Source organism: Heterodontus francisci, unplaced genomic scaffold, assembly GCF_036365525.1.
Source record: "Heterodontus francisci isolate sHetFra1 unplaced genomic scaffold, sHetFra1.hap1 HAP1_SCAFFOLD_174, whole genome shotgun sequence".
In the NCBI taxonomy this organism is placed as follows: Eukaryota; Metazoa; Chordata; class Chondrichthyes; order Heterodontiformes; family Heterodontidae; genus Heterodontus; species Heterodontus francisci.
Window position 1 is genome coordinate 2284071 of NW_027141730.1, and position 288358 is coordinate 2572428.

Genomic DNA, 288358 nt, shown 5'->3' on the forward strand with positions numbered 1-288358 from the left:
GCTGCATATGAAAAGGGGATAATGTTAGTGAGCATCATAGAATCATAGAATCATAGAAGGTTTAAGGCAGAGAACGAGACCACTTGGCCCATCATCGTATGCGGCAGCCGAAAAACAGTGAATGTAAAGGAATGGGAGGGGGGCTTCAACCTCGAGAATCCACCTCCTGTGCTATGTGGGAGCTCCTGGATGCTTCCCGTGTCCTGGAGAACCATTTGGCGGTCATCACCTCGTAGCAGATGTAATGTGCAACAAAACTCCGCTCTCGTTGATTGACGTCTATGCCCCGGTTCAATGCAGCGAGCAGCTGACCGTCTTCCAGCATCTCCCACTGCTGCTGGCGACATCCAGGCCGGTCATCCTAGGCGGTGACTTCAAAGGCATCATCGATGCACCTGGATGATCCGGCAGAGACGACAGCAAACTGGATGCTATGTCCAGATCCTTAATAGAAACAGTAAAAGATGCCAAACTGCACGACGTCTTCAGCAAACCTGCAGACAGAGCGCAGCATAGATACACATGGTCAAGAATGGACGGGTCTGCCCATTCCAGGATTGACTTCCTATTTGTGTCCCGTGTTTTCACGGTCAGATCCACCGACGTCAAGCCGGTGTTCTTCTCCAAGCATTGCCTTTTACTGGCTGACTTTCACTTACAGGATGACCAGCGGGTTGGCAGGGGGACATGGAAGCTCAATGCTACACTGCTAACCCCAGAGAATGTTGAGGAACTCAAAAGGGATTACAAAGGTTGGAGGACCGTGAAACCCCACCTTTGAGTCTCCAGTTCAGTGGTGGGAAGCGATCAAGGAGAACATCAAGAGGTTCTTTATCTTCAAAGGGGTTCAGAGGGCGAGAGAGATAGACAGATGGAAATGTCACGACTCCAGAAAAGTATGCAAAATCTGCTCTGGCTTCAGTCGATGGGGGTCAAGGTCAAGGAGGACCTTCATGAGGTGAAGAGCCAGCAGGCCTCGCTCTTTGCCACGGAGGCCTACAAGATCATCTTCCAGTCCAGAGTCCGCTCCATTGAGCAGGATGAGATGTGCTTGTGTTACTTCTTCTAAAAGGTACACAGAGAGAGCTCTGTTATCAGCAGCCTGCAGGAAGAGGATGGCTCGGTAATGTATTCGCAGTCCGACATACTAAGGATCAGCAAATCCTTTTATGCTGGGCTGTATGACGCGAAGCCCACAGACAGCAGAGCCTCCCAGTCCTTACTGTCATCTATCACAGAGGTCTTAGATGACAGCAGGAGGGAGAGACTGGACAAACCGCTAATTCTGGATGAGCTGACTAAGGCCATCAAATGCTTCGAGATAAGTAAAACTCCTGGAAGCGACGGCTTACCGGTTGAGTTGCATTTGGTCCTGTGGGACTGGGTCGGACCGGACCTGCTGGAAGTATACGACAGTATGCTCCTAGCCGGCAGCATGTCAGAATCCATGAGGAAAGGCATCATCACCCTCATCTACAAGGGGAAGGGGGAGAGGGCAGAAATCAGAAATTGGCGGCCCATCTCACTGCTTAATGTAGACTACAAGATACTGTCAAAAGTCATAGCCAGTCGAGTCAAGTCTGCTCTGGAGTTGGTGATCCACCCTGATCAGACCTGTACTTTACCCACTCAGGGACAAGATCACCCACATTCGGGACAGGAGGGTGGACACCTGCCTCATCAGCCTGGACCAGGAGAAGGCTTTTGACAGGATATCGCACACCTACATGATGGACGTACTTTCGAAAATGGGGTTTGGGGAGGGAATCTGCAATTGGATCAAACTGCTCTACACAAACATCAGTAGCACAGTCTCAATCAATGGGTGGGAATCAGAAAGTTTCCCGATCCAATCTGGAGTCAGACAGGGTTGTCCTCTCTCCCCTGTCTTGTTTATTTGCTGTATTGAACCCTTTGCTGAGTCTTTTAGGAAGGATGCGAGCATAAGAGGGGTGACAATCCCAGACAGTGGAGGCACTCAGGTTAAAACCTCCCTGGACATGGATGGCGTCGCAGCCTTCTGCTCGAACCCACTGTCTGTGCGCAGATTGATGAGCATCTGCGACTAGTTCGCACTGGCCTTGGGAGCCAACGTTAACCACGGCAAGAGAGAGGCCATGTTCTTTGGGAACTGGGCTGACCGATCCTTTGTCCCCTTCACCGTCAGGTCAGACTACCTGAAGGTGCTGGGGATATGGTTCTGAAGGGCCGCGGCATGCACCAAAACCTGGAAGGAGCGAGTAGCCAGGCTACAACACAAGCTGAGCATGTGGGAGCAGCAACTCTCTCCATTATGGGTAAGAACCTGGTCCTCAGGTGCGAGGCGCTCACGTTGTTGCTGTAAGTGGCACAGGTCTGGCCCATACCCCATTCCTGCGCTGTGGCGATCACCCGAGTCATTTTCCGCTTCATCTCTGGATCCAAAATGGACCGGGTCCAAAGGAACATGATGTTCAAACCTCTGGATAAGGGTGGGCATAATGTACCCAATATCACCCTCATCCTGATGACTACCTTCGTGTGCGGCTGCATCAAGCTGTGTGCAGATCCCCAATACGCCAACACCAAGTGTCACTACGTGCTGAGATTCTCTCTGTCCCCAGTGTTGTGAAGGAAGGACCTGGTCGCATTGCCGTGGAACGCTCCATCTAGTTGGACTGTGCCGTACCACCAATCATTCGTGGAACAGTTTCTGCGGAAAACACCTTTGACCACCAATCCATCAGGCAGTGGTCTGCACGGAATGTCCTCAAGGCCCTACGGGAAAAGGAGATGGTAGATGCTGTCGGATGGTTACCCGAGCAGACTGCCAAATCATTTGGCGGAATGCCTCATCAGCAGAACTTTCCAACAAGCACCAAGGTGTAGCTTGGCTGGTGGTGAGAAGAGCCCTCCCCGTCAGATCCTTCCTGCACGCCCGAAGTCTCACCCCCTCCGCACAATGCCCTCGAAGTGTCTGCGGTGGGGATGAGATGGTTGCTCAGCTTCTTCTGGAATGTGTCTTTGCAAAGCAGGTGTGGAAAGAGATGCATTGGTTTTTGTCGAGGTTCATCCCAAGCAGCTCTGCAACACAGGAGTCTGTGCTCTACGGGCTGTCCCAAGGGACACACACCGAGATAACCACAACTGCTGCTGGAGGACTATCAATTCGGTGAAAGACACTCTTTGGTCTGCCCAAAACTTGGTGGTCTTCCAGCGCAAAGAGTTGTCCACCACCGAATGTTGCAGACTGACACACTCGAAGGTCCAGGACTACGTGTTGTGGGACGCACTAAAGCTTGGGGCAGCCACAGCAAAGGCTCAATGGGGAAAGACTACCATGTAAGCTCCCCCCACCAAGCTGAACTGAGGGGCTGGATCCATGGAAAACCCCCACAAACTGTAGCGGGAAAATTTTCGTTTGCCATAAAATGTATATGGCATGAAAAATGAAATGGAAGGGTTGTGAGGCAACTCACTCCTGCATTGAAGGAAACTGACCTCCTTTGCACTGTTTGTATTTTGTGACTTGGTGCTGTTTGGAACTGTTTTGCAATGTATTTTTTACAGATCTTTATGAATAAAGTATATTTTGGAAATAAAAAAAACATTTGTGCAAGTAAGTGTTGTCAATTGCGGCTGCTTGAGCTCTGGGTTTGGAACTTGAGCAGCAGCTGGAGACACTGCTGTGCATTCATGAGGAGAGTGACATGGAAAGCATGTTCATGATTAGAGAGAGATTAGAGATACAGCACTGAAACAGGCCCTTCGGCCCACCGAGTCTGTGCCGAACATCAACCACCCATTTATACTAATCCTACTAATTTGCGTTGCGCAAACGACTACTGGCAACACTTATGCAGTCATATTCAGCTCCCTCAGACACCGGAAACATCAGAGGAATGTATGATGGCATGAAGAGAGCTCTTGGGCCAACCATCAAGAAGATCACCCCCCTCAAATCTAAATCGGGGGACATAATCACTGACCAACGCAAACAGATGGACCGCTGGGTTGAGCACTACCTAGAACTGTACTCCAGGGAGAATGCTGTCACTGAGACTGCCCTCAATGCAGCCCAGCCTCTACCAGTCATGGATGAGCTGGACATACAGCCAACCAAATCGGAACTCAGTGATGCCATTGATTCCCTAGCCAGCGGAAAAGCCCCTGGGAAGGACAGCATTACCCCTGAAATAATCAAGAGTGCCAAGCCTGCTATACTCTCAGCACTACATGAACTGCTATGCCTGAGCTGGGACGAGGGAGCAGTACCCCAGGACATGCGCGATGCCAACATCATCACCCTCTATAAAAACAAAGGTGACCGCGGTGACTGCAACAACTACCGTGGAATCTCCCTGCTCAGCATAGTGGGGAAAGTCTTTGCTCGAGTCGCTCTGAACAGGCTCCAGAAGCTGGCCGAGCGCGTCTACCCTGAGGCACAGTGTGGCTTTCGTGCAGAGAGATCGACTATTGACATGCTGTTCTCCCTTCGTCAGATACAGGAGAAATGCCGTGAACAACAGATGCCCCTCTACATTGCTTTCATTGATCTCACCAAAGCCTTTGACCTCGTCAGCAGACGTGGTCTCTTCAGACTACTAGAAAAGATCGGATGTCCACCAAAGCTACTAAGTATCATCACCTCATTCCATGACAATATGAAAGGCACAATTCAACATGGTGGCTCCTCATCAGAGCCCTTTCCTATCCTGAGTGGTGTGAAACAGGGCTGTGTTCTCGCACCCACACTTTTTGGGATTTTCTTCTCCCTGCTGCTTTCACATGCGTTAAAATCCTCTGAAGAAGGAATTTTCCTCCACACAAGAGCAGGGGGCAGGTTGTTCAACATTGCCCGTCTAAGAGCGAAGTCCAAAGTACGGAAAGTCCTCATCAGAGAACTCCTCTTTGATGACGATGCTGCTTTAACATCTCACACTGAAGAATGCCTGCAGAGTCTCATCGACAGGTTTGCGTCTGCCTGCAATGAATTTGGCCTAACCATCAGCCTCAAGAAAACGAACATCATGGGGCAGGATGTCAGAAATGCTCCATCCATCAATATTGGCGACCACGCTCTGGAAGTGGTTCAAGAGTTCACCTACCTAGGCTCAACTATCACCAGTAACCTGTCTCTAGATGCAGAAATCAACAAGCGCATGGGTAAGGCTTCCACTGCTATGTCCAGACTGGCCAAGAGAGTGTGGGAAAATGGCGCACTGACACGGAACACAAAAGTCCGAGTGTATCAGGCCTGTGTCCTCAGTACCTTGCTCTACGGCAGCGAGGCCTGGACAACGTATGCCAGCCAAGAGCGACGTCTCAATTCATTCCATCTTCGCTGCCTTCGGAGAATACTTGGCATCAGGTGGCAGGACTATATCTCCAACACAGAAGTCCTTGAAGCAGCCAACACCCCCAGCTTATACACACTACTGAGTCAGCGGCGCTTGAGATGGCTTGGCCATGTGAGCCGCATGGAAGATGGCAGGATCCCCAAAGACACATTGTACAGCGAGCTCGCCACTGGTATCAGACCCACCGGCCGTCCATGTCTCCGTTATCAAGACGTCTGCAAACGCGACATGAAATCGTGTGACATTGATCACAAGTCGTGGGAGTCAGTTGCCAGCATTCGCCAGAGCTGGCGGGCAGCCATAAAGACAGGGCTAAATTGTGGCGAGTCGAAGAGACTTAGTAGTTGGCAGGAAAAAAGACAGAGGCGCAAGGGGAGAGCCAACTGTGCAACAGCCCCAACAAACAAATTTCTCTGCAGCACCTGTGGAAGAGCCTGTCACTCCAGAATTGGCCTTTATAGCCACTCCAGGCGCTGCTTCACAAACCACTGACTACCTCCAGGCGCGTATCCATTGTCTCTCGAGATAAGGAGGCCCAAAAGAACACTAATCCCATATTCCTACCAAACATCCCCACCTGTCCCTACATTCCCGACCACCTACCTAAACTAGTGACAATTTATAATGGCCAATTTACCTATCAACCTGCAAGTCTTTTGGCTTGTGGGAGGAAACCGGAGCACCCGGAGAAAACCCACGCAGACACAGGGAGAACTTGCAAACTCCACACAGGCAGTACCCGGAATCGAACCAGGGTCCCTGGAGCTGTTAGGCTGCGGTGCTAACCACTGCGCCACTGTGCCGCCCACAGTGGTCACCCCACAGCTTAAGAGTACGCGGGGAGAGAGGGAATGGGTGACCACAAGGCAGTCAAAAAGAATCAGGCAGGAAGTGCAGGACACCCCGAGTGCATCTCACTCTCCAACAGGTATTCAGTTCTGAATACGGAGGACAGTGATGCTTCACCAGGGGAGTGCAGCCAGATCCAAGTCCATGGCACCATGGGTGACTCAGCTGCAAAGGTGGGTACAGGGAAGATTGGAAAAGCCATAGTGATAGATGATTCAATAGTGAAGGGAACAATCAGCTATTTCTGTGGCCACAGACGTGAATCCAGGAATGGTGTGTTGCCTCCCTGGTGCCAGGGTCAAGGATGTCATTGAGCAGTTACAGAGCATCCTGAAGGGGGAGGGTGAACAGCCAGCATTTGTGGTCCACATCGGAACCAACAACATCGGGAGAAATAAGGATGTTGTCCTGCAGTCAGAATTTATGAAGCTAGGTAAGAAATTAGCAAGCAGGGCATCAAAAGTAGTAATCTCCGGATTATTCCCAGTGCCACGCGCAAGTGAGTACAGGAATAAAAGGATAAGACAGATGAACGTGTGTCTGGAAAGATGGTGCAGGAGGGAGGGCTTTAGATTCTTGGGACAGGTCACACGGATTGCAGTTGAACAGAGCCTGGACAGAGTTCCTTGCGGGACATTTTGCGAGTGCTGTTGGCGAGGGTTTAAACTCATTTAGCAGGGGGATGGGAACCGGAAGGCATGGAAGGCAGAAAATTAATGGATGAGTCTGGTAGAAAGAGGAAACAAAGGTTAGAAAATTTAAAAAGAGTTTGGCAGTGCTCAAGCATATCTTTTTCAATGCAAGGAGTGTAGAAAATAAAGCAGATGAGCTGAGGGCACAAATAGACATGTGGCAGTATGATATCACAGCTATTACAGAAACATGGCTTAAAGAGGGACAGGAATAGCAGCTCAACATTCCTGGTTACAGGGTTTTCAAATGTGATAGGGAGGGGGATAAGAAAGGAGGGGGGGTGGCAGTTTTGCTCAAAGTAACTATTACAGCTGTGAAGACGGATGATATGTTGGAAGGTTTATCAAATGAGGCCGTATAGATTGAGCTGAGGAACAAAAAAGGGGCAATCACACTGCTGAGAGTGTGCTATATACCCCCAAACAGGAGATAGAAGAGCAGATATGTAGGCAAATCTCTGAGAAGTGCAAGAACAATAGAGCAGTAATAGTAGGGGATTTTAACCACCCCAACATGAACTGGGATACTTTTAGTGTGAAAGAAATTGAGGGAGCAGAAGTCTTGAGGTGCATTCAGGAGAACTTATTTAGCCAATATGTAGCAAGTCCAACAAGAGAGGGTGCAGTTTTAGATGTAGTTTTAGGAAATGAAGATAGGCAGGTGGAAGGAGTGGCAGTGGGAGAGCATTTTGGTGGTAGTGATCATAATTCAGTCAGTTTTAACATAATTATGTAAAGGACAAGGATAGAACAGGTGTTAAAGTTCTCAGTTGGGGCAAGGCCAACTTTACTAAGCTGAGGAGTGAGTTAGCAAAAGTGGACTGGAAACAGCTACTAGAAGGTAAATCAATGTCAGAGCAGTGGGAAGCACTCAAAGGGGAGATTCAGGGGTTCAGAGTCAATATGTTCCCACAAAGAAAAAGGGTGGGAAGGCCAAATCGAGAGCCCCATGGATCTTATAAGGTAGTATTATAAGGCAGTAACGGAAAGCTTATGCCCGACTCAGAGAACTCAATACTACTGAAAGCCGAGAGGTGTATCGAATGTGGAGGGGGGAAATCAACATTGAAATTAGGAAAGCTAAGAGAGGGCATGAAATAATATTGGCAATCAAAATCAAGGTTCGCACAAAGATGTTTTATCAATACATTAACAGAAAAAGGATAACTATGGAAAGAGTAGGGCCCATAAAAGATCATGAAGGTAACCTATGTGTAGGGGCAGAAGATGTTGGCACTGTTCTTAATAAATACTTTGCATCTGTCTTCACAAAAGAGGGTGATGATGCAGATATTGGAGTTAAGGAAGATGGGTATGAAGTATTGGATGTGATCAATAGAGGGAGAGAGGACATATTAGTGACAGGACATACAAATAGCATATTTGTAAGTTGATAAATCACTAGGGATGGATGCAATGTCCCCCACGCTGTTAAAAGAAGCAAGAGAGGAAACAGCGGAAGGTTTGACCATCGTTTTCCAGACCTCACTGGATACAGGTGTGATGCTGGAGGATTGGAAGACTGCGAACATTGTACCTCTGTTTAAAAAGGGAGTGAGGGATAGACCGAATAATTACAGGACAGTCAGTCTAACCTCAGTAGTGGGCAAATTATTGGAATCTATTCTGAGTGACAGGATAAAATGTCACTTTGAAAGGCACAGATTAATCAAGGATAGTCAGCATGGATTTGTTAAGGGAAGATCTTGTCTGCCCAACTTGATTGAAATTTTGAAGAATTAACAAGGAAAATAGATGAGGGTAGTGCAGTTGATGTCGTCTACATGGATGTAAATGTAGGGGGCATGATCAAGAAGTTTGCAGATGACACAAAGATTGGCTGTGTGATAAATAGCAAGGAGGATAGCTGTAGGCTGCAGGAAGATCTTCATGGTCTGGTCAGATGCACAGAAAAATGACAAATGGAATTCAATCCAGAGAAGTGTGAGGTGATGCATTTGGGGAGGTCAAACAAGGCAAAGGAATACACGATTAAGAGGAAAATGTTGAGAGGTGTAGAGAAAGTGAGGTACCTTGGAGTAAATGTCCACAGATCCCTGAAGGGAGCAGGACAGGTCGATAAGGTGGTAAGAAGGCATATGGAATTCTTTCCTTCATTAGCCAAGGTATAGAATATATGAGCAGGGAGGTTATGCTGGAACTGTATAAATCATTAGTCAGGCCACAACTTGAGTACTGTGTGCAGTTCTGATCACCTCATTACAGAAAGGATGTAATTGCACTAGAGAGGGTACAGAGGAGATTTACGAGGATGTTGCCGGGACTGGAAAAATGCATCTTTGAGGAAAGATTGGATAGGCTGAGGCTATTCTCCTTGGCACAGAGAAGACTGAGGGGAGATCTGACTGGCATGTACAAAATTTGTGGAGTCTGGATAGAATTGAAGTGAAGGGCCTGTTTACCTTAGCAAAGAGATCAGTGACTCGGGGAATAGATTCAAAGTGATTGGCAGAAAGATCACAGGGGAGATGAGGAAAATACTTTTTAGCCAGAGGGTGGTGGGGGTCTGGTGGAATTGATACTGTATTTTAGTTTCGTATTGCATCACTTTTTAGAATGGTATGTAATGTTTATATCAATCTACACTGATGGAATTGATTCTGTCTCTTTCAATTTCACAGTGTGGGCGAGGTCTGAACTGGTATCTAATTTGTGTCACAGCTTACAATATCTTTCAGCACCTTTGAAACATTCACTGCAATGAATGTTGTACTTGTATGCAACTTGTATTTCAGGGTACACGATGGGGATGTTTAAACATCCTTTATAATGAATGGGTGTGAGCTTTGGGTATGATATTTAATTTAAATCTCAGGGTACATCACTAGGTTAGATTCTGTGCCATTCAATCAGTAGCGTGTGCCAATTCTATCTGATATTTAATTGCTAGCTCAGTCTGCATTAAATTTGACAGGCAGAGAGATCTGGGCGTACAGGTCCACATGTCACTGAAAGTGGCAACGCAGGTGGATAAGGTAGTCAAGAACATATGGCATGCTTTCCTTCATCGGTCGGGGCATAGAGTATAAAAATAGGCAAGTCATGCTGCAGCTGCACAGAACTTTAGTTAGGCCACACTTAGAATATTGCATGCAATTCTGGTCGCGACACAACCAGAAGGACGTGGAGGCTTTGGAGAGGGTACAGAAGAGGTTTACCAGGATGTTGCCTGGTCTGGAGGGCATTAGCTATGAGGAGAGGTTGGATAAACTCGGATTGTTTTCACTGGAACGACGGAGGTGGAGGGGCGACATGATAGAGGTTGACAAAGATGTGAGCATCATGGACAGAGTGGATAGTCAGAATCTTTCTCCCTGGGTGGAAGAGTCAGTTACTAGGGGACATAGGTTTAAGGTGCGAGGGGCAAAGTTGAGAGGGATGTGCGAGGCAAGTTCTTTACACAGAGGGTGGTGAGTGCCTGGAACTTGCAGCCGGGGGAAGTGGTGGAAGCAGGTACGATAGCGACGTTTAAGAGGCATCTTGACAAATACATGAATAGGATGGGAATAGAGGGATACGGACCCCGGAAGTGCAGAAGGTTTTAGTTTAGGCAGGCTTCAAGATCGGCGCAGGCTTGGAGGGCCGAATGGCCTGTCCCTGTGCTGTACTGTTCTTTGTTAGATTGACACATTGCATTTCAATCTGCTAGTGGGTGTGATTTTGACGTGGGATTGAAGTATCTGACTGTCAGTGGGACTCAATCGGGGTGAAATGGAAAAAACTTATTTCTCTCCTGCTTTGTTTGGTTGTTGGATTGAAAATGTGTTTCTGGAACTCGGGATCAATGTGAGCCTGACTATTTCTGCAATCTGAGACCAGGGAACTGATGAACTATCTGTACCTCTGCACTCTGAGTGATAATGTACCTACTGTGTGTGAGTGGAGCTGGCTGCACTGTTCCTTGTGCCTCGAGTGCAGCAACCATCACATTCATCACAATATCTTCAAGTATTTGCCTGTATGAAGAAAAAGATATATCTGATAACTCAAGAACAGGGGAGGTGCATAATATCAAAGAGGTCAATTTAATTTCTCAATCAATAATCATTAAGAACGTCCACAAATGAAAACCGGTGTCATTATCTGCCTCCACTGAAGTACTGAAGCTCCCAGCTCCTGCATCGCAAGTGTTCTGGGCAGATCCATCCAGACAAAACACTGCACTGGGATCGTCCCAACTGCTCTATGCTCTACATATATTTCCAGCCATCCTGCTTCACATGCAAAATTTTTTTTAAATGAAGCCCGATATGTATATCCCTCGATTCCTTTCTCCACATACATTTGTTCATTTGTTCCACCTCCCCTTCAGTGCATCGATACTATTCACCGCAACCTCTCCCTGTGATAACAAATTCCAGATTCGAACCATTCACTGCGTAAATACATTTTTCATGAATTCATCATTGGTTTTATGAATGACAATTTTATATTTTGGCTCTTGTTTCAGATGCCATCACAAGTGGAAGCATGTCTCCATGTACTCTATAAAAGCCCTTCACTATTTCCTCACTTTTTTCATTTGTTAGTGTGATGTAGGCATCACTGGCTATGCCAGCATTTATTGCCCAATCCAAATTGCCCTTGACAAAGTGTTGGTGAGCTGCTTTCTTGAGCCGCTGCAGTTCTTGAGATGTAGGAACACCAACAGTGCTGTTTGGAAGGGAGTTCCAGGATTTTTACCCAGCGACAATGAAGGAATGGCGATATCGTTCCAAGTCAGGATGATCTGTGAATTGGAGGGGAATTTGCAAGTGGTAGTGTTCCCTTGCAACTGCTGCCCTTGTCCTCCTCAGTAGTCGAAGTTCCAGGTTTGGAAGGTACTGTCAAAGGAGCTTTCGTGTGTTGCTGCAGTGCACCTTGTAGATGGTACGCACTGCTGCCACTGTGCATCAGTGGTGAATGGGGTGATTGTTGAAGGTGGTGCTTGGGGGCAATCAAGCAGGCTACTTGAGTGTTGTTGGAGCTGCACTCATCCAGGCAAGTGGAGAGTATTCCATCATACTCCTGCATTGTGTCTTGTGAATGGTGGATAGGTTTGGGGAGACAGGAGGTAAGTTACTCACCACAGAGTTCCTAGCTTCTGACCTACTCTTGTAGCCACGGCATTTATGTGGCTGGTCCAGTTCAGTTTATGGTCAATGGTAACCCCCTCCCCCCCACACCCCCCGCCCCCAAATGTTGATGGTGGGGGATTCAGTGATGGTAATGCCACTGAACATCAAGAGGAGATGATTAGATTCTCTCTTGTTTGAGATGGTCATTGACTGGCACTTATCTGACGCGAATGTTACTTGCCACTTATCAGCCTAAGCCTGGATGTTGTCCAGGTCTTGCTGCATCTGGGCACGGGCTGCTTCAGTAGCTGAGGAGTCATGAATGGTGCTGAACATTGCGCAATCATCAGTGAACATCCCCACTTTCGGCCTTGTGATGGAGGGAAGGTCATTGATGGAGCAGCTGAAGATGGTTGGGCCTAGAACACGAGCCTAAGGAATTCCAGCTGTAATGTCCTGAGACTGAGATGATTGACCTGAACAACCACAGCCATCTTCCTCAGTGCTAGGTATGACTCCAAACAGCAGAGGGTTTTGCCATGATTCCCATTTACACTAGTTTTGCTGGGGCTCCTTGGTGCCATTAATGGTCAAAGGTTGCCTTGATGTCAAGGGCAGTCACTCTCACCTCACAATGCAATGTTTCTTTAACTCTAAAATAAAAGCAAAATTCTGCAGATTCTGGAAATATGAAATTTAAAAAAACAAAAATGCTCAAAATACTCAACAGTTCAGGCAACATATGTGGAGAGAGAAACAGAATTAACATTTCAGGTCTGTGTCCTTTCATCTTACAATATGTTTTATGTCCTGGTATGTAATGGTCAGGTTCATTCAGTTTGCAGTAATGGAATTAATACTGTGTCTTCCACTCTGACTATTAGTGAGATTTGTGGAGTGGTGTGTAACATGCAGCTCAGTCTGCAGTCTGGGTACATTATTGAGATTAATTCTGTACTTTATAATCAGGTACTGTTTGTCTGCTCCATCTGACATTGAATTTGTAGTTCAGGCTGCTCTCTTGTGAGAGTGACACAGTGCCTTGCAATCTGATAGTGGGTGTGATTTTGGACTGGGATTGATGTACCTACGTGTCAGTGGGACTGAGTTGTGGTGAAATGGAAACAAGTTCAATCTTTCCTGCTCTGTCTGACTGTTGCATTGACTGTTGGTCTCTGGAACTTGGGATCAGTGCCGGTCTGACTACTTCTGCTGGCGGTGACTGTGGAACTGATGTCTCTGCTCTCTGTGAGTGATACTGTACTTACTGTGTGTGAGGAGCTGGCTGCACTTCCTCGTGTCGAGGAATCACGACATTTATTCTGCTTCCATCAAGTATTTGCCTGTAGAAAGGAAATGTATTTATTATAATTCAGGAAGAGATGTGGTAGAAGATACAAAAGTGACCAAAACAATTTTTCAATTAATAATCATTATGAACAATCACAAAGGAAACCCAGCAATACAAACAGAGTCAGTGTCTGATTCCACTGCAGTCCTGCAGCCCCCAGCTACTGCATACCAGGGGCTTTGGCCATTTTACAACAATTAAATGACATCCAGAAACAATCCACTGGGCCATGAATGGGACTGACCGACGGAACAGGGACTTTTACACAGGTCAGATTTCCAGTTCCCGCTCCCATGGTCTAACCGTTCAAGTGAAACCAAACAGCCACTGTTTAAAATGTGTCCTTCATACTTCTCACCTGGTGCCTATAATAGATTCTCTTTGTGTAACTCCCCACATCCTGACTGTCCGCTTCTGTTCCCACACTTCACTGTCCAATAAAAAGAAACTGTGGGAACAGGCTGGATCGCTCTCTTTGCGCTGGCACGGACATGATTGGCCGAATGGCCTCATTCTGTGCCGGAATTTTTCCATGTTTCTGTTTGCCGAATTGTTGCAGAAATCTGCGCCTGCGCTCCCCTCCCCCAGCACTGCCTGTGAGCGGAAGAAGATGGTTTAAAGCAGCCGCCAATGGAGAGATCCCGGTCCCGGTGGAAGGGAGCAAACAGCAGCCTCCTTCCAGCAGCACATCGCTTTGGGAGCGTGTCCGCAGATAGACTCAGAGATCAGCATCGAGTCCGGCGCAAGTTCAGGGGCAGGCGGGGGCTGTTTGTTTGAGGCAGAGTGGAGCAGGAACTGGTCCCGGAACATGGAGTGAGTGGGGGAAGGGAGAGGCCATTCTCGGGTTGTGTGTGGACAAGGGGATGGAGACAGAATGGGAAGAACCTGTTACTGCAGTGCAGTCAAACAATGATAATATTTGTATGGCTGGGCTTCCTTTGTGGGCGTTTATAATTATTATGAGAGATTAAATTCATTAAAATCCTGTATCTTCTGTCTCACCAGTATTTGAATTATAAACATTCTTTTGTTTAAACAGACAAATAATTGAATGAACCAAAATAAATGTGATGTTTCCTCCACCAAGTTACATGGAAGAGTGTCACCAGCTCCTTCTCACACACAGTCCGTACATTATCACTCACAGAGTGCAGAGACACAGACAGGTCATCAGTTCCACAGTCTCAGACAGCAGAAACAGATCCAGAGACACATTTTCAATCCATCAATCAAATGGAGCAGGAGAGACGCACGTTGTTTTCATGTCACCCCAACTCAGTATCACTGACAGGTAGATTCACAAATCCCAGTCCAAATTCTCAGCCACTATCAAATTATCAGTGTGTCAATCCCACAATAGAGCAACCTCAGCTACAAATTAAATACACATAGAACTGACACATAGTTGCTGTTTCAAAGTTACAGAAATAACCTCAATGAAGTGCTCCGAGATTCAAGTTAAATACCAGCCTAATATTTACACGGGTTTTGACTTTATTATCAGTATTAATTCCCATAATGTGTCCAGACATATACATTAGATACAAACCTCAAGTGCATAATCAGATTGCAGAGGTACAAACTCAGATTCCACTTTAAAACTCATCCGGATTGTGAAACTAAAAGATACAATATAAATTTGATTAGTATAGTTTGAGCTATAAATTACATACCAGTCCTAAAACCTCATATAGTGTCAGATGGAAGATACTGTACAATTCCAGTCTGAGCTCATTTTACATGCAAGTCCAAGATTCTCACTCAGAGTTAGACTGAATGGCACTGATCAAATTGATGAGCACAGCCTGAGTTACACTTGCACATCAATCCTGTATCAGATTGTAGGATACATTATATTTCACTATTGTGTTCACAGTGACAGATACCATTTAATACTGGGCAAAACCTCAAACAGGATTTATGTATCTACCTGTCTGCTTAAAACCTACCACATCAGTGGCCGGTTGCTGTGCTGAATTTTTATGTAGAATAAATCCAGACTTGCACCAGTCCCAGTGACGGAAGGTTATATAATGAATCCCACAATCACACAGAGTACCAGACACTGACAGTTAGAGAGTGATTTTGAAACACATGCTCAGTGCCAGATGCTGAAAGGTATAGGTTGATTACTGCACTCACTGACAGTACCTCAGCCTGAGTCATCTAAAGCAACCTAACACACAAATAGTAGCACTGAGAGATTGAGAAAGAGTCCAAAACTCAGAGTAACAGACACTGATAGACACAATCTGAAAACTGCACGCACATGGATATAGTATTGGCTAACTCACAAGAAACAGAGTGGGGATAATTGGGGAATTTTCAAATTGGCAAACTGTAACTAATGGAGTGCCACAGAGATCAGTGCTGGTGCCTCAATCTTTATGGTCTTTATTAATAACTTGCATGAAGGGACCGAGTGTAAATCCAAATTTATGGGTGGTACAACGATAGGGAGGAAAGCAAGTTGTGAGAAGGACACAAAGTGTCTGCAAAGAGATATAGATAGGTTAAATCAGTGGGCAAAAGTTTGGCAGATGGAGTATAAGATGGGAAAATGTAAGATTGTCTACTTTGGCAGGAAGAATAGAAAAACAGAATATTACCAAGGAATCTGTGTGTCCAGGTACATGAATTACAAAAAAGTTAGCATGCAGCGATAGCAAGTAATTAGGAAGGCAACTGGAATGTTGGCATTTTTAGAGAGGGGAATGGAGTTTAAAAGTAGGGAAGATTTGCTGTAACTGTACAGGGCATTAGTGACATCCCAACTGAAGTACTCCACACAGTTGTGGTCTCCTTACTTAAGGAGGGCTATACTTGCATTGGAATCAGTTCAGAGAAGGTTCACTCGGCTGATACTTGGGAAGTTGGATTGTCTTAGGAGAAACAGTTGAGCAGGTTGGGCCTATACTCACTGGAGTTTAGAAGATTGAGAGGAGATCTTATTGAAACCTATAAGATTCTCAGTGGGCTGGACAGGTAGATGCTGAGAGGATGTTTCTCCTTGTGGGGGAATGTAGAATTAGGGGCCACAGTTTCAAGATAAGTGGCCTCCCATTCAAGAAGGAGATGAGGAGGAATTTCTTCGCTCAGAGGATTGTTCATCTTTGGAATTCTGTTCTCCAGAGGACTGTGGAGGCTGGGTCATTGAATATATTCAAGGCTGTGATAGACAGATTTTTGATCTACAAGGGAGTCAATGGTCATGGGCGCAGGCAGGAAAGTGGAGTCAAGGCCACAATCAGAACAACCCCGATCTTACTGAATGGCGGAGCAGGCTCGATGGGCCAAATGGCCATCTCCTGCTCCTATTTTGTATCTTTTTATCTTCTTACACACACACACACACACACACACACACACTCAACCAGTCTGTGCCAGTGGATCCAGAATTAATCCCACTTTCGTACAAAATACCAGAGACTGAAAGTTACAGAATAAATCCCACAGATACATACAGTATGACTGACAGGTACAGAATGAATCCCATGCTCACACACAGCACCAGGGATTGAAAGATACATGTGATTCCCACCCTCACAGAACAATATCAGACTGAGTTACAGAATGATTTCCACATTCACATCGAGCACCACTGACTGCTAATTAATTCATCCCACAATCACACACACTACCAGAGGCCGACAGATACAGAATGTATTGCACACTTTCACAAAGTACCAGTGATTGACAGGTACAGAATGAATCCCACATTCACAAACTGTACTGGAGAATGGCAGATCCAGTACCAATGACCAATTCAGAATGAACTCCAAATTTACACATGAAACTGGAGATGGAGAGAATTAATTCCACATTCACACTCTGCGAGAGACTGATAGTTACAAAATGGATCCAGAACATGCAGACAGTGCCAGAGACTGACAGTTACAGAATGAAGTAAACACTCACATACAGTACCAGAAATGACAGAAATGGAATTGATACCACACATAAATGTGATACCAGAGATGGAGCATAAAGAATGAATCACACACACACACAACAAGAACAGAAATAGAGTTATACAGAATGAATCACACACACACACACAACAAGAACAGAGATAGAGTTTTCCAGAATGAATCTCACGCTCATGTACAGGACAACAGATTAAGAGGTAAACAATCACCCTCAAACACACATACATTACCAAGGGTCAGTTCAGAATGACTGCAAAACTCAAATAATGTGTTCGAGGTTGAAAGATGCAGATGAATACAAAACTCACACACAAGATACTCATAGATACAGCCTGAAAACTGCACTCAAACACAGTGCAAGGGACCGACAGATACTGAATGAATCCCACACTCATATTCAATGCCAGAGACTGACAGATGCAGAATGGATGTCACACTAAACTTCTTCTTCGGAACTCCCTCAGGAATGAGGATGACTTTCTTCCACTCCAGGGTTGTGGTTCATTAGGCAATGAATAGTCCAATTCTTGATCCACACACTCGGCCACAGGTGGGGCAGATGGTGCTTGGTGAGGTGGGTGAATGGGATTCTCCAATTTCCAAATACTCCTTTCACTCTTTGCATTTGGTTGCTTCCTGGGCATGTCAACGAATTTCAAACTGGCTGGCACCTTCGCGGATGCTTCTTCTCCATTTTGGGTGGTCTCAGGCAAGAGATGCCCATGAATCAGTGCAGATGTCAGGGCTTTTCAGGATGTCTTGAAGGAAATTCTTGTAATGTTTCCTCTGCCCTCCTGGTAGCTTCTTGCCCTGATGGAGTTCAGAGTAGAAAGCTTGTTTTGGGACTCTGGCGTCAGGCATGGGGATGATGTGGCCCGTCCAACATAACTGACTAGCCATGACCAGTGTCTCGATACTGGGGATGTTGGCCTGAGAGAGGACACTGATATTGCAGCGCCTGTCCTGCAACTGAATTTGCAGGATCTTGCGGAATCACCACCGGTGATATCTCTCCAGGGCTTTGAGATGTCTGCTGTACAGTATCCATGTTTCTGACACATACAGGAGGGCAGGTAACACTGCAGCCATGTCAACCATGAGCTTGGTGTCTGATTTAAGTCCTTTGTCATCAAACATTCTTTTCCTCAGAGGACTGAAGGCTATGCTGACACACTAGACGTGATGCTGAGTGTCATTGTCGATATCTGCCCTTGGTGACAGGAGGTTCCCAAGGTATGAGCAGTGATCCACATTGCCCACTGGTTCACCGTGGATCTTGATAGTCGAGGGGCAGTGTCGGGGAGCAGGCTGGTAGAGGACCTTTGTCTTCTGGATGTTTTGCTTAAGGCCAATTATTTCATACACCTCCGTGAATGCATTGATCAGGGTTTGACGCTTCGCCTCTGAGTGTGCGCATACGCAGGCGTCGTCAGCATACTGCAGCTTGATGACAGAGGTTGGAGTGGCCTTACATCTGGACTGGAGGCAACATAGGTTAAATAGTTTCCCACTCGTCCTGTAGAGTACATCTACACATGCGACCTAAAGAACAGCTGATGGGCTGAAAGAACACTGGAACTACAAAAACGTGCTGACAGCCACGACATGTGTGGATTCTTCAGCACAGTCAAGACCATTTATGGCGCAAATTACCAAGGACCTACCCAACTGAGAGTAAAGAATGGAGTGACACTGATCAAGGTCAGAGAGGCAATCAGCACTCGTTGGAAGTCGCACTTTGAAGATCTCCTCAATCGCAACTCAGTCCTTGATGCAAGTGCCCTTGACCGCATTCCACAGCATGCTACCCACCGTGCTGTCAGCACAATCCCAGGCTGACAGAGATTGAAAAGGACATCTGACAGCGAAAAAACAATAAGGCCGCTGGCATAGATGGAATTCCCATCAAAATTCTAAAATCTGGCAGAGAAGCACTCTTGACACAAATACGCGGTCTCATTTCCCTCATTTGGAAGGAGGAGAGTATGACAGGGGATCTCCGAGACACTGTAATAGTGATCATCTTTAAAGAAGGTGACAAGACTGACTGTGGTAACTGCAGCGGGGTATCCCTGCTGTCCACCACAGGGAAGGTCATCACAAGAGTCCTTCTCAACTGCCTCCTCCCCGTGGCTGAAGAGCTCCTACTGGAATCACAATGTGGATTCTGTCCATCAAGTAGCATAATGGACATGATCTTCACAGCAAGACAACTCCAAGAAAATGTAGGGAGCAGCAGCAACCTTTATACCTGGTTTTCTCTGACCTGACAAAGGCCTTCAACTCTACCAACCAGGAGGGATTATGGAACGTCCTCAAATTTGGCTGCCCAGAGAAATTCATCATCATCCTCTGATGACTGCATGATGACATGCAAGGTGTAATCCTTCCCAACGGACCTACCACTGACCCAATCCCAATGCAAACTGGGGTCGAGCAAGGCTGGGTCATCGCACCAATGCTCTTTTCCATCATCCTTGCCACAACACTCCACCTCATCTCCTCATACTCACAGTACCAGAGACTGACAGATACAAAATGGATGTCACACTCACAGTACCAGAGTCTGACAGATACAGAATGGATGTCACACTCACAGTCCTAGAGTCTGATACATACAGAATGAATCCACACAGCACCGGAGACTTCTTTTCTTCTTCTTTGGCCTCCTTGTCTCGAGAGACAATGGGTAAGCGCCTGGAGCTTGTCAGTGATTTGTGAAGCAGCACCTGGAGTGGCTATAAAGGCAAATTCTAGAGTGACAGACTCTTCCACAGGTGCTGCAGGTAAAATTGGTTGTCGGGGCTGTTACACAGTTGTCTCGCCCCTTGAGCCTCTGTCTTTTTTCCTGCCAACTGCTAAGTTTCTTCGACTCACCACACTTTAGCTCGGCATTTATAGCTGTCCGCCAGCTCTGGCGATCACTGGCAACTGACTCCCATGACTTGTGATCAATGTCACAGGACTTCATGTCGTGTTTGCAAACGACTTTAAAGCGGAGACATGGATGGTCGGTGGTTCTGAAACCAGTGACGAGGTTGCTGTACAATGTGTCCTTGGGGATCCTGCCATCTTTCATGCGGCTCACATGGCCAAGCCATCTCAAGCGCCGCTGGCTCCGTAGGGTGTATATGCTGGGGATGTTGACCGCCTCAAGGACTTCTGTGTTGGAGATACGGTCCTGCCACCTAATGACAAGGATTCTCCAGAGGCAGCAAAGATAGAATGTATTGAGACGTCGCTCTTGGCTGACATACGTTGTCCAGGCCTCGCTGCCGTAGAGCAAAGTACTGAGGACACAGGCTTGATATACTTGGACTTTTGTGTTCCGTGTCAGTGTGCCATTTCCCCACACTTACTTGGCCAGTCTGGACATAGCAGTGTTCTCGCACCTACACTGTTTGGGATCTTCTTCTCCCTGCTGCTCTCACATGCGTTCAAGTCTTCAGAAGAAGGAATTTTCCTCCAAGATCAGATGGCAGTTTGTTCAACCTTGCCCGTCTAAGAGCGAAGGCCAAAGTACAGAAAGTCCACATCAGGGAACTCCTCTTTGCTGACGATGCTGCATTAACATCCCACACTGAAGAGTGTCTGCAGCGACTCATTGACAGCATTGCGGCTGCCTACAACGAATTTGGCCTAACCATCAGCCTCAAGAAAACGAACATCATGGGACAGGACATTATAAATACTCCATCCATCAATATGGGCGAACACGCTCTGGAAGTGGTTCAAGAGTTCACCTGTCCAGGCTCAACTATCACCAGTAACCTGTCTCCCGATGCAGAAGTCAACAAGCACATGGGAAAGGCTTCCACTGGTATGTCCAGACTGGCCTAGAGAGTGTGGGAAAATGGCGCACTGACACGGAACCAGAGACTGAGAGCTACCAAATTACATAAAACACTCAAACACAGTAGCAGAGAGTAAAATAAACGGAATTAATTGCACACTCACATGCAATAGCAGAGACACAACGACACAGAATCAGTCAAAAAGTGTCCTCCCAACAACAGCCAGGACATTTCCAGGGAGCTTTACACAGGGAGCGACTGTTTTACTATCAACTGGGACTGGCGAGAGTCTTTGTGAAATATACTTACGGATTGCAGTCAGGGTGTTTGTGATTGGTTGCAAATATTTATTCTGATTGGATGGCGGAAGACACCAATTAGGCAATTTCAATATAAAACCGTTTAGACATCACTCCCAATCACCATCTTTACTTTCCCCCATCCCTCATTAGCATAGAGCTGTGGGATTGTCTATTTAATCCGCACTCGGAAGGGGTTTGGTTTATTTCTGTGTCTGCAATTGGATCTGAAGATGGTTGAGGAGAAGAAGAAAGCAGCTGCAAAGAAGGGCGCCAAGAAAACTGTGAGTAAACCATCAGCAAAGGGCGGCAAGAAGCGGAGAAAGTCGAGGAAGGAGAGTTACTCCATCTACATCTACAAAGTGATGAAGCAGGTTCACCCCGACACCGGCATCTCCTCCAAGGCCATGAGCATCATGAACTCGTTTGTGAACGATATTTTCGAGCGCATCGCGGGTGAGGCTTCCCGCCTGGCCAATTACAACAAGCGCAGCACCATCAGCTCCCGTGAGATCCAGACCGCCGTGCGCCTGCTGCTGCCCGGGGAGCTGGCCAAGCACGCCGTGTCGGAAGGGACAAAGGCGGTGACCAAGTACACCAGCTCCAAGTAAAACTGCACAATGGACTGAATAACATCCCAAACACAACGGCTCTTTTAAGAGCCACCCACAATCTCTCTGAAAAAGCTACATCATCTCTATGGTATCAATTTGTTTTTTTCATGAAGAGTCTGGAACTTTCCAATTGCCTTTGTGATCTCTGTTTTAACCCCATGGATTCTGGGTGATTCACTTTCACTGTTGGGATCTTTGTGTCTCTACTTAATGCCGTGTAAATTAATTACTGATCACTGACCCCATGTTCGCTTTGATCTCGGACGCGCGTTCATTTTCGCTATTGTACTATTTCGTCAATAAGCTGACAGATCAGTTCTCAGTCACTTGTTTCTCTTGTTCAAGCTCGGCATCAGTAATTAATAAGTACATTTTCTAGAAACCCCGCTGTTGTAGGAAAACTCAGTCTCACATTTCAACTCCTGACAATAAAACACTTTCTCTCCGCTTTTGTCTCCCACAAATAGGTTCAATCTAGAATCAGTGATGCGGTATCTTGACAAAGATTGACCCGAAATGTGTCCGCTTCCAGAATGCTGTGAATGAGACTTTCTACCGCCGCTTACAGACTGTTTCAAAAAGGACGGAGAATAGTCCGAGATCAAAGCGTACATGGGGTCAGTGATCAGTAATTAATTTACGCGGCATTATTAAGTAGAGACACAAAGATCTCACAGAGAGTGAAACTGAATCACCCAGAATCCATGGGGTTAAAAGAGATCAGAAAGGCAATTATAAAGTTCCAGACTCTTCGTATAAAAAAACAAAACAAATCAAAACCAGAGAGATGATGTTGTAGCTTTTTCAGAGAGATTGTGGGTGGCTCTTAAAAGAGCCGTTGTGTTTGGGATGTTATTCAGTCCATTGTGCAGTTTTACTTGGAGCTGGTGTACTTGGTCACCGCCTTTGTCCCTTCCGACACGGCGTGCTTGGCCAGCTCCCCGGGCAGCAGCAGGCGCACGGCGGTCTGGATCTCCCGGGAGCTGATGGTGCTGCGTTTGTTGTAATGGGCCAGGCGGGAAGCCTCACCCGCGATGCGCCCGAAAATATCGTTCACAAACGAGTTCATGATGCTCATGGCCTTGGAGGAGATGCCGGTGTCGGGGTGAACCTGCTTCATCACTTTGTAGATGTAGATGGAGTAACTCTCCTTCCTCGACTTTCTCCGCCTCTTACCGCCCTTTGCTGATGGTTCACTCACAGTTTTCTTGGCGCCCTTCTTAGCAGCTGCTTTCTTCTTCTCCTCAACCATCTTCAGATTCAATTTCAGACACAGAAATAAACCAAACCCCTTCCGAGTGCGGATTAAATAGACAATCCCACAGCTCTATGCTAATGAGGGATGGGGGAAAGTAAAGATTGTGATTGGGTGATTGGGAGAGATGTCACAATGGGTTTATATTGTAATTCTCTAATTGGTGTCCTTCACCATCCAATCACATTCAAACTTTGCAGCCAATCACAAACATTCGTACTGCAATCAGGAAGTATGTTTCACAAAGACTCTCTCCAGCTCCAGTTTACATTGAAAGAGCCGCTCCCTGTGCCACGCTCTCTGGAAATGTTCTGCATGTTGTTGAAAGGACGCTTAATGATGATTCTTTGTCGTTGCTATTGCATGTGAGTGTGCAATTAATTCAATTTCTTTTATTCTCTGCTCCTGTGTTTGAGTGTGTTCTGTCATTCAGCAGTTCTCAGTCTCTGGTGCTGTTTGGATTTATTCCGTATTTATTTATTTCGAGATATAGCACTGAAACAAGCCCTTCGGCCCACCGAGTCTGTGCCGACCATCAATCACCCATTTATACTAACCCTGCAGTAATCCCAACCTATACTAGGGGCAATTTACAATGACCAATTTACCTATCAACCTGCATGTCTTTGGCGCTGGGAGGAAACCGGAGCACCCGGCGAAAACCCACGCGGTCACAGGGAGAACTTGCAAACTCCGCACAGGCAGTACCCAGATTCGAACCCGGGTCCCTGGAGCTGTGAGGTTGCAGTGCTAACCACTGCACCACTGTATCTTTCAGACTCTGGTACTGTGTTTGAGTATGACATCCATTCTGTATCTGTCAGTCTCTGTTGCTGTGTTTGAGTGTGAGGAGTTGAGGCGGAGTGTTGCGGCGAGGAAGATGGAAAAGAGCGTTGGTGCGATGACACAGACTTAGTTGACCCCAGTTTGCATTGGGATTGGGTCAGTGGTTGGTCCGTTGGGAAGGATTTCAGCTTGCATGTCATCATGCAGTCGTTGGAGGTTGGTGACGAATTTTTCCGGCAGCCAAATTTGAGGAAGACGTTCCATAATCCCTCCTGGTTGGTAGAGTCGAAGGCCTTTGTCAGGTCAGAGAAGACCAGGTAGAAAGGTTGCTGCTGCTCCCTACATTTTCTTGGCATTGTCTTGCTGTGAAGATCATGTCCACTGTGTCTCTTGATGGACAGAATCCACATTGTGATTCCAGTGGGAGATCTTCAGCCACGGGGAGGAGACAGTTGAGAAGGACTCTTGTGATGACCTTCCCTGTAGTGAACAGCTGGGATACCCCTCTGTCATTACCACAGTCGGTCTTGTCACCATTTTTGGTGATGATCACAATGACAGCATCTCAGAGATCCCTGGCATGCTGTTGTCCTTCCAGCAGAGGGAAATGAGACCATGTATTTGTGTTAAGTGTTCTTCTCTGTCGTATTTTAGATTTTCAGAGGGAATTCCATCTATGCCGGTAGCCTTCATTTTTTATTTACCTGTTAGATTGCCTTTTCAATTTCTGTTGGGCTGGGATTGTGCTGACATCATGGTGGGTAACATGCTGTGGAATGTGGCACTTGCATCAAAGACTGAGTTGCGATTGAGAAGATCTTCAAAGTGCTACTTCCAATGAGTGCTGACTGCCTCTCTGACCTTGATCAGTGTCACTCCATTCTTTACTCTCAGTAGGGTAGGTCCTTGGTAATTTGGGCCATAAATGGTCTTGATGGTGCTGAAGAATCCACACATGTCGTGGCTGTCAGCAAGTTGCTGTATTTCCTGCACTCTTTCAGCCCATCAGCTGTTCTTTAGTTCGTGCAAGCAGATCTACTCTACAGGACGAGTGGGAAACTATTGAAACTACATTGCCTGCAGTCCTGAAGCAAGGCCACTGCAACATCTGTCATCGAGCTGCAGTATGCTGACAATGCTTGCATATGCGCACACTCAGAGGCCAAGCTTCAAACCCTCATCGATGCATTCATGGAGGCGTATGAAAGAATTGGCTTGAAGCAAAACATCCGGAAAGCTAAGGTCCTCTGCCAGCCTGCTCCCCGACACTGCCCCCGACTATTAAGATCCACGGCGAATCACTGGACAATGTGGATCACTGCTCATACCTTGGGAACCTCCTGTCACCAAGGGCAGATATCGACAATGACACTCAGGATCGCTTCCAGAAGGCCATGTGGCCCATAAATCCTGCTCTGCCATTCAATAAGATCATGCCTGTTCTGATTGAGGCTTTAATTCCACTTTCCTGCCTGTGCCCATTGACCAATGACTCCCTTGTACATCAAAAAATCTGTCTATCACAGCCTTGAATATATTCAATGACCCAGCCTCCACAGTCCTCTGGAGAACAGAATTCCAAAGATGAACAACCCTCTGACAGAAGAAATTCCACCTCATCTCTTTCTTGAATGGGAGACCACTTATCTTGAAACTGTGGCCCATAATTCTACATTCCCCCACAAGGAGAAACATCTTCCCAGCATCTACCTGTCCAGCCCACTGAGAATCTTATAGGTTTCAATAAGATCACCTCTCAATCTTCTAAACTCCAGTGAGTAGAGGCCCAATCTGCTCAACCTTTTCTCACAAGTCAACCCTTCATCCCAGGAATCAGCCTAGTGAACATTCTTTGAACTGATTCCAATACAAATATATCCCTCCTTAAGTAAGGCGACCAAAACTGTATGGAGTACTTTAGTTGGGATGCCACTAATGCCCTGTACAGTTACAGCAAAACTTCCCTACTTTTATACTCCATTCCCCTTGCTAAAAATTCCAACATTCCATTTGCATTCCTAATTACTTGCTATACCTTCATGCTAACTTTTCTGTAATTCATGTACCTGGCACCCAGATCCCTCAGTACAGCAGCATTCTGCAGTCTTTCTCTATGTAAGTAATATTCTGTTTTTCTATTATTCCTGCCAAAGTAGACAATCTCACATTTTCCCATATTATACTCCATCTGCCAAACTTTTGCCCACTGACTTAACCTATCTATATCTCTTTGCAGACACTTTATGTTCTCCTCACGACTTTCTTTCCTACCTATCTTTGTACCACCCATAAATTTGGCAACAGTACACTCAGTGCCTTCATGCAATTATTAATATAGACCATAAATAGTTGAGGCACCAGCACTGATCCCTGTGACATTCCATTAGTTACAGTTTTCCAATCTGAAAATGCCCCATTTGTCCCCACTCTCTGTTTCCTGTGAGTTAGCCAATCCTATATCCATGTGTGTGTAGTTTTCAGTTTGTATCTATCAGTGTCTGGTACTCTATGTGAGTTTTGGACTCTTTCTTACTCTCTCACTGCTACTTTTTGTGTGTTAGGTTGCTTTAGGTGACTCAGGCTGAACTACTGTGAGTGAGTGCAGTAATCAACCTTTTTCTTTCAGCATCTGGCACTGAGCATGTGTTTCAGCATCACTCTCTATCTGTCAGTATCTGGTACTCTGTGTGAGTGTGGGATTCATTATATAATCTTCCGTCCCTGGGACTGATGGCAAGTCTGGATTTATTCTCCATAAAATGTCAACACAGCAACAGGCCACTGATGTGGTAGGTTTTAAGCAGACAATATATTTGAGGTTTTGCTTAGTATTAAATATCTGTCACTGTGAACACAATAGTGAAAGATAATGTATCCTACAATCTGATACAGGATTGGTGTGCAAGTGTAACTCAGGCTGTACTCATCAATTTGATCAGTGCCATTCAGTCTGACTCTGAGTGAGTATCTTGGACTTGCATGTAAAATGAGCTCAGTCTGGAATTGTACAGTATCTTCCATCTGACACTATATGAGGTTTTAGGACTGCTATGTAATTTATAGCTCAGACTATACTGATCAAATTTATAATGTATCTTTTAGTTTCACAATCCGGATGAGTTTTAAACTGGAATCTGAGTTTGGATCTCAGGTTATATGATATTTCAGAATCTCTCAATCTGATTATGGACTTGAGTCTAATGTGTATGTCTGGAAACATGATGGGAATTAATACTGATAATAAACTCATAACCTGTGTAAATATTGGGCTGGTATTTAACTTGAATCTCAGAGTACATTATTGAGGTTAATTCTGTAACTTTGAAAAAGCAACCATGTGTCAGTTCTCTGTGTGTTTAATTTGTAGCTGAGGTTGCTCTATTGTGGGATTGACACACTGATAATTTGATTGTGGGTGAGAAGTTGGACTGGGATTTATGTATCTACCTGTCAGTGGTAATGAGTTGGGGTGACATAGAAACAACGTCTGTCTTTCCTGCTCTATTTGATTGATGGATTGAAAATGTGTCTCTGGAACTATTTCTGCTGTCTGAGACTGTGGAACTGATGACCTGTCTGTGTCTCTGCACTCTGTGAGTGATAATGTACGTATTGTGTGTGAGAATGAGCTGGTGACACTCTTCCTTGTAACTTGGGTGGAGGAAATAGCCCATTTATTCTGGTTCATTCAATCATTTCCCTGTTTGAACAAAAGTATGTTTGTTACTAAAATACAGGTGAGATCAAAGATATAGAGTTTTAATGAATTTAATCTCTCAAATAATAATCATTATGGATTCCCGCAAAAGAACCACCGCACTCAAATATTGTCACTGTTTCACTCCACTACAATAAGTTTCTTCCCATTCTGTCTCCATCCCCTTGTCCACACACAACCGGAGAATGGCCTCTCCACTCACTCCATGTTCCAAGACCAGTTTCAGATCCACTCCGCCTCCTACAAACAGCCCCCGCCTGCCCCTGAACTTGCCCCGGACTCGATGCTGATCTCTGAGTCTATCTGCGGACATGCTCCCAAAGCGATGTCCTGCTGGAAGGAGGCTGCTGTTTGCTCCCTTCCCCCGGGACCGGGATCTCTCCATTCGCGGCTGTTTTGAACCATCTTCTGCCGCTCACATGCAGTGCTGGGGGAGGGGAGCGCAGGCCCAGATTTCTGCAGCACTTCAGCCAGAAACGTGGAAAACTTCAGGCACAGAATGAGTCCATTCGGCCCATCATGTCCGCGCTAGCGGAATGAGAGGGATATAGCCTGTTCCCACAGTTTGATGTTATTGGACAGTGAAGTGTGGAATCAGAAGCGGACAGTCAGGATGTGGGGAGTTACACAAAGAGTTACACTATTATAGGCACCAGGTGAGAAGTGTGAAGGACACATTTTAAACAGCGGCTGTTTGGTTTCATTTGAACGGTTAGACCATGGGAGCGGGAACAGGAAATATGACCTGTGTAAAAGTTCCTGTTCCGTCGGTCAGTCCCATTCATGGCCCAGTGGATTGTTTCTGGATGTTATTTAATTGTTGTAAAATGGCCAAAGCCCCTGGTATGCAGTAGCTGGGGGCTGCAGGACTGCAGTGGAATCAGACACTGATTCTGTTTGTATTGCTGGGTTTCCTTTGTGATTGTTCACAATGATTATTCATTGAAAAATTGTTTTGGTCTCTCTTGTAACTTCCACCACATCTCTTCCTGAATTATAATTAATACTTTTTCTTTCTACAGGCAATACTTGAGGAAGCTGAATAAATGTAGTGATTCCTCGACACAAGGGGAAGTGCAGCCAGCTCCTCACACACAGTAAGTACAGTATCACTCACAGAGAGCAGAGACATCAGTTCCACAATCACCGACAGCAGAAGTAGTCAGAACACAAAAACACACAAAATAGGAGCAGGAGTAGATCATGTGGCCCGTGGAGCCTGCTCCGCCATTCAGTACCATCGTGGATGATCTTAGGCTTCAATTCCACTTTCCCGCCTGCTCGCCTTATCCCCTGATTCTCTGAGAGATCAAAAATCTGTCTATCGGAGCTTTACATGTATTCAATGATGGAGCATCCACAATCCTCTGGAGTAGAAAATTCCAAAGATTCACAACCCTTTGAGTGAAGTAATTTCTCCTCATCTCAGTCCTAAATGATCAGCCCCTTATCGTGGGACTGTGTCCCCATGTTTTAGATTGTCTGACCAGCAGAAACAATCTCTCAGTGTCTCCCCTATCCAGCCCCTTTGGAATTTTGTATGTTTCAATGAGATCACCTCTCATTCTTCTAAACTCCAGAGTATAGGCCCAATTTACTCAGCCTCCCATCATAGGACAATCCCCTCATCCCAGGGACTAATTTAGTGAACATTTGCTGCACCGCCTCCAATGCACATATATCCTTTCTTAAGTGTGCAGACCAAAACTTCACACTGTATTCCAGATGTGGTCTCACCGAAATCCTGTACAATTGTAGCAAACTTCTTTATTCCTGTATTCTAAACCCCTCGCAATAAAGGCCAACACGCCATTTGCCTTCCTAATTGCTTGTTGTCCCTGCATGCTAACTTTCTGTATTCCTTCTGCAAGAACACTCAAGTCTCTTTGAACACCAACAGTTACAAGTTTCACACCTTTTATCAAATATTCTACTTTTCTATTCTTATGACCAAAGTGAAGAACTTCACACTTCCCTACATTATACTCCAACTACCATCTTCTTGCCCACTCACTGAACTTGTCTATATCTCTTTGCAGCCTCTCTATGTCCTCCCACAGCTTCCCTTTCCACCTACCTTTGTATCATCAGCAAACTTAGATACATTACTCTCTGTCTCTTCATCTAAGTCATTAATTTAGATTGTAAATAGCTGAGACCCCAGCACTTATCCTTGCGACACGCCATTATTCACTGCCTGCCAATCTGTTTATACCCACTCTTTGCTTCCTGTCCATTAACCAATCCTCTTTCCATGCTAATATATTACCCACAATTCCATGAGTCCCTTATCTTCTCTATTAACCTTTTATGTAGCACCTTATTGAATGCCTTTTGGAAATCCAGGAATATGACTAGTTTCCCTTTACCCTGCTAATTACATCCTCAAAAACTCTCATAAATTTGTCAAACAAGATTTCCCTTCAGGAAAATCATGTTGACTTGTTTGGATGCTTTTCTCAATGCATTGTTCAGACTTCCTGCATTTTCCCAAGGACTGATATTAGGCTAACTGACCTGTAGTTCACAGTTTTCTCTCTCCCTCCTTTCCTGAAAGGCAGTGTAACATTTGCCAACCTCCAATCTGATGGAAATTTTCTGACCCCCTCCCACACCCACTGCAATATTACAGGGAACGGGGGTGGGGAGAAACAGCCTGTCTGCCCCAGGCCAATCAAGGCCCTTAATTGGCCAATTAACAGCCACTTATGGGCCTCCTCTCTCTGCTGCAGGTAGTTTATCCTCGGTTGGGTTGGGGGCGGGGAGGCAGTGTGGCAAAGGCACCAAGAACCCTGCCTGATAAAACCAGGCATCTTTCTTGCGGGCTGCGGGGGGGTCCTCCTGACTAGGCACCCTGTTCCCCATGGAGGGCCATCCTCAAAGCTCCAACCGCCCCCATTGGGCACCCCCGGACCCTATACCTGACCCCCCATTGCCTCAGACTTAAAGGTAACATTATATATTCTATCAGAACAGACTGAATGACAAATAACATAGCACTCCACACAACTATATTGTTAGAGTGACAGATATTGTCTCAGTTATTTATTGCAGCCTGAGCTACACATTATATGCCAATCTAAAATCACATACAGTTTCAGACTGAGATACAGTATTTATTCCATAAATGCAAAATGAGCTATATGTTCCACAGGAGTTCATACTATTGAACAAGCCTGGGCTCTTTTCTCTAAGTGGTCACCTAATAGAAGCATTGAATAATATGAAGGGTTTCGTTAGGGTAGAGGTAGAGATGTTTCCCACTTGTGGTGGAGTCCAAAGCTGTCGATATGAAATAGTCAGTAATAAATTAAATAAATAACTCAGGGGAATCTTCTTTACCCTGCTTTGACAGCACTTGAGCTGCTGAACATTGTTACATTTAACATCAAGCTAAATGATTAAATGAGGCAGAAACAATTTGAGAGATTTGCTGATAGGATTAGATGAAGTAGGGTTGGAGTAACCTCATTGGAACTACCAGCACTTGGGCAGAAAAACCTGTCTCTGTGCTGTAAATACTATGTAATTTTGTGTAGAGTGAATCCAGAATGACAAACTAACCCAGAGATTAATGGCTACTGAATGCATCCCACACACAGGCAGTACCAGAGACTGACAGATACTGAACATAACCTCCATTCACAGGCAGTACCAGAGACTGACAGATACTGAACAAAACCCACACTCACAGGCAGTACCAGAGACTGACAGATACTGAACAAAACCCACACTCACAGGAAGTACCAGAGACTGACAGATACTGAACAAAACCCACACTCACAGGCAGTACCAGAGACTGACAGATACTGAACATAACCTACACTCACAGGCAGTGCCAGAGACTGACAGACATTGAACATAACCTACACTCACAGGCAGTACCAGAGACTGACAGATACTGAACAAAACCCACACTCACACGAAGTACCAGAGACTGACAGATGCTGAACAAAACCCACACTCACAGGCAGTACCAGAGACTGACAGATACTGAACATAACCTACACTCACAGGCAGTGCCAGAGACTGACAGACATTGAACATAACCTACACTCACAGGCAGTACCAGAAACTGGAAATATTGAACAAAAAGTACACACGCGGACAGTACCTGAGACTGACAGATACTGAACAAAACACACACTCACAGGCAGTACCAGAGACTGACAGATGTTATGTCCATTCCAAATTCACAACAGAAAAAATAACTGAGAGATCCAACAGAAATCCAACACTTACATATAATACCAGTGACTTAAAGGTACAGAATTAATCGCACTCTCAAATATAGTGCATGTGACTGGGATACAGAATGAGTCTATACTGACACATAATACCAGGGAATGACAGATACAGAATGAATCACACAGTCACATACAGCAACAGGGACATTTTGGCACAGTATGAATCTGACAGTCGTGTACAGAAACAGAGGCTGACAGATATCAAATGAAACCCACACACAAATACAGTGACACTGAGAGCGAAAACATATATGCCACATTCATATATAGTACCAGAGATTGACAGATACAGAATGAATTCCACACACACAAACAGTTCCAGAGCCTTATACATTCAGAGTGAATATGACACTTTGTACCAGAGACTGACCAATGCAGCATGAATCCCACACTCCCACTCAGTAATAGAGACTGACAGATAGCCACAAATAAAGAATGATTCTCATTCTCATGTACAGGACAACAGACTGATTTGCCACAATGGTGTCTCTAATCTTTGGGCAAACTCAGTGTAATAACAACTCATCTCCATTCCCAGTATTTCTAAATCCCACCTGTCCTCCATAATCTGAACAATTATTGCATGTCGTGTTGAATGTCTGATCTGTAAACTGCACTGTATCACAGATTGCTGACATTTGCTAGCTGAAAGTGTGAACTGCAAAATAGAAGCAGAAATTGGCACAGCCTGTCAGGGTTAATAAACAGGTAATGTGAGGTAATAAACTTTGTAATAAACTCATATTGCTTCACATTTTTATACTGAAAATAAAAGTAATCAATTCTTAATAAAAATGTTTACCATATTGATCTGATATTTGTAAATGTGCCCTGTTATATATTACACTACATTGAGCAGTATTTCTGTCTGATTTTTCAGGATACTATTGCATTACTTCAAATAAAGAAAACATAACTACACAAAGAACTGAGCACAATGCTGAAAGTTTCACAGCAAACAGTCAAAAGGGAAAGAGATAACATTTGGAAAGAAAAAAAGCTAAAATACTGAAAACACTCAGCCAGTCCGGAAACAACTGTGGAGAAGAGAAGCTCGGGTTAATGGTCCAGTTCTGTGACCCTTCTATAGACCTGAAACATTGCTCCTCCCTTCCTCTCTCCACAGATACTGCTGGAACTGCTGAGTGTTTCCAGAATCTTCTGTTATTCAGATTTCTAGCGGCTGCAGTATTTCTCTTTTTGAAGAATAAAACAATCCCTGGGAGGGAATGAAAGTTTACATAAGAAATAAGAGCAGGAGTGGCCACTCTGCCCATCGAAATAGTTCCACCATACAATAAGATAACAGCTGTTCTCCTCCCTCAACTCCATCTTACCACACTGGCACAGCCCCCTTGATTCCCTTAGTATCCAAAAACCTATCGATTTCTCTTGAATATACACAATGATTGAGCATCCAGAGCTCTCTGGGATAGAGAATTCAAAAGATTCATAACCCTTTGACTGAAAAGAAAATCTCCTCTTCTCAATCAAATATGACCAAGCCGTTTATACTGAGACTGTAACCCTTCATTCTAGATTGCCCAGCTAGAGGAAACATCCTCCCAGCATTTACCATGTCAAGCCACTGAACATTTTATCTGCCAGTGAGATTACCTCTCACTCTACTGAGTTCTGGGGAATAGAGGCCTAGTCTATTCAATCTCTTCTCATAGGACAATCCCCTCATCCGAGGAAGCAGCCTAGTGGCACGTCTCTGTACTCCCTCTAAGGAAAGTATATCCTTCCTTAGATAAGGGGACCAAAACTGCACAGCACTCCAAGTGTGATCTCACGCTGTATAATTGCAATAAATACTCATACTCTAATCTCTTTGCAATAAAGACAAACATATCATTGGTTGAGTACCTGCACGTTAACTTTCTGTGATTCCTGGACAAGGACACTCGGGTCCCTCTGAATGTAAACATTTCCCATTCTCTCACTAATTTCAAAAATGTTCTGTATTGCTGTTTTAGGTTAGAGATACAGCACTGAAACAGGCCCTTCGGCCCACCGAGTCTGTGCCGAACATCAACCACCCATTTATACTAATCCTACACTAATCCCATATTCCTACCAAACATCCCCACCTGTCCCTATATTTCCCTCCCACCTGCCTATACTAGTGACAATTTATAATGGCCAATTTACCAATCAACCTGCAAGTCTTTTGGCTTGTGGGAGGAAACCGGAACACCCGGAGAAAACCCACGCAGACACAGGGAGAACTTGCAAACTCCACACAGGCAGTACCCGGAATCGAACCCGGGTCCTTGGAGCTGTGAGGCTGCGGTGCTAACCACTGCGCCGCCCTGCCAAAGTGTGTAACTGTACACTTCTCCCTATTATATTCCATCTCTCACATTCTTGCCCACATACTTAGTCTGTATAAATCCCTTTTTTCCCCCTTTGCATCCTCCTCACAGTTTACTTTGCCACCTCACTTTATATCATCGGCAAACATGGATAACATGACATTCGGTCACCTCATCTAAGTCATTGATACAGAATGTAAATAACTGAGTCCCGAGCACCAATCCTTGCAGTATCCAACTACTTGCAGCTTTCCTGCCGAAAATGACTCGGTTATTCCTACTCTCTCTTTTTTGTCTGTTAACTACTACTCAATCTATACTAATATATTATCCCCAAATTGCATGGGACCTACATTGGTGTAATAACCACTTGTTTGATAACTTATTGAATGCTTTTTGAAAATCCAAACAGACTACATCCACTGGTTCCCCTTATCTACCCTGGCAGTTACAACATCATCATATTCTAATAATTTATCATTGACAATTTCCTTTTAATAAATCCATGTTGACTCTGACCAACCATATTCTGATATTCCACATCACCATTTACCATGTCTGTAATAATAGATGATAGCATATTCCCCATTGCTGATGTCAGGCAAACTGGCCTCTAGTTCTTTGCTTTCTCTCTCGTTCCTTTCTTGAATAGTGTGGATATATTTGTTACCCTCCAATTCACAGCTTCCAGAATCCAGGAATTGTTTCTTATAAGGAACGGGAATAGCTGTGGGAAAATGAATCTGAGTAATTCTATTCTGAGTCCACTGCATGATTCAGGTCAAATAATAATTATCAATAAAAAGGAGTAAAATCAGAGTTCAATTGAACTTTAATTTGAAGGAAATCAGCGTTGGAAATATGTTAATTCAAATTATACACTTCTTGCTTTGGGAAACAAAATTCCTTCGAGACAGCACCCAACTCAGTTCCGATCTTTCAGTTTCTCATCTGAGGAATTTAAGGAATGCCAAACTGTAATGGCTGGGAATCAAACCCGGGCACAGCTGCTTGGAAGGTCATTGACCTGAAACATTAACTCTGTTCTCTCTCCACAGATGCTGCTTGACCTGCTGAGTATTTCCAGCATTTTCTGTTTTTATTCCAGCTGTTTGGAAGGCAGCTATGCTCATTGCTCTAACAGCATCGCTCACATGGAGCAATACATTGAGTCTTTCTGTGGATTTTGGGACTGGGCCGCTGTCTTTTGGTCTCTGATGCTATAATCACAGCCAATAAAATACTCAGCTCAGTTCCAGGTGTTTAAAACTGGTGAACTGAAAGGCGACATGATGTGTCAGGATGTTTCTGAACAGCAATAATCACAATTTTACAACACAGAAAGAGTTCATTTGAACAATTGTGCTGCTCTTTGAACGATCTATCCAATCAGTCCCACCTCCCTGTCATTTTCACATTGCCCTGTAATTTCCCCATCAAATAATGATCCAATTCCCTCAGGAAAGTTATTATTGAATCTGTTTTCACCTCCCTTTTCAAGCAGTACATTTCTGATCATCAGAACGCGTGTTAAAATATCACCTCATCTTCCCCTGATTCTTTTAACAATTCTGTGTCCATTGGTTACAGACCCTTCTGCCAGTGGGAACAGTTCCTCTTCAACCCATTAGAATGTAGAACACAACTATTAAATATTACATTAACATCTCTGCACCAAGAAGAACGACCCTAGATTTGCTACAAAAACAAGAAAAGCTGGAATCACTCAGCAGGTCTGGCAGCATCTGTGGAAAGAGAAGCAGAGTTAACGTTTCGGGTCAGTGACCCTTCTTCGGAACTGACAAATATTAGAAAAGTCACAGATTATAAACAAGTGAGGTGGGGGTTGGGCAAGAGATAACAAAGGAGAAGGTGCAGATTGGACCAGGCCACATAGCTGACCAAAAGGTCACGGAGCAAAGGCAAACAATATGTTAATGGTGTGTTGAAAGACAAAGCATTAGTACAGATTAGGTGTGAATACACTGAATATTGAACAGCAGCAAGTGAAAACCTGAAAAAAACCTGAAAAAAACGGTGGGTAAGCAAACTGAACAAACTAAGATGAAATGAAATAAATGCAAAAAAAGATAGTAAAAAATGTAAAAAAGAATGTATAAAAAAGGAAGAAAAAATAACTAAAAATGAAAGTAAAATGGGGGGCTGTCATGCTCTGAAATTATTGAACTCAATGTTCAGTCCGGCAGGCTGTAGTGTGCCTAATCGGTAGATGAGATGCTGTTCCTCGAGCTTGCGTTGATGTTCACTGGAACACTGCAGCAATCCCAGGACAGAGATGTGCGCATGAGGGCAGGGGGGAGTGTTGAAATGGCAAGCAACCGGAAGCTCAGAGTCCTGCTTGCGGACTGAGCGGAGATGTTCCGCAAAGCGGTCACCCAGTCTGCGCTTGGTCTCCCCAATGTAGAGGAGACCACACTGTGAGCAGCGAATACAGTGTACTACATTGAAAGAAGTACAAGTAAATCGCTGCTTCACCTGAAAGGAGTGTTTGGGGCCTGGGATAGTGAGGAGAGGGGAGGTAAATGGGCAGGTATTACACCTCCTGCGATTGCAGGGGAAGGTGCACTGGGACGGGGACGAGGTGGTGGGGGTAATGGAGGAGTGGACCAGGGTGTCGCGGAGGGAACGATCCCTTCGGAATGCTGACAGGGGAAGGGAGGGGAAGATGCGACTGGTAGTGGCATCACGCTGGAGGTGGCGAAAATGGCAGAGGGTGATCCTTTGGATATGGAGGCTGGTGGGATGAAAAGTGAGGACAAGGGGAACCCTGTCACGGTTCTGGGAGGGAGGGGAAGGGGTGAGGGTAGAGGTGCGGGGAATGGGTCGGACACGGTTGAGGGCCCTGTCAACCACAGTGGGGGGAAATCCTCGGTTGAGGAAAAAGGAGGTCATATCAGAAGCACCGTCATGGAAGGTAGCATCATCAGAGCAGATGCGTCAGAGACGGAGAAACTGGGAGAATGGAATGGAGTCCTTACAGGAGGTAGGGTGTGAAGAAGTGTAGTCGAGGTAGCTTTGCCATCCTTTCACGCATCTCTAGTGCCATTCTAGTCAATCTCTTCTGCACTCTCTCTCAGGCCTTGATATCCCTGCTAAAATGTGGAACCTAGAATTAGACACAATGCTCCAGCTGAGGCCGATAACCAGTGAGATTTATAAAGGTTCAGCATAAACTCCTTGTTTGTGACCCGTATTCCTATTTCTGGTTTCTAGCCCAGTGTCGGCTCTGAGCTGTTGAAACTGCCTGAATAAATATTTCCGCCCAACTTTGAGGCCGGAATGTGAGAAGCTGCTGAGAATAAGAGACCCTCGCAGCCAGGCGTCATTTCCCGGTGTATTTTTCAATAGAAACTGGGGCTGGAGAGAGTCTTTGGGAAATGTAATTCCTGAATGCAGTGAGAGAGTTTGTGATTGTTTGCAGATATAAAACTATTGTGACATCACTGCCAATCACCCAATCACAATCTTTACTTTCTCCCATCCTTCATTGGCATAGAGCTGTGGGATTGTCTATTTAATCCGCACTCGGAAGGGGTTTGGTTTATTTCTGTATCTGAAACTGAAAATGGTAAGCTCCCCCCACCAAGCTGAACTGAGGGGCTGGACCCCTGGGAAACCCCTCGAACTGTATCGGGAAAATTTTCATTTGCTGTAAATGTAAAAATGTAATTGGCATGACAAATGTGAAATGGAAGGGTTGTGAAGCAACTCATGATTGCATTGAAGGAAACTGATCTCCCTTGCAATGTTTGTATTTTTTGGTGCTGTTTGAAACTGTTTGGCAATGTATTTTTAACAGATTTTTATCAATAAAGTATATTTTGGAAATAAAAAAAAGAGAAGAAAGTAGCTCCTAAGAAAGGCGCCAAGAAAACCTTAAATAAACCGTCAACAAAGGGCGGCAAGAAGCGGAGGAAGGAGAGTTACTCCATCTGCATCTACAAAGTGATGAAGCAGGTTCATCCCGACACCGGCATCTCCTCCAAGGCCATGAGCATCATGAACTCGTTTGTGAACGATATTTTCGAGCGCATCGCGGGTGAGGCTTCCCGCCTGGCCCATTACAACAAGCGCAGCACCATCAGCTCCGGGTGATCCAGACCGCCGTGCGCCTGCTGCTGCCCGGGGAGCTGGCCAAGCACGCCGTGTCTGAAGGGACAAAGGCGGTGACCAAGTACACCAGCTCCAAGTAAAAATGCACAATGGACTGAAAAACATCCCAAACACAACGGCTCTTTTAAGAGCCACCAACAATCTCTGAAAAAGCTGCATCCGACATCTCTATGAAATCACTTTAAGACAATGTATAATATAATAACGATCCCACTGCTGTGTTTGTATCTCCTGTTATTAACCGAACACGAACCCATAATCTGATCACCCGCCTTCACTTTTTTTGCTCAAAGCTGCTCTTATTCTGGTTTTTCACAGCCCCTGAATGACCGCATTAACAGCTGATTTCAGCGGTAAGGATTAGACCTTAATCCCTTCACTGATTAATCATTTTATTAACAGCAACTCTCCGCAGTGTAACAGCCAGGGATGGGATTATTACAGAGCAAGTTCAGGGCCGTTTGAGGACTTGATCCGGCTTCCTCTTTTCAGAGAAGGACACTGGGCTCTGATTGAAAACTAAACTGAGTATTTCACTTCAGGCCAATGCAGTCCCCACCCGGGACAGTTTGAAAGCGATTGTAGAATGAGTCACAATTTAAATAACATTTTACAAGTTGAATAATACAAAATCAAGAGACGGGACTTTAAATCTGTGACAAAGGATGACATTTATTTTAATCCGCTCCTTTCCGGCAATGAAATTGGCGGGCTTTTTGAAATTGACAAATTCTCTACTTCTGATGTCGTGGCGGGTAAATCCCGCCCTCTTCTGTTGGTCAGTGACCTGATTGGTGAAGAATATAGGCAAATGGAATTAAGTACCGACCATTGAAGAGAGTTCTCAGTCTTTAAGTAAAGTAAATGCTGCGGAAATTATCCATTTGTGAAAGTATTTGTGAGATTGTGGAAATGTCTGGAGGAAAGACCGGCGGGAAAGCTCGGGCCAAGGCCAAGTCTCGCACCTCCCGGGCTGGGCTGCAGTTCGCGGTGGGCCGTGTTCACAGGCTCCTGAGAAAGGACAACTATGCTGAGCATGTGGGTGCTGGAGCCCCGGTCGATCTGGCTGCTGTGCTCCAGTATCTGACCGCTGAAATCCTCGAGCTGGCCGGCAACGCGGCCCGGGACAACAAGAAGACCCGCATCATCCCCAGACACCTGCAAATGGCCGTCCGCAACGACGAGGAGTTCAACAAGCTGCTGGGACGGGTGACCATCGCTCAGGGCGGGGTGCTACCCAAGAAAACCAGCGCTCAGAGCTCCCAGAAAAAGCAAAGCAGACAAAATGTCATCTAATAAACCAAAGACTCTTTTCAGAGCCACCCACAGTCTCTGTGAAAGGGCTGATTACTGTCTGATTCAAGCATGTCAGTAACAGAACAGAATTGGAACTATTTAAAATGTTTGTGAGCAACTATTTCAGTGGCTTCTCACTGTCCCCCTGATCCCTGTGTGAAAGGGAATTACCAATAGTCTAATTTATTCCTTTCCACACCGAGTTTGAGTTATTGGTCCCTGAAGGATTGCTGAATGGAGTCTTTTACCGCCGGTTACAGATAAGAAGTGGGGAAAAAAATGACAGGTTAAAGCTGTGCGCAAAATAGCGCCAGGAATTTGTGGCAATAATAGCGGAATAAAGAAAGGTTTTTAAAGGTTGCTGGAAAATATTTTACGAACAACTTTAAATAGATTTTCCAGTAATTCGCTTTTTGCCGACACTGAAATTGGCGCCTTTTTCGAATTCAAACGTTCTGCCAATTTCGACAATTTAAGCCAATGATTTGCTGCATTTTCCCTATTTCGAGGCTCTGCGATTGGTTAAGAAATGCGACTGGGAAGAGGGTGACCAATCAGAAGTGAGCGCGGGCTCAAACTGCGGGAATTCCAGGTCCCTGAATGATTGAGCTGAAACTGATCAGTTTCACAAACCCTGTCAGTTTCAGTGCAGGAAACACCGTCTCGGGGGAAATAACATCACAAGTGGGTCTGGTTCCAGTGACCGATTCAAGGGCTGCTGCAAAACTCCCGGATTCCCTCATTGCAGCGAAATCATTTTGAAATTCTATGAAAACAATGAGTGATTCTGGAGGAGTGATGTGGCTTTTCACTGAGGGCATGTGTCGACTGGGGAAATAACTAACTGGAGAGTCTCGGGCACTGTTTACACAGCCCGTTCAGAAAATCAAATCCACTGCTTATCCTTGCTGCAAATGAAATGTCAAATTTGGGGATTCTAGTTTTGTATCTCGAACACAGCACAGATTTATTCCAGACAGTTCTGAACAGCCTATCCCATCTCCCGTTTCCAGCTCACTGCTCTCTCTGTGAGACGGTGGGTGGCTCTTCGAAGAGCCTTTGTTGTGTGTTTGCTGGAAAGGGTCGAGTTGTGCGGCCCTGCCGTTTCAGAGCGTACACCACATCCTTGGCAGTGACCGTCTTGCGCTTGGCGTGTTCAGTGTAGGTGACCGCATCCCTGATCATATTCTCCAGGAAAACCTTCAACACCCCGCGAGTCTCCACATAGATCAAACCCGAGATCCGCTTGACCCCGCCACGGCGAGCCAGGCGTCGGATTGCTGGTTTGGTGATGCCCTGGATATTATCACGAAGCACTTTGCAGTGCCGCTTTGCTCCGCCTTTGCCCAGTCCTTTCCCTCCTTTACCTCTGCCAGACTTTCTTTTATTAATTTGCAAAATATACCTTATTCATAGAAATCTGCAAAAAAATACATTACAAAACAGTTCCAAAAAGCACCAAGTCCAACAATACAGAGAGTAGAAAGGAGATCAGTTTCCTTCAATACAGGAGTGAGTTGCCTCACAACCCTTCCATTTCATTTCTCATGCCATGTACATTATACAGCAAACAAAAATTTCTGGCTACAGTTCGAGGGGTTTCCCATGGATCCAGCCCCTTAGTTCACTATGAGTGTCTTTCACCGAATTGATAGTCTTCCAGCAGCAGTTGATGTTTATCTCGGTGTGCGTCCCTGGGAACAGCCCGTAGAGCACAGACTCCTGTGTTACAGAGCTGCTTGGGATGAACCTCTACAAAAACCATTGCATCTCTTTCCACACCTGCTTTGCAAAGACACATTCCAGGAGGAGGTGGGCAACCATCTCTTCCCCACCACAGCCACCTCGAGGGCATTGTGTGGAGGGGGTGAGACTTCGGGCATGCAGGAAGGATCTGATGGGGAGGGCTCTTCTCACCACCAGCCAAGCTACATCTTGGTGCTTGTTTGAAAGTTCTGGTGATGGGGCATTCCGCCAAATGACTTTGGAAGTCTGCTCAGGGAACCATCCAACAGGATCCACCATCTTCTTTTCCCATAGGGCCTTGAGAACATTCCGTGCAGACCACTGCCTGATGGATTGGTGGTCAAAGGTGTTTTTCCACAGAAACTTTTCCATGAAGGATCGGTGTTACGTACGGCACAGTCCAACTGGATGGAGCGTTCCACGGCAATATGACCAGGCCCATCCTTCGCAACACCGGGGACAGATAGAACCTCAGCACGGAGTGACACTTGGAGTTTGTGTACTGGAGGTCTACACACAGCTTGATACAGCCACACACAATGGTAGCCATCAGGATGAGGGCGATGTTGGGGACATTTTTCCTGCCTTTCCCCAGAGGTTTGAACATCGTGTCCCTCGGGACCTGGTCCATTTTGGATCCCCAGATGAAGCGGAAAATGGCTCAGGTGATCACCACAGTGCAGGAGTGCAGTATGGGCCAGACCTGCACCACGTACAGTAACCAGACACAATGGAGAGAGATCGCTGCTCCCACATGTTCAGCTTTTGTTGTACCCTGGCTACTCGCTCTTTCCAGGTTTTGGTGCATGCCCCGGCCCTTCCGAACCATACCCCAGCACCTTCAGGTCGTCTGACCGAATGGTGAAGGGGACAAAGGATCGGTCAGCTGAGTTCCCAAAGAACATGGCCTCGCTATTGCCGTGTTTAACATTGGCTCCCGAGGCCAATTTGAGCTGGTCACTGAATCTCATCAGTCTGCGCACAGGCAGCGGGTTCAAGCAGAAAACGGCGACGTCATTCATGTACAGGGAGGTTTTAACCTGAGTGCCTCCACTGCCTGGGATTGTTACCCTTCTGATACTCGCATTCTTCCGAATAAACTCAGAAAAGGGTTCAATACAGCAAACAAACAAGACAGGGGAGAGAGGACAGCCCTGTCTGACTCCAGATTGGATTGAGAAATTTTCTGATTCCCACCCATTGATTGAGACTGCGCTACTGATGTTTGTGCAGGGCAGTTTGATCCAATTGCAGATTCCCTCCCCAAACCCCATTTTGGAAAGTACGTCCATCATGTAGGTGTGCGATATCCTGTCAAAAGCCTTCTCCTGGTCCAGGCTGATGAGGCAGGTGTCCACCCTCCTGTCCCATACATAGGTGATCGTATCCCTGAGTAGCGCGAGACTATCAGAGATCTTCCTGCCTGGTATAGTACAGGTCTGATCAGGGTGAATCACCAACTCCAGAGCAGACTTGACTCGACTGGCGATGACTTTTGACAGAATCTTGTAGTCGATGTTAAGCAGTGAGATGGGCCGCCAATTTCTGATTTCTGCCCCCTCCCCCTTCCGCTTGTAGATGAGGGTGATGATGCCTTTCCTCATGGATTCTAATATGCTGCCAGCCAGGACCATACTCTGGTATACTGCCAGACTTTTTTTTTAAATTTCCAAAATATACTTTATTCATAAAAATCTGTAAAAATTACATTCCCAAACAGTTTAAAACAGCATCAAGTCAAAAAATACAAACAGTGCAAAGGTGATCAGTTTCCTTCTATACAATCACGAGTTGCCTCACAACTCGTCCATTTCATTGTCATGCCATATACATTTCTACATTTACAGCACACAAAATTTTCCCGATACGGTTCGAGGGGTTTCCCATGGATCCAGCCCCTCCGCTCAGCTTGGTGGGGGGACCTTACACTGTGGTCTTTCCCCATTGAGCCTTTGCTGCGGCTGCCCCAAGCTTTAGTGCGTCCCTCAGCACGTAATCCTGGACCTTGGAATGTGCCAGTCTGCAACATTCGCTGGTGGACAACTCTTTGCGCTGGAAGACCAGCAAGTTTCGGGCAGACCAAAGGGCATCTTTCACCAAATTGATAGTCCTCCAGCAGCAGTTGATGTTTGTCTCGGTGTGCGTCCCTGGGAACAGCCCGCAGAGCACAGACTCCTATGTTCCAGAGCTGCTTGGGATGAACCTCGACAAAAACCACTGCATCCCTTTCCACACCTGCTTTGCAAAGACACATTCCAGGAGGAGGTGGGCGACCGTCTTTTCCCCACAACAGCCATCATGATAATTCTTGCCTCAAATCAGTGCACAACAAAAGAGACTGATTCCGTCAGCTTCTTTTTTTTTGCAGGCCGCCCGGACCTGGCTGAGAAAGGCAGAGTGAGAGCAGGGAGGGGAGGAGACAAGAGTGAAGATTAAACAGAGAGCGAGAGGGAAGGAGACACCCAGAGTGACAGACAGAGAGAGAACGGCCCCTCATCTTTCAGCTCCACCTCCAGTTTCCTCCGGGTTGCCAATTTCAAACCCTTTATTAACAGTTGAACCGAAACCCAGCTCTCCACGCAAACCCTTCCAGACTCGACCTTCATAGTCAAGGCTTTCCAGAAAGCCAGAGTTTTTAAATATGGTCCCACTACAATTAACACTCAGTAATATTCCCACCTAAACATAGTCCATTCTATACTAAGAAACCTCGTCAGCAACATCACCATTTCCACACACATCCGCTTCCAGCAGTTTACAGCACCTTACTGCAGCTGTTTGGGGAATCTCCTGTGTTAAGATTGGAGTTGGAAAGCGGCCTTCACCCGGCAGTGTTATTGTCTCACACTGAATCTGCCAGACATCCTGTTCTCTTATTTGTGAGAGAGAAAGCACGGATTTAGGATTAGATTAGATTAGAGATACAGCACTGAAACAGGCCCTTCGGCCCACCGAATCTGTGCCGAACATCAACCACCCATTTATACTAATCCTACACGAATCCCAAATTCCTACCAAACATCCCCACCTGTCCCTATATTTCCCTACCACCTGCCTATACTAGTGACAATTTATAATGGCCAATTTACCAATCAACCTGCAAGTCTTTTGGCTTGTGGGAGGAAACCGGAGCACCCGGAGAAAACCCACGCAGACACAGGGAGAACTTGCAAACTCCACACAGGCAGTACCCGGAATCGAACCCGGGTCCCTGGAGCTGTGAGGCTGCGGTGCTAACCACTGCGCCACTGTGAAATGATCTCTGTTAAGAACGAGCCCGGCCGTGGGACAGGTATTCCAGTGCAAATAGCTGTCCATGACCAAGTGTTGCAGACTGGCACATTCCATCATTCAAGACTATGTGCTGTGGGATGGCATTGAAGCTTGGGGAAGCCACCATGGAGTCTCAATAGAAGGGTGACAGTCTAAGGACCTAGTCCAGCGAGGGGCTGGAACCTGTGTAAAACCCCTCGGGCTGTGTGCACCAGAGAATGTTTGATGTGCAATGTAAATACTGTAAATATAACCTGTGCAGGCAGGGATAGTGAGATACCTCATGTACATTATTGAAGGAAACTGATCTGTATTGTACCTTATGTAATATTAAAATTGAACTGCTTTGCAATGTAATTGCACAAATTATATGAATAAATTACATTTTGTGCAAAAGAAAGCAGCTTTCCTGTCAACACACACCTTGTCTCAGGGCACAACTTTCCTGTGATCTTGTCACACCCAACTTCGCTCTATATCTTCTGACACACACACTTTACAGTCTGTCATTTCCAAAAACAAGCATTCTAAAATCAAAAGACCTTTTGTTTATTTCTCCTTTCTTTTCATTTCTCCTCTATTCTTCTCAATCACTCCCTTCAACAGTCCTATTCAGATCAAGGTGGAATGTGAATAGTGTCACAACTCACCTCTGACACTATTATTACCCTTCTCTTTTCTTGTCTTATTCAATGGGAAAGTTTTATTCACCAGTCTGTTGCTGTTTTACACTCTTGCCATACCATCTGGTATTGCATCCATCTGAATTCTGTGCTTTCATGGCCTTATATATCTTTTCCTCTTCTGGATGATTTGATTGCTTCAGTTCCATTCAACCAGGCTGGACCACAGGGAAGCTTAGAACAAAGAACAAAGAGCAGTACAGCACAGGAACAGGCCATTCGGCCCTCCAAGCCTGCGCCGATCTTGATGCCTGCCTAAACTAACACCTTCTGCACTTCCGTGGCCCATATCCCTCTATTCCCTTCCAATTCAAGTATTTGTCAAGATGTCTCTTAAACGTCGCTATCGTATCTGCTTCCACCACCTCCCCTGGCAGCAAGTTCCAGGCACTCACCATCCTCTGTGTAAAAAACATGCCTCGCACATCCCCTCTAAACTTTGCCCCTCGCACCTTAAACCGATGTCCTCTAATAACTGACTCTTCCACCCTGGGAAAAAGCTTCTGACTATCCACTCTGTCCATGCCGCTTATAACTTTGTAAACCTCTATCATGTCGCCCCTTCACCTCCGTCGTTCCAGTGAAAACAATCCGAGTTTTTCCAACCTCTCCTCATAGCTAATGCCCTCCAGACCAGGCAACATCCTGGTAAACCTCCTCTGTACCCTCTCCAAAGCCTCCACATCCTTCTGGTAGTGTGGCGACCAGAATTGCACGCAATATTCTAAGTGTGGCCTAACTAAGGTTCTGTACAGCTGCAACATGACTTGCCAATTTTTATACTCTATGCCCCGACCGATGAAGGCAAGCATGCCGTATGCCTTCTTGACTACCTTATCCACCTGCGTTGCCACTTTCAGTGACCTTTGCCTTGGGTGGGTCCACGTTGATCCATTACATTCAGAATCACCTCCTTGAAATAACTCCATAGTACAACTACAGTAACCACACAGAATCTGCTTCAAACACTCCTGCACATTTTATCTGTTCTGACTGTCAACACCTCCAGCTCTTTTGTTTAAGTGGAACCCATCAGGTTTGTATAGGCTCCTTCTATTCTGAAAGCTGTAGCACTGGTTCAGGGAATTCAGCCCTGTTTCTCTACTCTCAAGGCTCAGCCATGCTTGATCTGCATCGTAATTGCTTTTATTGCAATGTTACAAGACCTCCAATCCTCTGGAAAACGATGGTCAGACCTTCCACTATTTCTTCCCTGGCTTCATTCAACAGCCTGAGGTACATTTCATCTGGTCCTGGTGATTTATCCACATTCAAGGATGTTCATCCAATTAAGACTGCCTCTCTCCTGAAGTTATCACGTCCAAGACTTCACACTCCTCCTCCTTCATAACAATATCTGCATCACCCTCTCATTTGAGAAGACAGTAAACTATTCATTAAGGATATTGGCAACATCTTCCACCACGATACAAAGGTTACACTTTTGATCTTTTCTGTGCCCTGCTGTTTGCTTAGTTGCCTCTTACTCTAATGTTTTGATGCAACATCTTTGGGTCCATTGTTATTTTGCTTGTCCATGTTCTTTCCTGCTTTCTCTTTGCTCTTCACCGCTGCTCCCAAACGCCTCCAGTGCAGTCAAAACACAAGGTGTCAGAAGTGGGATTTGAACCCACGCCTCCCATAGAGACTGCGACCGAAACGCAGCGCCTTCGACCGCTCGGCCATCCTGACCGCCTATTGGCTATGATTAATGCTAAGGAAATTAACCATTCTTTGTGAAAGTATTTGTGAGATTGAGGAAATGTCTGGAAGAGGAAAGACCAGCGGGAAAGCTCGGGCCAAGGCCAAGTCTCGCTCCTCCCGGGCTGGACTGCAGTTCCCGGTGGGCCGTGTTCACAGGCTCCTGAGAAAGGGTAACTATGCTGAGCGTGTGGGTGCCGGAGCCCCGGTCTATCTGGCTGCTGTGCTCGAGTATCTGACCGCTGAAATCCTCGAGCTGGCCGGCAACGCGGCCCGGGACAACAAGAAGACCCGCATCATTCCCAGACACCTGCAACTGCCCGTCCGCAACGACGAGGAGCTCAACAAGCTGCTGGGAGGAGTGACCATCGCTCAGGGCGGGGTGCTGCCTAATATCCAGGCCTTGCTGCTGCCCAAGAAAACCAGCGCTCAGAGCTCCCAGAAAAAGTAAAGCGGCCAAAATGTCAACAAATAAACCAAAGGCTCTTTTCAGAGCCACCCACAGTCTCTGTGAAAGGACTGATTACTGTCAGGAGGGAATCAGAGATGGAGTTATTGTAACAGTGGATTGACCTGTTTCACATCTGTCCAGGTGTCTTTTCAGTTCCCTCTCTGGATTTCGCTCTGTTTCTCTGCTCACACATCTCCCCCTCCAGTTAAGTGAAGAAGTGAACTACAGGGTGTAGAATCAACAATTTAATAAATCCCGCTGCCTTCGATTTTATAAATCCCAAGAGCATCCCGGTACATTAACGGGAACTGGTTCGGAGCTGATGAATTAATTTAATAATGGAAGTGTCCGGGTTAATTCTCTGTTTTTCATTTGGACAGTTTGAATTGAGTTTTTTTTTTCTCTCTGGTGATCTGAGCGCCGCTTCTCAATGAGAATCTGCAACCAGAACAGAGTAAATGCAGGAAGAAAGAGGCCATTCTCGGGCTGTGTGTTTCTCTCCTGACCTGATCTGTTTAGACCGCACTGTTCCCAGAGGACGGAATCAGTGACAGTTGTGCACACACAGGAGCTGAGTCCACTGCAGCACTTTAAGATGTACCTTCTCCCCAGCCCTCCCTCTTCTCCGGACACAAAGTTGTTTGTTCCCCCGGCGACAGGATAGAGTCGGGGATCCTCTCACCGCAGTGTCAGTGGCTGCAGCCCCGGGGAACTGGCGGTTTCAGTCAGAGTGACCGAGCTACCTTACAGGACTCTCCCCCTGAATTTGTGAACTGAGACTGCACCGAACACATCTCCAGTTAGAGTGAGGGCCGGACATCCTTCTGTTTTATTACAGAGAGTGGGGAAAGGGCTGGGTGGAGGGGAGTCATCAGGGATCCTGAATTTGCTCCAAATCATTTCCATGTGGAATCTGCAGGCGGGGCCGGGACAGGGATCATTTGATCAGGGGATCAGCTCTTTCCTGAGAGATGTGGGTGGCTCTGAGAAAAGCCTTTGTGTTCAGATGTTTACAAGTTTTCCGTGCTCTTTCACTTCTTTCCAGACCCTGCTTTCTGAGCCTTCGCTGCTTTCGGCTTGACCTTGCTCTTCCATGTCTGCACTTTCTTCAGCGCCTTTCCGCCCGCCGCACTCTTGCCTTTTTTGACCTTCTTCGCAGGAGACTTTTTCTGAAACGTTGCTTTCTTCACCGCCTTATTTGGCGTTGCCGCCGCCTTGCTGCTCGTTTTCTTGGCTGTTACTTTCTTTGTTGTCACTTTCTTGGCTGCTGGTTTCTTCACCAATGATTTCTTGTCTGCTGGTTTCTAACGAACGATTTCTTGGTTGCTGGTTTCTTCACTAAAGACTTCTTGTCTGCTGGTTTCTTCACTGAAGATTTCTTGTCGGCTGGTTTCTTCGCTAAAGATTTCTTGTCTGCTGGTTTCTTCACTAAAGATTTCTTGTCTGCTGGTTTCTTCACCTTCTTTCCCACTTTTCCCTGGGTTTTCCTTCTTGCTGATTTTGAAGGAGCCGGAGGCTCCCTGTCCCTTGCTCTGCACCAGGGAGCCTTTGTTCACATTCCTCTTGATACTTTGCTTGATCTGGGTCCTGAGCTTCTCCACATCGACACCGCTGCTACCCAGAGCCTTCTTTATGGCGGACAGGGACATCCCCTTGCGATCGCTGAAAGCCGGCACAATCTTGAGGATCTGTTCGCCCAACGGCAGACCGGCTGGCTTGTTCCGGGGAGCCGCCTTCTTCTTCTTGGGGGTCTTGGCTTGGGCGGCGGCGGCGGCTGGAGGAGCCGTTTGGGCGGCTGCACGATCGGTTATGTCCGGGACTCTGCACAAATTCTCTCTGTCAATGTGAACTGGGTCAGAAATGAAGCCGGTGATGGTGGCACAGAGCAACTTCAAGGCAGAGAGAGGACGGGGCGGAGACAAGCTGCTGTCAGCTCCCGGCTCCTGCTGTCTCTCTGTGTTTCTATCTCCTCACAAACTCTCCAATTCCATTGAAATTCAGAGACTCCAGACTTCCAGACTAGATCTTTCCTGTCTCTCACTCCAGTATGTTTGCTGTTGAAAAGCTTTCACTAGGATTGAGGACTCCATTTTCCATTTCACCTGGTTTTATTGCTGCACTGACCGCCCTCTCTCACCCCTCGCTGACATGTTCTCTACTTTTCAACTGAAATCTTGAAATAAAAAAAAATGATCCCGAATTCCCACTTTGGGGCTGAGCAGGGAGCAGGGCGGTTCTTTGACTGGAAAATCATTTGATTTTACACAAGAATGACTCTGAAATCCGGCGATGAGAGCGGACCCACAAACACTGTGGCTTCAGACTAACCCGCCCTCCCCTTTAATACAATCTCTCTTCCACAATCTTCACATCTGCATATTCACAGGACAAACTGTTCCCTGAATGTAGAGTTCCCAGGACAGGTTTTCCCCTCCGCTCAGTCTGTGCTGCGGATTCTCGGGGGTGAGTTGTATTTTCTCAGCTCAGTCAGTGTTAAACAGTCTGGGACCGTCGCTCCGAATATTGTCTATTAACCAGAGTCCGCAACAAGAGCCAATCACAGTTGTGACTTTTTTTATTCGTTCATGGGATTTGGGTGTGAGTCCAGAACCAGGGGTCTTAATCGAAGGATACGGGGTAAACCTTTCAGGTTGTCCTTTCTCTCTCTGCCCCTCTCTCTCTGCCGACACCCACCCCCGGTCCCCTCTCTCCCTCTTACTCTCCTCTCTCTCTCTCCCTCTCTCTGACAGTTGCAGAGAGCGAGAACTCTCAGCTTTATGGTTAGTCTTTTTTTTAAAATCGCAGCCGTCAGTTTCACAGCTGACAGGTGCTTTGAGCAGAGACAGCACTTCCGAAACTCGGACAATTTCGGGTTTTTCTGGAGGGCTTTTAAATGAAATCAGAACTGCCGGAAAGCTCCGAACTTGTCCGAGGTTCTGAAACGTTGTCTCTGCTCTCAGGACCTGTCAGCTGTGAAACTGACGGCTGCGATTTGATTGAAAGTCAGACTGGTCTGGAAGAAGAAGCCAATGGGAAATTTCTCATCCCTGAAATTATCAGTCACGGACCGAACTGTTTTAACGTGGACACTGGTGTCCATGAACAGACATGTTGCCAACCCCTGTTCTTCACACAGACTTACCAATCACACACTGATCAACGCCAACAAATAATTTGACTTTTTTATTGAAGACTGACAATACAATATACAATTTACAGGAGAGTATTACAGGCCCATCTTACCGGGGATCATCCCATCTCCTACTCTGTGTCACATACTGTATGACATCAATTCCTGAAGTGATGATGCACACACGAGTTACCAATTCCTTGAAACAAAGAGTAGGCATAAATGGGCCATTTTCTCATTGGCAGGATGTGACTGGTGGAGTGCCACAAGGATCAGTGCTTGGGGTTCAATAATTTACTATCTATATTAATGACATGGAGGAGGGGGCAGAGTGTAATATATCCAAATTTGCTGATGATACAAAAATAGGTAGGGCATGTTGTCATGAAGACATAAGGAATCTCCAAGGGGATATAGATAGGTTGAGTGAGTGGGCAAAAACTTGGCAGATGGAGTTTAATGTAGGAAAGTGTGAGGTCATACACTTTGGTCGGAAGAATCAAAATGCAGACTCTTATATAAATAGACAGAGACTCCAAAAAAGAGGGATCTGGGTGTTCTTGTGATTGAAACACAAAAAGTTAGCATGCAGGTGCAGCAAGTAATTAAGAGGGCAAATGGAATTTTGGCCTTTATTGCTAGGGGGCTGGAGTTTAAAAATAGGGAAGTCTTGTTAAAGCTGTACAGGGTGTTGGTGAGGCCACACCTGGAGTGCTGTGTACAGTTTTGGTCCCCGTATTTAAGAAAGGATATATTGGCATTGGATACAGTCAACAGAGATTCACTCGGCTGATTCCTGGGAGAAAGGGGTTGACTTATCAAGAATGGCTAACAAGTTAGGCCTTTATACATTAAAGTTTAGAAGAATAAGGGTGATCTTATTGAAATGTATAAGATTCTGAGGGGGCTTGACAGGGTAGATGTTTCCACTAGTGGGGGAATCTCAAACTAGGTGACATAGTTACAGAATAAGGGGACAGTCATTTAAAACTGAGATGCAAAGGAATTTCTTCTCTCAGAGGGTAGTGAATGTCTGGAATTCTCTACCCAGAGAGTTGTGGAGGCTAAATCACTGAAAGCATTTAAAGAGGAGGTAGATAGATTTTTGAAATATTGGGGAGTTGAGGGCTATGAGGAGCTGGCACGAAAGAGGAGTTGAGGTCTGGGGCAAATCATCCCTGATCTTATTAAATGGTGGGGAAGGCTTTGGGGACTGAATGGCCTACTCCTGCTCCTATTTCTTATGTTCTTATAAGGGGGCTACAAAGAGATGTAGATCGGTTAAGTGAGTGGGCAACAACCTGGCAAATGGAGTAAAATGTGGGAAAGTGTGAAATTGTCCACTTTGGCGGGAAGTATAAAAAAGAAGCATATTATCTAAATGGTGAGAGATTGCAGAGCCCTGAGATGCAGAGGGATCTGGGTGTCCTCGTGTATGAATCGCACAAGGTTAGTATGCAGGTACAGCACGTAATTAGGAAAGCTAATAGAATGCTCGTGTTTATCGCGAGGGGAATTGAATACAAAAGTAGGGAAGTTATGCTTCAGCTATACAGGGCATTGGTAAGACCACATCTGGAGTACTGTCTACAGAACTGGTCTCCTTATTTAAGGAAGGATGTGAATGCATTGGAGGCAGTTCAGACAAGGTTTACTGGACAAATACCTGGAATGGTGGGCTGTCTTACAAGGAAAAATTGGACAGGCTTGGCTTGTATCCACCAGATTTTAGAAGAGTAAGAGGCAACTTGATTGAAACACATAAGATCCTGAGGGTCTTGACAGGGTGGATGTACAAAGGATGTTTCCTCTTGTGGGAGAATCTAAAATTAGGGGTCACTGTTTAAAAATATGGGGTTGCCCATTTAAGACAGAGATGAGGAGAATTTTTTTCTCTTAGAGGGTTGTGAGTCTTTGCAGTTCTCTTCCTCAAAACGCAGTGGAAGCAGAGTCTTTGAATATTTTTAAGGTAGATGTAGATAGATTCTTGATAAGCAAGGGGGTGGTCAGGGGTAGCTGGAAATGTGGGTCATCAGTTCAGCTATGAAATTATTGAATTGCGGAGCAGGCTGGAAGGGCCGAGTGGCCTACTCCTGCTCCTAATTCATATGTTCGTATGCTTGTATGTTTGTATAAAGCCCAAGATGCCATATATTTTACTACTACTCTCTCAATATGCCCTGCTACCTGCAAAGATCGATGCACATGCATCCCCAGGTCCCTCTGTCCCTGAACACTCTTTAGAACTGTGCCATTAAGGATATATTGCCTCTCCCTATTCCTTCTGTCAAAATGCATCACCTCACACTTAACAGTATTAAATTCCATCCGTCACCTCTCTGCTCATTCTGCTAGCCTATCTATGTCCTATTGCAGGCGGTTCATATCATCCTCACTGTTTGCCTCACCTCCAAGTTTGGTATTGTCAGCAAATTTTGAGATTCTGTTCCGTATTCCAAGATCCACATATTTTATACATAGCAAGAAAAGCAGTGATCCCAGCACTGACCCTCGGGGAACACCACTGTCGACCATCCCCAAGTCTGAAAAGAAACCATTTACTACAACTTGCTTGTTTCTGCCCTTAATCCAATTTTTAAACCAATTGGACACTGACCCTCCTATTCCATGAGCCTCAATTTTGTTAACCAGCCTTTTATGTGATACCTTATCAAATGCTTTCGTAAAATCCATAGAAACAACATCCACTGCATTTCCTTCATCAAACTTCTCTGCTCCTTCATCAAAAAATTCAATTAGATTAGTGAAGCATGATCTGCCTTTTACAAATCCATGCTGGATATCCTTAATTAACTCAAACCTCTCTAAATGTCCATTGATATTTTCCCTGATTATCATTTCTGAAACCTTACCCAGCATTGATGTTAACTTAACTGGCATGGAGTTGCTTGGACTGTCCTTACACCCTTTCTTGAATAAGGGTGTCACTTGCCACTCTCCAATCCCCTTATCCAGGGAAGATTGGAAGATTATGGCAAGCCCTTCCTGGAGGAGTCTAGACATGCAAGGACTCAACTACCAGCAAGCGTAGAAAGCAAGACCCAGGCTCAGGGCCTTCAGTTTCCCCTGGAGGGGAGTCGGAGAGGCAGCGGATCCTGTGAGGAACCACAGTTCAGGAAAGATGAGAAGGTCATTATGAGGGGACAGAGGAGATTAAGTTCAAGGTTTCCCAGCTTATAAGCAAGTGCAGAGACAAGGAACGGTGCTGGGGCAAATAATAGGAAGCTGTGATCGGTTGGAAGGCAGGAGTGATTAAATGACAGAAGAGATGATGGTGCAAGGCAAAAGTCAGGGAAACAACAAGTAATATTTGGCCGGCACAGATACCAGGAGTGGGGTTCAAACACACACAGACATATATTCATTGGATTTTAAGTCCAACACCTTAACCACTCAGCCCTCCTGGTTCATTAACTTGTTGCTGAAAATGAAATTTAATGTGATCCGGGTGACATCTGGCCTTTTACAATATACAATTATGACTCCTCTCCCATGCTAAATTGGACCCTTCATTACTTTGAACCTCAATTGGATCACCCCTCAGTCTAGGTTTCTCTAAGGTGTAGGGTTCCAACTCTTTTAGTCTAACTTGAAAGCGAAGATGTCTTACACTGGGAATTAGTTTAATGTCTCTCCTCTGTACCCTGTCAAAAGCCTCAATAGCACCCATCATGTGAGGAGACCAAGACTGGATACAATATTCCAAGTGAGGCCTGACCAAGGTTTCATAAAAGGACAAATTCGGGACATCTCAGATACTGAAGGAGTCCGTGTCCAGAAGCAGCAAGACCTGGACAACATTCAGACTTGGGCTGCTAAGTGGCAAGTAACATTCACACCACATAAGTACCAGGCAATGAACATCTCCAACAAGAGAGAATGTAACCATCTCCCTTTGACGATCAACAGCATTACCATCGCTGAATCCCCCCCACCATCAACATCCTGGGGGTAACCATAGACACAAGCTTAACTGGACCATTCATATAAATACTGTGGCACCAAAGGTAAAACAGACAGTGAGAATTCTGCAATGAATAATTCAGCTCAAGGCACGAGGTGAAATGCTCATTAGGAGAGCTGGAAAAATGGACTGGTCAGGTGTGCAGAAAAGTGGCAAATGGAATTCAACTTGGAGAAGTGTGAGGTGATGCCTTTGGTGAGGTCAAACACGGCAAAGGAATACACAATTAATGGGTGAATACTGAGAGGTCTAGAGGAAGTGAGGGACCTTGAAGTGAATGTCCACAAATCCCTGAAAGTAGCAGGACAGGTTGATAAGTTGGTTGAGAAGGCTTATGGAATCCTTTCCTTTATTAGCAGAGGTAGAGAATATCAGAGCAGGGAGGTTATGCTGGAACTGTATCAATCATTAGTTAGGCCACAACTTCAGTTCTGTGTGCAGTTCTGGTCACCTCATTACAGAAAGGATGTAATTGCACGAGAGAGGTTACAGAGGAGATTTACGAGGATGTTGCCAGCTCTGGAAAAATGCAACGATGAGGAAAGATTGGATCGGCTGGGGTTGAATAGAGGAGGCTGAGGGGAGATTTGATTGAAATGTATAAAATTGTGAGGGGTCTGGATAGAGTGGATGGGAAGGGTCTATTTACCTTAGCAGGGAGGTCAATGACTAAGGGGCATAGATTTAAAATGATTCGTTGAACGATTAGAGGGGAGATGAGGAACCGTTTTTTCACCCAGAGGGTGCGAGGGGTCTGAAACTCACTGCCTATAAGGGTAGTTGAGGCAGAAACCCTCAACTCATTTAAGAGGAGTCTGGATGTGCACCTCAAGTACCTGAACCTGCAGGGCTACGGTCCAAATGCTGGACAATGGGATTCCGCTGGGTTGCCCGATTCTTGGCCTTCCTGTGCTGTAAACTTTCTATGTTCAATGATTCTATGCAGAGACAATGGGCCGAATAGCCTCCTTCTGCACTGTAATAATTTTGTGATATTTGACTCTCCAAACTTGTCCACCATCTATAAGGCACAAGCCAGGATGAGTGCAGCTCCAACAATACTCCAGAAACTCGACACTGTTCAGGACAAAGCAGCTGCCTTGATTGTCACCCCATTCACCACCTTAAACATTCACTCCCTTCACCACTGACGCACAGTGGCAGTCGTGTGTACCATCTACCAGATGCACTGCTGCAACTCACCAAGGCTCCTTCAAAAACACCTTCCAAACCGAAGACCTCCACCACCTTGAAGGACAAGGGCTGCGGATGCATGGAAACACCACCTTCTGCAAGTTCCCCTTCAAGTCACACACCATCTGATCAGCAACAATATCGCTGTTCATTCACTGATGTTGGGTCAAAATCCTGGATCTCCCTTCCTAACAGCACTGTGGGTGTACCTACACCATTTGGAGTGCAGCAATTCAAGAAGGGAGCTCACCGCCATCTTGTCAAGGACAATTAGGGATGGGTAACAAATTCTGGCCTTGCCAGTGTCGCTCACATCCCATGAAAGAATATGCCCCATCTTATATGCAATTATCCTCTGAATGCAGCCCAACCCCCTATTTGCTCCAGCTATCACTTCACAGCATTGATGCTGTACCTTTCGAGATCTGTGCACTAGAACATCCAGATCTCTGCTCAAAATTATTTTCTTTCTCTACCTGCTTTCATGTTTTTCCCTGAAGGGTGTATGAATGTTGAGCATTCGTCCTGTCCACATGAATAACACTGCACTTACCCAAATTAAACATCATTTACCAGTCATGAACCCAATCTCCCAACACATTAAGATCAGCCTGAAACAGGCGAGCATCGTCTACAGTCTGAACACTCGCAGAGATCTTCAAATCATCTGTAAATTTACAGATGGTGCCCCCTACACCTACATCCAGATCATTAATAAAAATAATAAAGAGCAACAGACCCAACACCGATCCCTGTGGGACACCACTGGTAACTGGTCTCCAAACAGATATAGATCCATCTGTAACTACTTTCTGCCTACGTCGTGCCAGTCAGTTCCCAATCCAGATCAATATATTACCACTGATACCAGGGACTTTAATCTTATAGAGAAGCCTCTTGTGTGGAACCTTATCAAAATCTTTTGGCTGAGATCCGCTAATTGAGCACAGGCCGGGGATGAGGCCTAAGCCTGTCCTGCTCTGTGTGTGGGTCTCAGGAAGGCACAAGGTGAGATCAGCTCACTGAGCACAGGCCCTTCCTGCTCTATATAGTGCTCAGTACCTCACCAAATGAGAATAACTAACACACCACAGGCCAGGGAGCCTCGGCCCATCCTCCCCTGATTGTGGTTCAGTGCCAACCAGGTCAGATCAGCTAATTCAGCACAGGCTGGAGATGGAAGCTGGATCTTTCCTGCTCTGGGGGCTCCGTACCATACCAGGTGTGATGAAGTAAAATACCACAGGCCGGGGATGGAGCCTGGGATTTTCCTGTTCTGTGTGGGGCTCTGTACAACACCGTGTGATAAGAACTATCATCCCTCAGGCTGAGGAAGGAGCCTGGGCCCATTCTGTTCTGTGTGGCTCCTACAACATTGGGTGGGTTCAGTTAACTCAACACAGGCCATGAATACAACCAGGCCCTTTCCTGCTCCATGTGGCTCAGTATCACACCAGGTGACATCAGCGAACACAGCCCAGGTGGGGCTGGGGCTGGAGCCTGGGCCTGTCCTGCTCTGTGGGCTCAGTAACACAGCCCGTAAGATGAACTTTTTTCAAAAGACTTCAGTGTATTTAACTCTGTGTCCAACACTGTGTTTATAAAGAGTGTAATTTATTGACTGGTCTCTTGGATCTTGGAGCAAACAGGGTGACAGACAGAGGTCTGTGTGCAGAGGGTTTGGGGGTGAGCTCTGATTCCTAACCCTTTCTGGATTGTGAGGAATAAAGAATGAATGAGAGAGAGAGAATGTGGGAGAAGGGATGATAGAAGAATTTGTCCGTGAACCTGATTAAAAGTGGCTCAAACGCAAAATAATATGAAGATATCAAGAGCAGAACATTAACATAATCTGAGTTCCGCGATCTGGTCGGGTCCCATTCCCCTGAAGTGAGGAATGAACGGGTGGGGAAATTCCACCTGGAGTTATATTTGTCTCCAATGAAGATGAGCTCACAGTGAGGATGGAATAGCTCAGTTGGGAGAACACTAGATTGAAGAACCAGGATACAATCCCTGGTTTCATCAGTTTTAATTTGGTGTCTCCTTCATTTTAAGTAGAGAGAATCAGAGGGGAGATTTTCCACTCTTGACCCCATGGGCTGAATTTTAAACTAACGGTGCGGCTCTCGGCAGAGGCACCGGAAGCGGGTGTCGTCACCACACGAGTGAAATGTGGCCGACCGACTCCGATCACGGAGCAGCCGACAAATTAATGAAGGGGAGGCGTGGGGCCTATGTAAACAAGGACCAGAGGCAGGGAACGAGGTGCCGATGGCACTGACATCTGACACAACGGCAGGTGCTGGCACCATATTTAAAGGGCTGCCAGCCCTGCATTCACTGCTGCCTGGTTTAAAGGAGTGTCTTCCTGAGAGCCCTCTGCTGTCCCAGGACCAGTTCTGCTGCCTCTGATGCCCCAGGACCCGTTCTGCTGCCTCTGTTGCCTGATGGGTAAGGAGCTGAATGCGAGCCTGCAGTGACCATGGTGCCACGGTTTAGCGATGCCTCCCTGCAGGTTCTCCTCCAAGTGGCAAGAGAAAGGTGCAAGATCCTCTTCCCCAGGGTTGGGAGGTGGAGACCTGTCCACCTGACCAAGCAAAGCTGGCTGGAGATAGTAGGTGAGGTCAGCAGCCATGGGTTCACCCCCAGGACATGGATCCAGTGCAGGAAGTGGGTCAATGACCTGATCCAGGTTGCTCAGGCGACAACTCAAAACACTTTGGACCCTTTGGACATTACATGTGGCAGAGTGAGAGGGAATGTTTAGTGGAAAGGGAGTGACCACCCAGTCATGTGTATTGGGGAAGGGCAGCAGGAGAGGCACACGTCAGTCATTATATAACCTCACACAGTCCCTCGAGAGGGGCCGCATGCAGGAGGCATATGTGTGTCCACATCATGGACTGCTGGACTATCACCATCAGAGATGTTGGGCATGTCCCAGCTGGGAGACTAACTTTGTTCATCATTGTGTCTGCAGGCGAAGACATCCCACAATTGGAAAGAGCGTGTCAAGACTGGCGGTGGAGTGCCTTTTCTCCATGTCCTCATCCCGATGGAGGAGGAGGCCATGGAACAGGCAGGGCAGCAAAGCAGCTGCTCCATAGCTGATGGAGAGACAGGGGCATCTACCCAAGAGAGTGAGTGAACATCTCCTGGGGCACAAGGGAGCATCCGCTGCAAAGGAGCCACACTGCTCATCTGTTCACCACTGCATCAATGGAGCTGCACAGTAGGGGTGGTTGGAATGTCACGATGGGCAGACCGTAACCCTTCAATGTCCCTGTTTTCTCATGAAGGCCCGGATGAACGACAAAAGCAAAGCGCTGGAGAGACTGGGAGACAGCCGGACACGTCTGAGGAGGAGGAGGGAGCCTCAGATGGTGCACCATCACATCATTCCCCTGCACCCTCCACCAGAACAGAAACGCTCACGCAAACTGATGAGCACATCACAGGCAGGCCCGGGCAGCTGACGGAGGCTGTGACAGCCGAGGCCACTGACAGTTGGTGGTCTGTGGGAGGCCAGGCCCACACTGAGCCTCAGGCTGATGACATGCCTCTGGTGTCACCAGCAACACGGGAAATACCGCAGCTGCAGCGAGAGGTCAGGTAACATCTGGCAGAGTTGCCAGAGGCTATGTGTACCCAAACAAGGATGGTGGAGGAGTCCATCCATGCCTTGGGTGCTGCACTGTCTCTGATGGGGGTGTGTCTGGCTTCCTCCATTGAGAGATTGGTGACTCTCATGGAGAGCCAGATCCAGCCGATCAATCAGTGGCTGCCAGAGATGTTCGCAGACCTGCACTCCATCACTTTGTCCATGAGCTCCATCCAGCGGTGACAAGGTGAGAGGGGGGACGAGGCACCTGAATTCTCCACCAGGTCCACGTCCCTCTCAGGTCAGCAGGGAGGTACAAGTGTGTCTTATAAGGGGGAGGAGCAGCTGGCTGCTACATCTGGGGTCTCCTCTCAGGGTGCTCCTGGGGTGGACAGTAGCTCCAAAGCCCCTCTGCCAGTGACACCAGTGGTGCCAGTGCCTCCATCATCCTCGATGACAGAGGGGGGTCCCTGTACCTGTGCAGGAGGCCCTGAGTGTGCCGGGGCCCTCCAGGCCTCAGGCAGCCAGAGGACGGCCACCAATGTCATCCCAAGCCATGGGGCAGCAAGGTCAGCAGCCTGTCTCCACCTCAGCTGACAGAGCAGGGGGAGCACCACGTAGGAGCACCTGGAAAAGATTTAAGAAGAGCACCTAGATTCACTGAGGGGTTCACGGGTGAATGTACATTCCAGATGGATATGGTTGTGTTTGGTGTCACACAGAATAAAGAAATGATGTTCTCTCACTCTGTCTCCTTCTAATTGTTGATGCCCTTTGGGACTTCATTTAAACCCTTCCTCCCAAGGGGCTGGAAGTGAGGGACCAAGCCCTGAGTTCACAAAGCTTCGGCCTTGCCACTGTGCGATATGTACCTGGGCGCTGTAGTGCAGAAGGAAGGAGGTGACAACAGGGCTGATCAAAGCTAAGACTTTATTGACTTGGTTCCAGAAGGTGGTAAGGCTCAAAGGAAACGTGAATGTATAAGGGTGTCTCGTGTCTCCCTTGTGTGTATCTCATGGTGGCTTTCCTGCTGTGCCTGAGGTCCTTCATCTGGCACTGCCTGAGCAGCATCCTCCTCCACATCCTCATCATCAGAGGAGACATCACACTCCATGATCTCCTCACGAGTCAACACCTCACCCCTCTGTAATGCCAGATTGTGCTGTGCACAGCAAACCACCGCGATATACGAGACCCTCGCCGGGACATACTGAAGGACTCCACTGGAACAATCCAGGCGCTTCAATCTCATCTTCAGGAGACCAATGGCCTCCTTGATGGTCACTCGGGTTGACCCGCAGCAGGTTTTGTACCTCTCCTCTGCATCCTTGTGTGGATTCCTCACAGGCGTCAGTACTCATGTCCTCACTGGGTTGCCCTTGTCTCCAAGGATCCATCTCAGAAAGCGCATGGGGCCACGGAAAAGTTCTGGCACCTGCGACTGCCTTGGTATGCAGGCGTTGTTGCTGCTTCCCGGGATTTGTGCACACACCTGTAGGATCAATTTGTGATGGTCACAGACCAGTTACACACTGAGCAAATGGAAGCCCTTCCTGTTGAAGGCTGCTGGCTGGTCTGCAGGAGCCTTGATGGTCACATGGGTGCAGTCAATGACACCCTACACCTGGGGAAATCCAGCGATGGCCCTGAATCCTATAGCCCTCTTAGCGTGACTGATTGGATCGATGTGCACATAGTCACCGGCCCTCCTGAAGAGGACATTGCTGACCTCCTTGATGCACTGATTCACCACAGACTGTGAGATTCCACAGATATCTCCAGTGGATCCCCGCAATGATCTGGTCATCCAGAAGTTCAGTGGCACAGTGACCTTCAGTGACACCGGCATCCGGTGCCCACCAAGTCCCATGGGGCACAGCTGCATCATGGCAGAGAGATCAGTGACAACCTCCGTGGAGAGGTGCAGTCTGTGGAGACACTGTCACTCGGACATCTGTAGGTAGTTGAACCTTGGCTGACATGTTCCTCTGCCTCCTTCTCCAGCCTCCTGTTCGAGGCTGGCCTTCCTGTGGGCACCCAAGCTGCTGTGGTGGCCCTGCTGGTGCCTGCCCTTCCCTCCCTCCCTCTCTACTCCTCCTCAATGGGAGCCTCGAATCCAGGGTGAATGAGGCCCATGACAGGTTGCCCCTCCCTGATTGCAAGGCCTTCACAGTAAACAACACCCAGCCACATTTACCTCACTCTTTACCCACTCACATTTACCCTCATTGAGGTGGCACTGCCTCAATGGCACCCTGGTGTAGCTCCCCCTGCAGAGCTGGCACATTGGCCCAAACTCCTGACAGTGTTTACGGATGCCCTTTCCCCCTCCACCCTTGCTGCCAAGTTACGCTACCTCACCCGACAGCTTCCCAGTGAAGCCAACACTCAGCTCCCACCTCCCAGTCACCTCCTTTAACCAGGCGAGGCTCTGAAGCCCCGTGGTTCCCGTGTGCTATTAGTGCAATTGGATCCAGTGAATAAAATTGCTGACAATTGGACTCAGAAATACTTGAAATGCCTTCTTGCCGTGTGGATGTGCGAAGTCTGCCCTCCATGTCAGCCGCCGACAGAAAAATCCATTCCAATGTATTCCATTCCAATTGGCCGTTCTCAATAAAGTGTCAGGAATGAAGGTCAGAGGAACAGACCAGGCTGGAAACACAGAAAGAGCGAGGAGAAGCTGGTGTGAAAAACAGACATTAAACAACAGGCTTGTTCAGTTGGTTTGCGTCTGGTGTTTAGAATACCCGGAATCTGGGTTCACTTCCCTTCCAACTCAGCGAATTGTATCAACATTATGTTCATAAAACCATAGACTGATACCCAAAGAAGGAGACTATTTGGTCCATTGTGTCAGTGCTGTCTCTTTGGTTGTGCTATCCAATTAGTCCTGCTGCTCAGCTTTTTCCTGTAATCCGTACATTTTCCTTCCAGTATTTATCCCAATTGCTTTTCAAAGTTACTACTGAATCTGCTTTCAAGTCCTGATCAGACAGTGCATTCCAGATCACAACACATCACTGTATAAAAAATCATTCCTCATTTCGCCTCTGGTTCTTTTCTCAATCACCTGATAAATACATCCTCTGGTTACTGACCCTTTTGCCACTGGAAACAATTTCTCCTTATTTAACTTATTGAAAACCTTCTTGATGATGTCACATACTAGACTGCCAGTAAAACTGAAGCCCATGTAATAAAAGGGACAATGACAGCATGCGTGTGAAGTTAGCAGACTGATAGGAACATAGAAGCAGGAGTAGGCCATTCAGCCCATTGAGACCACCCCGCCATTCAATATGATGATGATTGATCATCCACTTCAATGCCTTTTTCCCACACTATCTCCATATCCCCTATGTCATTTGTATTTAGAAATCTGTCAATCTCTGCTTTAAACATACTCAATGACTGAGCTTCCACAGCCCTCTGGGGCAGAGAATTCCAAAGATTCACAACCCTCTGAGTAAAGAAATTTCTCCTGGTCTCTGTCCTAAGTGGCTTTCCCCTTCTGTTGAAATTGTGTCCCCTGGTTCTAGATTCCTCAACCGGAGGAAAAACTTCATCTACCCTGTCTATCCCTTTAAATATTTTGTAAGTTTCAATGAGATCACCTCTCATTCTTTGAAACTCTAGAGAATACAGGCCCAGTTTCCCCAGTCTCTCTTCATAGGACAGTCCTGCCATCCCAGGAACAAGTCTGGTGAACCTTCATTGCACTCCCTCTATAGCAATGATATCCTTCCTAAGGTAAGGGGAACATAACTTCACACAGTATTCCAAACTACAGACCAACCAAGGTTATATTCAATTGAAGCAAGACTTCACTACTCCTGTACTCAAATCCTCTTGCAATAGAGGTGAACATATCATTCGCCTTCCTAATTGCTTGCTGCACCTGCATGTTAGCTTTCAGTCACCTATTGACAAGGACACCCAGGCCCCATTGTACATCTACACTTTCTAATCTCTTACCATTTAAGAAATAATCTGCACATCTGTTCCTCCTACCAAAGTGGATAACCTCACATTTTTACACATTATATTCCATGTGCCACTTTCTTGTCCACTCACTAAGTCTGTCCAAATCCCCTTGAAGCCGCTTTGCATCTTCCTCACAACACACATTCCCACCTAGTTTTGTGTCATCTGCGAACTTGGAAATACTACATTTGGTCCCCACATCCGAATCATTGATGTATTTTGTGAACAGCTGGGTCACAGTGTATTGGTGAACAGTTGTATTTCTGTCTGGAGGAAGGTTTACAGTGGGTTCCCCATGGTTCCTCATAACTTCAGACTGGAAAAGCTGGGGTTGTTCTCCTTGGAGCAGAGCAAGTTCAGAACAACTTTGACAGAGTTAGAATCAAGGAATCAAATGGTTACAGTACAGAAGGAGACCATTCAGTCCATCATGTCCATGACAGCTCTTTGCAAGAGCAAATCAGCTAATTCCACTCCTCTGCCCTTTCATTGTAACCCTGCAAATTTTCTCTATTCAGCTGTTTATCCAATTCCCTTTTGAAAACCACGATTGAATCTGCCTCCAGCACTCTCAGGCAGTGTAATCCAGATCCGAACCACTCACTCTGTCCCACACCCCTGGTACCATTGCAGAAAATCTCTTCTGTTCATTTCATCCCTCATAAATAATTGAAATGAAATGTTTATTAGGAAATGCACAATATAAAAAAGAGAGAGAAATAAATGCTGAGAAAAATAGAAGTCAATGTTTGGAAGGTAAAAAGAGCAAAAGATGTAACTTTTATTCTGGTTGAGTGAGAGGAATATATCACACTTTGGGGCTTTTTAAGCGGATTTACTGATAAACCTCGGATTTGAGAGGAAGCTGGTTCATGGTTTACAGAACAACTTCAGTCCCTGGGGTGGAGGCAACAGCTGCACCGTCCAATAACAGACAGGACGGGGACACTGTCTCAGGCCTGGTGAGCTCAGTCGATGTAAGCATGAAACTCTGAATCTCAAGTTTTTGAGTTTGAGCCCCACGATGGGTGTTTTTTATTTCCTTTTTAGGCTGATTTTACAGGCATTCTCCAGCTCTGAATTCCTCGGCAGAGAGTTCAAGGAGTGTTTGAAATGAAATTCAACAGCAGTATGAGAAAGTCTCTCCTTGATTCAGGACTCTTACCTCTCTGCAGCAACTCACTGCTGAAGATTGAACTTTATCTCATTTCATTTTCAGCTCATGGTCAGTGTGAATCAGTGAGACTTCTGGCTGTCTCCCACTTCACAATCCATCAGTGCTGAGAAATCAATGGGGAATATTACTCACATGTTACAATGCTTTATAAATACTTGAATGTATTTCACACTGTGTCTAACAGTGTGAATCTCCCCTGGTATATCAGCTCACCAATACTTCAGCAGAACATTCACATAATGTGAGCTCTGAGATCTGTTCAGATCCCATTCCCAAGACCTGGAAAGTGGGATTGGGCTGGATCGCTCTTTTTCAGCTGGCACAGACACGATTGCTAAATGGTCTCATTCTGTGCCATAAATTTTCTCCATTTTCTATGTTCTATGAAGTGAGGTGTGATTGGGAGGGACAATTCCACCAGGGTTATATTTTCTACCAAAACAATGACACAAGGGCTACTTCAAGTTTTCATTCATTGATTCATGCGATGTGGGCTTCGCTGGCTAGGCCAGCATTTATTGCCCATGAGAAAGTGGTGGTGAGCTGCCTTCTTGAACCATTACAGTCCATGTGGGATAGGTACACACACAGTGCTGTGAGAAAGGGAGTTCCAGGATTTTGACCCATCGACAGTGAAGGAACGGCGATATCGTTCCAAGTCAGGATGGTGTGTGGTTTGGAGGGGAACTTGCATGTGGTGGTATCCCCTGCATTTGCTGCCCCTGCCCTTCTAGGTGGTAAAGGTCACTGGTTTGGAAGGTGCTGTCTAAGGAGTCGTGGTGCATTGCTGCAGTGCATCTTGTAGACGGTACACACTCTGCAACTGTGCGTCGATGGTGGAGGGAGTGAATGTTTGCAGATGGGGTGCCAATCATGCGGGCTGCTTTGGCCTGGCGATGTTGAGATTCTTGAGTTGGAATTGCACCCATCCAGGCAAGTGGAGAGTATTCCATCACACTCTTGACTTGTGCCTTGTGGATGGTGGACAGGCTTTGGGGAGTCAAGAGTCATGGATGAGTGAGAGGAATATATCACACTTTGGGGCTTTTGTAAGAGGATTTATTGATAAACCTGGGATTTGAGAGGAAGCTGCTTCATGGTTTACAGAACAAATTCAGCCCCTGGGGTGGAACCAACAGCTGCACTGTAATTACTCGCCTCAGGATTCCAAGCCTCTGACCTGCTCTTGTAGCTACGTTATTTGTATGGCTCCCCTTTGGTAACCTCCATAATGTTGATAGTGCTGGATTCAGTGATTGTAATGCTATTGAATGTCAAGGGGAGATGGTTAGATTCTCTCTTGTTGGAGATATTCATTGCCTGGCACTTGTGTGGTGCGAATGTTACTTGCCACTTATCATCCCAAGTCTGTGTGACTGAAATAGCTCAGTTGGGAGTGTGTTGGACTGAAGATCCCTGGTTCAATCTGGGGTTTTGGCAGTTCTCCTTTATTCTGCATCGCCATTTGGTTTTGACTCTTGAGCTGCACAATTTACACTGAAATTATTTACCCAACTCTGAAGGTTGGATTGGAATAGAGAGATATCAAGGATGGGAAATATTTACATTGTCTGCTGTAGCTTATTCTCTATCTCCCTGTGTCCTTTTACCCAGTTTTTGACTCTCTCGGGGCAGGGTGAACATTTGATTTGCTGCATTTGTCCCAAACTGAAGCCTTTTCCACATCTCTGGGTGGTCAGACTTTATCAGCAAACGGAAGATAATTGGAAAGAATTCTGTGTTACTCCAGACCAGTGACAAAGATACAATGGATGTTATTCAAAATAAGTTTCCTCTGACATTTTATGTAAACTTGTTTGTATCTAAAAGTTGGATTTTAAGTGTAACAAAAATGTGTCAAATTATTGACTGACCATGTGACAGCGCACATGGGGATCAAATCCACAGCCTTGTTGTTATCAACACTGCGTCCTAACCAACTGAACTAAGTGGCCTATAGACAGAGCCAGGTATGGGTTTGAGCCGCACGCTGGGCGGTTTGTGTTTTATTTCTCACACTGGGTGACAGAGCAATTGTACAAACAATGGACACATCACATCCCTGAAACATTGTTCTGATATAAAACAGTGTGAAATAAGAACTGAGCATGGAAATGGAGCGGAACCAGAAATCAGGACTTTAATCTATTAAAGTTGATCTTGAAATTCAACCGTTCACTGAACATTCCAAAAGATTGAATTCTCTCCTGATATAAAATCCAGGAACTTGAGCTGCTGTAAAACGCAACTGAGCCTGATGTGATTTGAACACACAACCTTCTGATTTGGAGTCAGACGCGCTACCGTTGTGCCACAAGCTCACAGATAAAGCAAAGTTTTCCATTCCTGGCAGATTTACTTCCTGTTTAGATTCAGTGATTGAAATTAATTCAATCCTCATCTGACCTCCACTCTGTAAAGGCCGACTCCCCGACCTGAATCCGACGGGACCCGACGACCTGTGTCGGGTTCGGGTCATGTCGGGTCGCTCTTCCGGGTCTGGCTTTTGGACTCGGGTAGGGTCAGGCCAGGTTCAGGTCAGGCTGGGTCCAGGTTGGACTGAGTCCGGGTGTGACACACACAGTAAGTATTACATTTAACTCTGCTGGGAAGTTGAGTTTAATAAGTGTCAAAAGTTGAAAAGCCAACCAAAGCCGGGACTCCGGGTCATTAAGGAGGGAAACACTGAGTCTGCTCAGTGAGCAAGTGAGCATCTCGATGATGTCATTGCGCTCATGCTGCAGCTTCCTGTAGATTCGAAATCGGGAGGTAGGTAAAGTGAACATTCCGGTGGTCAGGTAAGGCTCGGGTCGGGTTGGGCATGGGAATAAATGGAGATACTCGGGCCGGGTCGGGCTTGGGTCCAATGTGGTTCTGTCGGGTTCGGGTCGGGTATTTTTTCCTGACCTGAGCAGGCCTTTACCGCTCTGTCAGTTCAGTGCCTTATTTAAACTATTACTTGGAGTTCTGTTTTATAGGGTCTCGGCTGTTGAAGTGTTTCCCAGACCCACTACTCTGATTAATCAGACATTTTGCTGCTAACTGCTGCTGCTACAATTGAAATGTAAAAAAATAATTTCCAGTGACCTGCAACCAATGGACAAATACATTTCAGAAAGTTAAAGCTCATTCACCAATCCAAAAATGTGTCTTTCTGCTTATATTTATAAACAACTCCTTCTCTCCACTATGGGAACTATACAATCACTACAGTTATTTGAAAGTTAGTATAAGATGTTCCAGTTCATCAATTTTAAAACTGCAGCAGGTATTTTCCAGAAAACTTCTCTGTTGGAACCTCAGTCCCATTTAGATTGAAAGTGGACAATTAATGTATTCACTTGTTCATTGTGGACAGGTGACTGACTTAGAATAAATCTCATTAACTTTCAATGAGGTGGCAGTATTTCTGTGCACCCATTTTACACAGTCTGTCCTGTTCATGCACCATGTTTTTATTCTCCTCTCCCATTCTCCACAGGATACAGATTGCAAGCATCATCAATCTAGCTGTTGAAAAGCATTGGAAGAATCTGGTCACACAGGTATTGAAACATTCATTATCTTCCATTTTACAAGTTGGTTGCTTTAAACACAGTACGATGTGCAATCATCTTGAAAAGAGATTCTCTTCAATATCCAATACAAATTGAATTACAAACCTGACAGACAAACACAGGAGAACAAGTGACGAGTGAACACAAACCTCATGGTGCTCATTTTCAGATTTATTGCAGTCACTTACAAAACAAGTGAAAGGATATTACAGTGAAATGATTTGGAAAGTAGGTGTGACTTTTGTTGGTGCCTTTCTTTGCTCTGTTGGTGAAACTTTCTTGCACCTGACTCCTGTTCATGTCTCTGTTTCCTCTATTGAATGAGGAAGGAGGTATTTGATCAGAAATCAACTGGATTGTGTACCTTTGAGAGGGGATTTCTGCACCGTCAGGGCTGGAAACAGGAGTGAGTGAAAGACAATGTGTGGAGTTTGATTTTGTACAGAGGGAGAGCAAATCTAACAGGACTGTGAGATATTGGCCTGGATTTTGCAGCTGAATAGTGGTGAACTCTGAGACTTTCACTGCTATTGAGGGTCTGAACAGCACTGCAACTGCCAGTACATGCACACACTAACACCAGCATCTGGAAGTTGTGGTGGTGAGAAATGTGCTTAGAAGGAGCCTCTGATCATAATTGCACCAGCCCACTCTTTAAAGTGACAGGGACCTGTAGTTCAGCAATTTGGGCTCATTGCCCACAACGTACCCTGATTTTTACCTGGGTTGGATTAGAGCCGATACCAACTGGCTCAGGGGTGCTCGGGAAGGACTTTTCTGTTGACACAACAGCTCCACTATTCCAGGAAGACACCGGCAGCAGCAGGGGTCAACTTTCGGAGGGAGTTCAGACATTTTAAATGTTGTATTTTGTTTCTTAATTGTCTGTAACTTTTTAGCATCGCCTTATCAGAGTTCTTAAATTTACATCTGACTTTTTATTAACAAGATTGAAGTGCTTTTAAAAGATCTCTAAATATATATGACATTTTATCGAGATTTATCTGGCTTCTTTGTAAAGACTCGAGTAAGATTGAAATGACTTTTAAAAACTACATCTTATCCTTTAAAATCCTGCTTACATGTCGATGACATTGGAAGATGGCTTCAGAATTACTTAGACTATCTTTCTAACAGGTACTGTAACAGCTTCAGTCCTACTTTCTGCAAAAGCTGGTGAATTACAAAGAAACAATGTATTGAGCATTTTATAAACTGTTGATGCAGATGGGATTCAAACTCATACATGTAAAACAGAAGGAATTAACAATCCATCATCTTAACCTCTCAAACACTTCATCACCCAGCTTTGTGCCAGTAACCCATCACATGTCTTTTTTGCCTCTATGGAAATTTGGGCAGGATGGTCACCTTCAGCTCAGATCCTGACTGTGCATCCAGATGTGCAATGATGGAAATGTAGCTTCTTTTAGTAAATGACATTTCCATCACATCAGGTCATGGCCTGTTAGGAATGGAGTGGTGTGAAACATTTCCAGACCATGTCCAACACGTTTCTACTCAGTGTGAAAACCCACCACGGAAAGACTGGAACATACAATCATTTGATCACATCATGATTAACATCACTCAGACACCTGAACCATTAGGTCACTGACGAAGTCATGATGACTTCGAATTTCTCATGAAATGACAACTGAACTAACTGACTGGAAGAATTGCTTTAACTCCACGTGATCAGAGAGGCACAGCCTCAGACCGACTTGGCAGATGAATATTGATTGAATAATTTCTGTGTGAGGAATGTTCCAGCATCATAAACCAGGGGAACGTGCTGACTGAGCTGTGTCGTCATCTCTTCTGGGCAGTCGGACAGTTCACCCTTCATTCTGCTCTGATTCACTTTCCCAAAGCGGATCTACAGATTCTCAAATCTGGAGACGGGGTTTTCTTATTTTGTTCCTTTTGATTTTTCTTGCTCCTGAATGATAATATATTCTAAACCTCGGATCAACCCTCCCCTTTGCGTCGTGTTATAGTCTTGGTTAAAAGAGACACAAAACGGCACAAACACTCTGAAACATACAACATGGTCACACTTTCCTTCAGTGAGATTAATGTTGAGCTGTTTTCCAGGTTAAATGCAACTGCAAACACATTGCTCTCAAAGAAATTGTAGGGGATTGAGTTGCCGTTGTAATATTAGCACTGGACATCTGCACGAGCAGGAACAGCCGTTTCAAACTCACATCCTTCACAAAGGCAACCACTGAGCTGTTTTCTTTTGTGAATGAAATTCATAAGAAAAGTTAAAGTTCACAAGAAAATGGATGTAAATGATTGATCGCTAAACTTTTGAAGCAAGGATATGAATCCAAGATTTTCTGATTATAAGACACACACTCGAACCAATTAAGCTACTGAGCCAGATCACAAGTGCTGTGACAACTAAGGGCAGAGGAGGGCACTCTTTATTCTCATCCCACTTCTCCACAGGTCACAACATCTATGTGAACTTTTCCCACATACTGATACAGTCAATCATGTACTCTATTTTTCCCAGAATAGAAGACACTGACCAGGTTTCTTTAATGAACAACAAAATTATCCATTTATTGTCGAACAAGTTTTAACTAGTCATGAAGTAAAGCATAAACACACAGGTGGAAATTTTAAAAGTTCCTTTTCCACGTTTACCAACTTTTAAAGTCCTTTTTTTTATCTTCGAGCCACATGCACACACACACTGGCTGAAAAAAATAAAAGGGATTTTAAAAAAAAGTCAGCACTCTGTTGCAGACAAAAAAAACCACTTGGGCTGTTTATTTGCTCATTTTTGAAGAAATCATCAGATGAGATATGTTGCTCCAAAACTGGAATACAGTCTAACTTCCGAGTATACGTAGACAGGTCACTAGGGTATTTTAGAACAGTTCTTTTCAGAAGGCATTGAGAATTAATTTTAGCAGGCCTTCTTCAAAGACATGCGACAAGATGAATTAACTCAGTGGCCTTCCCAGGGTCTTTTAAAGATTTTCTGGAAAACAAACTGGGTTGTGGTCTTCTCTCCTTCCTTGACGATTCTTCAGGTAACTTTATCAGCTGCTCACTCCAGCAGGTAAAACACACTGACTGCTACAACCAAAGGTTGTGAGTTTTCTGCCGTCTTAGGTTTGCACTGCTGCTGCCAAGCTTGTCCAATCAAGGGGCATGACTGACTTCTCTGTCCACATTTCTCCCTGTTACCATGGTTTCTGTTCTATACTTAACTTGAATCATGTGTCAACCAGTAAACATAGTTGCCAAATTGGTTCTTTTGGTGCTGTCTTGAAAAAGAACTGGTCCGACACTTATTCAGTTTGATTATGACTTCTTCAAAAAATATTTTAACAAAAGAAACAGAATCCCTTCCATAACATCATGTACTTTCCCTGAGCTACAGGTTATTGCAAGTCTCTCTGCCAGTGTTTATTTTAGGTGATTTTGTAATCAGGTTCTTTTGGAATCCATGTGTTTGCAGCTCTTTGTGAGTGAGAGATGTGGTAATATGTTTAAAAGATTTCCCTGTAAATTATTCATATCTCCATCTTTCCCCGAACTTTGTACAAACACATTAATATGGGAATCACACACATCAGGCCGTCAAACCTGTCCGCTAAACATTGAAAGGTGACAGTGTTTATTGTGACGGGGTTCCATTTATGAAGACACATCTTGATGATTCACACATGTAAAAATTTGTATTTTAAGTTCATGACATAATGACATAAATAAACATTTCCTTGCACTTGCCACGCTTGTTGAACATTTTCTCTGCTGATGCCCCCTGAATATATTAGAGAACATGGTGACAAGGTTGAGATTAAAGTCTGTAAATATAGGCAGCAAACAGCAGCAGGGACTGCAATGAACAAGATTTACGTGACATATTTGTGCTTCTATTGGTGGGTGAAATAAGATACTAAACACACAAAATCCTACATTTGAGCTCGCGTAAAAGATTGCTCTGTCTATGGAGATAGCATCAAAGAATGCTCAGGAATTTTGTCCTATGCCAGTGATCGTAACACACTTCAGGGGAACTTTAAAAAAAAATGGTAAAATGGGCTTTCACATAACAGAAGAAATTTTACACAGAGAAGTGTGAAGTGACACAATTTGGAAGAAGAATGCCATATAAATGAAAGGTTACAATTCTAAACTGGGTGCAGGAGCAGAGAGACAATGTACACCAATGTTAGAAGGATTGAAAAGGTTGCTTAGAGCAAACAGGACACTTGGCTTTATTAATAGAGGCATAGAGTAAAAACATATAAGTTATGCTAAACCTTTATAAAATACTGGGAATGAATGGCCTCCACCTGTACCTCCACAGAAAGCTTCCATTCCAGGTTTACACACACTCGTCAGGATCACTCTCCACAGATCCTGCCACTCCAGGCTCGGACACCCACTTCAGGATCACTCTCCACAGATCCCGCCACTCCAGGCTCGGACACCCACTTCAGGATCACTCTCCACAGATCCCGCCATTCCAGGTTCGGGCACCCACTTCAGGATCACTCTCCAAAGATCCCAGCACTACGGGATTGGAGACCCTCTTCAGAGATCCTAAATCTCCAGACACGGACATCCTTTGAGGACCACTCTCCACAGATTCTGCCCTCCAGGCTCAGACACCCTCTTCAGAATCACTCTCCATACATCCCGCCGCTCCACGCACGGATATCTCCCTCAGGATCAGATCAAAGAATGTTGCTTGTCACTTATCAGCTCAAGCCTGAATGTTGTTCAGGTCTTGCTGCTTGCAGGCACAGACTGCTTCAGTATCTGAGGAGTTGTGAATCATCAGCGAACATTCCCACTTCTCACTTATGTTGAAGAGAAAGCCATCAATGAAACAGCTGAGGATGTTTGGGCCCAGGACACTGCCCTGAGAAACTAGGTATCCAGTCATGAATGGTGGTCGACAATTAAATAACGAACCAGATGAGGAGGCTCCAAAAACATCCCTATCCTCAATGTTGGTGGAGCCGAGCACGTCAGTGCAAAAGATAAAGCTGAAGCATTTGAACCATCTTCAGTCAGAAATTGCTCAGTGGATGATTCAACTTGGCCTCCTGAGTTCCCCAGCATCACAGCTTCCAGTTTTCAGCCAATTTGCTTCACTCCACATAATGGCAAGAAACAGCTGCAGGCACTCGATACAGCAAAGACTATGGGCCCGAACATCATTCCGGCTCTAGTACTGAAGACTTGTGCTCCAGAACTCGCTGCGCCCTCAGCCAAGCTGTTCCAGTAGAGCGACAACACAGGCATCTACTTGCTGCCCCATCAGTCTACTATCAATCATCAGCAAAGCAATGGAAGATGTCACCAACAGTGCTATCAAGCACCACACACTTAGCAATAATCTGATCATCGATGCTCAATTTAGGTTCTGCCAGGGTCTCTCAGCTCCAGGAAATAATTTGGCAGATAGAGGAGAATGTGGGAAAATGTGAGGTTATCCACTTTGGTAGGAAGAATAGAAAAGGAAAATATTATTTAAATTGTGAGAGATTACAGAATGCTGCGGTGTAGAAGGATCTGGGTGTCCTCGTGCATGAATCACAAAAAGTTGCCATGCAGGTACAGCAAATAATTAGGAAGGCAAATGGAATGTTACCCTTTATTGCAAGGGGGATGGAGTATAAAAGTAGAGAAGTCTTGCTACAAATGTACATGGTGCTGGTGAAACCACACCTAGAGTACTGTGTACAGTTTTGGTCTCCTTATTTAAGGAGGGATATACTTGCATTGGAGGCAGTTCAGAGAAGGTGCATTGGATTGATTCCTGTGATGAAGGTGTTGTCTTATGAGGAAAGTTGAGCAGGTTGGACCGATACTCATTGGAGTTGAGAAAAATGAAAGGTGAACGTATTGAGACATATAAGATTCTGAGGGGGCTTGACAGGGTAGATGCTGAGAGGATGTTTCCTCTCGTGGTGGAATCTAGAACGAGGGGACATAGTTTCAGATTTAGGGGTTTTTCATTTAAGAAGGAATTTCTTCTCTCAGAGGGTCATTAATCTTTGGAATTATTTACCGCAGAGAGCAGTGGAGGCTGGGTCATTGAATGTCTTCAAGATTTTTATCTACAAGAGAGCCAAGGGTTATGTGGGCAGGCAAGAAAGTGGGGTTGAGGTCATGATCAGGTCAGCCATGATCCTATTGAATGGCGGAGCAAGCTCGAGGGGCCAAATGGCCTACTCCTGCTACTAGTTCTTCTGATCTTATGTTCGTATGATCTCATTGCAGCTTGGTCCAAACAGAGACGTAAGAGTGGAATTCCAGAGGAGAGGTGAGTGTGATTGCCCTTGAGTGAGTGTGGCATCAAGGATCCCCAGCAAAATTGAAGTCAATGGGAATCAGGGGGAAAACTCTCCACTTGCTGGAGTCATACCTCGCACAAAGCAAGATGGTTGTGGTTAGTGGAGGCCAATCATCTCAGCCCAGGACATTGCCTCAGCAGTTTCTCAGGGTAGTGTCCTGGACACAAACATCCCAGCTGTTTCATTGACGACTTTCTCTTCAACATAAGTCAGAAGTGGGAATGTTACATGATGATTCACAACTCTTCAGATACTGAAGCAGTCTGTGCCTGCAAGCAGCAAGACCTGAACAACATTCAGGCTTGAGCTGATAAGTGACAAGCAACCTTCTGGCCACACAAGTGCCAAGCAGTGAACATCTCCAATGAGAGAGAAAAAAAATCTACCTTTTGATATTCAGAAGCATTATCATCATTAAATCCCCCACCATCAACATCTTGACCAGAAACTTAACAAGACCAGTCACATCTATGCTGTGGCTATAAGCGCAGGTCAGAGATTACGAATTCTGCAGCAAGTATCTCACCTCCTGACACCCCAAATCCTGTCCACCATCTACAAGGCACAAGTTAGGAGTGTGATGGAATACATCCCACTCAACAACACTCAAGAAGCTCAACACCATCCAGGACAAAGCAGCGCACTTGATCGGCACCTAACCCGCCACCTTAAACATTCAATCCCTCCACAACCAGTACACAGTGGCTGCAGTGTGTACCATCTCCATATGCACTGCAGCAACTCGCCAAGTATCCTTCAACAGCACCTTCCAAACTCGTGACCACTACCACCTCGAAGGACAAGCGCAGCAGATGCATGGGAACTCACTACCTGCAGGTTCCCCTCCAAGTCACTCACCATCCTGACTTGGAACGATATCGCCATTTCTTCACTGTTGTTGGGTCACAATCCTGGAACTCCCTCCCCAACGGCACTGTCGGTGTTCCTGCACCATATGGACTGCATCAGTTCAAGAAGGCAGCTCTCCACCACCTTCTCAACGGCAATAGGAATGGGTAATAAATGCTAGCCTTATCAGCGATACTCACACCCAAGAATGAATAAAAACCAAATCACTCTCCACAGATTCCCCACAATCTGGGCTTGGACATTTACTTCAGGAGCACAGAGCTTTATATCACTGCAACATGAGTTCCAATCTTCAGATTCTGTTCACTTTTCACATTATTTTCTACCAGTTCACGAGCTTTTATTAATTCAGTATTTGGGTCTCTGATCCTCAACAGTTTCTAACATCTCACCTCTTACAAAAAAACACTCTGATCTATCGTAGGTACTAAATGACCCCTCATTTTAAACTCCATCTGCCAAAGCATTGCTCACTCACTTAATCTATCAAGAAGATTTGAAAATAAATTTCTTGCCAAAGGATAATTTTCTGCATCTGCTCCCTCGCCATTTGCTTTTCCCATTTGTCTTTCACTTGGTGCAAATCGAGAGAAAGTAAAGATAGAAGGAAGGAGGGGAGGAAAAATCCTGCTCCGTTTCGTGATCCCTATTTGATCTTCATTCCAGTGCAGTTTGGGTGAAGAATTCCAATTGTCTGTCTCAATTTTAATAAAGTATAACCAATTCTGGAATCACTGTCTGGACATGGACAAGAACAGGTTTCGAGGCTGACTTTCCACATCAACTCCCCCAACAGAAACAATACACTAAAAAGTTCATAAACTAGCAACAAGGATGGGATTTGAACCCACGTGTGAACAGCACAATGGATTAGCAGCCCATCACCTTAACCTCTCAGCCACCTTGTCAGTTGCGTAGACGTAGCTGTCACCTTCAGCACAGTTTCTGGCTGTGCAGCTAGCTGTGTAATGATGGAAAAAGACCTTCTGGAAGTAAATGAAGTTGGGAATGGAGTGGTGTGAAACATTTCCAGACCATGTCCAACACGTTTCTAGTCAATGTGAAAACCCACCACGGAAAGACTAGAACATACAATCATTTCATCACATCATGATTAACATCACTCAGACACCTGAACTATTAGGTCACTGACGAAGTCATGATGACCGAATTTCTCATGAAATTACAACTGAACTAACTGACTGGAAGAATTGCTTTAACTCCACGTGATCAGCGAGGCACAGCCTCAGGCCGACTTGTCGGGTGGTTTAAACAGATATCACTGCTTCTGATCTTCACCAGAACAGAGAGTGAGATGTAACATTGATCATCAAACAGACTGTGAGAGAATACAACAGAATAAAACACATGGAGAGACACTGTGGAATAACAAATAGATTTGATTGGAATGTTGAAATTTTGATTGGAATGGATAAAACACCAGAAACAACAGATTAAATTGGGATTCTCATCATTATATTGATCTGGGACAGAAAAGAGAAACTGATGGAAAGAAGAGAAGAAGGAAGAAAAGAAAGGATGGAACTGTTCAATTTTTTCAGTTTTTTCACTCGCCCATCAAAGCTGATAAAAAAAGTTGCAAATAACAGAGAATTTCACCAAAAAGGGAGATTAAATGTTGCTGAAACCTTGGATCGAAGGATGCCCCAACAGATCACCTGTTTAACTGTCTCCTCACTGGGGGATTTCAATCGGTGAGCAATATTATTCTCTACTTTTTTTGTTAATTGGTCCCAGAACTGTCACTTGGAATTAATATCTGTGTTCCGACTCCTGAATAATAAAATTGTGAGTTTGTCGATATTTTCTGGACACAGTTCCTGCTGAAAGAACTAAGAACTCTTTTCTAATTTCCTCAATACTCTGTACACACTCATCAAGCCTGCTAAGCTAGCATCCTTGGTGCTGCTCTCTCTTCTCCCAAACTTCATCTCATGTGACTGTTACATCATCACTCTGACAGTGGGAGGGGTTGATCCCACTATCTTCAGCATTAACCCTTTACATCCTTATACCACACTGTCTGTCCAAAAAAAATGGGTGGAGGGAACTTCCTTCATTTATCAAAACACCAACAGCAGCACAGTGGCGCAATGGTTAGCACCGCAGCCTCACAGCTCCAGCGACCAGGATTCAGTTCTGGGTACCGCCTGTGTGGAGTTTGCAAGTTCTCCCTGTGTCTGTGTGGGTTTCCGCCGGGTGCTCTGGTTTCCTCCCACCTCCAAAAGACTTGCAGGTTGGTAGGTAAATTGGCCATTGAACATTGTCCCGAGTGCAGGTACGTAGTAGGAGAATGGTGGGGATGTGGTAGAGAATATGGGATTAATGCAGGATTAGTATAAGTGGGTGGTTGCTGGTTGGCACAGACTCGGTGGGCCGAAGGGCCTGTTTCAGTGCTGTATCTCTGAATAAGAAAAGTAAAATAAAAGCTACCAGTCGTAAATCAACTCAAACCCATTAGAGAGATAGAGGGAGACTGTCAGAGAACTTCCTGCATCCAGTCCTGACCCTGTCACACTCAGCAGCTTCTCACCCAGACCCCACTCTCATCAAAACTGAACATTGTTACCGAGACCCTTCAAATACTGTTTATAAAAGGTAGAAAAATTCAAACTTCATCACAGCTAGATTGAATAGAACAAAGTTTAATATCTTCTCGTCATCACTCGGTAACCACATGAGACAGTCCTGAAATCAGTAGCATAAATTATCAGCTGTAAGAATGTTTGTCATTGGGTTGAATCATTTCTGTGTGATGAATGTTCCAGCATCATAAACCAGGGGAACGTGTTGACTGAGCTGTGTCTTCATCTCTTCTGGACAGTTCACCCTTCATTTTGCTCTGATTCACTTTCCCAAAGCGGATCTACAGATTCTCAAATCCAGAGACTGGGTTTTCTTATTTTGTTCCTTTTGATTTTTCTTGCTCCTGAATGATAATATATTCCAACCTCGGATCAAACTTGCCCTGTCTCACAGTCTCGGTTTAAAGCGACAAATAACGGCACCAACATTCTGAAACAAACAACACGGTCACATTCTGCTAAAGTGAGATTAATGCTGAGGCAGTTTCCGTGTCGAATGCGATTGTGAACAAATTTCTCTCAAGGAAATTGTGAGTGATCAAGTATTTGCACTGAATTTCTGTGCAAGAAGGGACAGTTTCAAACAGCCATTCCCAAATCACTTCCTTCACAAAGAAAAAGACTGTGCTGTCTTAACGTGTGACTCAACTTCACAAACAAATTTGAACTCGAAGTTCAGGAGAAGACAGAGATGTGAATGATTGACAGTGTAATCTTTAAATCATAATTTTCCGTTTCTTCGTTGAAGTGAGGCTCAACCCTAAGCCACTAGAGATCGCGGAAAGCTACAAACTTGGATCCAGAAATCAGAAAAGTAGTGAAACAGTTGGTGAGTTCATTGTGACACTGAAGAATTTATCACTACATTGCAACATTGGCACATTCTTAGACCGTACATTATGAGACAGATTTGTGCTTATATTGGTGGATGAGGAAAGATACTAAACACACAAAATCCCAATTTGAGCTAGTGTGTAAGATTGCTCTTTCCACGGAGATAGCATCAAAGAATGCTCGTGTATTTCGTCCTATGCCAGTGACAGTAACACACTTCAGAGGAACTTAAACACACTGGTAAAATGGGCTTTCACACAACAGATAAAATTTTACACAGAGAATTGTGAAGTGATACAGTTTGGGAGGAAGAATGAGACAATGTGCACCAATCTTTTTTGATCAAGGTTTGAAAAGGTTGCGAAGAGCAAACAGGACACTTGGCTTTATTAATAGAGGCATAGAGTAAAAGCAAATAAGTTATGCTAAACCTTTATAAAACACTGGAGCTGAATGGCCTACTCCTGTACCTCCACAGAAAGCTTCCACTCCAGGCTCAGACACCCTCTTCAGTATCACTCTCCATACATCTCGCCACTCCACGCACGGATATCTCCCTCAGGATCAGATCACAGCTCCACAGTCCTGCCACATCCAGTCGTGAATGGTGGTGGATAACTAAATAACTAACAAGATGAGGAGGCTCCAAAAACATTCACATCCTCAATGATGGTGGTGCTGAGCACGTCAGTGCAAAAGGCAAAACTGAAGCATTTGCAACCATCTTCAGTCAGAAGTATTAAGTGGATTTGATCCGTGCTAATTTCAGCTCCTCATGCTCGCTGGTGCCTTGGTTCTCTGGTGCTAATTACAGAGTAAATCAAACAGCTTGACAATTGGAGCCAAAGAAAAAGACACAGGAGAGTTTGAAAGTGCCAAAACTTGGTATTGAACCAAGAACTGTTTAACTGTTAGTACAGCACGAACTCAACAAAGCTATTTCAACAACTCAATAGCTCTGGCAGCATCTGTGGTGAGAGAAACAGAGTTAACATTTCTGGTCTGTGACCTTTCATCAGAACTGACACAGGTTAGAAAAGAATTAGGTTTTAAACAAGTGAAGGGGAGGGGCATGTGGGAGAGAACAAAGGGGAAGGTGTTTGAAAGGGCAGAGGGCAGGAGAGATTAAATAACAAAGCTGTCCTGGGATAAAGGCAAAGAGTGTGTTAATGCTTGTGGTTGCCTGACACCAGTCATGCTCTGATGTTATTGAACACAATGTTCAATCCACAAGGCTGTAGAGTGCTGAATCAAAAGGTCGGGTGCTGCACCTCGAGCTTGGGTTGATTTTCACTGGAACACTGGAGCAGGCCAAAGACAGAAATGTTGACATGAGAGCAGGGGGGAGTGTTGAAATGGCAAGCAACCAGAAGCTCAGGATCATGCTTTCGGCCTGAGCAGAGGTGTTCCACCTAATCTGCTTTTGGTCTCCCCAGTTTAGAGGAGCCCGCATTGTGAGTAGTGAATACAGTATACATAATTGAAAGAAGTACAAGTAAATCGCTGCTTCACCTAAAAGGAGTGTTTGGGTCTTTAGATAATGAGCAGAGAGGACGGAAAAGGGCAGGTATTAAATCTCCTGCGATTGCATGGGAAGGTGCCTTGGGAAGGGGAAGAGGTGTTGGGGTAATGGAGGAGTGGTCCAGGGTGTTGTGGAAGGAACAATCCCTTCGGAATGCTGACAAGGGAGGGGAAGTTGCGTTTGGTGGTGGCATCACGCTGGAGGTGGCGGAAATGGCGGAGGATGATCCTTTGGATGTGTTTATGTTTTGAGATACAGCACTGAAACAGGGCCTTCGGCCCACCGAGTCTGTGCCGACGAGCAACCACCCATTTATACTAATTCTATACTCCTACCACATCCCCACATTTCCCTACGACCTACCTATACTAGGGGCAATTTATAATGGCCAATTTACCTACCAACCTGCAAGTCTTTTGGCTTGTGGGAGGAAACTGGAGCACCCGGAGGAAACCCGCACAGACACAGGGAGAACTTGCAAACTTCACACAGACAGTACCCAGAATTGAACCCGGGTTGCTGGAACTGTGAGATTGCAGTGCTAACCACTGCGCCACTGTGCTGCTGTGGAGGCAGGTGGGGTGGAAAGTGAGGACAAGGGGATCCCTGTTGCAGTTCTGGGAGGGAGGGGAAGGGGGAGGGTAGAGGTTGAAGGTCCATTCAACTACACTGGGAGGGGGGATTTGAAATCTGGTGATGTTGTTGAATTTAATTTCAAACACCCCTTGAACTCTCTGCCGATGAACTCTGAAAAAGGTAAGAACAACCACACAACATGGGTCTCAAATCCAAGACCCTGAGATTAAAAGTCTCATGCTCTACCAACTGAGTTAACAAGGCCTGATACAGTACTTCTACTCTGTCTATTATTGGACGGATGCAGCTGTTGGCTCCACCCCGATGGCGGGAGTTTGTTCCACCAACCATGAAGCAGCTTCCTATCAATTCCCAAAATTATCAGTAAATCCACTTACAGAAGCCCCAAAGCGTGATATATTCCTCTCACTCATCGATAATAAAACTTATAAATCTTTTTACCTTGCAAATGCTGCCATCTATTTTGTCAGTATTTATTTCTCTCTCCTTTTTATTTAGTACATGCATTCCTTTGGAATTTTTTTCCAATTATATCTGAGGGAAGAAATGAACAGATCTGGCAACTCAAAACTGGGCATCCATGAGGCACTATGGGCCATCAGCAGCAGCAGAATTGTATTTAAACACAAAATGTTACCTCATAGCCTGACATATCCCTCACTCTACCATTACCATCAAGCCAAGGGAGCAATGGTGGTTCAATGAAGTGTGCAGGAGGGCATGTCAGGAACAGCACCAAGCAGACCTAAAAATGAGTGAAGCTACAACACAGGATTACTTGCATGTCAAACAGTGGAAGCAGCATGCAATAGACAGAGCTGAGTGATCTCACAACCAACTGATCAGATCAAAGCTCTGCAGTCCTGCCACATCCAGTCCTGAATGGTGGTGGATAATTAAACAATCAACAGGAGGTTCCACAAATATCCCCATCCTTAATGATAGGGGAGACCAGCATATCAGTGCAAAATACAAGGTTGAATAATTTGCAACCATCTTCAGCCAGAAGTATCAACTAAATGATGCATCTCGACCTCCTCCTGATGTCTCCAGCATCGCAGATGCCAATCTTCAGCAAATCCACTTCACTCCACATGATATCAAGAAATGGCTGAAGGCACTGGATACTGACAACATCCCGGCTGCAGTGCTGATGACTTATGCTTCAGAACTAGCCGCGCCACTAGCCACGCTGTTCCAGTACAGCTACAACACTGGCATCTACCCAGCAACGTGGAAGATTACCCAGGTATGTCCTGCAAACAAAAAGCAGGACACATCCAACCCTGTCAATTACTGCCCCATCAGCCTCCTCTTGATCATCAGTGAAGTGATGGAAGGTGTCATTGACAGTGCTATCAAGCAGCACTTACACAGCAATAACCTGCTCATCAATGCTCATTTTGGGTTCTGCCAGAGCCACTTGGTTCCTGACCTCGTTGCAGCCTTGACCCAAATTTGGACAAAAGAGCTGAACTCAAGAGGTGAGGTGAGGAGACAGTGACTGCTCTTGCCAAGGGCATCAAGGAGCCCTTGCAAAATTGAAGTCAATGGCAACCAGGGAGAAAACTCTCCACTAGAATTCTTTGAGGAAGTGACAAAGTTGATTGATGAGGGAAGGGCTGTAGATGTCATATACATGGACTTCAGTAAGGCGTTTGATAAGGTTCCCCATGGTAGGCTGATGGAGAAAGTGAAGTCGCATTGGTTCCAGTGTGTACTAGCTAGATGGATAAAGAACTGGCTGGGCAACAGGAGACAGAGAGTAGCAGTGGAAGGGAGTTTCTCAAAATGGAGACGTGTTCCACAGGGATCCATGCTGGGACCACTGTTGTTTGTGATATACATAAATGATTTGGAGGAAAGTATAGGTGGTCTGATTAGCAAGTTTGCAGACGACACTAAGATTGGTGGAGTAGCAGATAGTGAAGGGGACTGTCAGAGAATACAGCAGAATATAAATAGATTGGAGAGTTGGGCAGAGAAATGGCAGATGGAGTTCAATCAGGGTAAATGCGAGGTGATGCATTTTGGAAGATCCAATTCAAGAGTGAACTATGCAGTAAATGGAAAAGTCCTGGGGAAAATTGATGTACAGAGAGATTTGGGTGTTCAGGTCCATTGTTCCCTGAAGGTGGCAACGCCGGTCAATAGAGTGGTCAAGAAGGCATACGGCATGCTTTCCTTCATCGGACGGGGTATTGAGTACAAGAGTTGGCAGGTCATGTTACAGTTGTATGGGACTTTGGTTCGGCCACATTTGGAATACTGCATACAGTTCTGGTCGCCACAATACCAAAAGGATGTGGATGCTTTGGAGAGGGTGCAGAGGAGGTTCACCAGGATGTTGCCTGGTATGGAGGGTGCTAGCTATGAGGAGAGGTTGAGTAGATTAGGATTATTTTCATTAGAAAGCCGACGGTTGAGGGGGGACCTGATTGAGGTGTACAAAATCATGAGATGTATAGACAGGGTGGATAGCAAGAAGCTTTTTCCCAGAGTGGGGGATTCAAATACAAGGGGTGACGAGTTCAAAGTGAGAGGGGAAAAGTTTAGGGGGGATATGCGTGGAAAGTTCTTTATGCAGAGGGTGGTGGGTGCCTGGAACGCGTTGCCAGCGGAGGTGGTAGACGCGGGCACGATAGCGTCTTTTAAGATGTATCTAGACAGAAACATGAATGGGCAGGAAGCAAAGAGATACAGACCCTTAGAAAGTAGGCGACATGTTTAGGTAGAGGATCTGGATCGGCGCAGGCTTGGAGGGCCGAAGGGCCTGTTCCTGTGCTGTAATTTTCCTTGTTCTTTGTTCTTTAGTTGGAGTCATACCTAGCGCAAAGGAATATGGTGATAGTTGTGGGTGGCCAATCATCTCAGTCCCAGAACAGCACTCAGGAGTTCCTCAGGGTAGTGTCCCAGGCCCCAACCATATTCCGTTGCTTCATCAATGACCTTCCCTCTCTCATAAGGTCAGAAGTGGGGATGTTCGCTGATGATTGCAAAATGTTCAGTAGCATTAGCAACTCCTCAGCTACTGAAGCAGTCCGTGTCCACATGTAGAGAGACCTGGACAACATTGGGCTTGGGCTGATAAGTGACAAGGAACATTCAACCCACAAAAGTGCCAGGCAATGAACATCTCCAACAAGAGAGAATCTAACCATCTCCCCTTGACATTCAATGGCATTACCATTGCCGAATCCCTCACTATCCACATTCTGGGGGTTACCGTTGAGCAGGATCTGAATTGGATCAGCCATATAAATACCGTAGCTACAAGAGCAGGTCAGAGGCTGGGAATTATGCTGTGAATCACTCACCTCCTGTCCACCATCTACAAGGCACAAGTCAGGAGTGTGATGGAATACTCCCCATTTGCCTGGATGAGTGCAGCTCCAAAAACACTCAAGAAGCTCAACATCATCCAGGACAAAGCAGCTCGCTAGATCAGCACCCCTTCCACCACCTTAAATATTCACTCCCTCCACCACCAGTGAACAGTGGTAGCAGTGCGTACCATCTACAAGATGCACTGCAATAACTCACCAAGACTCCTTCGACAGCGCCTTCCAAACCCATGACCTCGACCACCGAGAAGGACATTGGATGCGTAGGAACACCACCATCTGCCAGTTCCCGTCCAAGCTACACACCATCCTGACTGGGAACTATATCACCGTTCCTTCACTGTCACTGGATCAAAATCCTGGAATTCCCTTCCAAACAGCACTGTGGATTTACCTACAGCACATGGACTGCAACAACTCAAAAAGGCTGCTCACCACCACCTTCTCAAGGGAAGTTAGGAATGGGCAATAAATGCTGGCGTTGCCAGCGATGCCCACATTCCGTGAAAGAATAAAAAAGAGATTTGCCACAGCGGTAGCAGGGTGAGGGTCTTCAGTGATGTGGAGAGATTGGAGAAGCTGGGGTTGTTCTCCTTGCAGCAGAGAAAGTTCCGAAAAGATTTGACACATTTGTTCAAAATCATGGAGGTTTTCAATAGTTTAAATAAGGAGAAACTGTTTCCAGTGGTAAAAGGGTCAGTAAGCAGAGGACACAGATATCAGGTGATTGGCAGAAGAACCAGAGGTGACATGAAGAACCATTTTTTACACAGTAATGTGTTGTGATAAAGAAAGAAAAGACTTGCATTTATATAGCACCTTTCAAGACCACTGGACATATCAAAGCACTTTGGAGACAATGAAATACTTTTGAAGTGTAATCACTGTTGTAATGTCAGAAATGCAGCAGCTAATACCCACAAACAGCAATGTGATAATGACCAACTGATCTGATTGAGGGGCAAATATTGATCACAACACCAGGGAGAATTGCTCTTCACTTGTTTGAAATTGCAGCATGGGATCTTTTACATTCACCCAAACATGCAGACCAGGTCTTGGTTTAACATCACACCTGAAAGGCAGCACCTTCAACACCCTCAGTGCTGTACTGGAGTGTCAGCTGTGAACTCTGAACCCAGAAGCTTGTGATTTCGAGGTGAGTGTGACCAACTGAGCCACAGCTTTTCCCTGAGTCTCAATCCTTCTACCAACAGTTTCTCTCTATCGGGTCTGTCACGACCCCTCATGATTGTGAACACCTCTATCAAATCTCCTCTCTAAGGAGAACAACCCCAGCTTCTCCAATCTATCCACATAACTGAAATCCTAACCACACGTTGCAGAAAGGAATTTTTCCTCAAGTTCTTTCCAGTTTTGTGAGTCACCTTAAATCTGTAATCTTCGGTTATTGACGGTTCAGCAGTTAGAAACAGTTCCTCAGTATTTACTCTACCTCAAACCTTCAAGGAAGCTCTGCAAAGTAACTGAAAATCAAGTTGTCAGAAGTGGGATTTAAACACATGCCTCCAGTGAAAGCTGCAACCTGAACAGAGAAGCTGAAACCGCTCAGTCACCTCAACTGTTCAGACATATTGCGAGAGTGGTTAGCAAAGCATGTGGGATCTTGGGCTTTAACAATAGAGACATTGAGTACAAAAGCAGGGTTGTTATGCTGAACTCTGGTTCGGCCCCAATTGGAGTGTTGCATCCAGATCTGCTCACCAATCTTAAGAAAGAATGTGCGGATTCTTGAGAGGATGCAGAGGAGATTTAGCAGAATAGTTCCAGGGATGGAGGGTTTTAGTTTCAAGGTTAGGTTAGAAAAACAGGGTTTTTTCTGCCTGTATCAAAGGAGATTGAGGGGAGAATTGATAGAGGTGTCGAAGGCTATGACAGTTTTAGATAAGTTGGCAAGGAACAATTGTTCCCATTAACTATTGGTACAAGGACTAGGGGATTCAGATTGAAGGTTTTGGACAAGAGACGCAGGGGGAATGTGCGGAAGAGCTTTTTTACACAGTGATTGGTAATGATCTGTAACTCGCTGCCCCCGAGGGCGGAGGAAGTGGAGACAATCGTTGGTTACAAAAGGAATTTCGATGGGCATTTGAAGGAAATAAATTTTCAGGGCTAGGGGGATCGAGCAGACGAGTGGGACTGACTGAATCGCTCCATGGAGAGCTGGCCTGTACTCGATGGGGCGAATGGCCTCCTTCTATACCACAAATGACCCAATGACTCGATGAGTCTATGTCACTCTCAGAATCAAGACAACAGAGTGACAGATTTAACACAACATTATAACATATGTTTGGTTTGACAAATTCAATAATAACTCGTCTCCACTCCTAGTATTTCTAAATCCCACACATTCACTATAATGTCAACAATTATTTCCTGTTGTGTCTCTCTCACATTTGTAAACTTCACTATATTGGAGTGAGGTGATATCTACTGGCGGGAAGCAAGAACTGCAATCAAGCAGCAGAAACTCCACAGTCTGTCAGGGTGAAAGAAACATTGCAATATGAGGAAATAGTGAAGGGGTTTGATCGGGTTGATGGAAACATGATTCCACTTGTGGTATCGTATGAAGCAAGGGCCGGAAATATAAAATTGTCGTTAATAAAAGAAATGAGGAATTCATGAAAAATGCATTTGCTTAGAGAATGGTTCTCGAGATATTCAGCACTGATATAGGCCCTTTGGCCCACTGAGTCTGCACTGACCATCAACCACCCATTTATACTAATCCTATGTTAACCCAGAATTCCCTACCACATCCCCACATTTCTCCTATCACCTACCCTAGGGCCAATTTGCAACAGTCAATTTATCTATCAACCCACAAGTCTTTCGTTGTGGGAAGAAACCAGAGTACCTTGTGGAAGCCCACATAAACAACTTGCAAACTCCACACAGGCAGTATACAGAACTGAATCGGGGTCATTGAAGTTGTGAAGCTACAGTGCTCACCACTGCACCAACCTTAGAATGTGGATAGAGTAAAAAGTGAGATTGGATGGACAGAAGCAGTCTGAAAAGATGGCTCAAACAAAAGGTGAAAACGCTGAAATGTTAACTCTGTTTCTCTCTCCACAGATGCTGTCAGAGGTGCTGAGTATTTCCAGCACTTTCTGTTTTTATTTCAGCTTTGTAGGATATTGTTTTGATCTGAAAAAAATGCACGATCGGCTGTGGGTGCCAGTGAAATTCCACAGGAGCGAATAAAAGCTACGCTAACGGCGGCTCGTTGGTCTAGGGGTATGATTCTCGCTTTGGGTATATAAGTGATTAATATGTGAGAGGTCCTGGGTTCAAATCCCAGACGAGCCCTTCTCTGTTGCCATTTTTAGTTTAAGGTCATCGATTGCTTTCAGCCTTCCAGAAAGCGGAATCGATTTCCAAACTGAGCCTGCTTGAGGACAGGGGAACTGGAATCAAAGAGCTTGTCGACAAAATTGAAATGAACAAAATATACAGATTGTCAAGTGGGAATATAAGGTTGCAACAGTAACTAAAGGCCTGCTCGGGTCAGCAAATGAAACCCGACCCAAGCCTGACAGCTTTGCATCGGACCTGGTCCCAGTCCTTTCATTTTTTTCCCGTGCCCGAACTGACCACCAGAATGTTCAGTTAAACTTGCTTCCGTTTTTCACTTTTTAAGCTTGTGCAGATAAGGCAACAAAAACTGTAACTGGACTTGAAAGGTTGTTTAAATGTACATTAAGATTAGAGCAACGTACCGGAGGTGATGAGCTGAAGATTGTTACCATAGAAGTTAGTGATTGTGAGGTCACTAGTTCAAGAGAAATTCATGGAGTTGTGCCCAGACAGGTTGTCCCACACTGTATTGATTAAAATATTGCCCGAAGGCGAGAAAATATCATTATACATTCCCTAGACTCCTGCTTTCCAGGTTGAAATACTTTCTGCAAGTTTATCCAGAGAGCAGCTGAGATGCAGAGACCAGGAAGGTCTTGAGTGATTAATTATTATAAAATATACATTCTTATATTAAAGAGATTGTGCTCTACCTTCGATGGAATCGCTCACTGCAGACTAGTGCGGAGTGTTTCCCGCCTTGACGTCCTGGCTGTCACTGGATCTTGAGTCCAGGCCTCTGGATTACTGGTGCAGTAATCTTTGAAATTTCTCCCTTGATCTAATATTTTAATCTGGTAAGTCAGATTTTACAAAAAAAAAATTAATGATTTAAGACTGCTTCATGTTCAGCAGTGCCAAATGAATAAAGAAATTCAAATATATTCAAAATTATATATCAACTATTAAATACTAATGCCCAGCTTTGAATACAAAAAAATGCCTCTAATTGTGTTCTGGTCTGGAATGGAATTCTTCAGTGTTTCTGTTTAGCTTGGATTGACTCATCGATTTTCTTGTTTTTAACTTTGTCGATGCCTTTGAATAATTGTGGATCCTTCTTCAGGGTGTCTTCTTTCACCAGGTAGTTCTGACCTCTGATGATGTTGATCGTAATCAGCTTCAATTTGCTGATAGTTTTGGAAGTGAGCAGATTTCCTTTGCTTGAGTTTACAACATGGAACTTAGCCTGACGTGTGGACCCATGGGAGGATTTGAAAGCTTCCCTTGCATTGGAGCATACAGTTGCATCCATCAAAACAGAGGTACAGGAGAAGTGACATATTCAGTTCAGTCTGTCGATCATGTGACTTTTAATCTCAGGGTTGTGAGTTTGAGCGCCATTTAGTTTTTCCACTTTTTAGGCTTCATTAGCAGAGAGTACAAGGAGTGTTTGAAATGAAATTCAACAACAGTATGAGAAACGCTCTCTTTCATTCGGGACTCTTAACTCTCTGCAGCATCTCGCTGTGAAAGATTGAACTTTATCTCATTTCATTCTCAGCTGGGAGTCAGTGCGGCTCAGTGGGACTTCTGGATGTCTCCCACCTCACAATCCATCAGTGCTGAGAAAGCAATGGGAAATATTACTCATGGCTGAGTAAGCAGAGGACACCGATTTAAGGTGAATGGGAAAAGAACCAAAGGCAACATGAGGAAAAACCTTTTTTATGCAGCAAATGGTTAAGATCTGATATGTACTGCCTGAGAGTGTGACGGAGGAAGATTCAACCATCGCTTTCAAAAGGATATATGATAATTATCTGAAGGGGAAAAAAAATCAGCTTTTCATGGAATACATGAGGATGTGGCATGAGCTGCGTTGCTTGTGCAGAGAGGCAGCACAAGCACGATGAGCTGAATCCCTCATTTTGTGCTGTAAGTATTCTGTGATCTATGATTCTATACAAAGTGAAACCAACACTCACATATGAGAAACTGACAGGTACCGTGTAAACCCTACACTAACAAACCAGCAAATGCCAGGGACAGAGTAAAACCAACAGTCCTAGACAAGAAACTGACAGATACTGTGTGAAACCCAAAAATCACTTATCAGGATTTGGCAGTTAATGTGTAAAAACCTCTCTTCAATATCCATCCTGCAAGGTACAAAGAAAATTAGGTACAAACCCAGGCTCATACTTCGAAGACTGAGAGATAAAGAGCAAAACACAGACTCACCTACAAGAGGCTGACAAGTACAGAGAATAAAATAGAGGGGGTGCAGATTAAAAACACATGCATGTAACGGATACTGATAGGGATAGAATCAAACCCTTTCTCACACATGACACGAAAATTGGTGGTGTCGTAAATAGTGAGGAGGAAAGCCTTAGATTACAGGCCAATATAGATCGTCCGAGGCAGAGAATATAAGAGCAGGGAGGTTATGACGGAGCTGTATAAAATGCTAGTTAGGCCACAGCTGGAGTACTGTGTACAGTTCTGGGCACCACACTATAGGAAAGATGTGATTGCACTGGAGAGGGTACAGAAGAGAGTCACCAGGATGTTCCCTGGGCTGGAGCATTTCAGCTATGAAGAGAGACTGAAAAGGCTAGCGTTGTTTTCCTTAGAGCAGAGAAGGCTGAGGGGAGATAAGATTGAGGTTTACAAAATTATGAGGGGCATTGATGGGTTAGATAGGAAGAAACATTTTACCTTAGTGGAGGGGTCAATAACCAGGTGGCATAGATTTAACGTAAGGGGCAGGAGGTTTAGATGGGATTTGAGGAAAAACATTTTATCCAGAGGGTGGTTGGAATCTGGAACGCACTCCCTGAAGAGGTGGTAGAGGCCGGAACCCTCACAACATTTAAGAAGTAACTGATTCGGATTTGGAATGAATTGTCTGACAGGGTGGTGGAAACAGATTCAATTATAACTTTCATAAAGGAATTGGACAAATATTTCAAAGTGAATTTCTCCAGGACTATGGGGAAATAGGCAGGGGGTTGGACTAATTGCATCATTTTTTTCACAGATTCAGCACAGGCACAAAAGACCGATTGGCCTCCTTCTGTGCTGTATGATTCTATGAAATAGTGACAGTCAGGGCAAGTCTGTATAAGAAGGAGAAATGGAGACAGGTCAGGGAGAGCACATCACCAAAACTGGAGATACTACATTGGACAGGGAGGGTCAGAGGGGGAGAGAGCATGTACATACAGTCAGAATCAGCACCTTCAGGGGAGGAGAGAGAGAGGAACCAGTGAGTGTAGAACTGAACCCAGCCAGAGTCAACCTGCTGAAACACCAGTGAGTTCACACAGGGGAGAGATCATTCACCTGCTCCGTGTGTGGGAAGGGGTTCACTCAGTCATCCAACCTCACTGAACATCAACTTGTTCACACTGATCAGAGACCTTTTCAATGTCCTGACTGTGAGAAGAGCTTGAAAAGCAGTAATGATCTGCTGAAACACCAACACACTCACTCTGGGGAGAGGCCGTTCCCCTGCCATGTGTGTGGGAAGGGATTCACTCAGTCATTCAATCTGCTGCAACATCAGCAAGTTCACATGTAACTGCAGGGGTTGGATTCTGCTGTTGTTGCTGCTATTCATCACTTTCAGAGACAAAGTTGGGTCTTACTTTATAACCAGTGTAGTCCAGAGCAAAAGCGTCTTCTTAATGTTGAGATAAACGGGAGAAGAAACCGGGAAGTGGCGGCGAGGATGGGGGAGGTGCTGCACCATCACTTTAATGGTGCACCCTCCCACCCCCGGGGTCCTCGCTGCACGTCCGCCAGGCCTGGCGGCTCTGATTGGGGTCCTGAGAGCCCCTGAGACTCGGGGCAGCTGAGGCTGCGCTCACCCCCGCTCAGCTCTGTTGTGATATTTAAAATATGAAAGGCCTGTTGGACTGAGAGCTGATCTGGAATTTAGAAAGCAGCATTACTGGAGGCTCATTGCTGCTCAGCACAATCTCACCCCCGATCCTGGGAATTGTTGATTCTGCACCCTGTAGTTCAGTTCTGCAATTAACTCGAGGGGGAGATGTGTGAGCAGAAAAACAGAGCAAATTAAAAAACACAGCTGGACAGATGTGCAACAGGTCAATCCACTGTGACAATAACTCCATCTCTGACTCCCTCCTGACAGTAACCAGCCCTTTCACAGAGACTGTGGGTGGCTCTGAAAAGAGCCTTTGGTTTATTAGATGTCATTTTTGCCGCTTTACTTTTTCTGGGAGCTCTGAGCGCTGTTTTTCTTGCGCAGCAGCACGGCCTGGATATTAGGCAGCACCCCGCCCTGAGCGATGGTCACCCCTCCCAGCAGCTTGATGAGCTGCAGTCCAGCCCGGGAGGAGCAAGACTTGGCCTTGGACCGAGCTTTCCTGCCGGTCTTTCCTCTTCCAGACATTTCCACAATCTCACAAATACTTTCACAAAGAATGGATAATTTCTCAGCTTTTGTCATAAGCTTGAAACAGTCAGGATGGCGGAGTGGTCTAAGGGGCTGTGTTCCGAAGAAGGGTCACTGACCCAAAACGTTAACTCTGCTTCTCTTTCCACAGATGCTGCCAGACCTGCTGAGTGAATCCGGCATTTCTTGTTTTTGTTCCACTATTTCTTCCCTGGCTTCTTTCAACAGCCTGGGGTACATTTGATCTGGTCCTGATGATTTATCCACATTCAAGGATGCTCATCCCATTACGACTTCCTCTCTCCTTAAGTTATCACGTCCAATACTTCACACTCCTCCTCCTGAATAACAATATCTGCATCACCCTCTCATTCGGGAAAACAGTAAAGTATTCATTAAGGATATTGGCAACATCTTCGACCCCGATACAAAGGTTACATTTTTGATCTTTTCTGTGCCCTGCTGTTTGTTTAGTTGCCTCTTACTCTAATGATTTGATGCAACATCTTTGGGTCCATTGTTATTTTGTTTGTCCATGTTCTTTCCTGTTTTCTGTTTGCTCTTCACCGCTGCTCCCAAACGCCTCCAGTTCAGTCAAAACACAACTTGTCAGAAGTGGGATTCGAACCCACGCTTCCAGTGGAGACTGCGACTTGAATACAGCTCCTTAGACCGCTCAACCATCTTGACTGCTTGCCATGTACTGTCAATGCTAAGGAAATTATTCATTCTTTGTGAAAGTATTTGTGAGATTGTGGAAATGTCTGGAAGAGGAAAGACCAGCGGGAAAGCTCGGGCCAAGGCCAAGTCTCACTCCTCCCGGGCTGGACTGCAGTTCCCGGTGGGCCGTGTTCACAGGCTCCTGAGAAAGGGTAACTATGCTGAGCGTGTGGGTGCCGGAGCCCCGGTCTATCTGGCTGCTGTGCTCGAGTATCTGACCGCTGAAATCCTCGAGCTGGCCGGTAACGCGGCCCGGGACAACAAGAAGACCCGCATCATTCCCAGACACCTGCAGCTGGCCGTCCGCAACGACGAGGAGCTCAACAAGCTGCTGGGAGGGGTGATTATCGCTCAGGGCGGGGTGCTGCCTAATATACAGGCCGTACTGCTGCCCAAGAAAACCAGCACTCAAGAGATCCCAGAAAAAGTAAAGCGGCCAAAATGTCATCTAATAAACCAAAGGCTCTTTTCAGAGCCACCCACAGTCTCTGTGAAAGGACTGGTGACTGTCAGGAGGGAGTCAGAGATGGAGTTATTGTAACAGTGGATTGACCTGTTTCACATCTGTCCAGGTGTGTTTTCAGTTCCCTCTGTGGATTTCGCTCTGTTTCTCTGCTCACACATCTCCCCCTCTAGTTAAGTGAAGAACTGAACTACAGGGTGTCAGAATCAACAATTTAATAAATCCCGCTGCCTTCGATTTGATAAATCCCGAGATTATCCCGGTACATTAACGGGAACTGGTTCGGAGCTGATGAATTAATTTAATAATGGAAGTGTCCGGGTTAATTCTCTGGTTTTTATTTGGACAGTTTGAATTGTGTGTTTTTTTTTCTCTCTGGTGATCTGAGCGCCGCTTCTCAATGAGAATCTGCTCTCAGAACAGAGTAAATGCAGGAAGGAAGAGACCATTCTCGGGCTGTGTGTTTCTCTCCTAACCTGATCTGTTTAGACCGCACTGTTCCCAGAGGACGGAATCAGTGAGAGTTGTGCACACACAGGAGCTGAGTCCATTGCAGCGCTTTAATATGTGCCTTCCCCCCGGCCCTCCCTATTCTCCGGACACAGAGCTGTCTGTTTCCCCCGGCGGCGGGATAGAGTCGGGGATTCTCTCCCCGCAGTGTCAGGGTCTGCAACCCCGGGGAACTGGCGGTTTCAGTCAGAGTGACCGAGCTGCCTTACATATCCTGTGTAATAATCTCCAATGGATTCAAATATTAGTGAACTCATTGGGTAATGTTTGTAAATAACCCTCATGTGAACGGACCCGGCTCCATTAATGCCTTCCAAATAAAACTGGGATCCATTTCTTTTCCCCAAATGCCAGCTAACGGATCCCAGGAGCGGGGTTGAGATTGTGCTGAGCAGCAATGAGTCTCCGGTAATGCTGCTTTCTAAATTCCAGATCAGCTCTCAGTCCGACAGGCCTTTCGGGAAAGTGATGTGACAAAACAGAAACCATGTGGCCGCCCCTCCAATCTAATGGGTTTGATGATGAACAGAGATGGCAGCTCTTTCCTTTGCTGATTTGGTGGCTCTGAAAAGAGCCCTTGTTACACTTGTTACTGAAACTGGGTTTTCGGTGCGTTTCCGGCGGATGCGGCGGGCCAGCTGGATGTCTTTGGCCATGATGGACCGAGATCATTCTGATGAATCTGCTCATTTTCCGGCAGAAGCATCGGTCGCTGTTTGAACTGTTTAAAATCGGGGGTGTATTAGCAGCCAGAAAGTGAAGGGCAGTTCATTGCTCCCTGCAGCATTATCCGCCTCTTTCAGGAGAAAAGATCAGAAACCGCTCGTTTCTGTCAGTCCCCGAGAAGCCTGTGAGAAGCGGTTAGTCGCTAATTTGTTCCTTTTACAGAGTGGAAGCTGATATTTGTCCCGTTTTAAATTGCTGAACCGGACCTTCCTCACGCCGCTTACAGTTAACAGATTGACAAATGAAAACGATTCCTAAAATCGCGTCAGGATTTTGTGACGGTAAATACAGTAAAAAAGAACATAAAATGAGAGGTTTTAAAATTGTTGCCTGAAAATTGAAATTTTCCATCACTTCAATTCATTCCTGCTCTGGAATTGCCTGGCTTTTTACAATTGGAAAATCTAAGCCAATGAGAACTTCTATTTACTTATATGTGATTCTCCTATTGGTTAAGAATTGGATTGAGAAGCGGGTGACCAATCAGAGACAGAGTCAAACTGTGGGGATTCCAGGCCCCCAGTAACTGAGCTGAAACTGTTCAGATTGACAAACCCTGGCAGTAGCTTTACACATTGGACACTTCACACTGAGTCATTCAAGGGCTGGTGTGAGAGAAGCTTCAGATCCTGTCATTACTCTCTGACTCATTATTCATCTCGAACCAAACAATTCGTAAATGTGAAGCAGTGAAGAGACTTTTCACTCTCACTGCAGAATGTGTCATCTGGGGAAATAAGGAACTATTATATTCGGAGATTCCAGGTACATTCCTCCCTGAACAAATCCATTCCGAACATTCCCGATCACAGCCTATCCCAGCTCCTGTTGTCACCCGACTCCAGCTGAATTGGAGAAACTCATGTGTTGGGGTTTGAGTTGTGAGGTGGGGTTTCTCCGCCAATGTCTTACAAACTCTCCCCCTGAATTTGTGAACTGAGACTGCACCGAACACATCCCCAGTTCGAGTGAGGGCCGGATATCCCTCTGTTTTATTACAGAGAGTGGGGAAAGGGCTGGGTGGAGGGGAGTCACCAGGGATCCTGGATTTACTCCAAATCATTTCCATGTGGAATCTGCAGGCGGGGCCGGGACAGGGATCATTTGATCAGGGGATCAGCTCTTTCCTGAGAGATGTGGGTGGCTCTGAGAAGAGCCTTTGTGTTCAGATGTTTACAAGTTTCCCGCGCTTTCACTTCTTTCCAGACCCTGCTTTCTGAGACTTTGCTGCTTTCGGCTTGACCTTGCTCTTCCATGTCTGCACTTTCTTCAGCGCCTTTCCGCCCGCCGCACTCTTGCCTTTTTTGACCTTCTTCGCAGGAGACTTTTTCTGAAGCACTGCTTTCTTCACCGCCTTATTTGGCGTTGCCGCCGCCTTGCTGCTCGTTTTCTTGGCTGTTACTTTCTTTGTTGTCACTTTCTTGTCTGCTGGTTTCTTCACTAAAGATTTCTTGTCTGCTGGTTTCTTCACTGAAGATTTCTTGTCTGCTGGTTTCTTCACTAAAGATTTCTTGGCTGCTGGTTTCTTCACCTTCTTTCCCACCTTTCCCTGGTTTTTCCTTCTTGCTGATTTTGAAGGAGCCGGAGGCGCCCTGTCCCTTGCTCTGCACCAGGGAGCCTTTGTTCACATTCCTCTTGATACTTTGCTTGATCTGGGTCTTGAGCTTCTCCTGAGCGGTGGCAGACCTGCAAGGAATCAACTACCAGCTAGCGTATAAAGCGAGACCATGGCTCAGGGCCTTCAGTTAACTGGAGGGGAGTCGGAGAGGCAGCGGATCCTGTGAGGAACCACAATCCAGGAAGGATGAGAAGGTCATTGTCAGGGTACAGAGGAGATTAAGTTAAAGATTTACCAGTTTATAAGCAAGCGCAGAGCCAAGGAACGGTGCTGGGGCAGATCAAATAATCGGAAGCTGTGATCAGTTGGAAGGCAAGAGTGATGACATGACAGAAGAGATGACGGTGCAAGGCAAAAGTCAGGGAAAGAATAAGTAACATTTTGTAAGCACAGATACCAGGAGTGGGGTTTGAACCCACGCAGGCACATGTTTATTAGAACTTAAGTCCAACGCCTTAACCACTCGGCCATCCTAGCACATTAACCCACCACTGAAAATGAAATTTAATGTGATCCGGGTGCCATCTGGCCTTTTCCAATATAAAGTTATGACTCCTCTCCCATGCTAAATTGGACCCTTCATTATTTATGAACCTCAATCGGATCACCCCTCAGTCAAGGTTTCTCTAAGGTGTAGGGTCCCAACTCTTTTAGTCTAACTTGATAACCAAGATGTCTTATACTGGGAATTCGTCGAATGTCTCTCCTCTGTACCCTTTCCAAAGCCTCAATGTCACCCATCATGTGAGGAGACCAAGACTGGATACAATATTCCAAGTGAGTCCTGACCAAGGTTTCATAAAAGGACAAATTCGGGACATCTCAGATACTGAAGGAGTCCGTGTCCAGAAGCAGCAAGACCTGGACAACATTCAGACTTGGGCTGCTAAGTGGCAAGTAACATTCACACCACATAAGTACCAGGCAATGACCATCTCCAACAAGAGAGAATGTAACCATCTCCCTTTGACGATCAACAGCATTACCATCGCTGAATCCCCCCACCATCAACATCCTGGGGGTTACCATTGACAAAAGCTTAACTGGACCATTCATATACATACACTGGCTACAAGAGTAAATCAGATAGTGGGAATTCTGTGATGAGTAACTCAGCTCAAGGCACGTGGTGAAATGCTCATTAGGAGAGCTGGAGAAATGGACTGGTCAGGTGGGCAGAAAAGTGGCAAATGGAACTCAACTTGGAGAAGTGTGAGGTGATGCCTTTGGTGAGGTCAAACACAGCAAAGGAATACACAATTAATGGGTGAATGCTGAGAGGTGTAGAGGAAGTGAGGGACCTTGAAGTGAATGTCCACAAATCCCTGAAAGTAGCAGGACAGGTTGATAAGTTGGTTGAGAAGGCTTATGGAATCCTTTCCTTTATTAGCCGATGTATAGAATATAAGAGCAGGGAGGTTATGCTGGAACTGTATCAATCATTAGTTAGGCCACAACTTGAGTTCTGTGTGCAGTTCTGGTCACCTCATTCCAGAAAGGATGTAATTGCACTAGAGAGGTAACAGAGGAGATTTACGAGGATGTTGCCAGGACTGCACAAATGCAGCTATGAGGAAAGATTGGATAGACTGGGGTTGTTCTCCTTGGAATAGAAGAGGCTGAGGGGAGATTTGATTGAAATGTACAAAATTGTGAGGGGTCTGGATAGAATGGATGGGAAGGGTCTATTTACCTTCGTAGGGAGGTCAGTGACTCGGGGGCATAGATTTAAAGTGATGTGTTGAACAATTAGAGGGGAGATGAGGAAAGGTTTTTTCACCCAGAGGGCTGTGGGAGTCTGGAACTCACTGCCTGTAAGGGTAGCTGAGGCAGAAACCCTCAACTCATTTAAAAGGAGTCTGGATGTGCACCTCAAGTACCTGAACCTGCAGGGCTACGGTCCAAATGCTGGACAATGGGATTCAGCTGGGTGGCTCGTTTTTTGGCCTGCCTGTGCTGTAAACTTTCTATGTTCTATGATTCTATGCAGACACAATGGGCCGAATGGCCTCCTTCTGCACTGCAATAATTTTGTGATTTTTGACTCTCCAAAACTTATCAACCATCTACAAGGCACAAACCAGGATGAGTGCAGCACCAACAATACTCTAGAAACTCGACGCTGTTCAGGACAAAGCAGCCACCTTGATTGTCACCCCATTCACCACCTTAAACATTCACTCCCTTCATCACTGACGCACAGTGGCAGTAGTGTGTACCATCTACCAGATGCACTGCTGCAACTCACCAAGGCTCCGCAGACAGCACCTTCCAAACCGAAGACCTCCACCACCTTGAAGGACAAGGGCTGCAGATGCATGGAAACACCGCCATGTGCAAGCTCCCCTCCAAGTCACACACCATCTGATCTGCAAATATATCGCTGTTCATTCACTGATGCTGGGTCAAAATTCTGGATCTCCCTTCCTAACAGCACTGTGGGTGTACCTACACCACATGGAGTGCAGCAATTCAAGAAGGGAGCTCACCGCCACCTTGTCAAGGACAATTAGGGATGGGTAACAAATTCTGGACTTGTCAGTGTCGCTCACATCCCATGAAAGAATATGCCTCATTTTATACTCAATTGTCCTCTGAATGCAGTCCAACCCTCTATTTGCTCCAACTATCACTTCACAGCATTGCTGCTGTACCTTTAGAGATCTGTGCACTGGAACATCCAGATCTCTGCTCAAAATTATTTTCTTTTTTCCACCTACTTTAATGTTTTTCCCTGAAGGGTGTATGAATGTTGAGCATTCGCCCTGTCCACATGAATAACACTGCACTTACCCAAATTAAACATCATTTACCAGTCATGAACCCAATCTCCCAACACATTAAGATCAGCCTGAAACAGTCGAGTATCGTCTACAGTCTAAACACTCGCACAGATCTTCAAATTATCTGTAAATTTACAGATGGTGCCCCCTACACCTACATCCAGATCATTAATAAAAATAGTGAAGAGCAACAGTCCCAACACCGATCCCTGTGGGACACCACTGGTAACTGGTCTCCAAACAGATCCAGATCCATCTGTAACTACTTTCTGCCTGCGTCTGCCAGTCAGTTCCCAATCCAGATCAATATATTTCCACTGATACCAGGGACTTTAATCTTACAGAGAAGCCTCTTGTGTGGAACCTTATCAAAATCTTTTGGCTGAGATCTGCTAATTGAACACAGGCACGGGATGAGGCCTAGGCCTGTCCTGCTTTGTGTGTGGGTCTCAGGACCACACAAGGTGAGATCAGCTCACTGAGCTCAGGCCCATCCTGCTCTATATGGTGCTCAGTACCTCACCAAATGAGAATAACTAACACACCACAGGCCAGGGAGCCTCGGCCCATCCTCCCCTGATTGTGGTTCAGTGCCAACCAGGTCAGATCAGCTAATTCAGCACAGGCCGGAGATGGAAGCTGGACCTTTCCTGCTCTGGGGACTCCGTACCATACCAGGTGCAATGAAGTAAAATACCACAGGCCGGGGATGGAGCCTGAGATTTCCCTGTTCTGTGTGGGGCTCTGTACAACAACGTGTGAGAAGAACTATCATCCCTCAGGCTGAGGAAGGAGCCTGGGACCATTCTGTTCTGTGTGGATCCTACCACACTGAGTGGGATCAGTTAACACAACACAGGCCATGAATACAACCAGGCCATTTCCTGCTCCGTGTGGCTCAGTATCACACCAGGTGGCATCAGCTAACACAGCACAGGCTGGGGCTGGAGCCTGGGCCGGCCCTGCTCTGTGGGCTCAGTAACAACCCGTACGATGAGCTTTTTTCAAAAGACTTCAGTGTATTTATCTCTGTCCAACAGTCTGAGGCAGCTTTCTGTGTTTATAAAGAGTGTAATTTATTGACTGGTCTCTTGGATCAAACAGGGTAACAGACAGAGGTCTGTGTGCAGAGGGTTTGGGGGTGAGCTCTGATTCCTAACCCTTTCTGGATTGTGAGGAATAAAGAATGAATGAGAGAGAGGGAATGTGGGAGAAGGGATGATGGAAGAATTTGTCCGTGAACCTGATTAAAAGTGGCTCAAACGCAAGATAATATTAAGATATCAAGAGCAGAACATTAACATAATCTGAGTTCCGCGATCTGGTTGGGTCCCATTCCCCTGAAGTGAGGAATGAACGGGTGGGAAATTCCGCCTGGAATTATATTTGTCTCCAATGAAGATGAGTTCACAGTGAGGATGGAATAGCTCAGTTGGGAGAACATTAGATTGAAGAACCAGGATACAATCCCTGGTTTCATCAGTTTTAATTTGGTGTCTCCTTCATTTTAAGTAGAGAGATTCAGAGGGGAGATTTTCCACTCTTGACCCCATGGGCTGAATTTTAAACTAACGGTGCGGCTCTCGGCAGAGGCACCGGAAGTGGGTGTCGTCACCACACGAGTGAAATGTGGCCGACCAACCCCGATCACGGAGCAGCCGACCAATTAATGAAGGGGAGGCGTGGGGCCCATGTAAACAAGGACCAGAGGTAGGGAACGACGCACCGATGGCACCGACATCTGACACAACGGCAGGTGCTGGCACCATATTTAAAGGGCTGCCAGCCCTGCATTCACTGCTGCCTGGTTTAAAGGAGTGTCTTCCTGAGAGCCCTCTGCTGTCCCAGGTCCCGTTCTGCTGCCTCTGCTACCCCAGGACCCATTCTGCTGCCTCTGCTGTCCCAGAACCCGTTCTGCTGCCTCTGCTGTCCCAGAACCCGTTCTGCTGCCTCTGCTGCCCCAGGTCCCGTTCTGCTGTCCCAGTACCCGTTCTGCTGCCCCAAGACCCGTTCTGCTGCCTCTGATGCCCCAGGACCCGTTCTGCTGCCCCAGGACCCGTTCTGCTGCCTCTGCTGCCCCAGGATCCGTTCTGCTGCCTCTGCTGCCCCAGAACCCGTTCTGTTGCCCCAGGACCCGTTCTGCTGCCTCTGCTGCCCCAGGTTCCGTTCTGCTGCCTCTGCTGCCCCAGGACCCGTTCTGTTGCCTCTGCTGCCCCAGGACCCGTTCTGCTGCCCCAGGACCCGTTCTGCTGCCTCTGCTGCCCCAGGACCCGTTCTGCTGCCTCTGATGCCCCAGGACCCGTTCTGCTGCCCCAGGACCCGTTCTGCTGCCTCTGCTGCTCCAGGACCCGTTCTGCCGCCCCAGGACCCGTTCTGCTGCCTCTGCTGCTCCAGGACCCGTTCTGCTGCATCTGCTGCTCCAGGACCCGTTCTGCTGCATCTGCTGCCTCAGGACCTGTTCAGCTGCCTCCGCTGCTCCAGCACCTGTTCTGCTGCATCTGCTGCCCCAGGACCTGTTCTGCTGCCTCTGCTGCCCCAGGACCTGTTCTGCTGCCTCTGCTGCCCCAGGACCAGTTCTGCTGCATCTGCTGCCCCAGGACCTGTTCTGCTGCATCTGCTGCCCCAGGACCAGTTTTGCTGCATCTGCTGCCCCAGGACCTGTTCTGCTGCCTCTGCTGCCCCAGGACCAGTTCTGCTGCATCTGCTGCCCCAGGACCTGTTCTGCTGCATCTGCTGCCCCAGGACCTGTTCTGCTGCATCTGCTGCCCCAGGACCTGTTCTGCTGCCTCTGCTGCCCAGGACCCGTTCTGCTGTCACTGATGCCCCAGGACCCGTTCTGCTGTCTCTGCTGCCTGATAGGTAAGGAGCTGAATGCGAGCCTGCAGTGACCATGGTCCAATGGTTTGGTGATGCCTTCCTGCAGGTTCGCCTCCAGGTGACAACAGATCGGTGGAAGATCCTCTTCCCCAGGGATGGGAGGTGGAGACCTGTCCACCTGACCAATCAAAGCTGCTTTGAGATAGAAGGTGAAGTCAGCAGCCGTGGGGTCATCCCCTAGACATGGATCCAGTGCACAAAGTGGGTCAATGACCGGATCTGGTCTGCTCAGGCGCAAACTCAAAACACTTTGGACTCTTTGGACATTGCGCATGGCAGAGTGAGAGGGAGTGTTTGGTGGAAAGGGAGTGACCACCCAGTCATGTGTATTGGGAAGGGCAGCAGGACATGCTGCCTGAGGCTTGGCTGAATCTCGGTGTGAGGTGCACGTCAGTCATTGTATAAACTTACACAGTCCCTCGCGAGGGGCCACATGCAGGAGGAATATGTGTGTCCACATCATGGACTGCTGGACTATCACAATCAGAGATATTGGGCTTGTCCCCGCTGGGAGACTAACTTTGTTGATCATAGTGGCTGCAGGAGAAGACAGCCCACAATCGGAAGACTGGCAGTGGATGCCTTATCTCCATGTCCTCATCCCGATGGAGGAGGAGGCCATGGAAAAGGCCGGGCAGCAAAGCAGCTGCTCCATAGCTGATGGAGAGACAGGGACACCTACCTAAGAGAGTGAGTGAACATCTCCTGGGGCACAAGGGAGCATCCGCTGCAAAGGAGCCACACTGCTCATCTGTTCACCACTGCATCAATGGAGCTGCACAGTAGGGGTGGTTGGAATGTCACGATGGGCAGACCCTAACCCTTCAATGTCCCTGTTTTCACATGCAGGCTAGGATGAACGACAAGACCGAAGAGCTGGAGAGACTGTGGGACAGCCAGACACCTCTGAGGAGGAGGAGGGAGCCTCAGATGGTGCACCATCACCTCATTCCCCTGCACCCTCCACCAGCACAGAAACCCTCACTCGGTGTGTATCCACTTGCTGTTAGATTTGGGCACACAAGCTGGTGAGCACGTCACAGACAGGCCCGGGCAGCTGACGGAGGCTGTGACAGCCGAGGCCACTGGCAGTTGGAAGTCTGTGGGAGGCCAGGCCCATGCTGAGTCCCAGGCTGATGACGTGCCTCTGGTGTCACCAGCAACACGGGAAATGCTGCAGCTGCAGCAAGAGGTCAGGCAACATCTGGCAGAGTTGCCAGAGGTTATGTGTACCCAAGTTCGGATGATGGAGGAGTCCATCCAGGCCTTGCATGCTGTACTGTCTCTGATGGGGGTGTGTCTGGCTTCCTTCCTTGAGAGATTGGTGACTCTGATGGAGAGCCAGATCCAGCCGACCAATCAGTGGCTGCCGGAGATGTGCGCAGACCTGCACTCCATCGCTTTGTCCATGAGCTCCATCCAGCGGTGACAAGGCGAGAGGGGGGACGAGGCACCTGAACTCTCCACCAGGTCCACATCCCTCTCAGGTCAGCAGGGAGTTACAGGTGTTTCTTATAAGGGGGAGGAGCAGCTGGCTGCTACATCTGGGGTCTCCTCTCAGGGTGCTCCTGGTGTGGACAGTAGCTCCAATGCCCCTCTGCCAGTGACACAAGTGATGCCAGTGCCTGCCTCCATCATCCTCGATGACAGAGGGGGGTCCCTGTACCTGTGCAGGAGGCCCTCAGTGTGCCGGGGCCCTCCAGGCCTCAGGCAGCAAGAGGACGGCCACCAATGTCATCCCAAGCCATGGGGCAGCAAGGTCAGCAGCCTGTCTCCACCTCAACTGACAGAGCAGGGGGAGTACCACGTAGGAGCACCCGGAAAAGATTTAAGAAGAGCACCTAGATTCACTGAGGGGTTCACGGGTGAATGTACATTCCAGATGGATAGGGTTGTGTTTGGTGTCACACGGAAGAAAGAAATGATGTTCTCTCACTATGTCTCCTTCCCATTGTTGATGCCCTTTGGGACTTCATTTAAACCCTTCCTCCCAAGGGGCTGGAAGTGAGGGACCAAGCCCTGAGTTCACAAAGCTTCGGCCTTGTCACTGTGCGATGTGTACCTGGACACTGCAGTGCAGAAGGAAGGAGGCGACAACAGGGCTGCTTAAAGCTAAGACTTTTTTGCTGTGGTTCCAGAAGGTGGTAAGGCTCAAAGGAAACTTGAATGTATAAGGGTGCCTCATGTCTCCCTTGTGTGTATCTCATGGCCCCTTTCCTACTGTGCCTGAGGTTCTTCATCTGGCACTGCTTGGGCAGCATCCTCCTCCACATCCTCATCATCAGAGGAGACATCACACTACACGATATCCTCACGAGTCAACACCTCGCCCATCTGCAATGCCAGATTGTGCTGTGCACAGCAAACCACCACGATATGCGAGACCCTCGCCGGGACATACTGAATGGCTCCACTGGATCGATCTAGGCACCTGAATCTCATCTTCAGGAGACCAATGGCCTCCTTGATGGTCGCTCGGGTTGACCCGCAGCAGGTGTTGTACCTCTCCTCTGCATCCGTGCGTGGGTTCCTCACAGACGTCAGTAGTCACGTCATCAGTGGGTAGCCCTTGTCTCCAAGGATCCATCTCTGAAAGCGGATGGGGCCGCGGAAAGGTTCTGGCACCTGGGAGTGCCTTGGTATGCAGGCGTTGTGGCTACTTCCCGGGATTTGTGCACACACCTATGGGATCCATTTGCAGTGGTCGCAGACCAATTGCACACTGAGCAAGTGGAAGCCCTTCCTGTTGAAGGCTGCTGACTGGTCTGCAGGAGCCTTGATGGTCACATGGTGCAGTCAATGACACCCTACACCTGGTGGAATCCAGCGATGGCCCCAAATCCTATAGCTCTCTCAGCTTGATTGTTTGGATCAATGTGCACATAGTCAACGGCCCTCCTGAACAGGACATTGGTGACCTCCTTGATGCACTGATTCACTACAGACTGTGAGATTCCACACATATCTCCAGTGGATCCCCGCAATGATCTGGTGGTGAAGAAGTTCAGTGGCACGGTGACCTTCAGTGACACTGGCATCAGGTGCCCACCAAGTCGCAGGGGTCACAGCTGCATCATGGCAGAGAGATCAGTGACGACATCCGTGGAGAGGTGCAGTCTGCGGAGACACTGTCACTCGGACATCTGCAGGTAGTTGAACCTCGGCTGACGTGTTCCTCTGCCTCCTTCTCCAGCTTCCTGTTCGAGGCTGGACTTCCTGTGGGCCCCCAAGCTGCTGTGGTGCCCCTGCTGGTGCCTGTGCCTCCCTCCCTTCCTCTCTACTCCTCCTCCTCCTCCTCAATGGGAGCCTCGAATCCAATGAGAGCCTCGAATGAGGCCCATGACAGGTTGCCCCTCCCTGAGTGCAAGGCCTTCACAGTAAACAACACCCAGCCACATTTACCTCACTTGTCATCCCTCAATGAAGTGGCACTGCCCCAATGGCACCCTGGTGTTGTTCCCTCTGCAGAGCTGGCACATTGGCCCCCACTCCTGACAGTGTTTCCTGATGCCCTTTCCCCATCCACCCTTGCTGCCAAGTTTGGCTGCCTCACCCGATAGCTTCCCAGTGAAGACAACACTCAGCTCCCACGTCCCAGTTGCCTCCTTTAACCAGGCGAGGCTCTGAAGCCCCGTGGTTCCCGTGTGCTATTAGTTCAATTGGATCCAGTGAATAAAATTGCTGACAATTGGACTCATAAATACTTTAAATGCCTTCTTGCCGCGTGGATGTGCGAAGTCTGCCCTCCATTTCAGCCGCTGACAGAAAAATCCGGTCCAACGTCTTCCATCCCTATTTTATACACCCCCCTCCCCCTCCCCGGCCTCCATTCCCGTCTCCAACGGTCCCTTAAAATTCTGGCCCATGTCTCTAAGACTAATGGGAGTGAAACTACATCTGCTCCTTAGACTGAACAGGGAGAGCTGCTCTCTCTGTGTTTAAAGTGAATGAATCTGATCTTTAACTTGTCTTACTGGAACGTTCACTGTCTGGAAATGTCTGTTTGAAAATGTTTTCCTGTTATATTAATGGAGCAGAGGAGCAGATGTGAGGTACTGTTGAACAGAGAGGTTTGGAAGTGGGTGAAGGGATGGAGTGACGGTGTGAGTGAGAGGCGCAGTGAGTTGGCCATTCTCAATAGAGTGTCAGGAATGAAGGTCAGAGGAAATGACCAGGCAGGAAACACAGAAAGAGCGAGGAGAAGCTGGTGTGAAAAACAGAGATTAAACAACGGGCTTGTTCATTTGGTTTGGGTCTGGTGTTCAGAATACCCGGAATCTGGATTCACTTCCCTTCCAACTCAGCGAAGTGCATCAACATTATGTTCATAAAACCATAGAATGATACCCAAAGAAGGAGACCATTTGGTCCATTGTGTCAGTGCTGTCTCCTGTAATCTGTACATTTTTCCTTCCAGTATTTATCCCAATTGCTTTTCAAAGTTACGACTGAATCTGCTTTCAAGTCCTGATCAGACAGTGCATTCCAGATCACAGCACATCACTGTATAAAAAATCATTCCTCATTTCGCCTCTGGTTCTTTTCTCAATCACCTGATAAATACATCCTCTGGTTACTGACCCTTTTGCCACTGGAAACAATTTCTCCTTATTTAACTTATTGAAAACCTTCTTGATGATGTCACATACTAGACTGCCAGTAAAACTGAAGCCCATGGAATAAAAGGGACAATGACAGCATGCATATGAAGTTTGCAGACTGATAGGAACATAGGAGCAGGAGTAGGCCATTCAGCCCGTCGAGCCCACACTGCCATTCAATATGATGATGATTGATCATCCACTTCAATGCCTTTTTCCCACACTATCTCCATCTCCCCTATGTCATTTGTATTTAGAAATCTGTCAATCTCTGCTTTAAACATACTCAATGACTGAGCTTCCACAGCCCTCTGAGGTAGAGAATTCCAAAGATTCACAACCCACTGAGTAAAGAAATTTCTCCTCATCGCTGTCCTAAGTGGCTTTCCCCTTACGTTGAAATTGTGTCCCCTGGTTCTAGACTCCTCAACCGGGGGAAACATCTTAGCTTCATCTACCTGTCTATCCCTTTAAATATTTTGTAAGTTTCAATGAGATCACCTCTCATTCTTCAAAACTCTAGAGAATACAGGCCCAGTTTCCCCAATCTCTCTTCATTTGACAGTCCCGCCATCCCGGGAACAAGTCTGGTGAACCTTCGTTGCACTCCCTCGATGGCAATGATATCCTTCCTAAGGTGAGGGGAACAAAACTGCACACAGTATTCCAAACTGCAGACCAACCAAGGTTAAATGAAGCAAGACTTCACTACTTCTGTACTCAAATCCTCTTGTGATAGATGCTAACATATCATTAGCCTTCCTAATTGCTTGCTGCACCTGCATGTTAGCTTTCAGTCACTTATTGACAAGGACACCCAGGCCCCTTTGTACATTCACACTCTTACCATTTAACAAATAATCTGCACATCTGTTTCTCCTACCAAAGTGGATAACCTCACATTTTTACACATTATATTTCATGTGCCACTTTCTTGTCCACTCACTAAGTCTGTCCAAATTCCCTTGAAGCCGCTTTGCATCTTCCTCACAACACACATTCCCACCTAGTTTTGTGTCATCTGCAAACTTGGAAATACTACATTTGGTCCCCAAATCCAAATCATGTGAACAGCTGGGTCACAGTGTGGTGGTGAACAGTTGTATTTCTGTCTGGAGGAAGGTTTACAGTGGGTTCCCGATGGTTCCTCATAACTTCAGTTATGTGCAGACACTGGAAAAGCTGGGGTTGTTCTCCTTGGAGCAGAGCAAGTTCAGAACAACTTTGACAGAGTTAGAATCAAGGAATCAAGTGGTTACAGTACAGAAGGAGACCATTCAGTCCATCATGTCCATGACAGCTCTTTGCAAGAGCAGATCAGCTAATTCCACTCCTCTGCCCTTTCATTGTAGCCCTGCAAATTTTCTCTATTCAGGTGTTTATCCAATTCCCTTTTGAAAGCCACGATTGAATCTGCCTCCAGCACACTCTCAGGCAGTGTATTCCAGATCCGAACCACTCACTCTGTCCCACACCCCGGTACCATTGCAGAAAATCTTTTCTGTTCATTTCATCCCTCATAAATAATTGAAATAAAATGTTTATTAGGAAATGCACAACATAAAAAGGAGAGAGAAATAAATGCTGAGTAAAATAGAAGTCAATGTTTGGAAGGTAAAAAGAGCAAAAGATGTAACTTTTATTCTGGATGAGTGAGAGGAATACATCACACTTTGGGGCTTTTGTAAGAGGATTTACTGATAAACCTGGGATTTGAGAGGAAGCTGCTTCATGGTTTACAGAACAAATTCAGCCCCTGGGATGGAGCCAACAGCTGCACCGTCCAATAACAGACAGGACGGGGACACTGTCTCTGGCCTGGTGAGCTCAGTCGATGAAAGCATGAAACTCTGAATCTCATGTTTTTGAGTTTGAGCCCACGGTGGGTGTTTTCTATTTCCTTTTTAGGCTGAGTTTACAGGCGTTATCCAGCTCTGAATTCCTCGGCAAAGAGTTCAAGGAGTGTTTGAAATGAGATTTAACAGCAGTATGAGAACGTCTCTCCTTGATTCAGGACTCTTACCTCTCTGCAGCATCTCACTGCTGAAGATTGAATTTGGTCTCATTTCATTCTCAGCTCAGGGTCAGTGTGGATCACTGGGACTTCTGGCTGTCTCCCACTTCACAATCAATCAGTGCTGAGAAATCAATGGGGAATATTACTCACATGTTGTAATGTTTTATAAATACTTGAATGTATTTCACACTGTGTCTAACAGTGTGAATCTCCCCTGGTATATCAGCTCATCAACACTTCAACAGAACATTCACATAATGTGAGCTCTGAGATCTGTTCAGATCCCATTCCCAAGACCTGGAAAGCGGGATTGGGCTGGATCACTCTTTTTCAGCTGGCACAGACACGATTGCTAAATGGTCTCATTCTGTGCCATAAATTTTCTCCATTTTCTATGTTCTATGAAGTGAGGTGTGATTGGGAGGGGCAATTCCACCAGGGTTATATTTTCTACCAAAACAATGACACAAGGGATACTTCACTTTTTTATTCATTCATTCATGCGATGTGGGCATCGCTGGCTAGGCCAGCATTTATTGCCCATCCCTAATTGCCCATGAGAAGGTGGTGGCGAACTACCTTCTTGAACCGCTGCAGTCCATGTGGGGTAGGTACACCCACAGTGCTGTGAGGAAGGGAGTTCCAGGATTTTGACCCAGCGACAGTGAAGGAACGGCGATATAGTTCCAAGTCAGGATGGTGTGTGGCTTGGAGGGGAACTTGCAGGTGGTGGTATCCCGTGCATTTGCTGCCCTTGCCCTTCTCGGTGGTAAAGGTCGCTGGGTTTGGAAGGTGCTGTCGAATGAGTCTTGGTGCATTGCTGCAGTGCATCTTGTAGACGGTACACACTGCTGCCACTGTGTGCCGATGGTGGAGGGAGTGAATGTTTGGAGATGGGGTCCCAGTCAAGTGGGCTGCTTTGTCCTGGACGGTGTTGAGATTCTTGAGTTGGAATTGCACCCATCCAGGCAAGTGGAGAGTATTCCATCACACTCTTGACTTGTGAATTGCAGATGGTGGACAGGCTTTGGGGAGTCAGGAGTCATGGATGAGTGAGAGGAATATATCACACTTTGGGGCTTTTGTAAGAGGATTTATTGATAAACCTGGGACTTGAGAGGAAGCTGCTTCATGGTTTACAGAACAAATTCAGCCCCTGGGGTGGAGCCAACAGCTGCACTGTAAGTACTCACCTCAGGATTCCAAGCCTCTGACCTGCTCTTGTAGTCACGTTATTTGTATGGCTACCCATTGTAACCTCCATGATGTTGATGGTGGGGGATTCAGTGATTGTAATGCTATTGAATGTCAAGGGGAGATAGTTAGATTCTCTCTTGTTGGAGATGGTCATTGCCTGGCACTTGTGTGGTGCGAATGTTACTTGCCACTTATCATCCCAAGCCTGTGAGACTGAAATAGCTCAGTTGGGAGTGTGTTAGACTGAAGATCCCTGGTTCAATCTGGGGTTTTGGCAGTTCTCCTTTATTCTGCATCACCCTTTGGTTTTGACTCTTGAGCTGCACAATTTACACTGAAATTATTTCCCCAACTCTGAAGGTTGGATTGGAATAGAGAGATATCAAGGATGGGAAATATTTACATTGTCAGCTTTAGCTCATTCTCTATCTCCTTGTGTCCTTTTCCCCAGTTTTTGAATCTTTCGGGGCCGGGTGAACATTTGATTTGCTGCATATGTCCCAAACTGAAGCCTTTTCCACATCTCTGGGCGGTCAGACTTGCTCTGTCTGTTTTTGCTGCTCGTGACCATTAACGAGAACAGGCCACGAGTTCAACGTTTATCAGCAAACGGAAGATAATGGGAAAGAATTCTGTGTTACTCCAGACCAGTGACAAAGATGCAATGGATGTTTTTCAAAATAAATTCCCTTTGACATTTTATGTAAACTTGTTTGCATCTAAAAGTTGGATTTTAAGTGTTGCAAAAATGTGACGAGTGAACACAAACCTCATGGTGCTCATTTTCAGATTTATTGCAGTCATCCGACAAAACAAGTGAAAGAATATTCCAATGAAATGATTTGGAAAGTAGGTGTGACTTTTGTTGGTGCCTTTTTTTGCTCTGTTGGTGAAACTTTCTTGCACCTGACTCCTGTTCATGTTGAGAGTTTAGTTTGGAGATACAGCACTGAAACAGGCCCTTCGGCCCACCGAGTCTGTGCCGACCATCAACCACCCATTTATACTAATCCTACATTCCTACGACATCCCCACCTGCCCCTATATTTCCCTACCACCTACCTAAACTAGGGGCAATTGCTAATGGCCAATTTACCTATCAACCTGCAAGTCTTTTGGCTTGTGGGAAGAAACCGGAGCACCCGGAGAAAACCCACGCAGACACAGGGAGAACTTGCAAACTCCACACAGGCAGTACCCAGAATTGAACCCGGGTCACTGGAGCTGTGAGGCTGCGGTGCTAACCACTGCGCCACTGTGCCGCCCCTCTGTTTCCTTTATTGAATGAGGAAGGAGGTATTTGATCAGAAATAAACTGGATTGTGTACCTTTGAGAGGGGATTTCTGCACCATCAGGGCTGGAAAAAGGAGTGAGTGAAAGACAATATGTGGAGTTGGATTTTGTACAGAGGGAGAGCAAATCTAACAGGACTGTGAGATATTGGCCTGGATTTTACAGCCCCAATAGCGGTGAACTCTGAGACTTTCACTGCTATTGAGGGTCTGAACAGCACTGCAACTGCTGGTACATGCACACACTGACACCAGCATCTGGAAGTTGTGGTGGTGAGAAATGTGCTTAGAAGGAGCCTCTGATCATAATCGCACCAGCCAACTCTTTAAAGTGACAGGGACCTGTAGTTCAGCAATTTGGGCTCATTGCCCACAATGTACCCTGATTTTTACCTGGGTTGGATTAGACCCGGTACCAACAGGCTCAGGGCCTGCTCCGGAAGGACTTTTCTGTTGACACAACAGCTCCACTATTCCAGGAAGACACCGGCAGCAGCAGTGGTCAACTTTCAGAAAGGAGTTCAGACATTTTAAATGTTGTATTTTATTTCTTAATTGCATGTTACTTTTTAGCATGGCCTTATCAGAGTTCTTGAATTTACATCTGACTTTTTATTAACAAGATTGAAGTGCTTTTAAAAGATCTCTAAATGTATATGACTTTTTATCAAGATTTACTTGGCTTCTTTGTAAAGACTCTTGAGCAAGATTGAAGTGACTTTTAAAAACTACATCTTATCCTTTAAAATCCTGCTTCCATGTAGATGACATTGGAAGATGACTTCAGAATAGCTTAGACTATCTTTCTAACAGGTACTGCAACAGCTTAAGACCTACTTTTCTGCAAAAGCTGGTGAATTACCTTCCGGGAGCGGAGAGGAGCGGAGCGGAGCAGACCTATATGGACCGATATGAGGAGAACGTTGAGAGCGGAGCCTATAAATCCAATCCGAGGATCGAGGCCCAGTCTCTTACCTTCCAGGAGTGGAGTGGAGCTCTTCCAGTGTGCTGGAGTTTTGAAAAAAAAGAAGCCAACTGTGATGTCAGAGGAGAGCTGCAAGGTGATTGGTTGGTGAGTCACTGCTGTTAGTGTATTTAAATATCATAAAGAAAAGGGCAAAGTTTTTTAGTTGAAAAAAAAACCTCTGCTGATAAGATGAGTGCTACTAAAGTGTTTTTTTTATTCAGTGTAACTTATGAAGGACATTAGATTGTAGTGGGTAGAACAAGGCCCCTAGTGTCATTAACATTTTTTAATTAAGGGAGTAACTAATTAATCTAAGGGTAAGTCATGGCAGGAGAACTCAGTCCCGTGATGTGCTCCTCCTGCGCTATGTGGGGATTCAGGAACCCTCCCAGTCTCCATGACGACCATGTGTGCAGGAAGTGTATCCAGCTGCAGCTACTGGCTACTCGCTTTATGGAGCTGGAACTGCGGGTGGTTTCACTGTGGAGCGTCCACGAAGCTGAGGGCGTCATGGATAGCATGTTTAGTGAGGTGGTCGCACCGCAGGTAATGGATGCACAGGCAGAAAAGGGATGGGTGACCACCAGATGGAATAGATGGAGCAGGCAGGTAGTGCATGAGTCCCCTGTGGCCATCCCCCTCTCAAACAGATACACCGCTTTGGTTACTGTTGGGGGGTTGACCTCCCAGGGGAAAAGAGCAACAGCGCGGTCCGTGGCACCACAAAGGGTTCTGCCGCACAGCAGGGGAGGAAAAGGGGTGGAAGAGCTATTGTGATAGGGGATTCTATCATAAGGGGTGCAGATAGGCGTTTCTGTGGCCGCAAACGAGACTCCAGGATGGTATGTTGCCTCCCTAATACTAGGGTCAAGGATGTTTCGGAGCAGCTGCCGGAAATTCTGAAAGGGGAGGGTGTGCAGCCAGAGATCGTGGTCCATATTGGTACGAACGACATAGGCAGGAAGAGAGATGAGGTTCTGCAAAGTGAATATAGGGAGTTAGGCAGAAGGTTAAAGAGCAGGACCTCTAGGGTTGTAATCTCAGGATTACTCCCTGTGACACGTGCTAGTGCGGGTAGGAATAGGAGGATTAGGCAAATGAATGCGTTGCTGAAGACTGGCGAAGGCGGGAGGGCTTCAGGTACTTGGATCATTGGGATCTCTTCTGGTGCAGAGGTGACCTGCACAAGAGGGACGGGTTGCATCTGAACTGGAAGGGGACCAATATCCTTGTAGGGAGATTTTATAGTAATACACTGGAGGGTTTAAACTAGTCTTGCAGCGGGGGTGGGACCCAAAGTAGTAGTCTCTCCGATGAGATAGTTGAGGCAAATGGAGAGGTTAAAGCAAGCAAGTCCAGTAGGCAGGCCAGGCAGGGGCAGGACAGGGAGCGTGGAAGGTCTGGTGGGCTAAACTGCATTTACTTTAATGCAAGTATCCTTACAGGTAAGGCAGATGAACTCAGAGCATGGATCGGTACATGGGATTGTGGTATTGTAGCTATTACGGAAACGTGGTTGAGGGATGGGCAGGACTGGCAGCTCAATGTTCCGCGGTACCGATCCTTCCGGCGTGACAGAGGTGGAGGTAAGAGAGGAGGGGGAGTTGCACTATTGATTAGGGTGGACATCACGGCAGTACTTAGAGAGGATATCCCGGGGTGAATGTCCAGTAAAGCCATACTGGTAGAACTTAGAAATAATAAAAGGGTGATCCCTTTGATGGGATTATACTATAGGCCCCCCAATAGCCAGAGGGAAGTGGAGGAGCATATATGGAGGGAAATCACAGATAGGTATAGGAATTATAGGGTTGTAATAGTAGGTGATTTTAACTTCCCTAATATTGACTGGGACTGCCTTAGTGCTAAGGGATCAGATGGGGAAGCATTTGTTAAGTGAGTCCAGGATAGTTTTCTGAAGCAGTACGTGGATGGCCCGACTAGAGAAGGGGCTACACTCGATCTGTTCTTAGGAAATGAGAATGGGCAGGTGGTTGATATGGCAGTGGGGGAGCACTTTGGGACCAGTGACCATAACTCTATCAGCTTCAAGATAGTTATGAAAAAGAATAGGACTGGTCCTCAGGTTGAAGTCCTAAATTGGGGGAAGGCTAATTTCCATGGCATCAGACAGGAACTCTCAAAAGTTGAATGGGTGAGGCTGTTTACAGGTAAAGGGACGTCTGGCAAGTGGGAGGCTTTTAAAAGTGAGATAGAAAGAGTTCAGGGCCAGCATGTTCCTGTTAGATGGAAGGGCAAGGCTGGCAAGTTTAGGGAACCTTGGTTGACGAGGGATAATGAGGGTCAGGTCAGGACAAAGAAGGAGGCATACGTCATCTATAGGCAGCTGGGATCGAGCGAGTCCCGCGAGAAGTATAGGGGATATAGGAGTATACTTAAGAAGGAAATTAGGAGGGCGAAAAGGGGCCATGAGATTTCCCTGGCAGATAAGATAAAGGAGAATCCTAAAAGATTCTATAAGTGTATTAAGAGTAAAAGGGTAGCTAGGGAGAGAGTAGGTCCCCTTAAGGATCAGTGTGGCAATCTATGTGTGAAGCCACGCGAAATGGGCGAGGTCTTAAATGAATATTTCTCGTCTGTATTTACCATGGAGAAGGTCATGGAAGCTAGTGAGTTCAAGGGAGGGAACAGCGATATCCTGCAGCATATCAACATTACAAAGAAGGAGGTGTTGGAGGTTTTGAAGCGCATTAAGGTGGATAAATCCCCAGGGCCTGATCAGATGTATCCTAGGATGCTATGGGAAGCAAGGGAGGAGATTGCTGGGGCGCTGGCAGAGATTTTTGTATCATCGTTAGCCACGGGTGAGGTACCGGAAGACTGGAGGATAGCTAATTTGTTAATTAATAAATTAAATAACAAATCATGTCGCCTCTTTCTCTTCTAAACTCTGGCGGAGACAAGCCTAGCTTGTCCAATCTTTCCTCGTAAGACAGCCCACCCATTCCATGTATTAGTCTCGTCAACTTTCTCTGTACTACCTCCAATGCATTTACATCCTTCCGCAAATAAGGAGACCAGTACAGTACTCAGGACTGCAGAAGAGGTCTCACCAATGTCCTGTAATGCTGAAGCATAACCTCCCTACTATTGTATTCAATTCCCATGGTGATAAATGATAACATTCTATTAGCTTTCCTAATTACGTGCTGATCCTGCATACTAACCTTTTGCAATTCATGCCCTCGGACACCCAGATCCCTCTGCATCTCAGAGCTCTGCAATCTCTCACCATTTAGATAATATGCTTTTTTATTCTTCCTGCCATAGTGGACAATTTCCGACTTTCCCACATTATACTCCATTTGCCAGGTCTTTGCCCAATCACTTAACCTATCTAAATCCCTTTGTAGCCCCCTTATGTCCTCTTCACAACCTACTTTCCTACCTATCTTTGTGATCAGCAAATTTAGCAACAATACCTTCGGTCCCTTCATCTAAGTCATTTATATAAATTGTAAAAAGTTGAGGCCCCAGCACAGATCCCTGTGGCACACCACTCGTTACTTCTTGCCAACCAGAAAATGACCCATTTATGCTGACTCTCTGTTTCCTGTCAGCTAGCCAATCTTCTATCCATGCCAATATGTTACCCCCGACACCATGAGCTTTTATTTTCTGCAATAACCTTTGATATGGCACCTTATCCTTCTGGAAATCGAAATACAATACATCCACTGGTTCCCCTTTATCCACAGCACATGTAACTCCCTCAAAGAACTCCAATAAATTGGTTAAACATGATTTCCCTTTCAAAAAACCATGTTGACTCTGCCTGATTACCTTAATTTTTTCTAAATGCCCTGCTATAACATCCTCTGTAATAGCTCCAAACATTTTCCCTAAGACAAATGTTAAGCTAACTTGCCTGTCGTTTCCTGCTTTCTGTCTCCCTCCCTTTTTGAATAAATGAGTTACATTCACTCTTTTCCAATCAAACGGAACTTTGTCGAATCTAGGGAATTTTGGAATATTAAAACCAGCGCATCAACTATCTCACTAGCCAATTCAGGACCTGGCGACTTGTCAACCCGCAGCTCCAACAATTTGTTTAGTACCACTTCCCTGGTGATTGTAATTTTCTTGAGTTCCTCCATCCCTTCAATTTCCTGATATATGGCTAATACTGGGATGTTATTTGTATCCTCAATAGTGAAGACCGATGCAAAGTATCTGTTCAATTCATCTGCCATCTCTTAATTATCCATTATTAATTCCCCAGACACACATTCTATAGGACCAACAGTCGCTTTGTTAACTCTTTTCTTTTTAAAATATCTATCGAAACACTTACTAGTTGTCTTGAAATTCCTTGCGAGCTTTCTCTCATACTCTAATTTTACCTTCCTTATCAATCTTTTAGTAATTCTTTGCTGTTTTTTTTATATTCTGTCCAATCTTCTGACCTGCCTCCCACCTTTGCACAATTATAGGCTTTTTCTTTAAGTTTGATAGTATCTTTAACTGTTTTCGTGAACCATGGATGGTGAGTCCCACCTTTGGAACTTTTCTTTCTCGTTGAAATGTATCTATTCTGTGTATTCTGAAATATCCCCTTAAATGTCTGCCACTGCATCTCTATTGACTTATCCCTTAACCTAATTTGCCAGTTCACTTTAGCTAGCTCTGCTTTCATGACCTTATAATTGCCCTTATTTAAATTTAAAATACTAGTCTGGGACCCACTCTCCTCTCCCTCACACTGAATGTAAAATTCAATCATATTATAATCGCTACTACCTAGGGGCACCTTAACTATGAGGTCATTAATTAATCCTATCTCGTTGCACAATGCCAGGTCTAGTATAGCCTGCTCTCTGGTTGGCTCCAGAATGTATTGTTCCAACAAATAATCCCCAAAACATTCTATGTACTCCTCATCTAGGCTACCTCTGCCCATCTGAATTTTCCAGTTTATATGTAGATTAAAATCCCCCATAATTATCACTGTACCTTTCTGACAAGCTGCCATTATTTCTTCCTTTATATCCCATCCGACAGTGTGGTTAATGTTAGGTGGCCTGTGCACCACTCCCACAAGTGACTTCTTGCCTTTATGATTTCTTATTTGTACCCAAACTGCTTCTCCATCGTGATCTCCTGAACTTAGGTCATCCCTCTCTATTACGCTAATACCATCATTAATTAACAGAGCTACCCCGCCACCTTTTCCAAGCTTCCTGTCCTTTCAAAATGCCATGTCACCTCCAATATTCACATCCCAATCTATGTCGCCCTGCAGCCATGTCTCTGTAATGACTATCAGATCGTACTTATTTTTTCTATTTGTGCTCTCAGTTCATCTGTTTTGTTTCGAATGCTCCATGCATTCAGATACAGAGCATTTAGATTTGTTCTTTTATTATTTTTGTCACCTCTAGCCTTATCTGTCGATTTACTCTTAGATTTGTACATTCTGTCCCTTCCTGTCTCGGTCTCTTTATCATTTCTCATATTTATACCTTTCTCTCTTGCCTTGTCTCTCCTCCTTGATTCACCATATCTTCCCAAATTTGATCCCTTGCCCCCACTATTCAGTTTAAAACCGTCTCTACTTCTCTAGTTATTTGGCTCGCTAGAACACCGGCACCAGCATGGTTCAGGTGTAGACCGTCCCAACGGTACAGCCACCACTTTCCCCAGTACTGGTGCCAATGCCCCACGAACCAGAACCCACTACTACCACACCAGTCTTTCAGCCACACATTACTTTCTCTAATCTTATTTGTCCTAAGCCAATTTGCACATGGCTCAGGTAATAATCCAGAGATGATTAACTTTGAGGTTCTGCTTCTTAATTTGCTGCCTAGTTCCTCATACTGACTTTGCAGAACCTCTATCCTTGTCCTGCCTATGTCCTTGGTACCGACATGGACCACGACGACTGGATCCTCCCCCTCCCATTGTATGTTTGACTCCAGCCCTGAGCAGATGTCCTGAATCCTGGCACCGGCAGGCAACACAGCCGTCTGGACTCTTGCTCTTTGCTGCAGAGAACAGAGTCAATCCATCTTACTATACTGTCCCCTACTACCACGACATTCCTTTTTTCTCCCTCTTTGAGCTGCAAGCACTTACTGCAGACGTGTTTGCCCTGGATCACACTGGCATCCAGGAGCTCCCATATGCTGCAGCTGTGACACATCACCTGTCCTGTCATCCTTAATGTGTTTCAATTAACTACTTGAATATTTTATTCAATTATTCATTTTACTGCTTATTTTATTAAACTTACCACTAGTTTGTTCACTATTTTAAACGTTAGGACTAAAATGGACCTTAATCACTTACCAGATTCGCATCAAGCAGGTCGGTTCTTCCAAACCAATCAACTACCTGCTTGCCTGTGATGTCACAGCTTACCAGATCCTCACCAAACAGCTCCTTCCACTGCACCGAAGCAAGAACCAAATCCTGTATCCTCACCCCAGCGGCTCTCTGTTTCCCTGCTCTCACTCTCCATTGTGACGTCACTCCACGATTTTTTTCCCCTGCTCTGCTCCTCTCTCTCTCGCTCTGTCACCGAGTCTGTGCTTTTGGCGCATTTCTTCATTTGTTGTTCCGTTGTGCTCCTCTGTTTCTGGTCCAAAAATCTGACTCTGGTGGGATTTGAACCCACAACCTTTGAATATCTTCTTAATCATTAATTAGAGGTCCAACACGCTATCCGTTGCACCACAGTGCCTCACACATTTTTATTAACATCACCAAGGCCTTTGATCTTGTCAGCAGAGACGGCCTCTTCAAACTGCAATGGAACATAGGCTGCCCTCCTGACCTCTTGGGCATCATCTATTCTTTCCACGAGAACATGCACAGTTCCATCAGTTACAATGGAGCAACATCAGACGCTTTCAAGATCAGCAGTGGGGTAAAGCAGGGCTGCACGCTGACGCCAACTCTCTTAGGAACAGAGGAACATAGGAGTAAGCCACTCAGCCCGTCGAGCCTGCTCTGCCATTCAATTCGATCATGGCTGATCATCTACCTCAAAGCCCCTTTCCCGTGCTATCCCCATATCCCTTGATGTCATGAGTATCAAGATTACTATCAATTTCTATCTTGAACATGCTCAATGATTGAGCTGCCACAGCCCTCTGGGGCACAGTATTCCAATGATTCACCACCGTCTGAGTGAAGAAATTCCACCCATCTCAGTTTTAAATGGCCTACTCCTTATTCTGAGACGATGTCCTTTGGTTTTAGACTCACCAACCAGGGCAAACATCCTGTCTACATCCACACTGTCGCGCCCTGTAAGAATTTTGTCAGTTTCAATCAGATCACCTCTCATTCTTCGAAACTTTAAGGAATACAGGCCCAGTTTCCTCATAAGACAATCCCACCATCCCAGGGATTAGTCTGGTGTCATAAAAACAAGAAATGCTGGAACCACTCAGCAGGTCTGGCAGCATCTGTGAAAAGAGAAGCAGAGTTAACGTTTCAGGTCAGTGACCATTCTTCGGAACTGACATATATTAGAAAAGTCACAGGTTATAAGCAAGTGAGGTGGGGGTGGGGCAGGAGATAACAAAGGAGAAGGTGTAGATTGGACAAGGCCACATAGCTGACCAAAAGGTCATGCAGCAAAGGCAAACAAAATGTTAATGGTGTGTTGAAAGACAAAGCATTAGTACAGATTAGGTGTTAACGGACTGAATATTGAACAGCAGCAAGTACAAACCTGAAGAAAAAAACAGTAGGTAAGCAAACTGAACAAACTGAGATGAAATGAAATAAATGCAAAAAAAAGATTAGCCTGTTGACCCTCTGTTTCACTCCCTCTTTGGGAAGTATATCCTTCATAAGATGAGGAGACTAAACTGTACACAATACTCCAGTGCGGATTCACCAAGGCTCTATACAATTGCAGCAAGACATCTTTACTCCTGTACTCATGACCCCTCGTGTGGGTACAACATACCGTTTGCCTTCCTAATTGATTGCTGCACCTGCACAAGAGCTTTTAGTGTCTCAGGAACAAGGACACCCAGGTCCCTTTGGACATAGACACTTCCCAACCTCTCACCATTTAAGAAATACTCTGTCTTTCTGTTTATTCCACCAAAGTGGATAACTTCACACTTATTCACATTATATTGCATGTTCTTGCCCATTCACTTAGCCTCTCCAGATCCCCTAGAAGCCTCTCTGCATCCTCCTCACAACTCATACTTCACCTAGCTTTGTGTCATCTGCAAACTTGGAAATATTACGTTTAATCCCCACATCCAAATCATTTATATAGGTTATTAACAGCTGTGGCTCCAACACTGATCCTTGCAGTACCCCAATAGTAACAGCCTGCCATCCTGAGGAGGACCCGTAATTCCTGCTCTCTGTTTTCGGTCTGTTAACCAATTCTCAATCCATATCAGTATATTATCCCCAAGCCTATGTGCTCTAATTTTGTTTACTCACCTCCTGTGTGGGACCTTACCAAAGGAAAATGCAAATACCACACATCCACTGGTTCTCATTTATCTGTTCAATAGGTAACATCCTCAAAAAACTCAAGAGGTTTTTCAAACCTGTTTTCCTTTTCATAAATCTATGTTGACTCTGCCCAATCATATCATCATTTTCGAACTGTCTAGTTATCACATCCTTTATAATTGGCATATTCTTCTCCATGCTGCTATTGTACACTTTCAATGACTCAGATGGGGGTGTTCACCTGCACATCAGAGCTGACGACAAGCTGTTCAACTTGGCAAGACTGTGCGCCAAGACCAAAGTGGGTAAATTCCTAGTCTGTGAGTTGCTGTTTGCAGATGATGCTGTGCTGACATCCCATAATGAAGTTCAGTCACAGCAGCTTGTAGATCGGTTCTCCCTGGCCTGCAAAGAGTTTGGACTGACGATCAGCATCAGGAAGATGAAAGTTATGGGCCAGGACGTAGAGACTCCACTTTCCATCAACATCAACAACCTCACTTTGGAGGTTGTCAACAGCTTCACACACCTTGGATCAACAATCACCAGCAATCTGTCCCTTGATACTGAAATCAGCACCAGGATTGCCAATGCTGCAGCTGTCATGTCAAAGTTGAGAAGACAAGTGTGAACCGACAGCAAACTGACCGAAAATACAAAGCTCCACGTGTACCAGGCTTGTGTTCTCAGCACCCTCCTTTATAGTAGAGAAGCATCAACAACTTATACAAACCGAAAAAAGCGGCTGAACAGCTTCCACCTCCACTGCCTCAGATGGATACTGGGCATCTCCTGGCAGGACAGAGTGCTGAATGCGGAAGTACACCAGCGTGCAGAGATCCGCAGCATGTTTGCCCTCTTGAGTCAGCCGTGACTCTGTTGACTGGGCCAAATGGATGAAGGTCACATTGCCAAATACATGCTCTATGGTGAGCTTGCTATCAGCACGAGACCAACAGGTCAGGGAAAAAAATCAAGTCCTTTGGAGAGTGGGCATGGATTTATAAATGGGAGTTCATGCTTGACGAATCTAACTGCATTTGTTGATAAACGATCTGAGAATGCTGATGATGGGAATGCAGTGGATGTTGTTTATATGGATGTTACGAAAGCATTTTATAAAGTACCACATAAAAGGGTGGTTAACAAAATTGAGGTTCATGGATTAGGAGGGTGAGTGTCCATTTGGATAGTAAATTGTTTTAAAGACTGAAAACAGCGAGTCATATTAAATGGTTCTTGGTCAGACCGGAGGATAGTCGACAGTGGTGTTCCCCAAGAGTCAGTTCGAGAACCACTGCTTTTTTTGCTAAAGGTAAGTGACTTGGATCTTGGAATACAGAGTAGAATCTCAAAATATGCCGATGACACCAAACTTGGAGGAGTGGCAAACAGTGAGGATGATATGAACTGCCTGCAACAGGACAGTGATGGGCTAGCAGAATGGGCAGACAGGTGGCAGATGGAATTTAATAGTGACAAGTGTGAAGTGATGTATTTTGGCATAAGGAATAGGGAGAGGCAATATATACTTAATGGCACAGTTCTAAAGAGTGTACTGGAATAGAGGGACTTGGGGTTCATGTGCATCGATCTTTGAAGGTGGCAAGACATATTGCGAGAGTGGTTAGCAAAGCATATGGGATCTTGGGCTTTATAAATAGAGGCATTGAGTACAAAAGCAGGGAAGTTATGCTGAACCATTATAAAACTCTGGTTAGGCCCCAATTGGAGTGTTGCTTCCAGTTCTGCTCAGCAGACTTTAGAAAGAATGTGAGGGTCCTTGAGAGGATGCCGAGGTGATTTACCAGAATGGATCCAGGGATGGGAGATTTTAGTTCCAAGGTTATGTTGGAAAAGCTAGGATTATTCTGCCTATATCAAAGGAGATTGAGTGGAGAATTGATAGAGGTGTAAAACACCTCCAGAGAACAGGCCATCCTGGACTGGGTATTGAGAAAGGATTAGTTAACAATCTTGTTGTGTGGGGTCCCTTGGGGAAGTACGCCCTTAATCTGATAAAATTCTTCATTAAGATGGAGAGTGAGAGAGTTGATTCCGAGACTAGGGTCCTGAATCTAAACAAAGGAAACTTTGAAGGTCTGAGGCGGGAGTTGGCTATGATAGATTGGGGAACGTTACTTAAAGGGTTGACAGTGGATAGGCAATGGCTAGCATTTGAAGGGCGCATGGATGAATTACAACAATTGTTCATTCCTGTCTGTGCAAAAGTAAAACAGGAAGGGTGGCTCAACTGTGGCTGACAAAAGAAATTAAGGAAAGTATTAGATCCAAGGAGGAGAAATATAAAATGGCCAGAACAAGCAGCAAACCTGAAGATTGTGAGCAGTTTGGAATTTAGCAGAGGAGGACTAAAGGATTGATGAAGAAGGGGGAAATAGAGTATGAGCGTAAGCCAGCAGAGAACATTAAAACTAACTGTAAAAGCTTCTATAGATATGTGTAGAGAAAAAGATTAGTGAAGACAAATGTGGGTCCCTTCCAGTCAGAAACGGGGGAATTTATAATGGGGAACAAAGAAATGGCAGACCAATTAAATACATACTTTGGTTCTGTCTTCACAAAGGAGGATACAAATTACCTCCCAGAAATGTTGGGGAACATAGGGTCTAGTGAGAAGGAGGAACTGTATGAAATCAATATTAGTAGGGAATGTTTGGGAAATTGATGGCATTGAAGGCCGATAAATCCCCAGGGCCTGATAATCTACATCCCAGAGTACTTAAGGAAGTGGCCCTTGAAATAGCAGATGCATTTCTGGTCTTTTTTCAAAATTCTGTAGACTCTGGAACAGTTCCAATGGATTGGACGGTAGTTAATGTAACTCCACTATTTTAAAAAAGAGGCAAAAAGAAAACAGCGAATTATATACCGGTTAGCCTGACATCAGTCGTGGGGAAAATGCTGGAGTCCATTATGAAAGATGTAATAGCAGAGTGCAATAATAACTCGTCTCCACTCCTAGTATTTCTAGATCCCACACATTCACTATAATGTGAACAATTATTTCCTGTTGTGTCTCTCTCAGATTTGTAAACTTCACTGTATTGGAGTGAGGTGATATCTACTGGCGGGAAGCAAGAACTGCAATCAAGCAGCAGAAACTCCACAGTCTGTCAGGGTTAAAGAAACATTGCAATGTGAGGAAACAGCGAAGTGGTTTGATTGGGTAGATGGAGACATGATTCCACTTGTGGTGGTGTCTGAAGCAAAGGCCAGAAATACAAAATTGTCATTAATAAAAGAAATGAGGAATTCATGAAAAATGTAGTAACGTAGTGAGTGGTTAGAATGTGGATAGAATAGAAAGTGAGATTGGATGGACAGAAGCAGTCTGAAAGGATGGCTGACACAAAAGATGAGTGCCTTGAAACGTTAACTGTGTTTCTCTCAGCACAGATGCTGCCAGAGCTGCTGAACATTTCCAGCACTTTCTGTTTTTATTTCAGCATTTGCAGGATGTTGCTTTGATCTGAAAAAAAATGGATGATTGACTGGGGGGTTCCAGTGTAATTCCACAGCAGCTAAAGAAGCCCAACCCATCAGTGGCTCGTTGGTGTAGGGGTATGATTCTCGCTTTGGGAGTATGATTAATTAACATGTGAGAGATCCTGGGTTCAAGTCCCGGATGAGCCCTGGTCTGCTGGCATTTTTAGATTAAGGTTATCTATTGGTTTCAGCCTTGCAGAAGGTGGAATTGACTTCCATGCGGAGCTGGCTTGAGGACCAGACAACTGGATTCAAAGAGCTTGTCGACAAAATTGTAATTAACTAAATGTACAGATAGCCAAGTGGGAACATGAAGTTGTTGCAGTAATTGAGACCTGACACCACAAACAACATGACTGGATTGGAATGGAATTCTTCAGCGTTTCTGTTGTTTGGCTTGCATTGACTCATCGATTTTCTTGTTTTTCACTTTGTCGATGCCTTTGAATAATTGTGGATCCTACTTCAGAGTGTCTTCTTTCACCAGGTAGTTCTGACCTCTGATGATATTGATTGGAATCAGCTTCAATCTGCTGATAGATTTGGAAGTGAGCAGATTTCCTTTGCTTGAGTCTACAACATGGAACTCAGTCTGACATGTGGACCCATGGGAGGATTTGAATGCCACCCCTGCGTTGGAGTTGCATCCATCCAATAAAAGACCGAGTAGAAGTGACAATTCTGTCAGTCGAACATGAGACTTTTAATGGCAGGGTTGTGAGTTTGAGTGCCATTCTGTTTTTCCCTTTTTTAAGGCTTCATGAGCAGAGAGTACAGGGAGTGTTTGAAATGAGCAAGTCTCGCTTTGATTCAGGACTCTTACCTCTCAGCAGCATCTCACTATGAAAGATTGAATTTGATCTCATTTCATTCTCAGCTCGGGGTCTGTGCGGCTCAGTGGCACTTCTGGCTGTCTCCCGCTTCACAATCCATCAGTACTGAGAAAGCAATGGGGAATATTACTCACATGTTGTGTTCTTGAATTTTTTGGAAAACTTGAATGTATGTATTTTCCTCCAAAACAAGGACACCAAGAAACTGTTAGTGTAGGACTGAAATAGCTCAGTTGGGAGAGCGTTAGACTGAAGATCTAAAATTCCCTGATTCAATCCTGGGTTTCAGCAATTCCGTTTCCTTATGCGTCCCTTGCCTTGGTTCTGATTTTCCAGTTGCATAATTTCCTTTGAAATTATTTACCAAGAACCAGTGGATTGAATTTGAGAAACAACACAGAGCCATTTACAGCAAAGAAGGTGGTCATTTGGCCTATCACGTCCACGCTGGCTATACCCGGAGCAATCTAGTCAGTTCCACTCACCAGATCGATCCCTTTCGTCCTGCAAATTTCTTTCCTTCAAGTATCCATCCAATTTCCTTTTCAAATCATTGATTGTCTCTGCTTCCACCACACTCGTGGGCCAAGTCATTACCACCCACAACATAAAAAAGTTCCACCTCATCAAGGATGGGAAATACTTATATCTTCTCTTTGCTTATTCTCTATTTCTATGCGAATAGACTGACAGTCAACATGAAAGGGAACCCAAAAATCTTCGAGCAGCATGTAAATGATAAGTGGGGAGTAAGAAGTTGAGTAAGGCCTATTAGGGACAAAAAGGATAATATAAGCTGAGAGGTGCAGGGCAATGTTAATCTACTTAATGAGTACTTTGTATCAGTGATCACTAAGTAAGTGGAATTTGACAAAATATCAGAGAGGCAATGGAGAGAGTACAAATTGAGAGAGGGAGGTACTAAAATGAGGTATAAAGTATAAGGGTGACCTGGTATCCATGTCAATAAGTCACTGACAGCTAACATGCAGGTGCAGCAAGCAATTAGGAAGGCTAATAGTATGTTAGCCTTTATCACAAGAGGATTTGAGTACAGGAGTAGTGAATTCTTGCTTCAATTGTATAGAACCTTGGTTAGACCGCACTTGGAGTACTGTGTGCAGTTTTGGTCTCCTTACCTTAGGAAGGATATTATTGCCATGGAGGGAGTTCAACGAAGGTTCATCAGACTTGTTCCTGGGATGGTGGGCCTGTTCTATGAAGAGAGATTGGGAAACTGGGGCTGTATTCTCTAGAGTTTCGAAGAATGAGAGGTGAACTCATTGAAACCTACAAAATACTTAAAGGACAGTCAGGGTAGATGCAGCTAAGATGTTTCCCCTGGTTGTGGAGTCGAGAACCAGGGGATGCAATTTCAAAATAAGGGGGAAGCCACTTAGGACAGAGATGTGAAAAAATTTTGTTATTCAGAGGGTTGTAAATCTTTGGAATTCTGTACCCCAGAGGGCTGTGGAAGCTCAGTCATTGAGTATGTTTAAAGCAGAGATTGACAGATTTCTAAATACAAATGACATAAGGGAATATGACGAAAGTGTGGGGAAAAGGACATTGAAGTGGACGATCAGCCATGATCATATTGAATGGCGGGGCAGGCTCGATGGGCTGAATGGCCGACTCCTGTTCCTATGTTCCGAACCCCACATGATCGGCGAGGCACAGCCTCAGACCGACTTGTCGGGTGGTGTAAACAGATATCACTGCTTCTGATCTTCACCAGAACAGAGAGTGAGATATAACATTGATCATCAAACAGACTGTGAGAGAATGCAACAGAATAAAACACATGGAGAGACACTGTGGAATAACAAATAGATTAGATTGGAATGTTAAATTCAGATTGGAATGGATAAAACACCAGAAACAACAGATTAAATTGGGATTCTCATCACTATATTGATCTGAGACAGAAAATCGAAACTGATGGAAAGAAGGGAAGAAGGAAGAAAAGAAATAATGGAACTGTTCAATTTTTTTCAGTTTTTTCACTCGCCCGTCAAAGCTGGATTAAAAAAAGTTGCAAATAACAGAGAATTTCACCAAAAAGGGAGATTAAACGCTGCTGAAAGCTTGGATCGAAGGATGTCCCAACAGATCACCTGTTTAACTGTCTCCTCACTGGGGGATTTCAATCAGTGAGAAATATTATTCGCTACCTTTGTTTTGTTAATGAACCCAGAACTGTCACTTGGTGTAATATCTGTGTTCCGACTCCTGAATAATAAAATTGTGAGTTTCTCGATATTTTCGGGACAAATATCCTGCTGAAAGAACTAAGAACTCTTTTCTAATTTACTCAATACGAAATACACACTCATCAAGCCTCCTAAGCTCGCATCCTTGGTGCTGCTCTCTCTTCTCCCAAACCTCATCCCATGTGACTGTTACATCATCACTCTGACAGTGGGAGGGGTTGATCCCACTGTCTTCAGCATTAACCCTTTACATCCTTATACTGCACTGTCTGTCCAAAAAAATCAGTGGAGGGAACTTGATTTATCGAAACACCAACAGCTGCCAGTTGAAAATCAACTCAACCCATCAGAGAGAGAGAGAGAGAGAGAGAGTGTCAGAGAACTTCCTGCATCCAGTCCTGACCCTGTCACACTCAGCAGATGCTCACCCAGACCCCGCTCTCATCAACACTGAACATTTTTACTGAGACACTTCAAATACTGTTTATAAAAGGCAGGAAAGGTCAAAGTTCACACAGTTGTATTGAATAGAACAAAGTTTAATATCTTGTGACCTTTTCTCGGTAACCACGAGACATAGGTTTTCTTATCTGGTTACTTTGATTTTTCTTGTTCCTGACTGACAAATATTCCAAACCTCAGATAAACCCTCCCACTTGCGTCATGTCCCAGTCTCGGTTAAAAGCAACACATAATGACACAAACACTCTGCAACACAGAACGCGCTCACACGTTCCTTCAGTGAGATTAATGTCAAGCTGTTTTCCAGGTTGAATGGAACGGTGAACAAATTTCTATCAAAGAAGTTACCTTTGAAATATCAGGACTGAATTTCTGGACAAGGAGGAACAGCCATTCCAAACTCACATCCTTCGCAAAGGTTGTTTTCTCCTGTGACTGAAATTCATCATGTAAATTGAATTCTGAGTTCAAGCTCACAAAACGCAGATGTGAACTTCTAAAGCATGTTGCTAATAATGACAGAAGGCTCTGCTGGGAGTTGAACCCAGGATTTCCTATTTAATAAGCAGGTGTTTTAGCGAACTAAGCTACAGAGCCAAACAGCAAATGCTTCTACAGTTGAAATCAGAAGAGGGCACTTTATTCTCATCCCATTTCTCCACTGGTCACAACATATTTTAAACATTTCCCACTTACTGAGACAGGCAATCATATACTCTATTTTTCTCTGTACTGAGAATGAATGTTTTGGAAGAAAATACATACATTCAATTGTTTCTGAAAGGTTACAGAACACAACATATGAGTAATATTCCAGATTGCTTTCTCAGCACTGATGGATTGTGAAACGGGAGACAGCCAGAGGTCCCACTGAGACGCACTGACCCCGAGCTGAGAAAGAAATGAGATAAAGTTCAATCTCTCACAGCGAGATGCTGCAGAGAGAGGAGTCCCAAATCAAAGTGAGACTTTCTCATAGTGTTGTTGAATTTCATTTCAAACACTCCTTGTACTCTCTGCTAATGAAGCCCCCAAAAAAGGGAAAAACAGAATGGCACTCAAACTCACAACCCTGAGATTAAAAGTCTCATGTTCGACTGACTGAACTGTCACTTCTACTCAGTCTCTTATTGGATGGATGCAACTGTATGCTCCAATGCAGGGGCAGCTTTCAAATCCTCCCATGGATCCACATGTCAGTCTGAGTTACATGTTGTCGACTTAAGCAAAGGAAATCTGCTCACTTCCAAAACTATCAGTGAGTTGAAGCTGATTACGATCAACATCATCAGAGGTCAGAACTACCTGGTGAAAGAAAACACCCTGAAGAAGGATCCACAATTCTTCAAACGCATCAAAAAAGTGAAAAACCAATAAATGCATGAGTTAATCCAAGACAAACAACAGAAACACAGAAGAATTCCATTCCATACCAGATACAAGTCGTATTGTTTCTGTATCCAGCTCTCCGCTACTGCTCCACCTTCATACACCCCCTTGGTGATCTGTACATTTTGTTCATTTCAATTTTGTCGACAGGCTCTTTGAATCCAGTTCTCTGGTCCTCAAACAGGCTCCGTATGAAAGTCAATTCCGCCTGCTGTCAGGCTGCAACCGATCGATGACCTTCAACTAAAAACACAAAAGAGAATGGGCTCGTCCGGGAGTTGAACCCCAGACCTCTCGCATATTAACCAATTATACACCCAAAGCGAGAATCATACCTCTAGACCAACAAGCCACTTACAACGCATGTGTTTTTAGCTCATTTGGAAAAGCTGTTCATCCATTTTTTTTCAGATCAAAGCAACATCCTGTAAATGCTGAAATCATAACAGAAAGTGTTGGAAATGTTCAGCAGCTCTGGCAGCATCTGTGGAGAGAGAAACACAGTTAACATTTCAGGGCACTCACCTTTTGTCTCAGCCATCCTTTCAGACTGCTTCTGTCCATCCAATCTCACTTTCTATTCTATCCACATTCTAACCATTCACTACGTAATTACATTTTTCATGAATTCCTCATTTCTTTTATGAATGACAATTTCGTATTTCCGGCCCTTGCTTCGGACACCACCACAAGTGGAATCATGTCTCCATCTACCCAATCAAACCACTTCGCTGTATCCTCATATTGCAATGTTTCTTTAACCCTGACAGACTGTGGAGTTTCTGCTGCTTGATTGCAGTTCTTGTTTCCTGCCAGTAGATGTCACCTCACTCCAAAACAGTGAAGTTGACAAATCTGAGAGAGACACAACAGGAAATAATTGTTCACATTATAGTGAATGTGTGGGATTTCGAAATACTAGGAGTGGAGACGAGTTATTATTGCATTTTGTCAAAACATACATAACTTATAATGTTGTGTTAAATCCATCACTCTGTTTTCTTGACTCTGCTAGTGACCTGGAGTCATCGAGTCACTGAGTCATTTGTGGGATAAAAGGAGGCCATTCGCCCCATCGAGTCCATGGCGGCTCTCCAGGGAACGATCCAGTCAGTCCGACTCGAATGCTCGATCCCCGTAGCCCTGTAAATTTATTTCCTTCAAGGGCCCATCCAAATTCCTTTTGTAATCATCGATTGTTTCCACTTCCACCACCCTCATGGGCAGCGAGTTACAGATCATCACCAATCACTGTGGAAAAAAGGTTCTTCCGCACATCCCCCCTGCATCTCTTGCCCAAAACATTCAATCTGTGTCCCTAGTCCTTGTACCAATAGTTAATGGGAACAATTTTTCCTTGCCAACTTATCTAAAACTGTCATAGCCTTATACACCTCTATCAATTCTCCCCTCAATCTCCTTTGATACAGGCAGAACAACCCTAGCTTTTCCAGCCTAACCTTGAAACTATAATCCTCCATCCCTGGAACCATTCTGGTAAATCTCCTCTGCATCCTCTCAAGGATCCGCACATTCTTTCTAAAGTGTGGTGAGCAGAACTGGACACAACACTCCAATTGGGGCCAAACCAGAGCTTTATAATGGTTCAGCATAATTCCCCTGCTTTTGTACTCAATGCCTCTATTTATAAAGCCCAAGATCCCATCTACTTTGCTAAGCACTCTCGCAATATGTCTTGCCAACTTCAAAGATTGATGGACATGCACCCAAGTCCCTCTACTCCTGCACATTCTTCACCACTGGAGCATTGAGTATATATTGTCTCTCCCTATTCCTTCTGCTAAAATACTTCACCTCACATCAATCACTATTAAATTCCAGCTGCCACCTGTCTGCCCATTCTGCTAGCCTATCACTGTCCTGTTGCAAACAATTCATATCATCCTCACTGTTTGCCACTCATCCAGGTTTGGTGTTATCGGCATATTTTGAGATTCTACTCTATATTTCAAGATCCAAGTCATTTATCTGTAGCAAAAAAAGCAGTGGTTCTAGCACTTACCCCTGGGGAACACCACTGTCGACTATCCTCCAGTCTGACAAAGAACCATTTAATATGACTCACTGTTTTCTGTCCTTTAGCCACTTTTCTATCAAATTGCACACTGATCCTCCTATTCCATGAACCTCAATTTTGTTAACCACCCTTTTATGTGGTACCTTATCAAATACTTTCATAAAATCCATATAAACAACATCCACTGCATTCCCTTCATCAACCTGCTCTGTTACCTCATCACAAAATGCTGTTAGATTAGTCAAGCATGAACTTCCATTTATAAATCCATGCTCACTATCCTTAATTAACTCAAACCTCTCCAAGTGACTGTTGATTTTTCCCTGTTTATTGTTTCTGAAACCTTACCCACCACTGCTGTTAATCTAACAGGCCTGTAGTTAGCCGGACTGTCCTTGCACCTTTTCTTGAATAAGGGTGTCACATTTGCCTCTGTTCAATCCTCTGGCACCTCCCCCGTATCCAGGGAAGATTGGAAGATTATAACAAGCCCTTCCGTTATCTGCATCCGCATTTCCTTTTGCAATCTGGGATGTAAGCCAACTGGACCAGGTGATTTATCTACCCGATGCACAGCCAGCCTTTTTAGTAGCTCCCTCTCTCAATTTGTACCCTATCCATTGCCTCTACTCTCTCCGCTTCTACTGATATTTTGTCAGATTCCAATTCCTTAGTGATCACTGATACAAAGTACTCATTAAATATATTAACATTGCCCAGCACCTCTCAGCATATACTATCCTCTTTGTCCTTAATAAGGCCCACTCCACCTCTTGCTACCCACTGATTACTTATCTACTGCTCAAATATCTTTGGGTGCCCTTTCATGTTGACTGCCATTCTCTTCTCATAGAAATAAAGAATAAGCTAAATATAGAAGATATAAATATTTCCCATCCTTGGGTGAGGTGGAATTTTTTTATGTTGTGAGTGGTAACGTCCTGACCCACGAGTGTGGTGGAAGCAGAGACAATCAATGATTTGAAAAGGAAATTGAATGGATACTTGAAGGAAAGAAACTTGCAGGAGGAAAGGGATTGAGCTGGTGAGTGGAACTGACTCGATTGCTCCGGGGAGAGCCAGCATGGACATGATGGGCCAAACGACCACCTTCTATGCTGTAAATGACTCTGTGTTGTTTCTCAAATCCAATCCACTGGTGTTTGGTAAATAATTTCAAAGTAAATTGTCCAACTGGAAAATCAGAACAAAAGCATGGGACGCATAAAGAATTGAAATTGCCTTTAGATGTTCAATCTAACACTCCCCCAACTGAGCTATTTCAGCCCCACATTGTTAATGTCTTTGTGTCCTTGTTTTGGAAGAAAATACATACATTCAATTGTTTCTGAAAGGTTACAGAACACAACATGGGAGTAATATTCCCCATTGCTTTCTCAGCTCTGATGGATTGTGAAGTGGGAGACAGCCAGAAGTCCCACTGAGACGCACAGACCCCCAGCTGAGAATTAAATGAGACAAAATTCAATCTTTCATCGCAAGATGCTGCAGAGAGATGAGTCCTGAATCAAAGCAAGACTTGCGCATACTGTTGTTGAATTTCATTTCAAACACTCCTTGTACTCTCTGCTAATGAAGCCTAAAAAAAGGGAAAAATAGAATGGCACTCAAACTCACAACCCTGAGATTAAAAGTCTCATATTCGACTGACTGAACTGTCACTTCTACTCAGTCTCTTATTGGATGGATACAACTGTATGCTCCAATGCAGGGGTGGCTTTCAAATCCTCCCTTGTCAGACTGAGTTACATCTTGCAGACTCAAGCAAAGCAAATTTGCTCAGTTCCAAAACTATCAGAAGCTTATTACAATCAACATCATCAGAGGTCAGAACTTCCTGGTGAATGGAAACACCCTGAAGAAGGATCCACAATTATTCAAACGCATCAAAAAAGAGAAAAACAAGAAAATCGATGAGTTATTATTATTAGAGATACAGCACTGAAACAGGCCCTTCGGCCCACCAAGTCTGTGGCGACCAACAACCACCCATTTATACTAACCCTACAGGAATCCCATACTCCCTACCACCTACCGACAGTAGGGGCAATTTACAATGGCCAATTTACCTATCATCTGCAAGTCTTTGGAGGGGAGAGGAAACCAGAGCACCCAGCAAAAACCCACACAGACACAGGGATAACTTGCAAACTCCACACAGGCAGTACTCAGAATTAAACCCAGGCCCCTGAGACTGTGAGGTTGTGGGGCTAACCACTGCGTCACTGTGCTGCCCTAATCCGAACCAAACAACAGAAACACAGAAGAATTCCATTCCATACTAGATACTAGTCGTGTTGTTTTTGTATCCAGCTCTCAGTTACTGCTCCACCTTCTGACACCCACTTGGCGACCTGCGCATTTTGTTCATTTCAATTTTGTCGACAGGCTCTTTGAATCCAGTTCTCTGGTCCTCAAACAGGATCTGTATGAACGTCAATTTCACTTTCTGTAAGGCTGCAACCAATTGATGACCTTCAACTAAAAACACAAATGAAGAAGGGCTAGTCTGTTAACCTCTCGCATATTAACCAATCAGACACCCAAAGCGGGAATCATACCCCTGGACCAACAAGCCACTTACAAGGTGCATTATTTTTAGTTCTCTTTAGAACTGTGCTATTAAGTATATATTGTCTCTCCCAATTCCTTCTGCTATAGTGCATCACCTCACACTAGTCGCTATTAAATTCTATTTGCCACCTGTCTGCCCATTCTGCTAGCCTATCACTGTCCTGTTGCAGGCAGGTCATATCATCCTCACTGTTTACCACTCCTCCAGGTTTGGTGTTATCGGTATATTTTGATATTCTACTCGATATTCCAAGATCCGAGTCATTTTCATATAGCAGAAAAAGCTGTGGTTCTCGCAGTGACCACTGGAGAACACCCACTGTCGGCTATCCTCCAGTCTGACAAAGAACCATTTACTACGATACGCTATTTTCTGTCCATAAGGCAATTTTCTATCCAATTGGACAGTGGCTCTCCTATTCCATGAACCTCAATTTTGTTAACCGCCCTTTTATGTGGTACCTCATAATCCATTCTTAATCCATCCATCCATCCTTTCTTAAAATCCATATCAACAACATTCGCTGCATCATCATCCTGTTAGTTCATCAGAAAATGCAGTTAGTCAAGCATGAACTCCCATTTAGAAATCCATGCTCACTCTCCTCAATTAACTCAAATCTCTCCAAGTGACTGTTGATTTTTTCCCTAATATTGTTTCTAAAACCTTACTCACCACTGCTGTTAATCACACTGGCCTGTAGTTACCCGGACGATCCTTACACCCTTTGTTGAAATAGGAAGTCACATTTGCCACTGTTCAGTCCTCTGGCACCTCCACAGTGCTTTTTGGGAGGGTGTTCCTGGTTTTTGACCCTGCAACAGTAAAGGAATGGCGGTATAATGCCGAGTCAGGATGGTGTGTGACTTGGAGGGGAACTTGAAGGTGGTGATGTTCCCATGCGTCTGCTACCTTTGTCCTTCTAGGTGGTAGAGTTTGTGGGTTGGAAGGTGCTGTTGAAGGAGGCTTGGTAAGTTGCTGCAGTACGTATTGTAAATGTTACACACTGCTGCCACTCTGCACTGGTGCTCGAGGGAATGAATGTGTAAGGTGGTGGATGGGGTGCCAATCAAGTGGGCTGCTTTGACCTGATGGTGTCAATCTCTTGAGTGTTGTTGGAGCTGCAAGCATCCTGGCATGAGTATTCCATCACATTCCTGACTTGTGCCTTGTAGATGGTGGGCAGGCTTTGGCGAGTCAAGAGGTGAGTTAGTTGCCGCAGAGTTCCCAGCCTCCGACCCGCTCTTGTAGTTGTAGCTGTAGCTGTAATAGTAATAGGCAACCGTCCGTCTCGGAAGACGATGGGCTACGCCCGGGGTGTACGTCACTTCTGTATTAAACATCGTTTGTTGTGGCTGTAGAGGACGACACGTGAGTGACAATCCCTTGCACAGCTGGTACAGATGAATATCATTGGTCCGAAGTCGACTGACAATTTTTCCTTCCTCTGAGCTCTCTTTCCCCCCAACTGGTCATTTCTTTTGTCCTCTGCTTTTCCCATGGTCTTCCTGAATGCCTTTCTCCAGGAATTCCAGTCAGCAGGAAGGAATTCCCATGCATCGACTACACTCCCAGTCTGCTGGATATCTCGCTTGCAGATGTCCTTGTATCACAGACGTGGGTGACCTGTTGGTCTCATGCTGATAGCAAGCTCACCAAAGAGCGTGTCTTTGGCAAAGTGACCGTCATCCATCAGCACACATGACCCAGTCAACAGAGTCACCGCTGACTCAAGAGGACAAACATGCTGCAGATCCCTGCACGCTGGTGTACTACCGCATTCGGCACTCTGTCCTGCCAGGAGATGCCCAATATCCATCTGAGACAGCGGAGGTGGAAGCTGTTCAACTGCTTTTCTTGGCTTGTATAAGTTGTTGATGCTTCTCTACTATAAAGGAGGGTGCTGAGAACACAAGCCTGGTACATGTGGAGCTTTGTATTTTTGGTCAGTTTGCTGTTGGTTCACATTGGTCTTCTCACCTTTGACATGACAGCTGCAGCATTGACAATCCTGGTGCTGATTTCAGTATCAAGGGACAGATTGCTGGTGATTGTTGATCCTCCAAAGTGAGGTTGTCGATGTTGATGGAAGGTGGAGTCTCTACGTCCTGGCCCAAAACTTTGATCTTCTTGATGCTGATCGTCAGTCCAAACTCCTTTCAGGCCAGGGAGAACCGATATACAAACTGCTGCACGTGAATTTCATTATGGGATGTCAGCACAGCGTCATCAGCAAACAGCAACTCACAGACTAGGAACTGACTCATTTTGGTCCTGGTGCGCAGTCTTGCCAAGATGAACAGCTTGTCATCAGCTCTGGTATGCAGGTGGACACCCCCATCTGAGTCACTGAAAGTGTACAATAGCAGCATGGAGAAGAGTATGCTAATTGTAAAGGATGTGAGCTGTGAGGAGGTTACAAGGAGGCTTCCAGGGGACTTGGATAGGATAAGTGAATAAAATGACAGATGGAATATAATATGAAGAAGTGTGAAGTTATCCACTTTGGTAGAATAAACAGAAAGACAGAGTATTTCTTAAATGGTGAGAGTTTGGGAAGTGTTGATGTCCAAAGGGACCTGGGTGTCCTTGTTCATGAGACACTAAAAGCTCGCATGCAGGTGCAGCAATCAATTAGGAAGGCAAATGGTATGTTGGCCTTAACACGAGGGGTCATGAGTACAGGAATAAAGATGTCTTGCTGCAATTGTATAGAGCCTTGGTGAGACCGCGCTGGAGTATTGTGTCCAGTTTTGGCTTCCTTATCTAAGGAAGGATATACATGCCACAGAGGGAGTGCAATGGAGGGTCACCAGACTTATCCCTGGGATGAGGAAAGTGGGCTTGCATTCCTTAAAGTTTCATTTAAAAGGCCATTTAAAACTGAGATAGGGTGGAAGTTCTTCACTCAGAGGGTGGTGAATCTTTGGAATTCTCTACCACAGGGGTCTGTGGCAGCTCAGTCTTTGAGCATGTTCAAGACAGAAATTGATAGAAACCTTGATACTCATGACATCAATGGATATGGGGATAGTATGGGAAAGGGGCGTTGAGGCAGATGATCAGCCATGATCTAATTGAATGGCAGAGCAGGCTCGACGGGCTAAATGGCCTCCTCCTATGTTCCTCTGTTTCTAAGTGAGTTGTCACCAGGACACAGCCCTGCTTTACCCCACTGCTGGTCTTGAAAGCATCTGATGTTGCTCCATGGTAACTGATGGAACTGTGCATGTTCTCGTGGAAAGAAGAGATGATGCCCAAGAGTTCAGGAGGGCAGCCTATGTTCCATCGCAGCTTCAAGAGTCCGTCTCTGCTGACAAGATCAAAGGCCTTGGTGATGTCTATAAAGACAATGTAGAGTGGTCTGTACTGTTCACAGTACTTCTCCTGTAACTGCCGAAGTGAGACAATCATGTCGACTGTCGATCTACCAGCTCTGAAGCTGCACTGAGACTCAGCATAGATGTGTGATGCCAGGGTCTGCAATCTGGTCAGAGCAATGTTAGCAAAGAGCTTCCCCACAATACTTAGCAAGGAGATGCCTCGGTAATTGCTGCAGTCACTGTGATTCCTATATTTTTGTACAAGGTGACAATGTTTGCATCACGCATGTTTTCAGGCGCAGATCTCTCCTTCCAACAGAGACACAGAAGTTCATGGAGATGCTACAACTGTGCCGCTTTTCCACTTTTGATGATTCCAGGTGGAATACCATCATTTCCCAGGGCTTTATCACTGGCAAGACGGTCAATGGCATTGTTGAGCTCTATTATAGTGGACTCACTGTCCAACTCCTCCATGACAGGGAAGTCTGGAATGGCACTGAGAGCTACTTCAATGACAATGTTCTCCGTTATGCAGAGTTCAAGGTAATGCTCCACTCACCTTTCCATCTGCTTGTTAGGTTCAGTGATGATTCTCCCTGTCTTTGTCTTCAAAGGTGCTGATTTAGTTACTGCTGGGCCGGTTGCTTCCATAATTTTGTTTTTATTCATTCATGTGATGTGGTCATCACTGGCTAAGCCAGGATTTATTGCCCATCCCTCATTTCCCATGAGAAGGTGGTGGTGAGCTGCCTTCTTGAACCGCTGCAGTCTATGTGAGGTAGGTACACCCACAGTGCTGTTAGGAAGGGAGTTGCAGGATTTTGACCCAGCGACAGTGAAGGAAAGGCGATATAGTTCCAAGTCACGAGAGTGTGTGGCTTGGAGGGGAACTTGCAGGTGATGGTGTTCCCATGAATTTGCTGCCCTTGTCCTTCTAGTTGGTAGAGGTTGCGGGTATGGAAGGTGCTGTCTAAGGAACCTTGGTGTGTTGAATTCCTTCATATGTCCCTCCAGCATCCCCCAGATTCAGCGGCAGATTGAATACTGTTGCAGTGTTTGAACCAGTATTGATTGGTGCAGTGCCGAGCAGTCTGCAGAGACTTGTTTCTGGTAGTTCTGAGAGTGTCGAGAGTTTGTCTGCTGGGGACTGGTTTGTAGTTCATGAGGGCTCTCTTCTTAGTTACAGTAACTGACTCCATTTCAGTCCAATAAGCCTCAAACCAGTCAGCATTCCTCCCATCTCTTTTCCCGTGCAGAGTTATAGATGGTGGCGTGCAGATGATTCCACTTTGACACCGCACTGACGCCTTGGGTGTTTTCTGAAAGAGCCTGATCAATGATGTTGAGGAACTCCTGGGTCCTTTCTGGATCAGTGGTTCGGCAAGTGTTGATCCATGAAGGACCTTTCTTCCTGGATGGGTGTAGCTTCCTTGGCTGAAGCCTGACCTTGCTACGCACCAGGGTGTGGTCAGTGTCACAGACAGCGCTGTGATAGCTGTGAGTGATGAGGACACTGCTGATGGTGGTACATCAGGTGATGTTAAGTTCTAGCTGGTGCCAGTGGCGTGATCTTGGATGGCTCCAGGACACCTTGTGGCACAGCTTGAACTGGAAGTAGCTGTTTGTCACACAGAGTCCATGGTGACAGCATAGATTCAGCAACCTCTGTCCATTTTTGATCATCTTGCCAATCCCCTGGTGCCCTATGCTCGTTGGCCAAGCTATAGTCAGTACCCACACTTGCGTTGATATCTCCTAGAAGATACAATCCCTCAGTGCTGGGAATTCTACTGATGGCAGCGTCAAGTGTCTCAAAGAATTGATCATTGACATCTGGGGTGGAGGTGAGTGTCGGGACATAGATGCACATGAGATTAACTGGGCCCGCGCTTGTTGACAAGTGAAGAGTATGAAGTCTCTCTGAGCCTACTGTGGGTGGCTCACTCATCACATGTAGCGTGTTTTTTACTGTGAAACCCATGAGTTGCCTCTTGGGATTTCCCCTGCCAGAAGAAGGTGCAGTGTTTCTCTTTGCGGGATCCACTTTGAACGAGTCTACTTTCTTGCAGCACAGCAATGTCCACATTGAGCCTTGTGAGTTCCTTGTCGATCACAGCTGTCTTGTGTGTGTCATCAACCTGCAGAAGGTTGTCAGTAAGGCCAGGACACATGGTCCTCACATTCCAGCTTGTGATGCGAAGGACTGGTGGCTTCTTTGTTCAGTTTGTCTTGCCTGGTGCATAGATTATCGAACTGCCCGTTGAGAGATGACTCTCTAAGCTCCAAGCACCCATTAAAGCAAGTAGGTCGTGGCAGGACAGCAGTTAACTGAGTGGGTGGTAGCTATCCAATGAGACATGATGATCTCTCCCTCTGTCAGAAGTAACCCCTGGTGCTCATACTCTACACCAATTGAGTGAGAGCTTACAATCAGCAACTGTTTATTCCCGTGTTGTGCTAATGTTAAACCACAAAGCTGGAGTATCCTCTCCAGGGCACAGGCCTGGGCAAATAGTATGGAGACACTGAGCATCAGGACACCCTCTCAGCATTGCGAGTATTGTCCAAAGGAAAGGAAAAAAACAGTACTGTTTGGTATTGCTCTGCTGTAGGAGTTGCTGGAAAACTACCTGATAAGTAACAGGTAACTGCCTAAGGGACTCCAATCCAGATTTACTGTCCAGGTTTACTCCCTCAGCCTTCTTCTCTCTCAAGCCATCCACAGGGAAGTGAGATTTTTTGCCCATAGCTGGGGCTCTGTTTCTTGGCATCAGGATGGAACCACACGCCAGTGGGCCTGCATGACATGCACAAGGATATCACACATTGCCCCATCCCTGTGACAGCTCAGAGAGATACCCTGATGATAATGCACCCCACAGGAACATCACAAATAGCCCCCTCCCGAGGACAGCTCAGGGTCAGACACTGCACACACTGCAACAACAGTGACATTACTGGATTAGTCCCTCCATTCTGAAAAACAAGCATTCACCCTACTTTATGCTTTCTGTCCCTCAGCCAATTTTGTATCGACGCTGCCACTGCCTCTTTAATCCCATCTGCTCGAATTTTGTTAACACGTCTATTTTATGGTACTTTTTCAAACACAATTTTGAAGTCCAGACACACACCATCAACCTCACCACCATGGTCAACTCTCTGTGAAACTTCATCAAAGAAATTAATTAATTATTTCAGACACAATCTTCTGTTAACCAATCTGTCCTGGCTGTCATTTATTAGCCCATGTTCTACCAAGTGACAGTTAATTTTCTCCTGGATATTTGTCTCTAAATGTTTCCCCACCACCGACATTAGACTAACTGGTCTTTAGTTCCTGGGTTTATCTCTCTTTTTAAACAGGGCTGTAAAATTAGCAATCCTTGCAGACTTATCTTTCAGTTCTGGAAAGTCTATTGTGGACAATCTCTTTGGGCATGACTTTAACCAATTAAAGCAACAGAATACTTGATTAGTAAGTCCAGAACTTTTATTGAGAGTAAAATAGTGCTTAATAATTGAAAGCAAAATTATCTTTAACAAACTTGGACAATATAACTTTACTGCTCCAGCAGGTGTGTGGACTGGTCGAGCTTGGTCTCAGAGTGTCACGGTCCTCTTTGTCCAGTCTAGATCCCTCATCAGGTGGAGAACTTGGTTGATGATCTGAGCCTTTACCCCTGAGATCTTCTAGTGTTCCTGCGCACTGAAACCTTACAAAATCCCTACTTTTAACCCCTGGATTGCCATCACACCACCTTGCAAAATAATATTTGGTCCGAGCTGTTGCTAGGTACATTTAATAAGTTCTTAATGATGTCTTCCACTAACAGTCACCTGTCCTCAGAATCTCAGACATGAGTACAATGGAGTGGTTTCACACTGTCTCCCAATCTGATCTGAAACAAGTTTCCTATTCATTAAACCGAGACTCTTGACGCTCACGATGTACCAGACCATGGGTTTTATCAGGGGTCTGAGAAAGGTCCATTGTTTGAATACGTTTCGCTGAAACTGCCCTTTCCCACAAAGACACAGAAACTCACAGTAATTAGATTGAACTAACTTTAAATGAAAACCCATTCTCTCTAAAATGTTTATTGATTCATTATTTATAACTCAATCAAGGTTCATTACCTTTACAAACATCTGTTTCATGATGGGTAGCTACTCATTAATTATACAGGATACAAACGTTAGTACTGAACACAAAATGGCTCCTTTGGTCATGTGTTAATTGTAAAATGGCTTCCTTGACCTTATTAGTTCTTACAACAGATACATTATAAAAATGGTCAAGCTAAACTGAGATCGAACTACCTAAGCTTACCTCCATCCTCCAGTCCTCTGGCATCATTCCCATATTCAAGGAGGATTGAAAGATTGTGGTTTGAGTCTCAGCTATTTCCACCCTGACTTCCCTCAGCAACCCAGGATGCAGCCCATCCAGACCGGGTGACCTGTAGACAGGTGTGAGCACTGCTAACCTTGTAATTATCTCCTCTTTATCTATTTTCATCCCGTCCAATTTCTCCACAACCTCCTCCTTTACTGTGACATTTGCACAATCTGCTTGTTTTGTGATGACAGATGAAATGTACTTAATTAGTACCTCAGCCACACCCTCTGCCTCCACAGGATCTACTAATTGACCCACCCTTTCTTTGACTGTCCATATGTTGGTAAAAGACTTCAGTGTTCCCAGTTATGTGACCTGCTAATCTTTTCTCATACATTCTCTTGCTGATCTCATTTCCTTTTTCAGCTCTCCTCTGTACTTTCTGTATTCTGCTTGTTTCTCCTGCATATGAATCCTCACATGATTTCTCAGTGAATGGTTTATGAACTATTTTGTTGAAGGATTGAGTTTTGTAAATTTCTCCCGAGCTCCCCTCATGGTCAGGCAGAAAGTTTAACTGCTGTGTTTTCAAACAGCAACAGCTTTATTTGAAAAGCCATTATGACAGGATTCCGGGTTTTAATCCAGTCACAAATCTGGTTCTGATGTCTTGTGGCTCCAGCTGTCACATGACCTGTCAGAGGATGACCTCATAATTGACCAAGTCATGGAGCTGTGGGTTGATGTTTAAATTGTTTCAAAATAATTTTCAAGAAGGACAATCAAAATGAATCGATATATAAAAGGTAGATTTTGTGAATTTGTGCTCCCAGTGGAAATTCCTGCAGAGTCTGCTGGTTTTCATATCCCCAATTCCCCACGGGAAGCTCTGTGCTCGGAGTCTGTATTCCTTACATCAACATTATACAGAATCATTTCATGGGAGACCCCAGTGTGAATTGTAGACAGGTGGGTCAGTTTTAACTTTCAAAGTAACACAGGAGCAAAATACTGCAGATACTGGAAATCTGAAATAAAAACAGAAAATGCTGGAAATACTCAGCAGGTCTGGCAGCATCTGTGGAGAGAGAAACAGAGTTAACGTTTCAGATCTGTGATCTTTCATCAGAACTGGGCTGAAATTGTCTGAGGGACTGCGATTGTGGAATCAATTTCAGGGTCAAAGACATTGTACTCTGTAAGGATGGGAAAATGGTGATTATTAAGTATGGTGCAAAAATATAGATGCTTTTACATTATTTGAATCAACATTGATTTAAACTTTGTGCTCATGAATCCTATCTTTTGATCAAAATGACACTGATAACAATGGAAAAAGCAACACATGCATTTCACGACCACAGGACTTTGTAAAGCCTTTTACAGCCAATGAAGGGCTTTCCAAATGTTGTCACTGTACAGTACAATACAATACCCGACAATAAGGATATTTCACATTCGAGTCACACAAGTGCCAGGCAATGACCATCTCAAACAAGAGAGAATCTAACCATCTCCCCTTGACGTTCAACAGCATTACGTTTGCTGAATCTCCCACTATCAACATCCTGGGGGTTACCATTGACCAGAAACTGAACTGCAGTAGCCATATAAATATCATGGCTACAAGAGCAGGTCAGAGACTAGGAATCCTGCGGCGAGTAACTCACCTCCTGACTCCCCAAAGCCTGTCCACTATCTACAAGGCACAAGTCAGGAGTGTGATGGAATACTCTCCACTTGCCTGGATAGGTGCAGCTCCAACAACACTTCAGAAGCTCAACGCCATCTGGGACAAAGCAGCCCACTTGATTGGCACCTCATTCACAATGTTCACTCTCTCCATCACCGATGCACTGTGGTAGCAGTGTGCACCATCCACAAGATGCACTGCAGCAAGGCAGCAAGCCTCCTTCGACAGCACCTTCCAAACCCGTGACTTCTACTACCTAGAAGGACAAGGGCAGCAGATGCATGGGAACACCACCACCTGCAAGTTCCCCTCTAAGCCATACAACATCCTGAATTGGAACTATATCACTGTTCTCTTCCTTTTGATGGGTCAAAATCCTGGAACTCCCTTCCGAGCAGCATCACATCGACTGCAGTGGTTCAAGAAGGCAGCTCACCACCACTTTCTCCAGGGAATTAGGGATGGGCAATAAATAAAAATAAAATCAATAAAAAAGACAATAATTCCCAAAAGTAGAAACTACATATGAAAATGAAAATATAATAAAGCACAGTCAGCATGGATTTCACAAAGAAAGACTTGATTAACCTTATCTTTGAAGAATCAACAGCAAGAGTAATACAGCAGATGTAGAAGAGTTTAAGTTAATAAAGCCTCATCCTTTTTTGTGTTTAAACCAACAAATTGTGGGTGAACAGACAAGCACACTAACTGACAGAGCTGCATGTTGTGCTTTCTAAATTACCCTAAAGCAGGGTGCTAATGAGTTAAATCTTCAAGTTGCTGCAACCAGAATAGCCATTGTCCACGATCAGTTTTACTGTTGCAATCATAGGGTGGAACATTCATTGTGAATCTATAGAAACAGTCTGGTCCTGCACACTGCAGACACATCCACGTCATCACCAACCAACTCGCCTATAATTGATGCAGTTATTTGACTTTTCCCCATTAGCTCCATGGAATTAATTTTAAAAGATTTTAATTCTAAGAAGTTTTGTTAATATTCAGCCCTTGAGAAGAAACCATTCCCTGGCCACAGTGGAGAAAGCATTGAATATAAAACAGGAGACGACCAGGTAACACAGTGAAAGCTTATCAGCTAATCTATAATTGCTTAGTATTCTTACTTTTGCTCTTGCTATTCGGTTTTTCATCCTTTTCAGCTCCTGACTGTGGATATTATTGTGATTAAATGTGAAAAGATGCACTGTGTCTCAGCCCCGGTATATTGACTCTTTCTCTGTCCAGTGCTGTATACACTCAGAGACTGACAGTGTCTCTCCCTCCCTCAACTTTCCAGCCCTGACGGTGCAGAAAGCGCTGCTCAAAGTTACACATTCTGACTGTTTGCAGTTGATTAGTGAGAGATTATTAACGTATTCTTCTGCAGCGCTGCCTCGGTTAATAACAGCAGATCGGAGTCACATTTCAGATACAGAAACAGACGCATCAATTATTCACTCTTTCCCAGAGTGAGTGAGGCCGGGACAAGCAGCAACATTCCAGCCCCACACTCTGCAATTCCCCAGCACCAGCGGAAAGCAGTGAATACAGATTCAATCAGTGGGTTAATGTCCATTACAGGGATGCAAGATTCCACGGTCCAGGACAAACATCCCCATACACCGAGAACAAGCTCAGGAAAACCCGGGGGAGTTAATATCCCAGTCACTGAGCATTCCAGTAACATTGAACAAGTTACTGAACTGAGTGAACTTTCAAAGTACAGAAGTGATGACGAGGTCAAAAAGGTCTGAACAGTTGAGGTGACTGAGCGGTTTCAGCTTCTCTGTTCAGGTTGCAGCTTTAACTGGAGGCATGTGTTTAAATCCCACTTCTGACAACTTGATTTTCAGTTACTTTACAGAGCTTCCTTGAAGGTTTGAGGTGGAGTAAATACTGAAGAACTGTTTCTAACTGCTGAACGGTCCATAACGAAAGTTACAGATTTAAGGTGACTCACAAAAACAGAAGGAACTTGAGGAAAAATTCCTTTCTGCAATGTGCGGTTAGGATTTCAGTTATGTGGATAGATTGGAGAAGCTGGGGTTGTTCTCCTTAGAGAGGAGATTTGATAGAGGTGTTCACAATCATGAGGGGTCGTGACAGACCAGATAGAGAGAAACTGTTGGTAGAAGGATTGAGACTCAGGTAAAAGCTGTGGCTCAGTTGGTCACACACACCTCTAAATCACAAGCTTCTGGGTTCAGATTTCACAGCTGACACTCCAGTGCAGCACTGAGGGTGTTGAAGGTGCTGCCTTTCAGGTGTGATGTTAAACCAAGACCTGGTCTGCATGTTTGGGTGAAAGTAAAAGATCCCATGCTGCATTTTCAAACAAGTGAAGAGCAAAAGTTGCAGGTTCCAGGATTTAGATGTTTCAGTAAGAACAGAGAAGATGGTAAAAGAGGGGGGGGGGTGTGGCATTGTTAATCAAGGAGAGTATTACAGCGACAGAAAGGACGTTTGAGGACTCGTCTACTGAGGTAGTATGGGCCGAGGTTAGAAACAGGAGAGGTGAGGTCACACTGTTGGGAGTCTTTTATAGACCTCCAAATAGATCCAGAGATGCAGAGGAAAGGATAGCGAAGATGATTCTCGACAGGGGCGAGAGTAACAGGGTAGTTGTTATGGGGGACTTTAACTTTCCAAATATCGACTGGAAATACTATAGTTCGAGTACTTTAGATGGGTCACTTTTTGTCCAGTGTGTGCAGGAGGGTTTTCAGACACAGTATGTAGACAGGCCAACCAGGGGCAATGCCACATTGGATTTGGTACTGGGTAATGAACCTGGCTAGGTGTTAGATTTAGATGTAGTTGAGCACTTTGGTGATAGTGATCACAATTCGGTTAGGTTTACCTTAGCGATGGGCAGGGACAGGTATATACCGCAGGGTAAAAATTATAGCTGGGGGAAAGGAAATTATGATGCGACTAGGCAAGATTTAGGATGCGTAGGATGGGGAAGGAAACTGCAGGGGATGGGAACAATCGAAATGTGGAGCTTATTCAAGGAGCAGCTACTGCGTGTCCTTGATAAGTATATACCTGTCAGGCAGGGAGGAAGTTGTCGAGCAAGGGAGCCGTGGTTTACGAAAGAAGTTGAAGCACTTGTCAAGAGAAAGAAGAAGGCTTATGTTCGGATGAGACGTGACGGCTCAGTTAGGGCGCTTGAGAGTTACAGCTAGCCAGGAAGGATCTAAAGGGAGAGCTAAGAAGAGCAAGGAGAGGACACGAGAAGTCATTGGCGGATAGGATCAGGGAAAACCCTAAGGCTTTCTATAGGTATATCAGGAATAAAAGAATGACTAGAGTTAGATTAGGGCCAATCAAGTATAGTAGTGAGAAGTTGTGTGTGGAATCAGAGGAGGTCGGGGAAGTGTTAAATGAATATTTTGCGTCAGTATTTACAGTGGAGAAAGAAAATGTTGTCGAGGAAAATACTGAGATTCAAGCTACTAGGCAAGATGGGATTGAGGTTCACAAGGAGGAGGTGTTAGCAATTTTGGAATGTGTGAAAATAGATAAGTCCCCTGGGCCAGATGTGATTTATCCTAGGATTCTCTGGAAAGCTAGGGAGGAGATTGCAGAGCCTTTGTCCTTGATCTTTATGTCGTCATTGTCGACAGGAATAGTGCCGGAAGACTGGAGGATAGCAAATGTTGTCCCCTTGTTCAAGAAGGGGAGTAGAGACAGCCCTGGTAATTATAGACCTGTGAGCCTTCCTTCGGTTGTGGGTAAAATGTTGGAAAAGGTTATAAGAGACAGGATTTATAATCATCTTGAAAAGAATAAGTTCATTATCGATAGTCAGCACGGTTTTGTGACGGGTAGGTCGTGCCTCACAAACCTTATTGAGTTTTTCGAGAAGGTGACCAAACAGGTGGATGAGGGTAAAGCAGTGGATGTGGTGTATATGGATTTCAGTCAGGCGTTTGATAAGGTTCCCCATGGTAGGCTATTGCAGAAAATACGGAAGTCTGGAGTTGAAGGTGATTTAGAGATTTGGATCAGAAATTGGCTAGCTGAAAGAAGACAGAGGGTGGTGGTTGAAGGCAAATGTTCATCCTGGAGTTTAGTTACTAGTGGTGTACCGCAAGGATCTGTTTTGGGGCCACTGCTGTTTGTCATTTTTATAAATGACCTGGATGAGGGTGTAGAAGGGTGGGTTAGTAAATTTGCGGATGACACTAAGGTCGGTGGAGTTGTGGATAGTGCCGAAGGATGTTGTAGGGTTCAGAGGGACATAGATAGGCTGCAGAGCAGGGCAGAGAGATGGCAAATGGAGTTTAATGCGAAAAAGTGCGAGGTGATTCACTTTGGAAGGAGTAACAGGAATGCAGAGTACTGGGCTAATGGGAAGATTCTTGGTAGTGTAGATGAACAGAGAGATCTTGGTGTCCAGGTGCATAAATCCCTGAAGGTTGCTACCCAGGTTAATAGGGCTGTTAAGAAGGCATATGGTGTGTTAGCTGTTATTTGTAGGGGATCGAGTTTCGGAGCCACGAGGTCATGCTGCAGCTGTACAAAACTCTGGTGAGACCGCACCTGGAGTATTGCGTGCATTTCTGGTCACCGCATTATAGGAAGGATGTGGAAGCTATGGAAAGGGTGCAGAGGAGATTTACTAGGATGTTGCCTGGTATGGAGGGAAGGTCTTACGAGGAAAGGCTGAGGGACTTGAGGTTGTTTTCGTTGGAGAGAAGGAGGAGGAGAGGTGACTTAATAGAGACATATAAGATAATCAGAGAGTTAGATAGGGTGGATAGTGAGAGTCTTTTTCCTCGGATGGTGATGGCAAACACGAGGGGACCTAGCTTTAAGTTGAGAGGTGATAGATATAGGACAGATGTCAGAGGTAGTTTCTTTACTCAGAGAGTAGTAGGGGCGTGGAACGCCCTGCCTGCAACAGTAGTAGACACGCCAACTTTAAGGGCATTTAAGTGGTCATTGGATGGACATATGGATGAAAATAGAATAGTGTAGGTCAGATGGTTTCACAGGTCGGCGCAACATCGAGGGCCGAAGGGCCTGTACTGTGCTGTAATGTTCTAATTCTAATTCTAATTCTAATTCTAATTATCCCTGGTGTTATGATCAATATTTTCCCCTCAATCAGATCAGTTGGTCATTATCACATTGCTGTTTGTGGGTATTAGCTGCTGCATTTCTGACATTACAACAGTGATTACACTTCAAAAGTATTTCATTGTTTACAAAGTGCTTTGATATGTCCAGTGGTCTTGAAAGGTGTTATATAAATGCAAGTCTTTTCTTTCTTTATCACAACACATTGCTATGTAAAAAAAGGTTCTTCATGTCACCTCTGGTTCTTCTTCCAATCACCTGATATCTGTGTCCTCTGCTTACTGACCCTTTTACCACTGGAAACAGTTTCGCCTTATTTAAAATGATTTTGAACAAATGTGTCAAATCTCTTCTGACCTTTCTCTGCTGCAAGGAGAACAACCCCAGCTTCTCCAATCTCTCCACATAACTGAAATCCCTCACCCTGCTACCATTGTGGTAAATCTCTTTTTTATTCTTTCATGGCATGTGGGCATTGCTGGCAAAGCCAGCATTTATTGCCCATCCCTAATTTCCATTGGGAAGGTGGTGGTGAGCCGCCTTTTTGAGCCATTGCAATACGTGCTGTTAGGAAGGGAGTTCCAGGATGTTGATCCAGTGACAGTGAAGGAATCATGATATAGTTCCAAGACAGGATGGTGTGTAGCTTGGAGGGGAACTTGCAGATGGTAGTGTTGCCATTCACCCAATGTCCTTCCAGGTGGTCGAGGTAGTGGTGGATGGAGTGCTGATCAAGTGAGCTGCTTTGTCCTGGATTGTGTTGAGCTTCTTTGGTGTTGTTGGAGCTGCACTCATCCAGGCAAGTGAGGAGCCTTTCATCACACTCCTGACTTGTGTCTTGGAGATGGTGGACAGGAGGTAAGTGATTCACAGTAGAATTCCCAGCCTCTGACCTGCTCTTGAAGCTGTGGTGTTTATATGGCTGTTCCAATTCAGTTTCTGTTCATTGGCAAACCCCAGGATGTTGATAGTGAGGGATTCAGCAATGATAATGCCATTGAATGTCAAGGGCAGATAGTTAGATTCTCTCTTGTTGGAGATGATAATTTTGGGAATTGATAGGAAGCTGCTTCATGGTTGGTGGAACAAACGCCCGCCATTGGGGTGGAGCCAACAGCTGCATCCGTCCAATAACAGACAGAGTGGAAGTACTGTATCAGGCCTTGTTAGCTCAGTTGGTGGAGCATGAGACTTTTAATCCCAGGGTCTTCGATTTGAGACCCATGTTGTGTGGTTGTTCTTCCCTTTTTCAGACTTCGTCAGCAGAGAGTTCAAGGAGTGTGTCTGGTCCATTTCCCACACATCTGCCCTCCCCTCTTCCCATCCCTCCCTGAAACGCCACAGGTTTCCCCTTGTCCTTACTTTCCACCCGACCTGCCTCCACATCCAAAGGATTATCCTCCGCCATTTCCACCACCTCCAGCGTGATGCCACCACCAAATGCATCTTCCCCTCCCCTGTCAGCATTCTGAAAGGATCGTTCCCTCCGCAACACTCTGGTCCACTCCTCCATTAACCCCAATACCTCGTCCCCTTCCCACGGCACCTTCCCATTCAATCGCAGGAAGTGCAATAGCTTCCCTTTTACCTCCTCTCTCCTCACTATCCAAGGCCCCAAACACCCATTTCAGGTGAAGCAGCGATTTACTTGTACTTCTTTCAATTTAGTGTACTGTATTTTCTGTTCACAATGCGGTCTTCTCTAAATTGGGGAGACCAAACGCAGATTAGCTGACCGCTTTGTAGAACACCTCCACTCAGTCCGAAAGCATGACCCTGAGCTTCTGGTTGCTTGCCATTTCAACACTTCCCCCTGCTCTCATGTCAACATTTCTGTCTTTGGCCTGCTCCAGTGTTCCAGTGAACATCAACGCAAGCTCGAGGAACAGCACCTGATCTTTAGATTCGTCACTCTACAGCTTTGTGGATTGAACATTGTGTTCAATAACTTCAGAACATGACTGGTGTCAGGAAAACCCCCCCCACCCCACCTGCCAAGACTGAGGCACACATGATTTTTGCCACATGAACATTAAAACTTAAAATTGCAAGCGCCTGACTGGAAAGAAATTTGCATAGTAACAAACAGTATTGAAACAAAGGGACGCAGTCTTTTGCTTCCCCAATACACAGCAGAAGTGGTCATACCAGTTTTAGTCACATGACTAGTTGGCTGTTGGTTTTTTGAACTTGCCACAGATTTGAACTCAGAACACCATGTGCTCCCGGATGGGGCAGACCCTCTCCAGTCCTGCCTGCCTCCATCTCTTTCCCACAGAACTGAACCTTGTGAAAACATGTGAATCTCAAAGAGAGAAAAGTCTCCAACATGTACAAGGTTTAAGTAGAATACTGGGCCCTACGAAATGCAAAAATTACCTACAAAAGTTCTCTTCCGTGAGCTCGAAGCACAGTAACAAGATATTGCCTCAAACTGTTCCACTTTATCTTTTATTTTTTCTGTCCCTAGCTGCATCTGTATATCATGTGTGCATGCTAGCATTGGTACATCGTATGCTTGTAGGCCTGAACCATATTAAAGTTTAAGCAAGTTTAATAAGTTTCACTTTTCTTCTTTAAACCAAAGAAAGCCTGTTTGTGTTCATTTCTTTGCATTATAATTGGAAAGCTGTGAACAAGGATTCACAAAAGGGGGAGCACAAAACACAGTGTGTTTAAAACCATGTGCCTGTTTTTCATGCAGTCAGAGCTGCTCATTATTCTGCTATTAACACTCTCTCTGGACAAATGCTTTGTCTTTGACCACAAGCATTAACGGACTCTTTGCCTTTGTCCCAGGACAACTTTGTTATTTAATCTTTCCTGCCCTCTGCCCTATCAAACACCTTCCCCTTTGTTCTCTCCCACAGGCCCCTCTCCTTCACTTGTTTAAAACCCAATTATTTTCTAACCTTTGCCAGTTCTGATGAAAGGTCACAGACTTGAAACTTTAACTCTGTTTCTCTCTCCACAGATGCTGCCAGACCTGCTGAGTATTTCCAGCACCTTTGTTTTTATTTCAGATTTCCAGCATATGCAGTATTTTGCTTTTACTATATCAGAAAGTCTCTCCTTGATTCAGGACTCTTACATCTCTCCAGCGTCTCGCTGCTAAAGATTGAACTTTATCTCATTTCACTCTCAGCTCTGGGTCAGTGTGGATCAGTGGGATTTCTGGCTGTCTCCTGCTTCACATTCCATCAGTGCTGAGAAAACAATGGGAAATATTACTCATGTTGTGTTCTGTAAATTTTGACAAACACTTGAATGTAAATATTGTCTTCCAAAGCAATGAGCGAAGGCTGGTTTTAGTGTGTGGCTGAAATAGATCAGCTGGATTTGCATTGCACTAAAAATCGCAGTTCTTGGTTCAATCCCAGGTTTTGGCACTTTCAACCTCTCCTGTGTCTTTTTCTTTGGCTCCAATTGTCAAGCTGCATGATTTACTCTGAAATTAGCACCAGAGAATCAAGGCACCAGCGAGCATGAGGAGCTGAAATTAGCACAGATCGAAACCACTTAATACTTCTGACTGAAGATGGTTGCAAATGCTTCAGTTTTGCCTTTTGCACTGACGTGCTCGGCTCCACCATCATTGAGGATGTGGGTGTTTTTGGAGCCTCATCATCTGGTTAGTTATTAAATTATCCACCACCATTCACGACTGGTTGTGGCAGGACTGTGGAGCTGTGATCTGATCCTGAGGGAGATATCCGTGCGTGGAGTGGCAGGATGTATGGAGAGTGATCCTGAAGAGGATGTCCGAGCCTGGAGTGGAAGCTTTCTGTGGAGGTGCAGTAGTAGGCCATTCAGCCCCAGTTTTTTCTCAAGGTTTAGTATAACTTATTTGCTTTTACTCTATGCCTCTATGAATACAGCCAAGTGTCCTGTTTGCTTTTAGCAACATTTTCAAACCTTCGAAGATTGGTGCACAGTGTCTCATTCTTCCTCCCAAACTTTATCACTTTACACTTCTCTGTGGAAAATTTTATCTGCCATGTGAAAGCCCATTTTGACATTTTTTTTTATCTTCTCCTGAAGTGTGTTACTGTCACTGGCATAAGACAAAATTCCCCAGCATTCTCTGATGCTATCTCCATGGAAAGAGCAATCTTACACGCCAGCTGAAATGTAGGATTTTGCGTGTGTAGTATCTTTTCTCATCCACCAATATAAGCACAAATCTGTCTCATAATGTACGGTGTAAGAATGTGCCAAAGTTGCAATGTAGTGATAAATTCTTCAGTTCCACAATGTACTCACCAACTATTTCACTACTTTTCTGCTTTCTGGTTCCAAATTTCTAGCTTGCCGTGATCTCTAGTGGCTTCGGGTTAAAATGTTCCTCCAACTTGGTGATGATTGTTTTGAATTCACATCTTTTGCCTTGATGGGAGCAGGAAGATTTGTTCGCATGTCATACACTTCCAGGATAATTTACATTCGCAAAATTACTTTCTTGCCCTCAAGAATTGCCTTATTCTGAGTCTTGACCTCTTCACTTTCACCTTCAAGTTCCAAAATGTTATTAGCTCTGAAAAACATGTCCATTCTTTCAATATATGAACTGAATGGTTCTCGAGCCCTCTCAGAAGTTCCGAGCCTTCTGATGTATCCCTTGGGTGCAACCATATTGTCCCAAATAATCACTTTGAATCTGATGCACACTAAGACACTGCGGTAAAGGCCTGCTCATTTATGAAATTGAAACCCGACCCGGTCCGACCTGACCACATCCAACCTGAACCTGACCCGGGCCCGAGTCCTTTGATTTTTTTCCCGCACCCGACCCGACCCGACCCGACTACCATAATAAAGTTAATTATATCAAACATACCTTGTCCAAATGTTGTGATCCTCCATTCCGAAAGCTGGCTATTCCTGCGGAATCATGCAGAAGTTTCCTTCCTGAACAAGGCAGCACTGTGTCGGCCTCCAGCCCGACCCGTCACGAACCCGAATGCCGGACACGGAAGAGAGACCCGACCCGAACCCGACACATGTCATCGGGTCTGGTCGGAGTCGGGTCGGGTAGCCATGCTTTACCCTAAGGCATCTCATTCAACTGAGTAGACAGTCTGTAGCACAGGCTTCACACAATCCACCCAAAATCTCCACCATCTGAGCAGGTAGGTCACCAGGAGCTGGCTGTTCTTGTTCACTGCAGTCCCTGCTGCTGTTTGCTGCCTATATTTACAGACTTTTATCTCATCCTCATCACCATTTTCTCCAATATATTCAGGGGGCATCAGCAGAGAAAATGGACATCAAATGCGACAAGTGCAAGGAAATGTTTATTTACAATATTACATCATAAACATAATATACAAAAACATTACACGTGTGAAACACGTCCCGATCAAGATATGTCTGAATAAATGGATCCCCTCACAATAAACACTGTCACCTTTCAATGTTTAGCGGACGAGTGTGAGGGCCAGATGTGTGTGATTCCCACAGTATTGTGTTTGTTCAAAGTTCAGGAAAAGATGGAGATATGAATAATTTACAGGGAAATCTTTGAAGCATATCTCCATGTCTCTCACTCACAAAGATCTGCAAACTTGTGGATTCAGAAAGAACCCAGAGACAGATAGTCCTGCAATAACCTGTAACTCCAGGAAAGGATGCGTTTGAGATTTTGCCCTGTAGCTTAGTTGGTTAAAGCCTCTGTCGAATAAACAGCAGAACCTCACTTCAAACCCCAACAAAGCCTCACTGCAGTGAAGAAACGGAAAGTTATGATTTAAAGATTACTCTGTCAATCATTCACATCTCTGTCTTCCCCTGAACTTTGAGTTCAAATTTGTTTGTGAAGTTGAGTGGCACGTTAAGACAGCACAGTCTTTGTCTTTGTGAAAGAAGTGATTTCGGAGTGGCTGTTTGAAACCGCCCCTCCTTGCACAGAAATTCAGTGCAAATACTCAGATCACCCACAATTTCCACGAGAGAAATTTGTTCACAATTGCATTTGACGTGAAACCGCCTCAACATTAATCTCACTGAAGCAGAGTGTGACCATGTTGTATGTTTCAGAGTGTTGGTGCCATTATGTGTCGCCTTTAACCGAGACTGGGACACAGGGCAAGGTTGATCCAAGGTTGGAATATATTATCATTCAGGAGCAAGAAAAATCAAAAGGAACCAAATAAGAAAACCCAGTCTCCAGATTTGAGAATCTGTAGATCCGCTTTGGGAAAGTGAATCAGAGCAGAATGAAGGGTGAACTGTCTGACTGCCCAGAAGAGATGAAGACACAGCTCAGTCAGCACGTTCCCCTGGTTTATGATGCTGGAACATTCCTCACACAGAAATTATTCAACCCAATGACAAACATTCTTGCAGCTGATAATTTATGCTAACGATTGAAGGACTTTCTCATGTGGTTACCTAGTGGTAAGAAGATATTAAACTTAGTTTCAATCAATCCAGCTGTGATGAACTTTGAATTTTTCTGCCTTTTATAAACATTATTTGAAGGGTCTCAGTGACAATGTTCAGTGTTGATGAGAGTGGGGTCTGGGTGAGCAACTGCTGATCGTGACAGGGTCAGGACTGGATGCAGGAAGTTCTCTGACAGTCTGTCTCTCTCTCTCTCTCTCTGATGGGTTTGAGTTGGTTGACAACTGGCAGCTGTTGGTGTTTCGATAAATGAAGGAAGTTCCCTCTAACCATTTTTTTTTGATTCACAGTGTAGTATAAGGATGTAAAGGGTTAATGCTGAAGACAGTGGGATCAACCCCTCCCACTGTCAGAGTGATGATGTAACAGTCACATGAGATGAGGTTTGGGAGAAGAGAGAGCAGCACCAAGGATGCTGGCTGAGGAGGCTTGATGAGTGTGTATATAGTACTGTGCAAATTAGAAAAGAGTTCTTAGTTCTTTCAGCAGGAAATGTGTCCAGATAATATCAAGAAACTCACAATTTTATTATTCAGGAGTCGGAACACAGATATTAACTCCAAGTTACAGTTCTGGGATCATTTAACAAAAAAAGGTGGAGAATAATATTGCTCACTGATTGAAATCCCCCAGTGAGGAGACAGTTAAACAGTTGGGACATCCTTCAATCCAAGGTTTTGGCAGCATTTGCAACTTTTGCAACTTTTTTTTATCCAGCTTTGATGGACGAGTGAAAAAACTGAAAAAACTGAACAATTCCGTTCTTCCTTCTTCTCTTCTTTCTATCAGTTTCTCTTTTCTGTCCCAGATCAATATAATGATGAGAATCCCAATTTAATCTGCTGTTTCTGGTGTTTTATCCATTCCAATTAAAATTCAACATTCCAATCAAATCTATTTGTTATTCCACAGTGTCTCTCCATGTGTTTTATTCTGTTGTATTCTCTCACAGTCTGTTTGATGATCAATGTTGCATCTCACTCTCTGTTCTGGTGAAGATCAGAAGCAGTGATATCTGTTTACACCACCTGACAAGTCGGCTGAGGCTGTGCCTCACTGATCACGTGGAGTTGAAGCAATTCTTCCAGTCAGTTTTCTCAGTTGTCATTTCATGAGAAATTTGAAGTTATCATGACTTCGTCAGTGACCTAATGAATCAGGTGTCTGAGTGATGTTAATCATGCTGTGATCAAATGATTGTATGTTCCAGTCTTTCCGTGGTGGGTTTTCACACTGAGTAGAAACGTGTTGGAAATGGTCTGGAAATGTTTCACACCGCTCTATTCCCAACAGGCCATGACCTGATGTGATGGAAATTTCATTTACTTTCAGAAGCTACATTTCCATCATTGCGCATCTGGCTGCACAGCCAGGATCTGTGTGAAGGTGACGGTTGTGCTTCTATTACTTGCCAGGTGACGAGGTGGCTGAGAGGTTAAGGCGATGGGTTACTAAACCTTTGTGTTGTGCACGCGTTGATTTGAATCCCATCCTTGTCGTTAGTTTATCAACTGCCTGTTGCATTCTTGTTTGCAGCTTCAATGTAATGTCGGCCTGGAAACCTGTTCTTGTCAGTATCTTGATGGTGGTTCCAGAATTGTTTATAATTTATTAAAATTGAGACAGACAATTGGAATTCTTCACCCAAACTGCACTGGAATGAAGATCAAATAGGGATCACAAAACGGAGCAGGATTTTCCCTCCCCTCCTTCCTTCTTTCCATCTTTACTTTCTCTGGATTTACACCAAGTGAAAGACTAACGGGAAAAGCAAATGGCGAGGGAGCAAAAGCAGAACATTATCCTTTGGCAAGAAATTTATTTTCAAATCTTCTTGATAGATTAAGTGAGTGAGCTATGCTTTGGCAGAAGGAGTTTAAAATGAGGGGTCATCTAGGACCTACGAAAGATAGATCAGAGTGTTTTTTGTTAAGTGGTGAGATGTTAGAAAGTGCGGAGGTGCAGAGACCCGAGTACTGAATCACGAAAAGCGAGTGGACTGGTTGAAAAATAATGTGAAAAGTGAACGGAATATGAAGATTGGAACTCATGTTGCAGTTATATAAAGCTCTGTGCTCCTGAAGTAAATGTCCAAGCCCAGATTGTGGGGAATCTGTGGAGAGTGATTTGTTTTTTATTCATTAATGGGCGCGAGTATCGCTGATAAGTCTAGCATTTATTACCCATCCCTAATTGCCCTTGAGAATGTGGTGGTCAGCTGCCTTCTTGAACTGATGCAGTCCATATGGTGCAGGAACACCCACAGTGCTATTGGGGAGGGAGTTCCAGGATTGTGACCCAACAACAGTGAAGAAATGGCGATATAGTTCCATGTCAGGATGGTGAGTGACTTGGAGGGGAACCTGCAGGTAGTGAGTTCCCATGCATCTGCTGCCCTTGTCCTTCGAGGTGGTAGTGGTCACGGGTTTGGAAGGTGCTGTTGAAGGATACTTGGCGAGATACTGCAGTGCATATGGAGATGGTACACACTGCAGCCACTGTGTACTGGTGGTGGAGGAAGTGAATGTTTAAGGTGGTGGGTTAGGTGCCGATCAAGTGGGCTGCTTTCTCCTGGATGGTGCTGAGCTTTTTGAGTGTTGTTGAGTGGGATGTATTCCATCCCACTCCTGACTTGTGCCTTGTACATGGTGGACAGGATTTGAGGTGGCAGGAGGCGAGATACTTGCTGCAGAATTCCTAATCTCTGACCTGCATTTGTAGCTGCAGCATAGATGTGACTGGTCCAGTTTAGTTTCTGGTCAATGGTAACCTCCAAGATGTTGATGGTGGGGGATTCAGTGATGATTATGCTGCTGAATATCAAAAGGTAGATGGTTTGATTCTCTCTCAATGGAGATGTTCACTGCTTAGCACTTGTGCGGCCAGAAGGTTGCTTGTCACTTATCAGCTCAAGCCTGAAGTTTGTACAGGTCTCGCTGCTTGTGGGCACAGACTGCTTCAGTATCTGAGGAGTTGTGAGTCATCAGCGAACATTCCCACTTCTGACTTATGTTGAAGGGAAAGTGATCAATGAAACAGCTGAGGATGTTTGGGCCGAGGACACTACCCTGAGAAAGTCCTGAGGCAATGTTCTGGGCTGAGATGATTGGTCTCCACTAACCACAACCATCTTGCTTTGTGCGAGGTATGACTCCACCAAGTGGAGAGTTTTCCCCTTGATTCTCATTGACTTCAATTTTGCTAGGGATCCTTGATGCCACACTCACTCAAGGGCAATCACTCTCACCTCTCCTCTAGAACTCCACTCTTTTGTGTCTGTTTGAGCAAAGCTGCAATAAAAAATAAGAACAGAAGAAATATTAGCAGGAGTCGGCCATTTGGCCCTTCGAACCTGCTCCACCATTCAATAGGATCTTGGCTGACCTGATCATGGCCTCAACCCCACCTTCTTGCCTGCCCCCCATAACCCTTGACTTCCTTGCAGATAAAATTCTGTCAAACTCAGTCTTGAAGACATTCAATGACCCAGCCTCCACTAATCTCTGTGGTAGAGAATTCCAAAGATTAATGACTCTCTGAGAGAAGAAATTCCTCATTTCCTTCTTAAATGGAAGACCATTATTCAGAAACTGTGTCCCCTAGGTCTAATTCCACCATGAGGGGAAACATCCTCTCAGCATCCACCCTGTCAAGCCCCCTCAAAATCTTATATGTCTCAATACGATCACCTATCATTTTTCTTAACTCCAATGAGTATAGGTCCAACCTGATCAACTCTCCATATAAGACAACCACTTCATCACAGGAATCAATCCAGTGAACCTTCTCTGAGCTGCCTCCAATGCAAGTATATCCCTCCTTAAATAAGGAGACCAAAACTGTACACAGTACTCCAGGTGTGGTTTCACCAACACCCTGTACATTTTCAGCAAGACTTCTCTTCTTTTATACTCCATCCCCCTTGAAATAAAGGGCAACATTCCATTTGCCTTCCTAATTATTTGCTGTACCTGCATGGTAACTTTTTGTGATTCATGTACGAGGACACCCAGATCCTTCTATACCACAGCATTCTGTAGTCTCTCGCAATTTAAATAATATTTTGCTTTTCCATTCTTCTTACCAAAGTGGATAACCTCACATTTTCCCACATTATACTCTACCTGCCAAGTATTTGCCTGGAGTCGATGAACCCTGGCAGAACCTAAACTGAGCATCGATGAGCAGATTATTGCTAAGTGTCTGGTGCTTGATAGCACTATTGATGACATCTTCCATCACTTTGCTGATGATTGATAGGAGACTGATGGGGTGGTAATTAGTCAGATTGGATTTGTCCTGCTTTTTTTTTTATGGAGTGGGCACACTTGGGCAATTTTCCACATTGTCGGGTAGATGCCTGTGTTGTAACTCTACTGGAACAGTGTGGCTGAGAGCGCAGCTAGTTCTGGAGCACAAGTCTTCAGTACTAGAGCCGGGATGTTGTTAGGGCCTATTGTCATTGCTGTATCGAGTGACTTCAGCTGTTTCTTGCTATCATGTGGAGTGAATCGAATTGGCTGAAGACTGGAAACTGTGATGCTGGGGACCTCAGGAGGCCGAGATGAATCATCCACTGAGCAATTTCTGATGGAAGATGGTTGAAAATGATTTAGCTTTGGCTCCACCATTATTGAGGATGGGGATTTTTTGGAGCCTCCTCATCTGGTTAGTTATTTAATTGTCCACCATCATTCATGACTGGATGTCGCAGGACTCAGGACCTGTGATCTGATCATGAGGGAGATATCCATGCATGGAGTGGTGGGATCTATGGAAAGTGATCCTGAAGAGGGTGTCCGAGCCTGGAGTGGCGGGATCTGTGGAGAGTGATCCTGACGAGTGTGTGCAAACCTAGAATGGAAGCTTTCTGTGGAGGTACAGGAGTATGCCATTCAGACCCAGTATTTTATAAAGGTTTATCATAACTTATTTGCTTTTACTATATGTCTCTATTAATAAAGCCAAGTGTCCTGTTTGCTCTTAGAAGCCTTTTCAAACCTTCTAAGATTGGTGTACATTGTCTCTCTGCTCCGGCACCCACTTTAGAATTGTATCATTTCATTTATATGGCCTCTCCTTATTCTTCCTCCCAAATTGTATCTCTTCACAATTCTCTGTGTAAATTTTATCTGCCATGTGAAAGCCCATTTTACCAGTTTTTTTAAGCTCCCCTGAAGTGTGTTACAATCACTGGCATAGGATGAAATTCTCGAGCATTCTTTGATGCAATCTCCATGGAAAGAGCAATCTTACATGCGAGCTCGAATGTGAGATTTTGTGTGTTTAGTATCTTTTTCTCATCCACCAATATAAGCACAAATCTGTCTCATAATGCACGGTCTAAGAATATGCCAAAGTTGCAATGTAGTGATAAATTCTTCAGTGCCACAATGTACTCACCAACTGTTTCACTACTTTTCTGATTTCTGCTTCCATTTTTCTAGCTTGCCGTGATCTCTAGTGGCTTTGGGTTGAAATGTTCCTCCAACTTGGTGATGATTGTTTTGAATGGCACATCTTTTGCCTTGATGGGAGCAGGAAGCTTTGTTAGCTGGTCATACACTTCCAGGCTAATTTCCATTGGCAAAATTGCTTTCTTGCCCTCAAGAATTGCCTTATTCTGAGTCTTGACCTCTGCACTTTCACCTTCAAATTCCAAAATGTTATTAGCTCTGAAAAACATGTCCATTCTTTCAATATATGAACTGAATGGTTCTCAAGCCCTCTCATAAGTTCCTCACCTTCCGATGTATCCCATATGTGTGCAGCCATATTGTCCCAAATAAGCAATTTGAATCAGATGCACAGGAAGACCCTGCGGTATCTCATTCAACTGAAGAGACATTCTGTGGCCCAGGCTTCACACAATCCACCTAAAATCTCCACCATCCGAGCAGGTAGGTCACCAGGAGCTGCCTGATCCTGTTCACTGCAGTCCCTGCTGCTGTTTGCTGCCTATATTTACAGACTTTTATCTCATCCTCATCACCATTTTCTCTAATATATTCAGGGGGCATCAGCAGAGAAAATATACACCAAGCGTGGCAAGTGCAAGGAATTGTTTATTTGCGTCATTATGTCATGCACATAATATACAAATACATTACATGTGTGAATCATTTCTTGAGCACTTTTATACCAGATGTGTCTGAATAAATGGAACCCCGTCACAATAAACACTGTCACCTTTCAATGTTTAACGGAGAGGTTTGACGGCCTGATGTGTGTGATTCCCACAATAATGTGTTTCTACAAAGTTCGGAGAAAGACGGAGATATGAATAATTTGCAGGGAAATCTTTAAGCATATCTCCATGTTTCTCACTGACAAAGTTCTGCAAACACATGGATTCAGAAAGAACCTGAGTGCAAAATCAACAAAAATAAACACAGCCAGAGAGACTTGCAATAACCTGTAGCTCAGGGAAAGTACATGATGTTATGGAAGTGATTTTGATTTTTTTTTTGTGAAATTTTTTTTGAGGAATTCATCGTCAAACTTAATAAATGTCAGACCAGTTCTTTTTCAAGAGGGTACTGAAAGTACTAATTTGGCAACCATGTTTACTGGTTGTCACATGACTCAAGTTAAATGTAGAACAGAAACCCTGGTAACAGGGGGAAATGTGGACAGAGAAGTCAGTTGCGCCTCTTGATTGGACAAACCCGGCAGCAGCAGCACTCACCGAAGAGGGCAGAAAAATCACAAGCTTTTATTTGTCGCAGTCATTGTGTTTTACCTTCTGGAGTGAGTAGCTGATAAAGTTAGCCTGAAGAAGTGTCAAGGAAGGAGAGAAGATCACAACCCACGTTGTTTTGCAGCAAATCTTTAAAAGACCCTGAGAACTTCACTGTGTCAATTCATCTCTTCTCCTGTCTTTGAAGAAAGCCTGCTAAAATTAATTCTCAACACTGCCCCTAAAAAACTGTTCCAAAAGACCCTAGTGACCTGTCTCCGCACACTCAGAAGTTAGACTGTATGCCAGTTTTGGAACAACATATCTCATCTGCTGTTTTCTTCAGGAATGAACAAGTAATCAGCCCAAGTGTTGTTTTTGTCTTTAACAGAACTCAGAATTGTAAAAAATAATTCTTTTTTTACAGTTAACCGGTGTATGTGTGTGTGCGTGTGTGGGGCTGTGGTAAGGAAGGGGCTTTCAATGTTGGTTAAGGTAAAAAGGGAACTTTTAAAATTTCTACCTGTGTACTTATGCTTTATTTCATGACTAGTTAAAACTTGTTCTGTAATAAACTGATAATTTTGCTGTTCATTAAAGAAACCTGGTCTGTGTCTTCTATTCTGGGAAGAATAGAGTATATGATTGACTGTTTCAGGAAGTGGGAAAAGTTAAAATATATGTTGTGACCTGTGGAGAAGTGGGATGAGAATATATAGAAGGGAATGAAGAAGGGTCATTGACCTGAAACGTTAACTCTGCTTCTCTCTCCACAGATGCTGCCAGATCTGATGAGTATTTCCAGCGTTTCTTGTTTTTATTTGAGATTTCCAGCATCTGCTGGATTTTGCTTTGATATTGTTATTATATGAGAATAAATAGTGCACTCCTCTGATGTTAGCATTAACAATTTCTGCCTCTGTAGCTTAGTTGGTTAAAGCACATGTCTTGTAAACAGGAGATCCTGGGTTCAATTCCCAGTAGAGCCTTGTTTCACATTTGTGATGTAGAAATTACCTTATCAATCACCTCTAACTGTGTCTTCTGACATTTAAGTGAGAATTCAAATAACATGATTAATTTTCGTTACAGGAGATAACAGCCTTTGTGAATGATGTGAGTTTGGAATGGCTGTTCCTCCTTGTACAGAAATCCACTGCTGATATTTCAAAGGCAACTTCTTTGATACAAATTTGTTGACAGTTGTATTCAACCTGGAAAACAGCTCGACATTATTGTCACTGAAGGAAAATGTGACTGCGTTGTATGTTTCAGAGTGTTTGTGTTGTTATGTGTTGCTTGTGACTGAGACTGGGACATGATGCAAGTGGGAGGGTTGATCTGAGGTTTGGAATATTTGTCAATCAGGAACAAGAAAAATCAAAGGAACCAAATAAGAAAACCTATGTCTCGTTGTTACCGAGAAACGGTGAGAAGATATTAAACTTTGTTCTATTCAATACAGCTGTGTGAACTTTGACCTTTCCTGCCTTTTATAAACAGTATTTGAAGTGTCTCGGTAACAATGTTCAGTGTTGATGAGAGTGGGGTCTGGGTGAGCATCTGCTGAGTGTGACAGGGTCAGGACTGGATGCAGGAAGTTCTCTGACAGTCTCTCTCTCTCTCGCTCTCGCTGATGGGTTTGAGTTGATTTTCAACTGGCAGCTGTTGGTGTTTCGATAAATCAAGTTCCCTCCACCCATTCTTTTGGACAGACAGTGTAGTATAAGGATGTAAAGGGTTAATGCTGAAGACATTGGGATCAATCACTCCCACTGTCAAAGTGATGATGTAACAGTCACATGGGATGAGGTTTGGGAGAAGAGAGAGCAGCACCAAGGATGCTAGCTGAGGAGGCTTGATGAGTGTGCATATAGTATTGTGTAAATTAGAAAAACGTTCTTAGTTCTTTCAGCAGGAAATGTGTCCCGAAAATATCGAGAAACTCACAATTTTATTATTCAGGAATCGGAACACAGATATTAATTCCAAATGACCGTTCTGGGTTCATTAACAAAAAAAGGTAGAGAATAATATTACTCACTGATTGAAATCCCCCAGTGAGGAGACAGTTAAACAGGTGATCTGTTGGGGCATCCTTCGATCCAAGGTTTCAGCAACATTTAATCTCCCTTTTTGGTGAAATTCTCTGTTATATGCAACTTTTTTTTATCCAGCTTTGATGGGCAAGTGAAAAAACTGAACAGTTCCATCCTTTCTTTTCTTCCTTCTTCCCTTCTTTCGAACAATTTCTCTTTTCTGTCCCAGATCAATATAATGATGAGAATCCGAAGTTAATCTGCTGTTTCTGGTGTTTTATTCATTCCAATCAAATTCAACATTCCAATCAAATCAATTTGTTATTCCACAGTGTCTCTCCATGTGTTTTATTCTGTTGTATTCTCTCACAGTCTGTTTGATAATCAATGTTACATCTCACTCTCTGTTCTGGTGAAGATCAGAAGCAGTGATATCCGTTTGCACCACCCACCAAGTCGGACTGAGGCTGTGACTCGCCGATCATGTGGAGTTAGGAACATAGGAACATAGGAGCAGGAGTCGGCTATTCAGCCCATCGAGCCTGCCCCGCCATTCAATATGATCATGGCTGATCATCCACTTCAATGCCCATTTCCCCACACTTTCCTCATATTCCCTTATGTCATTTGTATTTAGAAATCTGTCAATCTCTGCTTTAAACATACTCAACGACTGAGCTTCCACAGCCCTCTGGGGTACAGAATTCCAAAGATTCACAACCCTCCGAGTAAAGAAATTTCTCCTCATCTCTGTCCTAAGGAGCTTCCCCCTTATTTTGAAATTGAGCCCCTGGTTCTCGACTCCCCATCCAGATGAAACATCTTAGCTGCATCTACCCTGACTGTCCTTTAAATATTTTCATGGTTTCAATGAGATCACCTCTCATTCTTTGAAACTCTAGGGAATACAGCCCCAGTTTCCCAATCTCTCTTCACAGAACAGTCCCACCATCACAGGAACAAGTCTGATGAACCTTCGTTGAACTCCCTCCATGGCAATAATATCCTTCCTAAGGTAAGGAGACCAAAACTGTACACAGTACTCCAAGTGCGGTCTAACCAAGGTTCTATACAATTGAAGCAAGAATTCACTACTCCTGTACTCAAATCCTCTTGTGATAAAGGCTAACATACTATTAGCCTTCCTAATTGCTTGCTGCACCTGCATGTTAGCTGTCAGTGACTTATTGACATGGACACCCAGATCACCCTTATATTCTATACCCCAGTTAATAAAGGAAAGGATTCCATATACCTGCTGAACCACCTTATTGACCTGTCCTGCTACCTTCAGGGATCTGTGGACATTCACTCCAATGTCTCTCACTTCATCTGCACCGTTCAGTGTTCTCCCATTAATTGTGTATTCCTTTGCCTTTTTTGACCTCCCAAATGCATCACCTCACCCTTGTCCAATTTGAATTCCATTTACCACTTCTCTCCCCACCTGACCAGTCTATTGATATCTTCCTGCAGTGTACAGCTATCCTCCTCCCTGTCAACAACACGGACAATTTTTGTGTCATCTGCAAACATCTTGATTGTGCCCTCTACATTTATGTCCATATCATTAATATATACCACAAAAAGCAGGGGACCTAGTTCTGAGCCCTGTGGAACACCACTGGAAACAGTCCTCCAGTTGCAAAAACACCTGTAACCAAGTCCTTCTTGTTTCCTGCCACTGAACCAATTTTGTGTCCAGCTTGCTACATTCCCCTGGATCCCATGTGCTTTTATTTTTTTTAACCAGTTTGCCATGTGGGACCTTGTCAAAAGTCTTGCGAAAATCCATGTAGATCAGATCAACTGCACTATCCTCACAATCCTCCTTGTTACTTCTTCAAAAACATTCAATCAAGATAGTCAGACAGGAGCTTCCCTGAACAAATCCATGCTGATGACAATTGATTAATCTGTGCCTTTCTAAGTGACAGTTTATCCTGTCTCTCAGAATTAATTCCAATAATTCGCCCACTATTGAGGTTAGGCCGACTGGTCTTTAATTATTCGGTCGATCACTCGCTTCTTTTTTCAAGAATGGTGCAATGTTAGCAATAAAAACAAAAAGTGCTGGACATACACAGCAGGTCTGGCAGCATCTGTGGAGAGAGAAGCAAAGTTAACATTTCAGGTCAGTGACCTTTCATCAGAACAGAAACGTTAACTTTGCTTCTCTCTCCACAGTTGCTGCCAGATCTGCTGTGTATTTCCAATGCAACTAGTTTTTATTTCAGATTTGCAGCATCTGCAGAATTTTGCTTTTATTGCAGTGTTACGAGACCTCCAATCCTCTGACATCACACCCGTATCCAGTGAGGGATTGGAAACTGATGGTCAGACCTTCCACTATTTCCTCCCTGACTTCTTTTAACAGCCTGGGGTACATTTCATCCGGCCCTGATGATTTATCCACTTTCAAGGATGCTAATCCCATTTATACTTCTTCTCTCCCTCAGTTTATCATGTCCAATACTTCACACTCCTTCTCCTTAATTACAATATCTGCATCACCCCCCTCATTTGTGAAGACAGTAAAATATTCATTAATAAACATGCCAACATCTTCCACACTGACACATAGGTTACATTTTTAGGTCTTTGATGGGCCCTACTCTTTCCTCAGTTGCCTCTGACTGCAATGTATTGATGAAACATCTTTGGATTTGTTTTGATTTTGCTTGATTATATTCTTTCATGATCTCTGTTTGTTCTTCATCGCTACTCCCAAATACCTCTAGTCATGTCAAAACACAACTTGTCAGAAGGGGAATTTGAACCCACCCCTGCAGAGAGAATTGTGATCTGATTGAACCGTCTCAGACTGCTCGACCATCCTGACTACCCCATGTGTATGTTTAATGCTGACGAAATTATCCATTCATTGTGAAAGTATTTGTGAGATTGTGGAAATGTCTGGAAGAGGAAAGACCAACGGGAAAGCTCGGTCCAAGGCCAAGTCTCGCTCCTCTCGGGCTGGACTGCAGTTCCCGGTGGGCCGCGTTCACAGGCTCCTGAGAAAGGGTAACTATGCTGAGCGTGTGGGTGCCAGAGCCCAGGTCTATCTGGCTGCTGTGCTCGAGTATCTGACTGCTGAAATCCTCGAGCTGGGCGGTAACGCGGCCCGGGACAACAAGAAGACCCGCATCATCCCCAGACACCTACAGCTGGCCGTCCTCAATGATGAGGAGCTCAACAAGCTGCTGGGAGGGGTGGCCATCGTTCAGGGTATGGTGCTGCCTAATATCCAGGCCGTGTTGCTGCCCAAGAAAACCAGCACTCCGGGCACCAAAACCAAGTCAATCTGCCAGGATTTTTTCAAATACTCAAAGGCTCTTTTCAGAGCCACCCACAGTATCTGAAAGGGCTGATTACTGTCTGAAGTCTGCTGTACTCACACCTCTGTCTATCCCTCTTCATTTGGAACAACCAATGCTATCTTCCATTCCTTTCACCATTATGTGTTTAACTAGCTTCTCCTTATAGTCAGTCCAATATCAATGTACTAATGAAATGATCTGTGTCAGTGCTGGCAATTTCCATAGAATCATAGAAAAATTAGGGCACAGAAGGAGCCCATTCAGCCCATCGCGTTTGCTCTTCCGAAAAAACTAGCCACCCAATCTATTCCCACCTTCCAGCACCTGATCCGCAGACTTGCAGGTTACAGCACTTCAGGTGCATGTCCAGGTATTTTTAAATGAGTTGAGGGCTTCTGCCTCCACCACCATTCCTGGCAGCGAATTCCAGACACCCACCACCGTCTGGGTAAAAACGTTTCCCCTCATGTCCCCTCTAATCCTTCTACCAATCACCTTAAATCTGTGCCCCCTGGTAACTGACCTCCCCACCAGGGGAAACAGGTCCTTACTGTCCACTCTGTCTAGGCGCCTCATAATTTTGTACACCTCATTCAAGTCACCCCTCAGACTCCTCTGTTCTAAGGAAAACAACCCGAGTTGCTCCAATATTTGCTCATAGCTGCAACTTTCAAGCCCTGGCAACGTTCTTGTAAATCCCCTCTGTACTCTCTCCAGAGCAATTATGTCCTTTCTGTAATGTGGTGACCAGAACTGTACGCCATACTCCAGCTGTGGCCGAACCGCCGTTTTATACAGTTCTAGCATTACATCCCTACTTTTCTATTCTATACCTTGGCCAATAAAGGAAAGCATTCCATATGCCTTCTTCACCACTCTATCTACCTGTCCTGCCACTTTCAGGGACCTGTGGGCATGCACTCCAAAGTCTCTCACTTCTTCTACCCCTCTCAATATCTTCCCACTTATTGTGTGTTCCCTTGCTTTGTTTGCCCTCCCCAAATGCATTCCCTCACACTTCTCCAGATTGAATTCCATTTGCCACTTTTCCACCCACTCAATCAATCCATTCATATCATTCTGAAGTCTACAGCTATCCTCCTCACTATCAATTACACGGCCAATTTTTGTGTCATCAGCAAATTTCCCAATCATACCTCCCACATTTAATTCCAAATCATTAATATATACCACAAACAGCAAGGGACCCAATACTGAGCCCTGTGGAATGCCACTGAAAACTGCTTTCCATTCGCAAAAACATCCGTCGATAACTATCCTTTGTTTCCTGTCACTGAGTCAATTTTGGATCCAACCTGCCACATTCCCCTGTATTCCATGGGCTTTCATTTTACTGACCAGTCTGCCATGTGGGTCCTTATTAAAATCCATGTAGACCACATCCACCACACTATCCTCATCAATGTTCCTTGTTACTTCCTCAAAAAACTCAATCAATTTAGTGAGACATGACCTTCCCTTAACAAATCCATGCTGACTATCCCTGATTAATCCGTGCCTTTCTAAGTGGCAGTTTATCCTGTCCCTCAGAATTGATTCTAATAATTTACCCACCATCGAGGTCAGACTGACCGGCCTATAATTATTTGGCCTATCCCTCACATCCTTTTTAAATAATAGTACAACATTCGCAGACCTCCAATCCTCCGGCACCTCCCCCATATCCAGTGAGGATTTGAAGATGATCCTCAGCGCATCCACTATTTCCTCCCTGGCTTCCTTTAACAACCTTAGATGCAAATCATCCGGCCCTGGTGACTTATTCATTTTGAAGGATGTCAGACCCTCTAGTACTTCCACTCTCATTATGCTTATCGTATCTAATATTTCACACTCCTCTTCTTTGTCTGCATCATCCCTCTCCTTTGTGAAGGCAGAGACAAAAACTCATTAAGAACCCCACACACATCTTCTGCATCCACTCATACGTTCCCTTGTACATCTCTGATAGGCCGTACCCTTTCCTTAGTTATCCTCTTGCTCTTAATGTACTGACAGAACATCTTTGGGGTTTCCTTCAAGTAGTTGTATCCAGTCCACATCCACCAAGTCACCTCTCAGTTTTGTAAAATTTGCCTTCCCCCAATTTAGAACTTTTACTTCTGTTGTATCTTTGTCCTTTTACATGATTATGCCAAAACTAATTGCAGTTTGGTTACTAGGGGTGGTGGTGGTGTAGTGGTCTTGTCAGTGGATTTGTCAGTAGATTAGTAACCCAGACACCGAGGGTGTTGCTCAGGGGACGTGGGTTCAAATCCCACCATCGAAATTTAAATCCAAATAATAAATCTGTAATTAAAACGCAAGTCTAATGATGGCCATGAAACCATTGTTGATGGTTGTAAAAACCCATCTGGTTTACTAATGCCCTTTAGGGAAGGAAATCTGCTGTTTGTGTCTGGCCTGCATGCGACTGCAGACCCACAGCAATGTGGTTGACTCTTACATGCCCTCTGAAATGGCCGAGCGAGCCACTCAGTTGAAACTAAACACTACGAAGTCAATAAAAAGGAATGAAACCAGACGGACCACCCGGCGTCGACCTGGGCACCAGAAATGACAATGGCAAACCCAGCGCTGTCGACCCTGCAAAGTCCTCCTTAGTAACATCTGGTGGCTTGTGTTAAGTTGGGAGAGCAACAGCCTGACATAGTCATACTCACAGAATCATACCTTACAGGCAATGTCGCAGACACTGCCATCACCATCCCTGGGTATGTCCTGTCCCACGGGCAGGACAGACTCACCAGAGGTGTCGGTACAGTAGAGAGGGAATTGCCCTGGAAGTCCTCAACATCGACTCTGGACCCCATGAGGTCTCATGGCATCAGATCAAACAATGGACAAGGAAACCTCCTGCTGATTACCACCTACTGCCCTCCCTCAGCTGATGAGTCAGTACTCCTCCATGTTGAACAGCACTTGGAGGAAGCACTGAGGGTGGCAAGAGCACAGAATGTACTCTGGGTGGGGGACTTCAATGTCCATCACCAAGAGTGGCACGGGATCATCTCTACTGGCCGAATCCTAAAGGACATATCTGCTAGTGCTGCTTGATGGCAATGTTGATGACACCTTCCATCACTTTAGGCCCCATCAGTCTACTCTCAATCATCAGTAAAATGATAGAAGGTACCATCAAGCGGCACTCGCTAAGCAATAACCTGCATCAGTGACACTCAGTTTGGGTTCTGCCAGGGCCACTCAGCGCCTGACCTCATGACAGCCTTGGTTCAAACATGGACAAAAGAGGTGAGGTGTGAGTGATTGTCTTTGACATCAAGGCAGTATTTGACCGAGTATGGCATCAAGGAGCCCTCGCAAAACTGAGGTCAATGGGAAAACCCTCCACTGGCTGGAGTCATACCTAGCGCAAAGGAAGATGGTTGTGGTTGTTGGGGGTCAATCATCTGAGCTCCAGGACATCACTGCAGGCGCTCCTCAGGGTAATGTCCTCAGCCCAACCATCTTCAGCTGCTTCATCAATGGCCTTCCTTCAATCATAAGGTCAGAAGTGGGAATGTTCGCTGATGATTGCACAATGTTCAGCACCATTCATGACTCCTCAGATACTGAAGCAGTCCGTGTAGAAATGCAGCAAGACATGGACAATATCCAGGCTTGGGCTGATAAGTGGCAAGTAACATTCGGGCCGCACAAGTGCCAGGCAATGACCATCACCAACAAGAGAGAATCGAACTAACTCCCCTTGACATTCAATGGCATTGCCACTGCTGAATCCCCCACTATCAACATCCGAGGGGCACCATTGACCAGAAACTGAACTGGGGTAGCCATATAAATACAGTGGCTACAAGAGCAGGTCAGAGGCTAGGAATCCTGAGGCGAGTAACCCACCTCCTGACTCCACAAAGCCTGTCCACCATCTACAAGGCACATGTCAGGAGTGTGTTGGAATAGTCTCCACTTGCCTGGATAGGTGCAGCTCCAACAACACTCAAGAAGCTCAACACCATCCAGGACAAAGCAGCCCACTTGATTGGCAGCCCATCTACAAACATTCACTCCCTCCACCACCGACGCACAGTGGCAGCAGTGTGTACCATCTACAAGATGCACTGCAGCAATGCACCAAGGCTCCTTGAACAGCACCTTCCAAACCTGTGACCTCTACCAACTAGAAGTACAAGGGCAGAAAATGCATGGGAACACCACCACCTGCAAGTTCCCCACCAGGACACACACCATCCTGACTTGGAGCTATATCGCTGATCCTTCACTGTCACTGGGTCAAAATCCTGGAACTCCATTCTGAATAGCACTGTGGGTGCACCTACCCCAAATGGACTGCAGCGGTTCAAGAAGGCAGCTCACCACCACCTTCCCAAGGGCAATTAGGGATGGGTATTAAATGCTGACCTGGCCAGCGATGCCCAAAATCCCATGAATGAATAAAAAAAAGCTATCTCCAAAATGGTCACCCACTGCTACTTGCCCAGCTTCATTACTGAAGACTCGCCCTAGAATTGTGCCCCCTCTCATTGGGCTTGTGATGTGCTGGCTATTAAAGTTCTCTTGAATGCAGTTCAATTATTTTGTGCCCCCTGTGCCCTTCACACTGTTTGTATCCCAGTTGATATTGGGATAGTTGAAATCCCCAACTATTATTTCCCTATAGTTTTGCACTCAGCAATTTGCCTACATATTTGTTCTTCTATCTCTCTCTCACTATTTGGGGGTCTACAGAACACTCCTAGTAGTGTGGCTGCCCCTTTTTTATTTCTGAGCTCCACCCATATGGCCTCATTTAATGATTCATTTAGCATATAATCCCTCCTCAAAGCTGTATGCCTTCCTTAACTAATAATGCTACACTCCCACCTTTTTTTATCCCTATGCCACATGAAAACTCTATATCCAGAGATGTTGAGCTGCCATTCTTGCCCTCTTGAAGCCAAGTTTCCCTTATTGCAATGATATTGTGTTACCATGTGTGGGCACAATGGCGCAGTGGTCAGCACCACAGCTCCAGGAACCCGGGTTCGATTCTGGTTACTACCTGTGTCGAGTTTGCAAGTTCTCCCTGTGGGTTTTCGCCGGGTGCTCCGGTTTCCTAAAAACAGCCAAAGACTTGCAGGTTGATAGGTAAATTGGCCATTGTAAATTGCACCTAGTGTAAGTAGGTGGTAGGGAATATGGGATTACTGGAGGGTTAGTATAAATGGGTGGTTGTTGGTCAGCACAGACTCAGTGGGCCAAAGGGCCTGTTTCAGTGCTGTATCTCTAAATAAAAATAAAAAGTGTGATGTTACTTTATCAGCGCAGGCTTGGAGGGCCGAATGGCCTGTTCCTGTGCTGTATTGTTCTATGTGTCTATCTGGGCCCTCAGCTCATCAGCTTTATTTACGATATGAATATACATACAAGTATAAAAATTAGGAGCAGGAGTAGGCCATTCGACCCCTAGACCCTGCTTCCCCATTCAATAAGTTCATGGCTGAACTGATTACTCCACATTCCCGCCTACCCCCGATAACCTTTCACCCCTTTGCTTATCAAGAATCGATGTCCCTCTGCCTTAAAAATATTCAAAGTCTCTGCTTCCACCGCCTATTGAGGAAGAGAGTTCCAAAAACTCACCACCCTCTGAAGGAAAAAAATTCTCCTCATCTCTGTCTTAAATGGGTGACCCCTTATTTTCTAACAGTGACCCCTAATTCCAGATTCTCCCACAAGGGGAAACATCCTTTCCACATCCACCCTGTCAAGACTCCTCAGGATCTGATATGTTTCAATCAAGTTGCCTCTTTAAATAAATAAATATCCTTTAACACTGCCAAATTCCTCTGCTGCACACTTTTTAAACTTTGCTTCTTCTGTCTTTCAGAGTCATTTGCTAATTTTCTGCCTCCCGTTCCCTGCCCTGAAATTGCCCTGTCTGAAACTGCCCTCAGGTTCCCATCAAGCTGCCAAATTAGTTTAAACAATCCCCAACAGCACCTGCAAGGATATTCATCCCAGTCCTGTTCAGGTGCAGACCGTTCGACGTATATAGGTCCTACCTTCCCCAGAACTGGTCCCAATGCCCCAGAAATCGGAAGCCCTCCTTCCTGCACCATCTCTCCAGCCATGCATTCATCTGGTGTATTCTCCTATTTCTATACTCACTAGCATGTGGCCTTGGGAGTAATTTGGAGATTACTACCTTTGAGGTCCTGCTTGCTAATCTCTTTCCTAACTCCCTAAACTCAGCCTGAAGGATCTCATCCCTCTTTCTTCCTATATCGTTGGTACCAATGTGGACCACGACCTCTGGCTGTGCATCCTTGCCCTCCAGAATGCTCTGTAGCCAGTGATATCCATGATCCTTGCACCAAGGAGGAAACCTGGTTTGTGAGCACTGAAATACCTATCTGTTCCCCTTACTATACAATCCCCTACCAGTATTGCTCGCTTGTATTTTCTCCTCCCTCCCTGCACAGCTGAGCCACCCATGGAGTTCTGGTCATGACTGTCACTGCAGTCTCCAGAGGAACCCTCTCTCCCATCAGTACTCCGAACTGAATACCAGTTAGAAAGTGGGATGCCCTCCAGGGACTCCTGCACTACCTGCCTTGACCTTCTTGTCTGTCTGGCAAACTCCCAATCCCTCTCAGCCTGTGCTCTCTTCAGCTCCGAGGTGACGACCTGCTGAAAAGTTCTATCCACGTAGTTCTCTGCCTTGCAGATGCACAACAGTGACTCCAGTTGCTGCTCGAGTTCTGAAACCTGGAGCTCAAGCTTCTGCAGCTGGTGACATTTCCTGCAGATGTGTTTGTCAAGGACACATGGTGCATCCATGACTTCCCACATACCACAGGAGGCACATTCCACTTGGCCGAGCTGCCCTGCCATTACTTAGCTTTACAAACTAATTATTGCTCGTGTAATAAGTGTAATAAGTAGAATTATTTACCAGTTACTCACCAATCAGCTTCTTCCCCTGTACCATGGAGGCTAAAAAAGCAGAAAAGAAAAGAGACCAAAGAGCACCTCCTTCCCCTAGTCAGTGAAGTCCCTCACACATCAACTCACAGCTTTACACTCTGTCCAAACAGCACTTTCTAATTCGTAATTATTATAAATTACACTAACTAAAACATTAGTAACCTGACCAATTACAAGGTAGCTATTTGAGGGTTTTTAAACAAAGAGCTTTTTCCCCTATCCTGATTTCAGGTCCCACTCTGGACACTTGCTTTTGATTCCAGGACACTGAGGGCAGGGTGCTGCCGAATATCCAGGCCGTGTTGCTGCCCAAGAAAACCAGCGCTCCGGGCACCAAAACCAAGTCAATCTGCCAGGATTTTATCAAATACCCAAAGGCTCTTTTCAGATCCACCCACAGTATCTGAAAGGGCTGATTACTGTCTGAAGTCTGCTGTACCCACACCTCTGTCTATCCCTCTTCATCTAGAACAACCAGCGTCATCTTCCATTCCTTTCACCATCATGTGTTTAACTCGCTTCTCCTTATAGACAGTCAGATATCAATGTAATAATGAAATGATCTGTGTCAGTGCTGGCCATTTCCCTGTCCTGATTTCAGACCCCACTCTGGACACTTGTTTCCCATTCCAGGACCTACTTGTATTAATATTCAGCACCACCTGTCAGTCAGAAACTTGTCTCAATGAACTGATCCTTTCACTGAACTTCCAACTGCTGCTGTCTATTTCTCGAGGGAAAGAGCTGCTCACTGTGTAAGGATGTGAGGGGAATGTAACCCGGCTGCTGGTGAGAAGGTCCCGTCTTCTCAATCAAAAGCCTTTTATTTTACTACAGTGATTCCCAGATTCCCAGCTGGTCTGTTGAGGATTTTGTTTTCACAGAAATATGTTGTTAAATACAAATCTGATTCCAACATGTCAGTAACAGGACAGAATGGGAACCTTTTAAAAGAATGAATCAACTATTTCAGTGGCTTCTCACTGTCCCCCTGAAGCCTGTGTGAAGGGGAATTACCAATAGTCTGCAATTTATTACTTCCACACCGAGTTTGAGTTATTTGTCGCGTGAAAGTTTGCTGAACGGAGTCTTTTACTGTCAGTTAAGGATGAGAAGTTGACAAAAATTGGCAAAATAAAGCTGTTCATAAAATAGCGCCAGCAATTTGAGTCGGTAAAAGCAGAATTGTGTTTTAAAAGCGTTTTTTTAAAGCATGACGGGAAAATAGATTTTTATGTACTTTTCCAGTCGATCACTTCTTTTCCACAGTGAAATTGGCGGCTTTCACGAATTCAAATATTCTGCCAGGTTGACAGTTTCAGCCAATGATTTGCTGTATTTTGTGCTTCGAGGTTCTCTGATTGGATCATTCATTTTATCTAATGGCCGTGTGGACGAATGGATAAGGCGTTTGACTTCAGTGTATTTTATGAGGTTATCGGAAGATTGTAGGTTCGAGTTCTGCCCCGGTCATTTTGACCCAAAGGGGTCATGCAGGGCTTTGGGGATCGAGTCAGGGACTGAACAGATTGGAAACCCGACATGGACTTGATGGGGCGAATGGCCTCCTCATGTGGAAAGAGATGCAGTGGTTTTTGTCGAGGTTCATCCCAAGCAGCTCTGTAACACAGGAGTCTGTGCTCTGCGGGCTGTTCCCAGGTACGCACACCGAGACAAACATCAACTGCTGCTGGAGGACTATCAATTCGGTGAAAGACGCCCTTTGGTCTGCCCGAAACTTGCTGGTCTTCCAGCGCAAAGAGTTGTCCACCACCGAATGTTGCAGACTGGCACATTCCAAGGTCCAGGACTACGTGCTGAGGGACACACTGAAGCTTGGGGCAGCCGCAGCAAAGGCTCAATGGGGAAAGACCACAGTGTAAGGTCCCCCCACCAAGCTGAACTGAGGGGCTTGATCCATGGGAAACCCCTCGAACTGTATTGTTGATATTTTCATTTGCTGTAAATGTAAAACTGTAATTGGCATGACAATAGTAAAATGGAAGGGTTGTGAAGAAACTCATGATAGTATAGAAGGAAACCGATCTCCCTTGCAATATTTGTATTTTTTGGTGCTGTTTGAAACTGTTTGGCAATGTAATTTTTGCAGATTTTTATGAATAAAGTATATTTTGGAATTCAAGAAAAAGTGCTGTCACTGACTTTATGAGAAGAGGGTGACCAATCAGAAGTGGGCTGGGGTTACAGCGGGTTCAAACTGCAGGAATTCCAGGTCCCTGAATGACTGAGCTGAAACTGATCAGTTTCACAAACCCTGTCAGTTTCACTGCAGGAAACACCGTCTCGGGGGAAATAACATCACAAATAATTCCATTTGACTAATTATTCAATTATAAAACAATGGGCAGATGTGAAGTTGCGATGTTACTTTTCACTGTGAGGGGAGAATCCGCCATCTGGATAAATCAGCAACTTTATAACATCGTCTGTACGCTTAGAAAAGAAACGATGAAAACTCTCCCCATAACCCTGGTGCGGTGGAAAGGCTCAATTCAGAGATTGGAATATAATGAGAGCACAACATAAATCATTAACTGTTATTTCCGGTATAAAACACACCCCAGCTCCCGTTCCCAGGTCACTGCTGTCCCTATGAGGCGGTGGGTGACTCTGAAAAGAGACTTTGTTTTGTGTTTGAGAGAAACGGTCGAGTTTTTTGACCGCTGAATCCACAGGGAGTGCGGCCCTGCCGTTTCAGAGCGGACACCACATTGTTACATCTTGCGCTTGACCTGCTCAGTGCAGGTGACCGCTTCACTGATGCTGCATTCTGCAGGAAAACCACAAAGATCCTCCCAGGCAGTGAAACTCATCTTCCCAGAATCTCCAAACCAGATTGAAACAGAAAACATAGACAGAGAAAGTTCAAGAGAGTTACTTAGCATTAAAACCAATTAAATAAACCAATTCCAGAGAGATGATGCAGCTTTTTCAGAGAGATTGTGGGTGGCTCTTAAAAGACCCGTTTTGTTTCGAGTGTTTTCACTACATGGTGGAGTTTTACTTGGAGTTGATGGACTTGGTCACTCACTTTGTCCCTTCTCACATTCCGAGCGCTTTGTTGGGTGGAAATGTTTCTTCAGGCAGTTTCAACAGCTCAGAGCCGACATTGAGTCAGAAACCAGAAATGGGAGTACGGGACACAGACAAGGAATTGAGGCTGAACCTTTATAAATCTCACTGGTTATAGGCCTCAGCTCGAGCATTGTGTCGAATTCCATGTTCCACACTTTAGCAGGAATGTCAAGGCCTCAGAGAGGGCACAGAGGAGATTTACTAGAATGTACCAGAGATACAAGAATTCAGCTAATGTGGAAAGAATAGGGGTCTGGGGTGTGTGAAGCTGGGGTCCTTCTTCTTAGAGCAGAGATGTTAATGAGGCAGTTAATAGTTGTGTTCAACATTGTGAAGAGTTTTTATAAGAATAAAGAAGTTTGACTACAATTAGACAGAGCCTTGGTGAGATCACACCTGGAGCACTGTGTACAGTTTTGGTTCCCCTTACCTAACGAAGGACATACTTGCCTTAAAGGAAGTGTAACAAAGTGTCACTCGATTGCTTCCTGGGATGAGGGAATTGTCCTATGAGAAGAGATTGAGTCGACAAGGCCGATATTCCTCGTACTCGGCCCTGTGGGACTGGGTCGGCCCGGACCTGCTGGAAGTATACGAGAGTATGCTCCTGGCCGGCAGCATGTCAGAATCCATGAGGAAAGGCATCATCACCCTCATTTACAAGCGGACGGGGGAGAGGGCAGAAATCAGAAATTGGCGGCCCAACTCACTGCTTAATGTTGACTACAAGATTCTGTCCAAAGTCATAGCCAGTCGAGTCAAGTCTGCTCTGGAGTTGGTGATCCACCCTGACCAGACCTGTACTGTACCTGGCAGGAAGATCTCTGATAGTCTCGCGCTACTCAGGGATACGATCGCCTACGTACGGGACAGGAGGGTGGACACCTGCCTCATCAGCCCGGACCAGGAGAAGGCTTTTGACAGGATATCGCACACCTACATGATGGACGTGCTTTCCAAAGTGGGGTTTGGGGAGGGAATCTGCAATTGGATCCAACTGCTCTGCACAAACATCAGTAGCGCAGTCTCAATCAACGGGTGGGAATCGGAAAGTCTCCCGATCAAATCTGGAGTCAGACAGGGCTGTCCTCTCTCCCCGGTCTTGTTTGTTTGCTGTATTGAACACTTTGCTGAGTCTATTAGGAAGAATGCGAGCATAAGAGGGTTGACAATCCCAGGCAGCGGAGGCACTCAGGTGAAAACCTCCCTGTACATGGATGATGTTGCCGTCTTCTGCTCGGATCCGTTGTCCGTGCGCAGACTGATGAGCATCTGCGACCAGTTTGAACTGGCCTCGGGAGCCAAAGTTAACCACGGCAAGAGCGAGGCCATGTTCTTTGGGAACTGGGCTGACCGATCCATTGTCCCCTTCACCGTCAGGTCAGACTACCTGAAGGTGCTGGGGATATGGTTCGGAAGGGCCGGGGCGTGCACCAAAACATGGGAGGAGCGAGTAGCCAAAGTACAACAAAAGTTGGGTATGTGGGGGCAGCGATCTCTCTCCATTGTGGGTAAGAACCTGGTCATCAGGTGTGAGGTGCTCACGTTGTTGCTCTACATGGCGCAGGTCTGGCCCATACCCCACTCCTGCGCTGTGGCAGTCACCCGAGCCATTTTCTGCTTCATCTGCGGATCTAAAATGGACCGGGTCCGGAGGGACACGATGTTCAAATCTCTGGACAAGGGTGGGAAAAATGTACCCAACGTGGCCCTCATCCTGATGACCACCTTTGTGTGCGGCTGCATCAAGCTGTGTGTAGATCTCCAGTACACAAACTCCAAGTGTCACTACGTGCTGAGGTTCTATCTGTCCCCGGTGTTGTTAAGGATGGGCCTGGTCACATTGCCGCGGAACGCTCCATGCAGTTGGGCGGCGCCGTACCACCTATCCTTCGTGGAGCAGTTTCTGCGGGAAAACACCTTTGACCACCGGTCCATCAGGCAGTGGTCTGCACGGAATGTCCTCAAGGCCCTACGGGAAAAGGAGACGGTGGATCCTGTCGCATGGTTCCCTGAGCAGACCGTCAAAGTCATTTGGCGGAATGCCTCATCACCAGAACTTTCAAACAAGCACCAAGACGTAGCTTGGCTGGTGGTGAGAAGGGCCCTCCGCCCTCCCCATCAGATCCTTCATGCACACCCGACGTCTCGCCCCCTCCGCACAGTGCCCCCGTGGTGGCTGTGTTGGGGAAGAGACGGTCGCCCACCTCCTCCTGGAATGTGTTTTCGCAAAGCAGGTGTGGAAAGAGATGCAGTGGTTTTTGTCAAGGTTCATCCCAAGCAGCTCTGTAACACAGGAGTCTGTGCTCTACGGGCTGTTCCCAGGGACGCACACCGAGACAAACATCAACTGCTGCTGGAAGACTATCAATTCGGTGAAAGACGCCCTTTGGTCTGCCCGAAACCTGCTGGTCTTCCAGCGCAAAGAGTTGTCCACCACCGAATGTTGCGGACTGGCACATTCCAAGGTCCAGGACTACGTGCTGAGGGACGCACTAAAGCTTTGGGCAGCCGCAGCAAAGGCTCAGTGGGCAAAGACCACAATGTAAGGTCCCCCCCACCAAGCTGAACTGAGGGGCTGGATCCATGGGAAACCCCTCGAACTGTATCGTTAATATTTTCAATTGCTGTAAATGTAAAACTGTAATTGGCATGACAATTGTGAAACGGAAGGGTTGTGAAGAAACTCATGACAGTATTGAAGGAAACTGATCTCCCTTGCAATGTTTGTATTTTTTGGTGCTGTTTTGAAACTGTTTGCAATGTAATTTTTACAGATTTTTATGAATAAAGTATATTTTGGAAATGAAAAAAAATATTCCTCAGAATTTCGAAGAGTGAGAGGTAATCTTACTGGCACCTAAAAATCTTAAGGGATTTAACAGGGTAAATGCTGGGAGGATGTTTCCTCTGGCTGGGGAATCTTGAACTAGGGATCACAGTCTCAGTATAAATGGCTCAATCATTTAGGACTGAGAAGAGGAGAATTTTTTTTCACTCAAAGCATTGTGAATCTTTGGAATTCTCTACGCACAGTGGTTAGCACCGCAGCCTCACAGCTCCAGTGACCTCGGTTCGGTTCTGGGTATTGCCTGTGCGGAGTTTGAAAGTTCTCTCTGTGACCGCGGGGGTTTCCGCCGGGTGCTCCAATTTCCTCCCACAGCCAAAGACTTGCAGGTTGATAGGTAAATTGGCCATTGTAAATTGCCCCTAGTGTAGATAGGTGGTAGGAGAATGGTGGGAATGTGGTAGGGAATATGGGATGAATGTAGTATTAGTATAAATGGGTGATTGTTGGTCGGCACAGACTCGGTGGGCTGAAGGACCTGTTTCAGTGCTGTATCTCTCTATGACTCTAGAGATGTGGATGCTCAATCATTGGGTATATCCAAGAGAGAGATCGATAGGTTTTTGGATACTAAGGGAATCAAGGGATCTGTGCTAGTGTGGTAAGATGGAGTTGATGTTGGAGATCAGCTGTGATCTTATTGAATGGCAGAGCTATTTCGATGGGCCGAATGGCCTACTCCTATTTTTTATGTAAAGTTCCATTCCTCTCAGGGAATATTTTATTTTCAAAAAGAGAAATACTACACACTGGAAATCTGAATAATAACAGAGGATTCTGGAAACAATCAGCAGTTCCAGCAGTATCTGTGGAGAGAGGAAGGTAGGAGCAATGTTTCAGGTCTATAGAAGGGTCACAGAACTGGACCATTAACCCGAGCTTCTCTTCTCCACAGTTGTTTCCGGACTGGCTGAGTGTTTTCAGTATTTTAGGCTTTTTCTTTCTGTATTTCATCCATTTCCCATTTGACTATTTGCTGTGAAACTTTCAGCGTTGTGCTCAATTGTTTGTGTCGTTGTGTTTTCTTTATTTGAAGTAATGTAAATAGTATCCTGAAATGAATTTGCCAAATGGTTGGACAAATTGTTACAACCAGTTTTTGAGCAAGTTATCCACAAACACAGTGAAGGATTCCTTCACATTTGTGAAGACCATACAGGACTTGCATATCGATAGCAATGCCGTGTCCATGTGTCATTTGACATTGCTAGCCTATTCACCAATGTACCACTTCAGGAAGCCATAGATATTTGCACTGCAGTGCTATATCATGGTGATCTAGACCCGTCATCATTGTGTGAATCGGAATTAATTGAACTTATGAACTCGGCAACTTGCACAGTTGAGTTCAGTTTTATTGACACCATGTATCGCTGGTGTTGCCATGGGATCCCCTCTAGGCCCAGATCTCACAAACATCTTTGTTGGATTCCATGACAAACCTGTTTTTAAGGGAATGACACCTAACCTCCGACCTCTTGCATATTTCCAATATGTAGATGATACATTTGCAATATTTGAATCCACAGCTGCATGAAATAATTTCCTTGCACGTCTTCATGGGCTCCATCCTACACTCAAATTCACCTTTGGAATGGAGCAGTCAAATGAGCTCCCTTTCCTTGATGTACTAGTTGAGAAATCTGCTGAGGGGTTTTTTACCACGGTCTACCGCAAACCTACCTTCACTGGTCAATACACGCGTTGGGATTCTTACAGTTCCATGAGCTATAAGATTGGCCTTATCGGCAACCAATCACTGACCGACATTAGCTCCTGGTCCAGCAACAACTCAACCTCAAAATCCTCAGACCTGCTGAGTGGTTCCAGCATTTCTTGTTTTTATTTCAAAATACTCATCCTTGTTTCTAAATCCTTATGTGTTCTCACCAGTCCCAACCTCCTTCCTCCCTCCGTAACCACCTCCCTCCCTCCCTCCGTAACCACCTCCCTCCCTCCGTAATCACCTCCCTCCCTCCCTCCGTAACCACGGAGTCTTATCGAAAACCTCATAAATAGGGCTGAGCCATTTGCTCACCATGCAAGCTTGATGCTGAAATAGGGCGAATCAAAGACATCCTGCATTACAATGGCTACACTGATCAGATCATTTCTATCTGTACATCACACAAACTTTATAAACGGGCTGAAGGACGTCATTTTGAGCCCTGAAAAGTGCCCAGTCTCCCTCAAATTACCCTGGAAAGGTAATATATCCCCAATATTTGAGTAACAGGTGAAGCTCGCTGTTTCCTGCTGTTACTATGCAGGAGCAACAAGTGTGGTGTTCGCTACTAACAGGATGCTGCTGTCAAGCAAAAGAGACGTCCTGCCTATCACACAAATAAGTAACTTGATATATGAATTTTAATACCAGTGTGATGCTAGGTTTCTGGACCATACATCCCAAAACTGGCGGATTGTATCAAATAACATGTCCCTTCCGCTGTTCGCAATGGGCCTTACCCAACCAACCCGTGCTTGCAAAACTCAAAACACAGTATCCAACATGAGATGTGATTCCACAATAGGACAATATTTGCTAAATAATTCTCAGTGTGCTAAGAATTACACTGACAACCAATTTAAGACTGTCAGTAGGGCTCGCAGGGTGGTGCACTGGTGTGTACTGTAAGCTACATATATTAATACACAGGGCCCTGTTCTTTGCAGACAGAAAGAACATGCACACATATTGTGCCAGTTTCAGCTAAACAAAATAAGTGACAGCCATTCACTGGCTCATTCCACAGGGCAATGCCTTGACCAATCAGAGTCAAGCTGACTGGTTTAAATTTCAAACAAAGCTGGGCAGTTATCTGTCAGTTACCATAAACTGATGCATTCTGAATGGCAATGCCTCGACCAATCAGAGTTCACTTGCCAACCAATCAGCACTCTATTCTCATACAGAAGAAAGTTGGTGTTTTCCCTTAAATTGGTATTCTTGTGGATTGCCCTGCTGAGTGCAAGACGAAAACAACTGGCTACCAAAGTTTGGACAACATGTCACTATTTTCACGAAATGATTACTTTTATTTTCAATATAACAATATAAAGCAATATGAGTGTAACATTTACAGACAAATTCTATTACCTCACATTGCCTGATTCTTTCACACTGACAGACTATGTGAACTACTGTCCCGATTTTGCAGTTCTCACTTCCAGTTAGCAAATGTCAGCAATCTGTGATACAGTGCAGTTTACAGACCAGACCGTCAATCACAACATGCAATAATTGTTCAGCTTATGTTGGACTGGTGGGATTTAGAAATACTAGGAATTGAGATGAGCTGTTATTGTATTTAATTATTTGTTTCATGGGATGTGGACGTTGCCAGCCAGGCCAGCATTTATAGTCCATCCCTAATTGCCCATGAGAAGGTGGTGGTGAGCTTCCTTCTTGAACCACTGCAGTCCATGTGGGGTAGGTACACCCACAGTGCTATTAGGAAGGGAGTTCCAGGATTTTTACCCAGCGACAGTGAAGGAATGGCGATATAGTTCCAAGTCAGGATGATGTGCAGCTTGGAGGAGAACTTTCAGGTGGTGGTGTTCCCATGCATCTGCTGTCCTTCTCCTTCTAGGCAGTAGAGGATGTAGGTTTGGAAGGTGCTGCCTGAGTAGCCTTGGTGCATTGTTGCAGTGCATCTTGTAGATGGTACACACTGCTGCCACTGTTCGTCAGTGCTGAAGGGAGTGAATGTTGTGGATGGGGTGCCAATCAAGCGTGTTGCTTTGTCCTGGATGGTGTCGAGCTTCTTGAATGTTGTTGGAGCTGCACCCAACCGGGCAAGTGGATAGTATTCCATCACACTCCAGACTTGTGCCTTGTAAATGGTGGAAAGGCTTTGGGAGTCAGGAGGTGAGTTACTCACCGCATGATTCCTACCCTCTGACCAGCTCATGTAGTCACACTATTTATAAGGCTACTCCAGTTCAGTTTCTGGTCAATGGGAACGCCCAGGAAGTTGATAATGGGGGATTCAGCGATCGTAATGCCGTTGAATGTCAATGGGAGATCGTTAGATTCTCTCTTGTTCGAGATGGTCATTGCCTGGCACTTGTGTGGCGCGAATGTTACTTGCCACTTATCAGCCCAAGCCTGGATATTGTCCAGGTCTTGCTGCATTTCTACATGGACCTCTTCAGTATCTGAGGAGTCGCGAATGGTGCTAAATTTTGCAATCATCAGTGAACATCCCCACTTCTGACCTTATGATTGAAGGAAGGTCACTGATGAAGTAGTGAAGAAGGTTGGGCCGAGGATACTACCCTGAGGAACTCCAGCAGTAATGTCCTGGAGCTGAGATGATTGACCTCCAACAATCACAACAATTTTCCTTTGTGCTCGGTACGATTCCAACCAGTGGAGAGTTTTCCTCTTGATTCCCATTGACTCCAGTTTTGCTCTGGCTCCTTGATGCCATACTCAGTCAAATTCTACTTTGATGTCAAGGGCAGACACTCTCACCTCACCTCTTGAGTTCAGCTCTTTTGTCCTTGTTCGAACCAAGGCTGTAATGAGGTCAGGAGCTGAATGGCCCTGGCGGAACCCAACTGAGCGTCACTGAACAGGTTATTGCAAAGCAAGTGCCCCGTCGATGACATCTTCCATCACTATACTGATGATTGAGAGTAGACTGATGAGGCAGTAATTGGCTGGGTTGGATTTGTCCTGCTATTTGTGTACAGGACATACCTGGGCAATTTTCCACATTGCCGGCTAGATGCCAGTATTGTACCTGTACTGGAACAGCTTGGCTAGGGGCGCGGCAAGTTCTGGAGCACAGGTCTTCAGTACTATTGCCGGAATATTGTCAGGCCCTGTAGCCTTTGCTGTATCCAGTGCCTTCAGTCGTTTCTTGCTTTCACGTTGAGTGAATCGAATTGGCTGAAGACTGGCATCTGTGATGCTGGGGACTTCAGAAGGAGGCCGAGATGGATCATCAACCCGGCACTTCTGGCTGCAGATTGTTTCAAATTCTTCATCCTTGTCTTTTGCACTGATGTGCTGGGCTCCCCCATCATTGAGGTTGGGGATATTTGTGGAGCCACCTCCTCCTGTTGGTTGTTTAATTGTCCACCACCATTCATCATTGGATGTGGCAGGGTGTAGATCTGATCCGTTGGTTGTGGGATCACTTAGCCCTGTCTATTACATGCTGCGTTTGCTGTTTGGCATGAAAGTAGTCCTGGGCTGTAGCTTCATCAGGCTGACGCCTCATTTCAAGGTATGCCTGGTGCTGCTCCTGGCATGCCCTCCTGCACTCTTCATTGAATTAGGGTTGATCCCCCAGCTTGTTGGTAATGTTAGAGTGGGGGAATATGCCGGGCCATGAGGTTATAGAATGTGGTTGACTACAATTCTGCTGCTGGTAATGGTCCACAGCACCTCATGGATGCCCAGTTATACATTGCTAGATCTGTTCAAAATCCATCCCATTTAGCACAGTGGTAGTGGCACACAACACGATAGAGGGTATCCTCAATGTGAAGACGGGACATCATCTCCACAAGGACTGTGCAGTGGTCACTCCTACCAATACTGTCATGGACTGATGCATCTGCGGCAGGCAGATTGGTGAGGATGAGGTGAAGTATGTATTTCCCTCTTGTTAGTTCCCTCACCACCTACCGCAGACCCAATCGAGCAGCTGTGTCCATTGCGACTTGGCCAGCATGGTCAGTAGTGGTGCTACCGAGCCACTCATGGTGATGGACATTGAAATCCCCCAGCCAGACTACATTCTGTGCTCTTGCCACCCTCAGTGCTCCCTCCAAGTGGTGTTCATCAATCTCTCGCTGTGTCTTGCTGGTTTGCTCAGTACCTTTCTCTGTCTGTTCATTTCTGAGTCCTGATAATCTCTTCCTGGTTTTCTGTGTGTCTTTCTCTGCCTACCTCATTGTCGGTGCTGTTACTCCGTGTCCTTGTGTCATTGCGCAGTGAGGGTGAGTCCATCAGCACGTGTGTTGCTGAGTCCGGGATTCTTGAGAAATCCGACGACAATCCTATTTTTATAAAAACATTGGGGAAATAACACAAACAGTTCACTTTCAAAACATCAAGTATTTCCCATAATAACAAGATGCTTCCAAAGGCACTCTATTGCAATCAGCTTCTTCTTTCCAGTGAACACATCAATCAGTAACAAATCACTTTTGCTCACACGAACACAAGCTGCAAACACGGACCAGCCGAGTCTCTCCCACTTTGTCAACCCCTTCCTGCAGAGCCTCCTCTCCACCACCAGATGGTGATGTTGGCCACAATAAAACCAGGACAAATGGTCACAGTGAGGAGACGGTCAGCAACAGAAAATAAAACAATAACAGGGAAAACCTTTACACAACAACAGGGTACATCTTTACACAACAGAAAACATATTTACACAACAGGAAATACCTTTAGATAACAGGGAGAACACAATCATACAAATGCCTTGTTTCTCCATCTCAGTCTCGTTGTCTCTCTCTCTGTCCCTCACTTTTGCTTCCTCACAGTCTATTCTTGGTTTTCTATGTGTTTTTTCTCTCTGTCCCGATGTCGATGGTGTTACTCAGCGTCCTTGTAACATTGTGTAGCCAGGCTGAGCCTCCCAACACCTGTGTTGCTGTAATAAAAACAGAAAATGCTGGAAATGCTCAGTAGGTCTGGCAGCATCTGTGCAGAGAGAAACAGTTAACAGTTCATGTCTGTTTCGTTAGCTCACATTAACTTTGTTCTCTCTCCACAGATGCTGCCAGACCTGCTGACTATTTCAAGCATTTTCTGTTTATGTTTCAGATTTCCAGCATCTGCAGTATTTTGCTTCTGTACGTGTGTTGCTATGTCTGGGACTGTTTGAGTGCAATGCTATTGCTTGATAAACAGCGTTGAAACAAACATTTATCTCGTTAACACACAGCACTAATACACAGCTGGATATAAACAGCAGCCTACAGCAGAGGGCACAGTGGAAGTTTATTAACACAAATAATTCACCAACATTATATTTACTGCTATCCACAATCACACCACGCTTCATCTTAACACGTTTTACTCTTTATTTACATCAACTTCTTCCTTCCAGTAAACACTTCAATTTGGAACACAGCTTCCAAATCAACTTTATTCACAAACCCGAACACACATCAGCCCAGACTTTCCCCTTTCTGTCAACCCATTCCTGCATCACTGCCTCTCCACCAACAGTTGTTGCGAGAATCATACAATCATAGAATGGCTGCAGCACAGAAGGAGGCCATTCGGCCTGTCGAACCCGTGCTGGCTCTCTGTTAGAGCAACTCACCTCATTTCACTCCCCAGTCAGTTCAATTTTGGAGGTGGGAAAACTTCCCGAAAGAATAATTTGGGACAAAATTAATAGTCCCATGGACAAATGTGGGTTAATTCAAGAAAGCCAGCATGGATTTCTTAACGGAAAATCATGTTTAACTGTCCTGCTGTAGTTTTTTGATGACGTAACAGAGAGGTTGATGAGGGCAATGCTGTTGATGTGGTCTACATGGACTTTCAAAAGGTCTGGCAGCATCTGAAAGGTCACTGACCTGAAACGTTAACTTTGCTTCTCTCTGTACAGATGTTGCCTGACCTGCTGAGTATTTCCAGCATTTCTTGTTTTCATTATGGCACAGAGTTCCCTTTTCAAACTTACAGAATTAACCACAATAATGTACTCTGAGATTCAACTTAAATATCAGCCCAATATTTACACACATTATGAGTTTATAAGTTTCAGTATTAATTCCCATTAGTGCATCCTGACATATACATTAGATATAACATAACATAAGAACAGAAGAAATAGGAGCAGGAGTAGGCCATTCGGCCCCTCAAGCCTGCCCTGCCATTTAGTAAGATCATGGCTGATCTGCCCCAGACCTCAACTCCTCTTTCATGCCAGCTCTTCATGGACCTCAACTCTCCAATATTTCAAAAATCTATTTACATCCTCTTTAAATACTTTCAGTGATTTAGCCTCCAATACTGTCTGGTGTAGATAATTCCAGACATTCACTACCCTCTGAGAGAAGAAATTCCTTTGCATCTCAGTTTTAAATGAGTGTCCCCTTATTCTGTAACTATGTTGCCTAGTTTAAGATTCCCCCACTAGTGGAAACATTTTCTCAACATCTACCCTATTAATAAAAACAAGAAATGCTGGAAATACTCAGCAGGTCTGGCAGCATCTGTGAAGAGAGAAGCAGAGTTAATGTTTCAGGTCAGAGACCCTTCTTCACCCTGTTAAGCCCCCTCAGAATCTTGTACGTTTCAAAAAGATCACCCCTTATTCTTCTAAACACGAATGAATAACCTGTTTAGCCGTTCTTGAGAAGTCAACCCCTTCATCCCAGGAATCAGCTGAGTGAATCTCTATTGAACTCCTCCAATGCCAGTACATCCTTTCTTAAGTCTAAATCTCAAGTGCGATATCAGATTGAGAGAATCTGAAAGATAGTATAACCTGAGATACAAACTGAGAATCCAGTTTAAAACTCCCCCGGATTGTGAAACTAAAAGATACAATAGCAATTCAATTTGTATAGACTGAGCTTTGGATCATATTCCAGCCCTCATACAGTATCAGACTGGAAGATACTGTCGCAATTCCATTAGTGCAGACTCAGCTCTACATTACAGAGCAGGGAACATATTTAAACAACCCGGAACACTTTTACACAAGATGGATCATATTTACACAACTAGGAAGATCTTGACCCAACAGGGAACCATTTTACACAATAACAGAGAACATCTTTACACAACAGCGAATATAGTTACACAACAGAGAACATATTACACAGGAGGAAATATCTTTAAAAGAACACAGGGAACATCTTTACACAACAGAGAACACAATTACATAAATCATCAGTCTTTCGCTGTCGCTTGCTGGTTTGCTCAGTACCTTTCTCTGTCTGTTCCTTTCTGAGTCCTGATAATATCTTCCTGGTTTTCTGTGTGTCTTTCTCTGTCTGTTCCTTTCTGGGTCCTGATAATCTCTTCCTGGTTTTCTGTGTGTCTTTCTCTGCCTGCCTCATTGTCGGTGCTGTTACTCAGTGTCCTTGTGTCATTGTGCAGTGAGGGTGAGTCCGTCAGCACGTGTGTTGCTGAGTCCGGGATTCTTGAGAAATCCGACCGCAATCCTATTTTTATAAAAACATTGGGGAAATGAACATATTTCACTAACGGGCAGCTAAAATTTAAACCAATAGTTAGCAGAGTGGCGCAGCGGAAGCGTGCTGGGGCCATAACACAGAAGTCGATGGATCGAAACCGTTCTCTGCTATTTATGTTTGGTAATAACACAAACCGTTCACTTCCAAAATCTCAAGTGTTTCCCCATAATAACAAGATGCACTCGATTGCAATCAGCTTTTTCCTTCTAGTGAACACATCCATCAGTAACAAATCACTTTTGCTCACACGAACACAAGCTGCAAACACGGACCAGCCGAGTCTCTCCCACTTTGTCAACCCCTTCCTGCAGAGCCTCCTCTCCACCACCAGATGGTGATGTTGGCCACAATAAAACCAGGACAAATGGTCACAGTGAGGAGACGGTCAGGAACAGAAAATACAACAAGAACAGGGAAAACCTTTACACAACAACAGGGTACATCTTTACACAACAGAAAACATATTTACACAACAGGAAATACCGTTACACAACAGGGAGAACACAATCATACAAATGCCTTTTTTCTCCATCTCAGTTTCGTTGTCTGTCTCTCTCTCTCCGTTCCTCACTTTTGCTTCATCACAGTCTATTAGTTTCCTGTGTGTTTTTCTCTCTGTCCCGTTGTCGATGGTGTCACTCAGCGTCCTTGTAACATTGCGTAGCCAGGCTGAGCCTCCCAACACCTGTGTTATAGAACATAGAACAGTACAGCACAGTCCAGGCCCCTCGGCCCACGATGTTGTGCCGAACCTTTAACCTATTCTAAGATCAAAACTACCTACATACCCTTCATTCTACTATCATCCATGTACCTATCCAAGAGACGCTTATATGTCCCTAATGTATCTGCTTCTACTCCCACCGCTGGCAGTGCATTCCACGCACCCACCACTCTCTTGTGTGAAGAACCTACCTCTGACATCTCCCCGAAACCTTCCTCCAACACCTTAAAATTATGCCCCCTGGTGATAGCTCTTTCCACCCTGGGAAAAAGTCTCTGGCTATCCACTCTAACTATTCCTCTCATCATCTTGTACCCCTCTATCAAGTCACCTCTCATCCTTCTTCGTTCCAATGAGAAAAGCCCCAGCTCCCTCAATCTTTGTTCGTAAGACATGCCCTCCAGTCCAGGCAGCATCCTGGTAAATCTCCTCTGCACCCTCTCTAAAGCTTCCACATCCTTCCTATAATGAGACGACCAGAACTGAACACAATATTGCAAGTGTGGTCTAACCAGGGCTTTGTAGAGCTGCAGCATAACCTCGCGGCTCTTAAACTCAATCCCCCTGTTAATGAAAGCCAACACACCATACGCCTTTTAACAACCCTATCAACTTGGGTGGCAACTTTGAGCGATCTATGGACATGGACCCCAAGATCCCTCTGTTCCCCCACACTACCAAGAATCCTGTCTTTTAGCCTGTATTCTGCATTCAAATTCGACGTTCCAAAATGAATCACTTCACACTTTTCCAGGTTGAACTCCATCTGCCACTTCTCAGCCCAGCTCTGCATCCTGTCAATGTCCTGTTGCAACCTACAACAGCCTTCCACACTATCCACAACTCCAGCAACCCTCGTGTCATCGGCAAACTTGCTTACCCAGACTTCCACTTCCTCATCCAAGTCATTTATAAAAATCACAAAGAGCAGAAGTCCCAGAACAGATCCCTGTGGAACACCACTGGTCACCGAGCTCCAGGCTGAATACTTTCCATCTACTACCACCCTCTGTCTTCTATGGGCCAGCCAATTCTGTATCCAGACAGCCAACTTTCCCTGTATCCCATGCCTCCTTACTTTCTGAATGAGCCTACCATGGGGAATCTTATCAAACTCCTTGCTGAAATCCATATACACCACATCCACTGCTCTTCCTTCATCGATGTGTTTTGTCACATCTTCAAAGAATTCAATAAGGCTTGTGAGGCATGACCTGCCCCTCACAAAGCCATGCTGACTGTCTCTAATCAAACTATGCTTTTCCAACTAATCATAAATCCTGTCTCTCAGAATCCTCTCCAATAATTTGCCCACTACCGACATAAGACTGACTGGTCTGTAATTCCCAGGGTATCCATATTCCCTTTCTTGAACAAGGGAATAACATTTGCCACCCTCCAATCATCTGGTCCTACTCCAGTGGACAGTGAGGACGCAAAGATCATCGCCAAAGGCGCGGCAATCTTTTCCCTCGCTTCCCGTAATATCCTTGGGTATATCCCGTCTGGCCCCAGGGACTTATCTGTCCTCATGTCTTTCAAAATTTCCAGCACATCCTCCCTCTTAACATCAACCTGTTTGAGCATATCAGCCTGTTTCACGCTGTCCTCACAAACGACCAGGTCCCTCTCACTAGTGAATATTGAAGCAAAGTATTCATTTAGGACCTCCCCTACCTCCTCCGACTCCATGCACAAGTTCCCTCCACTATCCCTGATCGGCCCTACCCTCACACTGGCCATCCTCTTGTTCCTCACATAAGTGTAGAACGCATTGGGATTTTCCTTAATCCTACCCGCCAAGACTTTTTCATGTCCCCTTCTAACTCTCCTAAGTCCATTCTTCAGTTCCTTCCTGGCTACCTTGTAACCCTCTAGAGCCCTGTCTGATCCTTGCTTCCGCAACCTTAAGTAAGCTTCCTTCTTCCTCTTGACTAGCTGTTCCACATTTCTTGTCATCCAAGGTTCCTTCACCCTACCAAATACTTCCTTGCCTCATCGGGACAAACCTATCCAGCAGTCGCAGCAAGTGCTCCCTAAACAACCTCCACATTTCTGTCGTGCATTTCCCTGAAAACATCTGTTCCTAATTTATGCACCCCAGTTCCAGCGCAAAGAGTTGTCCACCACCGAATGTTGCAGACTGGCACATTCCAAGGTCCAGGACTACGTGCTGAGGGACGCACTAAAGCTTGGGGCAGCCGCAGCAAAGGCTCAATGGGGAAAGACCACAGTGTAAGGTTCCCCCACCAAGCAGGACTGAGGGGCTGGATCAATGGGAAACCCCTCGAACTGTATCGTTAATATTCTCAATTGATGCAAAAGTAAAACTGTAATTGACATGACAATTGTGAAACGGAAGGGTTGGGAAGAAACTCATGACAGTATTGAAGGAAACTGATCTCCCTTGCAATGTTTGTATTTTTTGGTGCTGTTTGGAAACTGTTTGGCAATGTAATTTTTACAGATTTTTATGAATAAAGTATATTTTGGAAATTAAAAAAAAAAATCTACATATTGAGTCAGGAAACCTTCCTGGACACACCTGACAAAAACTGCTCCATCCAAACTATTTGCACTAAGGAGGTTCCAATCAATATTAGGGAAGTTGAAGTCACCCATGACAACAACCCTGTTACTTCTGCACCTTTCCAAAATCTGCCTCCCAATCTGTTCCTCCGTGTCTCTGTTGCTATTGGGGGGTCTAGAGAAAACTCCCAATAAAGTGACTGCTCCTTTCCTGTTTCTGACTTCCACCCATAATGACTCAGTAGACAAACCCTCCTCGATGACCTACCTTTCTGCAGCTGTAATACTATCCCTGATTAACAATGCAACTCCCCCACTTCTTTTACCTCCCTCCCTATTCCTTTTGAAACATCTAAACCCCGGAACATCCAACATCCATTCCTGCCCCTGTGATCTCCAAGTGTCCGTAATGGCCACAACATCGTAGCTCGAAGTACTGATCCATGCTCTAAGTTCATCACCCTTATTCCTGACACTTCTTGCATTAAAATAGACACATTTCAACCCATCATACTGGCTGAAACTTTGCCCTGTCAACTGTCTAACCTTCCTCACAGACTCTCTGCACTCGGTATCTGCCTGTTCAACAGCTACCCCATCCACTGATCCATAGCTCCGGTTCCCATTCCCCTGCCAAACTAGTTTAAACCCTCCCGAAGTGCTCCAGCAAACCTCCCGCCCAGGATATTGGTGCCCCACCAGTTCAGATGCAACCCGTCCTTCTTGTACAGGTCCCACCTTCCCCAGAAGGTATCCCAATGATCCACATAACTGAAGCCCTCCCTCCTACACCAGCTCTGTAGCCACGTGTTCAGCTGCACTCGTTCTCTGTTTCTAGCCTCACTAGCACGTGGCACCGGTATCAATCCTGAGATTACTCCTCTGCTCGTCCTGCCTTTTAGCTTCCAATCTAACTCCCTATATTCGCTTTTCAGGTCCTCATCCCTTTTCCCAGCTATGTCATTGGTACCGATATGTACCACGACTTCTGGCTGCTCCCCCTCCCCCTTACGAATCCTGTAGACTCGATCCGAGACATCCCTGACCCTGGCACCCAGGAGGCAACATACCATCCGGGAGTCTCGTTCGCGACCACAGAATCTCCTGTCTGTTCCTCTAACCATTGAATCTCCTATCACTATCGCTCTCCTATCCTCCACCCTTCCCTTCTGAGCCGCAGAGCCAGGCTCAGTGCCAGAGACCTGGCCGCTGTGGCTTTCCCCTGGTAGGTCCCCCCCCCACAACCCTATCCAAAACGGTATACTTATTATTGAGGGGAACGGCCACAGGGGATCCCTGCACTGTGTGCCTATTCCCTTTCCCTCCCCTGACGGTCACCCAGCTACCTTTATCCTGTGACTTAGGTGTCAGTACTTCCCTATAACTGCTCTCTATCATCCCCTCTGCCTCTCGCATGATCCGAAGTTCATCCAGCTCCAGCTCCAGTTCCCTAACGTGGTCTGTGAGGAGCTGGGGTTGGGTGCACTTCTCACAGGTGAAGTCAGCAGGGACACAAGTGGTGACCCTTACCTCCCACATCCTGCAAGAGGAGCATGCAACTGCCCTAGCTTCCATCCCCTCTGCTCGAAATTGACAACAGAGAATAAAGAAATATAAATTAAAACCTTACCTTACCAAACCCTCCACACAAGAGTCCTTTTTTTTGGTTGGAGGAGGAGGATGGGTGGGAGACACTACACGTGTAGTGTTTCGGGTTTAGCCACTGCCCGAATATATAAGTTCACTTACCCAGCAGTCCCCGTGTCCACGTCCGCCGAATCGCCAGGTAAGTACTTTATAGTGAAACGTACCTTCATGGCTGCCCCCTGGCTCGCACTATCACTGCTACTGCTGATCAAAGGTGTTGCTGTAATAAAAACAGAAAATACTGGAAATGCTCAGTAGGTCTGGCAGCATCTGTGCAGAGAGAAACAGTTAACAGTTCTGGTCTGTTTCCTTAGCTCACATTAACTTTGTTTCTTTCTCCACAGATGCTGCCAGACCTGCTGACTATTTCAAGCATTTTCTGTTTATGTTTTAGATTTCCAGCATCTGCAGTATTTTACTTTTGTACGTGTGTTGCTATGTCTGGGACTGTTTGAGTGCAATGCTATTGCTTTATAAACAGCGTTGAAACAAACATTTATCTAGTTAACACACAGCACTAATACACAGCTGGATATAAACAGCAGCCTGCAGCAGAGGGTGCAGTGGAAGTTTATTAACACAAATAATTCACCGACACTATATTTACTGCTATCCACAATCACACCACGCTTCATCTTAACACGTTTTATTCTTCATTGACATCAACTTCTTGCTTCCAATAAAAACTTCAATTTGGAACACAGCTTCCAAATCACCTTTATTCACAAACCCGAACACAAGCTGCAAATGCTGCAAACACACACCAGCCCAGACTTTCCCCTTTCTGTCAACCCATTCCTGCATCACTGCCTCTCCACCAACAGTTGCTGCTAGAATCATACAATCATAGAATGGCTAAAGCACAGAAGGAGGCCATTCGGCCTGACGAACCCATGCTGGCTCTCTGCTCAAGCAACTCACCTCGTCTCACTCTCTTCTCGAAAGAATAATTCGGGACAAAATTAATAGCCCCATGGACAAATGTGGGTTAATTCAAGAAAGCCAGCATGGATTTCTTAACTGTTTAACTGTCCTGCTGGTGTTTTTTGATGAGGCAACAGAGAGGGATGATGAGGGCAATGCTGTTGATGTGGTCTACATGGACTTTCAAAAGGTCTGACAGCATCTGAAAGGCCACTGAGCAGAACCATTTACTCTGTTTCTCTCTCCACAGATGCTGCCAGACCTGCTGAGTATTTCCAGCACTTTCTGTTTATATTTCAGATTTCTAGCATCTGAAGTATTTTGCTTTTATTGACTTTCAAAAGGAGTTTGATACAATGCAACACAACAGACTTGTGAGCAAATTTATAACTCATGGAATAAAAGGGACAGTAGTAACATGGAAATGGAATTGGCTGAGTGACAGGAAACAAAGAGTAGTGATCAATGGATGTTCTTCAGACTAGAGGAAGGTTTGTAGTGGAGTTCCCCAGGAGTCAGTGTTGGGACCCTTGCCTTTCCTGATATATATTAATGACCTAGACCTTGGTGTTCAGGGCAGAATTTCAAAGTTTATGGATGATACGAAAATTGGAAGCATTGTGAACTGTAAGGATGATTGTGTAGAACTTCAAAAGGACATAGACAAGTTGGTGGAATGGGAGGACAGATGACAGGTGAAGTTCAATGCAGAGAAATGTGAATTGATTCATTTCGGTAGGAAGAACATGGAGTGACAATATAGAATAAAGGGTACAATTCTAAAGGGGGTGCAGGAGCAGAGGGACCTGGGGGTCTAAGTCATTGATTGAGAGAGCGGTTAATAAAGCATACAGCATCCTCGGCTTTAGTAATAGAGGCATAGAGTACAAGAACAAGGAGGTCATTTTTTTTTAGAATATTACAGCGCAGTACAGGCCCTTCGGCCCTCGATGTTGCGCCGATCATCTGACCTACACTGTTCCATTTACATCCATATGTCTATCCAATGACTACTTAAATGCCCTTAAAGTTGGTGAGTCTACTACTGTTGCAGGCAGGGCGTTCCACGCCACTACTACTCTCTGCGTAAAGAAACTACCTCTGACATCTGTCCAATATCTTTCACCCCTCAACTTAAAGCTATGTCCCCTCGTGTTTGCCATCCTCATCCGAGGAAAAAGACTCTCACTATCCACCCTATCTAACCCTCTGATTATCTTGTATGTCTCTATTAAGTCACCTCTCCTCCTCCTTCTCTCTAACGAAAACAACCCCAAGTCCCTCAGCCTTTCCTCGTAAGACCTTCCTTCCATACCAGGCAACATCCTAGTAAATCTCCTCTGCACCCTTTCCAAAGCTTCCACATCCTTCCTATAATGCGGTGACCAGAACTGCACGCAATACTCAAGGTGCGGCCTCACCAGAGTTTTGTACAGCTGCATCATGACCTCGTGGCTCCGAAACTCGATCCCCCTACTAATAAAAGCTAACACACCATATGCCTTCTTAACAGCCCTATTAACCTGGGTAGCAACTTTCAGGGATTTATGTACCTGGATACCAAGATCTCTCTGCTCATCTACACTTCCAAGAATCTTCCCATTAGCCCAGTACTCTGCATTGCTGTTACTCCTTCCAAAGTGAATCACCTCACACTTCTCCGCATTAAACTCCATTTGCCATCTCTCAGCCCAGCTCTGCAGCCTATCTATGTCCCTCTGTACCCTACAACATCCTTCGACACTATCCACAACTCCACCGACCTTCGTGTCATCCGCAAATTTACTAACCCACCCTTCTACACCCTCATCCAGGTCGTTTATAAAAATGACAAACAGCAGTGGCCCCAAAACAGAACCTTGCGGTATACCACTAGTAACTAAACTCCAGGATGAACATTTGCCATCAACCACCACCCTCTGTCTTCTTTCAGCTAGCCAATTTCTGATCCAAAGCTCTAAATCACCTTCAACCCCATACTTCCGTATTTTCTGCAATAGCCTACCGTGGGGAACCTTATCAAACGCCTTACTGAAATCCATATACACCACATCCACGGCTTTACCCTCATCCACCTGTTTGGTCACCTTCTCGAAAAACTCAATAAGTTTTGTGAGGCACGACCTACCTTTCACAAAACCGTGCTGACTATCGCAAATGAACTTATTCTTTTCAAGATGATGATAAATCCTGTCTCTTATAACCTTTTCCAACATTTTACTCACAACCGAAGTAAGGCTCACAGGTCTATAATTACCAGGGCTGTCTCTACTCCCCTTCTTGAACAAGGGGACAACATTTGCTATCCTCCAGTCCTCCGGCACTACTCCTGTCGACAATGACGACATAAAGATCAACAACAACGGCTCTGCAATCTCCTCCCTGGCTTCCCAGAGAATCCTAGGATAAATCCCATCTGGCCAAGGGGACTTATCTATTTTCACTCTTTCCAAAATTGCTAACACCTCCTCCATGTGAATCTCAATCCCATCTAGCCTAGTAGGCTGTATCTCAGTAATCTCCTTGGCAACATTTTCTTTTTCTACTGTAAATACTGACGAAAAATATTCATTTAACGCTTCCCCTATCTCCTCTGATTCCGCACACAACTTCCCACTACTATCCTTGATTGGCCCTGTTCTAACTCTTATCATTCGTTTATTCCTGATATACCTATAGAAAGCCTTAGGGTTTTCTTTGATCCTATCCGCCAATGAATTCTCGTGTCCTCTCCTTGCTCTTCTTAGCCCTCCCTTTAGATCCTTCCTGGCTCGCTTGTAACTCTCAAGCGCCCTAACTGAGCCTTCACGTCTCATCCTAACATAAGCCGCCCTCTTCCTCTTGACAAGCGCTTCAACTTCTTGAGTAAACCACGGCTCCCTCGCTCGACAACTTCCTCCCTGCCTGACAGGTACATACTTATCAAGGACACGCATTAGCTGCTCCTTGAATAAGCCCCACATTTCGTTTGCGCCCATCCCCTGCAGTTTCCTTCCCCATCCTACACATCCTAAATCTTGCCTAATCGCGTCATAATTTCCTTTCCCCCAGCTATAATTCTTGCCCTGCGGTATATACCTGTCCCTGCCCATCGCTAAGGTAAACCTAACTGAATTGTGATCACTATCGCCAAAGTGCTCACCTACATCTAAATCGAACACCTGGCCGGGTTCATTACCCAGTACCAAATCCAATGTGGCATCGCCCCTGGTTGGCCTGTCTACATACTGTGTCGGAATGAACTTGTATAAGACACTAGACTCAGCTGAAGTACTGAGTCCAGTTCTGGGTGCCACACTTTAGGAAAGATGTGAAGGCATTGGAGAAATTATGGAAGAGGTTCATGAGAATGGTTCAAGGGATGAGGAACTTCAGTTATGAAGATAGATTGGAGAAGTTAGGACTGTTTTCCTTGGAGAAAAGAAGGCTAAGAGGAGATTTCATAGTGGTATTCAAAATGATGAGGGGTGTGGACAGAGTGGATAGGGAGAAACTGTTCCCACTTGTGAAAGGATCGAGAACGGGAGGGCACAGATTTAAAGTCATTGGTAAAAGAAGCAAAAGCGACATGAGGAAAAACGTTTTCACACAGCGAGTGGTTAAAGTATGAACTGCCTGAGAATGTGATGGAGGCAGGTTCAATTGAAGCATTCAAAGGGGAATTAGACTGTTATCTGAAAATAATGTGCAGGATTATGGGGAGAAGACGGGGAAGTGACATGAGGTGAATTGCTCATTTGGAGAGTCAGTGCAGAGACGATGGGCCAAATGGCCTCCTTCTGTGTAGTAACAATTCTGTGATTCTGTGATTCCAATATTCAAGTCATTTCTATATATGGTGGTCCTGACACTGACACTTGTGGACATCACTGTTCACCATCTTCCATTCTGAAAAACAACCAAATACCACAACTAGCTTTTCTTGATATTTCATCCATTTTTAAATCCAAGCAGATACTGACCCTCCTATTCCAGGAGCCTCAGTTTTGTTACCCAGCCTTTTATGTGGTAGTTTGTCAAACGCTTTCTTAAAATCCATATAGACAACATCCATTGCTTTCCCTTCATCAACCTTTTCTGTTACTTCATCAAAAAAATCAGTTATATTAGTGAAGAACTGGAAAGGTGCTGAACCTCTCAGTTTTTGGTCTACCCAAACCAAGTTTAAGGCCTGAATAATGAACCGATTGCCTCATTAGTTCTGTGAATAATACAATGATTTAATAGACAAAGTTTTGAAACATTCCTGCCCATAAATCTTGGTAACAGAGAGTGTGTGGATCTCCTGACTCAGAATGTTTAATGGATACAGTCCTCAGATCCGACAAGGAACCCCTGAACATCCACAGTAAAGGCAGTGTGGATGAGAAAATGTAAGAGCCGGGAGCTGAAACTCAGGGACGGCCGAGCTCTCCTGTCATTGAGCTTGTGTGTCTGCTCTGCTCGCCGCACTTCCGGCTCTACTTTGTTTCCAATGAAAAGATGAAAAGGGCCGTTCGGTTTTCCTCTCACTGACAGCGTGTTTCACTCGGGTTAATACAACCCGGGACTTTTGCTGCTGAAATGAATTCTGCAAGGTCCCAGCAAACACACCGGCTCCCTCCTTTCTCCCCTCTTTCTATCGGATTGTTTTACCAGCAGGGGCTCAATAATAACAAACCCCCTGCAGGGAATGACCGCAAATTGAGCATCTAAATGGGGCAAGTGGGCAGCTTTCTGGGATATAGGTTCCCCCTACCCCGCCCCTCCTTCCCTCCAGTCCAAGCCCCTCTTCACGTTCTTTGGGACTTTGATGAGGGTGAAATGGGGAAAGTTCCCATTGATGTTTGAGTGCTGAATTGCTGCAGGGATCTGCGCACGCGCGATGTAGCCCCGCCCCCAGTGCGACGTCACAATGAGGAGTGGAGCGCATGCGCAGCCTTTCCCCAACCCAGTCTGTGAGGCCATTCACTCAATCAGGGGAAGATGCTTTAAATCAGCTGCTAATGGAGACTTCCCAGGCCCGGGGGAAGGGAACAAACAGCATCTGCTTCCAGCAGCCACTGCTTTGGGAGCGTGTCCGCAGATGTGCTCAGAGATTAGCATTGAGTGGTGGGAAGTTGAGGGGGAGTCGGGGAGTGTTTGTAACAGACACTGTGGAGCAGGAGCTGCTCCCGGAACATGGAGTGAGCCGGGGACACGGGGAAGGGAGAGTTCATTCTCGGACAGTGTCTCTACAGGCTCAGGGAGACACAATGGGAAGAAATCACTATTGAAAATCAGTGACAATTTCACCACCCAAAGGAGAGGGAATTTTCCTGCTTTAGTTCCAGTCTCTCACTGTTTGTTGGATTGTGAACAGTGGGGGGAAAATAGCCGCAAAATAACAATGTGGACAGTTAGACAAAGAACATTTATTGCAGACACCAGGTGAGAAGTGTGAAAGGCACATTTTAAATAGTGGCTGCTTGTTTTCTGTTGAAATAGAAATGTGACTGTGTAAAGGTCACTGCTCTATCGGACAGTCCCAGTCATTGAGCAGTGCAGGGCTTGTGTTGTTTCTGAATGTCACAAACTTGTTGTAAAACCACTGCAAACACCTGGTAAACAGAAGCTGAATGCTGCAGTACTGCAGTGGAGTCAGACACTGACACTGTTTGTGTTCCTGGTTTTCATTTCGCGATTGTTTATAATGATTATTATTGGGACGATTACATTGATCGCTTTTTTATCTTCTACCTCACCAGTTCTTTCATTCCTGCAGGAAAATACATGAAGGAACCTGACTGGATGTGGTGATTCTTGGACACAAGGAAAAATGCTGTGATCTCGTCCCAACACACAGTCGGTACAGGATCACTCCCAAAGCACAGAGATACTGCCAGTTCATCAGTTCCACTGGAGCAAACAAAATAAATAGTCAGACAGACACTGATCCCAAAGTCAAGAGAGACACATTTTCAATCCAACAGTCAAACAACAGCAGGAGAGACAGATGTTGTTTCTATTTCACTCCAATTCAGTACAGCTGACAGGTTGATACATCAATCACAGTCCAAAAACAAACTCACTATCAGATCTAAATAAACTCTGTCACCATAGTGCCATTTTAAATATAAAATCTGAAATAGAACAGACAAAATTTACAGAATTGAAAGGAACAGTATGAATGCAAGGAGGCTTCAAGGGGATTTGGACAGGTTAAATGAATGGGCAAGAACATGGCAGATGGAATATAATGTGAATAAGTTTGAAGTTCTCCACTTTGGTAGAATAAACAGAAAGACAGAGTATTTCTTAAATGGTGAGAGGCTGGGAAGTGTCGATGTCCAAAGGCACCTGGGTGTCCTTGTTCATGAGACACTAAAAGCTCGTATGCAGGTGCAGCAAGCAATTAGGAAGGCAAATGGTATGTTGGCTTCATTGAAAGCGTATTTGAGTACATGAGTAAAGATGTATGAAGTCTAGATGAGACCGCACCTGGAGTATTATGTACAATTTTGGTTTCCTTATCTAAGGAAGGATAGACTTGTCACAGAGGGAGTGCAACAGAGATTCACCGGTCTCATCCCCTCGGATGGTGGGATTGTCTTATGATGAGAGACTGCAGAAACTGGGCCTAAATTCTCTAGAGTTTTGAAGAGTGAGAAGTGATCTCATTGAAACAGGCAAAGTTCTTACAGGGTGTCACAGGGTAGATATGGATAGGATGTTTCCTCTGTCTAGTCAGTCCAGAACAAGGGGACAAAGTCTCAGAATTAGGGCAGACTGAGATGAGCAGGAATTTCTTTACTCAGAGGGTGAGAAATCTGTGGAATTCTTTATCCCAGAGGGCTGTGGAAGATCAATCATTGAACATATTCAAGACATAAATCGATAGATTTCTAAATACTAACAAGATCAAGGGATATGGAGATGGCAGAGAAAAATGGCGTAGAGGTAGATGATCAGTCACGATCTGTTTGAATGTTGGAGCAGGCTCGATGGGCTGAATGGCCTAATGCCCCGATTTCCAATGATCCTATGAATCCCAATAATGTACATCAGAACGTTAGACCAAGTTATGCATTACATACCAGTTCAAAAATCCCACAGAGATTAAGACTGAAAGATACAGTATCAAGCCATTACTACAAAATGAAGGACTTGGAGCTTGCAGACCAGCCCATGTATAAGATTGAAAGTTATATTTTCATTCACAATCGTTTTCACAGAGCTGAATATTGAATACCAATCCACAACTTGCACAGGATTACCAAATAAAACCTACAACTGTAAAATACAGTTAATCCATATTTTAAATTAAACACAAGGCAAACAAATATTGATACATTAAGAGAGCGGGAAACAGTGAGAGCAGAGTGGAGCATAAAGAGCCCAGGAGAGAGAGGGAGCAAGAGTTCACTCGGAGAACAGGGAACAGCGAGAGCCGGCGTCAAAAAAGGCAAAGGAATACACAATTAATGGGAGAACACTGAATGATGTAGAGGAAGTGAGGGACGTTGGAGTGAATGTCCACAGATCCCTGAAGTAGCAGTACAGGTCAATAAGGTGGTTCAGCAGGTCCTTTCCTTTATTAACTGAGGTATAGAGTATAAGGGAGACCTGGGTGTCCATATCAATAAGTCACTGACAGCTAACATGCAGGTGCAGCAAGCAATTAGGAAGGCTAATAGTATGTTAGCCTTTATCGCAAGAGAATTTGAGTACAGGAGTAGTGAATTCTTGCTTCAATTGTATAGAACCTTGGTTAGACTGTACTTGGAGTACTGTGTGCAGTTTTTGTCCCCTTGCCTTAGGAAGGATATTATTGCCATAGATAGAGTGCAAAGAAGGTTCATCAGACTTGTTCCTGGGATGGTGCGACTGTCCTATGTAGAGAGATTGGGGAAACTGGGGCTCTATTATGTAGAGTTTTGAAGAATGAGAGGTGATCTCATTGAAACCTACAAAATATTTAAAGGACAGTCAGGGTAGATGCAGCTAAGATGTTTCCCCTGGTTGGGGAGTCGAGAACCAGGGGACGCAATTTCAAAATAAGGGGCAAGCCACTTGGGACAGAGATGAGGAGAAATGTTGTTACTCAGAGGGTTGTGAATCTTTGGAATTCTGTACCCCAGAGGGCTGTGGAAGCTCAGTCATTGAGTATGTTTAAAGCAGAGATTGATAGATTTCTAAATACAAATGACATAAGGGAATATGAGGAAAGTGTGGGGAAAAGGGCATTGAAGTGGATGATCAGCCATGATCAGATTGAATGGTGGGGCAGGCTCGATGGGCTGAATGGCCGACTCCTGCACCTATGTTCCGATGTTCCTAACTCCACATTATCGATGAGGCACAGCCTCAGGCCGACTTGTCGGGTGTTGCAAACAGATAACACTGCTTCTGATCTTCACCAGAACAGAGAGTGAGATGTAAAATTGATCATCAAACAGACTGTGAGAGAATACAACAGAATAAAACACATGGAGAGACACTGTGGAATAACAAATAGATTTGATTGGAATGTTGAATTATGATTGGAATGGGTAAAACAGCAGATTAAATTGGGACAGAAAAGAGAAACTGATGGGAAGAAGGAAGAAAAGAAAGGATGGATCTGTTCACTTTTTTCAGTTTTTTCACTGGTCCATCAAAGCTGGATTAAAAAAAGATGCAAAAAACGGAGTTTCACCAAAAAGGGAGATTAAATGCTGCCGAAACCTTGGATCGAAGGATGCCCCAACAGATCACCTGTTTAACTGTCTCCTCACTGGGGGATTTCAATCAATGAGCAATAATATTCTCTCCTTTTCTTTTGTTAAATGAAACCACTACTGTCACTTGGAGTTAATATCCCTGTGTTCCAACTCCTGAATAATAAAATTGTGAGTTTCGTGATATTTTCTGGACACATTTCCTGCTGAAAGAACTAAGAACTCTTTTCTAATTTACACAATACTATATACACACTCATCAAGCCTCCGAAACTGGCATCCTTGGTGCTGCTCTCTCCTCCCAAACCTCATCTCATGTGACTGTTACATCATCACTCTGATTGTGGGAGGGGTTAATCCCACTGTCTTCAGCATTAACCCTTTACATCCTCATACTGCACTGTCTGTCCAAAAAAATCAGTGGAGGGAACTTGAATTATCAAAACAGCAACAGCTGCCAGTTGAAAATCAACTCAACCCATCAGAGAGAGACTGTCAGAGAACTTCCTGCATCCAGTCCTGACCCCGTCACATTAAGCAGCTGCTCACCCAGACCCCACTCTCATCAACACTGAACATTTTTACTGAGACCCTTCAAATACTGTTTATAAAAGGCCGCAAAGATCAAAGTTCACACAGTTGTATTAAATACAACAAAGTTTAATATCTTCTCACCGTTTCTCGGTAACCACATGAGACATCGGTTTTCTTATTTGGTTCCTTTGATTTTTCTTGTTCCTGACTGACAAATATTCCAAACCTCAGATAAACCCTCCCACTTGCGTCATGTCCCAGTCTCGGTTAAAAGCAACACATAATGACACAAACACTCTCCTTCAGAGAGATTAATATCAAGCTGTTTTCCAGGTTGAATGTAACTGTGAACAAATTTATGTCAAAGAAGCTACCTTTGATGTATCAGCACTGAAATTCTGGACAAGGAGGAACAGCCATTCCAAACTCATATCCTTCACAAAGGCTGTTTTTGTATGTGATTGAAATTCATTAAGTATTTTGAATTGAAGTTCACAAGACACAGATGTCAATGTTGATAATGAAACTTTTCAAGCATGTTGTGACTGTGAAATAAGGCTCTGCTGGGAGTTGAACCCAGGATCTTCTGTTTACTAGACAGGTGCTTTAACCAACTAAGCTACAGAGCCAGATCACAAATGCATGTGCAATTGAAATCAGAGGAAGGCCTTGTAGATAGTGGGCAGGCTTTGGCGAGTCAAGAGCTGAGTTCTTCACGGCAGTGTTCCCAGCCTCTGACTCGCTCTTGTAGTTGTAGCTGTAGTTGTAATTGTAATAGGCAACCGTCTGTCTCGGAAGACGATGGGCTACACCCGGGGTGTACGTCACTTCTGTGTGAAACATCGTTTGTTGTGGCTGTAGAGGATGACTCGTGAGTGACAATCCCTTCCGCAGCTGGTACAGATGAATATCATTGGCCCGAGGTCGACTGATAATTTTTCCTTCCTCTGAGCTCTCTTTCCCACCATCTGGTCATTTCTTTTGTCCTCTGCTTTTCCCATGGTCTTCCTGAATGCCTTTCTCCAGGAATTCCAGTCAGCAGGAAGGACTTCCCATGCATCGACTCCAATCCCAGTCAGCTTGAGATCTCGCTTTGCAGATGTCCTTGTATCACAGACGTAGGTGACCTGTTGGTCTCGTGCTGATAGCAAGCTCACCAAAGAGCGTGTCTTTGGCAAAGCGACCGTCATCCATTCAGCACACATGACCCAGTCCACAGAGTCACTGCTGACTCAAGAGGGCAAACATGCTGCAGATCCCTGCACGCTGGTGTACTTCTGCATTCGGCACTCTGTCCTGCCAGGAAATGCCCAATATCCATCTGAGACAGTGGAGGTGGAAGCTGTTCAGCTGTTTTTCTTGGCTTGCATAAGTTGTTGATGCTTCTCTACTATGAAGGAGGGTGCTGAGAACACAAGCCTGTTACACGTGGGGTTTTGTATTTTCGATCAGTTTGCTGTCGGTTCACACTCGTCTTCTCAACTTTGACATGACAGCTGCAGCATTGACAATCCTGGTGCTGATTTCAGTATCAAGGGACAGATTGCTGGTGATTGTTGATCCAAGGTATGTGAAGCTGTTGACAACCTCCAAAGTGAGCCTGTCGATGTTGATGGAAGGTGGAGTCTCTACGTCCTGGCTCATAACTTTGATCTTCCTGATGCTGATCGTCAGTCCAAACTCCTTGCAGGCCAGGGAGAACCGATATACAAGCTGCTGTTAATGAACTTCATTATGGGATGTCAGCACAGCGTCATCAGCAAACAGCAACTCACAGACCAAGAACTGACTCATTTTGGTCTTGGCCCGCGGTCTTGCCAAGATGAACAGCTTGTCATCAGCTCTGGTATGCAGGTGGACACCCCCATCTGAGTCACTGAAAGTTTAAAATAGCAGCATGGAGAAGAATATGCCAATTGTAAAGGATGTGAGTGTGAGGAGGTTACAAGGAGGCTTCCAGGGGACTTGGACAGGATAAGTGAATGAAATGACAGATGGAATATAATGTGAATAAGTGTGAAGTTATTCACTTTGGTAGAATAAACAGAAAGACAGAATATTTCTTAAATGGTGAGAGGTTGGGAAGTGTTGATGTCCAAAGGGACCTGGGTGTCCTTGTTCATGAGACACTAAAAGCTCGCATGCAGGTGCAGCAATCAATTAGGAAGGCAAATGGTATGTTGGCCTTAACACGAGGGGTCATGAGTGCAGGAATAAAGATGTCTTGCTGCAATTGTATAGAGCCTTGGTGAGATCGTGCTGGAGTATTGTGTACAGTTTTGGTTTCCTTATCTAAGGAAGGATATACTTGCTACAGAGGGAGTGCAACGGAGGGTCACCAGACTAATCCCTGGGATGGTGGGATTGTCTTCTGAGGAAACTGGGCTTGTATTCCTTAAAGTTTCATTAAAAAGGCCACTTAAAACTGAGATAGGGTGGAATTTCTTCACTCAGAGGGTGGTGAATCTTTGGAATTCTCAACCCCAGGGGTTTGTGAAAGTTCAATCATTGAGCATGTTCAGGACAGAAATTGATAGAAATCTTGATACTCATGACATCAAGGGATATGGGGAGAGCGCGGGAAAGTGGTGTTGAGGTAGATGATCAGCAAGGATTTAATTGAATGACAGATCAGGCTCGACAGGTTAAACTGCCTCCTCCTACGTTCTGAAGAGAGTTGTCACCAGGACACAGCCCTGTTTTATCCCACTGCTGATCGTGAAAGTGTCTGATGTTGCTCCATTTCAACTGACGGAACTGTGCATGTTCTCGTGGAAGGAAGAGATGACGCCCAAGAGTTCAGGAGGGCAGCCTAGTTTCCACAGCAGTTTGAAGAGTCTGTCTCTGCTAACAAGATCGAAGGCCTTGGTGATGTCTGTAAAGACAATGTAGAGTGTTCTGTCCTGTTCACAGTACTTCTCCTGTAACTGCCGAAGTGAGAAAATCATGTCGACTGTCGATCTACCAGCTCTGAAGCTGCACTGAGACTCAGGATAGATGTGTGATGTCAGGGTCTGCAATCTGGTCAGAGCAATGTGAGCAAAGCCCTTCCCCACAATACTTAGCAAGCAGATGCCTCGCTAATTGCTGCAGTCACTGCGATTCCCCCTTATTGTTGTTCAAGGTGACAATGTTTGCATCACACATGTTTAGAGGCGCAGATCTCCCCTTCCAACAGAGACACAGAAGTTCATGGAGATGCTGCAGCAGAGCTGCCTTTCCACTTTTGATGATTCCAGGTGGAATACCATCATTTCCCAGGGCTTTACCACTGGCAAGACGGTCAATGGCCTTGTTGAGCTCTCCTATGGTGGGGTCACTGTCCAACTCCTCCATGACAGGGAAGTCTGGAATGGTGCTGAGAGCTACTTCAATGACAATGTTCTCCGTTATGCAGAGTTCAAGGTAATGCTCCACTCACCTTTCCATCTGCTTGTTAGGTTCAGTGATGATCGTCCCTGTCTTTGTCTTCAAAGGTGCTGATTCAGTTACTGCTGGGCCCGTTGCTTTCATAATTTTTTTTTAATTCATTCATGTGATGTGGTCATCACTGGCTAAGCCAGCATTTATTGCCCATCCCTCATTTCCCTTGAGAATGTGGTGGTGAGCTGCCTTCTTGAACCGCTGCAGTCTGTGTGAGGTAGGTACACCCACAGTGCTGTTAGGAAGGGAGTTCCAGGATTTTGACCCAGCAACAGTGAAGGAAAGGTGATATCGTTCCAAGTCACGATAGTGTGTGGCTTGGAGGGGAACTTGCAGGTGGTGGTGTTCCCATGAATTTGCTGCCCTTGTCCTTCTTGTTGGTAGAGGTTGCGGGTATGGAAGGTGCTGTCTAAGGAACCTTGGTGTGTTGAATTCCTTCATATGTCCCTCTAGCATCCCCCAGATTCAGCGGCAGATTGTATGCTGTTGCAGAGTTTTAACCAGTATTGATTGGTGCAGTGCCGAGCAGTCTGCAGAGACTTGTTTCTGGCAGCTCTGAGAGCATCTAGAGTTTGTTTGCTGGGGACTTGTTTGTAGTTCATGAGGGCTCTCTTCTTAGTTACAGTAACTGACTCCATTTCAGTCCAATAAACCTCAAACCAGTCCGCATTCCTCCCATCTCTTTTCCTATACACAGCGAGTGCAGAGTTATAGATGGTGGCGTGCAGATGATTCCACTTTGACACCGCACTGAGGCCTTGGGTGTTTTCTGAAAGAGCCTGATCGAGGATGTTGAGGAACTCCTGGGTCCTTTCTGGGTCAGTGGTTCGGCTAGTGTTGATCCGAGAACGACCTTTCTTCTTGGATGGATGAAGCTTTCTTGGCTGAAGCCTGACCTTGTTACACACCAGGGAGTGGTCAGTGTCACAGTCAGCGCTGTGATAGCTGCGTGTGATGAGGATACTGCTGAGGCTGGTACGTCTAGTGATGATAAGGTCTAGCTGGTGCCAGTGGCGTGATCTCGGACGTCTCCAGGACACCTTGTGGCACAGCTTGACCTGGAAGTAGCTGTTCATCACACAGAGTCCATGTTGACAGCATAGCTCCAGAAACCTCTGTCCATTTTTGTTCATCTTGCTAATCCCCTGGTGCCCTATGCTCATTGGCCAAGCTGTAGTCAGTACCCAAGCTTGCATTGAAATCCCCGAGAAGATACAGTCCCTCGGTGCTGGGAATTCTACTGATGGCAGCGTCAAGTGTCTCATGGAATTGATCCTTGACATCTGGGGTGGAGGTGAGTGTCGGGACATAGATGCACATGAGATTAACTGGGCCCGCGCTTGTTGACAAGTGAAGGATAAGAAGTCTCTCTGAGCCTACTGTGGGGGGTTCACTCATTGCAAGCAGCGTGTTTTTTACTGTGAAACCCGCGAGTTGCCTCTTGGGCTTTCCCCTGCCTGAAGAAGGTGTAGTGTTTCTCTTTGAGGGATCCACTTTGAATGAGTCTAGTTTCTTGCAGCACAGCAATGTCCACATTGAGCCTTGTGAGTTCCTTGTCAATCACAGCTGTCTTGTGTGTGTCATCAACCTGCAGAAGGTTGTCATTAAGGTCAGGACACATGGTCCTTACATTCCAGCTTGTGATGCGAAGCACTGGTGTCTTCTTTGTTGAGTTTGTCTTGCCTGGTGCATAGATTATCAATCCGCCAGTTGAGAGATATCTCTCTAAGCTGCAAGCACCCATTGAAGCAAGTAGGTCGTGGCAGGACAGCACCTAACTGACTGGGGGCTGCACAGCTTGGAGTAGGTGGTAGTTATCCAATGAGACGCGATGATCTCTCCCACTGTCAAAAGTAACCCCTGGTGCTCATACTCTACACCAATTGAGTGAGAGCTTATAATCGGTAACTGTTTCTTCCCATGTTTTGCTAATGTGTAACCACGAAGCTGGAGTGTCCTCTCCAGGGCACAGGCCTGGGCAAATAGTATGGAGACACTGAGCATCAGGACCCCCTATCAGCATTGCTAGTATTGTCCAAAGGAAAGGAAAAAACAGTACTGTTTGGTACCAGCTCTGCTGTAGGAGTTGCTGGAAAACTACCTGATAAGTAACAGGTAACCGCCTACGGGACTCCACTCCGGATTTACTGTCCAGGTTTACTCCCTAAGCCTTCTTCTCTCTCAAGACACCCACAGGGAAGTGAGACTTTTTGCCCATAGATAGGGCTCTGTCCTTTGGCATCAGGATGGAACCACACGCCAGTGGGCCTGCATGACATGCACAAGGATATCACACACTGCCCCATCCCTGTGACAGCTCAGAGAGATCCCCTGATGATAATACACCCCACAGGAAAATCACAAACCGCCCCCTCCCTTGGACAGCTCAGGGTCAGACACTGCACACACTGCAACAACAGTGACATTACTGTGTTAGTCCCTCCATTCTGAATCACCCTACTTTATGCTTTCCGTCTCTCAGCCAATTTTGTATCCACGCTGCCACTGCCTCTTTAATCCCATCTGCTCAAATTTTTTTCACAAGTCTATTTTATGGTACTTTTTCAAACACAATTTTGAAGTGCAGACATACACCATCAACCTCACCACCCTGGTCAACTCTCTGTGAAACTTCATCAAAGAAATTAATTCATTAATTAATTCATACACAATCTTCTGTTAACCAATCTGTTCTGGTTGTCATTTATTAGCCCATGTTCGACCAAGTGCCAGTTAATTTTCTCCTGGATAATTGTCTCTAAAAGTTTCCCCACCACTGACATTAGACGATCTGGTCTGTAGTTCCTGGGTTTATCTCTCTTTTTAAACTGGGCTGTAAAATTAGCAATCCTTGCAGACTTATCTTTCAGTTCTGGAAAGTCTATTGAGGACAATCTCTTTGGGCATGACTTTAACCAATTAAAGCAACAGGATACTTGATTAATAAGTCCAGAACTTTTATTGAGAGTAAAATAGTACTTAATAATTGGAAGTAAAATTATCTTGAACAAACTTGGGGAATATAACTTTACAGCTCTTGCAGGTGTGTGGACTGGTCGAGCTTGGTCTCAGAGTGTCACGGTCCTCTTAGTCCAGTCTAGATCCCTCATCAGGTGGAGAACTTGGTCGATGATCTGAGCCTTTACCCCTGAGGTCTTGTCGTGTTCCTGCACACTGAAACCTTACAAAATCCCTACTTTTAACCCCTGGATGGCCATCAAACCACCTTGTAAAATAATAATTGGTCTGAGCTGTTGCTAGGTACATTCAATTAATGATGTCTTCCACTAACAGTCACCTGTCCTCAGAATCTCAGACACGAGTACGATGGAGTGGTATCACACTGTCTCCCAATCTGATCTGAAACAAGTTTCCTATTCATTAAATCGAGACTCTTGAAAATGCTGGAAATACTCAGCAGGTCTGATAGCATCTGTGGAGAGAGAAACAGAGTTAACGTTTCAGATCTGTGATCTTTCATCAGAACTGGGCTGAAATTGTCTGAGGGACTGAGATTGTGGAATCAATTTCAGGGTCAAAAACATTGTACTCTGTAAGGATAGGAAGATGGTGATTATTAAGTATAGTGCAAGAATATAGATGCTTTTACATTATTTGAATCAACATTGATTTAAACCTTGTGCTCACGAAACCTATCTTTTGATCAAAATGACACTGATAACAATGGAAAAAGCAACACATGCAGTTCACGACCACAGGACTTTGTAAAGCCTTTTACAGTCAATGAAGGACTTTCCAAGTGTAGTCACTGTACAGTACAATACAATACCCTACAATAAGGATATTTCACATTCGAGTCACGCAAGTCCCAGGCAATGACCTTCTGAAACAAGAGAGAATCTAACCATCTCCCCTTGACATTCAACAGCATTACGTTTGCTGAATCTCCCACTATCAACATCCTGGGGGTTACCATTGACCAGAAACTGAACTGCAGTAGCCATATAAATATCATGGCTACAAGAGCAGGTCAGACACTAGGAATCCTGCGGCAAGTAACTCGCCTCCTGACTCCCCAAAGCCTGTCCCCTATCTACAAGGCACAAGTCAGGAGTGTGATGCAATACTCTCCATTGCCTGGATGGGTGCAGCTCCAACAACACTTAAGAAGCTCAACGTCATCCAGGACAAAGCAGCCCACTTGATTGGCGCCTCATTCACTATATTCACTCTCTCTATCACCAACACACAGCGTGTACCATCCACAAGATGCACTGCAGCAACGCAGCAAGCCTCCTTCCACAGCACCTTCCAAACCCGTGACTTCTACCTCCTTGAAGGACAAGGGCAGCAGATGCATGGGAACACCACCACCTGCAAGTTCCCCTCTGAGCCACACACCATCCTGGAATTGGAACTATATCACCGTTCCTTCACTGTGGCTGGGTCAAAATCCTGGAACTCCCTTCCTAACAGCACCACATCGACTGTAGTGGTTCAAGAAGGCAGCTCACCACTACCTTCTCCAGGGAATTAGGGATGGGCAATAACTGCAATAAATAAAAATAAAATCAATAAAAAATGATAATATCCTGTAATCCCCAAAAGTAGAAAATACATATGAAAATGAAAATATAATAAAACACAGTCAGCATGGATTTCACAAAGAAAGTCTTGATTAACCTTATCTTTGAAGAATCAACAGCAAGAGTAATATAGCAGATGTAGAAGAGTTTAAGTTAATAAAGCCTCATCCTTTTAAGTGCTTGAACCAACAAATTGTGGGTTAATAAATAAGCACACTAACTGACAGAGCTGGGTGTTGTGCTTTCTCGATTCCCCTAAAGTAGGGTGTCAATGAGTTAAATCTTCAGGTTGCTGCAACCAGAATAGCCATTGTCCACGATCAGTTTTACTGTTATAAATAAAGATGGAACATTCATTGTGAATCTATAGAAACAGTCTGGTCCTGCACACTGCAGACACATCCACGTCATCACCAACCAGCTCTCCTATAATTGATGCAGTTATTTGACTTTTCCCCATTAGCTCCATGGAATTAATTTTGAAAGATTTTAAATTCCAAGAAGTTTTGTTAATATTCAGCCCTTGAGAAGAAATCATTCCCTGGCCACAGTGGAGAGAGCATTAATTATAAAACAGTAGACTACCAGGTAACACAGTGAAAGCTTATCAGCTAATCTAGAATTACTTGGTTTTCTTACTGTTGCTCTTGTTATTTGGTTTTTCATCCTTTTCAGTTCCTGACTCCGAATATTATTGTGATTAAATGTGAAAAGATGCACTGTGTCTCAGCCCCGGTATATTGGCTCTTTCTCTGTACAGTGCTGTATACACTCAGATACTGACAGTGTCTCTCCCTCCCTCAACTTTCCAGCCCTGACGGTGCAGAATGCGCTGCTCAAAGTTACACATTCTGACTGTTTGCAGTTGATTAGTGAGAGATTATTAACGTATCCTTCTGCAGCGCTGCCTCGGTTAATAACAGCAGATCGAAGTCACATTTCAGATACAGAAACAGACGCATCAATTATTCACTCTTTCCCAGAGTGAGTGAGGCCGGGACAAGCAGCAACATTCCAGCCCCACACTCTGCAATTACCCAGCACCAGCGGAAAGCAGTGAATACAGATTCAATCAGTGGGTTAATGTCCATTACAGGGATGCAAGATTCCACAGCCCAGGACAAACATCCCCATACACTGAGCATTCCAGCAACATTGAACAAGTTCCTGAACTGAGTGAACCTTTCAAAGTACAGAAGTGATGACGAGGTCAAAAAGGTCTGAACAGTTGAGGTGACTGAGCGGTTTCAGCTTCTCTGTTCAGGTTGCAGCTTTCACTGGAGGCATGTGTTTAAATCCCACTTCTGACAACTTGATTTTCAGTTACTTTGCAGAGCTTCCTTGAAGGTTTGAGGTGGAGTAAATACTGAGGAACTGTTTCTAACTGCTGAACGGTCCATAACGAAGGTTACAGATTTAAAGAGACTCACAAAACCAGAAGGAACTTGAGGAAAAATTCCTTTCTGCAACGTGTGGTTAGGATTTCAGTTATGTGGTTAGATTGGAGAAGCTGGGGTTGTTCTCCTTAGAGAGGAGATTTGATAGAGGTGTTCACAATCATGAGGGGTCGTGACATACCCAATAGAGAGAAACTGTTGGTAGAAGGATTGAGACTCAGGTAAAAGCTGTGGCTCAGTTGGTCACACTCACCTCGAAATCACAAGTTTCTGGTTTCAGATTTCACAGCTGAAACTCCAGTGCAGCACTGAGGGTGTTGAAGGTGCTGCCTTTCAGGTGTGATGTTAAACCAAGACCTGGTCTGCATGTTTGGGTGAATGTAAAAGATCCCATGCTGCAATTTCAAACAAGTGAAGAGCAATTCTCCCTGGTGTTGTGATCAATATTTGCCTCTCAATCAGATCAGTTGGTCATTATCACATTGCTGTTTGTGGGTATTAGCTGCTGCATTTCTGACATTACAACATTGATTACACTTCAAAAGTATTTCATTGTCTACAAAGTGCTTTGATATGTCCAGTGGTCTTGAAAGGTGCTATTTAAATGCAAGTCTTTTCTTTCTTTATCACAACACATTGCTGTGTAAAAAATGGTTCTTCATGTCATCTCTGGTTCTTCTGCCAATCACCTGATATCTGTGTCCTCTGCTTACTGACCCTTTTACCACTGGAAACAGTTTCTCCTTATTTAAACTATTGAAAACCTCCATGATTTTGAACAAATGTGTCAAATCTCTTCTGAATTTTCTCTGCTGCAAGGAGAACAACCCCAGCTTCTTCAATCTCTCCACATAACTGAAATCCCTCACCCTGTTACCATTGTGGTAAATCTCTTTTTTATTCTTTCCTGGGTTGTGGGCACTGCTGACACAATGTGATTCCTGTCAATGGAGCGGCCCGCTGACATCATCGGACTGTGCCAAGCTGTGCATAGGCACAGCTGCATCTTGCCAGGATTAAGTGGCACATGCGCAGGATGATGTCATTGCGTAGCGCCAACGTCATCGCATATCCGCGCCTGGTCCATCTTCGTCATGTGCGCGAAAGCATCATCGGGTATCCAGCCCCTCACTCAGCTGGAGGAAGCGGCTGAATAGGAGACTTTGAGGCTGGAGCTCTCCCCACTCGGCAACTCGCTCCAGGCCTCGACGCTTCCTCCCCTCAGCCGCTCGCTCCACACCTCGATGCTCCCCTGGCCGATCGTTCCCCGCTGGCGTCACCGAGCTCTCTGGCTGCTCGCTCTCAGCCCCCCAATCCCCGCTCCAGCTGCTAGCTCTAGGCCGTGCCACTTCCCTCCTCTAGGCCACTCACTACTCGCTCCTATGTCACACTTTGCAGCCCACCTTACTTCTTCGGGCGGCGCGTGGAGACTGGACAAACGTGGGAGCAAGTGGCCGAGAGAAGGGAAGCAGCGCAGCATAGAGCTAGCAGCTGGAGGGGAGGGGGGGGTGGGGAGTGAGCAAGCGACCAGAGAATTGGGTGACGCGATCGGGGGACAATCGTCCAGGGAAGTGGGGGGAGCAGTGAGCTCTGGAGTGAGCGACTGTGGAGGGTGGAAGCGGCCGGTGCGAAGGAGGGGGAGGAAGCGAGTTGTGCCACCTAGTGGTTGTGTTGTCAGCAAACGCAGCCTTTATTGTCGATCCTTAATTGCCCTTGAGAAGGTGGTGGTGAGCAGCTTATTTGAGCCACTGCAGTCCATGTGTTGTATAAACAACAGTGCTGTTGGGAAGGGAGTTCCAGGATTTTGATCAAGTGACAGTGAAGGAACGGTGATATAGTTCCAAGTCAAGATGGTGTGTAGCTTGGAGGGGAGCTTGCAGATGGTGGTGTTCCCATTCATTCAATGTCCTTCCAGGTTCTCAAGGTCGGGCGTTTGGAAGGTGTTGTTGAAGGAGGCTTGGTGAGTTGCTGCAGTGCATCTTGTAGATGGTACACACTGATGCCACTGTTCACTGGTGGTGCAGGGAATGAATATTTCAAGTCGTGGATGAGGTGCTGATCAAACGAGCTGCTTTGTCCTGGACGGTGTTGAGTTTCTTTGGTGTTGTTGGAGCTCCACTCATCCAGGCAAGTGGGGAGTATTGCATCACACTCCTGACTTGTGCCTTGTAAATGGTGGACAGGAGGTGAGCCAGTCACAGCAGAATTTCCAGCCTCTGACCTGCTCTTGTAGCTATGCTATTTATATGGCTGATCCAATTCAGTTTCTGCTCAATGGTAACCCCCAGAATGTTGATAGTGAAGGATTCAGCAATGGTAATGTCATTGAATATCAAGGGGAGATGGTTAGATTCTCTCTTGTTGGAAATGGTCATTGCCTGGCATTTTTGTTGCGTGAATGTTACTTGCCACTTGTTAGCCCAAGCCCAATGTTGTCCAGGTCTTTCTACATGTGGACTTGCACTGCTTCAGTATCTGAGGAGATGTTAATGCGACAGAACATTTTGCAATCATCAGCGAACGTCCCCACTTCTGACCTTATTACAGAGGGAAGGTCATTGATGAAGCAGCTGAAGATGGTTGGGGCCTAGGACACTACCCTGAGGAAGTCCTGAGTGATGTTCTGGGACCGAGATTTTTGGCCACCAACAAGCATCACCATGTTCCTTTGCGCGATGTATGACTCCAACTAGTGGAGAGTTTTCCCCTGATTAAAATTGACTTCAATTTTGCAAAGGCTCCTTGATGCTCTTGGCAAGAGCAGTCACTGTCACCTCACCTCACCTCACCTCCTGAATTCAACTCTTCTGCCCATATTTGGGCCAAGGCCATAATCAGGTCAGGAACTGAGTGGCCCTGGCGGAACCCAAAATGAGCAATGAAGAGCAGGTTATTGCTGTGTAAGTGCTGCTTGATAGCACTGTCAACGACACCTTCCATCACTTTACTGATGATCAAGAGGAGGCTGATGGGGCAGTAATTGACCGGGTTGGATTTGTCCTGCTTTTTCTGTACAGAACATACCTGGGCAATATTCCACATTGCCGGGTAGATGCCAGTGTTGTAGCTGTACTGGAACAGCTTGGCTGGTGGCACGGCTAGTTCTGGAGCATAAGTCTTCAGCACTACAGCCGGGATGTTGTCAGTATCCAGAGCCTTCAGCCATTTCTTGATTTTCTTTTTATTCATTCATGGGATATGGGCGACGCTGGCCAGGCCAGCATTTGTTGCCCATCCCTAATTGCCCTTGAGAAGGTGGTGGTGAGCTGCCTTCTTGAACCGCTGCAAATATCATGTGGAGTGAATTGGATTAGCTGAAGATTGGCATCTGTGATGCTGGGGACCTCAGGAGGAGGCCGAGATGGATCATCAACTTGGCACTTCTGGCTGAAGGTGGTCGCAAATGATTCAACCTTGTATTTTGCACTGATATGCTGGTCTCCCCTATCATTAAGGATGGGAATATTTGTGGAGCCTTGACCTCCTGTTAATTGTTTAATTATCCACCACCATTCAGGTCTGGATGTGGCAGGACTGCACTGCTTTGATCTGATCTGTTGGTTGTGAGATCGCTTAGCTCTGTCTATTGCATGCTGCTTCCAGTGTTTGACATGCAAGTAATTCTGTGTTGTAGCTTCACCAGGTTGACACCTCATTTTTAGGTCTGCTTGGTGCTGCTCCTGACATGCCCTCCTGCACACTTCATTGAACCACTCTTGCTCCCTTGGCTTGATGGTAATGGTAGAGTGAGGGATATGTCAGGCCATGAGGTAACATATTGTGTTTAAATACAATTCTGCTGCTGCTGATGGCCCACAGTGCCTCATGGATGCCCAGTTTTGAGCTGCCAGATCTGTTCATTTCTTCCCTCAGAAATAATTGGAAAACAAATTCCTCAGGAATGCATGAACTAAATAAAAAGGAGAGAGAAATAAATACTGACAAAATAGATGGCAGCATTTGGAAGGTAAAAAGATTTCAGTTTTATTATTGATGAGTGAGAGGAATATATCACACTTTGGGGCTTCTGGAAGTGGATTTCCTGATAATCTGGGGAATTGATGGGAAGCTGCTTCATGGTTGGTGGAACAAATTCCCGCCCTTGGGGTGGAGCCAACAGCTGCATCCGTCCAATAACAGACAGAGTAGAAGTACTGTATCAGGTCTTGTTCGCTCAGTTGGTAGAGCATGAGACTTTTAATCTCAGGGTCTTGGATTTGAGACCCTTGTTGTGTGGTTGTTCTTCCCTTTTTCAGTCTTCATCGGCAGAGAGTTCAATGAGTATTTGAAATTAAATTCAACAACATCACCAGATTTCAACTGCCCCCCCCAGTGTAGTTGACAGGACCCTCAACCTCTGCCCTCCGCCTTCCCCTCCCTCCCAGAACTGCGACAGGGTTCCCCTTGTCCTCACTTTCCACCCCACCTGCCTCCACATCCAAAGGATCATCCTCCACCATTTCCGCCACCTCCAGCGTGATGCCACCACCAAACGCATCCTCCCCTCCCCTGTCAGCATTCTGAAGGGTTTGTTCCCTCCACGACAGCCTGGTCCACTCCTCCATTACCCCAACACCTCGTCCCCTTCCCAAGGCACCTTCCCATGCAATCGCAGGAGATATAATACCTGCCCTTTTCCCTCCTCTCTGCTCATTATCCAAAGCCCGATACACTCTTTTCAGGTGAAGCAGCGATTTACTTGTACTTCTTTCAATTATGTATACTGTATTCACTGCTCACAATGCAGTCTCCTCTAAACCGGGGAGACCAAACGCAGATTAGGTGGAACGCCTCTGCTCAGTGCGAAAGCATGACCCTGAGCTTCTGGTTGCTTGCCATTTCAACACTGCCCTCTGTTCTCATGTCAACATTTCTGTCTTTGGCCTGTTCCAGTGTTCCAGTGAACATCAACACAAGCTCGAGGAGCAGCACCTGACCTTTCGATTCAGCACTCTGCAGCCTTGTGGACTGAACATTGAGTTCAATAACTTCAGAGCATGACTGCTGTCAGGCAACCACAAGCATTAACACACTCTTTGCCTTTGTCCCAGGACAGCTTTGTTATTTAATCTCTCCTGCCCTCTGCCCTATCAAACAACTTCCCCTTTGTTCTCTCGCACACACCCCTCCCCTTCACTTGTTTAAAACCTAATTCTTTTTTAACCTTTGTCTGTTCTGATGAAAGGTCACAGACCTGAGATGTTTTCTCTGTTTCTCTCTCCACAGATGCTGCCAGACCTACTGAATATTTCGAGCACTTTTTGTTTTTATTTCAGATTTCCAGCATCTGCAGTATTTGGCTTTTATTATGTCAGAAAGTCTTTCCTTGATTCAGGACTCTTACCTCTCTCCAGAATCTCTCTGCTAAAGATTGAACTTTATCTCATTTCACTCACAGCTCAGGGTCAGTGCTGCTCAGTGGGACTTCTGGCTGTCTCCCACTTCACAATCCATCAGTACTGAGAAAACAATGGGGAATATTGCTCACATGTTGTGTTCTGTAACATTTTACAAACACTTTAATGTATATATTGTCTTCCAAAGCAGTGACAGAATGGTGGCTTTAGTGTGTTGTTGAAATAGCTTTGTTGAGTTCGTGCTGTACTAACAGTTAAACAGTTCTTGGTTCAATCCCAGGTTTTGGCACTTTCAACCTCTCCTGTGTCTTTTTCTTTGGCTCCAATGGTCAAGCTGCATGATTTACTCTGAAATTAGCACCAGAGAACCAAGGCACCAGCGAGCATGAGGAGCTGAAATAAGCACAGATCAAATCCACTTAATATTTCTGACTGAAGATGGTTGCAAATGCTTCAGCTTCATCTTTTGCACTGACGTGCTCAGCACCACCATCATTGAGGATGTGAATGTTTTTGGAGCCTCCTCATCTTGTTAGTTATTTAATTATCCACCACCATTTACGACTGGATGTGGCAGGACTGTGGAACTGTGATCTGATCCTGAGGGAGATATCCGTGCGTGGAGTGGCGGGATGTATGGAGAGTGATCCTGAAGAGGGTGTCCAAGACTGGAGTGGAAGCTTTCTGTGAAGGTACAGGAAGAGGCCATTCAGCCCCAGTGTTTTATAAAGGTTTAGCATAACTTATTTGCTTTTATTCTATGCCTCTATTAATAAAGCCAAGTGTCCTGTTTGCTCTTCGCAACCTTTTCAAACCTTGATCAAAAAAGATTGGTGTACATTGTCTCATTCTTCCTCCCAAACTGTATCACTTCACACTTCTCTGTGTAAAATTTTATCTGTTGTGTGAAAGCCCATTTTACCAGTGTGTTTAAGTTCCTCTGAAGTGCATTACTGTCACTGGCATAGGACGCAATTCCCGAGCATTCATTGATGCTATCTCCATGTCAAGAGCAATCTTACACGCTCGCTCAAATGTGGGATTTTGTGCGTTTAGTATCTTTTCTCATCCGCCAATATAAGCACAAATCTGTCTCATAATGTACGATCTAAGAATGTGTCAAAGTTGCAATGTAGTGATAAATTCTTCAGTGCCACAATGTACTCACCAACTGTTTCACTACTTTATGCTTTCTCATTCCAAATTTGTAGATTTCCGTAATCTCGCGTGTCTTCGGGTTGAGCCTCACTTCAGCGAAGAAACAGAAAATTATGATTCAAAGATTACACTGTCAATTATTCACTTCTCTGTCTTCTCCTGAACTTCGAGTTCAGATTTGTTTGTGAAGTTGAGTCACACGTTAAGACAGCACAGTTTTTGTCTTTGTGAAGGAAGTGATTTGGGAATGGCTGTTTGAAACTGTCTCTTCTTGCACAGAAATTCAGTGCAAATACTCAATCACCCACAATTTCATCGAAAGAAATTTGTTCACAATCGCATTCGACATGGAAACTGCTTCAGCATTAATCTCACTGAAGCAGAGTGTGACCATGTTGTATGTTTCAGAGTGTTGGTGCCGTTATGTGTCACTTTTAACCGAGACTGGGACACAACGCAAGGTTGATCCAAGGTTGGAATATATTATCATTCAGGAGCAAGAAAAATCGAAAGGAACTATATAAGAAAACCCAGTGTCCAGATTTGCTCTTACCTTCCAAGAGTGGAGAGGCGAGGAGCAGAGCGGACCTGTGGGGGGAACACCGGGAGCGGAGCCTGTAAATTGACCCCGAGGATCGAGGCCCAGTCTCTTACCTTCCGGGAGCGGAGAGCAGTCAAACCTCTTCCAATGCGCCGGAATATTGAACAAAAAAGGCAAACAGTGACATCAGAGGAGAGCTGCAAGCGGATTGGTTGGTAAGTAGCAGCTGTTTGAATATCTTAAAAAATAAGGGGAAAGTTGGTTTTTTTTTGTTGGAAAAAAAACCTCTGGTGATAAGGTGAGTACTGCTAAAGTTTTCTTTTTTTCAGGACTTTAGATTGTAGTGGGTAGAACAATTACCCTAGTATAATTAGTATTTTTTAATGAAGGCAGTAACTAATTAACCTAAGGGTAAGTCATGACAGGAGAGCTCAGCCCCGTGATTTGCTCCTCCTGAGCTTTGAGGGAAATCAGGGACGCTTCCAGTGTCCCTGGTGACCATGTCTGCAGGAAGTGTATCCAGCTGCAGCTAGTGGCTACCCGCATTACGGAACTGGAGCTGCAGGTGGATTTACTGTGGAGCATCCGCGATGCTGAGGACGTTGTGGATAGCATGTTTAGTGAGGTGGTCACAATGCAGGTAATGGCTGCACAGGCAGAAAAGAGATGGGTGACCAACAGACGGAGTAGCAGATGGTGCAGGAGTCCCCTGTGGCCATCCCCCTCTCAAACAGATATACCGCTTTGGATACTGTTGCGGAGGGATGACCTCCCAGGGGAAAGCAGCAACAGCCAAGTTTGTGGCACCACGGAGGAAAAGTGTTGCAAGAGCTATACTGATGGGGATTCTATAGTAATGGGTGCAGATTGGCGTTTCTGTGGCCACAAACGAGACTCCAGGATGGTATGTTGCCACCCTGGTGCTATGGTCAAGGATGTCTCGGAGCGGCTGCAGGACATTCTGAAAGGGGAAGGTGAGCAGCCAGAGTTCGTGGTCCATATTGGTACTAACGACATAGGCAGGAAGAGAGATGAGGTCCTGCAAAGTGAATGTAGGGAGTTAGGCAGAAGGTTAAAAAGTAGGACCTCTAGGGTTGTAATCTCAGGATTATTCCACGTGATAGTGAGGGTAGGAATAGGAGGATAAGGTAAATGAATGCGTTGCTGAAGACTGGCGAAGGCGGGAGGGCTTCAGCTACTTGGATTATTGGGATCTCTTCTGGTGCAGAGGTGACCTGTACAAGAAGGATGGGTTGCATCTGAACTGGAGGGGGACCAATATCCTTGCAGAGAGGTTTGCTAGTACTAATCAGGAGGGTTTAAACTAGTCTTGCAGGGGGTGGGATCTAAAGTAGTAATCTCTCAGATGAGATTGTTGTGGCAAATGTAGAGGTTAAAGCAAGCAAGTCCAGTAGGCAGACTGGGCAGGGGCAGGACAGGGAGCGTGGAAGGTCTGGTAGGCTAAACTGCATTTACTTTAATGCAAGAAGCCTTACAGGTAAGGCAGATGAACTCAGAGCATGGATCGGTACATGGGATTGTGATATTCTAGCTATTACGGAAACGTGGTTGAGGGATGGGCAGGACTGGCAGCTCAATGTTCCAGGGTACCGAAGCTTTCGACGTGACAGAGGTGGAGGTAAGAGAGGAGGGAGAGTTGCACTATTGATTAGGGAGGACATCACAGCAGTACTTAGAGAGGATATCCGGGGGGGAATGTCCAGCGAGGACCTGTGGGTAGAAGTTAGAAATAAGAAAAGGGTGATCACTTTGATGGGATTATACTATAGGCCCCCCAATAGTCAGAGGGAAGTGGAGGAGCATATATGTAGGGAAATCACAGATAGGTGTAGGAATTATAGGGTTGTAATAGTAGGTGATTTTAACTTCCCTAACATTGACTGGGACTGCCTTAGTGCTCAGGGATCAGATGGGGAAGAATTTGTTAAATGTGTCCAGGATAGTTTTCTGAAGCAGTATATGGATGGTCCTACTAGAGAAGGGGCTACACTCGACCTCCCCTTAGGAAATGAGGATGGGCAGGTGGTTGATGTGCCAGTGGGGGAGCACTTTGGGACCAGTGACCATAACTCTATTAGTTTCAAGATAGTTCTGGAAAAGGATAGGACTGGTCCTCAGGTTGAAGTCCTAAATTGGGGGAAGGCTAATTTCGATGGCATCAGACAGGAACTCTCAAAAGTTGAATGGGAGAGGCTGTTTGCAGGTAAGTGGGAGGCTTTTAAAAATGAGATAGGAAGAGTTCAGGGCAGGCATGCTCCTGTTAGTTGGAAGGGTAAGCTGACAAGTTTAGGGAACCTTGGTTGACGAGGGATATTGAGGTCTGGTCAGGACAAAGAAGGAGGCATATGTCAGGTATAGGCAGCTGGGATCGAGCGACTCACTCGAGGAGTATAGGGAGACTACACTTAAGAAGGAAATTAGGTGGGCGAAAAGGGGCCATGGGATTTCCCTGGCACATAAGATAAAGGAGAATCCTAAAAGATTCTATAAGTATATTAAGAGTAAAAGGGTAGCTAGTTAGAGAGTAGGTCCCCTTAAGGATCAGTGTGGCAATCTATGTGTGGAGCCACGGGAAATGGGCGAGGTCTTAAATGAATATTTCTTATCCGTATTTACCGTGGAGAAGGTCATGGAAGCGAGTGAGTTCAAGGGAAGGAACACTGATATCCTGGAGCATATCAACATTACAAAGGATGAGGTGTTGGAGGTTTTGAAGTGCATTAAGGTGGATAAATCCCCAGGGCCTGACCAGGTGTATCCTAGGATGCTATGGGAAGAAAGGGAGGAGATTGCTGGGGCCCTGGCAGAGATTGTTGTGTCATCGTTAGCCACGGGTGAGGTACCGGAAGACTGGAGGATAGCTAATGTTGTGCCTTTATTAAGAAGGGCAGAAGGGATAAGCTAGGAAACTACAGGCCGGTGAGTCTTACATCAGTGGTGGGAAGGTTATTGGAAGGGATTCTGAGAGACAGAATTTATATGCTTCTGGAAAGGCATGGTCTGATTCGCGATAGTCAGCATGGCTTTGTGCGTGGGAAATCATGTCTCACGAATTTGATTGAGTTTTTCAAGGAAGTGACCAAGAGGATTGACGAGGGCAGGGCGATGGATGTTGTCTACATGGACTTTAGCAAGGCCTTTGACAAGGTCCCACTTGGTAGGCTGGTCCAGAAGGTTCGAACAAATGGGATCCAGGATGAGCTCGCAAATTGGATGCAAAATTGGCTTGGTGATAGGAGGCAGAGGGTGGTAGTGGACGGTTGTTTTTCAGATTGGAGGCCGGTGACCAGTGGTGTGCCGCAGGGATCGGTGCTGGACCCCCTGTTGTTTTTCATATATATGAATGACTTGGATGTGAATGTAAGGGGCATGATTAGTAAGTTTGCAGAAGACACCAAAATTGGTGGTATAGTGGACAGTGAAGAAGGTTGTCTAAGGTTACAACAGGATATAGATCAACTGGGAAAGTGGACAAGGGCTTGGCAAATGGAATTTAATGCAGACAAGTGTGAAGTGATGCATTTTCTGAAGTTAAGCCAGGGCAGGACATATACAGTGAATGGCAGGGCTCTGGGGAGTGTTGTTGAGCAGAGAGACCTTGGTGTGCAAGTACATAGTTCCCTGAAAGTGGCAACACAGGTAGACAGGGTGGTGAAGAGGGCGTATGGCATGCTTGCCTTCATCAGCCGAGGCATTGAGTACAAGTGTTAGGACGTCATGTTACAGTTATACATAACGTTGGTTAGGCCATATTTGGAGTACTGTGTGCAGTTCTGGTTGCCGCATTACAGGAAAGATGTGATTAAGCTAGAAAGGGTGCAGAAAAGATTCACAAGGATGTTGCCTGGTTTGGAGGGCATGAGTTATCAAGAGAGATTGGACAGGCTGGGTCTGTTTTCCCTGGAGCGAAGGAGGCTGAGAGGAGACATGATAGAGGTATATAAAATTATGAAAGGCATAGATAGCATAGATAGCCAGAGTCTGTTTCCCATGGGAGGGTGACTAAAATTAGAGGGCATAGATTTAAGGTGAGAGGGAGGAGGTTTAAAGGGGATCAAAGGGGTAAATTTTTCACATAAAGAATCGTGGGTATCTGGAATGAGCTGCCTGAGGAGGTGGTGGAGGCAGGAACAGTAGTGACAATTAAGAGGCATCTAGACAGGTACTTGAATGAGCAAGGCAGAGAGGGATATGGAATTAATGCAGGCAGGTGGGATTAGTATAGATAGGCATTATGGTCGACATGGATGCGGTGGGCCGAAGGACCTGTTTCTATGCTGTACGACTCTAAGACGATTTGAGAATCTGAAGATCCGTTTGGGGAAAGCGAATCAGAGCAGAATGAAGGGTGAACTGTCCGACTGACCAGAAGAGATGAAGACACAGCTCAGTCAGCACGTTCCCCTGGTTTATGATGCTGGAATATTTCTCACACAGAAATTATTCAACCCAATGACAAACATTCTTACAGCTGATAATTTATGCGACTGATTTAAGGACTGTCTCTCATGTGGTCACCGAGTGACGGTGAAAAGATATTAAACTTTGTTCCATTCAGTCCAGCTGCGATGAACTTTGAATGTTTCCGCCTTTTATAAACATTATTTGAAGGGTCTCGGTAACAGTATTCAGTGTTGATGAGAGTGGGGTCTGGGTGAGCAGCTGCTGAGTGTGACAGGGTCAGGACTGGATGCAGGAAGTTCTCTGACAGTCTCTCTCTCTCTCTCTCTCTGATGGGTTTGAGTTGATTTACAACTGGCAGCTGTTGGTGTTTCGATAAATGAAGGAAGTTCTCTAACCATTTTTTGGACAGACAGTGTAGCATAAGAATGTTAAGGGTTAATGCTGAAGACAGTGGGATCAACCTCTCCCACTGTCAGAGTGATGATGTAACAGTCACATGAGATAAGATTTGGGAGAAGAGAGAGCAGCACCAAGGGTGCCAGCTTAGGAGGCTTGATGAGTGTGTATATAGTATTGTGTAAATTAGAAAAGAGTTCTTAGTTCTTTCAGCAGGAAATGTGTCCAGATAATATTGAGAAACTCACAATTTTATTATTCAGGAGTCGGAACACAGATATTAATTCCAAGTGACAGTTCTGGGTTTATTTCACAAAAAAAGTAGTGAATAATATTGCTCACTGATTGAAATCCCCCAGTGAGGAAACAGTTAAACAGGTGATCTGTTGGGGCATCCTTCAATCCAAGGTTTCGGCAGCATTTAATCTCCCTTTTTGGTGAAATTCTCTGTTATTTGCAACTTTTTTATCCAGCTTTGATGGGCAAGTGAAAAAACTGAAAAAAGTGAACAGTTCCATCCTTTCTTTTCTTCCTTCTTCCCTTCTTTCCATCAGTTTCTCTTTTCTGTCCCAGATCAATATAATGATGAGAATCCCAATTTAATCTGTTGTTTCTGGTGTTTTATCCATTCCAATTAAAATTCAACATTCCAGTCAAATCTATTTGTTTTTCCACAGTGTCTCTCCATGTGTTTTATTCTGTTGTATTCTCTCACAGTCTGTTTGATGATCAATGTTACATCTCACTCTCTGTTCTGGTGAAGATCAGAAGCAGTAATATCTGTTTACACCACCTGACAAGTCGGCTGAGGCTGTGTCTCTCTGATCATGTGGAGTTAAAGCAATTCTTCCAGTCAGTTCAGTTGTCATTTCATGAGAAATTAGAAGTCATCATGACATCGTCAGTGACCTAATGGTTCAGGTGTCTGAGTGATGTCGATCATGATGTGATCAAATGTTTGTATGTTCCAGTCTTTCCGTGGTGAGTTTTCACACTGAGTAGAAATGTGTTGGACATGGTCTGGAATGTTTCACACCGCTCCATTCCCAACAGGCCTTGACCTGATGTGATGGAAATTTCATTTACTTACAGAAGCTACATTTCCATCATTGCACATCTGTCTGCACAGTCAGGATCTGAGCTGAAGGTGACCATCACACCAAAACAGTTGACAAGGTGGCGGAGAGGTTAACATGATGGATTGTTAATCTATTGTGCTTTGCGCGTGTGGGTTCAAATCCCATCCTTGTTGTTAGTTTATGAACTGTCTAGTGCATTGTTGTTTCCAGGGGGGGAAATTCTGTGTTAAGTCAGCCTGGAAAACTGTTCTTGTCAATATCTTGGCGGCGCAGTGGTTAGCGCTGCAGCGTCACAGCTCCAGCGACCTGGGTTCAATTCCGGGTACTGCCTGTGTGGAGTTTGCAAGTTCTCCCTGTGTCTGCGTGGGTTTTCTCTGGGTGCTCTGGTTTCCTCCCACATGCCAAAGACTTGCAGGTTGATAGGTTAATTGACCATTATAAATTGCCCCTAGTATAGGTAGGTGGCAGGGAAATATGGGGATGTGGTAGGAATATGGGATTGGTGTAGGATTAGTATAAATGGGTGGTTGATGGTCGGCACAGACTCGGTGGGCCGAAGGGCCTGTTTCAGTGCTGTATCTCTGAACTAAATATCTAGAAGGTGATTCCAGAATTGTTTATACTTAATTAAAATTGAGACAGACAATTGGAATTCTTCACCAAATTGGACTGGAATGAAGATCAAATTGGGATCACGAAAAGGAGGAAGATTTTTCCCTCCCTCCCTTCCTTCCATCTTTACTTTCTCTGGATTTACACCAAATGAAAGACTAACGGGAAAAGCAAACGGCGAGGGAGCGGGAGCAGAACATTATCCTTTGGCAAGAAATTTATTTTCTAATCTTCTTGATAGATTAAGTGAGTGAGCAATGCTTTGACAGATGGAGTTTAAAATGAGGGGTCATCCAGGACCTACGAAAGATAGATCAGAGTGTTTTTTATAAGTGGTGAGATGTTAGAAACTGGAGAAGCAGAGACCCGAGTGCTGAATCACTAAAAGCTAGTGGACTGGTAGAAAATAATGTGAAAGGCTAATGGAATCTGAAGATTGGAACTTATGTTGTAGTTATATAAAGCTCTGTGCTCCTGAAGTAAATGTCCAAGCCTGAATTGTGGGGAATCTGTGGAGAGTGATTTGGTTTTTATTCATTCTTGGGCGCGAGTATCGCTGATAAGTCTAGCATTTATTACCCATCCCTAATTGCCCTTGAGAATGTAGTGGTGAGCTGCCTTCTGGAACCACTGCAGTCCATATGGTGTAGGAACACCCACAGTGCTATTGCAGAGGGAGTTCCAGGATTGTGACCCAACAATAGCGAAGAAATGGCGATATAGTTCCATGTCAGGATGTTGAGTGACTTGGAGGGGAAACTGCAGATAGTGAGTTCCCATGCATCTTCTGCCCTTGTCCTTCGAGGTGGTAGTGGTCACGGGCTTGGAAGGTGCTGTTGAAGGATACTTGGCAAGTTACTGCAGTTCATATGGAGACGGTACACACTGCAGCCACTGTGTACTGGTGGTGGAGGAAGTGAATGTTTAAGGTGGTGGGTTAGGTTCTGATCAAGTGGGATGCTTTGTCCTGGATGGTGTTGAGCTTCTTGAGTGTTGTTGAGTGAGGTGTATTCCATCACACTCCTGACTTGTGCCTTGTAGATAGTGGACAGGTTTTGGTTTATCAGGAGGTGAGATACTTGCTGCAGAATTCCCAATCTCTGACCTATGCTTATGGCCGCAGCATAGATGTGACTGGTCCATTTTAGTTTCTGGTCAATGGTAACCCCCAAGATGTTTATGGTGAGGGATTCAGCGATGGTAATGCTGCTGAATATCAAAAGGTGGATGGTTTGATTTTCTCTCATTGGAGATGTTCACTGCTTGGCACTTGTGTGGCCAGAAGGTTGCTTGTCACTTATCAGCTGAAGCCTGAACGTTGTATCGGTCTTGCTGCTTGTGGGCACAGACTGCTTCAGTATCTGAGGAATTGTGAATCAGCAGGGAACATTCCCGCTTCTGACTCTTCTGAGTCAACAATGAAACAGCTGAGGATGTCTGGACCTAGGACACTACCCTGAGAAACTCCTGAGGCAATGTCCTGGGCTGAGATGATTGGCCTCCACTAACCACAACCATCTTGCTTTGTGCGAGGTACGACTCCACCAAGTGGAGAGTTTTCCCCCGATTCCAATTGACTTCAATTTTGCTAGGGATCCTTGATGCCACACTCACTCAAGGGCAATCACTCTCACCTCTACTCTGGAATTCCACTCATTCGTCTCTGTTTGAACCAATCTGCAATGAGGTTATAAGAACAGAAGAACAGAAGAAATAGTAGCAGGAGTAGGCCATTTTGCCCCTCGAGCCTGCTCCGCCATTCAATAGGATCATGGCTGACCTGATCATGGCCTCACTCCCACTTTCTTCCTGCTCCCCATAACCCTTGACTTCCTGGTAGATAAAAGTCTATCGAACTCAGTCTGGAAGACATTCAATGATCCAGCCTCCATTGCTCTCTGCGCTAGAGAATTCCAAAGATTAATGAATCTCTGAGAGAAGAATTCCGCCTCATTTCCTTCTTAAATGGAAAACCCCTAATTCTGAAACCGTGTCCCTGAGTTCTAGATTCCACCATGAGGGGAAATATCCTCTCAGCATCTACCCCGTCAAGCCCCCTCAGAATCTTATATGTTTCAATACGATCACCTATCATTTTTTCTCAGTTCCAATGAGTACAGGTCCAGCCTGCTCAACTCTCCTCATAAGACAACCCCTTCATTACAGGAATGAATCCAGTGAACCTTCTCTGAATTGCCTCCACTGCAAGGATATCCCTCCTTAAATAAGGAAACCAAAACTGTACACGGTACTCCAGGTGTGTTTTCACCAACACCCCTGTACATTTGCAGCAAGACTTCTCTACTTTTGTCCTCCATTCCCCTTGAAATAAAAGGTAACATTCCATTTGCCTTCCTAATTATTTGCTCTACCTGCATGCCAACTTTTAGTGATTCATGTACAAGGACACCCAGATCCTTCTGCACCGTAGCATTCTGTAGTCTCTTGCAATTTAAGTAATATTTTGCTTTTCCATTCTTCCTCCCAAAGTGGATAACCTCACATTTTCCCATATTATAGTCTACCTGCTAGTATTTGCTTGGAGCCGAGAGACCCTGGCAGAACCTAAACTGAGCATCGATGAGAAGATTATTGCCAAGTGTGTGGTGCTTGATCGCACTGTTGATGACATCTTCCATCACTTTGCTGATGATTGATAGTGGACTGATGGAGTGGTAATTGGTCAGATTGCATTTGTCCTGATTTTTTTTATGGAGAGGGCACACTTGGGCAATTTTCCACATTGTCGAGTAGATGCCTGTGTTGTAGCTCTACTGGAACAGCTTGGCTGAGAGTGCAGCTAGTTCTGGAGCACAAGTCTTCAGTACTAGAGCCGGAATGTTGTTAGGGCCCATAGTCTTTGCTGTATCGAGTGCCTTCATCTGTTTCTTACTATCATGTGGAATGAATCGAATTGGCTGAAGACTGGAAACTGTGATGCTGGGGACCTCAGGAGGCCGAGATGAATCATCCACTGAGCAATCTCTGACAGAAGATTGTTAGAAATGCTTCAGCTTTGGCTCCAACATCATTGAGGATGGGATAAAAGCAAAATACTGCGGATGCAGGAAATCTGAAACCAAAACAAGAAATGCTGGATTCACTCAGCAGGTCTGGCAGCATCTGTGGAAAGAGAAGCAGAGTTAACGTTTCGGGACAGTGACCCTTCTTCGGAACTGACAAATATTAGAAAAGTCACAGATTATAAACAAGTGAGGTGGGGGTTGGGCAAGAGATAACAAAGGAGAAGGTGCAGATTGGACCAGGCCACATAGCTGACCAAAAGGTCACGGAGCAAAGGCAAACAATATGTTGATGGTGTGTTGAAAGACAAAGCATTAGTACAGATTAGGTGTGAATATACTGAATAATGAACATCAGCAAGTGCAAACCTGAAGAAAAACAACCTGGAAAAACAGTGGGTAAGCAAACTGAACAAACTAAGATGAAATGAAATAAATGCAAAAAAAGATTGTGAAAAATGTAAAAAGGAATGCAAAAAAAAAAGGAAGAAAAATAACTAAAAATGACTAAAAATGAAAGTAAAGTGGGGGGCTGTCATGCTCTGAAATTATTGAACTCAATGTTCAGTCCGGCAGGCTGTAGTGTGCCTAATCGGTAGATGAGATGCTGTTCCTCGAGCTTGCGTTGATGTTCACTGGAACACTGCAGCAATCCCAGGACAGAGATGTGAGCATGAGAGCAGGGGGGAGTGTTGAAATGGCAAGCAACCGGAAGCTCAGGGTCCTGCTTGCGGACTGAGCGGAGATGTTCCGCAAAGCGGTCACCCAGTCTGCGCTTGGTCTCCCCAATGTAGAGGAGACCACACTGTGAGCAGCACATACAGTATACTACATTGAAAGAAGTACAAGTAAATCGCTGCTTCACCTGAAAGGAGTGTTTGGGGCCTGGGATCGTGAGGAGAGAGGAGGTAAATGGGCAGGTATTACACCTCCTGCGATTGCAAGGGAAGGTGCCCTGGGACGGGGACGAGGTGGTGGGGGTAATGGAGGAGTGGACCAGGGTGTCGCGGAGGGAACGATCCCTTCGGAATGCTGACAGGGGAAGGGAGGGGAAGATGCGACTGGTAGTGGCATCACGCTGGAGGTGGCGAAAATGGCGGAGGATGATCCTTTGGATATGGAGGCAGGTGGGATGAAAAGTGAGGACAAGGGGAACCCTGTCACGGTTCTGGGAGGGAGGGGAAGGGGTGAGGGTAGAGGTGCGGGGAATGGGTCGGACACGGTTGAGGGCCCTGTCAACCACAGTGGGGGGAAATCCTCGGTTGAGGAAAATGGAGGTCATATCAGAAGCACCGTCATGGAAGGTAGCATCATCAGAGCAGATGCGTCGGAGACGGAGAAACTGGGAGAATGGAATGGAGTCCTTACAGGAGGTAGGGTGTGAAGAAGTGTAGTCGAGGTAGCTGTGGGAGTCAGTGGGCTTATAATGGATATTGGTAGACAACCTATCCCCAGAGATGGAGACAGGGAAGTCGAGGAAGGGAAGGGAAGTGTCAGAGATGGACCATGTAAAGGTGAGAGAAGGGTGGAAATTAGAAGCAAAGTTGATAAAGTTTTCGAGTTCGGGGCGGGAGCAGGAAACGGCACCGATACAGTCATCAATGTACCGGAAAAAGAGTTGGTGGAGGGGGCCTGAGTAGGACTGGAACAAAGAATGCTCGACATATCCCACAAAAAGACAGGCATAACTAGGACCCATGCGGGTACCCATAGCGACACCTTTTACTTGAAGGAAATGCATGGAGTTGAAGGAGAAGTTGTTCAATGTGAGAACAAGTTCAGCCAGGTGGAGGAGGGTGTTGGTGGATGGGGACTGGTTGGGCCTCTGTTCCAGGAAGAAGCGGAGAGCCCTCAAACCATCCTGGTAGGGGATGGAGGTGTAGAGCGATTGGACGTCCATAGTGAAGAGGAGGCGGTTGGGACCAGGAAAGTGGAAATTGTCAAAATGACGGAGGGCGTCATTGACGTAGGGTGTTTTTCTTCAGGTTTGCACTTGCTGATGTTCATTATTCAGTATATTCACACCTAATCTGTACTAATGCTTTGTCTTTCAACACACCATTAACATATTGTTTGCCTTTGCTCCGTGACCTTTTGGTCAGCTATGTGGCCTGGTCCAATCTGCACCTTCTCCTTTGTTATCTCTTGCCCAACCCCCACCTCACTTGTTTATAATCTGTGACTTTTCTAATATTTGTCAGTTCCGAAGAAGGGTCACTGACCCGAAACGTTAACTCTGCTTCTCTTTCCACAGATGCTGCCAGACCTGCTGAGTGAATCCAGCATTTCTTGTTTTCGTGTCATTGAGGATGGGGATGTTTTTGGAGCATCCTCATCTCATCTGTCCACCTCCATTCATGACTGGATGTGGTCGGACTAAGGACCTGTGATCTGATCGTGAGGGAGATATCCTTGCATGGAGTGGTGGGATCTATGGAGAATGATCCTGACAAGTGTGTGTAAACCTGGAATGGAAGCTTTCTGTGGAGGTACAGGAGTAGGCCATTCAGACTCAGTATTTTATAAAGGTTTTTCATAACTTATTTACTTTTACTCTATGCCTCTATTAATAAAGCCAAGTGTCCTGTTTGCTCTTTGAAGCCTTTTCAAACCTTCTAAGATTGGTGTACATTGTCACTTTGTTCTTGCACCCACTTTAGAATTGTACCATTTCATTTATATGGCCTCTCCTTATTCTTCCTCCCAAATTGTATCTCTTCACAATTCTCTGTGTAAATTTTATCTGCCATGTGAAAGCCCATTTTCCAGTTTTTTTTTTAAGCTCCCCTGACGTGTGTTACTATCACTGGCACAGGATGAAATTCCGGAGCATTCTTTGATGCTATCTCCATGGAAAGAGCAATCTGACACGCTAACTCAAATGTAGGATTTTGTGTGTTTAGTGTCTTTTCTCATTCACCAATATAAGCGCAAATCTGTCTCATAATGTACCGTCGAAGAATATGCCAAAGTTGCAATGTAGTGATAAATTCTTCAGTGCCACAATGTACTCACCAACTGTTTCACTACTTTTCTGCTTTCTGGTTCCAAATTTCTAGCTTGCCGTGATCTCTAGTGGCTTAGGGTTGAAATGTTCCTCTAACTTGGTGATGATTGTTTTGAATGGCACATCTTTTGCCTTGATAGGAGCAGGAAGCTTTGTTAGCTGGTCATACACTTCCAGGCTAATTTCCATTAGCAAAATTGCTTTCTTGCCCTCAAGAATTGCTTTATTCTGAGTCTTGACCTCTATATTTTCATCTTCACATTCCAATATGTTATTAGCTCTGAAAAACATTTCAATTCTTTCAATATATGAACTGAATGGTTCTCGAGCCCTCTCATATGTTCCGAGCCATGTATCCCTTGGGTGTAGCCATATTTTCCCAAAATATCACTTTGAATCGGATGCACACTAAGACCCTGCGGCATCTCATTCAACTGAGGAGACAGTCTGTGGCCCAGGCTTCACACAATCCACCCAAAACCTCCACCATCCGAGCAGGTAGCTCACCAGGAGCTGGCTGATCTTGTTCACTGCAGTCCCTGCTGCTGTTTGCTGCCAATATTTTCGGACTTTTATCTCATCCTCATCACCATTTTCTCTGATATATTCAGGGGGCATCAGCAGAGAAAATGTACACCAAGTGTGGGAAGTGCAAGGACGTGTTTATTTACATCATTACCTCATGAACATAATATACAAATACATTACATGTGTGAATCACATCTTGATCACTATTACCTTTATACCAGATGTGTCTGAATAAATGGAACCCCGTCACAATAAACACTGTCACCTTTCAATGTTTAGCGGAGAGGTTTGACGGCCTGGTGTGTGTGATTCCCACATTAATGTGTTTGTACAAAGTTTGGAGAAAGACGGAGATATGAATAATTTTTTGGGAAATCTTTAAGCATATCTCCATGTCTCTCACGCACAAAGAACTGCAAACACATGGATTCAGAAAGAACCTGAGTGCAAAATCAACAGAAAAAAACACAGCCAGAGAGACTTGCAATAACCTGTAGCTCAGTGAAAGTACATGATGTTATGGAAGGGACTTTGAATTTTTTTTTTGTGAATTTTATTTTGTTGAGGAAATTATAATCAAACTGAATAAATGTAAGACCAGTTCTTTTTCAAGAGGGCACTGAAAGTATTAATTTGACAACTATGTTGACAAGTTGTCATGACTCAAGTTAAATGTAGAACAGAAGCCCTGGTAACGGGGAAATGTGGACAGAGAAGTCAGTCGTGCCTCTTGATTGGACAAGCCCGGCAGCAGCAGCGCGCACCAAAGAGGGCAGAAAAATCGCAAGCTTTTGTTTGTAGCAGTCATTGTGTTTTACCTTCTGGAGTGAGCAGCTGATAAAGTTAGCCAGAAGAAGTGTCAAGGAATGAGTGAAGACCGCAACCCACCTTGTTTTGCAGCAAATCTTGAAAAGACTCTGAGAAGTTCACTGTGTCAATTCGTCTCATATTCTGTCTTTGAAGAAAGCCTGTTAAAATTAATTCTCAACCCCGCCTCTAAATAAACTCTTCTAAAAGAACCTAGTGACCTGTGTACATGTACTCGGAAATTAGACTGCATGTCAATTTTGGAACAACATATCTCATCTGCTGTTTTCTTCAGAAATGAGCAAGTAATCAGTCCAAGTGTTTTTTTTTGTCTTTAACAGAGCCCTGAATTGCATAGAAAAATCCCTTTTTTTCAGTATGTGTGTGTGCGTGTGTTCAGCTGAGGTAAGAAAGGGACTTCAAATGTTGGTTAAGGTAAAAAGGGAACTTCTAAAATTTCCACCTGTGTGTTTATGCTTTACTTCATGATTAGTTAAAACTTGTTCTATAAGAAACTGATAATTTTGTTGTTCATTAAGTGTCTTCTATTCTGGGAAAAATAGAGCATATGATTGACTGTATCAGTAAGTGGGAAAAGTTAAAATTTTTGTTGTGACCTGTGGAGAAGTGGGATGAGAATAAATAGTAACCACCTCAGATTTCAATTGCAGCAGCACTTGTGATCTGGCTCTACAGCTTAGTTGGTTAAAGCACCTGTCTTGGAAACAGGAGATCCTGGGTTCGATTCCCAGCGGAGCTTTAATTCATATTTACAATCTGCTTGAGAAGTTTCCATATCAACATTTATGTCTGTGTCTTGTGAACTTCAACTGAGAATTCAAATTGCATGATGAATTTCATTCACAGGAGAAAATAGCCTTTGTGAAGGATGTGAGTTTGGAATGGCTCTTTCTCCTCGTGCAGAAATTCAGTGCTGATATTTCAAAGGCAACTTCTTTGATACAAATTTGTTCAAAGTTGCATTCAACCTGGAAAAAAAGCTCGACCTTAATCTCACTGAAGGAAAGTGTGACCGTGTTGTATGTTTCAAAGTGTGTGTGTCATTATGTGTTGCTTGTAACTGGGACACGACACAAGTGGGAGGGTTGATCTGAGGTTTGGAATATTTCTCAGTCAGGAACAAGAAAAATCAAAGGAACCAAATAAGAAAACCATTGTCTCATGTGGTTACCGAGAAACGGTGAGGAGATATTAAACTTTGTTCTATTCAAAACAGCTGTGAACTTTGACCCTTCCTGCCTTTTCTCAACAGTATTTGAAGTGTCTCGGTAACAATGTTCAGTGTTGATGAGAGTGGGGTCTGGGTGAGCATCTGCTGAGTGTGACAGGGTCAGGACTGGATGCAGGAAGTTCTCTGACAGTCTCTCTCTCTCGCTGATGGGTTTGAGTTGATTTTCAACTGGGAGCAGCTGGTTTTTCGATAAATGAAGGAAGTTCCCTCTCCATTTTTTAATGACAGACAGTGTAGTATAAGGATGTAAAGGGTTAATGCTGAAGACAGTGGGATCAATCACTCCCACTGTCAGAGTGATGATGCAACAGTCAAATGAGATGAGGTTTGGGAGAAGAGAGAGCAGCACCAAGGATGCCAGCTTCGGAGGCTTGATGAGTGTGTATATAGTATTGTGTAAATTAGAAAAGAGTTCTTAGTTCTTTCAGCTGGAAATGTGTCCAGAAAATATTGATAAAGTCACAATTTTATAATTCAGGAGTCGGAACACAGATATTAACTCCAAGTGACAGTTCTGGGTTCATTTAACAAAAGTAGAGAATAATATTACTCACTGCTTGAAATCCCCCAGTGAGGAGACAGTTAAACAGATGATCTGTTGGGGCATCCTTCGATCCAAGGTTTCGACAGCACTTAATCTCCCTTTCTGGTGAAATTCTCTGTTATTTGCAACTTTTTTTATCCAGCTTTGATGGGTGAGTGAAAAAACTGAAAAAAGTGAACAGTTCCATCCTTTCTTTTCTTTCTTCTTCCCTTCTTTCCATCAGTTTCTCTTTTCTGTCCCAGATCAATGAGAATCCCAATTTAATCTGCTGTTTTATCCATTCCAATCAGAATTCAACATTCCAATCAAATCTATTTGTTATTCCACAGTGTCTCTCCATGTGTTTTATTCTGTTGTATTCTCTCACAGTCTGATTGATGATCAATGTTACATCTCACTCTCTGTTCTGGTGAAGATCAGAAGCAGTAATATCTGTTTGCACCACCCACCAAGTCGGCCTGAGGCTGTGCCTCGCTGATCATGTGGAGTTAGGAAAATAGGAACATAGGAGCAGGAGTCGGCCATTCAGCCCATCGAGCCTGCCCCACCATTCAATATGATCATGGCTGATCGTCCACTTCAATGCCCTTTTCCCCACACTTTCCTCATATTCCCTTATGTCATTTGTATTTAGAAATCTGTCCATCTCTGCTTTAAACATACTCAATGACTGAGCTTCCACAGCCCTCTGGGGTAGAGAATTCCAAAGATTCACAAACCTTTGAGTAAAGAAATTTCTCCTCATCTCTGTCCTAAGCGGCTACTCCCTTATTTTGAAATTCCTTCCCTTGGTTCTCCACTCCCCAACCAGGGATCTTAGCTGCATCTACCCTGACTGTCGTTTAAGTATTTTGTAGGTTTCAATGAGATCACCTCCCATTCTTTGAAACTCTAGAGAATACAGCCCCAGTTTCTCCAACCTTTCTTCATACAACAGTCCCACCATCCCTGGAAGAAGTCTGATGAACCTTCGTTGAACTCCCTCCATGGCAATAATATCCTTCCTAAGGTAAGGAGACCAAAACTGTATTCCAAGTGTGGTCTAACCAAGTTTCTGTACAATTGAAGCAAGAATTCACGACTCCCGTACTCAAATCCTCTTGCGATAAAGGCTAACATACTATTAGCTTTCCTAATTGCTTGCTGCACCTGCATGTTTGCTTTCTGTGACTTATTGACATGGACACCCAGACCACCCTTATATTCTATACCTCAGCTAATAAAGGAAAGGATTCCATATACCTGCTGAACCACCTTATTGACCTGTCCTGCTACCTTCAGGGATCTGTGGACATTCACTCCAACGTCTCTCACTTCCTCTACACCGTTCAGTGTTCTCCCATTAATTGTGTATTCCTTTGCCTTTTTTGACCTCCCAAATGCATCACCTCACACTTGTCCAATTTGAATTCCACTTGCCACTATTCTCCCCACCTGACCAGTCTATTGATATCTTCCTGCAGTGTACAGCTATCCTCCTCCCTATCAACAACACGGACAATTTTCATGTCATCTGCAATCGTCTTGATTATGCCCTCTACATTCATTTCCAAATCATTAATTTATACCACAAAAGGCAGGGAACCTAGTTCTGAGCCCTGTGGAACACCACTTGAAACAGACCTCGAGTTGCACAAACACCCGTACCCAATTCCTTCTTGTTCCCTGCCACCGAGTCTATTTTATGTCCAGCTTGCTACATTCCCCTGGATCCCATGCGCTTTTATTTTTTTTAACCGGTTTGTCATGTGGGACCTTGTCAAAAGTCTTGCTAAAATCCATGTAGGCCACATCAACTGCACTATCCTCACAATCCTCATTGTTACTTCTTCAAAAGATTCACTCAAGTTCGTCAGACAGGAGCTTCCCTGAACAAATCCATGCTGATGATACTTGATTAATCTGTGCCTTTCTAAGTGACAGTTTATCCTGTCTCTCAGAATTAATTCCAATAATTCACCCACTATTGAGGTTAGGCTGACTGGTCTTTAATTATTCGGTCTATCTCTTGCTTCCTTTTTCAACAATGGTGCAATGTTAGCAATAAAAACAAAATGTACTGCAAATACACAGCAGATCTGGCAGCATCTGTGGAGAGAGAAGCAAAGTTAACATTTCAGGTCAGTGACTTTTCATCAGAACAGATATGTTAACTTTGCTTCTCTCTCCACAGATGCTGCCAGACCTGCTGTGTATTTCCAGCACTAATAGTTTTTATTTCAGATTTCCAGCATCTGCAGAATTTTGCTTTTATTGCAGAGACCTCCAATCCTCTGACATCACACCTGTATCCAGTGAGGGATTGGAAACTGATGGTCAGACCTTCCACTATTTCCTCACTGGCTTCTTTTAACAGCCTGGGGTACATTTCATCCAGCCCTGATGATTTATCCACTTTCAAGGATGCTCATCCCATTTATACTTCTTCTCCCCCTCAGTTTATCATGTCCAATGCTTCACACTCCTTCTCCTTAATTATAATGTCTGCATCACCCCCTCATTTGTGAAGACAGTAAAGTATTCATTAACAAACATACCAACATCTTCAACCCTGACACATAGGTTACTTTTTAGTTCTTACATGGGCCCTACTTTTTCCTCTGTTGCCTCTTACTCCCATGTATTGAAGAAATATCTTTGAATTCGTTTTGATTTTGCTTGTCAAAATTCTTTCATGCTCTGTGTTTTTCACCACTGCTCCCAAATGCCTGTAGTCATGTCAAAGCACAACTTGTCAGAAGTGGGATTTAAACCCACCCCTCCAGAGAGCGTTGTGATCTGAATGCACCATTTCAGACTGCTTGACCATCCTGTCTACCCCATGTGGATGCTTAATGCTGAGGTAGTTATCCATTCTTTGTGAAAGTATTTGTGAGATTGTGGAAATGTCTGGAAAAAAGACCAGCGGGAAAGCTCGGTCCAAGGCCACGTCTCGCTCCTCCCAGGCTGGACTGCAGTTCGCGGTGGGTCGTGTTCACCGGCTCCTGAGAAAGGGTAACTATGAAGAGCGTGTGGGTGCGGGAGCCCCGGTCTATCTGGCTGCTGTGCTCGAGTATCTGACCGCTGAAATCCTAGAGCTGGCCGGTAACGCGGCCCGGGACAACAAGAAGACCCGCATCATCCCCAGACACCTGCAGCTGGCCGTCCGCAACGACGAGGAGCTCAACAAGCTGCTGGGAGGAGTGATCATCGCACAGGGCGGGGTGCTGCCTAATATCCAGGCCGTGCTGCTACCCAAGAAAACCAGCGCTCAGAGCTTCCAGAAAAAGGAAAGCGGCCAAAATGTCATCTCATAAACCAAAGGCTCTTTTCAGAGCCACCCACAGTCTCTGTGAAAGGGCAGATTACTGTCTAATTCCAGCATGTCAGTAACAGGACAGAATAAGATCTATTTAAAATGTTTAAGCAACTATTTCAGTGGCTTCTCACTGTCCCCCTGATCCCTGTGTGAAGGGGAATTACCAAAAGTCTAATTTATTCCTTTCCACACCAAGTTTGAGTTATTGGTCCCTTAAGGATTGCTGAATGGAGTCTTTTACCGCTAGTTCCAGATAAGAAGTGGGAAAAAAATGACAGGTTAAAACTGTGCGTAAAATAGCGCCAGGAATTTGTGGCGAAAATAGCGGAATAAACAAAGGTTTTTAAATGTTGGTGGAAAATATTTTACAAACAACTTTAAATAGATTTTCCAGTAATCGCTTCTTTCCGACACTGAAGTTGGTGCCTTTTGCAAATTCAAACTTTCTGCCAGGTTGACAATTTAAACCAATGTAATAAAAACAAGAAATGCTGGAACCACTCAGCAGGTCTGGCAGCATCTGTGGAACGAGAAGTAGAGTTAACGTTTTGGATCCGGAACTGTTCGCACCCACACTGTTTGGGATCATCTTTTCCCTACTGCTCTCATATGCATTCAAGTCTTCAGAAGAAGGAATTTTCCTCCACACATGATCAGGTGGCAGGTTGTTCAACCTTGCCTGTCTAAGAGCGAAGACCAAAGTACGGAAAGTCCTCATCAGGGAACTCCTCTTTGCTGACAATGCTGCATTAACATCTCACATTGAAGAGTGTCTGCAGAGTCTCATCGACAGGTTTGCGACTGCCTGCAACGAATGTGGCCTAACCATCAGCCTCAAGAAAACGAACATCATGGGACAGGACGTCAGAAATGCTCCATCCATCAATATCAGCAACCGCACTCTGGAAGTGGTTCAAGAGTTCACCTACCTAGGCTCAACTATCACCAGTAACCTGTCTCTCGATGCAGAAATCAACAAGCGCATGGGAAAGACTTGCACTGCTTTGTCCAGACTGGCCAAGTGAGTGTGGGAAAATGGCACACTGACACAGAACACAAAAGTCCAAGTGTATCAAGCCTGTGTCCTCAGTATCTTGCTCTACAGCAGCGAGGCCTGGACAGCATATGTCAGCCAAGAGCGACGTCTCAATTCATTCCATTTTCGCTGCTTCCGGAGAATCCTTGGCATCAGGTGGCAGGACCGTATCTCTAACACAGAAGTCCTCGAGGTGACCAACATCCCCAGCTTATAGACCCTACTGAGCCAGCGGCGCCTGAGATGGCTTGGCCATGTGAGCCACATGGAAGATGGCAGGATCCCCAAGGACACATTGTACAGCGAGCTCGCCACTGGTATCAGACCCACCGGCCATCCATGTCTCCACTTTGAAGACGTCTGCAAATGCGACATGAAGTTCTGTGACATTGATCACAAGTCATGGGAGTCAGTTGCCAATGATCGCCAGAGCTGGCGGGCAGCCATAAAGGCGGGGCTGTAGTGCGGCGAGTCGAAGAGACTTAGCAGTTGGCAGGAAAAAAGACAGAAGCGCAAGGGGAGAGCCAACTGCGTAACAGCCCTGACAACCAATTTTATCTGCAGCACCTGTGGAAGAGCCTGTCACTCTAGAATTGGCCTTTATAGACACTCCAGGCACAGCTCCACAAACCACTGACCACCTCCAGTCGCTTACCCATTGTCTCTCGAGACAAGGAGGCCAAAGAAGAAGATGTGGCTTTTCACTGAGGGCATGTGTCGACTGGGGAAATAACTAACTGTAGAACCTCGGGCACTGTTTTCACAGCCCGTTTAGAAAATCAAATCCACTGCACATCTTTGCTGCAAATGAAATGTCAAATTCGGGGATTCCAGTTTTATTCTCGAATACAGGACAGATTTATTCCAGACAGTTCTGAACAGCCTATCCGATCTCCCGTTTCCAGGTCACTGCTCTCTCTGTGAGGCGGTGGGTGGCTCTTAGAAGAGCCTTTGTTGTGTGTTTGCTGGAAAGGGTCGAGTTGTTCAGCCGCCGAATCCGTGGAGTGCGGCCCTGCCGTTTCAGAACGTACACCACATCCATGCCAGTGACCGTCTTGTGCTTGCCGTGCTCAGTGTAGGTGACCGCATCCCTGATCACATTCTCCAGGAATACCTTCAACACCCTGCGAGTCTCCTCAGAGATCAAACCTGAGATCCGCTTGACCCCGCCACGGCGAGCCAGGCGGCGGATTGCTGGTTTGGTGATGCCCTGGATATTATCACAAAGCACTTTGCGGTGCCGCTTTGCTCCGCCTTTTTCGTACCTCCCTCTCTGAATTTGTACCCTCTCCATTGCCTCTACTCTCTGCACTTCTACTGATATTTTGTCCAATTCCACTTCCTTAATGATCACTGATACAAAGTACTCATTAAGTAGATTAACATTGCCCTGCACCTCGAAGCATATATTACCCTCTTTGTCCCTAATAGGCTGCACTCTACCTCTGACTACCCACTTATCATTTACATGCTGCTCAAAGATTTTTGGGTTCCTTTTCATGTTGACTGCCAGTCTATTCTCATAGAAATAGAGAATAAGCTAAATATAGAAGATATAAATATTTCGCATCCTTGGGTGAGGTGGAACTTTTTTATGTTGTGGGTGGTAATGTCTCAGCCCACGAGTGTGGTGAAGCAGAGACAATCAATGATTTGAAAAGGAAATTGGATGGATACTTGAAGGAAAGAAACTTGCAGGAGGAAAGGGATCGAGCTGGTGAGTGGAACTGACTAGATTGCTCCGGGGAGAGCCAGCATGGATGTGATAGGCCAAACGACCACCTTCTTTGCTGTAAATGACTCTGTGTTGTTTCTCAAATCCAATCCACTGGTGCTTGGTAAATAATTTCAAAGTAAATTGCGCAACTGGAAAATCAGAACCAAGGCAAGGGACGCATAAGGAAGCAGAATTGCTGAAACCCGGGATTGAACCTGGGTTCCCATGGATCAGATACTCCTCCACTAGGGATCCACTAGGGATCATCCAAGTTACTTTTAAATCCTCCCATGGGTCCACATGTCAGACTGAGTTCCATGTTGTAGAATCAAGCAAAGGAAATCTGCTCAGTTCCAAAACTATCAGCAAATTGAAGCTGATTACGATCAACATCAACAGAGGTCAGAACTACCTGGTGAAAGAAGACACCCTGAAGAAGGATCCACAATATATTCAAATACATCGGCAAAGTAAAAAAGAAGAAAATCGATGATAAAAACAGAAAGTGCTGGAAAAACTGAGCGGGTCTGGCAGCATCTGTGGAGAGAGAAACAGAGTTAACATTTCAGGTCAGTGACCTTTCTTCAGAATTGGCAGATATAAGAAATGTAAAAGATTTTAAGCAAGTAAAGCGGGGATGGGGCAAGAGATAACAAAGGAGAAGGTATTGATGGGACAAGGTCACGGAATAGCTTAACAGAAGGAGAGGGCGGGGGTAGTGGGGGTTGGAGAGGGTGGGGGGACTTAGCGGGGGAAGTGAGGGGAGCGGGCGGGGAGAGGGGTGGGAAGCGAGTAGCGAGCGTGGGGGAAGCGGGGAGAGAGTGTGAGGGAAGCAAGTAGAGAGTGTGGGGGAAGCGGGGAGAGAGTGTGGGGGAAGTGGGGAGAGAGCGTGGGGGAAGCGGGGAGAGAGTGTGGGGGAAGCAAGTAGAGAGCATGGGGGAAGTGGGGAGGGAGCGGCCGAAGACCTTGGTGGCGGTGGGTGTGCTCTCCTCCTCCTCCCCGATCTCTCCGGACATTCTCTCCCACCTGATCTCTCCGGTCTTTCTCCCCCGCCTGATCTCTCCGGCCATTCCACCACCCCCTCCCTCCACCCTAACCCCCTCCGCCCGATCTCACCAGCCATTCCCTGCTGCCATGTAAACACATGGCCTTTGTTTTGCTTTACATTGCCTTTGTGTGATTATTTGAGCAGCGCCATCTTTAGTCCTGGCAGCTGCCAGAACGTCGCTGACTGGGACGTTTTATTTGAACAAAGTGATTGATGACTACGGTACGTCATCAGAATGCGCCGCGGTGCGCACATGCGCACACGGTCCCGGGCCCTCTGCGCATGCGCTGCGGTCCGGATTGCCAGGACCAGTTTGCGCATGCGCAGATGACGTCATCGCGTAACGTCATCCTCGGGGAACACGTCAGGTCGGCATTTGCGCATGCGCAAACTGGTCCTGGCAATCCGGACTGCAGCGCATGCGCAGATGACCGGAGCCCGTGTGCGCGTGTGCGTCAATCTTCCGAAAGCTTCGGCGCGAGTTTTTGAAAATGGAAGGAGGAGAGGTTTCGTCGGGCATTTTATCTCAATTATTTAGTCATTTTGGACATTTGCTTCATTTTTATTAGACAGAGGAGATTGTTCCAAGGTAAGTTGCTCTGAAAATACATTTCAAGGGAGGGAAGGGAAGGGAGGAGAGGGGAGGGGAGGGAAGGGAGGGGAGGGGAGGGAAGGGAAGGGAGGGGAGCGGAGGGGAGGGGAGGGAAGGGAAGGGAATAGAAGGGAGGGAAGGGGAGGGAAGGGAGGGGGAGGGAAGGGAGGAGAGAAGGGGGGAAGGGAGGAGGGAAGGGGGAAGAAGGAAGGAGGGAAGGTAGGGGGGAAGGGAGGGGGGAAAGGAGGGAAGGGAAGGGAGGGACGGGGGGGGAGGGTGGGAGGACACAAGGACTGGCTGATGAGATGGAGCCAATTAATTTGGCCAACAATTGCCCGGAAGCAACTTCGATGGAGGTGGCCACGCGCTGGACATCAGTCACGTGCCACAATCCATGGATCCAGAGCATTTCACCCCCTGGCCTAATGATCTGATGGACCATACATACGCCTGCCTGTTCAAAGCTCCACTTCCCCCACCTGAGGTACCCTCTCCTTGCTGTTCAGTTACACAGTCACCTGTTCCTGCACCCATCCAAGCAGTGCACGTGGACACACTGCCACATGTTTCCCCATCCGCCCTTGAAACAACCATGCAGAGCCTTGTGAGATCCGCAATTGCCAGCTGCTGCCTGTCAAGCAGAGAAGACGTCCAAAGGGGTCAAGCACTTGGGGAACATTCAGCAAGAAGAGACTGAGCACTAAAAGAAACAAGCATGCCGTGTCCAGTGGCAGCACAAATGTGAATGCTCTTGCTGCGTACACAACTGGTGAGGTGGGAGTGCAGCCACACCATTCTCCATCCTCAGTGTTGCTTTAAGGCAAAGGTAGATAAGAGTGAAAGAAATGGAAGATGATGCTGATAGTATAGGCAGGATTAAATGGGAACGGATGGAAAGACGCACGAGTAGCATAACCACTAGCAGGGAACAGCTGGGCTAAATGGCCTGCTTTATGTTCATAGTCCAAAAGAAATGTGCTTCTTTTTCCAGCACCCTCACATCATTCATGTTTTCCCTGAGAGCAGCATTGAACCATCACGAAATAAGGGCAGTTACATCATCCTGCCTCCTACAGCTGAGGTGGGTACTAAGTGATTCATTGGCCTATACTGCAGAACATAAAGCATGCGCAACAGTAATTTCATTGGAGGGAGGGAAGCTCTGACTCTGATTTGCTTTTCTTCTTTTCATGTAAAACATGCCGTCGAGAAAACAATCCTCGAGACTTACGGTCAGCATTCAAGCAACGAAGGCAACTGGATCATGCTGCGGAGCTCATCACGATGTGGAAAGGAACATTACATTTATGGATGAATTGGGAATGCACATTGGGATGCGCTTGGGGAACATTCACCAAGAATAGACTGAGCTCAGACTCTTGTGACTTTGCCTTCTTCGCATGGACAATACAGTAGTGGAATAGAGAGCCAAGCGTTCATTCACCACAAGGCTCTCCAGGAACTATCTCTTTTGCTGTGCATAGCAGAGACTCGGCCTGTCTGTCTAACGGGAATGCTGGACACAACACTCATGTATCCATGCACAGCAGTTCCTCGGATACTTAATGAACTTAATAAAACTTTTCAATAATTAAACCCAGAATTGTTGAGGTTTTGTTTTGCATGCTATTTCCCCGACTTTGCAACTGCACTTCAGATATTCAACTATGGTGGGGGGGGGGGGGGGGTAGAGGGAGGGGTGGGTGAAGAGGGGGAGAGGTGGGGAGAGCGGGGAGGGGTGGGGAGAGGGAGCATGCAAAATGCAGGGACCAAACAGTTGCAATGCCTGAAGTACTGTGGAGAAGTAGAGAAAGCAACTGGGTAGGGGAGAAAGCAACTGGATTGGGCATCCGCAGCTGGAGGGAAGGGCTGAATGGAGAGGGCCGGAAGCGAGAGGCCGTAGACAGCCGCGGGGAGCGAGTGTGCGAAGACCTTGGTGTCACCGGGTCCAGGGACTGGCCAGTAAGTCTTTTGCTGTTGTGTTCATAGCGCATGCACAGAAAAAGGCACTCCTCTTCCGTTCCGCTGCTACCCCCCACTCTCTCCCCTTCTCCCCCCCACTCTCTCCCCCTTCTCCCCACCACTCTCTCCCTCTTTCTCCCCCTTCTCCCCCACTCCCTCTCCCCTTCTACCCCCTCCCTCTCCCTCTTTCTCCCCCCTCCCTCTCCCTCTTTCTTCCCCCTCCCTCTCCCTCTCCCTCCCCCTTCTCCTCCCCTCCCTCTCCCCCTTCTCCCCCCTCCCTCTCCCTCTTTCTCCGCCCCTCCCTCTTTCAACTCCCCCTCCCTCTCCCTCTTTCATCACCCCCTTCCCTCTTTCATCCCCCCTCCCTCTCCCTCTTTCATCCCCCCCTCCCTCTCCCATCCCCCCCTCCCTCACCCTCTTTCATTCCCCCCCCACCCCGGGCACTGCTACCGCTGGTCTCCCCCTTTCTCCACCCCCCCCCCCCGCCCCAGCACCGCTATCGCTGGTCTCCCCCTTTCACACCCACCCCCCGGGCACCGCTACCGCTGGTCTCCCCGCGCTGCTCTTCCCGGCGCGCTCCACTCTCTCACTCCGGCCACTGTATTCTGCCACGTGTTTGTTAGGTTTCATCTCTGTGATTTTTTGACCAGCGCCATCTTTAGTCCTGGCAGCTGCTGCAGTCGCAGGCTGTGACGTTTTCGTGGCACATGCTGTATCTGCGCATGTGCCAAAACAGCGCCACCTACCGATCGCGTTGTCAACAATTGCGGTCTAATTTGAACAGGCTGCTTTTGCACATGTGCTGATGCAGCGCCACCTAGTGGTGGCGTTGTCAGCAAATGCAGCCGTTCATTTCCTGGTATGTTAGTGTGTGTTTTCTTTTGTACCTGTCAGTGCCTGGGAGGAGAGAGTCAACTTCACTTCGTAACTGTGAATTTCGAGTGCGAGAATGTGGGTTTTTACTTTGTATGCTTCAGTTTTTGGTCTGTGACTGTTTGTTTCTGCTATTGCTATGTGAGTTTCACCACATATCTTTCAACAACTTGTCTGTGAGCATCAGCTTTTGTCCAGATCTATCAGTTTCTGATATAGAGTCATAGAGTTATACAGCACAGAAACAGGCCCTTCGGCCCATCGTGTCTGTGCCGGCCATCAAGCACCTAACTATTCTAATCCCATTTTCCAGTACTTGGCGTGTAGCCTTGTGTCCTATGGCATTTCAAGTGCTCATCGAAATACTTCTTAAATGTTGTGAGGGTTCCTGCCTCTACCACCCCTTCAGGCAGTGCATTCCAGATTCCAACCACACTCTGGGTAATTTTTTTTCCTCAAATCCCCTGTAAACCTCCTGCCCCTTACCTTAAATCTACGCCCCCTCGTTATTAACCCCTCTGCTAATGGAAATACTTTCTTCCTATCTAAACTATCAATGCCCTTCATCATTTTGTATAGCTCTCCCCTCAGCCTTCTCTGCTCTAAGGAAAACAACCCTCGCCTTTTCAGTCTCTCTTCATAGCTGAAATGCTCCAGTCCAGGCAACATCCTGGTGAATCTCCTCTGCACCCTCTCCAGTGCAATCACATCCTTCCTATAGTGTGGTGCCCAGAACTGTACACAGTACTCCAGCTGTGGCCTAACTAGCATTTTATACAGCTCCATCATAACACCCTGCTCTTATATTCTATGCCTCAGACGATCTATATCGTCCTGTAATCTAATGCTTTCCTCCTCACTATTTACGACACCACCAATTTTTGCGTCATGTGTGAGAAAGGATTTGATTCTGTCCCTATCAGTTTCTGTTACATGCATGTGTTTTTAATCTGCACCTCCTCTAGGTGAGTGTGTTTTATTCTCTGTAATGGTCAGTCTCTTGTAGGTGAGTCTGTGTTTTGCTTTTTATCTCTCAGTCTTCCAAGTATGAGCCTGGTTTTGTACCTAATTTTCTTTGTGCCTTGCAGTATGGATATTGAAGAGAGGTTTTTACACATTACCTGCCAAATCCTGCGAAATGATTTTTTGGTTTCACACAGTATCTGTCAGTTTATTGTCTGGGCCTGTTGTTTTACTCTGTCCTTGGCATTTGCTGGTTTGTTAGTGTGGGGTTTACACTGTACCTGTCAGTTTCTCATATGTGAATGTTGGTTTCACTTTGTATAGAATCATAGATCACAGAATACTTACAGCACAAAAGGAGGGATTCAGCTCATCGTGCTTGTGCTGCCTCTCTGCAGAAGCAACTCAGCTCATGCCACATCCTCATGTATTCCATGAAAACCTGATTTTTTTTCCCCTTCAGATAATTATCAGAAATCCTTTTGAAAGCTATGGTTGAATCTTCCTCCGTCACACTCTCATGCAGTACATATCAGATCTTAACCACTCGCTGCTTAAAAAAAGGTTTTTCCTCATGTTGCCTTTGGTTTTTTTCCCAATCACCTTAAATCGGTGTCCTCTGCTTACTCAGCCATGAATAATATTTCCCATTGCTTTCTCAGCACTGATGGATTGTGAGGTGGGAGACAGCTAGAAGTCCCACTGAGCCGCACTGACCCCCAGCTGAGAATGAAATGAGATAAAGTTCAATCTTTCACAACGAGATGCTGCAGAGAGTTAAGGGTCCCGAATGAAAGTGAGACTTTCTCATACTGTTGTTGAATTTCATTTCAAACACTCCTTGTCATCTCTGCTACTGAAGCCGAAAAATAGGGAAAAACTAAAAGGCGCTCAAACTCACAACCCTGAGATTAAACGTCCCATGATTGACAGACTGAACTGTCACTTCTACTCTACCTCTGTTTGGATGGATGCAACTGTATGCTCCAATGCAAGGGCAGCTTTCAAATCCTCCCATGAGTCCACATGTCAGACTGAGTTACATGTTGTAGACTCAAGCAAAGGAAATCTGCTCAGTTCCAAAATTATCAGCAAATTGAAGCTGATTACGATCAACATCATCAGAGGTCAGAACTACCTGGTGAAAGAAGACACCCTGAAGAAGGAGCCACAATTATTCAAAGGCATCGATAAAGTGAAAAACAAGAAAATCGATGAGTCAATCCAAGCCAAACAGAAACAATTGAAGAATTCCATTCCAGACCAGAACACAGTATTGTTGCTTTTGGAGCCAGGTCTCAGTTAATGCTAGAACATGGCTACCTACCTGACCCTAACCCGACGGGTCCCGATGACATGTGTCGGGTTTGGGTCGCTCCTCCTGGTTCAGCATTTGGGTTCGGCATTCGGGCTCAGGTCAGGCCAGGCTGGGTCAGACACACTCGAATACTCGAAATGCCTTGTGTTCAAATTGTCTTAGTGAAACACTGGAAACCGCAGATCTTTTGAAGTGTACTTCCTACTCTGCTTGGTATTTCAACTTACTGTGCACTAATCAATAAACAATTTTCGGCGTACATTGTAGCAGAACTCAGCCCCAGGCACATAATTATCCAGTTAGCCCTTTCTTGCCCTTTCCTGATTCTAGGGGTGTTGAAGCTCTTTGCCATTTTAATCATAATGAAATATGTACAATGTAATCAGTTGCTGCACTGTTGTGTAATATGATGTTTTTAATGAGTTCTATTTTTCATTGACACAAATTTAACCTTTTTGTGTTTTGGTTTATCTCTTGGTTTTCCTTCGTGCTTTGTATTCTTGGTGACAAAAGCAGTTGAACAGCTACAATCTGCATTAATAGCAACTTCACCCTTTTCTTTAATTGCACAGTTTGCAAATGAATTGACTACATCCCGTTAGGGGTTGGCAAGACTTCTTGTGCCTGCCTCAAAACATATTGTATTGAATAAAGATTGTAAAGTAAAGGAGGCTTGTAATGCAAATTAAGAGATTTAGAGGGGAAAGACAATGAATTATGCTCTAAATTTGGAATATATTTAATCAATTAAGTGTCAGACTTGATAAATCGCTGCTTTTAGTTTAATGTGGCCTCAGTGTTTATGGATAATTAATGAAATTAAGAGGCATTTTTTATATACAAAGCTGGGCATTAGTATTTAATAGTTGATATATAATTTTGAATATATTTTAATTTCTTTATTCATTTGTCACTGCTAAATACGAAGCAGTCTTAAATAAGTTATTTTTTTTTTTGTAAAATCTGACTTACCAGACTAAAATATTAAATCAAAGGAGACATTTCAAAGATTACTTGACCAGTAATCCAGAGGCCTGGACTCAAGATCCAGTGACAGCCAGGACGTCAAGGTGGGAAACAATCCGCACTAGTCTGCAGTGAGCGATTCTATTGAAGGAAGAGCACAATCTCTTTAATATAAGAATGTATATTTTATAATAATTAATCACTCAAGACCTTCCTGGTCTCTGCATCTCAGCTGCTCTCTGGATAAACTTGCAGCAAGTATTTCAACCTGTAAAGCAGGAGTCTAGGGAATGTATAATGATATTTTCTAGCCTTCGGGCAATATTTTAATCAATACAGTGTGGGACAACCTGTCTGGGCACAACTCCATGACTTTCTCTTTAACTAGTGACCTCACAATCACTAACTTCTATGGTAACAATCTTCAGCTCATCACCTCCGGTATGTAGCTCTAATCTTAATGTACATTTAAACAACCTTTCAAGTCCAGTTACAGTTTTTGTTGCCTTATCTGCACAAGCTTAAAAAGTGAAAAACGGAAGCAAAATTAACTGAACATTCTGGTGGTCGGTTCGGGCACGGGAAAAAATGAAAGGACTCGGACCAGGTCGGATGTGGTGCTGTCAGGCTTGGGTCGGGTTACATTTGCAGACCTGAGCAGGCCTTTAGTTACTGCTGCAACTTTATATTCCCACTTGACAACCTGTATATTTTGTTCATTTCAATTTTGTCGACAAGCTCTTTGAATCCAGTTCACCCGTCCTCAAGCAGGCTCAGTATGGAAATCGATTCCACCTTCTGGAAGGCTGAAACCAATCGATGACCTTAAACTAAAAATAGCAACAGAGAAGGGCTCGTCTGGGATTTGAACGCAGGACCTCTCGCATGTTAATCATTTATACACCCAAAGTGAGAATCATGCCCCGAGACCAACGAGCCGCTATTGGTGAACTTTTTATTTGCTCCTGTGGAATTTCACTGGCGCCCACAGCCGATCATCCATTTTTTTCTGATCAAAGCAACATCCTGCAAAGCTGAAATAAAAACAGAAAGTGCAGGAAATGCTCAGCACCTCGGGCAGCATCTGTGGAGAGAGAAACAGAATTAACATTTCAGGGTTTTCACCTTTTGTTTGAGCCATCTTTTCAGACTGCTTCTGTCCATCCAATCTCACTTTTTATTCTATCCACATTCTAAAGGTGATACAGTGGTGAGCACTGCAATCTCACAACTCCAATGACCCAGGTTTAGTTCTGAGTACTGCTTGTGTGGAATTTGCAAGTGGTACTTTTTCAAACGCATTCGTAAAATCCAAATAAACAACATCCACTGCATTCCCTTCATCGACTTTCTCAGATAGTTTATAAAAAAATGCAGTGAGATTTGTCAAGCATGAACTCCCATTTATAAATCCATGCTCACTCTCCTTAGTTAACTCAAACCTCTCCAAATGACTTGAATTTTTTTCCTGACCTGTTGGTCTCATGCTGATAGCAAGCTCACCAGAGAGCATGTATTTGGCAATGTGACCGTCATTCATTTGGCCCAGTCAACAGAGTCACCGCTGACTCAAGAGGGCAAACATGCTGTGGATCCCTGCACGCTGGTGTACTTCCGCATTCGGCACTCTGTCCTGCCAGGAGATGTCCAATATCCATCTGAGACAGCGGAGGTGGAAGCTGTTCAGCTGCTTTCTTTGGCTTATATAAGTTGTTGATGCTTCTTGACTATAAAGGAGGGTGCTGAGAACACAAGCCAAGTACACATGGAGCTTTGTATCGTTCAGTTTGCTGTCGGTTCACACTCGTCTTCTCAACTTTGACATGACAGCTGCAGCATTGACAATCCTGGTGCTGATTTCAGTATCAAGGGACAGATTGCTGGTGATTGTTGATCCAAGGTATGTGAAGCTGTTGACAACCTCCAAAGTGAGGTTGTCGATGTTGATGGAAAGTGGAGTCTCTACGTCCTGGCCCATAACTTTGATCTTCCTGAGGCTGATCGTCAGTCCAAACTCTTTGCAGGCCAGGGAGAACCGATATACAAGCTGCTCTAAGTGAACTTCATTATGGGATGTCAGCGCAGCATCATCAGCAAACAGCAACTCACAGACTAGGAATTTACCCACTTTGGTCTTGGCGCACAGTCTTGCCAAGTTGAACAGCTTGTCGTCAGCTCTGATGTGCAGGTGAACACCCCCATCTGAGTCACTGAAAGTGTACAATAGCAGCATGGAGAAGAATACACCAATTGTGAAGGATGTGATAACTAGACAGTTAGAAAATAATGACATGATTGGGCAGAGTCAACATAGATTTATGAAAAGGAAAACAGGTTTGAAAAACCTGTTGAGTTTTTTGAGGATGTTACCTGTAGAACAGATAAAGGAGAACCAGTGGATGTGTGGTATTTGCATTTTCCTTTGGTAAGATCCCACACAGGAGGTGAGTAAACAATATTAGAGCACATAGGATTGGGGATAATATACTGGTATGGATTGAGAATTGGTTAACAGACCGAAAACAGAGAGCAGGAATAACGGCTCCTCCTCAGGATGGCAGGCTGTTACTATTGGGGTGCTGCAAGGATCAGTGTTGGAGCCACAGCTGTTAACAACCTATATAAATGATTTGGATGTGGGGATTAAATGTAATATTTCCAAGTTTGCAGATGACACAAAGCTCGGTGAAGTGTGAGTTGTGAGGAGGATGCAGAGAGGCTTCCAGGGGACCTGGAGAGGCTAAGTGAATGGGCAAGAACATGGAATATAATGTGAGTAAGTGTGAAGTTATCCACTTTGGTAGAATAAACAGAAAGACAGAGTATTTCTTAAATGGTGAGAGGTTGGGAAGTGTTGATGTCCAAAGGGACCTGGGTGTCCTTGTTCATGAGACACTAAAAGCTCTTGTGCAGGTGCAGCAATCAATTAGGAAGGCAAATGGTATGTTGGCCTTCACACGAGGGGTCTTGAGTACAGGAGTAAAGATGTCTTGCTGCAATTGTATAGAGCCTTGTTGAATCCGCACTGGAGTATTGTGTACAGTTTGGTCTCCTCATCTAAGGTTGGATATACTTGCCATAGAGGGAGTGAAACAGAGGGTCACCAGACTAATCCCTGGGATGGTGGGATTGTCTGATGAGGAAACTGGGCCTGTATTCCATAAAGTTTCGAAGAATGAGAGGTGATCTCATTGAAACTGACAAAATTCTTACAGGGCGTGATAGTGTGGGTGTCGACAGGATGTTTGCCCTGGTTGGTGAGTCTAAAACCAGGGGACATAGTCTCAGAATAAGGAGTAGGCCATTTAAAACTGAGATAGGGTTGAATTTCGTCACTCAGATGGTGGTGAATCATTGGAATTCTGTACCCCAGAGGGCTGTGGCAGCTCAATCATTGAGCATGTTCAAGACAGAAATTGATAGAAATCTTGATACTCATGATATCAAGGGATATGGGGATAGCAGGGGAAAGGGGCTTTGAGGTAGATAATCAGCCATGATCAAATTGAATGGTCGAGCAGGCTCGACGGGCTGAATGGCCTAGTCCTATGTTCCTCTGTTCCTAAGAGAGTTGGCGCCAGCGCGCAGCCCTGCTTTACCCCACTGCTGATCTTGAAAGTGTCTGATGTTGCTCCATTGTAACTGATGGAACTGTGCATGTTCTTGTGGAAAGAAGAAGAGACCATCTCTGCTGACAAGATCAAAGGCCCTGGTGATGTTCCTTAAAACATATGTGGCTCTGTGGTGCAATGGATAGCGTGTTGGACCTTGTAAATAATGATAGAGAAAATATTCAAAGGTGTGGGTTCGAGTCTCACCAAAGTCTGATTTTGGACCAGAGACACAGGAGCACGACGGAACAGAGAGATAAAAAGTGCGTCAAAAGCACAGACTTGGAGACAGAGCAAGGCAGGAGTGACATCACAATGGAGAGTGAGAGCAGGGAAACAGCGAGCCGCTGGGGTGAGTGCACAGGATTTGGTTCTTGCTTCGGTGCAGTGGAAGGAGCTGTCTGGTGAGGATCTGGTAAGCTGTGACATCACAGGCAAGCAGGTAGTTCATTGATTTGGAAAAAGCTGCATGTTTGATGACTATCTGGTAAGTGATTAAGGTCCATTTTAGTCCTAACGTTTAAAATAGTAAACAAACTAGTGGTAAGCTTAATAAAATATACAATAAAATAAATAATTGAATAAAATAATTATGTAGTTAATTAGAACACTTTAAGGATGACAGGACAGGTGATGTGTCACAGTTGCAGCATGTGGGAGCTCCTTGATGCCAGTGTGATCCAGGGCAAACACGTCTTCAGTAAGTGTTTGCGGCTCAAAGAGGGAGAAAAAAGGAACGTAGTGGTAGTAGGGGACAGTATAGTAAGGTGGATTGACTCTGTTCTCTGCAGCAAAGAGCAAGAGTCCAGATGGCTGTGTTGCCTGCCGGTGTTAGGATTAAGGACATCTGCTCAGGGCTGGAGTGAAACATACAATGGGAGGGGGAGGATCCAGTTGTCGTGGTACATGTCGGTACCAACGACATAGGCAGGACAAGGATAGAGGTTCTGCATCGTCAGTATGAGGAACAAGGCAGCAAATTAAGAAGCAGAACCTCAAAGGTAATCATCTCTGGATTATTACCTGAGCCACGTGCAAAATGGCATCGGACAAATAAGATTAGAGAAACTTATGCACAGCTCAAAGTCTGGTGTGGTAGTAGTGGGTTCTGGTTCGTGGGGCATTGGCACCAGTACTGGGGAAAGAGGTGGCTGTACCGTTGGGACAGTCTGCACCTGAACCATGCTGGGGCCGGTTTCCTAGCGAGCCACATAACTAGGGAAGTAGAGACGGTTTTAAACTGAATAGTGGGGGCAAGGGATCAAATTTGGGAAGATATGGTGAATCAAGGAGGAGAGACAAGGCAAGAGAGAAAGGTATAAATAGGGGAAATGATAAAGAGACCGAGACAGGAAGAGACAAAGCATACAAATCAAAGAGTAAATCAACAAATAAGGCTAGAGGTGACAAAAATAATAAATGGACAAAACTAAATGATCTGTATCTGAATGCATGGAGCATTCGAAACAAAACAAATGAACTGAGAGCACAAATAGCATAAATAAGTACGATCTCGATCTGATAGTCATTACAGAGACATGGCTGCAGGGCGACATAGATTGGGATGTGAATATTGGAGGTGACATGGAAGGACAGGAAGCTTGGAAAAGGTGATGGGGTAGCTCTGTTAATTAATGATGGTATTAGCACAATAGAGAGGGATGACCTAAGTTTAGGAGATCAGGATGTAGAAGCAGTTTGGGTAGAGATGAGAAATCATGAAGGCAAGAAGTCACTTGTGGGAGCAGTGTATAGGCCACCTAACGTTAACCACACTGTAGGATGGGGTATAAAGGAAGAAATAATGGCAGCTTGTCAGAAAGGTACAGCGATAATTATGGGGGGTTTTAATCTACATATAGACTGGAAAATTCAGATGGGCAGAGGTTGCCTAGATGAGGAATACATAGAATGTTTTTGGGATAACTTCTTGGAACAATACATTCTGGAGCCAACCAGAGAGCAGGCTATACTAGACCTGGCATTGTGCAACGAGATAGGATTAATTAATGACCTCATAGTTCAAGTGCCCCTAGGTAGTAGCAATCATAATATGATTGAATTTTACATTCAGTTTGAGGGAGAGAAGAGTGGGTCCCAGACTAGTATTTTAAACATAAATAAGGGCCTTTTGGCTAAGATCAAGTGTAGTATCTGTTCTTATCGGTGCTTATTTGGAAGAGAAGAAAGCATGATCATTGGCTTTTGATCCTGGGTAGGCTTTGAGTAAAATGGCTATAACCAATCTTCGCGCTTCAGGCCAGGGAGTGCGGAACACCGTTCGGGTGGTGGTGAAGGACATGGAAGGAGATGCACTGGTCGATCGCACCTTCTTCATCAAGAAAATCCTCATCAATTGCTGTGGATATCGAGCTTCGGACATCTTCTGCCTGCAGGATTTCCCCAGCAGTGGGTATTTCGACATGATGTTCAAGAATGTGGCAGGATGCATCAAGTTCCTGAAGGCGTTCAAGGAGAAAGGGGACCAGGCGCCGTTGTCGATTCTCACAGTGAAGGCACTCTTAACAACGTGACCAGGTGGTGACGATTCACCTCTACAACCCCCATGTTCCGGTGGTGGATGTACTCACCTTTCTCGCCAAGTACGTCGAGGTGGCCGGCAGCAGCACTGATGTCAAGAACCCCTTTGAGATTTGGACCAGCAAGCGGCAGGTCAAGGTGACCTTGAAGGTCGATGCCAGTGGAACCATTATCCACCCTCCCTCCAGCTTCGCTAACGGGGGAAGTCGAGGCTTCTTGGTCTACGCTGGGCAGCCCAGATTTTGCTGCACCTGTGGCAAATCTGGTCACGCGGCAGCTAACTGCAGCATGGTTGTTTGCAAGAACTGCAAGGAGGAAGGCCATCAGACCAAGGACTGTAAGCAGACTAAGTGTTGCAACTTGTGCGGTGCGGCAGGCCATCTCTACAAAACCTGCCCCAAACGCTGCCTCAGCTATGCTCAGGCGGCAAGGTCCAAGGAAAGGCCGGGAGAAGGTTCGACGAAGGCGTCCGGTGCTGGAAAGAAGACAAGCAACCTTCTCCGCAGTGAGGAACTTCTACCTGAGAAAGAGAACAAAGGGGAGGCAGCTGAAACCAGCGACCCAGCACCTCCCCTGCACCCGGAAACCCCTCCTCCACAGACAGAATCAATGGAGGAGGAGGCAGCAGATGGACAAACCGGTCAGTGGAAAGTGGTACAAAGGAAAACCACAAAGAAAAGACATCCAAAAGCAGAACAGGTCACCACCAAAACCAGTGGCAAGAGGAGACTACCTTCTGAGACAGACTACAACAGCTACTCTTCACTGGATGAGGAAGTGCTGGAACGACGGCCCCTTCAAAAGAAGCGGCAGAACTCCAAGGAGCTGGAAGATAACGCCCCCCAGCCCCCGGACACAGGAAGATGTGATGGGCCTGGCGAGCCCCAACCCCAAAGTGCCACACCTAACGAAATGGCCACCGCATCCCAGCTCCGGGACACTGAGAGCAAAGACACGTCTGGCGCACCTCAGCTCCGGGAAGCAGGGAGCAGTGATGTTTTCGAGGAGGAACAGAGGGGAACAGCAGAGGACAACCCTATCCTTACTGCCTACAAGACCCCCCCGATGTCAACCCAGCGGAACAAACCCTGCATGAAAAACCAGGAGGGGTTTCTGAGCCCAACGAATGTAAAACAGCTTGCGTACACTATGGGTATGCAGGAACATCCCGAAGGACTGGGAATAGCAAGGACAAATGGTATGGGAAGCAACAACCAACTTTTAAAAAATGGGTATAAGGATTGCTTCCATAAATGTGCGTAGCATTAAATCCACTACGCGATATGTTTCAACCTTGGATTACCTTGCCAAGGTCAAAGCCGACCTCCTGTTTCTGCAGGAGTGTGGAATACCACATCTCAGCACCTACAGGCAGTGGTCACGATGCTGGTCCCATGGGCCATCGATCTGGTCGGGGGGTAATTACTGCCGTTCCTCCGGCCTGGGTATTCTGCTGCGGGGAGGTAACTTCACCATCTCCGAAGTTAAGGAGGTGGTGGGCGGTCGCCTCCTCGTAGCAGACGTAATGGACAACAACGCTCCGCTCCGGTTGATCAACGTGTACGCCCCGGTACAACGCAGCGAGCGGCTGACCGTCTTCCAGCAGCTCCCACTGCTGCTGGCGACGTCCAGGCCAGTCATCCTAGCCGGTGACTTCAACTGCATCATCAATGCGGCTGGACGATCCAGCAGTGACGACAGCAAACTGGACGCTACGTCCAGATTCCTAATAGAAACAGTTAAAGATGCCAAACTGCACGACGTCTTCAGCAAACCTGCAGACGGAGCGCAGCGCAGATACACATGGTCAAGATCGAACGGGTCTGCCCGTTCCAGGATTGACTTCCTGTTTGTGTCCTGTGCTGTCACGGTCAGATCCACCGATGTCAAGCCGGTGTTCTTCTCCGACCACTGCCTCTTACTGGCCAACTGTCACTTACAGGACGTCCAGCGGGTTGGCAGAGGGAGGTAGAAGCTCAATGCTACACTGCTGACCCCAGAGAACGTTGAGGAACTCAAAAGGGATAACAAAGGTTGGAGGACCGTGAAACCTCTCTTTGAGTCTCCAGTTCAGTGGTGGGAAGCGATCAAGGAGAACATCAAGAGGTTGTTCATCCACAAAGGTGTTCAGAGGGCGAGAGAGAGACAGAGGGAAATGTCCCGACTCCAGAAAAGTATGCAAAATCTGCTCCGGCTGCAATCAATGGGGGTCGAGGTCAAGGAGGACCTCCAAGAGGTGAAGAGCCAGCAGGCCTCGTTCTTTGCCACGGAGGCCTCCAAGATCATCTTCCAGTCCAGATTTCGCTCCATTGAGCAGGATGAGATGTGCTCGCATTACTTCTTCCAAAAGGTATACACAGAGAGCTCTGTTATCAGCAGCCTGAAGGAAGAGGATGGCTCAGTCACGTCTTCACAGTCCGACAAACGAAGGATTAGCAAATACTTTAATGCTGGGCTGTATGACGCGAAGCCCACAGACAGCAGAGCCTCCCAGTCCTTCCTATCATCTATCACAGAGGTCTTAGATAACAGCAGGAGGGAGAGACTGGACAAGCCACTAACTCTGGACGAGCTGACAAAGGCCGTTGAGTCCTTCGAGACGAGTAAAACTCCCGGGAGCGACGGCTCACCGGTTGAGTTGTACTCGGCCCTGTGGGACTGGGTCGGCCCGGACCTGCTGGAAGTATACGAGAGTATGCTCCTGGCCGGCAGCATGTCAGAATCCATGAGGAAAGGCATCATCACCCTCATTTACAAGCGGAAGGGGGAGAGGGCAAAAATCAGAAATTGGAGGCCCATCTCACTGCTTAATGTTGATTACAAGATTCTGTCCAAAGTCTTCACCAGTCGAGTCAAGTCTGCTCTTGAGTTGGTGATTCACCCTGATCAGACCTGTACTGTACCCGACAGGAAGATCTCTGATAGTCTCGCACTACCCAGGGATACGATTGCCTATGTATGGACAGGAGGGTGGACACCTGCCTCATCAGCCTGGACCAGGAGAAAGCTTTTGACAGGATATCGCACACCGACATGATGGACGTGCTTTCCAAAATGGGGTTTGGGGAGGGAATCTGCAATTGGATCCAACTGCTCTACACAAACATCAGTAGCGCAGTCTCAATCAACGGGTGGGAATCGGAAAGTTTCCCGATCAAATCTGGAGTCAGACAGGGCTGTCCTCTCTCCCCGGTCTTGTTTGTTTGCTGTATTGCACCCTTTGCTGAGTCTATTAGGAAGGATGCGAGCATAAGAGGGGTGACAATCCCAGGCAGTGGAGGCACTCAGGTGAAAACCTCCCTGTACATGGATGACGTCGCCGTCTTCTGCTCGGATCCGCTGTCCGTGCGCAGACTGATGAGTATCTGCGACCAGTTCGAACTGGCCTGGGAGCCAAAGTTAACCATGGCAAGAGCAAGGCCATGTTCTTTGGGAACTGGGCTGACCGATCCTTTGTCCCCTTCACCGTCAGGTCAGACTACCTGAAGCTGCTGGGGATATGGTTCGGAAGGGAGGGGCAGCGATCTCTCTCCATTGTGGGTAAGAACCTGGTCATCAGGTGCGAGGCGCTCACTTTGTTGCTGTATGTGGTGCAGGTCTGGCCCATACCCCACTCCTGCGCTGTGGCGGTCACCCGAGCCATTTTCCGCTTCATCTGGAGATCTAAAATGGACCGGATCCGGAGGGACACGATGTTCAAATCTCTGGACAACGGTGGGAAAAATGTACCCAACGTGGCCCTCATCCTGATGACCACCTTCATGTGCGGCTGCATCAAGCTGTGTGTAGATCTCCAGTACGCAAACTCCAAGTGTCAAAACGTGCTGAGGTTCTATCTGTCCCCGGTGTTGCAAAGGATGGGCCTGGTCACATTGCCGCGGAACGCTCCATGCAGTTGGACCGTGCCGTACTGCCTATCCTTCGTGGAGCAGTTTCTGCGGGAAAACACCTTTGACCGCCGATCCATCAGGCAGTGGTCTGCACGGAATGTCCCCAAGGCCCTACGGGAAAAGGAGACGGGGGATCCTGTCGGATGGTTCCCTGAGCAGACCGTCAAAGTCATTTGGTGGAATGCCTCATCAGCAGAACTTTCAAGCAAGCACCAAGATGTAGCTTGGCTGGTGGTGAGTAGGGCCCTCCCCGTCAGATCCTTCCTGCACGCCCGAAGTCTCGTCCCCTCCGCGCAATTCCCCCCGCGGTGGCTGTGGTGGGGAAGAGATGATTGCCCACCTCCTCCTGGAATGTGTCTTTGCAAAGCAGGTGTGGAAGAGATGAAGTGGTTTTTGTTGAGGTTCATCCCTAGCAGGTCCGTAACACAGGAGTCTGTGCTCTGCGGGCTGTTCCCAGGGACGCACACCGAGCCAAACATCAACTGCTGCTGGAGGACTATCAATTCGGTGAAAGACGCCCTTTGGTTTGCCCGAAACCTGCTGGTCTTGCAGCGCAAAGAGTTGTCCACGACCGAATGTTGCAGACTGGTACATTCCAAGGTCCAGCACTACGTGCTGAGGGACGCATTAAAGCTTGGGGCAGCTGCAGCAAAGGCTCAATGGGGAAAGACCACAGTGTAAGGTCCCCCCACCAAGCTGAACTGAGGGGCTGGCTCCATGGAAAACCCCTCGAACTGTTTTGGGAAATTTCTGTTTGCTGTAAAATGTAAATGGCATGAAAAATGAAATGGAAGGGTTGTGAGGCAACTCACTCCTGCATTGAAGGAAACTGACCTCCTTTGCACTATTTGTAATTTTTGACTTGGTGCTGTTTAGAACTGTTTTGTCATGTAATTTTTTACAGATTTTTATGAATAAAGTATATTTTGGAAATTAAAAAAAGTTCAGGGAAGCCAGGGTCCACCATAAACTGAGCATGTGGGAGCAACAATCTCTCCATTGTGGGTAAGAACCTGGTCATCAGGTGCGAGGTGCTCAAGTTGTTGCTGTCCGTGGCGCAAGTTGCCCATTCTCCACTCCTGCGCTGTGGTGGTCACCCGAGCCATTTTCCGCTTTATCTGGAGGTCTAAAATGCACCAGGTCCGGAGGGACACGATGTTCTAACCTCTGGATAAGGGCGGGAAGAATGTACCCAACATCGCCCTCATCCTGATGACCACCTTCTTGTGCGGCTGCATCAAGCTGTGTGTAGACCCCCAGTATGAAAACTCCAAGTGTCACTACGTGCTGAGGTTCTATCTGTCCCCGTTGTTGTGAAGGATGGGTCTGGTCACATTGCCGCGGAACGCTCCATCCAGTTGGACCATGTCGTACCAACTATCCTATGTGGGAATGTTTCTGCGGGAAAACACCTTTGACCACCAATCCATCAGGCAGTGGTCTGCACAGAATGTCCTCAAGGCCCTATGGGAAAAGGAGATGGTGGATCCGGTCGGATGGTTCCCCAAGCAGACCGTCAAAGTCATTTGGCGGAATGCCTCATCACCAGAGCTATCAAACAAGCACCAGGATGTAGCTTGGCTGCTGGTGAGAAGGGCCCTCCCCGTCAGATCCCTCTTGCACACCCGGAGTCTATCCCCCTCCACACGCTGCCCTTGAGGTGGCTGCAGTGGGGAAGAGACTACTTCTGGAATGTGTCTTTGCAAAGCATGTGTGGAAAAGCATTTGTCGAGGTTCATCCCAAGCAGCTCTGTAACACGGGAGTGTGTGCTCTGTGGGCTGATCCCAGGGACACACACTGAGATAAACATCAACTGCTGCTGAAGGACTATCAATTTGGTGAAAGACGCTCTTTGGTCTGTACGAAACTTGCTGGACTTCCAGCGCAAAGAGTTGTCCACCACCGAGTGTTGCAAACTGGCACATTCCAAGGTCCAGGACTACAGGCTGAGGGATGCACTCAAGCTTGGGGCTGCCGTCACAAAGGCTCAATGGGGAAAGACCACAGTGTAAAGTCCTCCCACCATAGTGAACTGAGGGGCTGGACCCATGGGAAACCCCTCGGGCGGTATACACCAAATGTGGATTTGCTGTAAAATGTACACGACATGAAAAAAGGAATGGAAGGGTTGTGTGGCAACTCACTCCTGCTTCGAAGAAAACTGATTTCTTTTACACCTTTTTTTTAGAATTAGATTTAGAACATTACAGCACAATACAGGCCCTTCGGCCCTCGATGTTGCGCCGACCTGTGAAACCATCTGACCTACACTATTCCATTTTCATCCATATGTCTATCCAATGACCACTTAAATGCCCTTAAAGTTGGCGAGTCTACTACTGTTGCAGGCAGGGCGTTCCACGCCCCTACTACTCTCTGAGGAAAGAAACTACCTCTAACATCTGTCCTATATCTATCACCCCTCAACTTAAAGCTATGTCCCCTCGTGTTTGCCATCACCATCCGAGGAAAAAGACTCTCACTATCCACCCGATCTAACCCTCTGATTATCTTATATGTCTCTATTAAGTCACCTCTCCTCCTCCTTCTCTCCAACGAAAACAACCTCAAGTCCCTCAGCCTTTCCTCGTAAGACCTTCCCTCCATACCAGGCAACATCCTAGTAAATCTCCTCTGCACCCTTTCCAAAGCTTCCACATCCTTCCTATAATGCGGTGACCAGAACTGCACGCAATACTCCAGGTGCGGTCTCACCAGAGTTTTGTACAGCTGCAGCATGACCTCGTGGCTCCGAAACCCGATCCCCCGACTAATAAAAGCTAACACACCATATGCCTTCTTAACAGCCCTATTAACCTGGGTAGCAATTTTCAGGGATTTATGTACCTGGACACCAAGATCTCTCTGTTCATCTACACTACCAAGAATCTTCCCATTAGCCCAGTACTCTGCATTCCTGTTACTCCTTCCAAAGTGAATCACCTCACACTTTTCCACATTAAACTCCATTTGCCATCTCTCAGCCCAGCTCTGCAGCCTATCTATGTCCCTCTGAACCCTACAACATCCTTCGGCACTATCCACAACTCCACCAACCTTCGTGTCACTCGCAAATTTACTAACCCACCCTTCTACACCCTCTTCCAGGTCATTTATAAAAATGACAAACAGCAGTGGCCCCAAAACAGATCCTTGCGGTACACCACTAGTAACTGAACTCCAGGATGAACATTTGCCATCAACCACCACCCTCTGTCTTCTTTCAGCTAGCCAATTTCTGATCCAAAGCTCTAAATCACCTTCAACCCCATACTTCCGTATTTTCTGCAATAGCCTACCGTGGGGAACCTTATCAAACGCCTTACTGAAATCCATATAGACCACATCCACTGCTTTACCCTCATCCACCTGTTTGGTCACCTTCTCGAAAAACTCAATAAGGTTTGTGAGGCACGACCTAACCTTCACAAAACCGTGCTGACTATCGCTAATGAACTTATTCTTTTCAAGATGATTCTAAATCCTGTCTCTTATAACCATTTCCAACATTTTACCCACAACCGAAGTAAGGCTCACAGGTCTATAATTACCAGGGCTGTCTCTACTCCCCTTCTTGAACAAGGGGACAACATTTGCTATCCTCCAGTCTTCCAGCATTATTCCTGTCGACAATGACGACATAAAGATCAAGGACAAAGGCTCTGAAATCTCCTCCCAAGCTTCCCAGAGAATCCTCGGATAAATCCCATCTGGCCCAGGGGACTTATCTATTATCACACTTTCCAAAATTCCAAAATAACACCTCCTCCTTGTGAACCTCAATCCCATCTAGCCTCGTCGTCTGAATCTCAGTATTCTCCACGGCAACATTTTCTTTCTCTACTGTAAATACTGACGAAAAATATTCATTTAACGCTTCCCCTATCTCCTCTGACTCCACACACAACTTCCCACTACTATCCTTGATTGTCCCTAATCTGGGGTGGAACAGTGGCGCAGTGGTTCGCACCGCAGTCTCACAGCTCCAGGGAACCGGGTTCAATTCGGGGTACTGCCTGTGTGGAGTTTACAAGTTCTCCCTGTGTCTGTGTGGGTTTCCTCCGGGTGCTCTGGTTTCCTCCCACATGCCAAAGACTTGCAGGTTGACAGGTAAATTGGCCATTCGAAATTGCCCCTAGTATCGGTAGGTGGTAGGGAAAATATAGGGACAGGTGGGGATGTGGTAGGAATATGGGATTATTGTAGGATTAGTATCAATGGGCGGTTGATGGTCGGCACAGACTCGGTGGGCTGAAGGGCCTGTTTCAGTGCTGTATCTCTAAACTAACTCTAGTCATTCTTTTATTCCTGATATACCTATAGAAAGCCTTAGGGTTTTCCTTGATCCTATCCGCCAATGACTTCTCGTGTCCTCTCCTTGCTCTTCTTCGCTCTCCCTTTAGATCCTTCCTGGCTAGCTTGTAACTCTCAAGCGCCCTAACTGAGCCTTCACGTCTCATCCTAACATAAGCCTTCTTCTTCCTTTTGACAAGCGCTTCAACTTCTTTAGTAAACCACGGCTCCCTCGCTCGACAACTTCCTCCTTCCCTGACAGGTACATACTTATCAAGGACACGCAGTAGCTGCTCCTTGAATAAGCTCCACATTTCGATTGTTCCCATCCCCTGCAGTTTCCTTCCCCATCCTACGCATCCTAAATCTTGCCTAATCGCATCATAATTTCCTTTCCCCCAGCTATAATTCTTGCCCTGCGGTATCTACCTGTCCCTGCCCATCGCTAAGGTAAACCTAACCGAATTGTGATCACTATCACCAAAGTGCTCACCTACATCTAAATCTAACACCTGGCCGGGTTCATTACCCAGTACCAAATCCAATGTGGCATCGCCCCTGGTTGGCCTGTCTACATACTGTGTCAGAAAACCCTCCTGCACACACTGGACAAAAACTGACCCATCTAAAGTACTCGAACTATAGTATTTCCAGTCAATATTTGGAAAGTTAAAGTCCCCCATAACAACTACCCTGTTACTCTCGCCCCTGTCGAGAATCATCTTTGCTCTCCTTTCCTCTACATCTCTGGAATGTCAACTTGGTGCTGTTTTGAACTGTTTTGTCATGCATTTTTTTAAACAGATTTTTATGAATAAAGCATATTTTTGGGGGGAGAAAAAGTTCAGAAAATGTTCACTAGGCTGATTCCTCGGATGAGGGGTTTGTCTTATGAGGAAAGGTTGAGCAGGTTGGGCTTGTACTCATTGGAGTTTAGAAGAATGAGAGGTGATCTTATTGAAACATATCAGATCCTGAGGGGGCTCGACAGGCTAGATGCTGAGAGGATGATTCCTCTCATGGGGGAATGTAGAAATAGGGCACACAGTTTCAAATTAAGGTGATTCCAATTGAAGATGGTGATGAGGAGGAATTTCTTCTCTCAGTAGGTCATTAGCATTTGGAATTCTCTTTCCCAGCGAGCAGTGGAGGCTGGGTCAATAAATATATTCAAGGCTGAGTTAGACAGATTTTTGATTGACAAGGGAGCCAAGGGTTATGAGGGGGCAGGAAAGTGAAGTTAAGACCACGATCAGATCAGCCATGATTTTATTGAATGGCGGAGTAGGATCAAGGGGCTGAATGGCCTACTGCTGTTCCTACTTCTTATGTTCTTATACCTACACAGACAGTCCTTTTTCACAGCTACTCTAAAACGAATGATATTTTAATGACTCTTGCACACAATCCTCTCCGACTGAAACATACTTCATTCACCTGACTTCATTCTCCAAATCTAGATCCAGTACCATCTCCTTCCCCATTGGATGGAAATATACTGATTCAGAAAGTTCTCTTACACACATTCCAGGAATTCTTCTCCCTCTTTGCCCTTCACACAGTTATTTTCCCAGCCTGTATTCGGATAATTGAAATCCCCATTAGCATTACTCAGAGGTTCTTGCATCTTTCGACAATTTGCCTGCAAATTTGCTCCTCTATCCACTTCCTACTATTTAGTGGCCTGGATATACACTGAGCAGTGGAATAACTCCTCTGTTGATGCATTATTCTAAACAAATAGATTCTACCTTTCAACCCTCAAGTACATTTTCTCTTCCTAGTGCTGTAACAGTATCTTTGATCAATACAGCTGCACCCACACAATCCTCTGCCTATTTTTCTTCTCTATCTTTCTTGAATACATCGCAGTGAGGAATATTAAGTTCCCATTCCTCCCCTTGTTTGATCCATGTCTCCGTTATTGCCACTGGATCACAATCCCATGTGGCTACTTGTGCCTGCAGCTCACCAATCCTATTTACCATGCTGCAAGCATTTACAAACATGCACTCTAAACCTATCTCAGTCTGCCTTGCATTTGTCTCTTGTTTGAGTCTTGTGTTTCTGAACTATTCTTTATTCTAATGCTGTTTGTTTCTCTCAGTCCTCGGTGCACCTTGTATCTATTCTCGAATGCTTCATCCTTGTGCCCCTCCCCCAGCCAAATTAGTATAAATCCTTTCACAAAGCATTAGTTAAAGTGACAGCGAGGTCATTTGTCCTGTCCATCTTGTGCAGGTCATATCAACACCAGAAGTGGTGACAATGTTCCTGGAAGCTGTAGCCCTGCCTCATCCACCATTTCTCCAGCCATGCATTAACCTGTATTTTCCTACTATTCCTATACTCACTAATACACATGGGAGTAATCCAAATATTATAACCTTTGTGGTCTTGCTCTTTAACTTCCTTCCCAGCTCCTAAAACTCTGATTGTAGGATCTCAACCCTTTTCATACCAATGTCATTGGTTCCAAAATAGACCACGACTTCTGACTGTTCTTCTTCCCCGTTGAACATATTTTGAAGACTGAAAACTGGTTGCAGAATCTCACACTTGGTCCCACTGCCAAGCGGCCGGTGGGGGCGGTGGGGAGGTGAGGGTGAGGGGTCGGGGAGCGGCGGGCCTTTCCCGAAGTCGGGGGTCGCGGCGGGTCTCTTCCCGCGGAATTTTATGGCCCCCTCCTGCCGTGACCCATGACATCGAGAGGCTGGTAAAATTCAGCCCGATATGTTCAGCTGCAATGGCGGTTCATGCTGCCCTCTTCTGGTCATTGGCTGACATACATGCAAAGTTTCTGTAAAATGAATGTAACGTGGATATATTGCCAGAACAGGGGAGGATCACCTTGAGATGTTTTTAGGAAGAAGCAGAGCAGTTGGACTAATTGGAGAACACAGCCAAAGATACAGCACTGGCATGATGGGCCAAATGGTCTTTGTTCACTATTCTATGACTCGATGAACATTTCCCATCCTAATTTCACATTTTCTACAACTGCAGCATTTGGCTTTGTAAAGGTCTGGTGTGTAGACTTTTCCCAGAGCTGCAAATAGTACCTTGTGACAATATAAACTGTCAGTGTGTGAATGTGGGTGTCACATTTATATACAAAATGAGTGCTGAAGTTATGATGGTATCAGTTGTAAATGTATTTTCATTATGTTTCTAATCTGTAATATGTTATACATATCTATGATTGAAACTGTGCTCCTGTAAATGGTGAGTTTTATTAATCATTCATTGGATGTGGACATCGTTTACAAGGCCAACATTTACTGCCCATCCTGACTTGCCCTTGAGATGCTGGTGCTGATCAGGCTTCCTGAACAGCTGCAGCCCGTGTGGATTTGCAGTTTTTTTTGTAGTTATTCATTTGAAACAGATGAACGGTATGCTCGAGCATTTCAGAGAGCAGTAAAGAGTTAACTACATTGCTGTGAGTTTGAAGTCACACATGGGCCAGACCAGGTGAGGAGAACAGATTTCCTGTCCTAAGAACATTAGTGAACCAATACTCCAGTTGTTTCATTGTCATCATTACTGATACAAGCTATTTATTGTTGATTTATTTCATTAACTGAACTTAAATTCTGCAACTGTGGTGATGGGATTTGAAATCACTGTCACCAGATTATTGATGGGATTTGAAATCACTGTCACCAGATTACTGATGGGATTTGAAATCACTGTCACCAGATTATTGATGGGATTTGAAATCACTGTCACCAGATTACTGATGGGATTTGAAATCACTGTCACCAGATTATTGCTGGGATTTGAAATCACTGTCACCAGATTACTGATGGGATTTGAAATCACTGTCACCAGATTATTGCTGGGATTTGAAATCACTGTCACCAGAGTACTGATGGGATTTGAAATCACTGTCAACAGATTATTGCTGGGATTTGAAATCACTGTCACCAGATTACTGATGGGATTTGAAATCACTGTCACCAGGTTATTGCTGGGATTTGAAATCACTGTCACCAGATTACTGATGGGATTTGAAATCACTGTCACCAGATTATTGCTGGGATTTGAAATCACTGTCACCAGGTTAGCGATGGGATTTGAAATCACTGTCATCAGATTATTGCTGGGATTTGAAATCACTGTCACCAGATTATTAGTCGAGGCCTCTGGATTACTAGTGCAGTAAATATTACCACTATTTTACTGTAGCCGGGAGTGCATCAATGGGCTCATTATGAATAAATGTGTCTGTCTGTGTGTGTGGTTTTGGAATATATTTGTGTGTATCTTTGTGTATAAATGTACTTAGGTGTTATTAATAAATAAAACAGAAATAAATAAACAGATAATTTTTTTTGAATAAGACAGTTCAACCTGAATAAATAATAGATTTGTGCAAATAAGCATGTAAGCAGTATTTAACATAAGAAATCAAAAATGTTCGAGTTTAACATGGATGAAAGGAAGAGAAAATGTAACAGGGCTTTAAGGTGATAAACTCATAGAATCAGTGACTGGTTACAGCACAGAAGGAGGCCATTCAGCCTATCGTGTCAATGCTAGCTCTCTGCAACTGCAACTCACCCAGTCCCACTCCCCTGCCTTTTCTCCATTGCCCTGCAAGTTTTTCTATTCAGATAATTATCCAATTCTCTTTTGAAGGCCTCGATTGAACCTGCCTCCGCCGCACTCTCAGGCAGTGCATTCCAGATCCTAACCACTCGCTGCTTAAAATAGTTTTTCCTCATGTTGCCATTGATTCTTTAGCCAATCATCTTAAATTGGTGTCCTCTGGTTGTAGATCCTTCCAGCAATGGGAACAGTTTCTCCCTATCTACTCTGTCCAGACACAAGAACACAAGAACATCAGTAGGATGAGAAATGGTCCATTTTCCTGCTGATTTTTCAATTGCCTCACCTCAATAACCACAATAACAATCATCTCCTTGGGTTTCTTGGTTTATTGAATGAATTTGCAGTCCTGACACAGTGTGAATCCACAGAAGTCATCGATAAGGTCCATCTACTGCCCCGTGACATGGTGTAGCTAGCTTTATTCTATCAATGAAAGTAATTCGCATTGGCATTATATACTATATTGCTTGCTTGCTAGCTAATGCATTTTGCTGCTCTCCATTGATGTTTGTATGCTGCATTATTTATAGGGAGAAAATATGTTTTAAATCAGACTGTGTTTTGAAGGCATCAGATTGGCTATACAATTTATATACAGATTAATTGCCTCCATGTCCATGGCTGAGTCAATAATTTTGTCAAATGTCCATGGTGCAACATCAACATGTCAGTGCCTATCCCTGCACAGATAAGAGGGGCTCCCTCTTCATTTAGGGCAGGGGGAGGAGGAATGGCTTTCCCAGAAGACATAAATCTCAAAGAACACATCCATTCAGAGTTTTGATTGAACTGAACAGCACAGAATGTTGTGAGATAACAATCCAGTTCCTTTTCCCACTCTCTTGGGGCTTGAGGAAAAATTGTTCTTTAAAACAAAGAAAGAAATGCACTGGACACATTCAACTGGAGAAACGGGATCAAAATTATTTGCCGCTGTTTGTTGTTCCACCTCCCCTAAAGGTTTAATGGGTGTATGTGGCGTGGCAATGGAATGATGGAAACTCAGAAACCCCAAGGTAGATTTGCCCAGATTTGTGCTGAGCTGACGTACCACATTTAGTCTCAGTGTCCTTAGTTTAAGAATGGGAAAACGTAGCCAGGATTCCTCCTCCTAATAGCAATTCAGTGACTTGATGTCAATTACACAGGTATGGACCTGAGGCAAGGGAGAGATTAAGCTCAACTTGTGATGTGCTCCACAGTCAAGTAGCCTGTCAACAATGGCTCTCTCAGCTCACACATGAAGAATGTTCTGGAAGGCTGACCGAACCCATGGATCATAATCCCGGTGAGGACTCAACAACCAGAGGAGGAGAAAAAGTAGAAAAAAAACAATGATTGGATAAAATAATTGAAATGCTATTTGTAAAGTTATATATAATGCAATAGTTCATGCTGCAACAAAACAACATGATGTGGGTTTGAACCCGTAAGTGCCCAGCAGTAATATTCTCCATCTACAGACTAGGAGGCTCCTCAGTGAAAGTGAAATTGGACTGTCAGCCTCGGACATGAAAGCTAGTGCCAGTTATTTTAGCAAACTAAGACACACAGGTTCAACTGGTAGAAAGCAAAATTAGGACTGATGTCAGGAAGTTCAGTACACAAATAGTGATCGCCATGTGGAAAAGACTTCCAGATAGGGCAGTGAAGATAAAAAAGCTTGTCAACACTGAAGAAACAGTTGGAGAGTGTGGGAGTGAGGGATGCAGTTCTTTCTGCATCAATGAGCTTGAATAGGCCAGATGGAATTCCTCAGAATCCCAATGTTTATAACCTGCAAGGCTAAATTGCTATATGTCTGGGGATAGGTTATCTGTTTGCTTCGGTGTCTGAGTGAAGTGTCTCGCATGGGCAAAACAACCAATGGAAAAGAGATAACTCACCTACATGAGACTCCCTCTCATGCAGTGACAGGGTTATGATAAGCATGGTGAGGACACAGAACTGCGAGCTCAAGGTACAGCTAACAGATCTTCAAAATAGATTTGTCAAACCTGTATGGATTTTACATCACCTCTTTGTAAAACCCTAGATCTTATTCACAAATGTGTTTCTGAATCTATTTCACCAATCCTCACATCAACTGGATCCATTATTAAGTCTTTGTGGTCAAAATCCTGAAGTTCCCTCTTACATTTTGGGTGTATTTAAACTACATTTTCGATCAGTGTGAAGGAGTTTCAACTTTGCACTGACACTTTTATTATGTTCATTCAGAGGTAATGTAATATCCATCTTCGAAAAGGGTGACAGAACTAAGCCGAATAATTGCAGCCCAGTTAATTTAACATCGATGTTAGTTGAGTGAGTATGTTCAAGACTGAGATTGGTAGAGTGTTGGACACGAATGGAAACAAGGGAAATGGGGATAGCGTGGGAAATGGATTGAGGTAGAAGATCAACCATGACCTTATTGGATGGTGGAGAGGCTCGAGGGGCCGTACAATCCACACCCGCTCCTATTTCTTATTTTCTAGGTCAATGTTTAGAATCTTTAAAGATAAAATTACTAAATATCCAAGTGAGAAAATTATTAGAAGTAGAAACACTGGTTTCATAAAGGAAAATCGTGCTCGACAAAACCCAATAGAGTTCTTTTGAAGTGACAGATAATGGTGGCCGTGTGTACAGGGACATTCGGAATGCCTTGGAAAAGTTAGTAGAGAGGAGACCATTGGAGAAGATTAACACTTTTGGAATTAGGGGAATGGGATGAAATGGGATTAAAAACTGGTTCTGAGGGAGGGGAGAGTAGGAGTTAAGGGCAGTTTCTCCGAGGGGATGAAAGTGGGTAGCAGTGCCCCACACGGTTCTGTTCTAGTGCTGCTAATTTGTAGTGTGTAAGGTCACTTGTGCACTTGGCGAGGAGTGAATTATGGTGCAGGGCATGGGGAAGATGCAAAAAGACCATCTTTAAGAAAAGGAGTCTGGCCTCAATGGTCAGGGTGGAAACACTTGTGACACCATGCAGTCACACTGACTCCCTCGTATGCATGGGTTTGGCCTGTGTTGACAGCCCGAGCAATAAGGGAATAATTTTTTTCAACAGAATGTAACATTTGTTTCGCTTTCGGTTGAGTTGAAGAATGACGGTTTTTATACAATTGAGAAACCGGTTCTTGCAAACTGCTTGTTTCTCTTATGGAGTTTGTTGAACCCAGACTGAGCCACAACACTTCAATAACCTGAAACATTCTCAGCACAGTAACTTTTTATTCATGTGATTGTGTTTTTTACTCCCCAGATCTAGAAGACAGCAGCTTGACAGATGATATTGAGTCTTCAAGCACTTCACTGAGCTGCTGTGCTTCCAGCAGAGGCTCTGCAGCAAAAGCAGGCTTGTCTTCCGAAGACTGCACTACTAAACAGACCAGACAACTTACCGAAGAAATCCAGAACCCACAGGTCAAACAAAACTCATCCCTGACCTTTTGTAAATGTGTTCCCTTTCTCTACAAGCATGAAAAAACATGAGATAATCAAGATTAGAGCCGTCTGACAATCTGATCCATTCAAGCACAGGGAATATAATTTTTTGGAGGTGTGGGAGATGGTTGTAAATAGTTAAGGATCTAAAGGCTAAGTGTGTTGATGAGCAACATTGTGGTAGAACGCGAGGAATTTTGAGGCCAGAGAAACCGTGGTTCTACAAAACACCAGCGTTAATCTTGCATGACCTCTAAAAATGCCTCATCAAAAAGATGAATATAATTCATAACCGAGTTCCTTTAACTTCTGTAAACAGCTGCTTTGAAACCGTTTACAAACATAATCACATATATTGTAGATTTTTAAAAACCCAGTGTAATAAGTTCCTCTCCTTCCCAGAGATTTAAGTTATTATAATTCTCAAATGACATTAATAGGATTGTCCCAATCAGGAGCCATTTGACCTGTCTGCTTTTGTAGACTAATTACACTCTATCCTCAAGGCTCAATGGGAACTCAGTGCATTTGTGTAAAAACCAGACAGGGAATTGTGAATATATACTAAATCTGTGTTTTTTAAGCTGCTGAAAACAAATTGCACGTTTTAATTTAGAAACACAGTTTCTCGAGTTCCCCAATGGTCTAGTGGTAAAGGCACTGCTGTTCACCTGACATTCAACGATATGAACCAGAGGATCTCAGGTTTGATTCCCACTCTTGGCTGAGTTAGCTAATTTCAACTAGAGACACTGTCGGGGCTGCTGCAGTTACCTCAGTCACCACTTGAACCATGTAGGTTTGGTGCTCCGAAGTCGGAGATAATAAAGGGGGTGAGAAAGGGAACGGTGGCCTCATTCCCTGTCTCTGTTCAAGTTTTGGAGCTGGGGGATCCTCCAAACACCACCAGGTTTCATCAATTTCTGTCTCCGCTGGGCAAGCTAATATTGTCACTTGCTGTCCTTCCATCCTCTTCGCAACCACTCACAATCACTCTGGTGAGCAGATTGTTGAGGTATTTGCTGTTTGCTTCTCTCATTGCAGTGTGTCAGGGGCCTGGAGAACATGACCTTTGGAGATGCTGGATGGTTTTGGAGGGTGCTGGACTCAATCATTATCCTGTTGAGGAATAAGCAGAACAAAGAGATGCTAACGCTTGAGGTGCTGTCATACCTGTCGAAGAACATGATTCAGTTGAGAGCAAACACTAATCCACCCTTTGTCGATACAATCCTCAGCACAATTCAGTCACTCTTTGAGGGAAGGTGTGAGAAAGTACTGGTGGAAATGTTCCAATGTGTTGGGAAACTTGACCAAGTGGAATCTGAGGGTGAAGATCTTTCTTCTACCAACAGGTCCATTCAAAACTGGTTCACTTATTGTTGCACTTGGATGGAAAGAGTGAGGAGATCATCAGATCTTGTAGGTCAACACTGTGGATGATCTTGCCACTTACTGGATCTGCTGAGGCTTCCTCATTGATATCTAGAGGAGCCCAATGGGAGTTACATGGACTTCCTCAGATACCTATCACAGCAGTTAGTTTAAGATGCTTCGAAACCTGTGGAGCTTTTATCAGTTCTCCAAGGAAGACAGTCACAGTGACTGCCTGACAGTGTTGGATCTTAAGGATGTGAGAAGCCAGCTGCTCCACAATACCAGGCAGACTGGGACCAGCATATTCCACCATTGCTCTGGCAGCAGAACAACCCCCTTGTTGAATTTGCAGAGGTTCATCATCTGTTCCCATCCTCAATTTCTTTCCATGTATTCAGCTCCGTCTCTATAATTGTCTGATTCAAAGGGATCTTTAGTGTCTCCACACTATTGACACACAAATCCCCACTTATAGATGTTTGAAATTTAGCTGTGAATTCTCTCTGCTGTGATTCACTCTCAGAAACAAAACCATTGATCAGAGAAAGATCAATTCCTATACCATGGATTGTGAGTTATTCTTCAATAATGAGCAGGAGCAGCTCCGAGAACACGCAGTGACCTTTTCAACTTTACTCCTGCAGCAGCTGGAACGTGTCCGACCCGCCCGGTGGGTTACCTGGTGGACGAGCTGTGTAATGAACTGCTGCTGTCCCCCACCAGAATGAAACCTAGAGACACAGACCCCGATCCTCCTCCACCTCCTCCTCTTCAGAACAACAAACTGATCATTCTTTCAACATGACCTACACATTTGTAAATGTATGTATTGTAATTAAATAAATATTCTGTTGTGTTATTGTAACTATTGGTGAATCTTCAAACCCATTCAGGGAGGCAGTATTCCTGACACAGAGCAGCAGTGAGCAGGAGGAACTGGGGATAACATTGAGGAGAAATCTGTCTCTCCCCCGGGGGTGACAGAAGCAGGAGGTCTCAGCTGAGGATTCCAAGAGCAAGATCTCCGAGGCCTCGGCTGGTAAAGATCAATGATTGATGAGCATTGGTCTCACACACAGGCTGTGGAGACAGTCTCTTCTCTCCTGGTGCAGATGACGGGACAATTGGAGGAGTCCAGAACTCACACCGACAACACAATGGGGGAGGCAACACATGAAGTGAGGAAGACCCTGGGCACTGGCCGTCCGGGAGATCAATGTAGCTGCCAACCAGACATTAGGAGGAGGGTAGAAGAGCTCTGGTCACTTCTACAGTGACAACAGTTACTGCTTCCATAGCTGGCATTCTGACAACGTAGCCTTGACTGCTCAGAAACTGCAGTTTCATCATCATTGCCATAACTCCTGGTAAATCCCTGATCCAGAATTAGCCCACTGTGTGTTCACATTTAGCCATTTCTCCCCCGTCGCCCCAGTCATTTGATTCTGGTGGGTGCACTGTCACAAAATGATCAGAGTTACAGAGGCTCAGAGAGGGAAATCATGGCAGAAATCCCAGTGGTCACTTCTGGTGTGGAGTTTTGCTGAGGGGCCGTGTCCCACTTCACTTGGCAGACCAGCTCCCAGAAGTGGGTGGTTTTCAGAAGGAAATTCCAGCTGGTGATTTTGGGATACGGGTGCTGTGATAATAAGACTCGCCTGTTTGAAATCTGGTTTTCACACAACATTCTGATGACCATAATTTGAAATTGCCTGGAGGCATGAAAACAGAAAGCTGCAGTTCATCACTCGAGTGCTGATTCGAAGCAATGTTCTTGGTGCAGTATAAGTGGGTTCCACACACACATTTCCACTGAAGGTGTGAAGTGTACTGTCTGACACACAGCAGCATGTTTCAGGATCACTCAGGGACTGAGGGAATGAAGGCACAGGTTCACAGATACAGTACTGGAGGTCTTGATGGAGGAGGTCCAAAGGAGGAGGAATGTCCTGTACTTACAGAGGAGAAGGAGTCCACCTCCCTCTCCTGTCTCTCCTGTCCTTCTCTCCTGCCGCAGCTGGTGCTGCTCAGCCTGGCCTCGTGTCCTCCTCCCATTCCTCCCGCAGACCGAGCAAGATGTCAATGACCAAACGCTCCCTTTCTCCTGCTGATTCCTATAAAGTTTCCAATAAGGTGGAGTAACACAGCACTTACTCTTTATAGGTGAAATCCTCAGAGTATTTCCAGAGTAAATGCTGACAGAGTGTTGGTGAAGTCTTGACAAAGTTTCCCAGAAAGTCTCCCAACGTGTTTCAAATGTCCTCTTCAAACCTCCAGCAGTAAGTGAACAGTAAAAGGTGATTAATCTTTAAATAGCACTTGAAATCCTCAGCGATGACATGTTTACTCCTGTCACTGTCAGGAGACAGTGTGAGTTCAAGAGCCAGCCACCAAAATGCTGAACTGAGCAAGATGTCGATGACTAAACACTCCCTTTGTCCTGGTGACTCTGATAGGGAGGGGTCGACCCAACTCACAATCTCACTGATTTCACACAAATCATAAACTGCAGGACTGTCTGTGAAATTAACCTCCAATGTAGCATTCAAAATAAAATATGAATTCATAATTTAATAGTTTGTTTTAAAACTCCTCTGTGGTCACTTTGATACAAAAACACTTCACTTCCTTCATGTGATGATGAGATCTTCCAAAAGGAAATTGAAACAGTCCTCGTTCAGGAGTGAGAATTCTTCTGGTCACTGGCTGCAGAGTTAAAGCTGCCAACAATAGCTTCCTCTCTTGCGGATTTCCATTGTAATCACAGTTTCATAGAACAAGGAAAGTGTTTACCAGCATATATCAGCAGTATGGAATTCTGTTGTGTATACAGGAAAGGGAGGTGGGAACAGGACAGGCACATGGGATTAGGGCGACTGCTCATGTGGAGGATGATCACCAGTAATCTATCAGAGATCAGATTACACCAGAGAGACTCCAAAAGAGAAACTGGCGTTGAATTTGTGAGGCTTGCTTTGTGGAATGCTTTAGTATTTGATGAGAATGTTGAACCAGTGAAATTTTGCAGCTGTGGGATGACAGTTACCTGAATAGATATTATAATATTTATTGCAACATTAAGGTACCATGTGTACTGAGTGTAACAACGTTAGCAGCATCCAATCATACAGCTGTGAAATATCTGCAAATGTTGCTATTTATGTCGTGAGACAAATTGAAAAGTGTTTAATTTCTCTGCGATTTAAGTCGACATCTAGTCACTGGACCCAGAACCCTGAAGTGGAAGAAAATCATTCTCGTTCTCGAGAGACTGCCTAAGAAGAAGAAGAAGAAGAAGAATGGAATAAAGTAACACCCTGACAGTTCATTAATTGTCTGTATGGAACCTTGCAGAATTTGGAAGACAGGCAGAAAAGTCAAAGTCACTGTCCTGGTCCCAAGTCCTCCACTCTTCCAATATTACATATTTACATCTCTATAAAGGAGATGGCTTTTTGGTAAAGGAGCAGAATTCCTGCTGTGTATTTGTGTGAGGTCCTGGGTTCAAATCATACATAAGCCCTCATTTCGCCATTAACATTAGAACTTGTAAGTGAAGTATTTAATACTTTTTCCCATGCGAATTGTGAAATTTACAATAGTCTGCTACAAAAGAGGTTGAACCTCTGTTGAAAAAGGGAGCGAAGGAAAGACCTAGTAATTACAGGCCAGTCAGACTAACCTCAGTCATGGCCCAATAACTGGAACCTATTCTGAGAGACAGAATAAACTGTCAGTTCGAAAAGCACAGGTTAATCAAGGATAGTCAGCATGGATTTTTAAGCGAAGATCTTGTTTGACCAACTTGATGGAATTTTTTGAAGAAGTAACAAGGAAGATAAATGAGGGTAGTGCAGCTGACGTGTCCTACATGGATGTTAGCAAGGCATTTGGCAAGGTCCCACATGGCAGACTGGTTAAAAAAATAAAAACCCATGGGATCCAGGGAAATGCAGTGAGGTGGATACAAAATTAGCTCAGTGGCAGGAAACAAAGGGTAATTGTTGACGGGTGTTTTAGCGACTGGAGGGCTGTTTCCAGTGGTGTTCTGCAGGGCTCAGTACCAGGTCCCCTGCTTTTTGTGGTACATATTAGCGATTTGGAAGTCAATGTAGGGGGCATGATCAAGACCTTTGCAGACGACACAAAGATTGGCCATGAGGTAGATAATGAGGAGGATAGCTGGAGGCTGCAGGAAGATATTGATGGTTTGGTCAGGTGGGCAGAAAAGTGGCAAATGGAATTCAACCTGGAGAAGTGTGAAGTGATGCATTTGGGGAGGTCAAACAAGGCAACAGAATACACGATACTGAGAAGTATAGAGGAAGTGAGAGACCTTGGATTGAATGTCCACAGATCCCTGAAGATGGCAGGACAGGTCGATAAGGTGGTTAAGAAGGCAGATGGAATCCTTTCCTTTGTTAGCCGAGGTATAGAATACAAGAGCAGTGAGCTTATGCTGCAACTGTATAACTCATTGGTTACGCTACAACTTGAGTTCTGTGTGCAATTCTGGAAACCTCAAGACAGAAAGGATGCAATTGCACGAGAGAAGGTACAGAGGAGATTTACAAGGATGTTGCCAGGACTGGAAAAATGCAGCTATGAGGAAAGACTGGATAGGCTGGGGCTGTTCTCCTTGGAACAGAGAAGGCTGAGAGGAGATCTGATTGAAATGTACAACATTTTGAGCGGTCTAAATAGAGTGGAAGTGCAAGGTCTATTCACCTTAGCAGAGAGGTTAGTGACGAGGGGGCAGAGATTTAAAGTGATTGGTAGAAAAATTAGAGGGGAGACGAGGAAAAACCTTTTCACCCAGAGGATGGTGTGGGTGTGGAACTCACTGCCTGAAAGGGTGGTTGAGACAGAAACGCTCAACTCATCCAAAAGGAGTCTGGATAATCACCTCAAGTGCCGTAATCTGCAGGGCTACGGACCAAATGCTGGAAGGTGGGATTAGAACAGATGGATCGTTTTTCAGCCGCCACAGACATGATGGGCCAAGTGGCCTCTTTCTGTGCGCTCAACTTTCTATGATTCTGTGATTCTTAACTCTCTCCAGCATCTTGCTTATTGATTTTCTTGTTTTTCTTGTTTTTCACTTTGTCGATGCCTTTGAATAATTGTGGATCCTTCTTCAGGGTGTCTTCTTTCACCAGGTAGTTCTGACCTCTGATGATGTTGATCGTAATCAGCTTCAATTCGCTGATAGTTCTGGAACTGAGCAGATTTCCTTTGCTTGAGTCTACAACATGGAACTCAATCTGACATGCGGACCCATGGGAGGATTTGAATGCCACCCCTGCGTTGGAGTTGCATCCATCCAATAAGAGACCGAGTAGAAGTGACAGTTCTGTCAGTCGAACATGAGGCTTTTAATGGCAGGGTTGTGAGTTTGAGTGCCATTCTGTTTTCCCCTTTTTTAAGGCTTCATGAGCAGAGAGTACAGGGAGTGTTTGAAATGAGCAAGTCTCGCTTTGATTCAGGACTCTTACCTCTCAGCAGCATCTCACTATGAAAGATTGAATTTGATCTCATTTCATTCTCAGCTCGGGGTCTGTGTGGATCCCTGGGACTTCTGGCTGTCGCCCGCTTCACAATCCATCAGTACTGAGAAAGCAATGGGGAATATTACTCACATGTTGTGTTATTTAATTTTTTGGAAAACTTGAATGTATGTATTTTCTTCCAAAACAAGGACACCAAGCCACTGTTAACGTAGGGCTGAAATAGCTTAGTTGGGAGAGCGTTAAACTGAAGATTTAAAGGTTCCTGGGTTTCAGCAATTTTGCTTCCTTATGCGTCCCTTGCCTTGGTTCTGATTTTCCAGTTGCACAATTTACTTTGAAATTATTTACCAAGCACCAGTGGATTGAATTTGAGAAACAACACAGAGTCATTTACAGCATAGAAGGTGGTCGTTTGGCCTATCACGTCCATGCTGGCTCTCCCCGGAGCAATCTAGTCAGTTCCACTCACCAGCTCGATCCCTTTCCTCCTGCAAGTTTCTTTCCTTCAAGTATCCATCCAATTTCCTTTTCAAGTCATTGATTGTCTCTGCTTCCACCACACTCGTGGGCCAAGACATTACCACCCACAACATAAAAAATTCCACCTCATCAAGGATGGGAAATACTTACATCTTCTATATTTGCTTATTCTCTATTTCTATGAGAATAGACTGGCAGTCAACATGAAAGGAAACCCAAAAATCTTCGAGCAGCATGTAAATGATAAGTGGGTAGTAAGAGGTTGAGTCGGGCCTATTAGGGACAAAAAAGATAATATAAGCTTAGAGGTGCAGGGCAATGTTAATCTACTTAATGAGTACTTTGTATCAGTGATCACTAAGGAAGTGGAATTTGACAAAATATCAGTTGAAGCGAAGAAAGTAGAGGCAATGGAGAGAGTACAAATTAGGAGAGGGAGGTACTAAAAAGGCTGGCTGTGCTTAGGGAAGATAAATCACCTGGTCCGGATGGCTCACATCCCAGGTTGCGAAAGGAAATGCAGATGCAGATAACGGAAGGGCTTGCTATAATCTTCCAATCTTCCCTGGATACGGGGGAGGTGCCAGAGGATTAAACAGTGGCAAATGCGACACCCTTATTCAAGAAAGGGTGCAAGGACAGTCCGGGTAACTACAGGCTAGTTAGATTAACAGCAGCGGTGGGTAAGGTTTTAGAAAGAATAATCAGGGTAAAAAATCAACAGTCACTTGGGGAGGTTCGAGTTAATTAAGGAGAGTGAGCATGGATTTATAAATGGGAGTTCATGCTAGACTAATCTGACTGCATTTTTTGATGAACTAACAGAGCAGCTTGATGAAGGGAATGCAGTGGATGTTGTTTATATGGATGTTAAGGAAGCGTTTGACAAGGTACCACATAAAAGGGCGGTTAACGAAATTGAGGTTCGTGGTATAGGAGGGTCAGTGTCAAATTGGATAGAGAATTGGTTTAAGGTCAGAAAACAGCGAGTCTTATTAAATGGTTCTTTTTTCAGACCGGAGGATAGTCGACAGTGGTGTTCCCCAAGGGTCAGTGCTGGAACCACTGCTTTTTTTGCTCAAGGTAAGTGACTTGGATCTTGGAATACAGAGTAGAATCTCAAAATATGCCGATGACACCAAACCTGGAGGAGCGGCAAACAGTGAAGATGATATGAACTGCCTGCAACAGGACAGTGATAGGCTAGCAGAATGGGCAGACAGGTGGCGGATGGAATTTAATAGTGACAAGTGTGAGGTGATGTATTTTGGCATAAGGAATAGGGAGAGGCAATATATGCTTAATGGCACAGTTCTAAAGAGTGTACTGGAATAGAGGGACTTGGGGTTCATGTGCATCAATCTTTGAAGGAGGCAAGTCATATTGCGAGAGTGGTTCGCAAAGCATATGGGATCTTGGGCTTTATAAATAGAGGCATTGAGTACAAAAGCAGGGAAGTTATGCTGAACCATTATAAAACTCTGGTTAGGCCCCATTTGGAGTGTTGCTCAGCAGACTTTAGAAAGAATGTGAGGGTCCTTGAGAGGACGCAGAGGCGATTTACCAGAATGGATCCAGGGATGGGGGATTTTAGTTACAAGGTTAGGTTGGAAAAGCTAGGATTATTCTGCCTTTCTCAAAGGAGATTGAGTGGAGAATTGATAGAGGTGTATAACACCTCCAGAGAACAGGCCATCCTGGACTGGGTATTGTGTAATGAGAAAGGATTAGTTAACAATCTTGTTGTGTGGGGTCCCTTGGGGAAGTGCGCCCATAATATGATAAAATTCTTCATTAAGATGGAAAGTGAGAGAGTTGATTCCGAGACTCGGGTCCTGAATCTAAACAAATAAAACTATGAAGGTATGAGGCGGGAGTTGGCTATGATAGATTGGGGAACGTTACTTAAAGGGTTGACAGTGGATAGGCAATGGCTAGCATTTAAAGAGCGCATGGATTAATTACAACTATTGTTCATTCCTGTCTGTGCAAAAGTAAAACAGGAAGGGTGGCTCAACTGTGGCTTACAAAAGAAATTAAGGAAAGTATTAGATCCAAGGACGAGAAATATAAAATGGCCAGAACAAGCAGCAAACCTGAAGATTGTGAGCAGTTTGGAATTTAGCAGAGGAGGACAAAAGGATTGATTAAGAAGGGGGAAATAGAGTATGAGAGTAAGCTAGCAGAGAACATAAAAACTGACTGTAAAAGCATCTATAGATATGTGTAGAGAAAAAGATTAGTGAAGACAAATGTGGGTCCCTTACAGTCAGAAACGGGGGAATTTATAATGGGGAACAAAGAAATGGCAGACCAATTAAATACATACTTTGGTTCTGTCTTCACAAAGGAGGATACAAATTACCTCCCAGAAATGTTGGGGAACATAGGGTCTAATGAGAAGGAGGAACTGTATGAAATCTGTATTAGTAGGGAATGTTTGGGAAATTGATGGGATTGAAGGCCGATAAATCACCAAGGCCTGATAATCTACATCCTAGAGTACTTAAGGAAGTGGCCCTTGAAATAGCAGATGCATTTCTGGTCTTTTTTCAAAATTCTGTAGACTCTGGAACAGTTCAAATGGATTGGACGGTAGTTAATGTAACTCCACTATTTAAAAAAAGAGGCAGAAAGAAAACAGCGAATTATATACCGGTTAGCCTGACATCAGTTGTGGGGAAAATGCTGGAGTCCATTATAAAAGATGTAATAGCAGAGTGCAATAATAACTCGTCTCCACTCCTAGTATTTCTAAATCCCACACATTCACTATAATGTGAACAATTATTTCCTGTTGTGTCTCACTCAGATTTGTAAACTTCACTGTATTGGAGTGAGGTGACATCTACTGGCGGGAAGCAAGAACTGCAATCAAGCAGCAGAAACTCCACAGTCTGTCAGGGTTAAAGAAACATTGCAATGTGAGGATACAGCGAAGTGGTTTGATTGGGTAGATGGAGACATGATTCCACTTGTAGTGGTGTCTGAAGCAAAGGCCAGAAATACAAAATTGTCATTAATAAAAGAAATGAGGAATTCATGAAAAATGTAGTAACGTAGTGAATGGTTAGAATGTGGATAGAATAGAAAGTGAGATTGGATGGACAGAAGCAGTCTGAAATGATGGCTGACACAAAAGGTGAGTGCCCTGAAACGTTAACTGTGTTTCTCTCAGCACAGATGCTGCCAGAGCTGCTGAACATTTCCAGCACTTTCTGTTTTTATTTCAGCATTTGCAGGATGTTGCTTTGATCTGAAGAAAAATGGATGATTGACTGGGGGATTCCAGTGAAATTCCACAGCAGCTAATAAAACCTGACCTGTCAGTGGCTCGTTGGTCTTGGGGTATGATTCTCGCTTCGGGAGTATGGTTAATTAACATGTGAGAGATCCTGGGTTCAAGTCCCGGACGAGCTCTGGTCTGCTGGCATTTTTAGATTAAGGTTATCTATTGGTTTCAGCCTTGCAGAAAGTGGAATTGACTTCCATACAGAGCTGGCTTGAGGAACAGACAACTGGATTCAAAGAGCTTGTCGACAAAATTGTAATTAACTAAATGGACAGAAAACCAACTGGGAATAGAAAGTTGTTGCAGTAATTGAGACCTGACTCCAAAAACAACAGGACTGGGTTCTGGAATTGAATGGAATGGAATTCTTCAGTGTTTCTGTTGTTTGGCTTGCATTGACTCATCGATTTTCTTGTTTTTCACTTTGTCGATGCCTTTGAATAATTGTGGATCCTTCTTCAGAGTGTTTTCTTTCACCAGGTAGTTCTGACCTCTGATGATGTTGATTGTAATCAGCTTCAATTCGGTGATAGTTTTGGAAGTGAGCAGATTTCCTTTGCTTGAGTCTACAACATGGAACTCAGTCTGACATGTGGACCCATGGGAGGATTTGAATGCCACCCCTGCGTTGGAGTTGCATCCATCCAATAAGAGACCGAGTAGAAGTGACAGTTCTGTCAGTCGAACATGAGACTTTTAATGGCAGGGTTGTGAGTTTGAGTGCCATTCTGTTTTTCCCTTTTTTAAGGCTTCATGAGCAGAGAGTACAGGGAGGGTTTGAAATGAGCAAGTCTCGCTTTGATTCAGGACTCTTACCTCTCAGCAGCATCTCACTATGAAAGATTGAATTTGATCTCATTTCATTCTCAGCTCGGGGTCAGTGTGGATCACTGGGACCTCTGGCTGTCTCACGCTTCACAATCCATCAGTACTGAGAAAGCAATGGGGAATATTACTCACATGTTGTGTTCTTTATTTTTTTGGAAAACTTGAATGTATGTATTTTCTTCCAAAACAAGGACACCAAGCCACTGTTAATGTCGGGCTGAAATAGCTCAGTTGGGAGAGTGTGAGACTGAAAATCTGAAAGTCCCTGGTTCAATTCCCGGTTTCAGCAATTTTACTTCCTTATGCGTCCCTTGCCTTGGTTCTGATTTTCCAGTTGCACAACTTACTTTGAGATTATTTCCCAAGCACCAGTGGATTGAATTTGAGAAACAACACAGAGTCATTTACAGCATAGAAGGTGGTCGTTTGGCCTATCACGTCCATGCTGGCTCTCCCCGGACCAATCCAGTCAGTTCCACTCACGAGTTCGATCCCTTTCCTCCTGCAAGTTTCTTTCCTTCAAGTATCCATCCAATTTCCTTTTCAAGTCATTGATTGTCTCTGCTTCCACCACACTCGTGGGCCAAGACATTACCACCCACAACATAAAAAATTCCACCTCATCAAGGATGGGAAATACTTACATCTTCTATATTTGCTTATTCTCTATTTCTATGAGAATAGACTGGCAGTCAACATGAAAGGAAACCCAAAAATCTTCGAGCAGCATGTAAATGATAAGTGGGTAGTAAGAGGTTGAGTCGGGCCTATTAGGGACAAAAAGGATAATATAAGCTTAGAGGTGCAGGGCAATGTTAATCTACTTAATGAGTCCTTTGCATCAGTGATCACTAAGGAAGTGGAATTTGACAAAATATCAGTGGAAGTGAAGAGAGTAGAGGCAATGGAGAGGGTACAAATTGAGAGAGGGAGGTACTAAAAAGGCTGGCTGTGCTTAGGGTAGATAAATCACCAGGTCCGGATGGCTCACATCCCAGGTTGCAAAAGGAAATGCAGATGCAGATAATGGAAGAGTTTGCTATAATCTTCCAATCTTCCCTGGATACGGGGGAGGTGCCAGGAGTAAACAGTGGCAAATGCGACGCCCTTATTCAAGAAAGGGTGTAAGGACAGTCCGGCTAACTACAGGCCAGTTAGATTAACAGCAGTGGTGGGTAAGGTTTCAGAAAGAATAATCAGGGTAAAAAATCAACAGTCACTTGGAGAGGTTTGAGTTAATTAAGGAGAGTGAGCATGGATTTATAAATGGGAGTTCATGCTTGACTAATCTGACTGCATTTTTTGATGAACCAACAGAGCAGCTTGATGAAGGGAATGCAGTGGATGTTGTTTATATGGATTTTAAGGAAGCGTTTGACAAGGTACCACATAAAAGGGTGGTTTACAAAATTGTGGTTCGTGGTATAGGAGGGTCAGTGTCCAATTGGATAGAAAATTGGTTGAAGGACAGAAAACAGCGAGTCTGATGAAATGATTCATTGTCAGCCTGGAGGATAGTCGACAGTGGTGTTCCCCAAGGGTCAGTGCTAGAACCACTGCTTTTTTTGCGAAAGATAAATGACTTGGATCTTGGAATATTGAGTAGAATCTCAAAATATCCCGATGACAACAAACTTGGAGGAGTGGCAAACAGTGAGGATGATATGAATTGCCTGCAACAGGACAATGATAGGCTAGCAGAATGGGCAGACAGGTGGCAGATGGAATTTAATAGTGACAATTGTGAGGTGATGTATTTTGGCATAAGGAATAGGGAGAGGCAATATTTACTTAATGGCACAGTTCTAAAGTGTGTGTTGGAATAGAGGGACTTGGGGTTCATGTGCATCAATCTTTGAAGGTGGCAAGAAATATTGCGAGAGTGGTTAGCAAAGCATATGGGATCTTGGGCTTTATAAATAGAGGCATTGAGTACAAAGCAGGGAAGTTATGCTGAACCATTATAAAACTCTGGTTAGGCCCCAGTTGGCGTGTTGCTTCCAGTTTTGCTTACCACACTTAAGAATGAATGTGAGGGTCCTTGAGAGGATGCAGAGGAAATTCACCAGCATGGATCCAGGGATGGAGGATTTTAGTTACAAGGTTAGGTTGGAAAAGCTAGGGCTGTTCTACCTGTATCAAAGGAGAGTGAGGGGAGAATTGATAGATGTGTTTTCGACTGTGACAGTTTTAAATAAGTTGGCAAGGAAACATTATTCCCGTTAACTATTGGTACAAGGACTAGGGGACACAGATTGAAGGTTTTGGACAGGAGGGGGAATGTGTGCAAGAACTTTTTTACAAAGTGACTGGTGATGACCTGTAACTCGCTGCCCACGAGGGCGGTGGAAATGCAGACAATCGAGGATTACAAAAGGAATTTGGATGGGCACTTGAAGGAAATAATTTTACAGGGCTATGGTGATCGAGCAGACAAGTAATAACTCGTCTCCACTCCTAGTATTTCTAAATTCCACACATTCACTATAATGTGAACAATTATTTCCTGTTGTGTCTCTCTCCGATTTGTAAACTTCACTGTATTGGAGTGAAGTGACATCTACTGGCGGGAAGCAAGAACTGCCGTGATGAGATCGGCCATGATTGTATTGAATGGCAGAGCAGGCTCGAGTGGCTGAATTGCCGACTCCTGCTCCTAGTTCTTATGTTCATAGAATCATGCAGCACAGAAGGAGGCCATTCAGCCCCATTGTGCCTCTGCTGACTCTCTCACAAAAAGATGCAATTAGTCCAACCCCCTGCCTATTTCCTCATAATCCTGGAGAATTTCACTTTGAAATATTTGTCCAATTCCTTTATGAAAGTTATAATTGAATCTGTTTCCACCACCCTGTCAGACAATTCATTCCAAATCCAAATCAGTTACTGGGTAAAAAGATCTCTCCACACCTCCCCTTGACATTTTTGGCAAATTATTTTACATCTGTGTCCTCTGGTTACTGACCCCCAGGAAACTGGAAACAGTTTCTCCCTCTCTACCCTATGAAAATCCTTCATGATTCTGAACACCTCCATTAAATCTTCCCTTAACCTTCGCTGCTCTGAAGAGAACAATCCCAGCTTCACCAGCCCGTCCAGAGAACTGACACCCCGCATCTCTGGGATCATTCTAGTAAATCCCCTCTGAATTGTCTCAGAAGCTTTGATGTCCTTTCTAAAGCCTGGTGCCCAGAACTGGACACATTACTCGAGCTGAGATCGAGCCAGCGACGCCCACATCCCACGAAAGAATAAAAAAACGCTCCCTAACCAGTCCCCAATTCTTATCCATTTACAGACGCTCCCTGACCAGTACCCAAATCTTATTCATTTAGAGACGCTCCCTGCCCAGTCCCCAATTCGTATCCATTTGGAGACGCGGTTTCGGGAAGTCTCAACGGGAAAAGCTTCACCGCCACCTTCCGCAGAGATACAGATGGGATTGTTCCATCTTATTGTGGCCCTGAGGCCCTGCTCCAGCTGTGTGAGCCCGCAAAGGGCGCGGTCTTCTCGCACTTTGTGAATATCCCGCTCCAACTGCGAACCCGCAGCTCCAGATGCTGACAGAGCTGTCTCTACTGCGCCTGCGCGCCCCGCTCCTGTCACAGATCGGGCGGATTCTAGACCGCTGAGCATTCTGGGTATCACACCTGTCATTAATGCTATTCTTTCAGCTGATCGGTTTTATTCCGTACATTTCATGACCTGGAATCGTCGTGAGTGTTTTCGTTTGTACCTGTCAATGCCTGGGAGGATAGAGTCAGCTTCACTTTGTAGCCATGAGTTTCTGGTGTGAGAAAGTGGTGTTTAACTCAGTATATTTCCGTTTTTGGTCTGTGACTGTGGGTATTATTCAGTACTTGTTTGTTTCTGCTATTGCTCTGTGAGTTTCACCACATATCTTTCAACAACTTGTATGTGAGCATCAGCTTTTGTCTATATCTATCAGTTTCTGAGAAGTGAGAAAGGGTTTGATTCTATCCCTATCAGTTTCTGTTACATGCATGTGTCTTTAATCTGCACCTCCTCTGAGTGTGTCTTCTTCTCTGTACTTGTAGCTGAGTATGTGTTTTGCTTTGTATCTCTCAGTCTTTGAAGTGTGAGCCTGGGTTTGCACCTAATTTTCTTTGTACCTTGCAGCTGGGATATGAAAGAAAGATTTTTACACGTTACCTGCCAACTGCTGCAAAGTGACTGTGGGTTTCACACTGTATCTGTCAATTTCTTGTCTGATAATGCGAAGTTTACTGTGCACCTGTCAGTTTCTAGTCGAGGACTGATTGATTTTACTCTGTCCCTAGCATTCGCTGGTCTGTTAGTGTGGGGTTTACATTGTACCTGTCACTTTCTTGTATGTGAGTGTTGATTTCACTCTGAAAAGAATCATAGATCATACAATAGTTACAGAACAAAAGGAAGCCATTCAGCTCATTGTGCTTGTGCTGCTTCTCTGCACGAGCAACTCAGCTCATGCCACAGACTCATGTATTCCATGAAAACATGCAATTTTTGTCACTTCAGATAATTATCTTATACCATTTTGAAAGCCATGGTTGAATCAGCCTCCATCACACTCTCAAGCAGTGCATATCAGATCTTAACCACTCGCTGTGCAAAATAAGTTTTTAATCATGTTGCCTTTGGTTCCTTTGCCATTCACCTTAAATCGGTGTCCTCTGGTTACAGAGCCGTGAATAATATTCCCCATTGCTTTCTCAGCACTGATGGATTGTGAAGCAGGAGACAGCCAGAAGTCCCACTGAGCCGCACTGACCCCGAGCTGGGAATGAAATGAGATGAAGTTCAATCTTTCACAGCGAGATGCTGCAGAGAGATAAGAGTCCCGAATCAACGTGAGACTTTCTCATACTTTTGCAGAATTTCATTTCAAACACTCCTTGTACTCTCTGCTCATGATGCCGTAAAAAAGGGGAAAACAAAATGGCACTCCAACTCACCACCCTGAAATTAAAAGTTTCATGTTCGACTGACTGAACTGTCACTTCTACTCGGTCTCTTATTGGATGGATGCAACTGTATTCTTCAACGCAGGGGTGGCATTCAAAACCTCCCATGAGTCCACATGTCAGACTGAGTTCCATGTTGTAGACTCAAGCAAAGGAAATCTGCTCAGTTCCAAAACTATCAGTGAGTTGAAGCTCATTACGATCATCATCATCAGAGGTCAGAACTACCTGGTGAAAGAAAACACCCTGAAGAAGTATCCACAATTATTCAAAGGCATCAACAAAGTGAAAAACAAGAAAAT

General features: G+C 45.2%; 1 protein-coding gene and 7 non-coding genes across 8 annotated transcripts; 4 read left to right on the forward strand and 4 right to left on the reverse strand.

Moving 5' to 3' along the window:
* Positions 1-47010: 47010 nt before the first annotated feature.
* Positions 47011-47093, reverse strand: trnar-ucg (transfer RNA arginine (anticodon UCG)). The gene has a single exon. It is a non-coding gene; the product is annotated as a tRNA-Arg (tRNA).
* A 70-nt stretch (positions 47094-47163) lies between these two features.
* On the forward strand, positions 47164-233002 carry LOC137364572 (histone H2A-like). Its single transcript, XM_068027694.1, has 2 exons — positions 47164-47532; positions 232928-233002. Exons 1-2 carry the CDS (start codon positions 47164-47166, stop codon positions 233000-233002), a joined length of 444 nt encoding a protein of 147 aa, XP_067883795.1.
* On the reverse strand, positions 66880-66951 carry trnaw-cca (transfer RNA tryptophan (anticodon CCA)). Its single transcript has one exon. It is a non-coding gene; the product is annotated as a tRNA-Trp (tRNA).
* Positions 87546-87634, forward strand: trnap-ugg (transfer RNA proline (anticodon UGG)). The gene is given in 2 exon segments: positions 87546-87581; positions 87599-87634. It is a non-coding gene; the product is annotated as a tRNA-Pro (tRNA).
* Positions 96483-96565, reverse strand: trnal-uaa (transfer RNA leucine (anticodon UAA)). The gene has a single exon. It is a non-coding gene; the product is annotated as a tRNA-Leu (tRNA).
* Positions 161773-161846, forward strand: trnat-ugu (transfer RNA threonine (anticodon UGU)). The gene has a single exon. It is a non-coding gene; the product is annotated as a tRNA-Thr (tRNA).
* trnat-agu (transfer RNA threonine (anticodon AGU)) lies at positions 203907-203980 on the reverse strand. The gene has a single exon. It is a non-coding gene; the product is annotated as a tRNA-Thr (tRNA).
* A 1335-nt stretch (positions 233003-234337) lies between the features above and the next one.
* Positions 234338-234411, forward strand: trnap-ugg (transfer RNA proline (anticodon UGG)). The gene has a single exon. It is a non-coding gene; the product is annotated as a tRNA-Pro (tRNA).
* The last annotated feature ends 53947 nt before the right edge of the window (positions 234412-288358 follow it).

Bases quoted from the DNA above. Each gene is read 5' to 3' on its own strand.
- LOC137364572 (XM_068027694.1), top strand. From the start codon at position 47,164: ATGTCTGGAAGAGGAAAGACCAGCGGGAAAGCTCGGGCCAAGGCCAAG. The intron at 47,533-232,927 runs CAGAGCTCCCAG...TGATATATTCAG, and splicing joins TGCCCAAGAAAACCAGCGCT to GGGGCATCAGCAGAGAAAAT.